This window comes from Cardiocondyla obscurior, linkage group LG08 (assembly GCF_019399895.1).
Source record: "Cardiocondyla obscurior isolate alpha-2009 linkage group LG08, Cobs3.1, whole genome shotgun sequence".
NCBI lineage: Eukaryota > Metazoa > Arthropoda > Insecta > Hymenoptera > Formicidae > Cardiocondyla > Cardiocondyla obscurior.
In genome coordinates, this window is record NC_091871.1 from 5,923,469 (window position 1) to 6,180,510 (window position 257,042).

The window sequence follows — 257,042 nt, forward strand, 5'->3', positions numbered from 1 at the left end:
TAGGGTATTAAAACTTACGCGAAGAGTTTAGCATAACTTTTGAAAACGTGCGATTAATAATAAATAACTATTTGTAAAACCACCTATATGTCTTCTCGAAGATTATGCAAAGTAAAAAGAAATTCTTCATCATACGTGCGCGACGTTAATATCCGATGTGTCGTGGATGTCTCTAACGAATTTTCAACCGTCATTATAACTAGCTTCGAGTCCGCGAACGTGACATAATTCGCGGTTGATTATATGTAACCGTTGGCAAGGATTCTGCGGTTTCGTTACCGAGATCGAGTTTAGTGTCAGCCGTTTTTAATGACCACAATGGCCGCTCGCTAATTTGCCATAAATTAGGAAACCGCAATACATTATTTAATAATCACAGGAATGATCGTACTTATAATTGTTAATTGCATCATCAGGTTACAAAGTTAAAATACTCTTATAAAAAAATTAACAAAAAAGGATTCTATCTGTAAAAAATTAGTATGACGCCTGAATAGCTCGTAATCGATTTTTGTTGCCGTTTATTAAATTATATATATATATTTTTTTTTGTTACAGATCAACGCAGCTGCATTCACCGCCATCATCAAAAGTGCCGTCACCGCCGGTAATAATAATTTTACGAACCGTAGTCAGTTCATCGGTCGTTCCGGAAGTTCGTTAAGTATTCGGGCGGAATTTTTTAATATACGACTTTTTTTCTAAACGCGAGTGCCGAACATAAACCGCGAAAGTGATCGTTGAGTAATTTTCGCGATTATAAAATCACGGTCGGGGTGTTCGCGAGTGACTTGTGCGCGGAAGGATGACTCGACACGTCCCATCTGAGAGGAGGAGCAGGCCCGGGAAGGGCATCATACATCGGCGGAGCAACTTTTAGGTAAATATAAATTTTTTAAATAAAATCTTTAATTAAAAAAAAAATTTACTTTTTTTTATTAACTTTATTAATTGATATACCAGCATCTCTACATTAATATTTTGCATTTTATGTTACAGTCACCGGCCGAACTCTACAACTCCGCTGAAGCTCATGCAGATTGGTGAGTTGCATGATTTTTTTTCTCGTAGTTTGTAATTGGGGGTCTCGTAAAAAATAGAGCGCATGTGGTTTTTTCTAGTATAAATAAAAATTCTACGTATCTACTTTCTTTTCAATTAGAAACACATCGTTCAAATTTGTTTTTAATCAAGAATTAATGACAAAGTATATTATATAATTAAATTATCGTATAACAGTAAAAGCACAAGCTTTCTTTTTAAAATAATTATTAAATAAAAATCTGACGGACAATCAAATTTTTGAAATTTTTAATTACAATATTAGTGCCGCTCGTCGCGTGAAAAAAAATGTTTGGCTACCGAATCGGCGACATTTGCTAGGTGAAATATAAGATGTAGCGTTGTAAGATGATTTGCGTCGCGCACAGTTAATTAAAATACATTACACTTGTCTAAATTGTCAATAATTGATTTATTGAAAAGGCCACATGTCATTACAGTCATCTGGCGAATCTTGATGTCTCATTAAAACAGTCTCTTTAGATCAAAGATCTAATTAATCAATAAACATTAAATGGTGTTGGATAATAACGCGCGTCCGAAATCGCACATTCCATTCTGTCGTAAATCGTTGACATTGATTGACCGTAGAGGTCCGCGCAGCGGTTTAATTAACTTATCGTTCGACAATATTAGTCGCAGGCAACTTTCATCTCTTTCCCGCAGTGTCTATTTATGATTGATCGAGTCACGCGTTGTCTTCATTTCTCGGACGGTGATTCAAAACGATTTCACCGTGCCGAAGTCGGTCATTAAATTATCGCGAGTACACGCGAGTCATTTAGATCGCCAGGTAATGGAGGAAGGCTGCAATTGTAATCGCTCTTGTAATTATGCGAATCACTATTCCGTCATTCTACTGAGCCATGAAAATTTATCTCTCTTTCTCTTTCTCTCGCTCGAGGTTAATTCGCTTAATTCAGAGATACACGTGACAGTCTTGATAGATGGTTATACCTGTTTTTATTAGGCGAGCGTGTAAATCCGTGATTCTTGGGTTATTTTTGCTGGACAGATCCGTCGAAACGCGACCTTTTCTCGTTGAGTTGAGATTTTCTACGAGAATTCCGCGAGGCTGGGAAATCGAGATATACGTGCCGCACTAACGAGATCCGCGCGGAAAACGAGTCGACACACGTGCTCCGCGTTACATTCGCACGCGATCCCGCCTAAGGGCGCATTACCGTACGGAAAAAAAAAGCGACGGAAGAAATCGCCACGATCGCCGACAAGCAGATAAGATCGCGTTGCATAGCGTTGGAAAAAAAATTCACAGGCTCGCCACGTTTACATCGTAATTATTTCATAATTAACGGACAAGTAGAAAATAGTGTGTCGCGTCTTTCCTTTCGCCAGTAAAGTTTTTCAATTAAATTTCGGCGACTCAATACTATAATATACCGCATTAATATTTAAAACGTGGTGATAAAAAACAAAAAAAAAAAGAATCGCATTCGTGGGGCGATTTGCTGTAACAAGCGTAAAAAAATATATGACGGACAAGCATGCCGGAATTACAATCTGAATTCAAGCAAGTGCTCATCAAAGCTTAAATGTACCTTCGTGCTTCCACGAATTTCGCTCGGTCTTGTTTGCAGGTGCACGACAGGCTTGTAATTCGCCCCTAATATTACATACAATAAAATTACACGATTCTGACACAAGAGCGTTCGGAGAGCCCTCATTTCTCCCCACCTGCGTCCGTTTCGTCTCTGTACCTTTATCGTCTCAAATTGCCCAGTTGAAATCACTTATCTCGCGTGGAGTAACCCTTCCCGTGTTTTTATAAGAGGTGTCAAAACTCACGCAAAATCGGGACACGAAGAGGCGGACGGTTGTCGTCCCGGCAGCGCCCACCGTGCGAACGAGGACCGATTCTGATTAAAAAAAAAAAATAATAAAAAAAAAGAGAATGAACGTCAAAGTGTGCAGCCGTGCACATTCAGGTTATTCAGATATATTACGAACGTCGAAGTAATGTCAATGACGATGGGAGAGCATACAGAATCGTCACGATAAGACGCGGAGTAAGGAGAAGAGGCGCGTTCTGACACGCGGGTCCTTTCACGGAGGCGTTATTACGTGTCTCCTGTCATTTGCTAATGGGCCTCGGTACGGAATCCGTACGGTGGCGGATGGTATTTTCGCGACGCGACAACTGGTTTCAATGCCGATCACTGACCGTTATGTCCCGACCGCCAGTGCGAAGGGAAACAGAAATAGAGCCCCGTTTTCGTGTGCAGTTTTAAACATTAACAGATAAAATATCAAGGCGCGATGTTAAAAATGCAAAAACCAAACCCAACTTTCACTGTCGCGATCGATAAATAATTTCTAATCGTCGTTGCACGATAATGCAATAAATATCGAATGACGAACAAGTCTTTGCACTGTTATATTTTATTGCAAGAGGCGAATGTCGAAGATGAATTTTAGAAATTGATTTTTAACAAGCTCGACGTTGATTTTAATTGTAGATATAAATGTAGATATAAAGTAGATTTGTCCCGATTCGTTCAACGGTTATTTCACTTTTCCGTGAAATTGCCTCGCTCGTAATTTGATTCTCTCGGAGAGTTCGATTAAGACATACGTGACCTAGACTTTTACGAGCCAAGAGATTTACGATCAGCCAGAACCTTCAGCATCGCTACGTTCTTCTTCACATGCGACTCGATGCGATAGTCGTGTCTCTCGAATTGAGCCGCTGGTGCGTTAAGATAGGCACAGACATCGAGATTGTCATTAATTTAAATAGAGTTATTCAAATGTACGGTCGATAGAACACCGGTCAATAAATTAACAAATAACTTTTTAACGAAACTATACAAACGACGAACAATTTAATTTTCAAGCTTATATAAGAAACTGTTCTTGGAATAAAAATTTATTAAATTAAAATTACTCGGTGATTCGCGAGTGCTTTTTTCAATGAGTTATTTTAACCCCCATTCCGATTCTCGTTGAGTCACGGTGAACTTAACTTATGTCAGCGCAGGTATTTTAATGAGACAGAGACGAAGATTTCAGGGATGCCTGACCGTTCCGCTGAATTATACAGCGTGTTTCAAGTTGTCCGCCACATTCCGGCTATACATATTGCCGCTCGAGCTAAGACAAACGAGCTTTAATTATTTCGGTAATAAACATATTTAATTCAAATGCGCTCAACTCGGAAAAAGACCACCGGCGAAAATATGGTCGTCGTTGATTTTGACTATCTCGCGTAAAGACCCAGCGCGAATTTAAGCGGGAAATATATCGGTCTCGTGTTACTGCTCTTAAAAAAGGTAAGATAATCGGTATCATCGGACACTTTAAGGAGAAAAGAAACTAAGAAAAAAAGAAATTAAAAAAACCGTTTGGTATGACAAGGTAGAGAAACGGGAGAAACGGACCACCGTACCGTATGTGTGGCACTCGAATGAAAAAATATTTGCACGGCCATTCACGACGCGATGCCGCGGGCGAACGTCCGATTTGCGTTGTGAATTGATCGCGGCACTTACAATCGATGTAGCTGGAGGCGCCGATGAAAGTGAACTAGGCGAATCTCGACCGTCAATTACATACCGTCCAGTTACGTAGAGATAATACGCTAGACAAACGAATCTTCGGGCCGCAGGCTGTATCTAACCGCGCCGACAGGTTTTGTCTTTCACTCGTAATCGTAAAAAAAGGTATGCACGTGAAATCTCGACGAAGGTCAGGGTTTACCGTAGGCACGGTAGCTTTTAGCGTTTATTTAAGCTTCGTGTTGAGTTTTTGAAAGGTGAAGGATCACGGCTTCGTATTCCAATCATGGTAAACATGCTTCGTACAATATCAACGCACCGATTACGGCGTGTTGCGTGTTACCGATCACGCGTCCTCACTTCCGCGCGTATGTTTCTCTCCTCCGAATTACGCGATCCGTTCGAGCAAAACGGGAAAGTCGGTTTTCCGCATCGCTGGCGACCGTTCTCACTCGAGGCCCGTCAAATTAGCGCGGGCCGGCAAAGGGCCGAAGCCGCTTTTAACGGCGGGGAGGACAAGTTGATTATCCGTAATTCGGCCGGCGTAAAAATCACGGGATCACCTTGCCCCTACCCGGGAGAAAGAGACGCGTGGACCGCAACGCCGCCGTTTATTATCCGTAATCCCGCCGTACGCAAAAATCCGCGAGCACCTTACGGAAATACAAAGTCGTAAGGCATCTCCTCTTTCTCTTGGCGTATCCGCGACCAATTATCCGCAATCGAGAACGACGATAGTAACGGGGCGCGTTATGGAAATGCACGTCAACCCCTCGAGGGCGCGCACTCGAGGATTGGACGTATTTTCGATCGATCTCGAAGCTATGTCCTAATTGTGCATGAAAATTATACTAAATTTCATGGTTTCCAGAACGATAAAAGCTTTAAGAACTCAAGCAGTTAAGCTCGTCGATGCGAAATAAATAATTTAAATTACGCAAATTAATGTTTTAAATAAAAAAAAAATATATATTATAAAAAAAAAACTAGTTGCGAAATGGTCCATTCCTCGCCGACGCGCACCTACTCGGGACTTGACAAAATATATACTACCATTAATTGACAGGATTTTAAGTTATATGGTATTTCTCTTGGTATGTGCAAAGTATACCTGTTGTTGCGCCAAGTAGATGTCCGCTCGAATTACCATGCATGCCATGCAAGCATGCGTAACCGGAAAATGACTCGGAATCGTTTGCATAACTCACATGTTTCTCTCTCGTGGAATCGCCCAGAGAAACCCGGTTCTTGTACGCCTAAGATGCGCCGGGGTCGTCGTCGGCGATTTGCATCCACGGCGCGGTCGGGGCGTTTGCTTTTCCTCGCCGTGCAAGCGAGCACGCAGTCTGTCTATTAGCCGTAAATCATAGCTCATGAAAGCGACTCGGGCGAGTAGTACGATGAAAGTAACAGTTTACTTGCACTTACGCGCAAACGTGTAAAGTGGAGCGTGCGAGCAAGAACCGCGGTGGAATCGTCACGTTTAGTCGCGAACGCAAACGTGTCTTTAATCGAGACGTGTCGCTTAGACAAAAAAGTATTTTATTAAGAAGAAGCATTGATAAAAAAAATGGCTCGGGTATCGAAAGTATGTTATATCAGTCTACACGATTGTTTACTTGATTCGCAAGAGTTAAATTCGTCTGGGAGCGAGCTACTTTCGTACATCCACGGAAAAACCGTGGGGATTATTTAAGCGGCGAAATGGCACCCTCGAGAATAATCCGTTAATTAAAAACCTGTTTTCTTAATACCACATTTGTGCGAAAGCGGTCGTTAGATCGTCCCGTGCATCTTCTCTTAATACTCGATCATGCGTCCCGTTTTTTTTAAATCGGAGATTCTTTCGCATCGTCGATCACGAGTACCGTAGCAACTTTCTGATTGGCTTTGGGCCGATGCCGAACCGTTTTCCGATCGGCCAATAGCGGCGCCGTTCTGCTCTTAGGGTTAACGCATTCGCGGTCGTTTGATGTCATTACGCAAGATGCATCCATGATGTACCAGCGCACGCAATGGAAGGGAGAAAGAGGAGAGGCATACGAAGTAAATGCAACGGATGCATGCCGTTCATCGCACGCACGAAGGCCGACGCACACTATGTTATGCGAGTCAAATTTTTATACGCGATCGCGCATCGTACGCGCCCTTCTTTGATTCCATCGAAATAATGCACCAGCCGATTGATTGTTCTCGGTTATACCCGTTCGTGAATTCGCGGAGATGAGTCGTAGATTACTGGGAATTTTTTACACCCGAGGTCTTACAATTAATCCCCCGATAGGGGATGAAGAATATTTTGAGAGCGGTATTTAATATTAAAAATTTAATTTCGTCATAATTATCTCTTATTTTATTTAAAAATATACATAAACCTCGTACAAATAATTTCTTCACAGACGAGTAATTTTATGTTTTAATCGACACTTTTTTAATCTCTTATCGTACGGCCTATGTCGACCGGATCAGGCAATACGGAAACGAACCTCGCGCCCTCCGAATCGAGAGGAGTATAATTTTATCCCGAGACAAAAGAATTAAATTACAGTACGAATAAAATTGTTATTTCTGAATACAATGCGGTCTTACCGAAGTAACGGCAGATTTAACTATCCAATTATATCCGCGGCATCTCGCGAAGCTCCTTATTAACCGTCTCGAAAAAGAAGACCGAGCTTATTTACCATCTGCTACCAGACGAGCGTCGTTAAGTTACACGTATCAAAATTGCGATGTCAGAACGAGAGGGATGAGAGGAGGGGGGGTGGAGGAGCGTGATCTTATCGAACTATTCTGAGAGGCCGTAATTTCGCCAAAGCGCGAGTTGTAATAAGATTGCACGCCCGATACGTATCCGCAACTGATGAGCGCGTAACGAGGCAGCGTCTCTGAGGAATATATTTCTTTACTTAGCAGATAATCCGAGACGCTTAGAGCTTGGCACCCCGGTCGTTCGCCGTCAAGGAACGGCCCGAGGCAGCGATATGACGCGCGCCGCGTCGATACGGTTATAAAGAGCGGCGTAAGGGACCTATAAGTACCCGGAGTATTAAGGCTTCTCAAACGGCGGACGAGCATAAACGACGCCCGGATAAATTTCTGATCGGTAATGAGCCGCCGTTCGCGAACGTGAGGAGTTTATCACAAGGCTAATTGAGTGAGCGATTACCTGCATTCCCCTCTCGCGGCCTTTCGCATCGTCGCGCGACGATCTGCGTAATATAGTCCCGATTCCCTGAATAGCCGATACGCCCTTCGTGCCCTACGAGACGTAATTTCCGGACGGCCGAATTAAGCGATCTCGCCGAAATAAGCGCTTTTTTTATGACGACAGCTTATATCGGGCTAATAAGCGCCAATAAATATCTTAGAAATTATTAGCATATGCATGAGGTACTTAAAAACCTAAAACGTAGTAAAATAAAAAAAAAGCGGAAAGGACCGTTTTCGAGAAATGTTTGTGGGAACACAGACGTTGTTTCCTTTTCTTTTTAATCGTGCATCTTAGAAGATTGAAACACGGGAATTGCTTCTTTATTTTTTTAATTGTATAAAAAATATATTAATAATTTGTATATGTGCAACATTCAATAATGTAAATTTTTTTTTTTATTGTTAATCTATTCCGCTCAGATTAAACTATCTAATTTTACGATTGGAAATTAATGACTCGGATGACGATGCAGAAATCTTGAACCTCAAGCTCGTTGACCACGCGTCGGCACAAAGTCCCAACGAGCACGGTGCACTCGAATGAAAAGGGTCTCTTTATATTACCTGCTATTTCCACGTCCATGTTAATGCATTAATTAAAGTGGCGTTACGCGTCCTGTAATCACGACAACGACACGTCTCGTCGTTGCGTTTCTCGAGCTTACTACCAATATTTCCTTTTTCTACTTTGAGCAGAGCTGATTTTACACTAGGTGGATAGTTAACGTTAATTGATGCGAATTCGGACGCTTCAAGTAGCGAGCCTCTCTTCTTTTCTTATGCTGCTCTGACGCGATCATTATACGCATTATTTCTAGAATATCCGGCAGAGTAATCATTAATACGGTAATTAACGCCGTCCGTGTCAGTGGTTCTTCATGAAACGCGAAGCGTGCTCTTGCGATTGTGAAAAAGAAATCCATTGAAATCCGATAATGATCCACGGAAATAAAATTGCGTTCTGATCAGAGACATAAATCAGGCTCGATCAATGAGATAAGTTAATAATTTTTTTATTTTGGCGATGTTAATCGTTTCGATACTAACAGCCGCTACTAATGGATAAATAAACACGTTCAATCGAGTGTGCTCGCTATCGTATTAGCTGCTGTAATTTCTCTCTTTTTTTTTATTTTTTTAACATTTAATTAGAGCCTCCAAAAAAAAAACGCAATAATTTATATGGAATCGCATATCACCCTAATACCTTTTCTCGTGTTTGCCATATGGTCGTTACGTTGTCGAGTAACTGTTCATTTTTTTAATCGAAATTTATGCAGCTATCAAGAATATTTATGTTCATAGAATCTTCATCTTATTTTATATTAAACACCTATTCTATTTCATAAATTATTTATTACGTTACGTGGATTTGAATTTAAACTATTAGTAGACCCTACATTGTTCGAATACTCGGGTGAAACTTTTTTTACAAATTTATTACAATTCCCCGCAACAAATGTGGGATAAGAGATGGGGAGCTGTGGGCACGATGGTGCATCACAATGTTCCGAATGACCGGCAACATGCGTGACATTCCGCCAAGGCAAGAAATGGTTAAATCTAACTTATGGACGCGGCGGAAGTCTGCACTTTTCAGTCGGATACTACCTACAACGGTACGGAAATTATGCTGGCGGCGCGTTCAGAGGGAGAAGGAATTCGCCGTTTACGCTTCACGAACCGTTTTATTTTCTCCCGCCGCGGTCGCGATTTAACAAAATTCTATTTTGCAGTTAAAGTTGTAAAATCCACGTCGATCGATTCAATTCGATAACATAGCGATATAGTGAGATAAAATAAAACATATTTCTTCATAAAATTCTCCAAGTAAAAGTGCTGGCGACGTTTCATTTATAGTCAAGTACTTCGCTAACGATAAGTATCTCAGAAATAAAACATTCGATCGATACCGTCATTTTTCAAGCTATCTAGAATAACTTTTCACTTATTTCTTCGTGATACATGTATCCACAACGTTGTGTATTCGCGGCAACGGTAAACCGTAAGACCGGATTCATTCGGTTCTTACGCGCGCGTGAAGAGTATGTGCTCCTCTTCAAGCAGTCACCTGTATCTTTTCAGGGCGTTGCGCTTGCAGCACGTTCGTTTCATTGACGTCTCACGCGGAGGACGCGTATTCCGAGAATTCACAAGCGTTTCTGGCACAGTCGTGCACAACTTGCACTCCGACAAAAATTAATCTTCCACCCCCCTTTTTTTTAATTTTTAATAAACGCAAAATATTAACAAACATAAAACAATTCTAATAATTAACGTAATATTTAAGTTTATATTTATATATAAATTGTGATACCGACGATATTTTATTCCCTTTTGAAATTAAACTCCATATTATAATTTTCGAGCAACGACGCCGCTCGGAACGTTTGATAGCGTTGCATATTGCAAATCGATTAGTTCCGTTTGCCGAGGCGATTTAATAAATCACTCTCCGACTCACCGGCCAATAAGGTGCAATTTAAAGGCTGATTGCACGAAGAAAATTGTGCATCGCTGGCGCGGTACGTGACACGTGACAAACTAGTCGGTTCACGAGTATACGATCTTAGGCGTGCACCTCTCAATTACTCTCGGCTACGCACGTTAATTTATTTGACATCGGTAATGGGGCCTCAGAGACGCACGTGAGACGTATTATCAGAACCAATGTCGTAGAGATGTCCGGCATCTTCATTCAATTAAAGAAACAATCGTTGACCGGTGGAGTTGCGTAGCAAAATAAACGTAACGGATACCATCATTGTTTAAAACCTAGCGAGAAATATTGTCTGTTAGTTAAACAATAGAGAGTAAGAAGACGCTCTAGAATACAGCGAGTACGGTTAATATTTTAACTAGTCTTTCTCTACGTAATTTTATAAATTAAAAAAAAAAAAAAAAAAACGTACAATTTAAATAATATTTTTGTTACGCGAAGGATATATTTATATTAAATCATTAATCATTGTAATAAGGGTCTGATGACGACTCAGTCTCCATTTTCACGAATGCTTTTGCCAAAAAGGACTTATCAGAATTGATTACGGTGTAAACGAGGCAATGTCAACGACACGGGTGCAATTAAACTTTTTTGCAGATATTAACGCTTTATTATATCGGCTATCAAAGCCATGCCAAGTGGCAACGGCGGGTATGTACGCTCATCGAACCATAGTGAGACTCACTGTGCCCGTGTAGTAATGATCCATTAATTAATATTTATGCCCTGCCCACATGTCCATGACGCTTCCTTCGCCATATATTAATTCTAACGTGGCCGTATCCGCATTATTCACGCTGTGCGTCTTATTAAAAACGCGATCGCGGCTTCTTTCATTGAGAGGGAGAGAAAAAAAAAAGAAAAAAAAAGGAGATACAATTTCGCAATTTTTTTAATGTAAGCTATAGGTACGTCTCACTGCTTTAAATTTAATTGAATAACCTTCTATACGTATTTCTATTCAAAATAACTCATCTTACTGCTTTCATTCTCGATCATAATTATTCAATTTGACTTGCGAAAGCCTCGAAACTTGAAAAGTTGGATACGCAAGAGCATTGAACCTCTTTGTCGGGGCTAATTACGTAGACTGCTCGCAGCCGCTCGAGATAATAAGGGTGTTCCAAGTATTGCATAATAAACAACAGTGCGAGTACGTTGCCATGTCGCAATTACGCACTTATTGTGTTACGTGTATATGCTATAATATAAAAAAAAAATTAAGCACGTTGGTGTACGCGGTATTGATCATCACGCCGTGACGTTCACATTAATTTGCCCGATTCAACTTTTTGCTCGTACTCTTTCCTGCTTATCGATTCAAGCACGGATTATTCAAAATAAAGTTATGTAAACGTATAAGCGTAATAAGTGACTAAGAATTTAAATAACAGCCGTATTTTTCGTATTATATCTTAAATAAATATTTAATTAAAATGTAGAAAAAAAAAATTTATTTTCGATAAATAATCAAAATAGCGATGAACAAATTTTAAAATTTGAGGCAACTCCCTTTCAAAGCACGTATTATCAAAAGGCATAAAGGATACGCCATCCGATAAATATCTGTGGCAATAAGATTCATTTCCGCTGCCTGTAGCGCGAATCAAGATAACAGGATCATAAAATATCGTTCAGTCTGCGCATCTCCTTCTACACACTGCGAATAAACCTGCTAACAGGCGCGCACTTTCCGTTTCAACTAGTCTAGTCTCGATGTAAATGCATGCTTTATTATATCGCGTCGGATACACGAAGGTGCGGTGCACGCCGACTAGAAAATGAAAGGGATTCCGCTGAGAACGATAGCGAATCAGTCAGGAAAGTACATAACCGCAGAATAAAGGATTCGTACTCAGGCGGAAAAAAATACCAAGGTATTGAAAAACGTGTCAGTGAATCAAACAGGTGTTAATTAATGAATTAGAATAAGCGTACAGCTGGTTGATCTCGTCAATTGACAACTTATTTTTCTCCTCTTTTTTTTTCTTATTGGACTCCGAGCGTTTATGGGTTCCTCTTCGATGTTTATTGGGATATTTCCGACGTATCCCTAACTCCGTGACTTAACACTCCATATGGCGAGCACATTGAGCATGCAAACATGGTACGTTTCACGACCGGCCACGTTTTAACAATCCCGACACGTGAAATCTCGTTGATTTATCAAAGCTCGTCCTCCGCTACCGGCGAGCACACGCGTACACTCAAACGAGCTCGCGCAACAGAACGAAGTCGGCCGGCGTGATTAATTAATCGCCGCCAGTTAATCAATCCACGCCGGCACTCCGGTAGCTAACGACGGTGGCATGAGAAAAAATTCGCGCGAAAGTAGCAGCCGCGCGTAGAATTTATAGAATGCGTAATTTCTCGCATGCGAGTCTTTGTGTAAATTAACCGGTGATAAATGACGTTCTCACACAGTCTTAACATTTTTCGGTTTTAATATTCAATTTCCCAACGTTTGATTTTCTTTGTTAAATTATGTTACTCGCCTTCTTTTCTTGTAAGAAACTCTGTTATAACAGAGTTCTTATAAGTAATAACTTATTGCCGGAGGCTTCCACGGATCCGCGAAGCTCGTTCGAATATTTGTCGACGGGTCCCACACACCTCGGATTAATCGGCACTCGGGTAGTGCATAAACGTATTTTTTCTTTTTGTAAAAAAAAAAAAAAAAAACTATTAAATTCTACCGAATATTCATCAGTTTTATATCAAACGTATCAATATTGGATCAAATTATTTAATTGGCGTAGAATTTTTTTCTCATGTATCATAAAATTTTATCGCCATGCCTTCTTTATGCGAACGAGCCACGTCCTGTAATTAAAGCATCTCGTTAGCCGTTTCACAGGTAAAATAATACTCGCACCGTCAATGAAATTCCGTAGTGCGTATAATAAAAGCAAAATTAAAATTTGCAATGATTCGGGGGGGTTAATAGCATGTCATGACGGCGCGCACTTTCGTTCTCGCGAACAAGTGCGCGCGTGGAGAAATAAGAGTACCCAAGAAAGTAGAAAGAGACGGAGGGAACGTCGCGCGTGTAATGGCCCTCGTAATTAATCCATCACCGTAGTAGCGAACTTTGTAATTACTCACCGTTAATCACAATTTCGTAATTGCCTGGTCGATCGCCGCGGTCAACGCGTACGTGCACATCCGGATCCCGCCGCAAGTAAACGAAATCAATCATCGAGTTTTCGAAAACGCGTGATACGATCTTTAATTCTGAACGGGCAATTTTTCCAATATCGCGCCCGGCTATAACAATCAGCGCGTAATTACACGTAGGCGGAATGATCTTTTTAATTACCGTCATGCGACCATATTTCATACTTAACTGCGTGTATATTAATTGTAACGCACACTGGAATTAAAATAATTTTCAAAAAGAAAAAGATTTGAAAGGTTAACGATATGCTCTCTTCATCCGAGTTTCTCTCAATCAAATCACGGCTGCAAATATGACGTAACGAATATTAAATTGATTTTCAAGGTCCAATTGACAACGGTGTCGCGTCTCAAGATTTCAGTTGAATTTTCTTTTCGCAGAGACGCGAGGGGTAAACGGCGAGCCTGAAGTAGTTGAAAATAATCCGCTCCAGTTAAAATATTAGTTTACGATGTTCGTTTTTCGCAGCGAATGGCGCGAGGAAATCTAGGCGATAACAACGCGGTGATATTGCCGTGAGAGAGCGGCCGAGCGCAAAGTGAGAAGATCGAAAATCGTGGAATGCAAGACGCACTCCATCGCGTCGCCGAAGACGAAAGAGTCCGGAGTGCTCTGCCGTATCGATTCTGACGATTCCCACGAAAGACCGTGAAATCTATTCAAAAATATGTTCCTAGCAAAGTGCGTCCGAATTCGTAAAGCGGAAGTCGGCGTAGATTATTCGCGTAGTAAATATCCCTTGTTGCGTGTTTTAATAGTAAAATGCGTTACGCGATCTTGATTCCGTCCCGTTTTCGGCACGATATAAAAAGAACGTATCCTCGAAAGGAAGCGACGCGAGGAGCGATCGCAAACGCGAAATATCCTGAAAGCAAATCTTGTCGTATCTCGCTGACTACGTGTCTCCCCGATAAATTAGTGCAATTCAAATGCCATAAATTGGATGTCGTCCGATACGTGGAGAGACATGATAATCGTTCGAACGTGATGCGGAGATGCAGCCGCATTAAAATCAAAGAAACACGACAACGCACGCGAAGAGAGACACGCCGCGGTAGAAAGAAATGAAAGAAAGAAAGAAAGTCTCGTGATCAACGGAACCGTGGCAGCTGGCGATTTTAACGAGGTATCTCGCGGCCAAAAATTTGATTTCAAGCCCGTGAAGTCTGCCGCGCGACCAACTTGTATTAACTGTTTTTGGTCACAGTTACTGCCTCCATCCAGGGCAATTAACATTTCTGAGCGTAAATAGCAACCGCTCAAAATGTAAAAGCGTTTACATTGTACTTTATACGATCGCAAATATATATTATCAAGTATACGGGCACGCTCGCGTGTGCACATAAAATTAAACACGTAATTTGCAGAGATTTTGCACATCCAGATAAATATTAAGCACAATTATCGCAAACATATGGAAATAATGATCTTCTTATTAAAAAAAAAAAATTTTTTTTATATCATTAATTAATTAATACCCTAAAAATTCAATAAAATAGATATCGGTCTCGGTAATTATTCTTTTCGCACGCGAGACGGTATTCGAGGTGTATCGGAATTGCTTAAGACTCGTCGTCGGAAGAACAGATTGAAGACGAGCGAGAGGAGGAAAAAGATACGAGGAGCATTAAGTCTAAGATCAAGAGAACTGGATCACTGGGGCGTGGCGCCCAGACGGCAACCTGTTCTATTAGATGATGTAGGAAGCGAACCTGCTTCTCGAGATCACGCCTTCGTCTAGCAATGTATCGGTGTCGCACTCGTCTTATTCTAGAGAGAATAAAACGGGTGTATGGCGAGGCCTTGCAAGGCCGTTTCTATGCACCGCGAGATCAGAGATCACGTATCGGAGATTGGTCTCCCGTCCCCACCGGGTACACGGAAAAAATTTCAACACTCACGAGAAAACCCGTAATCGCCGAGAATCCCTTAGAGATCTCTTCGAGTATTACGATTTTACCTTACGGATTTAAGAAACGTTGAATGTTAATTAGCTTAAGTTTGGACGACACCTGGTGTGCGCGCGTTCGGCATTGATTCTATCATGATTTTAAACGGTTTCAACGTATTCGATGACGATTGAGAAAGTTTCTTTTTTTTTTCATTAAACTTATCATTGTAATAAACGAATAATAGATTTCACGTACGGATGACTAAGTTTGCTTTATAATTGTTGCGAATAATGAAAGTAATACGAAATTGCCAACTGATATGGAATAATGAGTCCGCGGTATTAAAAAATAATTGATAACGGTATCGTAATTGGACGATCAATCCCATGTCAAATGTTGTAAGAGTAGATTGTACGATGGTAAATCTCAATTATCGTTGACAACTTGTCATATTCAGGTGGCTCTTGTAATTTTAATAACAAGGACGTATCCGTGGAGTAGCGATAAATTTAGGCTGAGGCATGCAAGAATTTTGCGATTCATCGTTTTTTAAATTAACAACAATAATTTTAATATGTCGTGTAGATAGTTAGCACAATTTATTTTAATTCCAAGGATAATAATGAATTTTTCTTTTGCAAAAAAGCAGTAATTTTATCACTAAACTTTAATAATTTATTCAATATATTTAATAAAATTTTTTTTTAATAATTATTATAAAAAAAATTAATTTAAAAAAATTATTTTTAAATATATAATTTAAAAAAGTATTAAAAAAAAAAGAGATAATGCATACCTGTTAAATATCAGCTAAATACGATAGCCTATGCAATAAGTTTCATCGATGTATTTCGGAATCTGCGGCTAGATGATCAATGATCCTCGCAGCACGCGACGACTGACGTTTGTCGAAACGAATAATGCGGTTTTCCTCGGGATCAACATCTTAACTGTGCAATTATCAGTTAATTTAATTCACTGTCGCTGGTCGCGGCTAATTATTAAACATCCGATAAATTAATTAACGGTACTTGGACTTTAATGCACGCGTTAACATTGTCGAAAACTATTTTACACTGAAAAGTTTATAAATTTCTTTTCGAATACTCGTCCGAATTCAAGTTATTAAGATTCAAAATAAAGAATCGATCGCACTTTGCACTTTTAAAATATCCAATCACAATAGCAAAACCTGCACATTCTTCATATAAAACGAAGGAGTTCCGCTCGATTGACGTAATCGAAGAATTGACCATGAAATTGTAACTGAATTTTACCTTTGCGAAGGCCAACTGACGTAACGATGTGTAGCAGAAGCACTTGCTTTTAAAGGTCGGCACTACCTCTTCTTTCCTCTAATTTTGTTCTATAAATTTAATGAAATTTAGGACGTACAATTTTAATACGTGAAATCCTAATATTCTTCAAATCGTATCTCGTTCGTGCGAAACAATTAGTTCATTGCTCCTCATATTTCTATATTTAATATGGCGATCGTGTGCAGCCTCTCCTTCGTGCGTTCCCTCTCGCTAGACGGTAATATCGGCGATTAGGCAATAAGACGGCGGTCTTGAATAAAACATCGCTCTGTGCTCGACCTCTTCTATTTGCCGTTTTACCCAATCCGTCATGCGACGGCACGGCGAGCTCAGTGGTCAGTGTCTCCAGACGAACCCTCTTAGAAATTTCCTCTTCGTACTCCAACGGTACATTAGCGGTGGCACGAAAGACCAAGTCTGGAGGATAGTACTCTCGTTGAGATTTTCCGTTCGTCCGGGTCTCGAAGGTTACTTTCTTCAAGCTAGGAGTTTCAGGCGATACGATAAAAGTCCTTCCGCAGGGTTGATCAGGGAAGGGTGAAGGGGCACCGTGTCCCGGAACGACGTCGCGCACCGGGGTGAGCACGAGGAGAGACCACTACGGCAAGGTTTCGTGGTGGATCCGTGCTGCGTGGTGGTCGGGTAGTTTGTGGCTGCGAGCACACAAGTCGAGCCTACGACACGAGCTCGGAGGCGCTCCGTCTTCGTCCTTGCGGCGAGCGCATCTCCGTCGCACCTCCGAAGTCTCTCGCTCGTGCCTTTCCTTCGCTCTTCCCGAACGAGGCAGAAGAGATCTCCCTCGTGGCGACTCTCTTGCGCCGCGAGGCCTTCTAACTGCTATTGCACGCGGTTATCTCTTTCCTTCTTTCTCTCCGCGACTGGCAACGATCGTTCCCCGGCGGCGCTAGCACGAGGTAAAGGAAGCGCTTCCTTATTCCGGTGCGTGTTACGCGCTTCCACTCCCAGTAGAATACGCGCGGACCAAGTAAGGCGTTGAAAATATTCATTTTCTTTATTTCGAACAATTGTTTCTAAGATCCTGTCATTCCCAGAGGAATCGATTAAATAAACTGGAAGCTGAGGTAAAATATGCAAAACTATATTGCTTCGAGGACACTCGAAAGGAGGTCGACTTTCGCACGACTCGCATCACCTTGTTGACCGCACGACTAGCCAAGAAGCAAATACGACTGTCGCATTAACGATTTCCTCGATCGGCGACGTTGTCTTTCGCGATCCAAGTTTCCATCGCGACTCGTTAAAATCGCAATCGAAAAAAACAATATCAGTTTGATTTATAAAAAGAAGAGCGTCGTATTCTTACAAGTTTTAAATCTTTTCTAGATTAATCTAATTTATCGGAATTTATTATTTAATAAAAATATTTCGTTGCAATAACTGTGCTGAGCGAAAATATCTGGATGCTGCTTAAAATGACGAAAAAATCGTTGCTTATAAAAAGTACCTTATGCGAGTCCATCTGAATAATTGACAGCTTTATTGCTTCGTGCGATGCACCGACAAATCTCTCCGAACTGAAAGCGTAAATGTATAACGACGACGTGCTTAAGAGATGAAAAACCTTACCGTGATTTCGCATTAATTAGCCATACATAACAAGCGTAATGTGATGATTCCCAATGCAAAACAAAAAGAAATTAAATTTCGTTATATATCGTACTTCTTTTATTTTCTTTCTTTAAAATCTGAAATTTGTTTAAAAAAAAAAAAAAAAAAAAAAAATCGCTTGGTCCGCCCATATTGGACACTAAGTATATCCCGCAAAAATCTGTCGAGACACTCGCGAGTTCGATCTGCTCGAAGGTGTCATCGCGGCACGTCATTTACAAATTCCTCGACGCTGCGGTAAGATTTTAAAATAATTATAACGCGCCTGATAATTTCATGGGTGTTTTTAACGACGTCTCCCTCTCGGCTGCGCGTTTATGAATACTGACGTAAAATTAAATTTCACCGACAGCGCGATTCATCGACGAGTCGTGAACGAAACAGAAGCGTGCGGATGTTCGACGGGTCATATGACCGGCTGCGCCCACCCGGCGCGCAATTATAAAGGTACAGTCCTCATTCGTTTAACCGGCTATGCAGATGCATGGCCGGTACTTTCGTCGTCGGTAGGGAGACCGAATGCAAGGGCCGCTTTTCGGCCACCCGGAAGATAATTAATGGGTAAATAATATTCTTTCTTTCGCGAATGCACTTCTGATCTGAGGTAAATTCTGATAAACCGCGTCAACGATCACGCCAGCGGTCATATAAAAAAAAAAAATTATTATTACTTTCTTAACGAAAATTCGTTGTTTGCGGCAGGCGAGAGATGCGCGAGAGAGGCGGTTCTTGCGAAATCTCATCGCGCTGATAATACCCGGAACGTCGCGTATTTTTAAAGCTCGGCGAACACGCTCGCTAAAACAGTTCCGCGCGTGGATCGGAGACTGGGGCCGGGGGAAGTGCAAATTGAAAGAAGAGGAAAGAAACGGAGTCCGGCGATATCGGATGCGGTAAAGATTTATGCTCATTGCCGCGGCTGAACGTGTCTTTAGTGGGCGGGCTTTGCGAGAGAGGTATAACGGTGCAGGAAGCCTGTCGAGCGTGCCGCGACGACGCGCGCGGCGTATCTTAATTTGTGGAGTACCACGCGAGAAATATCAGGTACGCGAGTCTCCTAGCGGGGTGATATTTAGTCACGGCCTGCTCCCGATCAATCGATCGGTGGTCCAGTCCGTTCGCGAACCAGGCTACGACTAATCCAAGTTCACGCGTTCGCGAAATTAAGAGGTAAGTGCGACAGAAAAAAAAAGCAATAACGACAATAACTGCAAAAATATTAAAAGCGATTAGTATTCGGAAAAAAAAAATTAAAGTTTTAAAGTGATAGAATTAAAAAAAATTCCTTTTCATCAAGATATTTCCACGCGTAAAGATTAGGGATTAGTCTTTGATCTTGTAACGCGCGACAAACGTGTCGGTATTAATCCTCGGCGCGTGCTTTGTAAATTAATGGACGTTTAACGACGGTTCTGTGATGCGAAGAATTACGCGGACGCGGATGAAAAGCAACGCGGTTCGGAGGTCGAGAGGAACGATGGGGAGTAGTGCGTAATAAGTGGCGGAGATGCGACCGAATACGAAGCGGCCATAAATCCCGAGTAATCTGGAAGATTTATGCGCGATATAACGAATCCACCGGCGCATTTTTATTTCCCTTCCCCGTCGAGAAAGTGCGAATTCGTGTCCTACATCAAAACGCGGCGAGATGTGCTCCCGCTTCTCGTTTTTTTTTTTTTCTTTTTTTTCTCTCCTGGCGGAGCATCTCACGGCGCGAGAACGCAGCTATTTGTCATCGTCGCGGGCAGAAACGCGAGTTACCGCAACACCAATCCGCTTACATCGAAAGCTAACTTTTTCCTACCCCTCCTCAAATTTGATACTTCTTTTTTCTTCTTTATCTTTTCCGCCTTTTGGTTCCACCTTGCGTCGTTAATTTTCTGTAAAAATGAGATTGAAGGGGAGAGACAAAGGGGACGTGAGAACGGAAGGGGGACGCGCGCGTTCACCGTCGCCGAAAATTCATTACGCGTCGCCGGTTAATCTCGTCCGCTTGTCCGCCTACCCTGTTGTATCTTCATTAAATCTCCGTTTTGCATCGCACGATGATGTTATCGCGACCCGTTCGGCTTCGCGCTATATTACGTGCTAACTACCCGTGTTGGCCGCGCCGATAGTCCAATTATCGAACACCTTGCATTCTAAGTGTTTCTTCAGACAAAGCGCCGCTTCGGTGCAACGGTTCACGAAATGTTTTCGGAGATTAACGCGCGCGGGTCGCTTGCAAAAGACGGGACGGAAATGTGTCGGCGTATGAAGAAGGATACGGTCGGCCAGCGGGACACATAAAAAGAGAGTACCAGCCGTATTTCTCGAGTGAACCACTTAAAGGAACGCGGCAGTACGAATATCCGGCGGTTCAGCGTCAGATTTATGTCTCAGTTAGATGAAATGCGCGAGATAAGTGAAAAATTGCCCACCCGTGCGCTCACGCATTGCACGCAAGATTTTAGTTTACGCGCTCATGTTCGGCGGTTGCTAGGTGCGAAAAATCACGACCACGTTATTACATAACTTTCTAATTGATGACGCCACGTCGATGAGTTATGAGTGAGAACTCGTTGCGTTCTTTCCTTGCGTTTGATACGCGCTTCGAAAGTCAATAACTAAAATGCGACTTTCATGGACTTGAGTCCCGGCCTACATGAGCGAGGATGAGATAGATTTATACGTTTAAACTTTCTAAATCGAAATAAATCCTATCGCGTGACATTTTCGCATACCTGTACGCGAAACGTGCCGAATGCCTTCTTACCCGGAAATTTTACATGCCGCGACGCGGGAGGAGATTGCCGATGAAAGTTTGAGCGGAACGATAAATCTCTTTATCGTACTTTTGTTGAAGAAACGCCGGTAATCCATGACCGAGTTAACGTTCGAAGATTTCGGGCGCGCGATACGTGCCACTGGTAATATTGCAAAAAGCGCTTCGCTATCGTGGCGTTATCGGAGCCGACGCGACGTGGCGAGACCGGGAATGCAAATGAACCCCCCGCGTTCTCCAAGGATGACGGAGGCCGCGTTCCGGTGCACGTGTAAATGCGTGTGTCGCATAACGTTATCGGCGACCGAATCACCGTTCCGAATTCTCTCGCCCGTTAAGCTTCGTGAAGCGTTTCACGGTACGATACCCGCGAATTGGTGGCCGCCGTCCCGAAGACGCGCGTAATCTCACGGCGACGCACCGCGTTTGGCGCTCAGCCGATCAGCCGATCCGCGACCAGCCGTGCCCGGCACCGTTACGACTGCAACGAAATGATCCAGATTTCGGGGAGACCAAGGTACGCACGCAGGCTGCAACATCTAGCACCGGCGTTACCCGACCGATTTCTTTCACGAGATAACGGCTTAGGGCGAGCAATTTTCCCTTCCCGCGTCGACTCTTCTCGATCGGCCAGTTCTTTCCTTCGATAAAGAAAATCCTACACCGTAACCTTGATATTTTAATGAGATCAGGTCGATTTTCAGTGGTCATAATTTTTCTTCTTCTTTTTTTCCCACACGTAACCCCGATTCCGCGATAAATTCGTGATTCAACGACTTCGCGATCAGCTACGGTGTTGTAATAATTAAATTATATTATTGAACGCACGGGGAATATAATGTACGATTTTATTTACAATTGGTAATCGCTGGAAATGAGTGCCGTATAATTTTTCGAATGCATCGGATATATTGTTTCAATAATTATTAAAGGCATTGGCGCACTTATTAGCATTTACAATAATTCGGCTCGTTAATTTATCAATTTTCCACTTATTGCGTTAATATCTCTACCGCTCGTTTTCAAAATTGATTTTAAGTATACGGGCAACAAGTCCTCCTTCCCGTTTGACAAAATCGGCCGCGGGGAAGATGCACTTCGTGGAAGAGGCGCGGTAAATGAGTTTCGAGGAAAGTGGCCGAGGGCGATAGGACCAAATATTGTTGGAACCAAAATTAAATTTAAATAAAAATTAACGTTTACGATCTTTACGCGTATAAATCATTCGATCCGCAACAATATCTTCGCGAGATTGTTCATACAGGCTGTGCATTTTATAATTAAATGTAACGTTCAAGCGCTCGTATCACTTGCAAATTTCAACATTATTTTTCTGACGGAATATACATATAAAAATTCACACCTTTTATGAGACATAATGTATGTCAATTATTATTTTTTTCGTATGCAAAAAAAACCCTTTTAATAATTACAATTAAATTGTCTACAGCCAACGGCGTATCGCCGGTTCACTTACATTTATTTTTGGTTAGGTTAGAATAGGTTACTTTTCAAGCTTCCGTCCTTCCTTCCTTCCTTCCTTCCTTCCTTCCGTGATAATATTTTGGATCATCCTGACGAGGTATAGCAATCACTTGACACTATATTACACTGCTTGATAAACGAACGACTAACAGAATTATGATGGATTATCGCGGCGATTTTTTACGCGATCGAAAACACGCATTGTCGTGAAGCGATCAGAAACACGTCCTCGCACTCGAGCCTCCGCAACTAGACTGAAATTTTATCCCTTTGAAAAAACGAGACAACCGCGAAGAAAGTGAGACGGTCGATAGGTTCGATCGTCAATTGTCCGTTCCTTCTCATGCGGAGTTTTCGGGAGCGCCGAGCTCGACGCCGAGTTGATTTGTTTACGTTTTTTTATGCGCTCACCGAGCTCGTGGCGTCTTCCACCGAATGGAACCAAGCGAGCTCGATGCTCGAGCATGTTTTTCTCGCTATTTCAAGCTCCGAAATCGTCGCCGTTAGAAAACTCGTGTCCGGCCAAGTTTCAAAAATAATTTAATAATCGTAAAAATTTATTTCTTAAAAAAATTACACGCACTAACATTGATATCTGACGTTTACTCCCGTTTGGTACGAAGCGCGTTAAGCGAGAGAACTAATTAACGTCGCGGAAAATAGGTAACAGTATTTCGAGATGAGACACAACAATGAAAGCGATTCTAGTCTTAATACCGAATTTTTTAGATAGGATTGGAAAGCTTACACGGATTCTATATATTTGATGTCGGAAGATCCGTCTGTTGTAAGTTTCCGTAGTGTAGTGGTTATCACGTGTGCTTCACACGCACAAGGTCCCCGGTTCGATCCCGGGCGGAAACATTTTTTTTGCCATTACAATATAATTCTTTTAAAGAAAAAAGAAAATTATGTATTTATAAGCACGTTATTAATAATTAAGTAAAATTATACAATTATAATTAATTAGTAAAAAATTATTAATAATAAATTATATTTATTATATATTATAATATTATTAAAAATGTTAAAATAATTATATTGGAGACCACGGGTTGTCAGAATGGCCGAGCGGTCTAAGGCGCCAGACTCAAGGTTCGCACCTTCTCGGTTCAAGACCAAGTTTTTCTGGGATTTCTGGTCCTCTCTGAGGGCGTGGGTTCGAATCCCACTTCTGACAAATTCTTTTGCTTCTAAAAATATTATAAATATACATTAAAAAATAATTAAATAAATTACTTTTTAATTTATTAAAAATTTTATATACGTTTCGATTTTATACGTATTTTATGGAAGAAAAAATTTTTTTATAAAATTTATGACAAGTATTAATTTTCTTTTGTTAATATTTTGTTGAAAATGTTATAAATTATGTTTATATATCATTTAATTTAAATAAATTTAATGTATATATTATAATATATGCACTTTATCTGCATTATTAAGAGATTCGTGGTCAATTGTCAGGATGGCCGAGCGGTCTAAGGCGCCAGACTCAAGGTTCACACCTTCTCGGTTTGACTCCGAGTTGAGGGCATTCTGGTCCTCTCTGAGGGCGTGGGTTCGAATCCCACTTCTGACAAATTCTTTTGCTAATTATAATAAATATTGCCATCTATTAGATTTTTATTTTTTCTTTCGGCAATTAATAAATATGATGCTCGAAATATCAAGTTTGTCGGAAAGTGAGCACCATTCGAGCATTGCCAGTTCAAATCTCGTTGCGGACGATAATTCTTCATTCCTCTAAAAATAATTTTTTTTTAAATTATTAATGCAGCATTATGTGCAGAATTTAATAACTATTATTACTGTCGTTTATATTATTAATATTACTGAATATAAAAAAAATTTATTTAGCTACTAATTATTTTTAAAAGTTCTTTTGTAGAATTTCTAAAATATTATTACAATTAGTTAACGATATGATAAAATATATTTAAAAAATAAAAAAATATTGATAATATATTAATTTTTACCAGTTCATGAACAATAGCCAAAGACACTTCCTCAGCATCTGAAAGAACCCATTCGTAGTCCGGTATGGTCTAGTGGCTAGGATACCTGGCTCTCACCCAGGAGGCTCGGGTTCGATTCCCGGTACCGGAAATTATTTTGCTTTTTGAACATAAATTTTTTAAATTTTAGTTATAAAGCTAATTCATGCGTCACTCACCAATTTTTTAAGATAGGATAAATAATGTAATGTAAATTTTTAATGTGCAATGCAGCAAAAATTTCCCGTCTCACTTAAACAGACTGCGGACTGTCGGTTGTATGTACATACTTTTAATATTTTCTTTAAATACAACCGGTGTGATTAAAAATTTTTTATGCATTCCACATCATTTCCCTGAAAGGTCAGAGATCTAATTAATCAATAAACATTAAATGATGTTGGATAATAACGCGCGTCTGAAATCGCACATTTTATTCTGTCATAAATCATTGACATTGATTGACCGTATTAAATAAAAACGAATATATGTAACTACTTAATTGTTCAGTTAAATGTTTTTTTTTTTACAAATTCTTGTACTTTCGTATTACTAACAAGTCACCGCGATGTCGAGATAGAATCGCGAAATAACCGGCAGTAATACAATCCATCGAATCGTTTCACGGCAAAACATACATTGTTAAATTTGCAGCCGAGTTGGCTATTTTGCTAAGTGGAAAACGACAGGCCATTTTAGACTCTTGTAAACTGTGCGGCTTGATAAATTATTTCTGTATTGGCCTTTTATTTGTAGCGAAGTACAAGTGCCTGGGAACGGTGCAAGTCGCGGGATTGCAGCGGCATTGCAATTACCGCTATTTTCTCAAATTATTGTCGAGGTAGAAGACGTCGCCGCAACGAGCTAGTGTCTATAACTCGAAAAAAAAATCGACGACGGTGCAATCTGCGTCCCGTTTATCATAGGCAATTTTCGTAGCGAAAAGGGAGTGGAGATTCGAACGACTCTCGATAACGAGTACTTTCGTACATATGTCCATACGTCGCTTAAAGATTCGCACCCACGCGACACAGATAACCCCCTTTCCCCTTTTCTTGCCCTCCCGTGCTCTGAGTCCTTCGTCATTGTCATAGTCACGGAAGAAAGCAGTAGGGATGACACGAGGAGCGAACGATAGCCGCTTGGAACAGTTCCGAAAGTTGAGCCTCTTACATCTCACCTATCTAAAGTGAGAAATCGCAAATCTTATCGCGCGTGACTCAATAAATTATCAGAAAATCGTATTCGTCTCGTTTACGTCTTGCAATTGTGTGCTAGCGTGTTTGCACGCCCGTTCACGCGATTCTCTTGAGCCGAGTTTAAATTTCTCCGCTCTTTTTTTTCCGATTCTCTTGCAACAATTTCACGTTTAGGTACGTCGGCTTATGGGCTCTCGACTCGAACTCGTCCGTGTTCTTCAAGTACTCGTATTACGTTTACAACAAATCCATTCTGACGGTTATACTCGTCTTCATGGTGACTCTGTTCGCTGACATTTGCTCGAGCTTCGACGACCTGTCGATCGTCACGGATGACGGATGCATCTTCGCCGGGATCGTTGTCGTGTTTTTCAAGGTGATGATCTTCCAAACTCGCCACGAACAGATCGTACGGTTGCTCCAGAAAACCATCGACGCTTGCGATCGACTTTGCAAGTTTCCTAGTGAGTAATTAAAATTTCATCATTTGTGTTATTTAAACGCGGAACGCGACAAAAAAGCTCGGCAATTGTCGAGTAATTCTAATTACAATATTTTCGCGAAATATCATTGATTTGATTTTCACCCGCAGCTTATCATTTTATCGTTGGAAATATTTCTTTTATTATTTACCTAACCGCATCTCTATGTCGCTATAAAATCTGCAGTCATTTTTAAGCGAATATGAAGTTGTTGCAGCTCGCGGGAGAGTGAAATGTCATGTAAATGGCCTTAGTGCCAGTCACATAAATATACATATCCTCTGCAAACACGACATGACAGGACGGTGCGTAATTTTGCGTTTTAATGAGATCCGCACGTCGAAAGGGAACGCTGCGAAAGGGCCATCGCAACTCGTCGACTTCTCCCCGTTAATTCAGGACCACTCGAGAAAATTTTTTCTCGCAGGACTCCGCCAGTCCTTCTCGCGACGCATCCCTCCTTGACACGCGATTAAGGATCTACGCGACTCATTCACGCAGAATTACTCGGCAGTTTGCATAATCGCACCTGATACACGCATTCGCAACACGTGACGTTTCTTTCAAATCGTATATCAGGTTTCGCTAATTCTAATATCGCGTCGCAAAGCCGTGAGGCGCAATGTACACGCTAATGACATCGACTGTGAAAACGATTGTAATTTCTTCACGATCTCCCGTCTGCTAGTTTAAAGCTTCTCAATTATTATGGCCGATTCTCCGTACTTCAAATTTTAATTATTTATTTGATCAGTTGGCGGTGAGGACGAAATTCTAGACAAGTATCTTCTGATCTGTCGCGTGACCTTCTACGGGTTCAGCACTCTGGGCTTCTTCCTTGTGATCGCCCTGTTGTTTCTGGTGCCCGTGGAGAACGGGGAACTTCCGGTCAGAGCTCGATACCCCTTCGACACGAGCGTGTATCCGTGGCACGGGATCGGCTTTTTCGTCGAGGCCTGCACCGTTTCTATCGGCGTGACAGCCATTATCGGCATAGACAGCTTGATCACCAATCTGTGCAATTTATTTCTCGTGCAATTGGAAATTTTGAACGCTCATTTTAAGAGCTGCGGCGAGAATCGGAGGGCAGACGATAACGATAAGCGAGATGATTCAGGTGCCACTGGTAGAAATGCTTGCCACGGGGTATCTTCTACAGTCGCGGCCTGCTACGGAAAGGATAATTACAATCTGGACGCGATTCGCCGCGGCTTCGCTAAGCGGTTCGGTCTGTCCATCCGCAATCATCAGCGTCTGCTCGCCATAATAGACGACTTCAACAAGATCTTCAGCGCCGGCATGTTCGTTCAGATGCTCTCGAGCACCACGATGATTTGCCTAACCGGCTTCCAAGCTACCTCGGTGAGTCGTGATAAGTCAAAGCGCCAAGCCTCGACCGGATCGTGATCGCAACCTCGCTTTTGTTTCGTGCAGGTCATAGGCCAAAATTCTAATATCTACAAGTTTGCGATATACCTGATGGCGGCTGTTTCACAGCTCTTCTATTTCTGCTGGATAGGGAACGAAGTGATACACCAGGTGCGAATAAACCACGGCAACGCTTGCTCCGATATCGCTTAATAAAGTTACGATTTCTTTGGATTTAAATTACATCCTACAATTAATTTCGATTTGTAAAACGTATATAATTAAGACGTATATAATTAACTTTCACGTCGCGTTGGATATTTTTTTTTCTTTCAGAGCGCGTCGTTGACGCAGAGCCAATGGCTCTCGAAATGGAATGACGTGCTTTCTGTCAAAGAAACCAGCCGTCTGCTCATACTGTCTATAATATTTTCAAGAAAATCGGTAAATTTGAAAGCAGGCGTGTTCTACGTCTTATCTATGGATACGTTCACCTCGGTGAGTACATCTAGAGAAATGCTGTGACCTATCGCGTCTTCAGACCGGTTAAATGTAATATTTCCAGTACGCGGTGCAAAAATACCGAGTGAGATCGTGGCGATTAAACGAAATTAAAGTCAGACGAACTCGTCTCGTGAAAGATTAAATTTATAGACGTCGAAGCGTATTTTCTCGCGCGATTCTGTAAACTTTCCGCGAAAGCCGATGAACTCGGCGAGCACCTCGCAAAAAGTACCGCTCGCACGAGTCGGATAGATTGCACTTAATAATTTTAAATATCGCCTGATTTTTCTTTTTTTTTTTTTCCGCTATTGTTTCGCGCACGTGTCGGCGCCGCTTTTCTTCACCCGCGGCGAATTGTCGATAGTCGCGAGTACATCAGGGCGGAATAATGGAACGCCGGATGCGAATAAGTACTCCACGCACGAGTCCAGAAAGAACGGCGAGCAAAACGCATCTCCAGCACGTGCAGAGAGGCGAATCGTGTTCTCCGCCCATTCTTCGTGAATAGCCGCGTATAAAATCGATGGTCCCGCGATTGTCCGGTGCAACAGAATGCCGAGAAACGCCGTCAAGCCGCACAGTTCTAATGGTCACGCGTTGATCCGTATCCGAACAATTTTTCTCACGTGTATATTTCAAAGTAGCTCGACTTCGATTCGTACGTGAAATAATTGGACATCTAATTTCTGCACTGCACGTTTGATTTAATTTTCACGTTCTTTGATACTTATTAACGAAGATTATCACTCGATTGCGTCGCAATAAATTGATTTGCCGCCTATCGGTTCACCGTGGATTTTTCGTAGATCCTGAAAGGCTCGTACTCCTTCTTCGCTGTGCTGAGCACTATGCACGTGGAAGATCAGTGAATCCAACATCCCTCCGGCTCTTTACCGTAGAACGTCCGCGATCGAATATTTCGTTGCGAAGTAATATTCATGTTGCAACAATACAATTTAAAAACGATTGGTATAAGATTTATTTAAAGTGTATCAAGTATGCTGTTAAACTTTGTGGAATAAAATTATTTAAGGATAGAAAAGAGCGGAGATGTCGATGAAAATGGTAAGTTGTGTTTTTCCTATTTTTTTTTTATTCTTTTTTTTTGGCCACCTCGTAATGATAGATTACGACGCGGTCGAAGTCTTCGAGATCCTCGCAATTCGACACGCGGATTTCGCATAATTTACACACGTGTTTCTCGGCTCGCGAGAAAGGAAAGGGAGCAAAAATCGGAAGTGCAGCTTTCCTATCGCTGTCCCGTTAACCAATTTATCCCGCCGCATTTTCTCAAAGTGAACCTTACATCAATCGTCCATCAATCGAACGCCTTGCGAGCGCGCGTCGTAAAGTATTAATAAGCAGCGATACGATAGTTCGCCGGATTAAAAGATCCCGACGTGATCGCACGTACGAGATCGTTGGACGCTCGCCGCGATATTAAATTCTTAATTAACTTCATTAAACCCACTTGTACTCGACGCGCGCGCCCGTAATTAATCGCCGGTGTCCTTAATTAAGTATTCGTAGTAGCCGATCGTAGCGTCGCGTACCGTCGCGACTTATCGGTGAATACCAGCGTTGATAACTCTAGGAAATCGTGCGGAGATCCTCGGAGATACGGTCTTTACTCTCGGCTTGCAAATGAGGCGCACGCTGACCGTATCGGGCAGATCGGGCATGACGGTCGCGAGGCGAAATCCCGAAAATCCAGTTTCCATCCGTGCAATCGTCACTTACAAGGTTCGAGGCTGTAGCTCAACCTTCCAAAATGCCACACGTTTTACTTAAGAAACGATATCTATCGGCATTGTAGATAAAAATAGCGACGAGCCGCTCCTTATCACGCTCGTCAATATCGCATCTCGGCGGCAAATTAAATTCCAGTAGCCAGCAGCGATTTCGAAGCAGGCAATTAGCGAACTTGATTATCGCGTACTTGCTTGCGATCAGGCGGAAGGTCTCGCGAGACGCGGCGACCCGCGAATGTGCCGACGAATTATTATTAAACGCAACGGAAAGAGAAAGAGACCTGCACGGTATTCCAGAGGAAATCTACAATTTTTCTCTTCGACACGTTCTCGGGATTAGGAATAAGTTTAGCGTGCGAGATTGCTCAAGTCTTCCGTTTCGCGGGCATTTACTTGCGACATTTCTTTCGTACACAGCAAAATCGTACAACGGCCTCTCTTCACGGACAACCGGAGTTCATCGACATTGATCGTCTAGTGTCGCTCGGTGCTCGATTAAAATTTTTTTTTCCGAGTCTTTTTAAATTTCTGAAAACTCCAACGTTAATCTCGGAAATTCATCTACGTCTGAATTTCGTCTTTTTAAACGTTTATACGCGGTGAACGTAACACCGTCGATCGTCACGCGACGTCTTGACATTGCGAGCGTGGCGCGCGTCTTGAACGAAGCTGAGCCAGCCAGCGTTCGTAAATGGCCTATCTCGTTTTGCACAAAGAGGTACGGCAAGGAGAAGAGCGCCGAGTCGAGACGAGATGTGTCGTTGTTCCTCCTCGGCCTTCACAACTCCCGCCGCGTTTGCTTCCTAGACAGATGGTCACTTCGCCACATGTTACCTAACTGTAGCCTGTCTTTAAGCACCATTCCTCCCGGTGATATCGAATACTTCTTGCCGGAGATTATTGTATAGTGTCCTCCGGCTAACGTTGCACGATTTCCGAGCATTACGGTTGCGTCTAGTAACGTTATCGCGATGAAAAACCCGATCGTTTCCGCTGCAGCCTCAGACGCACGAAAAAAAAAAAAAAAAAAATGATAGTAGATAGATAGCCGATGTACTTTGTATTTTTATAAAAATTAATATATTGTTTTACACATTTTAAATACGATATTTATTAATAATGCGAAAGATTCATCAACTGAGTTAATTTTAAGTGAGAATATTTCAGATTTCTTACAGGATTTAAATAAAATTTACATAAATTATTTTCGTAATAAAGTAGGTACGCGTCGCGACTCATTTGCTGCCGTGTGAACTGTTGTACGTTGTTGATTGGCGTACGTCTAATTAGATTGTGATTCAGCTTTTCCTCTTGCGAACGCCTGGTGTCCCGTGGTGGTGACTGATTCGTAAGCCCATGAACCCAAGCTCGTCACAATGTAAACTCATAATCGCCTGCGCATCGTACTTACATAAATATCCATCTACATCAGCGCGAGCAATTCTGTTCTAAATATGCTAAAAGATTGACGTAAGAAATACGCGTAATCGAAATACAAAATACAACGAGATATTATGCGCATTATAAATGTCCAGGAAATACAATGATTGAGTATGCGATTTCGCTATTTGCGGGAATAATCTTAATATATTATAATTAAATTTGCAATTTTCGACATTCTTTAAAGTTTAATTCTAAAAAGAGTGATGTAATTTTCTGATTGCATTCAACATTATTCGAAAGCCGTACTTCATAATGTATTTCCGCAAATATTATATCTAGATATTAAATTATACGAGTTTTGAAACTACTGTAATAAATATAAAACGGACAAAACGCATGCAGTCAAATTGGTATTCAAGAATTCACTCCTCAACGAATACAGTTCTCGTACAACTTGTATATAAGTTATCTTAAACAAATGCGTTGAATGTGTCTTTAAAATGTAACGCTATATGTTCTAAAAAAAAAAAAGTACAGAAGAGGTAATTGTTTTACGCAGAAAAACTATTATCACATTACAACCTATATGCATGACCGAGAAAAAATTTTACTGTTTAAAAAAATAGTGATTACTGATTCAGATTCAGAGAATATAATGAAAGATTTAAATTATCCGTAAAAAATAAGGCTAGTACTCGTTAACTTAATTATTTTTTCTTCTTGTCGCAATCAGTCGTCTTTTGAATAATCAGTTTATTTCGCTGCCTCGTTACTTTGGTCGTTGATCGAGTATTCGGTGTGATTTGTTTCAATCCTTGCTGCAGAATTCTGCACGGACTAGATGCGCGCGGAGGTGTTGTACCTTTGAGAAGAGCTTCGACGTCTGCTAATCGTTTCTTTAATGATCTGTTCTCTCTTTTGATTCTTGCTACCTCGGAATCTTTATCCAATCGTTCATAACCAGAACTGCTTGTCTCCTCTGCAAAATGTCTGAACACGTGATGCAGCTTGTCCTCGTATTGCCGTTGCATCAAGATCATCCGTTTTTCAGCTTCCATCAACCGCCAATCCTGATTCGCAATGTGAGCCTCAAATTCGGTAATCTGAACCTCCAAACTCTTCGAACTTTCCTTCAAATCGATTACTTTACGGAAATATTTCATAAATAACGTTATTATTTCACCATGAGAGAGCTTCTTTAAGCGTTCCGTCAGCATTCTTTCCCCTTTCTCGCGTTGGGATTGATTCTCATCAAAATCCTTTCGTCCACAAATCATCTCGTTCTTGTGCTCGATCATTGCATCAATAGCTTCGATGGTCTCACCGCATTCTAATAATTTACGTTCTTCAACTGTCGTCAAAGTTCTCTCCTTTTGAAACTTTTCATCTAAATCACATTTTTCGTCCACTAAACAGTCTCGAGTGCGTCTCAAATTTCTAATCTCGTGCCGTAATGCCTCCTTTTCATCCATGTCTGCGGTTCTCTCCAGATCCATCGATTTCTCTTTCAAAACGTGATCTAAATGAGATATCCTTGCACTAACTTCCAACAGATTTTTCATCTTATCCGAGCATTCAACTTTCGATTTCACATTGTGTTTCTCATCTTCGCTTTCTGATTGCATTTCTTTCAATTTAGACGCAGTTAAATTATATTTCTCCTCAAGTTCACGAATTTTCTCTTGATCTTTGGCCAACTCATCTTCCAATTGTTTCTTACGTTCCTCTTCTCTCTTTAATTGTCGCTTTAATTTATCCATTTGTTTCTTCGACGTATTTAACGAGGCTTCTAGCTCCAAAACTTTTTTCGCAGAATCACCCGCTATTTGTTTTATCATATCTATATCCATCATTCGTTTCTCATAATGTATCGCTATATTTTTCATTAATTCAATTTCTTTTTTATGCGCCTTTTCATCAGAATCTTTGTACATAGATGCATTTTCTGCTTGTGCCAATTGTGTTTTAGTGTTGTAATACTCCTCTACCAATTTGCTACGTTTACGTTGAAACTTTTGCTTCGCGTTAGTGCGCGTATCAGAATTCTTTATCATGTCGGCTATAAAACGTTGCTTAATCTTAATTGTTGTCTGCAGTTCTTCTATACGTTTATGCGCTCCATCCAAATTTGATTGAATTTTCTTTACCTGCGTTTGTTTTGCCTCATTATTTAACGTTAGAGCTTTCAACTCTTTGATAGGCTCGGATATCTCGGTGTTTTTGAGAGCATCGAGCAATAAATCGGGTGAATTGTCATTTTGTACAGCAATGAAATTATCATTAATATTATCATTAATATTTATTTTTAATTCACGATTATCTAATGCGTACGGATTTATGTATTCTGAGATATGATTTTCAAAAATTTGATTTTGGCAAGGTTTTAGGCTGTCATTAAAAGCTAATACTTCATTGCACATATCAGAGCCTGGTAGCATTGAATTTCTTCTGGAATTTGGATTTCTTGTCGGTGCAGAACGAGGAACCGGCGCATAATTATTATTTACAGATCTCGGCACTGGAGATAAAATTTTAACGCTTGTTTCTCTAAAATCATCCTTTACAGAATCGACAATTCCATCTGTTTCTAGTTTAAACTTATGAATGCATTCGTCCAGTTTTTCCAAAAAATCCGGATTTTCTGAGCTTACATCGCTTTGATCGTCGTCATCTTCTTCGTCCTCTTCATCTTCTTCATCATCATCAACTTCAGATAGTTCGCTCTCTGAACTAGAGGTGCAATTAGAATTAAGCTTCAATTTTGTCTGATTCCCAGATTCGTCTGTTTTCTCATCAGTCTCAGTTACCTCCTCAATGCGCTCCAACGATCTTCTAGTATTTTCTGTGTATCCCTGTAAACTAGTAGTCTCATCACTGGTTATACATTCCTCATACTCTTGCTTCATGCACAACCATTGCTCAATTTGATCCTGATCTGTGTGTGGCAGAATATTACTTGTCATAAGCTTTGTAAATAAACCTTCTGCATTAGAGACCAGTTTAGACCACTGAGATGCTGCAAACTCCAATCTGAACAAATCTGCACTAGAACTACGTTCCCCAGAAGTAGCAGGTGTCATTGTGTCATGTATTTCCTCACCAGTCTGGTCAGTTTCCTCTTCAGTTGGCTGATGCCGTTCGTGATTTTGATCTTGATATGAAGGCATTATGTCATTATATGGTGTACAACATTGATGATTGAGTATTGGTTGATATTGAATCCATGGGCTGTAATGCATCATTTTACTCGCCTCATGTAACTTTATTTAATGAAGCGCTCGTCCGCTTGAACCAATCTGCACCTATAAAATGTCACTCTTATTACGTTATCCTTTCTATGTGGCAAAACCGTTGGAGTGTACTAAAATTGTTAATCTTACACGGAAGTAAAATATTAAATTACATAAAAACCATTTCTCGGGAAAACTGCAGTAAAAATACTTACGAGTAATATTCTTAACCTATCGGGATTTTCTTGTGTCTCAGAACCATGCTTTAGAAATCTTTGTCTCACGGAAGAATCACGATGCATATTACGTTCAGTGCGTTACAATTTTCTAAACGAGACACAATTCAGCAGTAGCAAAGCTTCCTCGTCATGATTCCCACCTTTTCTTCGAATTGCTCGATAGAAACTCGATGTCAGTTAACGTCGAGCAGCGATATCGCATAGGTCTGTCAACGACAGACAAAGTAGGTGAAGCTGTGTGTATACGTTAGATTCGCTCTTCGCAGCTGCATTCTTTCGCAGTTGAACCTTTACTTGAAACGAAACGAGATGAATCCGTTCGCTGGCGCCATCACAGTACGAAACTCGTGAGCTACGTAGCCGTGAGTAAGAATTTTCAAAGGATAATTCGCCAAGTATTGACCGATCAAACTCAAATTTTGAGTCATGCAAAGCCTGTTAGATGGCACGCAGTATCACGTTGCTATGCATGTTATTTTCGTTGCTAAGGTAAACTTGAGGAATGTTTATGTTACGGATGTGACAGTTTTAATAACTTATTTGCACGTTAGTTTCCGCAATAAAAAACAATAATTACCTTCCTGTAATTATATCAGGTGGAGAAATGTGAAATGCTACTTCACAAAAGCGTATCTCTTTTGGTTGCTTATAAATCATTTGTGACATCGATTATGTGATTTGAATCACGTGAGAAATATTTATTTTATCTTGTTCTTTATCTCAAGCTCGCGATTTATTATAATTGAATATTTTTTATTTCAGAGCTTTACACCAGCAATGTTCGTTTATCTGAGCAAGAAGATCTCCATACCGAATAATTTTCGGTTAAACTGCATAGCATGGAATCAGAAGGATGGGTATATTGCAGTGGGAGGAGAAGATGGTCTCTTAAAAGTATTGCGAGTAGAGTCTAGCGTTAATGGGTCACACAGTGGAAAATCTCGTGGCTTGGCTGCAGCAAGCAATTTGAGTATGAATCAGCCTTTGGAAGGTCACAATGGACATGTACAAGTAGTAACATGGAATGAGGACCACCAGAAGCTGACTTCCAGCGATCAAAATGGAGTTATTATTGTGTGGATGCTGTACAAGGGCTCATGGTATGAGGAAATGATAAATAATCGCAACAAATCTGTGGTAAAAGGCATGGCTTGGAGCTGTGATGGTCAGAAGATCTGCATTGTCTATGAAGATGGAGCTGTAATTGTTGGTTCTGTAGATGGCAACAGAATTTGGGGTAAAGAATTAAAAAATGTATCACTTGCTGCTGTACAGTGGTCTCCAGACGGAAAATTACTTTTATTTGGTTTGAAAAATGGAGAGCTTCATTTATATAACAATCAAGGTACATTTTTGTTGAAACTGAACGTTCCTTTGCCGAGTACCTCCCTTTTTCAAACTATAGTAGCTTTACAATGGTATGATGGAAAAAATGGTTACGTCGCTATGGACTGCCCTACTCTAGCTATTTGTTATCGCAATGGTAGGATAATCTTGATGCGGGATACCAGCGACGACAACCCGGTTATGATGGAAACTGGAGTGACTGCCTCGTGGTGCAGCTGGAACAGTTTTGGTTCACTCTTGGCAGTAACGGGCATGATGCCGCTGCTCACGAACGGGGAAACGAAGGATATGAATGTCATACAATTTTACACACCGTTTGGCGAGCACATGAGAACTCTGAAGATACCAGGACGAGAAGTAACGTGTTGCACTTGGGAGAAAGGTTCTCTTCGAGTTGCCTTATCCGTCGATTCTCACATATACTTCGCGAATATTCGTCTGGACTACAAATGGACGTACTTTAGCAACACAGTCGTTTTTACAAACGAGAAAATTGGTAAGGACGGCATCTGCGTTACGTTTTGGAATACAAGTAGCAATACGTGTTGCACTAAATACGTGAGATCTTTGATATCGATAGCTTCGTATGGAGATCATTGCGTGCTCTCTGTAAGGAACGATCCCGCCCAGATTACCGAACAATTTGCCCTGCTCGTCTGCAATACGATTGCAACGCCGATAGACTCCAAATTTTTGGATTTGGAGCCATTGTATCTTACCATGACAACTAACATGGTTGTAGCTGCATCTAAAAATAATTTTTTAGTGTGGAATTTTCGCTCACCTCGTAACTCGACGCTGCATCCGAGCAGAATGCGCAAGTATAAGATATATCATGTGGACGAGACACCGACTGGCGTGACCGAAGTTATTCAGGACTTGGACAAGGACGGTTCGTTCGAGACTCCTCTTAACACAAAGACCACGATGGATCCAATCTGTTGCGTCTACGCTACTGAAAAGGTTCTTTTAGTTGGCCGGGATTCAGGTATGATTCAACGGTATTCTCTACCGCAGATAACGCTTGTCAATCGATATAATACTACGTGCAGATTACATAGAATTGCTATTAATTGCGACTCTACGCGTGTTTCTATTCTTGACACCAACGGCATACTCACTATGCTTGATCTGGAGTCACAAAAAGGGCCCGATTCGCGAGATGGAGATATGAGCGAGGATATATCTAAGTTTGAGAGGAAGGACGTATGGGCCATGTGTTGGGCACGGGATAATCCATCGCTCTTGGCAATTATGGAGAAAACTAGGATGTACGTATTGAGAGGATTAGATCCCGAAGAACCTATTGCTTGCTCCGGATATATTTGTTCGTTCCAAGACCTGGAGATACGCTGCGTTCTACTGGACGATCTCATGCTTACGTCCGATGATATGCAGAAAGATTTGATCGTTGATTTGGAAGTAAAATCTTTGAGAGATACAAGAGAATTGCTGGCCAAAGTCGGTTTAAAAGAAACAAACAATTTCATTCAAGATAATCCACATCCGCGTCTCTGGCGTTTATTGGCTGAGTCAGCGTTGACGAAATTAGATTTAGAAACAGCGGAGAACGCTATGGTGCGTTGCACGGACTATCTGGGTATACAGTTTATCAAGCGTTTGCAGAACGTGCATAACGATCAGTTAAAAAAGGCAGAAGTTGCAGCGTTTCTCGGCAATTACGATGAAGCTGAAAAACTTTATTTAGACATGGACAGAAGAGACTTGGCAGTCGCGTTACGCCAAAAGTTAGGCGATTACTTTCGGGTGGTGCAACTAATGAAAATGGGCATTGGTGGTTCGGACAAACAAATGGAACACGCGTACAACAAGATCGGCGATCATTTCGCTGAGAGACAAAATTGGGAGAGCGCAAAAGAATATTACGAAAAAGGCAGAAACTTAGAAAAGCTTATTCAATGTTATTATAAACTGGAAGATTTCGTTCAACTAGCTGCAACCGTGGATCAACTACCGGATAAGAGTTCTATCTTAAAAACCGTGGCGAGAATGCTGGCTTCGGTGGGAATGTGCTCGCAGGCAGTGGCAGCTTACATTAAATACGGAGACGTAAAGCTAGCTGTGGATACATGTGTGCGTCTGAATCACTGGGACCAGGCCGTCGATTTGGCGAAGACTTATAAGATGGCACAGATCGGCGAGCTGCTGAATAAATACGCAAATCATTTATTGTCAAACGGTAAACGTTTGCAGGCGATCGAGTTATACAAGAAAGCCAACTATAATCTAGAAGCGGCGAAATTATTGCTTCATCTCGCCGAGGAGCAGGCCAAATTCAAATCGCATCCTTTACGCGTGAAAAAGATATATGTTCTTGCAGCTTTGCTAATTGAAGATCACATTAATAGCGTACCGGCGATAAAAGGCGGTCGCAGCAACGTCGTCATGGGTCTTACCGAGAGTAACGAAGACACCAAGATAATAGAAAATGCCTGGCGGGGCGCCGAGGCGTACCACTTCCTTTTACTCGCTCATCGACAGTTATACGACGGCAGTTTCGACGCTGCGATGAAGACTGTCTTGCGACTCAGAGATTACGAAGACATATTGGAAGTAGAAGATATTTATTGTTTGCTGGCATTGACGAGTGCCGTTAACCACGCGTTTGCCACTTGCTCGAAGGCCTTCATAAAACTAGAGGGGCTCGAGACGATCTCGGAGACGAAGAAAGAAGAGTACGAAGAACTAGCGGTGGATATATTCACGAAACATGTCCCAAAAGATTCTCGTAACAACAAGGCGGAATGCGTCAACTGTGAAACTTTGGTTCCCGACTGGTGCATCGTGTGCCCTAACTGCTCAACTAAATTTCCGGCTTGCATCGTCTCGGGCAAGCCATTGACGGATCTCAGCATCGCCTGGATCTGCACCGTTTGCCGCCACCACGTTGCAACAGAGCGTGACGTTGTTAATATAAATGCCTGCCCCTTGTGTCACAGCACTATCACGTATATGTAGGCTGAATCGAATATTTCGGATTTGTTGAATTTTTATTTGCTAAGAATTCGCATTTTAAATAACCGCGATAAGAAGAAAACTTTCAGATATTTTAGTTTTATTTCGTGATCCTCTAAAGACGAAAAGTCAATATTAAATTTTATATTTGCCAATGTCCACATTCAGCATTCGAACCAAGTATTAATTATAATTGACAGAGGGAATTAAATCATTACCAAAGTGCCGTTATTTCCGTGCCTCAAATATCGAACAATTAATCTTGGAACGCCAACGACAATTAGTGAATTTAATTTATACATTTTTAAAACCGCCAGAATTCTTTTTCCTTTTGTGCGCAATGATACATTTTTTATTATTTCGCGTGTAAATAGATTTTTTATCAGTTTTTAATAAAGAGAAAATTATTTTATTTTTTTCTGCATATAGAGAATATCGAACATAATATCATATGTCAGATCGTATCAATCAGCTTTTGTGGAAATAAAATGACGTATAGATCGAGAGAAAATTTAATACACTATTAAAGCGAATATTTTCAATTGTGAATAGCGAAATACAATCTAACGAGAATTTGATTCTAACGATTTGCCATTGTATATCCATTATCGACATTGTTAAGTACGTGCACATCTGGTACTCTATTTAGAATATAATGAGTCTTTGACGAGTAGAATCTCGTGAGTTTTGTCATGCTTTTAGAGTTTAGGCAGGTGCGAATACTATTGTAACGCAGTTTCATCGTAATTACACAGCCAGACTCTCTTAGGTTATAGTTTTTTGTTGGCAATAGCATAATCACTTTTTAATTATAAATTTATATTAACAGAATTATGAATTACAATATTTATATGACGATGTAAAAGTAATGTAATTGTTACAACGCAGACATTGTACATTTAAATGTTTTATGTTTAAGCTAATCCGTCCATTATAAATTAGGTTTAATATTTTATATGGGATATTCTAAAATGGAATTTTTATTTAATATTTTATTAAAATATAAAAGAAATTAAGATCAAAAAGATTCACGCGATAATCCTTTTCTCTTTCATAATTCAATTAATTTTGAATACAATTTATTTCCTTTATTACTAAAAAAAAAAAAAAAGAATAAAAAGCAAGTTGTATCATTTATCGCATTTTGTTCAGCGTTATACATGTAGTTCGATTTTCACCACAGAAGTCGCCACCTACGTGTTTAGTCGTTTAAAACCGTTCTGTGCAAACGGCGCAGACGCGTCAGTACCACTTTCCCACTACTTCGGAACAGCCGGACCACAGCGCTTCACGGTTCACGCCGCAGTCAGTGCGCGCTGCGCCGACAGTGAGGTCGGAAATCGAATCTGGAGTGCATCGCCGAGTAAGCACTCGAGGAATACCTGCCGGTACGCCACGAGTGTTCTCGATCGCGTATACACGAGTGCGGTCGCGTCCGTTTTGCCGCCTGCAACGACAGAACGCGAGTTGGTAGTGCCGAGATCGCTAGCGCGGTGTGCCGAAGCTCGCCTCTCTCTCCGCGTCGCGGGCGCGCGCGTTTGCTTTGCGTTTTCGGTGTTTTACGTATACGCGGTTCGCGCGTAAAAAAGTGCAAAAGAACGAAGCCGCGAGTGTGACAATGACGAACACGATGACTCTGTGGATTGTGGTCGCTGCGACGGCCGTTATGGTGACGACATCGGTGGACGCCGCCGGGCTCAAGTGCGACAGTGTCAGGCCGTTCTTCGAGGCGCAGGGGTTCCCGCTCAGCGACATCCCGAAAGAGGCGATATCATGTAAGTAGCGCTTCCCTTGTTTTCGATATACTGAAAGAGAGAATCGCGTTCTCCGCGCGATCGCATTCGTATCCTGTGCGGCGCGCGAGATGCCGGTGCGTCGCCTCCATGTTGGAATGAAATGAGCATCAAATGAGGAAGCGAGAGAGAACGAACTTCTGGCTAACGGTGCAACTTTCGAAAAAAGACGATCGCTTTCGATTACATTCGTCACATGAATGCTGCACGGGATGCGAATAACAGACGCGTTTGTGTCCATTTCTACAAATACAAATTAATTTGAATTTAATCGAGATCGATCTATAAATATTTTAAATTTCTTTTTTATAATAATTATTAAATAAATATTGTTATTAAATAATATCTTAATTAAGTGTAGAAAATGTTACACACTCAGTGAGGAACAGAAATAAAAATAAAACTGCATGCAACATTAGTTTCTTTTTTTTTTTCTTTATTGTTTTGTTCTTTTCTAATTCAGAAAATTAAGAAATAATCAAGTTAGAGTCATAGAAGATTCGTATTTGTAGAAATGGACGTTACAGGATGTCGGGTGATTAGATTCACCGATGCTTCTTACAATCGAACGAGCTTCTGACATCCGCAGTTAGCTGAGTTCACGTCAATCTTAATTTTCATCCCCAAGGGGGACCCAAGTCCCCGCGCATTTTACGCGTCGAGTGCGCGTAACTTTTCTCGACGGTGTCGCGCTCGGAAATATACCAAGCCCGATTTATCGACTCGGATCTTATCGGTATTAAGTCGCGCTATCTCGGGTATCGGAGACCGTTCCCAATGCAAGGCGATGAAAACGATCGTCTTGGCGAAAGATTTGTCACAGGAAAATCGCATAGGACTCATGTCGCGAAGATCGAGACCCGGTCGTAATATGATACACAACGCGCCCCTGCGATTCGTAATTCCGCAAAAATAACCTCGGTGGTACGCGATGCAGCCCCGCAAGGAGAAAAAAAAAGAGAAAAGAAAAGGGAGCGAGTCGTCGGCGATTACTTTTAAGACTTCCCAGAATTCGGTTCGCGCGAGTGAGGGCTTTCTATCGAAAAGACAGTTTTTGTTGATCAGGGACACGATCGATTTAGTTCTCCTCGATTCGTTACGAAAATTCGATTTTAATTAGGTGGTCGAATTAAAAAAAAAAAAATCATTGTGCAGGTTTCACGGTTAAGCGTTTCGCAAGAAAAACGCACTTTAAATCCTTGTGCGAGTCTCACGATTGCGGTTATGCTTTACGAACGCGATTCGATCGAAATTTACTAGGAACTGCGTATCACGCGTTATCGTGTAGAAAGGACAGACCTCGGATAGATAATGATAGGTTACTATTTGCTCGTCGGTCACTAATTACGGCATACGTAAGCTATTGAATGTTACTTTTGATGCGGCACCCTCGGGGTTTTTTTTTCTTTCTTTCTTTCCTTTTCCCCCCTTTCCTCAAGTCGGCAATTATCGAGCGCCAGCTGTTGAGCTGTTGAAAAAATTTTTTTCAATGGAGGATTTTAAACACGGTCTATAAAAAGGCGATTAGTGCTAGGTGGTTCATACCGGTCGTAATAAAGCGAGCGTGAACACCCGAAATTATATTTTTTCGTAACGAAAAGGATTTTCGTTTCTTCCAAAGTTTCGAGCACAAATTACGGTGAATCTCGACAGGTTACGAAGTGTTACGTAATAAATTGCGAACGGAGGAGGCCTTTTGCAACGTCAAATTACGCGAGATAAAAATCAGATATTTAAATGTTGCAGCAATTGATCAGGAAGTAGTTTATCGAATGGGAAATATTTTCGTTAATGCGCTGTAGGATTATGCGATGTAATTATATGGCTATAATTGCGAGACGCTACTGCGATTTTGTAGCACTGTTCGTTTAAAGTTTTACTCGCGTCTTTTTTTTTTTTTTTCTCACGGCGTTTCTCTACGACGTTTGGAAGTCCTGGGGAACTCCTTGACGCGATTTAAAATGCAGCACTTTTACGGGGAAGAACGAATTACTTTAAAAAGGAGGAAATGTATTGTGTACAGAACGAAGCGTTAGGACATAAAAGCCACGGCAAAATCAAGCGAAACTCCGATGGGAGGCGTGCCATTAGCAAAGCTTTTTCTTTCGCCAACTTTACTTTTCACTCTCGTCCACGTTTTCGGGGTTTCCGCCTCGAAGCTTATGCTTTCAATTTATTTACATCCCGCCACGTAATGATTAAAGTTCTTAGGATCATCCCGCGGGTTTTGCGATCGCGAGTCGCGGACTTTTTACCTCAGTTCGAATTAAATTTTTCGAATACCCTTCGGCATTTTATTTTCCGTACTTTTTTAATAAATCGTGATTTGTAATGCTAATAAATTTTATTTCAATACTTTTGAAAAACAAGTTATCTTAATTACATTATAATATTTTAAAGACGGACAATATTTGCAAAACTTTTTTTTCTTTTATTGAAATGCCGTTTTTTTTTTCTGCGTGCGAATTGAAAAATAAAAATAAAACATTACTCCTGCGTGCATTTTTGTTATGTAAAATAATCGTTGCGGCGAAAAGAAATTGAAGAGGTAAGAGATGCACGGTGCGGCGCGTATAGAGTGTCATAATCATAAATTCCAACAATCCGCGTGGAATCGCAATTTATTTCGCGAACTTCGGCGAGCTGATTTGCGAGGACCGCGACGTGACCGCCGTTGGATTTATGGTCGATGAATTATGCGCTTTGTTCGTTCAGGGGTAGAGGGAACTTCTCCAATAGAGTCCGAGCGTCCGAGAGAGAAATGAATAAAATGCCAAAGGACATTCTTGCGTTAAAAATCAACGACGGCCGCGGTCATGATTACGCTTCCTTGTGCTCCGCTGATGTATGATTTCCTCCCGACGTATCTCAGCCTCTCTCGCGACAATAGCGTGTAATTGCTTATTAGTTACTTGGACGTTCTCGATTATTGTTATTGAATCGCAAATTAAGATTCCGTCGAAGTAGAAGACCTCTTAAAAAAACAGCCTCTTGCCACCAAACACATTTTATTTTGTATTCAATCAAATATTCTTTTATAAAAATTAATAACTAAAATAATAAGTGCGTTGTTAAAATCTCGAGTAAAAAAAAAAAAAATATCGCGTTGAGGAATGTATTTTTTTCGTACGATTTCTGTTGCGCGTGGCGATGTTAAATTTGCCATAATGTTTAATATTGATGCGAATAGCAGGATCATTTTCCGCTGCGTTTAACGCGTTGATTGTTCGCGGAACAACGGTGGAGAAAAAAATTTTAAAAAAATCGAAACAATAGTGTTAACTCCGTACATCCCTCTCACAGCTTCATTAGCACGTTTTGTGTACGGCGAATTCGTTTTAATTTATGGACCTCTGGAACTCGCGGAGAGGTGTTAATGGCGTTCAATGACAAGCCGCCCGGCTTTCACGTGTGTACTCTCTTCGTACACTGGCGGTGTACAGTGGAAAATCTCTATGTTTGCGAAGGCGCGCGTATTCGCGCTGCGCGCTACCCGCGAAATCCGCGCTATCTGCGTCGCAATCAAATACGTTTATCAGCCCCTGAGAGAAAATTCCCGGGGTATCTGCTCGCACACGAGCGTGCTAGATAAGCGACGTTTACGCAGCGTTACTATACACTGCGATATCAGACTCACGAGGCAGGCAGAAATAATTTTTACAGACCGCGAGCGTAGACACATCGTATTTAATTCCGCGCGTTAGCGTCGCGATTATGTAATCGTTATTTAATTTCGTTAAAAGAGATTGAAGTGACACAATTGAAGTAGGTATCAACTTAATATCGCAACGATAACGCGTCGGTATCGAGCACTGATAACCGAATGTTAACGCACTTGCGGCGCCTAATTTGCGTTATAAATACGGCTAATTTGTCGCGCACCTTTTCGGCTTCACCGTCGCGATGCGAGGCACCGTCATTCCGAGTGATTTATCTTTGTTATCATTTCGACTGCGTTACACAGATACGAGCGCGTTTATCGGTGAGATGAAAGCGAAAGAGCAGCGGCGTACGAGTCTCGTCGGATTCGCGAGAGCGAAAAAGCGTCCGTGAGGGCGAGACAATCTGGCAAGGGAGAAAAAAAAAGCGCCGAGGCGTCCGTTTTATGTTTTATCGCAACAACTGCACCACACGTGCGGGTACACGCGTCCTCGTGTTACGCTGATACCTCAGGACCGTAGTCTTATTGCCGGATGAACGATGAAATAAGAGAAAGGTAGGGAGAGAAGACGTGCAATTCGCGTTAAAGCACATTCCACGGGAGATCTTCTGGACTTGGTCGAGATTTGTATAGTCCATGAAAAAACTTTAGCTAATGTAGTTTAATTCAGTGGTTTGATATAGAAAGCGATGGTATACACAGCCATGCGACGCAGGATAATTAATGAACGCGCTGGTTTCTCTTTTCTTTTTCCCCCTTTACTTCTCTTATTAATAATTATTCGCGCACTATCTGCGAGTTGGTAATTAACATCGCGTTTTATCCCTTTTTTATTGACACGCTCGCAGTACGTTGCATTTGAAATAAATTAATTATTGTCAGAAATTTATTTAAAAAAATAATTTACAGTTTTTTTATTTAAAAAAAAAAAAAAAAAAAAAATTATGTCTGATATTAAAATTAATTCGGAACGACCATCACTCTCCGTGTAACCTTGTCTAATCATTGTCGAAGTCCGGTCCAACGATATTCGTATCCCCATGCTAAATGCAAGGCGACGCATTAACGCGATCGTAAAAACCGTGTTTGACATGTAGTTAATACGCCGCGCATCCGATGGTCCACAGAAGCGAGCGAGTGTCGGGAGAGCGAGCGAGCGAGCGAGCTTTTACGGTTCGATAGATTCTTTTCCAAGACCTCGATTCCGGAAGAGATTCATTTTTCGCAAGGGTACAGAATAAAAAGCAAATAATATTTTTTCCGGAGTTGGGTGTACATCGCACAACGGTAATTAAAATCTGTGAGAAAATCGAACGTGGAATACAGCATTGTGAAAGAGAACGAAGGTTTGATTAATTGTATTTCGTAACGCTTTCCTCGTGATTAACATCGGCACGGTAATTAATCTTTCAATGACTGGAATTAAAAAGTCGCGGGGTATATTATTTCGTATTCGTGAATTATTAATCCGACGAAAGTTTATCAATCTGTAAATAAATGAGTTTTTTTTTTTTTTTAATTATTCATACAGCAATGTCGTTACAAGAGCGATAATTAAACGCTTTGCATACAGTTGCATACGCAAACGTAATGAAGCTCCTCTAGCTTTATTTGTTTTCTCCATTCTCTCCCGCATCCGGAATTCTTTTTTTCCGACAAAGGCCGTGCATTCACAGTCGAGTTTTCCAAAAGAAAAGCGCCGTCATTGCTCGATCGTTCCTCTCGCATTCGACACGCCGTTGTCTACGTTGTCTCTTGAAAGAGCCCTCGGAATATTCATCATTCATTCCTTCATTTGCTCGTTCATTTCCGGACATGTTTGAACGTGTAGCCCTTTCCAATTTTTTTTTTCTTCCGTCTCGTCTTTTTCACTTGGTCGTTTGAAAGAAAATTAACCGACTATGGAGCCACTGAACGCGCGAGAACGTGGCAAAGAGAGATGAAGAAAAACGTCGTTTACGTGATATGCAAAACAGACGCGTGAACACGTCGCGCGCTCGCTTTTTTTTATTTTTATTTTTTTTTTTCTCTTGGTATTAAATCGCCAGGTATCGCTTTTCCATTCGAGAAAGATGCGCGCGAGATGACTCGACAAATAATATCATCACCGGCCGGTGCAACCGTTTTCCTTTTTTCCTTTTCCTACGCGCACGTCTCGATCAGGTATATTCTCGATCAAAGGATCGAGCCGCAATATTTTTACCCTCGGCCACCCTTAAATCTACCTGCTTCTTTCCCTTTTGCGAGTCGTTATTTCTGTTACACCGGACGGGGCGGTATAATGAAACGGGCTTACTCGTTATACTTTCCCGCGACGCTTCCCGTCTGTCTCCGGGCGTTAAGGATGCCGCGTCCCGAATCTTTTCTACTTTAATCATCCCTCTCTTCTTTGCGCTTTTTCGAGAGGCTGCCTTTCGAATTAACATATTTATCGATCACCGGAGCTATTGAGTTTCATGAAATCGCGCCGGCGTCAATCCTCGCGTTCGCGAATGCAGTTATAGCTCGTAGATTTGCACTTCCCGATATGCCTTGCTTTTCTTTACTTTTTTTTTTATTATTTCCGCTACCGAGTATTCTTGAGCGTGAATTTATTTTCTTTGATACACAGGATGTGCAAATGAACAATCCTCGCGGTTCTTTTTATAATTCGCAATAGGCGCGTAGGCGACCTACATATCGTTAGAATATTGTTTAGCATATTCCCGTAATTATGGGAATGGCATTGATGAAAGCAATTTGAAATTATACCGTGCACTGTCAATTAATGTCATTAATTAATATTTTTTACCGACGACGAACGCGTATTTATTTTTACAGAGATAAGTCATATCTCTGAACCGCTTGAATTTCTTTCGGATTAACAAATTATTTGTAAAACAGATTGGTTATTAGGTAATTATTACTAGAAAATCAAAATTAGCTCACTAATTGAGATTTTTAATTACTGTAATATATGATAATAGGTAGTTTTGTACATTGAATCATGTTTAACGCACATAAAATCCAGAATAAAAACCGGTTATGTGATTTTGCAAAGAAATACGCATACTTACTTTTGCCTAAAAGAGAAAAAAATAAATTAATACTAATACAGTGAACAAGTCGATATTCTGCGAATTGATTTATGAATAGCGTTATCGATGCCAGAGTAGATAAATATTATACCATGAGATTACAAACTTAGAAAACGGTGTATGTCGATTAATCGCACAAACGTGAATTGATTTTCAACGGCATGCTCTCGTCGAGACCCTAAGCGCGTTTTTATCGCATAATAGTTGATTTACGAAGCCGAGATAACGTCGCGCTAATAATAATTCGTGCTAAAATATAAACACATAAATATTCTTGCACGTATTCTCTCACATTACGCCATGTGCGATATTCTCCGTGGCGTTTTGTAAAGTATAATTTTCTATCAGCGACATAACAGCCATATTGAAAACAAATAAAATTTCGACGAAAGCTTAAAGGCTCTAATGATGCTGTTATACGCCGTGGCGCACGTTTACATGTCGTCGAGTGAAAGAGTAACAAATTGCTGCGGGTGTCGAAAATTTAATGGACGGGCTCGGGCATTTCTAGAGAAGTTTACGGACGCCGCCTGTGTTCATAGATTGCCTGCAATAAAAATTTTTGAAACCTTCGAGAACACAAAGACCGAAAGCTTTGAAACGTGAACTATCTACCTGGTCAATACCCGTACAATATTTTAACGGTCTAAACATTTTTAAGCTAGTCTTTCAGAAAAGTTCTGCTGTTGCGAAATTTATTTGTCTTGTTTCGCGAAATGTTTCAGTAATTCGTTAAGGTCCAAGTATTTTTATTTAATAAATGGCACAAATGGTAACCGTTTCTAAGTAGATACGTAAATTCAGAAGAAGAAAAATCTCTTTTGCGCGAAATTATACTCGTTTGGTGCAGTCGTTTTCTTTTTCTTTTTTTTTTTCTTAAGAGCGTTTTTCCTTGAGCGATTGTGAGACCTAGGGCGAAAGATCGATTCTCGAATGGAAAAGAGATTTAAGCTCGAGCGACTGCTACGGACAGGAAGTTATGGGCAATCGGATACGTTTTCTCGGACAGGCTTTCGATCGTGTCGTTGGGTGCGCGCACGCCGGCAAGGAATGCAGAATGCGGTCTTTTCACGGAGAAGATATCCAGGCCGTGGCAGAACGCTGCTCGGCCTGGGCAGCGGTGGGCTTAATGGTCGCTCTCTGTTATAAGTTATAACTTTTAAATAACCAGCACCGGCGAGCAGAAGGCTTCTCCCCAGCCGGCACTGGAAAACCAGCTCACCTTGCCTCCCCGACGCGATGAGTTTCGCTCCGCGCGGCGGTCCTGTATGACTGTCCGCTTTGTGCGCGTATATACACGCGATACACCCGTGTCTCGAATGCGTAACGACGGTATAACGTTGAGAGATTTCGCGGACGCGACCGTACAACATCGAGGACGCCGCCTGGCACCCGCGTCCGCCAGCCGGTCCCTTTCCGAGCGTGTAATCCCTACCGTTGGATTAATTACCGTAGTCGGTGTACGGAGTTACATTACAGTCGCCATAATGCTCGCGGTGACGTCGCGAATGCAAAGTCAGGATTGTGTCTTTCGAAACACAGATTAATTAAACCGCATTTGTAGCCTCAATTAGCTCATAAATCTGAGAAACTTGAATTGCGAGCTTTTATCGAATTTCGACGATTAATATAATCTCGCATATAAACATATTAATAGATAAAAAAGTGATTTTTTAAATATAATAAATGTAAATCTTGAAAAAACCTTGTACCTGCAAGCTATGTGAAAAAAAATAGATCGGACATTTACTATCGTCATCCATACGTGTAATAGTTATGTTAATATTCGAGAGTCCAGTTACAATATCACTATGTTTATTTTCTGGCATGTGCAATTTGCAAGTACCGATCGATATACGATATTGGTCTCGATAATGAGATGTTTAAGTATAATTTCTATATGAAGTACGTAGATTAGGACGTTTCTTGCATGTCGGTAGAGTATTCCTGCAGGTAGTTATAGTTGTCGATTTATATTCTGCATTTTTTAGAGAAATCCGGCCCGACACATGCATGCAAACCTGATTACAAGGCAAGATAAAAGCGTTTTTTATAAGATTCATCTCTAGGTTGACGACAGTCTGACAAGTTGCACAGAATAATCGCGTCGTGTCGTGAGGCTCGTAATTTTACTCGGTGCTTAGAAAATTCAGGTTTACGACGGCAAATCGGATGTTTATCTCGTGCTCCCAATTATTTCGTTTAAATAAATTAAGTATATTATTCTTTCATAAATTTAAATACCTTAACTGAAAATAATAAATTACAGAACCGTCTTTTTTGCATTCGATTTTACGTACGAGATGACTATATAATTTATACAGGTTCCTTTGAGAATATAGCTTTTACATCGAGAGACAAGTAGCTGACAAATATCGACGTGCTTCAAAATGTTTGACATTTTATTTGCGATATAATTGTCGTACGAGCATTTTTCATCGCGCTCGCGTGGAGGTTTACGAGATATATAAATAAAAATCAGGGAGAATTATACGGGCCTACTCGTCTTTATTTATCTATTTATCCTGGCGTACATAAATATGGTGGATCCGGGTAGGGTTTGTCGACCCTGTGATTGATGGTAAACGCTATTTTTACACACGGTGTGCGCCACGTATCATGAAAAGGAAAGAAGGGAAAAAGCGGGGGTAAGAAACGAGGTGGAGAAGACACGTTCCCGGTCTGGCCGTCCGCGAGGCGCCCTCAGCTTTGGCAACGAGAGAGACAAGGGGTGAAAGGGAGGAGACTCTTCGAAGTGATTTATCTTGATTTTATTTTTATTGTGCCCGGCCACGCGAAGGTGACGATTTATCGATTTTTCTTTGTGGCGCTCCCGCGACGCGGCCCCGATACAACAAACGTTACCGCGCGCGTTTGCTCCAGTTTTTTTGCGCTTCATGGCGCGATGAGAAACGTTTGACGACGACAATGCACGAGAGATATCATCTCGTCGGTGCCGCGACAGAAGTCATTTCGCTCTAAAACTACGCCGAGATCGAATCCATCCGCGCTCTTCCGGGCAAATATGTTCCGAAGGGAGAAAAGAAAAAAAAAAAGAGAAATTTGCGGAATTCGCCAAGTTTAAAACGGATAATGGTAATCTGTAGCGATTGATAAACGTCAATGACTAATTGAATTTTTTCGTCGACAAGTTATCGCTTTGTGAGTTCCGAGCACGTTCCAATTTGAGCGCATTCCAGTTTTTGATCTCTCGCAGCCGGAGGTTTTTTTCCACGCGAGGAATACTGAAACAATTACCTCGCGGTTGCGAATTCAATTTTGTACGGTGATACCTTCTCTATACCGGTAGCATGTAAAATCCACCCGACTAGTCTGTTACGTTTTGAATGTGTAAGTTGTCGGTCGAATGTCGCGAATTATTCAGGTTTCCAACGGCAACGGTCGTATATAATTAGCGGCAAATGGCAGATTTTGTTTTTGGTTTATTGTTTATACAATGTGACGTCGGTCAAGCTTAAAATTACACATATATACCGCGCATAATGTCATAGCTCGCTTATATAAAAATGATGAAAAAATTTTGAAAAGAAAATTATAAATTTATTAAACAATTATACATATAGTATTTAAAAAGAAATGTATATACACATTTATTTATTTTTCTCGGAGTATTAATTGACTGTAAAGCGAAACGATTTTCGCCTGTTATTAAGAGAAAAGGGGCTTTTTAAAATGCTTGGTTAGAATACATAGGTACATGTCTACAGAGAGTAGATATAAATTATAGAAACAGGAAGCTGAAGAAAGCTGCCGGCAAGCTGTTACACTCACAATGTATCCCCTAACACTCTTCCGGTTTTATATTTACCTCAGTATGGCTCTCAGTACTTTTATCTTCTTGTATCTACCCTTTGTGATTAAACATTTAATATTTTATATCTGTTTGTAATTTCGCAACGGCGGAAGGCTGTAAATTTTTACGCGCAGTTTTTACATTTTACGAAACGTATTCTTATTTTATGCTTCACAAGCCGGCGCAGTGTATTTTTCAAAATTATCGCCGTCGTAAAATATTCGTTACATTTATCCGATAGAAAAGTAATGAAACATTTTCTGCTAACAAAAATATATCTTGAGCTTTGCGTAATAGACCGTTAATAAATTCAAGAACTGAGGTGAAAGAACCTCGTACAAGAATATAAACTGGACAGCGAGAAAATCGAGAGATAAATGGATGTCTCGTAGTATTTTAAATCCTTCGAGCTTCTTCACGAGTGAAACAAGCCTTTCTTTCCCCTGTTACTTTCCTATGCGTCGCGATCTCACTTTGTCCATGCGTTGAAGAGCTCTTCAAGTTGTACTGTATCTGCGCCACTTCGCGACGAGGGTTTCGAGACGGCTTGTGCCTCGGAACAGGGGCGCTCGCCTTCCGTTATCTGACACCACCCGTCACCGGAGAGAATTGCCCGGGGTCCAAAAGAACGGAGAGGAAAAGGGGGAAGAAGTCCAGGTCTCTCTCCTCGTTGACGTTAACGTTACGCCGCTATCGCGGTCCTTCTGACAGCGGCATCTGCACCCGCCCGACGACTTCGTCGTCATCCTATCGAGACTTCTTGCCTCTCGTCACAGCGCGTATCATCGCGTGAGTTGCTACGCAAGTTTGCCGTTAATGTGTATAGGGATAACGTCCCCTCGTGTGCGTCGCGTTTCGCCCTGCACTCCACACTCGCTAAAAGCCGACGCGAGATGGGGGCTTATTGTCGCGTCGAGAGCACCCCGGAATGAGATTTCGCCGACTCTGTCGTTACGTACCGAGCTCGCGGGACTTGCGCGTTAATCGTTCGACTGATTGCCGTTCGTTTGCACCAGGGCAAGATAACGGTGTTGAAGACACTCGAGAGATGCGTCTTTTTATTTTTAGAATATTTAATATTTTAGTGCTTTAATTTCTTTTTTTTTTTTTAACACTTTTATAATCGCCGAGAAGATATTTGCAATGATGAAACTTCAATGTACGCTTCACTGTGACAAGATTTTAAAGACGTGATATACATACTATATAGCCCATTCAAAGTAAACAGTTCAATTAGGTCGGGCCAAAGCGAGTTTGCATGCATGATATCGCACGAGTTTCCTCAATAGAGATCGCATGAGTACTTCTAGTGGAAATTGGGCATACTATACGGTTCTAAGCCCCTAAGCCTCCGGTAGAAAGGCAGGCAAAGGATGAATGCCAGGCTCTCTTACACAGAGCAGGTATATTCACATAATACGAAAGCGGTGCCCCGATCCAGGTCGGGGGATTAGCCGGCTCGTCGTGATCCAGCAAATTAGTCTTCTTAGTCTGACGGCCGACTGTCTTATTTAGAGCGGTTTTCGACGCATATTTTAGAACATGATAAAAGAGTATAATGAAAATGCTTAAACTTTTTAACAGGAATAAGTAAAACATTTTTTTTTTTTTTAGATTAAAATTTTTTAATCTACGACTCGCTAATTGTTTGAATAATGTAGCGGATTAATAAATTAAATTTTTGTACTAAATAAGAGATATCGTGATGATATGCTTGGTGATATGCGAATTTCAAAGAAATATTTTTTGCATTATGCACATTCATACGGGGAAAATATAGGGAGAATGTCGTAAAAGTTAAAATTATGCCGGCTGCCGTGCGTGTATAAACAAAGAGAGATGATACCTTAGGCGCGTGTAAATACTCGACGCGATGGGGTCGTCTGTATCCTATATAGTCCACCGAACTCGAAGAATTCGCGAAAGAATGTCGCCGGGGAAGCATAAAATTCGAAGTTAGTGTCGTGTTAATGCCAGGAAAAAAGTGAACGAAGCTAGACACATTTCAAAGTTTCAACATCCAGATTTATATCTCTCAATCGGTTTGGAATTAGCGCACGGGTCGTTGGATTCTAGGCAGAGTAAAAATTGTAAACTGTCCGTGGTCAGAAACTGTACGAAACCAGAAGGCGAATTTGATGCTCGACGATTAATTGATACAGCCGCTTTTATTTCAATCGCCGTACGTTCTCCGGCATTAAATCATGCCTTAGGTCTTTACGACGAGTGCACGGAACACGTATTTTATGATGCGCAAAACGATGCGGGATAGGGCGAGAAAACGTGCTTCAAGTTTATTGACCTTCATCCCTTTCGCACACAGCTTTCCTCTTCCCTTCACCCCGGCTCGGTCCCTTTTGCGCGACTCACCGTCGAATTCACCTTCCCCGCCGTCGAAATGACGCCCGGCGGAACTTGCTTTACACACGATGCACGTATAGACGGTATCGGAAAAAAACGTGCTCGGGATTACACGGGAGGGCTCAAGTCGACGGCGTCGGTAAACAGAGAGTTTTATCACGGCCGGGTACTTTCCCTGGAAAATTGCCCCACCAATTTGATAGCGACCCGAGAGTCTCGTTACTCGCGCGAGCACTCGCAAGCTCGAATACGCGAGCAAACAGAGGAGGAAACGTTCACCCGCGAGACGATCGTTTCCAGACCTATTTCCGTCTTGAATTTTTTCGATCGAGTCGCCCGACCGAACTCGTCGAAGATGGAATGAGAGAATCGTGCAGCCTATTATTTCGCTGAAATATTATTAGGTGTAAGACGGGTATATTTCTATTTCTCGATATTCCTATTTTTTTTTTTTTTTTTTTTATTAAATGTTTTTTTTTTAGTATTACAATTTAATTATCTTCTGCATCGAGCGCTTTTTCGCGCGCAATGACGATTAATTTATACTGTAATTAAATAGAATAAATTCTCTTGTTTTTTTCATTAACATATGAGACGTGGTAAAACGCGTTTTCCTATCTCGAGAAAACCTTCGTTGATAATTCGTACGAGAAATATCCGGTGCAGTCTACGTCGCGATATCAAACGACACATTTCGATAAGAACAAGCGCGAATCGAACGACAGCGATTGACCCGCGGAGAAATATGTGCAAAAATGATTATCTTATATAGTATACATATAATATGTATACGGCAAATAAACATAAATCATATGAGAAACGCAAACGTTGCGAGATATTGGTCGGGGGGTGATAAAATTCGCGTTATTTCTGTCGACGAGTGTGCGAATCTGCGAGAAGCAATTTAATTCTCGAAAATAAGATATCGGTTTTTTTCTTGCCGTGCATTTTTTTTTTAATTTTAAAGATAGAAGAAAATTTGATTGTCGTTTTCTTCAGGCATTTTTTCTGCTCGATTAACGTCTTGTCGCGACAACTACTTACGGCTTTTCCGAACGTCGGAGCGTTTTGCTGTCCAAAATCTTGCAGGAACGAATAAACAAGTCGTTAAATTCGCCGTGCATTTGCTTTTACGAGCAGGAAATAAGGCTGTAAAGCTACGCGACACCCCGGCGGCACCGTATGTATGTACGTACATATAACGCATGTCACATACGCGGTTATGCTCATTGAAAAACTGATCTCGTTCCCTGTCACGTTGCTCGTTGAATAATGAGATTTCGTTAATTAGTCTTCCCCACCGTCGTAAAATAATAACGGACATAAAAACGAAACGTAAAGTTGAACATACAATCGCCCTCGATGGTCAACGATCGTTTATTCTTGCATTTAGCAACGAATGCGCATTCGTTTATCCTTCGGCATCGATTTCGACGTGTCAAGCACGATATATTTTATATCACGCGTGTGAAACTTAGTATTCGATGATTTAATGAGTTTAATATCTTTAATTAATGAAATAGCAATAAAATAGAATCGTTTTCCAAGTTTTATCAATTCGGAAAAGGATTAAATTTTTTTTTCAAATAATCTTTTTCGAATAACTTTTTAAATTACTTTAAATGCCTATTCTGCATCTCTCATCGCCTTTACGGATTTTGCTTTTTTTCCTCCATTTCTCAAAAAGTAGCGCTATAGTGCCTTCAATCGATACTCTCGCTTAGCTGACCTTGATTCAGGTAATCGCGTTAAACCGCACGGATCAATTATCGTTCACAAAAGCGATTCTTCAATCCTCCGGACCAAAGTGCATTAATCGAAAGAGGGAGGAAAAAAAAAAAAATCGAGGGAGAGCGAATGGAATTGCGCCAACATTTCGTTCTCTTGGAGAACGGGAATCGGGCTGACTTCGCACGGCTTCTTTTTTTTTTTTTTCTCTCTCACCTTTCTCTCTTTATTCGCGGTTTTCCGTTCTCTTCACTCCTGACTAGGGTTGTGCGGTCGTTCGCGTCGACAATCGGGCCTGCACGCCGACTTGTGCGCGGGGGAATCGCCAGACTGCAAAGGAAACCGGGTAAATGTCAGTCGCGAAGGGGCACATGCACACGCCTCGCGAAGCTTTTAATCAACGCTCGCGGCGAAACCTTTCTCTTTCTTTCTAACCCTCTTGTCCTCTCGCCATCTTTCTCTCTCTTTCGCCGTCGCCGCCTCGTGCATTTCTCGATTGTATGACCGCGCACGTGAAAGCGAGCTAGGTCGGTTCGTTCGGTCGTCCGCGAGCTGCAATACACGCGACTTTGAATCGTTCAGTCACGACGTCTGCCTTCACAGGTGATTTCTCAGATCCTTTTAATGAAAATTACGCGGCAGAAATCTGTGTTAGATTTTTTTTTTTTTTTACAGGAGACAAAAATTAACGTAGGAGAATCGAGATTATATAAACTTTTCATAAGTTTAACTTTGAGCTTCACGACTTTTGAGATTTATTTTTTTCTATTCAATGAGAAACTGAGCGTGACTCGTTCTCACGTTCGCGTTGACGTATAAATATTCTTCTAGGGTAATTCGCGGTCGCAAATCAACGGGGCACACAAGACGCGTCCGTAGATTTATTCAGCGCGGTGATATATTTGCGTTAGACGTACTCGAGCGCATGCACCGATCGCACATGTGCCATGCGTATAATGTGCATATATCTCGTTTTACATTTCTGCAGTATAACTCGTGGCCTTACGGCGGGCCTTCATATGTAATCAGAATTACGTCTTCACTGAGCGTCAAGTTCACTTTTACGGTACCTCGGTATGTGAGATTCCTTTCGTTTCATTCTCCACGCGTTTGTCCCTGTCGAGGTCGAGAAAACCTTGGGAGGCTCTTACGGTTTTCGCTGTTTGTTTAACTTCAACGAATGCGCGCTACCCCGTCGGAATGCTCTCTATTTGCTTTCATTTACGGGACTGTAGCAATCTCCTAATTAGCTGCTACGTGTCAGTCAATAGAATAGCTGTAACGAGTTATTTTCGGTATCTATTTAGGTATTTATGGCTGAAACGAAACACGACATACATTTTCGCAATTAAAGGAATTTAATTTAAAATCGGGTTTAGGTTATAGTATTTTTATTATCTGATAATATATCCATGAGAAAAAAATATGAACGCGAAAATGGAATTGATTTCCTCATTTGCGTTTTAGATAGCGATTATACGTTTTTTGTAGCGCTTTATGTTCCAAGTAATATATTCATTCTTGAGAAAATGACGTCGCAGGTGTGAGAACAGGCATCTTTAAGCGACAGAATATATTTTTGAATTCCTCGTATGCTAATAACTCTAGAATATTATGAACGGCGATATCAATACCTTCGTCATTCCGCATGAAAAATCTGTCAATGGATTATCCGCGCCTCGTATATATTTTCGCATATATCTTTGTTCGTTCCTTTTTATTTTAATATAATTTTTATACAAGAATTTCGAAAGTAGCATGCGCGCAGGATTTTTGAAGATCGGAAACGCTTTCCATGCTAGCATTCCATGTTCGATGGCTCGTAAGCTATGGCGTACAATTACCGGATTAGTGTCGAAAGAAGCCTCTTAGCTGGAGACATTGGTTCGAAACGTTTCCATAGTTGTTAGAACATCTGCCAGCCAACGCCACTCGCACCCATAACAATGGCCACATAGAAACGTATAGAATTGTTGCCTGCACGCAAGAATGGAAGGAAAAAAAAAAAAAAAAATACCCCGTACGTTCTTTCATTCTTACATTCAGTTACTTCTCTTTGGCGTAAATAATTCACGTCGAGTACCTTGAAAAATGTTTCACATCGCGTTTTAAAATTAAAATTATAAATGTCAGATAGACGTAATTCAATTTCATTAAGCTCAATTAATAAATATATATAATTCATAAATTTCAATTAAAATCAAATTTTAAGTTTTAATGAATTTCGCTCGGTCGTTTAAATAATTAAGTCCAGAAAACAAAGATTAGTACTTTGTTTCGAAATGTGGCGGTGAATGTGGCCGTCGTATTACGAATTTTATTTATCCGATAATAATGGATCGTATTTTGCATGCGCTGGTTAAAGGGAGCGAGATCGGGCAGCTGCGTTCGTCGCTAAATGCACGACGAGAATGCGGACCGGGCGTGTGGCGGTATCATCCCTTCGCCATCGCGCTCATCTTTTTATATCGTGAGATCGCGATCTCTCTTGACCGTGAATAATCGTCGCTCTTGCGCCGTAACCTCAGGCACGCGTGACTCACGCAGCATCCCGGCGCGCTTACGCCCGCGACGAGATTCTACAACGACCTGTAAGGACGCGGCGCGACTCCGTCGTTGATGTCGCGGAGTAGTCCACGTGATAGAGGGAAACTCGAAGGACAATGCGCAAGGAACTGCAGGAATATCCGGTTTCGTACGACACGAAGGGAGCATTCGCAATTGCATGCGTGTCGTGGCTGCGCTGGATGAATCGCGAGGAGCGAATAGGTCCGCGGTGGTATTTTTAGATCTTATCTCGAGCCACGTCCGCAGAATGCGAGTGCGAGGCAATTTGTATTTCATGCTAATTTTAAGTAGGCGCAATTCTTAGTAAAAAATTATACGGCCAGGGTAATGTTTCAAACTAAAGCGACGTTTCTTTCTATCTCTCTTTTTCTCTTGAGCAGAACGCGTGAGAGCCGGGAATAATTACAAAAAAAAAAAAAATATTACGAGACATAATTAAATATTCAGAGTTGACGTAAAGTGAGAGACCATTTAGCGCTCGTTAATCATTCTACGCCCGTTCGATTCGCGATACGTTTCCGAGTATAAACGTGCGTTACGTTTGCGACTCACGCGTGTTGGTAGATCAAAGGGCGATATATATAGTATCGAAATATTCCCTTTCTATCGTGTAACGCTTCGTGCGAACCCATATACGCGTCGGCGTTACAGCCACGAGGAACTTTCATGGTTTCTGTTCCCATGGCCAGTTCACGCCTACTGCGTGCCATTTTCGTTTCGCGATATCGGCCACGTATATAGATGCAGGAAGCAGCACGTGAGGTGCAAGAAGCACACATGGCACGCGAGCATGCCCTTACTCCGACGTTTTCCTTATTTTCGTATTGCCGGACTCATTAAAAAATATCTAGGTTCCGTTGCGAGACGCGAGTTTTCAAAAGAACAATTGGGAAGCAATTGATAAGCAAATTCGCGATTTTATCGCGACTTTGGTAAAGCGTGAATTAATCACAGTCAGTCCAGTGCGGTTAGTTAGCTAATTCTCGTTAAATTCTCGCGGTTAACGTCGCGTCGACGTTGATAACGAGAACCTTTCGACAAGTTTTGTAAGCGCTCGGTTTCTTTTGGCGCAACCGCTTGTTAAATACATAACGCATCGTGTGTTTTTTTAAGGGTTGCTCCCTTATCTCGCAACGCGGGTCTGAAGGACTGAAGTTTTCTTTCTCCGCTCGATGTTTATTTCGATAACGCATAAAGCGTTGCTTCTCGCATTCGGTCTTGTTTTCCCGTGGCATTTGTTCATTTATCTCCTCACGTATATATGTATATTCGTTTATCTCTCGATTCCATTACGAAACAAGCAGATGTTTTATTTTCAAGCTTATTCGAATGATACGGCGGGCTATTTCTGGCAATTGCATTTCCCCCTTTCGCCGGAAGGTCTAAAACTTCTCTCGGCGTTGGAAATAAATTTTCAGGGCGGAATCATAACGCTTTCCCATAGATCATTCGTAATTAGTCATAAATAGTGAAACGCCGAGTTTCGCAGCAGATCGATCATAAGTGTCACGATTTTCCGGAATGTCGAACGTCGTCGCGCCGCGCCGACACGATGGATGGAAAAAAAAATAAATTGCTGGTGAACATGACGAATGTCGTCCCGTTTTGAGACAAAAGCTACAACTCTCGAATCGATTTTGATATTCCGGTGACAGAAAATAAAAAATAGAAAAAAAAAACCGAGAAAGAGGATCGAGTACACTCTATCGGGCTGCACTCATTTTGCTACGAATTCTATTATCGAGTGTAATCGTATCGAACCAAAAGGAAATCGATGACAGAGTGCAACGAACTTGACAGGAAAGCTCGCCGTGAACAGGGGTGCGTGCCTCGCGTTGACAGTTGGAGGAAAGAGATCGTGGATGAATGACGTGCCTCGACCTGGGGTGACGTATGCACATGACGCCCGTCAAACGCAACCCCTTTCTCTCTCTCTCTTATTCTCTCTCTCTCGCTGGGTGGACCCCGTCCTCTTCAGCATTCGACTAATTTGCAAACCAAACAGACGGTCATTACGGCTAAGCTTTGACGCATTTACAAGCGTCTCAAAAACAACATCTGCACGTACGATAACGCTGAAGAGGGATGGGGAAACGCAGCGACGAGTCATTTGAGTAAGAATTTTGAACACGAAGGTATTTAGATATTTTCGTGTTCGACGATATGCACAAAAATGGGTCGAAACGTTCCAAGTTCTAATCGAGCTATATTACGCGCGTTTCAATTGTATTTCGAGAAGTAGAATTGATACAAAATGCATGAATTAAACTAGATTGCGTGTTTCATAATTTATTTAGCTTCCTGTTCTCTTCAAATTTTAACTGGAAAGCTTATTACGTATTTATTTAAAACGCTGATTCTCTTAGATATTCTTGTTCAAATTTCTATCTTTTCTGGGGCAATCGCATTAGTTAAAAGAGACATCTGCTACTAAGAGATCGTAAAAGTATTTAAATTTCGACACGCATGTGCGCATTAATCTTTCTCGTGCGGTTCTGAAAAATGCTCTCTGGCCTGGTTTCCCTCCGTGTGCCTTTTCTGCGACGAGAATGGTCGTCTAAGATGGTTGGCTTTGACAAAGCGACGACATGAATGAAGAAAGCACGTAAATGTCCATGGCGGTTCATTATCTACGGCGGGACCGCGATTTCGTTTGATGTCTGCCTGCGTGAATAAACATTCCGTCGCAAGAAGGGAGGGGAAAGGGGAGGTTTACTTGCGCGGATGCGCTCACCCTTTTCGATTGTGCGGTCCTGGCGTTTTCTCAAACGTGTGCCAACACAGGAAATCGCTGTTATACATACAGGTGTCTGGCGCATCGTGAAAATACCAAAAGCCACTCGTCTCGGCTATTCATAACTAGGACACGTTTGCTTTTTATATTAATGTCGGCTCGCGTCATTTCGCTAGTTTCACACAATCGTCATGAGAGATGAATCAATATTATGCCAGTTGCGTGATAAAGATTTTGTAATCGACGTTTTACCACGCGTTAAAAGGTCCAAAGATTACATTTCACGGACAATCCCCGGCCGATGGGTATCTAGTATGCGTACGCGTAGCCGAGCTTTGTCCTCGCGTTACTTTTATCGTCGACTTTTGCGCCGCACTTGAAACAAACGTCGTTCATCGCGCCCTTCTCTCAGGACATGCATAACTCACGATCGACGTACAACGCCTTCTCCTCCGAGCCGTGCAATTACTTGGATTTCTTCGGAGTGGCGTGCTGCACACTTGTGTGCATGCGTGGCGTGACCGTGGCGATAACCAGCGTGCGCGTTTATGATAATGAAAAACCCGAGTGTCCCTTGGCGCAGCCTCGGCGGGATCGCAAGAGTCAATTTGAACTCACCTCGATTTTAATTACACTAATTTCGCAATAAAACGAAACGCGACTAATTTAATTAAATGACGAATTTGGCCGAAGGCTCCGACGAGAATTAATAGCCGCGAGATCACGACGGCGAAAAGAAAGTAAACCTTTATTCTAATTAACTCGTATATTTCGTGCCTTGTGCGTTACGCTATTATCTCTGCCGCTGCCGTTTCTGTTAACTATATTAGCGCGTGACACTTGTATTCGCCGCGTCGAATAGATTAACGTCACCGTCTTCGCAGGGCGATTTTTTTTTTTACTCGCGCAACGTTTGATCCAAAATTTTAGGCAGTTCATGCGGAGAGTCGTGGGCACCCACGAATCAGCGTGCGTCGGCGACGAGAGAACGGTTCAGAGTGAAAAAGAGAGGTGAAAAAAAGAAAAAAAACAAATAGGTTTTAAAACGCGATTGGGATCCGGTCCCGGCAAGCCCTGCCCCCCGACGGATCTTTTGCTCTCTTTCCACGGCGAAATGAGCGGCGAACGAACGAAATCCCGAGATCGATCATCGACACGGAACTCGGTGTGGGAAACAGGAACGCGCGCGAGAGGGTCCACCGTTTCGCGAACGTGCGAGCGTGAAATCGGCGCGCTCACCTTCGATCTGACTCTCGACGCATATTCCGGACACGTCAGCATGTGGATTAATAAAAAGCCCGGCTCCTTCAATCTCTCCGACGCGACTCTTTTCGCTGGGTATCGACAGCCGCCTATGTGTATACCGTTTCAAAGATTCCGCTCGAATTACTTTCGTTGAATTATACTTATTGTTTTTTCTTTCTTTCGCGTCGAACAATGCAGTTTCCGAGTATATATCTGCAAGAGGGCAAATCTAATGCATTACATTACGCTTTGGTAATCAGTTAGAATAATACGGTATCGTTTGCGTGGCATTGTAATGAATATAGCGTCGTTACTAACGCGAGATGACATAAACGTTGCTCCTCGAAGAAAAATGATGAATGATGTCGGATGATCGATCGCATTTGCCATTATTCTCCCGCGTTTTCGTAATCACAGGGTGAATTTCTCCTCTCTAAGCGCTCATTGGAAGTTGTTTCGCGCCAACAGGTGAGGTATCGGCGATACTTAGCGCGCATAATCCACGACGATAACCAAGTTTAATTGGACTGCGCTTAATATCTGTCTAGGTAGTTGAGTGCTCACTCAGGAGCGTTCGTTTTAAGGGGAACTTCTCTTGCCGGGTAAAGTATATCTCGCATGTGCTCGACGATCAAACTGATGTCTCAAGATCTTGTTACACGTTAGTAACGAACGTTACCGGAGCAGACAAAGTTCTCTCGCAATCTACCGTCAAATTAGGCGACAAAGTTATTAAGCGATCTCGCTCGTACACTCACGGAACGCCGATACTATCACTCACGTATTTCCGAAGCTGTTCACTGCGCCGATAATTAAGAAACGTATCGATTTGTTTGAATAAGAAAGCTGAATTTCATCCCCAGATAGAAAGAGATTTTCGCCGGCTGTTACTTTCGCTGTTTTTTATTATCGCGAGATCTGCAATTAAAGGAAGACACGATTTTTCGTTAACGGTTACGATTTCTCATATGTGGCAAGTCCTGCGAGAAGGAACACTTCTTCGCATACCTGTATGCTGAGTCGTTCGGACGTTCAGGCATTCCTGAAGCCTGGCTTGGTCGATAATTATGAGATATTAGTCAGTAATTTATAGCCGTCTCAGGGACCTTCTCTCGAAGGTACAAGCTCTTCTCCTCTTCGCGATCTTTCTCCTCCCTTTTTAGGCCCCAATTGAAGAATGGCGGCCGTGGCGAATAGCTCTTCGTGGCGATGACGATGGCGATGATGGTGGGCTTTAATTCGAGAACCTTTAGGGTCGAATTCATTCTCTGCTTCGATCCCGTCTCTTTCTTTCCCCGTCACCGATCGTACATTTTTTATCCGGAAATGCTCCGGTCCAGCACGACAGGGATCGTTACTTGTAGGCGTAATAGCTTAAACGACTTAAAATATTGTTCTGAGTTTCTTCTCTGTATAAATATACAATGTATTTATTACTTTTGTAAAACAATTGCAGAAAACCGTTTTAAAAGTAGTAAACTCGACGGTGAATTCTATACTTTTTCATAAAACGGGGCAATTCGAAAGTAACATGAATTTTTTTTTTTTCTTTTTCTTTTACGTAACGGTTGTCACGTCAGCTTATCGTAGAAGATATTCCGCGTTTGTCTCAACAGATTGCATACCGATAAGAATTTCAACGATAACGACAGTCGCAGCTGCACTTCGCGATAAACGTTAGCGCGAATATATTGCGCAAACAGGCGGTCTCCGTTGCTACGTTGGTCTCCTTGACGCACCCTATTTCCTAGATTCACATTTACTTGCTACATTTAACGCTTAATTTTACTCTAAAGAGAGATTTCTAATAATACAAAGCTACTCGAGCCGCATCATGACGCGAAATTATGTTCACACGTATGTCGTCAAACATTTTTGGAAATATAATTAGGAATAAAAGAAACCTGTGTTTTATACGTAAGCAAACTATTCTCACCAATGAAAACAAATTAACAGTAAATTGAACTCGAAAAATAATAGTAATTTAAATGCATTGTATCTGAAAAAACGTTACGTTCCTACTCTCGTGCAATCGCATTAATAAAATACCATTTGGGTGACGTTCATGGCGCGTTTCTGAAACATTAAAAGAGGTATCAAAAGTCCGGCATCGTTTCCTTTGATTTGTTCCCTTTTACATGCGATAAATCTGATAACAGGCACCGTACAAAGATCGTATTCGTCGCCAATGTTTATCGAGACTGGCGGAGAGTTGTTTAAACTACGCGAGCCGATGTCCGATAGCCGAGATGCAGGCAAAGGGGGTTCTTTGCGACGGACACGGGATATCCTCCGAGAAAACACCGGTCGAGATGTTTGCAAGAAACTCGATGCGAGTTTGTCGAGGCGAGCCTTGCATAGGTGTAGCTTTTAGATGACGTTCCGTGCCTTTCTGCAATTTAAACTTACGTAAATAGATACGGGGAGAATCGTTTGGTCCCCCCGGTATGCATGGCATTAATCTTATCGTTATTACTCGTCTAATTTTTTTTTTTTTTTTTTTCCCGAAACACCGTTTGCGATATATGTATAAGGGATTCCATCGGGTTCTTTAAACCTAATGAAAACGAAGTTATTAATACAATTTCTACTTATTGTTAATATTTATTTGCACTTTGATCTCCATATATCTTTAATCTTGAGAAATCGGTTGAGAAATCCCACCGGTGAGAAAGGTACTCGGCTGCTACTGCAACCCGACGCGTTAACGACACATAAATTCTCTTCTAAATCAATTATAATTGCGCAAGTTCATTTTTACACGGCGTATCTAGATACATATCTGCGATCTCGACGCGTTACATGAAACAGTTCGGACTTTTAATAATACGCGCTCTTAAACGAATGGGAATCGAGGAGAAGTGGACGGCAATTTTAATTAGCCGCTTGTTAATTCGAGTACTGTCAAGTGCAGGACCGTTATTCGCGTACCTACGTATCTAACGATCGGAATCGACGATATTTCCAATTGTAATCACCGTTCGGACGCATTTTCACTCCGTCGCACTCATTTTTTTCTCAGCAGTCTCGCAACAGCCTTAATTCTCTACGTATAGTACGCGTATAGAAATTACAATTTTTTTTTTTTTTTTACACCGACATTAACGTCGCCGTATGCTCGTGCAAAGTAAGGAGAGCTCGTGCGCGATAACGAGCCGGTTATAAGTTAGATACCTACCATCACTGGGCATAATCGCGACGTACGCGATCGCCGTAACGCTGCGTAATTCGTTTTGATTAGCCTCGTGGAAGATGGGCCGATACACCCGAGCGATAATTAGACGAAGAAGAGGTGTTTCGCGAGTGACAAAGTGCGTCTCGTTTTGCTACGGTGACGACGTGTCGTATCGTGCGAATTAGCCGGTGCGTGCGACGCGCGTCACAACCTAATTAAAGCGCCTCGAATTCCACGTGTAATTAGGGATTAATCCGATACCGAGCCGGAACAAAGATAGAAGACTGCGACGGTACCCTCCCTTCGCACTGCCGTCGTGAAAACAACAGTAATTAGCAGAATTAGCAGGGGGGAAAGACTTGAAAACGTCTTCGTTTTCATTTTGAAATTGCACACGTATCTTATATGTTTTCTCTTTTACTGGATCTTAACAGCGTTATCTCTTTCTGCATAAATTGTTAACTTTGAATCTCATCCGAAATCGAAATAGCATAAAGCATAAATCGAATATATTGATAGATATTGTTTATTTATTAGAGCTATTTAATCGAATTTGGTTTAATTTTGGCAGCAAAGTTTTGCGAGATTAAATTTAGATCTCTTTGAATAAATGTTGAAAAAGTACACGAAAATATTTCACGAATATATATCTCTTTCTTACTTTAATACCAAAACTTGAATTTGCACGATAAGAAAAAGTAATCCGTAAAGTCGTAAATTACGCCGAAATATGTGACAGGGAGGATTGTGAATTACAGGAAGCCCTCGGAAATGGCGGCGCGTTAAAAGTCCGTATTTTCTTGTAGCCTTGAACATTTCTGTCATTAACTGTCACGGTTGTTTGCTCTTCGTGCGCGTCATTTTTGACCCATTATACGTCGGGTTGCGGCCTTCCCTTCGGAGCGTCACGGCATCTCTGAACGTCGTCCTGCGAGATGGAGGGAACAATGGCCGAGGATACCCTTAAGTCTTATGTAAATCCGCTATCTTAACCCTCCTCTCTCCCCTACGTCCCCGCGTGATTCCCTTTATTCCTGGCTGATTTTACCCAGCAATTTTCGGCCATTGTTCCACCCGCGAGGCTCCTTCGTGCTCTTCCGTTTCTCGTTGGTTTGCTTTCTCTTCGTCTGTCTCACCACATAATTCATCTCATTTCTTTCTTTTTCATCTCCGACTCTTCCTGTCGACAATCTTTCATGTATGTACATATATTTTTTTTTTTTTACAATCTTTATCTATGTAAGAGCGCAGCGTCTTCCGTGTTTCTCTTTCAACGACTTTCGTAATCGATTATTTCCAACGCTGGTGACTCCGACTTTGAAATGTCGCAGCAGGATAAATTGTTGGTGACATTGTATAGGTGCAATTTTAAGCGGTTTAATTAATTCGAAGAAATTTCATGAGAAAATTGTTTGCATTTTATTTAAACTCGAGATAAAGTCTTAATAAAAACAATTATAGATTGTCTACGATCAAAAAGGTTGTAGATGGTCACATTTAGCGCTGAACGTAAGCGAAGAATGCGGGTCTTCTCGGTTTACGAGGCCGCCGCGTGTAATTACATGCAACGTTCGAAGAATGCAACCACATTATCGCGACAAAGGGAAGGCTTTCGTGAAATTTAGAAATGCAGAACTCCCCTGGGCTCATCTATTCCCCTTTCTTTCTGTTCCCTTCTCTTTCTCTCTCGCGAAGGTCCGTAGCGGAAGTGCCGTTGTTTTTCATTGAACGCCCGCGACCTAAAATGACAATGAAACTAATGAATGGACTTCCTCCGACGCCCCGCAATTAATGTAATTCTGCCGCACTGAATAGCTATTTAAATTAACTCGATAGGCGGGCGCGAGCGAGCTTGTGTCGGTAAAATTAATTCGCGCTGCAATATACACGGAAGTGAAGCAGCGGTCGCATCGAATGTGAGCGCTATAATAATCGCGCTAATTAGACCGGTAAGGCGTGACGCCGTATTGTTAAAATTTGCATCGCGTTTGGATATGCGACTCCTTTTTTTCGAGAATTGGCTTATTTTGATATATGAAACATATTTATAATAGAGGTAAATTTTAAAGCGTATTTTGCAATTAAATTGTACCATTTGTATTATATTTAACATATATTATCTTTTTAAATAACGAGAACTCGGAAACCTCATTTTTTTTTAAATAAAAAACGTAACTAGAATTCTGTTAATTACGTTAAAATTATGAAATTTTAATTAGCACCCCGCATTGAAACAATCTGTACCGTTTTACTTGCTAATCGGCTGGAAAAATAATGAATAATCTGGTTTTATCAGCTTTTTCATGCAGAATTCAATTTGTTTCGCGAGATATCCTTTACAAATGTATTACCTCATTTAGTTACCGGCTACATTAAATACAGCGAGTTAAAACTCCCGTTTGTAACTTCCTTTGAGACAGATTTTTTTCCGCTTAATGATTTATTCCGTGCTTTTATTATGATTGAAGTTCATTCACGTCGCGGCAGTGAGCTTATCCGTTTTCATGAGCTCCTTTCTTTCCCCGGTTACTTGTTCCTCTTTGAATTTGCAGACGTCTAGACGACTTGCATAAAATCTTGTTTTGATTTAGCATTACGATCGAAATTATAGTACGGTTTGTAGGAAATGTAAAAAAAAAAATATCACATCTTACAATAGAAATTTGCAAAAAAAATTATATTTATCTATATTATTGTATTGTGCCATTGTTTAATTATAGTTTTAGTCTGTATAATTAAAATATTGTCTCGTCGTAATTGGCTTTAATTACACAATTGCTTGTCGGAAACTCCCTTTGTGCAATCATTTACAATTGGCAATATGACAATCCCGGGTCGAATCTACATACAATTTTGTGGATGGCAAAAGTGACAGAAGATTTCACGTTACGCCAGATCGCTTTATTATTTTCCATGCCGAGAGCCACTGACTGTGTCGACGATAAACGCGAGCGGCGGCGGCGGCCGCATTCGCGTCGCGACGCCGGAAAAAAAGCGAGAACGAGAGAGAGTCGGAAAATCCCAACCGTCTGATCCGATTTGGAATTTCTTCCGGCCGACGCACACGACGCATTTTCCCCGGGCTGCTGAGCGCGCATTCGTTTAGCGCTCGAATCGTTCACAATTAGCTCGCACGCATTCGCGCGCTCACGCGTGCACACACGCACTTCCGCTCGCACCCCCGTGACGCTAGGGTTGTACGACGTACAAAAAAAAAAAAAAAAAAAAAAAAAAGGATTGAAGCATGCGTAAATGTTCGTTAAAAAATGGTCCACCAGCACGTCTACGTTCTCGCCACTCTGATTCATTTATTACTAGAATTGATCTCCCTCCCTCCTTGTCTCGCCCGTCGAATCGCGTAACAAACTCTAGTGTTGTTTGCATTTTATTTAGAGGATATGCGCACACGTTACGGTTTTCGAAAACACGTCTCTCGTCGCACGTTGTGCACCGATAACCGTGGCACATGTCAAATGTCTCTTTTTCATCGTGATTTCATCACATGTTTTACGATAATTTATTATTCGTATTATTAAGCATCTTTTTTCTTTTTATCGACACCAAAATAAACGTCGATTTACGATCCGGAGAAGTCATGATTTTAAGATCGCGATATAAAATTCAGTTTATATAAAAAAATTAAAATGTAACTTTAAATTGAAAGGAGAAAAATTGATGACGTATTATCTTTATTATGTAGTTTAATTGAACGTCGGCGATATTATCAGTTTGATTGCCATAGATTTTCAATTCATTGAATGTTAAAGTGTATTTCGAATTTTAGGTTATCGTGAGTCGTAGATTCGATTTTCTACTTTAGGTGTTTCCTCGAAATGTTGATTTTCCGCGGATTACCCTGCTCATGTCTGCACGTTTACACATAAATCCGTCTTCTGTGGTCTGGTGCATAACGTGGCGGAATAAATGCGCAAGTGAGAACACTGTTTACACGCAGTGTGTGTTGTACGCGAGTATATCGCGCGCGACATCTTAATTAACACGCTTGATGGTTGGTAGTTAATTTTTCACCCATCACAGGCTTGATAGAAGCGTATCCGCTTTTACTTTTATTTTTCTCACATATGAAACTGATGGATTATCGCATGGAAAAAAAAAAGAAAAAGTAGATTTATTTACCAACGTAATTACCTAATCATTTTTTTAAGTTATAAATAAATTAATGGAAAATATTTAGAAATCATTATTCAATAAGTAGATCTAATGAAGCATAATTATATCAATTTTTTTGTACATTTTTATTGTGTTATTTAGCGATGGAAATTTTCTCTGAAATTACACGATGATTATATGTTGCGGTATAAAAATCGACGATCGACACGGAACACTTACACAAGTCTTAGGTGCTTTTGACGCGAGAATCCATCGGTATCGGTGTCAATTTCTATGTTATTAAACGTCGTATGAAAACGTGTATTCGTAAGGTAGCTTTTAATTAAATCTTATTATACGAATCGAAACTTGTTTCGTTACGAGAGCGCAGTCTGCGAAAAAAATAAAACCGCGTACATTTCTAAAGGTGTGTATATCTTTAGCAAAGTAATAACTGCGTTCGTACGGTTACTTATTCGTTCGGTGTTACTTTAACACTTATCTTGTGGAAAATATAGTTATCTAATAAATTCTCATCACTTACCGCTTTTTATGATCGATTAGGTATCGTTTTCATGTTATGATACTTATTACTTCTCGGCAGATAATTCGATTATTGTGTATAGTGCAGAGTAACATTCGCTAACGCGCCGCGTGAAAAAGAAATGATATACGATCACAATTTTTATAAATCGCCAGATTTTTCTCTCTCTTTCTCTCTGCCTCTTTTGTTTCGCTGTCGTGCCTCGACCAACGTACCGCTTTAATCCCGTAATTTATTCGAATACGAGATACAAATCTTGGCGCTAATCTCACCATTGAGTTTAAGTTATAAAAACAATTCATACGGAGCAAAAAGTTTTTGTCGTGCAAAAACGTGATGTAAAATATTGCTGAGCGTTTCAACTTGGTAACAAGATATCGTAAAATTCTCATAGGATACATTTAGCGGATTTTTATCGTCAATGTAAAAACGCGCGTATAAAAAAAGAAACAAATCTCTTGAAGCCTATTAACCTTGATCTTTCGTTTTTAAGATTAAAAAAGTAATATATTGTGCAATAATAATGTATTTTAATAAAATATTCTTCTGCACGACGATAAAAGCTTTTTCTCGTTTGCAATAAGCCACGTAATGATCGACGATGATGATCTTAACACTTTACGACGAGTTTAAGGACGCTTTTCTGCATACTTTATTACAGCCGTCTTTTACCGCCGTAAATCTCGCCGTTTCCACAAATGTCTGGCACTCCGGTCCTCTTTAATCAAACGCGACGGTACCGACAGAAGGTGTTTGTTCTCCGCGTATATATGGCTTAGATATTTTCTTATCGCGAGCATTTTATCTGCCGTAAAAAGTGCACCGTGACCGTTCGTAACCACGGCTTTTATTTAACGCTTTTATGGCAATTCTCCCCCTTATTCTCTAACAGCACCACCGGCTTCTGAGTGAAAATTAGCTTATACGGGATGACAGAAACTACTATCAATCTCTTATTTATCTCCCACGGATCTTCTTCCGTGACAAACGCGCGGCTGCAGCGGCTTAGACCTCCTGAATTGCATCGCGCGAGCGGTATAAACGGCGATCGTTCGAGCACACAAAGAGGTTGATTTTTGAAATGCTATTTCTTCTCACGAATCTCGGAGGCTCAATGATCCCTCTCTTTCCTCCGTCCGTCTAATCGCCCATTATATCGCCGACAAAACGGCTATTAAGATGTTAATCGCAACTTTTACTTGATCATTTTATTACGACGATCTCGCTCGTGCATCTGGAATATTTAACTTGAACAAAATGAGTCAGAAAGAGAGAGAAGAGAGTAGATGAAAAGAGAAAGAGACATCGCGACGCGAGTAGGTGGACGTGCTAGAGATAAGGAGAGACAAGGTGCGAGAGGCGTGGGTGCGTAATTTACGTGCGTTCGTTAACGCCAGGAGCACTTCATTCCGCGGTATGTTTATGGCGGTCGTATCTTGAAGCACTACGGCGAAGAGTGCGGTAAGAAAAAGAGTTAGATAGCTAAGGACGGAGAGAGAAAGTGCCCCGCGGTCTTCCCGCGGACCGGGATCAAATATTTGAGACGAAATGAGAGGACGAATTTACTCGCCGCCGTCGTGCAACGTTAGAAGCTCTAATTACACGCGGACCTACCGAAATTCACCGGTGTTAAAGCACCGCGTTCCACCTGCGCTTGAGAAAGAGAAGGCATTGCCACGTGGCCGGGTAATTAAGGCTACGCCGCATTTATAGCTTAGCCGCGGGGCTTTTTACTTCGCGATAAGGAACCTTAAGTGTTTCGCGCCGCCGCGCCGGTGGTTTCATTGGGTCGAAGTGACTAACGACTTCTGATAATGAGGGGACGTATGACAATTTACAATATACAATGTATATATATATTTCTTTTTTTTTTTTTTTTTAATAAACGAAAGCAGCGCGGGAACAAAAGAAACGTAACGTTCGAATAGTGTTGCGATAATTAGTTTCGTGATAAGGTTTGCGGGAAGTTAATTAGCATCGCCCGCCCGCGCGCAATTTAACGCGACGCTTACGTTCTACGAACGAAACTAATTTCGAGCGCTAATAGAAATTTTCGCGACCGCTACCGTCACCGCCGCCGCCGCGCACTTTCGTGCGAATTAAGCGCCCGATGAATCGCTCTCGCACGACTCGTCCTACTAACGCTAAAGCATTCGTAAACGAGTGAACTTTTGCGCGGTCGTTTCAATAGCCATATGGAGAAAACGGTGTTTGAATAGGGAGTCACATCGAGATTAAACGGCCACGGCGCTATATCCCTCAACGTGCGCATCGACCGTAATGCAGTTTACGGTACAACTTCGTGAATCCGTCAACGTGTTTGGAGGGAACCGCAACGGAAGCGGTGTCGGCGGTATCCCGGGTATACGTCGTCGTTGAATGCGGAGAGACGAGATGAAATCACCCGATACCCACACGCGTCTGTAATTCATGCCGATCGCTCGTGGCGATGCCGAGTGTTTATCGTCCGCTCATCGAAGGCTTTAATTTTATACAAATGCTCACTCAACTGTGACCAGGAAAATCCGCGTGTTTATTACCTTCGATACTTCGCCGCGAGCCGAGTTTAGTTACAGAATGAATTTTAATCGCACAAGCGAATGCCATTTATTCTTTTGCGCGGTTAATTTTTTTTTTTTTTTTAATAAAAGTCTAGAGAATTTTAAATTTGCGCTGCAAACGTTATTCTGTACAATATTTTATGTATTACACAAAAATAAGCTTACAAATTTGTAAATTTGCTTTTTTTAATGTTCTTTACAATATGGATGACACAATGGCGATAATGAGTTAGTCATCGTAGTTCAGGCAACTTGGGCGTTGATGATTTCGCTGAAGGATTTCGTCATACTTGACTTGGTGTCTAAATCTGTCAAAACATTCAAATACTGTATGTTAGGCGACGGAGATTAGCGCCTGAAATCCAAGGGAATTGGGATTTCTCTCTCTCTCTCTCCCTTTCTTTCTCTTTGCCTTAAGTGTAGTATAGGTAGATGCGTCGGCAAAGTTGGAGGCGCCGTTTTGCACGCTTTAACAATCGCGTAACAAGTACCGCGTCCAAGTTCGCGAACTAGTTCGCTCTGGAGGAACCTGCAACCTTCTTGCCTCGCCTCGCGAATCGCGAGATCTATAGCAGGCTCTTTCCACCCGCTTCTCCCCGGCAACAATGTGGTGCACTAAATATGCTCTTTGTACAGGTACCTGCACACTTGTGCACGGTACTATAAATTGTATTCGCATTCAGATCAGCGTTGAAGCTATAATGACTTTTTCCTATGAAAAACACCGCGCTGACGTTGCAAGCCCGCGGCGGTAATTCACATTTCCAGAAACGCGATTAACAGCACGTGCACACGCAGTCGTGATCGAGTTCGTGATTATTTGCAGCAAAATCCAGAAATGTCACCGCGGTGTGAAAATTGGAAAAACAAGATAAACGTGACAAAGAGTCGTATGCTTAACTTTTTATTCCATTATTCACGTATCCACGTCGTTATACGCTTTTTTTTTGTTTAACAGAAAAATACGAATACGGTGCATCGTTATTCAAATGCAACCGATGATTCATCTTAATGCTTTCTAATCATTTGTACGATATCGGACGTGAATGCATCTTGAATCAATTATACAAGCTCAATGGCTCACTGTTCGACGTCATTGATAACGGATCGTATAAGCATATCATGCGGGCGTTGCGACGTATCATCGGGTTATATTGGACATTATCCTCGTAAGGCATATCTCGTCGCCTCATAACGTCGCATTTGACACATCTCTGGAGTTTCGTGCCACTCGAGCATTGCGAATCCGCGACATATCGACGTACGTCTGGAAATGGTCTTTTCTACAAGAAAGCTCATATATGTAAATTACAATCCGAGAAGTGACGATGTCGGCGAGTGTCATAAATAAATTTTCGAAAGATTATAAAGTAAGAAATAAATATTTATCGCTAATTAGTTGCGGAATAAAATGATGAAACTAATATACATAAATTATATATATTTAAAATAAATTAAAATATATTTCTGGTATAATAGCCGTTTAAATATTTAGGGAGATTAACAAACGTTACTTTGGAGGATTTAAATAAGCGTAACTAATTAAAGCGGTAGTGGTCATTTGGAAAATTTGTTAATGACTATCACACGTGTCACGCGTAATATAGGCGCATTTATGTGTATGAATATGTATAGTACAGATCTTCTCGAGTAACATTCTCGCGGGTAACGTAATCGGGAGATTTTGTGTCAGAATCTCAGGATGGAAAAAAAAACCGGGTGATGGCAAGTAAGGGTAGATTTCTGGGAAGGAAACTCGGTGCTTCGTCCCCTGGGAATTAATCAGGATTCCGATGTAAATAATACGGGAAAGAAAGTCGAACGTTTCGTAGACAGGGGGACGGTAACGTATGTGATGTCCCAAATGACTAATACTCCGAAAAATCTTTCGGTCTTCTTGCCACGCGCTCGCTTTGTCTTCCCTTCCTTCGCGGCCACCGGCGTCTTTTCCCCGCGTCCTCACCCGGTAATGCAAGCGGCGGATATCGTTCCACGAAAGATCCTCCAGAGTTTCGTGAACGGCGAAGGGCCGGAAAGGGAAACGCGGGGATGAATGGCGCGTCTTGTCCTTACCTTAAGTTGGTGGCTTCTACTGCGGTTTTCTTTACGGTATTTCTTTGTCGCCCGCCCGGCGTGACGCCGGAAACTCGGCGTATCGCCGAACGACTGAGGTAAAAAGAAAAAAAATGCTCCCTCATGCAAAACTTTCCGACGAAATTCGTTTCGAAAATATGCGAAGTTGCAGAAATGTTTTGAGGTTTTTTTTATTTTTTTTATTTTTTTTTTTAATACATTTGAATTACAATGAAATTCGAAGGCGACGGCTCGGGATGACTAATACCCCGAGAGAAACTTTTCATGCTTCTTCCCTTCGTTCAATCCTGCCTTAACTTCTCAAGCGTGCGTGCGAGTAAGAGTGCAATGGTCGGGGATGCCGAAAGGAGAAAAAATGACGACGCAACATGTGACGAAGCGACCCGCGAGAAAGTCATATAACTATTGAGAGCGCGAAGAATTTTTAGTGGAAAAAAAAGGAAAAAAAACTCGGAGGTTTTTCCCCGCGATTTTCACGCTAGATTCGTTTTAGTTTTACATTAGAACGACGTTAGACGTTGAGGAAATACTTTCAGGATTTGCAATCAGAATTTCAAGATAGAGGTCTTAAAAAACCGGCATTAAACAATCCGCCGTTAACGCGCAAAGTGGGATATCTAGTATACTATCCATCCAAGTCTACGTTTAATTAAAAGTAATAAAACACAAGTAACGAACGATCGAAACGGATTCTTGCAGGCCGCATTCCGAAAATGTTTCCGCCTCTCTTTCTCTCTTCCCTTCGGTCTCGCTATCATCCACGCCGCCATCCTCCGAGCGTGAGAGCGAAAGAGTAGCGGCCGAATGCTCGGTTAAAGGACGAAGAGGATACGCGATGTGTGACGAAAAGTCTCGAGGGCTTTTACCGAGGTGAAAAGAGACGGGAATAGCAAGAGGTGGAGGACAAGGGCGCGCGAGAACAGCTGAGAGAGGATGAGCACGAATATGTCGGTCTCGTGTTCCGCGCGCGTGAGGACGAAGGACGAAGTGAGAGGGATGATCGCGAGAGGAAGCGATGAAAAGAGAAGGAAAGAGAGAGAGAGAGAGACGAGAGGGATCGGCGGCGGTGGCCCTTTTGCTCTCTTTTAATCCCGCGGCATTCCTTTGCTCGTTCCAACCTGCCTGCCCGCCGCCAGTTTAACCTGCAGTCTAACACACTATTATGTCTGACCTAAGGCGCTCCCACATTTAACTATACGCTCGGCATTGACGTTTGCGCATGCAATCGGTATGTGTGCGTGCCCGCGCACGTGTGTTCGTGTGGTCGGTCACCGACAATGACTCCAAGTCAATGGGTCCACCGTCTTCGCAGCGGTAGAGCCTCCGTTCGGATACGTCTTTTCTGGTTTCCCGTCTTTCTTTTCGGCTCCTACGGTTACTCCGTCGTCACCCTTCGGGGGCTTTTCGACACTCTCGCGAGCCGATTCAAGAACGCGTTAATAAATTTTTACATGGCGACGCCTCACATCCGTTTTTTTTTTTTTTTTTTTTTTTTTTTAATATCTGCTCTTCTTATTAAGATGCTAAATGAAATATCCCGACGAAACGAGCGGGCTAATTTTTGGCGCTCCCACCTCTCACTGTTGGACGTTTCTCTTTAATGCGAGACGTGCTGGCAGGTTGCTCGAACGTCCTTACTTTAACAAGTGCAATTGCGGCAACAAACCGGCTGTCGAAGAAACTCGTCGAAGAAGTTTGTGTACGCGCGCAAATAAAAAGCTCGCTCGGACTCGATCCGCCTCGTAACGCGCGGGGTCGAGTTTATTTAAGCCATTCCGATCTGTTAATCTCACCGCTCGTTAGTCCACGGACATTCGTCGTTAGCCTAGATGCTTATCACTTTCCAGTTCGCTGAGTGCTCTTCTTCCGCGCGCGATTCGCCTTCAATTATAGGGATGGAAGCACAGTTAAGTAATTTTAGACTATGATCGCGCGCATGTTTATTTTCGTAAGTGATCTAACCGATCAAAGTTCAGCGAGAGAGCGAAAGGATTAGCTGAACATATCGCGGTGCAGGTCGGCGTTTTGTACCTTGAGCGTGTAACAGACGTCGCTTAGGCGCATTATCGTTATCCTGAATACCTGCTAATTGCATAATCTGCACGCGCGGCGTGACCGCGCGGAACGATTAGCAGCGAACGTAGTTGCTCAGGTTTGTTAGCCACCTCGGGGTCGGGTTCTCGTAGAGAGGAGGAAGGTGCAAAGGAGAGAGAAATGTAGGATAGAGTAAAGGGAGAAGAAAAGAGAGAGAGAGCGATTAAGTCGGACATCGAGGAGACGTATGCGTGCCTTTGTTCGTAATAAAGAAAGAGAGAAGGGAAGAAGGGGCAAGCCGTGCCTAAATCGAAACTATAGGAACAGGCGGGTTCCGCGTGTGTACACGGCCGGCCGACCGGACGTAGGTGTGCGTCAAATGAAAGGGATGAAGGAAGAGGAGAGTTCGAGGCATGGGAGAGGAATGTGGTCAATGCATAAACTATACCACCGGCTGGTTGGGCATTCCTTCGGCCCCAAGAGTGTCTATAGTTTGCGAATCGCCCCGTGTGTGCACTCGTGTAATACGTACGTACGTGCGTGCGTGCGTGCGTGCATGCGTGCGTGCTCGCGGACCTCGAGATACCTGTCTCCGGTCGGCTACGTGAGCGCGGAACTGTGACGCGATTTTTGGCGTCGGTATTATTGAAAGAGAATAAAAACCGGTCGATGCGAGTAATTAGTTCGCGGCGGATATTCGGGAAAGAAAGTCGCAGTCAGAGGGAAAGGAATAAAGGAAGACCAGCGTTAAATCCTGATCGACGTCCTAAACAAAACGGAAAAAAAGACAAAAAAAAAATATATAAAAAAAATAAAATAACACGCGTGAATAAGCGAGATAAAATGTTAACGCAGAAATAAAATTTTATGTAATAGGTAGGTAGGTGTTGCGCCGCAGGTGTTGCACAATACGTGTCGCAGAAGTTTTCGATGTAAAATGCAAAGGCAGCCGTGTCAAATAGTTCTAATTCCGCTGCGTGCGCGAGACACATGTCGCAAATTAGCTATTACGAAGTAAACCGCGATATCAGAAGCAACGAACAATAACCAATACCTGCGGAACATAGTGCGCTCGCCAGTATATTTGTATGCATGCCAATAACGACGACCGCATTCGTCATACACCATTACGTGTTGCACGTGTGTACGTGCGTGCGCATATGCCGCAGCCGCGGTGCAGATGCGTGCGCTCTCACGTGCGTTTCGCCGGCCATTAATGCGAGGAATCAATTAGCTTCGCTTCGCTCTTGCAGCTTCGCTCGCTCCGCTCCGCGCCGCGCCGCGCCGCTCGTCCGCAGAAAAAAAAAAAAAAATCTCTTGCCGGCATCTCGCGAATGGATATCCGCGTACGCCGGCGTACTTAACAGATCTTTGGCGTGATAAACGCGCCCTGAAATTCCGTAAACGGCTTTAATCGAAACGTTTGCGGCGCCGAATTTCGCCGCACGGCTCTCCCGTAAACAACAAGACATTTAATTTTCTTAACTTCGCCAGCGGAGAAGCGCGCGAAACTTGAGACGGTATCATCGTTCTGTTTTTAATTACAGAATCGGAAACGTTTCTCGAAGCAATCTCATTCTGCACTGAGAAATGATTAAATATCTCGCGAGCGATTCTCTAAAGCGCTCGGATCGCGTTAACGGTCGATTAATCAACGTTCTTTTCGCTCGTCGTTAAAGTAATTAACGTCAGTGTCGTCTACGTGCGTCGCTCAAGCGATGCGTTTTGATGACCCACCACGCGGTGATAATGAATTCAAGACGAGAGAGAATGAGGTAGCGAGTAATTGAACGCGGAACATCAACAGTGCCCCGATTTATATCGACGCGACGAAATTGACGAGTGAACGCCTCGAATTACTCGGCAATTTTCTCGCGCTCGCGTACGCCGAGCCGACGTGCATTTTTTAACGACGATCGCCGCCTAGCTTTTGTGACTTTGCGGTTCTCTCTGCGTACACCCAATGTTATTCGCGCCAGCGTTTGAGCAAACACGAGCGACTGACATCGAAACGCGCCGACGTTAATGAGAACGTTTTTCGGACCCCTTCGAAAACTGCAGAACGAGATGAGAAGATAAAACAATTTCACGCATCGATCCCCATCGTGCAAATTACCGGAGTAAAATAATTAGGTATTTCAAGTTTTGTTTTTATCTGGGCGGGGTATAAATTAATGCTGCGTACGTGTATGCGATATTTGATTTACTGCATGCAGCATTAAATATTTATAATGAGAGAGGATCGGGTTACAACAGTCCGCTTGTAAAGACGTCAGTCGGGATTGATATGCACAATTTTGTCACGAACTAAAATTATTTTTATAATTTTGCAGCGCGTTCTTTAAGTTAAATATTTGTGAAATATCTGTATTTAAAACGCAGATTAGTATAATTTAACTTATTTAATTTCGATCTAAAGATTTTAGACACTTTTTTTTAAGACGATTTATTATCAGCTGTTTAAAGACTTGAAAGAAGTTTTATTTTACGCGGAACTTATCCAGGTCGCGATTTAATTAGCGGACGCATTACAGCTGTCTTACTAAGAATCTGTTAAGATTTGATCAGTGCGTCGCGAGATCATAATTAACCGGTATACCGAACGTGAAAAAGTTTTCTAGAGAAGTTTGCCGGTTCGCAAAAGTTGTTCGACAGATAAACTCGCGTTCAACTTTCGAGATGATGGCCGCGTCGCTCTTTTTCGAGCGAGGGACCATGCGATTTCACGATACAATTCGCGCTTGATTCCTTCGAACAATTAACGAATTCGCTCGTCGACGGGAAAGAAAAAAAAATCAGCGACAGGGAGAGAAAGAGAGGAACGAAGAAAAGACGTAGTCAGCCTCCGCGAGACGGGATATCCGCGAAACGTAGGTTTCTCGTGACCCTTCTTCGTTTTCTTCTCGTTCCCACCCGCGTTCCTTTCCCGCCGCCCGCGTCGTCGTCCTTTCGCGCACGAACCCGGTATTAGACTCGTCTGCGCTTTAATTACTCTCCTCGAGCCTGCTTTTCTCTCTCGCGATTCTCGAGATTAACGGCGGCCTTTCCGATTGTAACTGCAAGTTACGCGGGATGGGAAGAGTGCCAAACTATATCTCGTACACGTCGATAACATTCGATTCTTCCTTCCGAACCGGACAGTCATAATCTGCGCGAATGTCGATTCTTCACTCATGCACCCGGTCCAGAAAAAAACGTTAATCATAATTAATTGTATTTATTTATTAATTTTTTAAGAATGTGTTGCGTATTAATAATCATTTTTTTAATTAGATCGAAAGCGGTGGTTTTATTTTTTAAAGCGTTTAAGTAATATTACTTATCGATTTTTTTTTTCCCTTCGGAAAAGATGCGTTATACCTAGTCTTCGAATAGAGTGGCTTTCTTGTCGGATCTCTTGTTCGCGTCGGAGGAATATTCCGGTTTACGATTGTCGTGAAACGAGGAAACGCTGTTCGCGGTAACAGTAAAGCGGCATAGTCACGTCGACTATCTTCATCTTGTCGTCGGGTTGCACGTCGCTTCTTTTTTTTTTTCCTTCTTTTTTTTTTTACAACCCCGACTGTGCGACTTGCATAGCAGAGAATTCTCAGCAGAAATTAGCTCATTCGGGGTTATGTATACTTAGTTCTACGCGACTTCGTAATTTCGCCTCGACATTAATCTTCTCTCGACGAAATTTCCCGTCGATTATGTGCGCAATCTACGTTAAGAATAATAAAAAGAAATAAAAAGTTTACGAGCGTCGCGTTAAGCCGCCCTAGTTAACGCCCGATCGAGATTGGCCTCTCCACGCGACTTTGAAAGAAACTTCTTTTATGTGCCTTTTCGGAGAACGATAATTGAAATAAACGACCGTACTGTCGTTCGTCATTGGGCATGTGTTAGATTTGCGACGATTATCACGCGAGATAAAGATAAAGTTTTCCACGTAAAAAAAAAAAAAAAGGCGTTTGGGAGACTTGTAGTCTAGCTCGATGCCGAACAATTGGAAATATGGAAATATTGACGTGCTCTCGATCCCTGACGCAGCGTAACAAGATTTTAATGACAGCTAATTGCTCAGGGCAAGTACTCGTAATGCATCCGTGCGGCGTGCACGCACACCTCCGATTTGGCGCATATTGATTCGACGTGACGCATACCGAACGGCTATACTAATTAACAGTCCCTAGGGTGCATCATCGAGGGTGACTGTGTATCGATCATTGAAGACTGCGCGTACCGTGCTTCTCCCTTTATTGTGTATATTGATTAATTAAGGTCTCGCGAGGGATTAATTTTCACAAATCCGACATAAATATAGTATATTCCTTAGGAAAATAAGACATCGTACCTTAATCAACCTCTTTCAAAGATTTCTGTGACACGTTGACACTTTTGGACTTTTATCCGCTTCGCAATTTCCGCTCTATAATTGGCCCTTCGCTCGCATTAAACGGCATTAAAAATATTCTCTCTCTTTAATACCTAACTCTCTGTACGGCTTCTTCGCTTGTCGGATTTACTCGAACGTGGCAGCGCTATCAAAGTCCTGTTACGAACGTTATACCGTATATCGAGAGCGCGGTTCCGTGGGTCGCGACGGGATCAACGATGATCGTCGCGGTCGGTTTGCCACGGCGTGCGTAATTAGATCCTCGTATACGCGCCGCGCATACGCGGCCGATCCGCGCCGGTTATGATTACCAAGTCCCGTGCACGGGCGTCGATTTTAACAAACGCTCAAGTGGCGCTTCTTGCGGTAATGTAAACGTGCAGAATAAACACCGATTCAACAAGGTTAAAAGCTTCTGTATGCGCTCACTCCTCGGCTGGCTCTCGCTTGACCATACCAAAACAAAGACGAAGAGATATAGCGTGAACAAAAGGAATTCGGGACAAAGGGGAATTACATTCGCGACTCTAATGCGCCTGGCAAAATTCATGAACCGCCGCCCCCGTTAAGTATGCTAATCTTTTCCCGCGGGCATTTTCAGGTTATTTTAATAACGATAGAATTATCTCTCTCGGCCCCGAGGAGTCTTTACCATTATCAGTTTCATAATTCCTACGACGACGTAACGAATTCTCGATTAACTCCAGTCATTTTTAAAGATAGGCTTAAAGCTAAATTGATGGGAAGCATCACGACGGAACTTTAGATTCGGAGAGCTGAAATTGAGTTATCGCGGATTTACCCGTGCATTCGCGTCGTATTACACTTAGAATTATTGCATGCGAATAGGGCGGCATTGTCAGCCTGCATCAGGCATTCCTGAAGCGTGCACGCGTGTGTACACGCGAATGCACACGGCTTTAGTCACGGGCTGACGGTCGACCGCGCCACCATCTAACCGAGAACCCAATGTGTCCCTTTGTTTTGACTGATGGCCACCAGACCGTGGCTCTCGCTGTCCCTTGGTCAAGCGATTCCCCGTGGTTTTCTGCGTGGTTTCCCCGTCGCGTTCCCCGTCATTTTATTGCCACCTTCAGGAATCCGACGACGACACCCAGACGTCTATTTGTCAAGTGTCAACGCCGATCGATCACGCAAGCGGGGTTGACAGGGAGCAATTTTTCGCGTAACCGTACGGCATTGTGCATATCACGAGCGTGAAATCGTTAAATATTTTATTGTATATATATTAATATTAATTTGGTAACATATACTTTCTCCAGTTATAACACACCAATTTTTAACTTGTTTCTTATTTATCTATATATTTATTTCTAATTCGACACAACTTGACATGGAAAACCAAATGAAATACCATACGAATACGGATCAAAAGAAAATTTTGCAAAGCGAAATATGTATCTCAAAAGTAGCGATATTTATGAAATTGAATTGTAGACGGATAGTCGTTTGTGGATCACAAATTCCAATCTCCCTGGTCGCTTTGTCGTCTCTCGTGCTTTTTTTCAAAGCACATCATAGTTTTATCGTTGAAATAGATGCTTTATTAAACTATCGTATACATTCTTTTCAAGATAATAACAGTTTTAATTTATAAATATTTAATATATTTTAAAGTAATTTTTTTTTTAATACAAATGTTTAAAATAAACATCAATTATTAATTTGCATGTTACGTCGATCTTGCATCGAAAATGACTTAGAATAAAAATAAAATTATTTAATTCTGAAGAAACTCTTTACTTCATTCGCTTTTAATTAAGATCATTTTGGCACGATATTTTTTAAATTTCGGTATTAATTATAAAGTTAATGAGATTAATCACGGGCCGCGGAGAAATGAGAGAAACAAGAGGGAGAAAATGCGACGATGTGAGAGATTGTTAAAGGGTGGACTCCAGGTGACACGAATGGCACATTTTTCTCGCGGCGATGAAAATTAATGGTCGGTACACGCGCAATTGCTGCGTGGCTCGTGCAGCAGCCGAGAGGCCACGCATGCAGGCAGCCCGCCGCTTTATTTCTTAACGTACTTCGCCAGGTCTCGTCCCGAAGTTGCACCGCGCGGTCTCTCGCAAATTGTTAACATTTTACTGCACCCTGGTGCTCTCACGGAGCTTGATTAAGCATTAATCGTCGGAATAGTGTTTGTAGTACGAGTCACGTTCTGAAATACGAAACGTCGGACGGGTCGCGTACTTCCTTGCGAAGATTTGTTTCCACAGGAATATTTTCAATGTTTTTTTTTCTCTCTTTTTCTTACGTGATACACATTCGTTTTTAAAGTGACAATAATTCAAATAGATTTAGATATATGTTATAATTGTCGATGTAAGATAAGTCCGAAAACTCACGCCGGAGCAACGGAGAGAAGCACGTGTACTTTGGCGCTTTCTCATTAAATAAAAGAGAAGAGAAAAGTCTATTTAATCCAATATCTGTTATGTTTGTTGACGGGTGGTCGTAACGTAGCGGGTTCGGGGGTGGTTGCGAAAACGTTGAAGGAACGAAACTCTTGCCGTGCGTTAACGTGGGGCGCGGAGGGAGAGGCAGGGGCAGAGAAACGGCAGCGTGCGGTTTGGAGCAAACTGAAAACCGATAAACCCGCGATGTCTAGACGAGCCACGTTTATTTATGTAACAATGTCGGGTGCCCACCGACGAGCAACCGCGAGCCCGTCTCGTTTGCTCTTATCGGCGAACTTTTCGCGGGGAGTTTTGCGCGTTTCCTCACCGCGCGCCGAGTAGCCTTTTGTGCCGCGGCGAACGTCGCTGGATGCATCCGGGAAAATCTCAAATGCAGAACGCGACATCGTCGTTTCGTCGTTTAACGTCGCCCGTAACGACGAAATTGCATTCGACAGTTAGCTTAGACCGAATCCGACTAATGAAGCGTCGCCAATTTAAAAAGCGTGATTTTTTTTATAAGAGTTCCGCATTCACGCAAAGTTGTTTTTTTATTTTTTTTTATTTTTCTGAATGTTATATCCTGAATTACGTATCGAAATTATATTTCGCGAAGAGTAACATATGTTATTATAAAAGGAGATTGTATTTCCCTCTCCCTCACACTAAATATTATAACCGAACGTTTAATGTAGTTAATGTCGGTTATTGCTACTGCTCATGCTATATATACAATTTAGTAATTGAGTTACTGTGTAAAAGCTGATAATTATACTGATTGTAATTTAACTACGTTCATCGATCCGCCCATTAAATTCTATAAAATGATATTACATTTAATACTCGGCGATACATTTACGTGTGCAGAGGATATTTGAATTGGTTAACGATACAAGTTATTATTGTAACAATCTTAATTTTTTGCTTTTAATTTCTGGGGGGTTTTTTTTTCTCGTTCTCGTATATTTCCGTATGAATATAATTGCATGTGAAAAGAATTTTCATCGATCCATTTTATATAAAATAATTATCTCTCTCTTTCTCTCCTTTGGCGCTCTTTCAGGAAATAATTCCACGGCCGTAATTACATTTTGAAATAACAGTACGACCTGCCGTGCAACCACTGCCGCATTAAGTACGGCCGTTCGCGCGGTGTCGTCGATTCTCCTTTAATTACGCCGATCTCAAAAACCGGACAGTGACACGCGCGGATGTCAAAGGGAGGAATAATTAGAGTGTGTTAATGACTTACACGCGACGCGGTCGCCACCGGTGCGGCGGAGATATTTGTCTCTGTGTCCCGCGTGTATGGGCGCAAATTACGAAATACGACCGAGCGCGAACAACGCGGAACAATCGGCGAGAGAGAATGAGAAAGAGATCTTTATTGAGGCCGTCTGCGGTCTGTCGGCTCTCTTATTTCTCGCGGTTAATGTGAGTCACGGTCGCGGAATACCATCCTCATTGCTGCGCGCGAGGTTCTCTCACCGCTGTGGAGTCGCCGGGGTGCGAATAACGTTCGCCGATGTGAATAAGACCGGAAGAAAAATTCCTGCGCTCGCCGCTTTGAATATTGTCGAACAGTCGACCGCTCGTCGCGATTCCTCCGTCTGCATTTGCCACGTTCCACGCCGCACAGCGCGGTTTACAGCCTCGTTTTTATTTCTCGAAGGAATCTAAAGAGCTAGTCACTTCGTTCGGGCTCTTATTCAATTTAATACCGGATTCGACGTCCGGGGAATTTTTTTTTTTCAATAACCGAGTATCTATTGAAACGACAGTCACGATGAAAAAAGAAATTCTCTCTTCTTTTTCACGCTTTTCACGAGCGCCGAAATTATTTTTGCATTTGGATCGATGACGCGCACACTTCTAATTAAATAAATTCGCACATTGCGTCGCTCTTTTCCTTTCTATCGCAAGTGCAACAAGTTGCGCAGCCGCTCAAAAACGTGATGAGATTCACGATTAGACGGCATTGTTTGTAACATTTCTATCAGTTTGTAGCGGCTTTATTACCGCTCTTTTAATCCTCTGGATCGCGCGTTTGTCCGAACAGGAATGACGCGTTTCGATGAAGTTCGCGAAGGGTCCAGGATCGGTCGAGCGGAGAGAAGCTCGCCATCACCGCCGTTTTGTTCCGCGTACCGTTTTGCGCCTTGCGAATCGCCATTGTTATCGCGGTCGGCAGATCACGGTGAGAGAGGATAACGTCGTTCCGTAACGTTGGACGCGAAATGGATTTCATTACGTTCCGCTCGGTTAAAGCGGTAAAATATGGAAACGGTCCTCGGAGTCTCTCCGCTAAAGGTAAACTGCTGTGAATTTATGAATGAGTCGCCACTCCGCCGCGTCTTGTCGCACCTTTCGTTGCCGTCTGTCCGCTCCCGATGCCTGATTAATTTTTCGTGGCAATGTTGTTTAATTGCCAAGTCTGCGACGGCGGCAATCGGTGAATATTGAAAAGGTATTATTTTACAATTTAAAATTTCATTACTAATATAAACGCGCTGAGTTACCAAATCGCTATGCAGTTTATCGAATACAATTAACAGTTTAATGTATAAATCTCGTTGAGTGATGCGAGAGGGAGATTAATGCAATTTGCTCAACACTATTGCTCGACTAATTAAATATCCTGTAAATATTAAAGCGTTGATATTTTATGGATTGCGCGAGTTATTCGACGGCATAATCAGTTTACATTCGGTCGATTACTCAATCCGTTTAACATTACATTTTCTTCCAAAAATCGATCTCTACCACATAAGAATTTGAAGGGAATGACAGTATATCCTTCTGCAGCTGTAAATACGTTTACTATAATACGTTTAACTGAAAATTTAATTCTCTGAAATTCTCGGAGATTCTCTGAAATCTTTAGGCAATTAACTTTTTTAATTAAGCTCGATTATTCGATTCAACTTCGGGTGAATTTTGCACTCCAACTTAGCGCGGTGCTTCTAACATAAAACTTATCGAGTTAAACTGAAAGATGGTAAAAACAATATTTTATTAAAACCGCTTTGCTCGTTTTTATGCATCTTCGATTTCGATCGCGCTTCTAAATCGAGTGCCATCGGCGGCTTTCAGGACTCGCTGTCGTAGAAGAGAAATCAGCCGAGTCAGAAATTTATGTAGATCTCGAGTGGACTTGAAATTCTTTCTCCGAGAGGAGCCCTTTCGCCTTCTTCCATGTTCACGTTCGTCTTGGAATCAAATGACACGCAGACAACCCCAGAACACTCGTAACGGTGTTCCTCACGAAAAATAAATAAAATAGAGTATGAGTGGCGGCGGGCGTGTATACAGCGATCGCAAATACGGTCCCTTTCGAGGGAGCTCTTTGCCGGGAGCCGTCCCTTGGGCCTGTTCTCGAAGTCGCCTCTGTCGTGCGGGCACAGCGAGAGCATATATTTTTCAGGAGATCGTATTCACGGTACAGGTGGCTCGGGCCTTAAAAATGCAGTAAAGGGAGAGAAGGGAGGGTACGTAAGGTCAAGAGGTGGTTACGAGTGGCGGTGGGTTCCTCGAGTGCCAAACGATTCAATGTAGAGGCTCTCTTTTACGACCTTCCAACTTCCTTCATCTTCAGCTCGCTTTTCTTTCTCGCTCTTTTTTTTCCTTTTTTTTTCTTTTTTTCTTTTTTTAATATCGTTTTCCTTCCTTCGACATCTCACTCCCCTTGTCGTTCCCTCCTTATCTTCAGTCCGTTTGTATTCCCTTTTTACGCGATTCTATCTGCGCCACCCAGCTTTTCTGGGTCAAGTGTGAAGGAAGCGTTCGACCGGAAAGCGATGATGATCGCCACCCGAAGCTTAGTGTTTTAGTTACGACGGGAGCGGCATTCGTCAAAAAAAATTTGCTTTTACGATTTGCGATGAAAAGAAACGCGTATTTTAAGCATCAGCATTATACATCTCGATTATGATACTAAAATAATTTATTTTATAAAATTAAGTTTGCATGATGCGAAGAGCATTTTTACTTTTTTCCTCTTTGAATGATTTACTCGGTTTTACAGACACTTATTTAGCTTCCTTTCGCTTTAATCTATTCGTCTCTTTTAATATCATTCCCAGATTTTTCGTTTTAATCTCTCCCCGACGCGTTTCTTTTTAATCTAATTCCGAGACACTTTTCGGGCAACGTGTCCCGTCCACGGCGGCGGAAGCACGCCTTTTCCGGACGTGAGAGTGCTTACATGCCACGACAAATGATTTCGCGGCCGGAGCACTTATGTTAAAGAGGCGTCTTTAGATATCGCCGCCGGCGAGAGCGGATAGCAAAAAAGACAGATAGAACGAGGGCTGTTCGCGCGCGAGGCGGTTGGCCGACGTGAAAAGAGCACATCGCCGCGAACCCGCACGAAGACGAATTGTTTGCCGCTGCGCCAACATAGTTTTACGGTTTTACCGTTAACCCGCTTTTCCGCCTTATTGACGCGTCGTCCTCCCGAGCACTTCGCTCGGCGCGAGTCATTAGCAGAGGCCATTCTTCGCCGCCTCACTCTCCATTGCTCCCCTGGAGCTGGAAAACTACTTTTCGCAAGTGCATTCTCATTCCCGAATCAATAGGGACGTGCTGACTAATTGCGCGGTTCTGCGGCGTGTCCGACAGCCTGTCTTCACATTTGCACTTGTCAACGTCACTCGCCTTGTTTCCCTAAAATATATTTTACACTTTCTCTCTCTCTCTCTCGTTCTTTTTCTCTCTTTGAGACGTTTTTATATGTGAATTACACAGAAAACATTTCGTACAGATTGCAGCATGCAAATTATTAGCGTCGCGCGATTGACGGGATCGCGAACGAGAAGAAATTCCGCAATCAACGGTTCGTCCAGTTTTTTAAAATCGCTTATCGAAATCTCTCGGCCATTTAGATACAAATTTTTCAGAAGCCAGTCGTGAAGATTGGACCACCGGACGGAGTCGCATGCCGGCCCAAAAGAGGATATCTTAATTCGTTCTGCGCTCCTGTCATTTGCATGCCGATTTTACGACGCACCCTCGACGACTTTTTTTTTCACGGCTCCTGAGCGTGCGTGTATTCGTGTGTCCGTGTAATGGTCTTTCTACCTTCAAATTGAAATAGTCGAGAGCTGCTTTTTCAGAGAATGGATATTTGTTTTAAAGATTGTAATATTTAAATACACGCGCAACATCGTGTTCAAATTTTGTTCAAAATAATCACATTGTTATTTCGTTTAATAAGAGAAAATTTGTTTTCCGAGAATCCCTTTTAAACAATGCAATTTTACCGCGGCGCGCGTTTGCCGTTCGCAAATACTTCCTGATAAAAACGGCAAATTAATGTATCCAGTAACTCCGAACAAGAGAAAATAAAATCTCGATTACAACTCGGCTGCGCTTTAAAATCCAGAAAGATCAGCAGAGAGAAAAAGAGAGTAGTTCGATTTACGAGTGAAAGAAGGAGAAAGAAAGAGAGAGAGAAAGAGCTGGGAGGACCAAAAGGACGTGACGGAGAAAGGACCGCGGTGGGATTACTTAAGTCGTAAACGTCAAATATGCAAACATTGCATTCAGAATTATAATCCGGCCCCTGCCCGCGGCTGCATGCCGTGCCGCCGCGCCGTCGCGTTTAATATTCTCGTTTGCCCCCCCGGCTTTCCCGCAAAGGTTGACTCGGCGACGTAATATGGTCGCTCGGAGAAACACACGCGGATAGACCATCGCCCCTGACTAATGGCGCTCGTATGCGCGAATTTATTCGATAAATTTATTTGTCCGACTGTCACGTTTTCCCGTATTTCGATGAGATTCAGCGTCCGCGACTGCACTTCTCGATCGGCATGCTGATAGCCATCGATGCTGGAATCTTTTGATACTTAGGTTGAGGTTTGTTAGGTTTCGTTAGGGTTTTGTCGAAAAATAAAAAGTAATGATATATGTATAATAATATTAATTAAGATAATAGGAATAAAACGTGTATACGAAATAATCCGAGAAAAAAAAATTTCAATCTTTTGATGAAATTTTTTTTTCGAGAATAAAATACGTTAATGTCATTGCAAAGGGTGAAATTTCTGTACCGATTTAATGATAATAAATTACACGCGCGCATACACGTCTCTAATCTTTTGCTCGAAATTTTCAGTTTTTATTTTAAAATGTTATTTTGTACCTGTAAATGGTTTATTTTCAAAATAACGTGGAATTTTTTTACGAAATAAATTTATTGTTACGTATTTTTAACAATTGCTGTTTTTTTTTTAATAAATATCGTGGAAATATTTAAACGAGATACATTTTATCATTAATTGATATATTGATATTATAATTCTAGATAAGCGTGGGAGATAAAAGTACGGAATGAAATTGAAACTATAAGCAGCCGATTTTATAACGCGGTTTTCTATTCACTCGCGCTTAACGAACGGAGAATAATCTGATCGCGGGCGAGCGCCGTAGATTTTGCATTTCTTCGTTTCGATTTCGTGTCGTCGCCCTGTGAACGTTATGCACATACGGCGCCGAGGAACGCCCGGTTCGATGCGAGCAAAAACGAACAGGATGAGCGAAATGTACGGCGGAATGTCGGACATTCCGGCGCAAAAATGCAAATGAACAGATTGCGCCACGAAATTGGGATGGCTCCCCGATGCCTCGTAACGCACGACGTCAGCGACCCGCGATAACGGCCTTTCTCTTTCGAGCAACCCTCGTCAGATATGTAAAAATAAAGCAGAAGATATGACTTTATCCGGCTTTTAATTGTGACGCCAAACGTTTCGAAAGAACGGTAATTCAGGCATTTTATAAACACGATCGAAATTCTCACCGAATACTCCCTTTCATCGCGACCCGTTGTGAATTTTTTCGATTCAATTGCATACATTTGAAGATCAAGTCCACGAGACGAGCGAAAAGGAAATTTTCAAGAATAAGTGAGCCCCGCTTATTTTACCTTGCCCCGTTTCCCGTCAGAAATTCGATTCTGCGGTCATCTTTTGATTTATCGTGAACACGTGTTCTCCATATCGGAGACAAACGAAGGAAGGGCCAAAGGTCTTTGTCCTTTCGGTGCGATTGAATTTTAACGCCCCGTATAAAATTATCGCGGATTTATCGGCCCCTCGCAGGCGTGTAAGTCAAACCGGAGAACGATCCGCGGACTTTCCTCGAGTCGCAAGTTTCACCGTTTCGATCTCCCGGCCGTCGATCACGCGTGTCTCGGCACGTCAAAACTTCTCGTGCGTTTTACGGGTATCTCTGACCGCGCAAGAAACAGCGTTCGATAGCTGCTCTTTCGCCGCTGACCTTTTCGCGCACCAGGGAACCACGTTGGACCTCGAAAACACGTAAATTCTATTAAAACTTCGCACCGCCTTTTCTTATCCCGTTCGATGTGTGCGTCACCTTATCTCCCCTTTTTGTCTACTCGGGGTTACAATGAAAATTTCTGTTTCTTTTTTTTTTATTTTTTTATTTCCTGATAGAACTGCTGAGCCTATAAATCGCGATTAGTTGTCGCGATAACGTCTGGTATTACCTCGTACCGTGCGCTTATCTGTTATTACATATTGGGAAACAGCGGAGGCGTTAAATGTATGAGAATTCTTTGTTCCCCGTAGGTATATCTTTCACTTGAAAATATTTCAGCACGCGCCGCGCTCCGCTGTGATATAAAATTAGAAACAAAAATTTTTTTGCAATCTCGTCGATACGATTTTTTAAGGACTTACGTTCTCGCAATTTAAAAAATAATCTTTATTTTTAATAAAAATACTGAAGCTCAATTGAATTTTGATGGTATTTCATTATGGTTATTATTATTATTATTACTTTTTAATGAACTTCATTCTGAAAATTAAATATTACATCCAGAAAACGTTATTAAAAGTACAAACGTTTTCTTGAATAATTACATGCACAACGTAATGTACATGAATATTTAAAAGCAAAGCTCTTTTTCGCTTTTAATTGCACATGCAAAACCTTACGGTTTTGTTAACGCACATTTATTCGATGCTGAGTAAGTCCACATATATTTTCCACTTTTTTAGAACTCGTGTGCTATTTTAATTATAAAGATACATTTTTTGTTTTTCTGGTTTCGTATTATATTTCCTCCTTTTGGAGAGATTTAATCAATTAATCAACGCGTGGTCAATAGAGAATATATAAATTCACGCAGCTATATCCATTGCATCGAACTGTGCCGCACGGGCTTTGGTGCACAGATGCCTACCTTTTCGAGGCAGCCCTTCTCCGTCTCTCTCTCTCGTCTCCGCCGTCTTTTTTTCCCTTTGTGGCCCGTTCTTTTTCCGGCCCATGCGTTCGTCCTTCATTGCAGAGGCGGCTGCACTCGCGGCGGTCAGGTATGCCAGGCTTGCAGACGAAAAAAATAAACGGAGAAGAAATGTGGAAAGACAAAAAGAGCTGGCGGACGTCGCGGAGGAGCGAGAGCGAGGAAAGGAAGGGCGGAGAAGAAGAAGAAATTTTGATGGAGAGGAGGGGCGCGGAATGAACGAAGGATGTAGCCGATGTGGCCGAAAAGAGAGATAGAGAGGGAAAGGGAGAAAATGACAGGACAACGGGCGGAATGCCAAGGGAACGGGAGGGAGGAAATCAGGACGAGAGCAGAGCTGACCTGGGCGACCTGGCTCATCTAAACAATCGGAGCAGATCGGCCTTCGAAGTATCGTTAGCACCCGTCAACACGTTCTTGCGTGTCCGTGCACGCGCTCACCGGACCCGTCGTGTGAGAGAAACTCTTTGCAATCCGTATGAATGACCAAAGGCGCGCGATGCGAGATGGTACAGTCGTGCTAAATGAGGCTCTACCGTTAACAAGATTTTAATTCCGCGTCTGGCCGCGGAAAATTAGCGAGAAATTAAGAAATTACATATAAATTACATATGTTAATCGCGATACCTAATTAACTTTTAATCTTAGGTACGCTGGAAGGTAGATATGACATTTGCTGCGCCGACGGCAGCTAGCTAACGTGACTTTAGAGTCGTGTGCGTCGAGTTTTACACGTGCCGCATGTATGTACCGCGCCGGCCGGATTACCGAAGACCGATTTCTTCCCGTTCTCTTATTCTCTGTCTCTGCCGCTTAGGGTTACGTACTTTAGCCGCAATCGCCGCAGAAAACTTCATATCTGCTTTTCGATGTACGGCTTCGTAGCAGATGCGTTATTAAAAAATAAATATTACCGCTATGTTCTAATTAGAATGACATAGCTGCAAGAACAGTGACCGAGGTATCACCGATGTGCACAGAGTGCTCGTGGTTAAGCTTGTCTGGAGTGACACCGAGTCTTGAATTTAATTTGCATTACGCGCTACCCAATTAAAGCCGCGAGGATTATCGAGAAGCTCCCGACGGCGTGTTAGCACACGCGCGAAGGTAAAAACATTGACCGTATGCGAGAGATCTCGTTCCAGGGTAAATAAATCTTGCGTGGTAGCGATGTAATTTATTAACTGATAACCGCGTTTCTTTCCGCGATACGGAAAGACCGAGCGAGGAATTTAATGTGTTATTGAGAACGCACTTAATTGAAGAGTGTCGTCGGAATTATCTAGCGTGTTAATTACGACTTTTGCATTTCGAAAGTGGCAGAAATCTTATTAGTATATCGTGCACATTCGAAATAATAATCTTATTTAATTAATTCGGCAGATGGCAATCGCGTCGGAATAACAAAAGCTCATCGAGTTCGATTTTAAAGCAATGATTATTCAGATAACCCTTTTATGAACGCGTTACGCTTCCCCATTTTTAATCGCGAAATCCTTTTAGCCCCTCCTGTCACGTACATTTTACATTTCGTGGAACGGCTTTATCGCAAGTAAAAATTGAATCTCCTCACGTAATCACGTTACTGCGAGCTCTCTCATGCTTTTATTACGCTGCCGTATATCCAGCGTCATCGCATTTAACGCTGTGATTTTGTCTCGCAGGCGCGAGAACGAAGGAAAACTCGGCTACTTTGAAAGTACATTAAATATCGCGAGAAGATTACAAAAGTACAAGATCGGATAATAAATTGTTATTAAAATACTCTTATTCATCGATTTTCAATTACATTTTAAAAATGTACTCTCGTAATATCACCAGTATATGACACATTAATAATGTGTTACGTTATTAGATTATGTATATTTAAATGATAAAACTGCGGGATATTATCCTACTCGTTTATCATATACTTTTGCTTGCGCGAGAGGTTAATAACGAATTAACTATTAATTTGTACAGTGCGCTATAATCTATTGATCATTCTGTGGGCGCGTATGCTAATCATCCGCGGAAAAGCCGCGGTGCCGCCGCATCGGTTAGAATTTCGTGCGTCCGCGGGACAAAATCTGCGGTTTCCCGCTGAGTTTTGGCATCCCATCGCGCTCAAGCCTCAAATTAAACTTCCGCCCAACCTGACGTTTGCATTTCTGTGCAAATTCGTGTACCGCAGCTGTGATAAAGTAACGTATCGCTAACGAGCTCGCGATTCTCCTTCACGAGAATTACACGCGTGCTGAAAAATCGCGGAGAACGAAAAAATCTACCGTGCTACTTCGTGATCAAACTCCCACGAGTGATTTCGAGAATGGCGATTCGAATCGAAAAAGTTGGATGCGAATGCGAATCCGCGCAGCTTTGCGAAACTCGGCAAAAAGCTCGAAGATTGAATCCCTGTAAGACAAAGAGCCTTATACATATATATCTCTCAATGCCATATTGCCCCGTATTTGCTGACGTGTTACAAGACGCCGCGGATTTTTGCAACTCCGTTGGTGAAAGAGGAGCTCTTTTGACGTCCGAAATATGAATTTTTCATGGTGACTCAAAATTCTGTTTTCTCAGACTTCCGGTCCGGATGAATAATTCGTATCACGGACATTACGAACTGCACACGTTTTCATATGACGCATAAAAATCTTCTCGTACGATGCGGGCGAACATTATCCCTCCAAGTACAACAGCCGCGTGATAATCTAAAGTTTTTAAAGTCGCCGGGACAAATTTGTGTCGTGGATTAAGGCCCATAATTTTTCAACCTATACCGCGTAATTCGTTTTCAAAAAAGTTCAACTTTTATTTTCGAAATGGGCAGTTTTACGGGCTCTCGCGTGAATTCATTGGCTGGTCTATACATTTTTTCCGTCTCGCGCGCAGCGAAATTATTGTTTGTCGAGATTGGGCGACGAGCCGTCGACAAACAAAGCGGGGAGAGAGCACCGTTAAATAAGGCGGGGAAAAACGCTGACGAAGCGACGATTATCGCCAGCTCGACTGCCGCGCTGATAGCTCTGTCGATTCGTGAAATCGTGTCCGGTGCATCGATGCACTCGCGAGGTTGGGTAGTTGGCGAGGGGGTTGAAGCAGACGGATGGGACGGGCTTATGTTCGCGCTGATGGGTCGGCTGGCACGACCACTCGATTGGAAATCGCGGGTCGATCGTACCGGGGGTTTGTTTTGCGTGTCGCTGACACTCTTCGCCGCGTACAAGGATGTTTTATTAAAGCGACGTGAATCACGGCGTAGATTATGATAGACGGCCCGCGACGAGAGCTACAGAAGAGCAGAGTTAAAAAGGAATCGCCTTGACGGCGAAAATTACCATTTGTTCGCCTATGTTACACGGAATAATCCACCGCTAACATCTCGCGGCAAATATCGTTGTAACGCTCGTCGAGATGGACAAAGTGAATTTTAAAGAAACCTCTGTGGCCGCAAATTTTTTATAAGTTACTAAAAAAAATTCTACATGTAGAGAAGATAATTTATGCAATTCCGGCAATGTCGAGCTACACTTTGGCAAGCTAATTTTCTTAATGCACTACCTGGACGCTCAGACAAATGCATCCTCTCGAGCGTCAGAGTTTCAAGCTCACCCGTTGAATTCGTTTTAATTGGAGGCGTACGTGCCGCGATCCGCTCGTCGGGGCACGACACACGGTTCCTTTGTTTCCAGTCTAACGCGCGTGTATAGAGAGCGAGAAATCAGGAAGTCCCGCGTACGCCCTGCACTCCGAGAGAAGATAAGATCGTCGCCGGGCCCCTTTCCCCCCCTCATTTCGTACACACGCGCGTAGGGGTAACCCTCGTCCGTCGTACGCGCGAGGGCGAGAAAGTGAAGTGACTTCGCGCGTATTTAGCATAATGCATCAGATATGCGGTCGGTCCAACGGCGCCGCCAGGAACATTTAGCCCACTGCTGCATTTTATAAACATACGTGACGTGACGTGACGTAATGTAAAAGAAAAAAGATCATTTGATACATTTTTATGCTTATACTTAAAATTTGAAGCGAACCGAGTCTTCTACATTCGTCGGAATTGACTGAAAAATGATATGGGACGCAATACGCTTCGGCGCGTATCGCAGCTGCCAAACCGGCGGGTGCTTATCGCGAAATTCCCTCTTGAGACTTCCCCTCGATCGCTCGCGTTACTCACCTATTCGGATTCGAGATACGCGCGAATTATCCAGACCGCGCTCTTATCGGCGAGTCGCAGCCCGAGATCCCTGAACGCGACCAAGTCGCGCGGGGTGGCTGACCCCCTTCGGCGAATCAGCTGTTCGAGCCGTCGTTACATCGCGACCGGCGGTGCCACGGCGGGGAGCCGGGGAACGGGAACGGGAACGGGGGGCACCACCTCGGGCGGCGAATCTCAAAGCATACCACAGAGAGCGACGAGGGGAGCCGGAGCCGAGAGCAGGGCGGAAAAGAGCGAGGAGGAGATACTCTTGAGAGAAAGGGATGCGTGGTCGGAGGGAACCTGAAGAAGGCCGAGGCGCGAGAGAGGAAAAGAGAGAACCGCGACGGAGGGGGCAAAGCGGACGCGTGGGAGAGTTCGGGTTCGCCAGGGTGGTGCTCAACCTGACACAGGTGAGCGGAAGTCGAGAGCTCCGGGCACAGCTATCTTCGATGCTCCGCGAGCTCCATTAGCTCGTGGGAAATTTGATATTCTTGCGACGCTTTACCTGTCGCTGATGTTGATTTTAGAGCGCGCCGCTTCTCGACGATAGATCCCGTAGATTTCTCTTCTTTTTCAATTTTTTTTCTTTTTTCCTTTTTTCTTTTTTTCCTGCCTCTTAGTTATACGATATGCGCGCTGTCGGAGAGACGAGACGATTTGGAGAGGCTGGCATTTGTACCGACTCGTTTAAGAATCTTTGGATGATCGATGCGCGGGATAAAGTTCGTTCGCCAGAATTTGACAGTCGCGACTCGATAGATCGTAGATTGGTCATGTTGATCTATTAATGCGACGATGATATGATAATTAATGTATAATGTTGCGAAGGGCACGTCGAACGGTGCTGTTGAAAAGAATGCGTTATTCCATTACATTTTCGATCTGTGAATACGGCTGTGGAATATAAATGAATACGCAACGTGGACGCGTAATAGATTATCTGCCGAATTGGTAAATGGAAATTTTGACCAACACTTGGTCACATTCCATCGAATATTCTGTTTCTAAATCATATATGCAAATTTACATTAAACACATCTCAAAGTGAAATATATTCGTGCGAAGGTTTTCACATTCGTCGACGCTTCGTAGATAGCGAGTCACAAAATTATTTAACATAAAATTCATTATATGGAATTGAATAATTCTCATATTATAAAGTCACTGAAGGAAGATTAAAAGAGGAATTAACATTCGAAAATGATTTAAATAAATGATTTATTAACGACGAAAAGAACCAAGAAAATTCATGACAAAACTATCCAGCGTTTGCTTTCGGCAAAAGTTAAAAATTTTAATTGCCTTGTATTGTTTCAAAAATGCGTTCCTTACAAATATCCCCCGCGTTCCTTTCTTTAATTTCCGCTGTAAATTCGGGCAGCGGTGCGTTTCTCGGGCGAGAAGCACGCAGTATCGACGACTTTCGACCTCAGCGAAATTGCTGCGCGAGCTCGTTTCGCGGCAAAGGCCGTCGCACGACAGTCTCCAGACCGATTGCCGCCGAAATTGAATCAATTAGGAAACATGACGTTATATGCATATACATATTTTTTTTTCTCGCTTGATCTACGGCGTCGTCAACGATGATGACACTCGTGAGGTTATCGCGGATGATTGCGCACCGCCATTGTCTGTGATTACGACACCGAACTCGGATGCTTCGTGAACGCGATCCAATTAGAAGACATTCGATTTATTGTATCGATGTAATAACTCCGCGCTTGTGGTACAAAAATACAGGTCAAACCAATGGACAGCTCAGACCGTGATATAAGCGTTCGTTACGTAAATGTTTGGAAAAGCGTTACGTAATTATTTGCGAAGGTGTTAATTAGCGCTGATGAAAAAAATTTTTTATACACGAAACAATTCGTCCCACTTTCCGTATTGATTTCTTTTTAATTCGTGCCGAATGTGCTGTTGAAAAGCAGAATTCAGGCAGAAACGATAAAATTAATAAACGTCCGTAGATAAAAGACACGCGAAATTTTCAAAGAGAAACTTTATCTAAGTATCCCGTGTTCAATTGCTTATCAGGAACGTTAAATGAAACGTGAAATTGCAAGCCTGATGATTTTAGCAGTTAGACATTGCCGCATATCGAAAAGGCATAGCGAATAGATTACTCGGCGACGCTCGTGATTGACGTGTAATTTCTGGTTTTGTTGCGGACATTTGAAGGGTTTGATTTGTACGAACGGGAAATTTCGACCTTGTATCGATTTTTGGTTGAATCGCTCGTTATTGCGGGAGAGCGAGCGCGACGCAAAGTTTAGGAATCGCGGGCATGTGCAAAGAGTCGCATAAATAATCCGGTGCAACCAACGGAGAAATGTTGGGCGTACGTGGCATAGAGGGTTACAGAAGTAGTACGAGTAAGCCCGAGGGGTATTGTACTAACGACAGCTTAATCAATGAGCTGTCGAACGCGGTCGTGCGTTCCGGCGGTTTACGGTCTCGGTCAAGTGGAACGCGCGATTCTTCTCGGAACGTCAAATGAAAACGAACTAGTTCAGTGGCTGCTGATTGAAAATGTAAACGAAATTATACGGATGAAATGTTAATATAGAAAGCCGGTTCTCTCTCATTTTATCCCTTATGTTATTTTTCCCCACATTAAAATCACATTTTAGTTTCTTATTCTATCAGCTGCAGTTCCATCGAATCGAGTTTACTCTAATGAAAGTTTTATTCGAGCAAATTCTATAAGTTATCGTTCTCTCTAATAGAGTTTAATCAAACAGAGCCTCCAATTCAGTTATTGTAATACGCGATGTTTTATGACGTTGATATAAATAATGATGTGTTAAAATTTTTTTTTTTATATTTAGTTGACGTATCGCTTTGTGAATCTCGGATGTTTCTTTTCTTTTTTAAATTACATTCAAGTTATTAGAAATAATGACCCCGGTAGATTTTCAAAGGGGAAAAAAATTGTGGGGAAAACTTGTGTCGGAAAGCGGGAAAAGCGAACTTTAGACGAAATCGTCAACTCAAGCCGCTAACACTCGCTCGAAGGAGACGAAAAAGCAGTGGAAGGAAGTACGAAGGAAATGACGAGGAGGGAGAAGTAAAAAGGAGGATTTGGCGTGAACCGCTGCCCAAACGGCGCCAGTCGACAATTTTTTTTTTTTTTTTCTTTTCACGTTTCGCAGCAACGCTAACTTCCTCTCCTTTTCCTTCTCTCGTTCTCCCCGTCACCTTTTTTCTTTTTTCGATTACGTCCGACTTCTTTACTTGGTTTCGCTCTCGTTGGTTTCGCCGCCTTGTCTCGACCATCGGTTTGAATTTCGTCCATCGAGTATCAGCCTGAGCGGTTTTACAAATTGTGCGATATACGAAAGAAAAAAGAAGAAAAAAGATTTTTTTAATTTTTACATTAAAAAAATATTTTGAAGTATATGTATAATAATTTGTGTAACGCCTTAATCAATATGCATTCTTTTCTCACGGCATTAAGTTTATCTTATTTATCTTATTTAAAAGCAAAAGTGTTGATCTGTAAAGAACCGTGTATATTCCGCGTCTGTCATCAGACTTAATAACGAGACGCGGATAATTATATTCGAGATGCGTGCATACCTCCTTGGCGAAACCTGAAAGTCACCATAATAAAATCGTAACGAAGCCACTTGGTGTATCATTGTCGATAATGCTCGATCGTATGAATATGTTATTTAACATATTTGCTTTGCAAAGTGGCCGACCCCCCGAAGGAAAAAAAAGAAAAAGAAACACAAAAAGAGAGAAAGAGTTGTACCGGAGGAGAGAAACGAGTGTGCGGTTGCAAATCAGGTTTTCCTCGCGAGATTACCGGATGTGGGAACGGTCGTAAAGATGAGGTGCGATAGATTAAGAAAATTCCTCTACATAATCTTGACATATTCGATCGATCTCGATCTTTACCGTCGTATTTTTTTAACGCATTTAATTTCCACAATAAAAGAAGACTTAGGCCGTGCTCTAAAAATACAATGTTTATCGCTTAATTAAAATATAAATGCATTTAGAATGTTTTAATTTGCGTAACACCGGCGGTAAATCATCTTTCACCCTTTCGCTGGTAATCTCTTATGGCCGCTTTCACGTATCCCTGTCGATTAAGTCAGCAGAAAGAAGTCGGGTACATTTGAATTTTTTAATGAGGCGCTATCACGCTATCCGATCAATTAATCGTGATTTACTACGCATCCACCGTCGAAAGTTTATCTCTTCCGTGGTGATCGTTTCAGCTCGCAACGAGATTAACTCAATCCGATCGTGATACAAATTTATGCAAAGCGTCATCGCAAAACTCCGCGTTTCACTCACACCGACGCGAGCGTGCGCGCACACGAGCGAAGGTCCGGTCTCGGGCTCGGGCTCGGGCTCGGGCTCGGGTTTCAATTGCTCATTAGTGAAGACGTTAGAACGAAATACGTAAGACACTATACGGCGGTTTCGTGATCCAGAAGTTGGAACAGGTTTAGCGCCCGTGCACGTCAGGGTTTCTCAACCATCAGCGGATTCGTCGCAACCGCAGCCGTTAATTTCGAAGCCGTCAGCGTACGTTTGAGGAACGATTGGGACGATGTGCAATTTCAAAGCGTTTACCTGACGGCTGCGTGAATAATGGTACGGGGAAAATTTATATATAGCTGTCCTCGCGAAGGACAGCGGCTGACTTCATTGCTGACTAATTGGCCGCAAATTAATTCTATATTAAGGTGCACGGTTATTCATTGGTGAGAGAAAGTGAGAAGGAGAGCAGGGTGCGAAGCCGCGAGAAGCTCCTGCGATCGTAAATCAGTCCGGTCACTTTTCACGATATTTGCATATATATATTTTTAATTCCGCGGGCTGGAATTTTGTTTTCCAAGGTCTGCGATAAAAATCACGCGGAGTCTTCGGGGCAGCGAAATATCTTCCGATTACGAATCAGGACGACGAAGTGTACTTTAATTACGCACGGTGTTTACTTTTGCAAATTACGAAGAGGATTATGAATTAATTGGCAATTACCAATAGCAAACAGCGCGATTACGCCGCGCGCGACGTACGTGTTAATATCTAGATGCAGAAATGAACAGCGTTGCTCGCAATGCGCCGCCGTAATAAACAATTAATTGGGGCAAATTACGTTTGCGTAAATTATATAACTGCCTCCACTATTTGATTAGCACAATGGAATAAAGGAGCGACACATGGTGCTCCGCACGCCTCTGTAACTTTTGTGCCAACAATATTACGGCTGCATAATACATATCGTTGGTTTTTTTTTTTTGTGCGAGAGTTACGGAATAAAACCGCACAGTGAACTGTTCCCCGCCGAAAGTTTAATTCTCTTCTGTACATCTGCTTGATATTTCGTTATTCCTACATTTCTCCTGTCGCTTACAAATGTATTTTACTAATTAAATATCACGCTTTTTTTTTTTTTTTGTATGTAACTTCACGCGCGTTAATTAAGTCGCGACTGTTAATTGAGATCAACCACGATCTCGGATAACTCGCTACGATTGTCGCACGACGCTTGCTCGTTCGGTCGGGAAAATTGTGCGCGCGCGCCCGCAAAGTCGATTAAATCCACCGTGAGTGCAAAATGATACATAATTTATTTCTTTCATTGTTGCAGGTGAGTACCAAGGCGAGATCCAAATCCGAAACCGCCGCCTGCGGCTGACACGCGATTACACCTCCCGTTCCCCACCCCCTTGAAACTCGCAGGGTGAGTACAAAGCTCGACTCCTAGAGTCCAACGCCACGTGCAAATAGCGACATTCTACGTCTACGTCCGTGAGTAATCTGTGCGGGCTATCTCCTTTCGCGTAAGTCACGCTGACAGCGCATAATCTGCGCGGATAACGCTCGCGCGTTTTCCAGCTCTTTTTCGTTTTTTTTCCTCCCGCTTCCGGTCTGAACTTTGTTAGAAAAAAAAAAAAAACATTTTATTATATTTTTTTTTGCTCAATAATTTTAATTTTTATTACAAAATCTTTCATCTATTTATTTAATTACGTCTACAGCTATAACATGAAAGGAGAAAGTATACAGTACAATAATACACATGTCACACGCTTAAACGTCGCGTAAACAATTTATGAGCGAACCGGGTGGGCGGCTGTAATTTTACAGTTTGCGAAGACATAAAACTCTTTTAAAGAGAAACAAAATCGCTGAATCGAAATTCTATAAATCTGTCGGATAAATCACCACGCAGTTATTTCGCGATTCGATATCGAGGGGATGAGGGAGCGTACGTGTAAAACGACGGCGGGGACAACGCAGGACTCACTTAGCTCCTTCGGTTGCGAGAAAGAAAAGATTATAGTCGCTCGATCGTGAAAGCCTTTGATCGCGATGGAGACGTAATGCGACGCGACGCGCCGTACTATTTTCATTTAATTAATATTAATGAATCCGCGTCAATCGGTGAAACGTATGCGCGATCATTATCGCATTCCGGATGGCATTATTTCGCACGACAAAATATCGAGGTAATACATTTTCACGTTTATCAAAATGACGTGCGCGGCGCGCAGTTTCGATGATATAATAATCGCGGAAAAATGTAAATGTTACAATTCGTAGTTTCGCGTTGCGTCAGAATTGAATTGCGTTACTTTTCATCTCGGAAACTTTTGAGCGGCAGTGCTGTTTTTCGAAAACTCGATTGAAAAAATAATGTAAAGTCTCGTTGAAGATTTATGAATCGCTACGTCTGTTTTTCTATCAGATCGCCCCGGGGAAACGTGAAATGTAAATGAAACGGTGGAAGATGTACTTCGCAAGATCGTAAAGCGGTATTTGCATCTCAATAAATAATTAACGCGTCTTTCCAAGACGCAGCAACATGCAAGACTGTGGGTTACGATCTTTTAGCGGCCATATACATAATATATCTCGTTTGGTTCAATAGCTATAAAAATTCTACAGTGTCTTTCGCGTCTTAGATAAACTAATGTGATAAATGTAATGGCATTATCGAGGCTCACTATCTACATTCAAAGTACATTTATAACAAATATGTTAACGATACGAGAGTTGCTCAAAATTAATTTCCATGACCTCTCTTCGCGCAAGAAAAAAAAAAGTGTATTAATGTTTAATATTTTACGAGCAGACTGAATAAGTGAAAAAAATGTTACTTTACGAACGTTTATAAGTTATGTGGAGATGGCCGACACGGATTTTTCGAGTTTCCTCGCGCGGCTCCTTAAATTTAAATTTTCGAGATAATTGTTCCCGGGCAAGACACGAATCACCCCCGTAATTATCAGAACGAACATCCCGCGTGTATGTCCTTCGCGTGTCTTTCGTATTTCCTTTTTTCCGAGGAACTGGAAGGCGGGTGTGTAGCTGTTTATACCGCTCCTCGCTTTGTAATAATCGAGTGGCGCGCGCTATGCCGATATAAGGTAATTTTAACCGTGGCAAGTGCATGCACGCACGTACGTCCGATATTCCGACACGCTAACGACTGGAGCAATTACGACGGGTTAAAAGTTAATTGCATCTCTCGGAGGGAAAAGAAAAAAAATGAGCCGGGAATAGTGAGGGCCACGGAAAACTCTATTGTCCGAAAATCGGTAGATTTCTCCGTTTACCGCGATCAACACGTAAATACATGAATTCCAGTTTTTCCTCGTCTTTTATTGCATTCAACACTGATTTTGTTTCACGTTTTTAAATTAATCATCTTTATTTTTCTTATGTTGGTCAATTTATTGTTATATATTCGTTAATGTTATAAAAAAATTATTAGAGCTTAAATGACGTTATTTAAGGCGATGTGTGACAAAATAATTAACTATATTTTAGCTTGTTTGCGTTCTTTTTTTTTTTTTTTTTTTCTTTTTTTTCCTCATATTTATCGGACATCAACACCGACGTTATTCGCATCTGTGCAAATATGCAATTTAGATCAGCTGCCAACGAATGGCTGCGTGGTAAACATCATGTATATTTAACACGGACGAACGACGAAATGTCTCAGTGTCTGAGAAGATTACACGCCGATTAAGCGATCTGAATCTTAATTCGCGCTGTCGGAATTTTAAGCGGCATCGCGAATTTCGTTTCTTTTGTCGGTTCGCTCGTTTATTCAATTACGACATTGACGTGTCGGCAGTCGACACTTGGACGAGACCACTTTGTGCGCGCAATTTTAATTGAAAATTCGAGTGCGAGCGGTTTAAAAATACGATTACGTCGCGGAATATAGAAAATAATTTTTTGACTGACAACGTTGCTCTAAATAGACGTCAGGCCAACGGTTACACATTGAGTTTCATTAAAGGGCACCGTTAGTGCCAATCGGCTGGCACGAGGGACCCATTGGGATACACTTTGAAAACCTCGAAAGCCACAAAAGACACAGTCCCTTCGGAGCCCGCTTCAAATTGTCGAGCCAGCTGTTACACCGCGCCACATCCTTCGGTACTTCCCTTTGCCTTCTCTTTTCTTCTTCTTCGCCGCGCCGTGAACCTCTGTCCGAACGATCGTCTTTATGCACTTAAAGCTAGGTGCATTCCTGCCACCTGCTGCACCGATATTAAAAAAAAAATTCCATCAGCTGTGTCCGACATCGTTGCTTTAAATCCCCCGCGACTTGCGTATACGGAGGGCGTATCTGGTTAAGCTTTATTAATTGTTAATTATTCTCAGCTTTAAAACTCGTGACTTTTTGAGGTCGAACAACGCCGTGACGCGTTCGCGGTTGCGGCTGCGGTTACGGGACACGCGTAGATGCCACCGGCATGAGATACGTGAGACGGTACACGCGTTCTTGCGTGCCCGTGAATCCGACGGCGGTGTTCTCGATGCGACGCGGAGCGGCGCGTCGCGTCGCGTCTCGCGTGGTCCACGGCAGGAGCACCGTCCATGTGCCGTCGGCGCCTTTGATGCGGCTGCACACGGCGTGCGCGTGTGCGTTGTCCGGCAGCGGATGAAAGTGGCGCTGCCGAAGAATGCACCTTGCGTTCTCCTTCTACTCGAGGAAGGCGGCCCTCTCTTCTCTCTGCGGGCGAGCCCTTTCGAGCGTTCTCCACAGCGTGAAATTTGCCCAATCGGGGACCCCAGGAATGCTCCATCCGCAGACGGATATTCCGCCGAAATTACCTTGCTCGATTAATAACTCGAAACTTAAATATTAAATTCTATGATGAACGTGACGTTCAGCTTTTTATATCGCTTTTGAAAAAAAAAATTAATAAATAAAAAAAGGGACCGTAGGTATATAATGATCGCGAAATCGATAGAGTTATTAAATAACACTTCGTTTCGCTTAGTCCGAGGACTAATTTTACACCGTGCGTCTCTGCCGGATGTGTTCCTTCGCATGGGTGCCTCCTCGTTTTTCTTGAAGCCGGAACTCGCCCTTTACCTTACCATTAAATTTTCATTCGGCACCGCCGACTTCAAACTGCCACACGCGAAGTTGATGCCCCGGTAACGTATTAAAATGTATGAATAACGTTTCAAGGTTCGGCATAACTTGCTGCCTTAAAAGGCACACGTTATCATTAGAACAATCCGATGTCGTGCGACCGTTATTACAATTCTTTTTCTTACGAAAGTGGAAAGAAAATTGTACGGTCGTTTGCTACCATTAATTCTACTTCTGAACCGCCAACATTAAGATTCTCACTAGTTAACTCGCGATAAAATTTCCGTCGCGCGACAGCTTGCAATTTGCATTAAAAAAAAAAAAAAAACGACGTTTAGCAGTTTTATTAGTTTTCTTAATACATTCGAGAGTGCATCTCCGGTAATTCAATTTACGAATGCAGTTCCAAACCGCACTTTTGTAAAAACGCGGCGTATATCGTTCCGACTGCGGACAATGGAAAAAGTGACGTTGACGAAGAATGCACCTCACCGGGAGGTAACCTTCCCGGGGCGGCATTTTTCAAGGCGCCGCGACGGCAGAATCGTCTCTCTTTCTCTCTGAAATTCGAACTTGTGCTCAGTGCTCCAAAAATTTCGCTCCGTCCGTCCTTCGAAGGGATAAAATGCAGACGAAAATTAACTTCCGTTCGTCGTGTTGCTTCCCATTTTTTTTTTCCCTCGGCTCTAACAAAATGCATCGGTAGGAATGCAATTTCATTCGTTGACGGTAAGTTTTGCGTAACTATCGAGAGAAAAAAGGGTGAAAAGTACGGAAACGTAGGAATTTTTATCGTCTGGCCTCTTTCGCGTATTCGCGTTTTTCTCTCCTTGTCTCTCCCATGAATTCCGTCTAAAGTTCATCCTGGATCGCTCTCGCTTCTTTGTACACCGTACATTTGCGCAGCTGCAACGTAGCCGGCAGGTGATAGGAACACATGCTGCATGGACCACGCCGGGCAACGCATTCCTCTTACTTAACGCAGGCAAAACTCGCTCCGCTGAAGACGTTCGCTTGGCCGAACACAAATCTTAAAAAGTTGGACAAGAGCTCGCCGCGCTAAAGCGGTTAACTCTTTCTTTAGGGTTCAGTCTAGAAAAAACTGCATTTTCCAAACTCGCTCATTAAGAAGGAGCGAAATACACGCGTGAAAGCTTTACAAGAATTTTCCGTTTGCGTCGCATTATTCGCGCATCGACATATGCATGTCTAGAGCGTTTCTGTTACGCATGTTTCTTAACAGGGAGATATAATAGCGCTTTATTTCGACGCGGAAACGGGAGATAAACGTACAACTTGCTTTTGATGCGTGCGTTTTCGTAATACTACATAATCTCGCGATAATCTCTCCGATTCGAGGCTATCGCGGAGTACGAAATAGCACGATGAGCAGCATAGGATAAGTAACCGGAACCATCACTCTCGCCATTAATCTCAGCTATCATAGAGCAGTATACATTGCGGCGCTCGGTAAATGCGGGAATCAATCTGGGAGTTCTTACGTTATGGCATATAAGTGCGGTGAAAACCGTGCAAGGAAGCTCAAGACGAAGATACCTGCGCCGCGCGATCAGGTTAACCCTGTATTACCACGCAGAGAGGAAGCTAATAACGTTTTTAAGAGATATTTAATCGACGTTCGTATATGAAATTAATACTACTAAATATCCTCTTTTGATTTCACGTGAAATAACTTGGACTGGTTTGTCATTACAAAAAAAGTCACGTGTAATTTTCTTCTCACGACGTTTTGTCAAATGTCGGCGGGTATCGTTTATCCTCCTCACGTTTATTTCCTCTCTCGAGATCCTAATAAATGTCTATTCTTTTCGCGAGCATCTCTTTACCCGCTACATAGATCGTAACGAGTAACGTCGGCCTCGGAGGTTAATCGTCGCTTCCGGCTCTGAATGCTCGCAACAGGTCTTCCTTTCCTTCCTAGCCTCGATCGGACCTTGATAAGGATACTTATTGGCCACCCTCTCTTTCTCCTCTTCCTTCCTTACGACGCTCGACGCCCGCGCAACTATGGGCCTTATCTCGCCGGTAAAATTCAGATACAGTTATCGCACAGATTCTGCGGATCTTTAAGCTGTTTGATAAACTATTCGATAAAGGTAAGCTTCGCAATTTGACGTATTACTTTTAAAATCGAATTATCAGGTTGCTGATTTTAATAAAGTTTAATTTTAATTTTACAACGAAATAAAAGTTCAGCGGCAACTATCGCGACATAGTTTGAAATGATTTACTGTTTCAAGTAATATTTAAAAGAAAAATGTACGTCCCTTGCCTCGTTTATCTTCAGTGGTTTTATACAAACAAATACTGACACTGATGCATCCCTCGGATTCAACGTTTGTCTCTCCCCGAGTTTAAGAGTTATATCAGTTTATGCAACAAGAGCTCTCGCAAAATGGCCCGGTGCAATTGAATGCATTTGCGCGAGCAATTCAGGGGATAAAAAAAAAAGGATGGAAGAAAAAAAGTCACCCCGGTCAGATGGTCAGGCCTCATTAGCGAGATAAGTTCCACGAAGAAGTTTCGCTAAGTATTCTCTTTTCTCTCTCTCTCTCTTCTTGTACATGTACATACACTCCACCATCTCTCCGTCTACCATCCTCTTTTCTCCTTTCGTCTTCTTTTCCCTCGCTCTATCGGCCACGCGGGAATCTCCAGGCTTTATTAACGTCCGCCATTATCGTTTTAGCCGCGGCGTCGCATTTTTATTTTTATCTTTACCTTCGAGATACCGCTCGCGCGTTCAATAATCGCCGCGAGAAGGTATAATATAGGAGCGCGACGGCGGTGGTTGTTTTCTCTACTTCTGCATCCCACCTCGTGCTTCCTCGTCGCGGTATGCCTTCCTCTCGAGCCCTTCCTCCCTTCTCCCCTTGGATAGTTCCGTCCACGTTTATCCCTTTTCGTTTTCCCCCGTTCGATCTTTTCATTTAACCCTCCGCGCCGACCACGCGGAATTCCGAGAAATTTCGAATAATTCTACTCCCGTTCGCCTTCTTTTTTTTTTGTGCACGCCGTAGGACCGACATTACTTTCCCGTATCGTCCTGTCTCGTAGCGCAGGCATGATAATCGATATAGTCGCATACACGCGTATCCCCGAAGGGCCGTTTCGAAACGGTGAGCCATATCCGGCTCACACCCGAGGCTGGTATGTCCGTACCCGTTACCGTATTGGATTCACGGGATTGCTATCAACTCTCCAGGCTACCGCCGAACTTTTAATATCGTTAAGCAAGAGTCGTCGACGATTCAACGTATAACAACTAAAAGTTACAATTTCGAAGAAAACGACCAGGTCACTCAAGTTTTACACGCACTATATTTCCGCGAGACCAAATCTCGGTAGCCAAACTCGCGTGAAATAAATAAAAAAAATCGACAAGGAGAAATCGAAATGTTGGACGAAGGAACGAATGGATTTTTCTATTTTCGAGTCAATATTTTCTGGCGCATCTCGTCCGCGAGCGTGATTCGCGCTTCTCTCGAAGTACTTCTCCCAGGTTCTTCCCCTTTTTCCTGCAATTGCACCGGGAATGCACCGATCGGCGCGTCTCTCTGACGGCGGTACTCTCTTTCTGCGGGATATAAGGAAGACAATTGTGAAACGCCCGGAATTGCCAGCGGGCACGCGGGATTTGCGCTCGCGGCGTGTAAATGACGTTGCCTCGCCGCGCTTAGCTCCCTTCGGTACCTTCTTTATGGGTGATGATAACGGCGCAACGGGAAACGTAACAATAAATTGTACTCGCATTCCGACCCTTCGCCGCCGGAGCTTCGCGTCAACGATCGCGGTGCTCGTCGTCGATATCTGTAAGTGCGAATTTCAAGAAAGCATCGCGGAAAAAAGCGCTGAACTTGACAAAAGTCATAACCATGAGCTATAATCGCTTCTGATCTTCGGATAGAAGATACATAGGTACATGTTATCGATAGATAACAATTTATCCGATTAAAAGTGGGAAGGCCACATGCTGAAATTGTAATTTACTTGAGTTTATAATCTCGAGGATGCGGGGAATCTACGCACCGCGACGATTCTCGTTGATTGCACGAGATAAGGATCGCGATAACTGCGATATAAGTGCGTTTATGCGTGCCCTCGTTTCGCGTTATTCCCGCTAAGGACGCATAATGATCCGATCGCCTTCGCGCGCCGTAATCGCGCGACATTAGACGGGAACCGCGATACGGGATCTCCGGCTCATTGCCAATTGCGTTTCGGAGCGAAATTGAAAGATTGCCGGGCCGCCCGCCTCGCCGGCTACCTTATTATCCCGGCGTTATTATACTCAATCCACGAAATCGTATATCCGGAATTTCCCAATGCTGCCCAAGTCTGGCGAGAGAGACCGGGCCCAATCATTCGCACGCACTGCGAACGTGCGCGGCGAACGCCCACGGTGCTACATTTAAATTAAACGCGATTCCTGGCCCAAGGCTGCCATTCCCGGAGTGTCGAAATAACATAGAATTACCCGAGACAACGCTACAAAGTATGATAACTATTAATCACGCATATACCGAAGAACCGTGAACGGGGAAGAAGAGAACGGGAGGAAGCAACGTGTCGATTCTACAATTAATGCGAAAATTTGTTTATCTTATCCCGCGTTACGTCGAGCGATCTCGCGAACGTGGTCCAAATATGCGAATTCCATATTTGTAAGAAATTTATGTAAACGTGCGAGTATATGGAGATACACGGCAATGCCGACCGTAGTCGTCTTTCGCGCGGCGCGCAACTCTCGCCGGAAATCGACTCGAGGGCGAGCCGAGTCTAGTTTGTCGGTGGCGTTAGCGACGATGCGCGACTATCGGTACAACGTGCAAAAATAACCGATATCTTGGCGGTACAGTTCGCCCTCGGCGTGGCGAACTTCCTCTCTCTGACGCATATTGCACGAGAATCGCCGCACCGTTGGCGCTCCCGCATTTACATTTACGACCCACTTTCGCATCGAAGATCTTCTTGCTAAGGGCCACTACGGTACTCTCGAGGTATCCCGTGTATTGAGAAAAACCGCCTGGGGCGACGGCAGAATTCTTATCAAAGTGCAGTACTGATAATCGATTATAGTATTATGCCAGACATTTTGCACGGGAATTAGCACGCATTATAATTCCGCGCTTGTATTTACTTTTTAATATAAATTTCACGTACGTTTGCGCGTGAATTAAATCTTTCATGATTTATTGATTATACTTGAATTTTATATTCTCATAGTACGCGTTTCAAAGATTTTTCTTTTTTATTTATCCCTTGGACCCTGGTTTTTTTTTTTTTTTCCCTACGCATGATTACTATGGCGAGCACGCAAACGGGCGGACGCGGCGAAGTAAGGTCACGAGAGGAGGATCCAGGGTGATTCACAAAAGTAAACGCCGGTGATCTCACCGTTTTCGTCATATCGCTCGCGCGAATCGTACAAGTATAAGACGAAGGCGCGACCAACAATGTACGATATGTACGCCGGATGCCAGAGTAAACTCCGGGCTTCCGGGCGAGCGGGCGAGCGTACTCCCGAAAGTATTCATAAATATAAATTGGACTTTGATTCGGCCCCCAGGGTTGCGGGCAAGAGATGCGGATGAGGGGAAGGGGAGTTTCTGCCTGACAGATCAAATTCTTCCGCTCCCCTCGCAAGAAGGGGTGCACGTGAAATATTTGAGCAAATTTCCGGAGTGAGTTTCCTGGCATCGCAATGTAGAAAAAAAAAAAAAAAGAAAAGGAAAAGAAAAAAAAATTTAAACGCGCGTTTGAAAATCATCGCTTTCGAAATTATGATGGAAAATTGAAAGATATCTTTGTTAAGTCTTATTTGCGGTAGCTGGAAATCGAACATAGAGTTTCTTTACTTTAGCGAGTTTACTTCCGACATTTACCCAAGTGTTTCAGAACATCCTGTATATCGCGTTTCCGTTAGCTTGAGGAGAAGCAATCAATTCTCTCAGACGTGTCCTCCCCCTTGCGCAAATAAGCGAACGCAGCACTGTGTGCTTTTTTCTACTTAAGAAACCGAAGTTGATCGACTACCGATCTCGAGATCAATTAATTTGTCTGAGTGCGAGCAGATTTATGCAAATGCGGGCGCTACGTGTTTCTATTTTTAAAGAAGAATCTGTATAAGAAGGAGCTCTAGATTATGGACTAGATAAAGCATCCGACGCTTAATTATCAAGCCTTCGGTCTTAAATTTGTTTTTCAGACCGTTCCATATAACTTGAACTAATTTGCTCGGTAGCGCGATAGTCGGGAGTTGATAAAACATCCTAATGCTGCAGATCATCTACGAGATATGGCTTCAAACTTTAAAGCCCTGACCCGCTGTTCTCGATATATCATCGCGCGCTCCGGTTGCATAAAGAAATTACGCGCAGACGTTCGTTTATCAGATCTTATAACTCGCGTTCATTCATTTCGCTCTCGGGAAACACGACGGGAGTCGAAAACTCGAGATAAGACAAATATTTGTCTCTCGGAGACGACGGTATTAACGCACGGAACGCTGCCCCCGGACGAATTTATCTGCCCGAGGATCTCCGTCGCGGCAGCGTTCTCTCCCGTCGTATACGCGATCGTCCTATTCTATCTCTCCTCCGAACAACGTCGAAAATGCGACGAGAACAGCGGCGACTTGCGGCGCACGGGACGAGCGAAAGAAAGAAACTAAGAACTGGAAGGGAAAACGGTGAGACGTCCGGGGCGATACGAGAAACCGCCGCCCCCGGGAATTGAACTCTGGTTACCCGCACGACCGCGAGGCAAAAGTGACTCGGCCCCTTCTTTGTCCGAATATAACTGTATTTATCTCGATTCGCCCGACTGAATCATCGGTGTGTGAAGAGAGAAACGCTCCTTCGGGTTCTCCACCCCCGATCGAGCGCCAGCTCAAACATTTCGTTTCTCAACGAGAGTTTGTTCAACTTTTCGACGACTCGGCCCGACTTCTCTTCATCCCTCGGTGTCTTTCTGTCTTTCAGGAAACGCGTTTTTCAATCCGACGCATTGTCGCGCGCTTAGATTTCATACAACCGCGTGCACCGGCTCCTTTATAGATAACCTTATTCGCTGTTTAATTGCGCTGTCGGAACGGCAAATCATCAGTAGCTTCGCCGCAACAATTATTGCGTGTGTTGAACGATCATCTGCCATTTCTCACGAGTGACAGAACGAGAAAGAGAAAAAGAGAGAATGAAAAAAGACGATACGACTCAACCAGGGGTCTGCCACAAGTTTATCGTCTGATTAACGACTTTGGAGTTGCCGCGGACTTTAATACGAAAGAGCGAATCTAATCTCATTGCACGCGCCACTCTTCCGCAGTTTATTCTCGTTCCATTTTAATTGATCGGCAGCATTTTGCGAGCTAACAATTCCGACATCTCGCGATGTTCACTTGCACGCGTTCCCAGGGATACACGCGACCTCGTGCTTATCTGAAGTTTGCGCGAGTTGATAATCATCTTGGAGCCGATAAAGCGAAAAACGTCAAACAACGCTTTGTCCCGCTCGCCTGCCAGTTCTTGTTTTATTTTCAAACGTTTCCTATCTACTAGTCCTATCTAAAAAAAAAAAAAAAAAAAAAAAATGGTGTTACCCGTAAATTTAGCTGTTAATTGCTACCGCTTTTCCGCGACGTTGATTGATTTTCTCGCTTGGTTTGCTTCGTGCTAAGCGAGAGTAAACGTCAGCTATCGACGTTACCGTGTATGTGAATTTTTTAAGAAATATAAGATTTTACGAAACAGAAAAATATTCGGATTATTAAATTATTTATGCGGCTGGCTGCAACAGGAGTTTTGTAACGACGACGATCCGGGAGCTTGAAAGTGACGGTAGATCTCGGAGTCGCGAAAAAACGCTTCGTTTTTTTTTCTTTCTGTTTTAAAGGAAGACTCCTCGAGCTTGGCGAGCTCATAAAAAAAAACGTAAACAGAACTCGTCATCGAGCTCGGCGCTTCCGAGAACTCCGCGCGATAAGGACAGCGGCGATCGAACCTATTTCTATCTCACTCTTTTTACGCGGTTCTCTCTTTTCCTCCAAGGGCCGAAATCTTCAACGGTCACTTCAGTCTGGTTGCAGAGACTCGGACGCGCGAGGACGTGTCGTTAATCGCTCTGCGACTACGCGTATTTTCGACCGCGGGTAGGAAGTTTTCGCGTACGAATTAGTGTCGACGTTGTCGAGACGGAAACGGATGATCATTTTCTACACGCCTGAGTTGTCCCACTTGCCGTTTTGAGCTACGTTTCGTGCTTCGAAAGTGCTTCGCAACGACCAGGTTATGTAGCGGGCTGACGACGGAGCGTCCGACGTGAATTCCGCCGCGCGTCCAGCAGTACCAACCCGCTTCACTCGCCATCTTCTTCAGCGACGTTCAGCAGATTTCAGCGACCGCCATTACAAGCGTGAGATCTGCACCTAGCCCGTCTTCTTCGTCGCGGCCGAGATTTTCATCCCATTTCGATTGAGTTATTTTTGAGAAACTTAAGGAGGATAAAGTGTCGTGGCCAGTTCCTTGCGTCGAGATCGAGGACGACCCGATGGAAGTAAGCAACGCCACAAATACCGAGGATGCAAATTTATACAACGAATGATCATCCGTCGAGATTTTTAATTTTAATCGCAAATAATCGCCGCGATAATCCACCGTCGTTCTTTCGGCCGTTCGTCTCTCAAATGATAGTGATTGTGATCGTAATTATAAAAAAAAAAAAAACAGTAGTGTAATATAGGGTCCAGTGATTTAAAGTGCTACAAGACGTCAGGATAATCTAAAATACTACTACAGAAAGAAGGAAGGAAGGAAGGACGGAAGCTTGGAAAATAATCTACTTTAACCTACCCGAAAATAAATGTAAGTGAACCGGTAACATGCCGTAGATCACTCAATTGTAATTATTATAAAGAAATTATAATTAATTAATGTCTTCAAATATAATGACACTTGCGAATTGGGATTGCGCATAATTTCTTTTAGTTATTAATAAAAAAGTACCGATATATCTAATGGAACATTTTCTAGATATACGAAGACATACATAGCGCAATATATTGATATTCTTTTTTAACAATGGAATGGATCCTTGTTAGCGATTCGAGACGAGTATTTCTAGCACTATACCATATTTAGAGACATAAATTATTTTTCACCCAGAATAGCAGCTCTTTTTTTATCATTATTGAAAACAAATATTTTCGCGCGGTGAATTTTTAGGCTACGAAATAAGTTAAACATTTATTGTGTTACGAAAAAAAATGTATAGCGTTTAAAGTCGTGCTCTAAAATATAATCCACGCCACTTAGAGAGTATCACTTTATAGCTGTCGTTTCAAATATCCATGTTTTTCTACAAACTAATCCATAAACGTGCGAGAGACGTTTAATACCGACGGTCGTGCAGTCCGTATCTACGAAACGGTTTTGCATGATACGACACCGAGAGGTGTTAAATGCCTTTCGGAAATTTGTATTCATATAAATCATTGCGTAAATTTTCTCTTCTTTTTTTTTTTAATTTTTTTTTTACGGTCCACACTTGTGGGCTGATGTATGATGGTCGAGTAAAATAAGCACGAAGCTCTTCCGGTCGTGCCATAAGTGTGCGCGTTCGCGTCTCGATACGGTACGAATCCGAGATAGGAGATGAAATATTAACCCTCCGTGCGACCCTATCGGCCTGCCAGGGCTCATTCTCGAACTTGGCGGACCCACGCGTGTTACACGAAGTGACCCTGATTTATGCGCCAAATCCAATATAAATCACAAGCTCCTTGGATGAACAGAAGCACGCGACGACCTTTGAGCGCTGGAAATAGACTCCCGTTTTGATCGACGAAAGCTAATTACGCCAAAGGTCAATTCGGAAATTTATACGAAATGTGTGTATGCAATTAATACAACGCAGCCCCTCCCTTTTTTTTTTTTTTTTTTTTTGCTCGTTACTTTTTTCCCCGCTTCTCCGCCGGCTCTTTCCCTCCCGCGGGAATCCGATACACTTTTATCCGCGATCAGCAAATGACTGGCGTATTGCTTTCCGCTACATTTCCACGGCGTGAACATTTTTACGTAATTAACCCACGTCTTATCTGAGCACAATAATTAGAGTGCCCCGGGCAGGGATATTAACTTTTAATTAAACTCTAAGAGAGCTCTGGAGTAGCAAGAAATTCCTCTTTTACGAGGAGTTGAACGCGGAAGAAAGAAAAACGCGGACAAGACAGGATCCGATACAAAGTGAAAGCTTTCTGTCGCAAATATTTCACGATGTCCATTAATAACACTGCAGACTCCTTTACGGCGAAAATTTTTAACTTTGGCAAAATTTATTTATTATTACATAGTAACATTTCATTACTTCGCTTCGTACAATCAAATATTTTTATAAAAACTCCTCTTTCAGTATTTTAATCATACCACGCTGTTTCACGCAAGCAGTACTTAATTAAAAAAAACTTTTTTTTTTTTTAATTTTAGCAAGCAGTACCTAATATTTAATGCTGTTGAAACATGTACATATCGTTATACTTTGCTGGAAATTATTATCATTAATGCATAAATGTTAAATATTAAACATGCCGTCTACATTGTAATAATTTCCAAGGACTTTACATAAATATCAAGGGCTTGAAATTTGCGGTGAGCAATAACTTCCGGTAGAAAATAGAATGTAAGACACGAATAAATTCAAAAAAAGAAAAAAAAAAAATTACTCGTGGCTGAAAGGGACGTCCGGTCTTTTCGCGGACATCCTGCGCGCCATTATCGGCATGCAAGCGCAAGGAAAGCGTCGCTTCGCCTCTCGATGCACGACAATTCACCGTGCGTTACACCTACGTAAATTTACGGGGGACGAATCTCGCGTGCGTGCGTGCGTTATGATTGGCGTGCGGCCGGAAATAGATACGATCGGTAGGAACTTCATCGTTTCCAGGATCATTTCATGCGCGATTTAACCGCGATTCGTCTACACCTCCGCGCACTTTCGACAGGGGGTTGAAGGGCTCGTCTCCGGGCGCCCTTCGTGGCGCGTCGCTCCGTCGTCCGACCGGAAGTCGTTGTCGCGCTGTCCTGAAACGCGGCGAAACTTGGCCTTACATCGTACCACGACAGATGATTTCGAAGCGAATTACGATATCGCGTCGCCGTAGGGTCTGCTCTGCGGAGCCTGTGGCTTGTTTAAATTCGAGCGTTGAATTCGAGCGACAGCGAGCCGACTCGTTCCGTAATTAGAACGCTATCAATGACAGAGCTCTCCGCGTAAACCAACTGACGGGCCACGTGGCTACGATTTCTAGATTATACGATCGGCTGGATGATTATACCGGGCCGCTTTGACGCCACTTGTCATTAAGCCAGCGTGAAATTGCATGCGAGGTATTCGTATGTTTCAACACCGAAATACATAACGGAAGCGTTCGCACGCATTTGCTTGTTGCGGTTGAACGATAAATTTAATTCGTAAATCGCGGTAAAGTCCACTGTACGCTTGCTTCGCAGCTTTAACGGACAGTTTCAACAGCAGTTTCTGAACGTTTTGATAAGCTTAGCTGCAGTGATTTAATAAAGGTAATTCGTCGGGATCTAATGGAAAAGTAGCAGCACCAGATCTCAAATGTATTCAAGTTTTATTTTCGTTTGAGCATCTCGTGTTGTAAGCTCGCGAGGTAGAGTAAACCCGACGCGCCGTAGTTTTCATCGCGGATCGTCTCGTGCTTTCCGTCGTTGTTGCCTTCTTTCTCCGCGTGCTGAATCGAATCGCTGTGCTTAGCGAGAGAAAGGAAAACACAGAAGCGCCGTCCACGTTTTCGAAATGTATATTTCGCGGTGCGATATACAAAGTTTTCGGTGTATCGCCCTGGTCCGCCGACCACGTGTTTCGCGTTGTGTTTAGAAAACGCGCCGGACGTTGTTGTCCCTTGGCCGGCGATGTGCACCCACGTCGGCCAGGCGCCGATCTAAACTCGGAATGAATAAACAACCAACCGGGAATGCCGTACCTTCTGCTTTGTAAACTCCCCAAAACCTAACCCACAGCCGCCGCCAGAAGGGGCGCCCTTCGTGGGTTTCGCAGCGTGGGCGGCGATCGCGATCTCGCGCTGGGGCATTGTTCCGAGAGAAGCTCCGTCAAGTCACGTCGTCGTGCTAAGCGCCATCCCGACGGCGATGCCCGGATTAGTTCTCTAATTGCTTCCTCGCGAACCGGCGCGACCGAAGACGCGGACTTCAGGCACGCGAATCGAAAAATTCGAAACGCAAACACTTCTATTTCCGTTTCGGCTCGTCCACGTAAATTCTCTATTTTATTGTAAAAAGTACCTCGGTAAATTGGATTTTCACGGATATATTTTAGGTTTCAATTAAACTGCGTATCAAATTAATTCGCGGAAACCAAAAAAAGTCCCTGGACCCCTTTCATTTGCGTTTATCTGAGGTTTGCGTAACAGAAATAATTATTGGCATTAGTCCCGCGAATTTCCCATGTTTGTCACGTTCATCCGTTTACAGCGTCCGTTTAATTTCGCGGTTTCTCATTTTGCCGGCTCTTTTAATTCCAATTCAATTCCGCTCTCTCGCGAGCGCGGGCGGTCACGCAGAGGAAAACTCTTTTATAAAATTCCGCAGCGGGGTGACGCCCCGGCCATGACGATCGAAATCTCGTTTCGCGCGTAATCGCGTCGAGCGATAACAATAATCGCGGCGATAAATAATGAACAAACGTCGGTGGTCGCGCGACTGAAGCCGTCGTCGGACCGCAAATATTCGGCATCGCGATGCGGTTTACACTCCACGTTTCGTTACATCCGCATCCGTGTGCAATCAATTATCCAAAAGAGCGCCGTTTGCCTGCGATAATGAGAGGTAGAGGGAAACAGACGTAGGCCCGATGCGCCGTGCGTGTACGCAATGCAAATGCACGCGCCAGGACATCTCGTGACACGCGGGAAAATTGCTCGTAAAATTCTGGGCTGGGAGACTGCTTTCGCCTCGCATTGGCATTCTGATTTTCCTACGATCGCGAAACAGAGGTGCAGGTAGAGAAAAAAAATAATGGTTGATATCGTTATGCCGGCTCATTATAAATTTCTTTGCATGGAAGAGAATAGAGAAATTTTCTAAGAAGCGTGATCCTCGTTGAGAAACTTTTTTCCCATCGAGTTTCTCAAAGGGCAAAATATGTTCTTGAACGTATTTTTTAAACTTCACATTTGTATATTTGTTTCCTGCGAAAAATTAATTTTTTCTTACGTCACACGTGTCTCTACTTCACGGAGCTTCTTGTTGAATTCTTTTGACGTTCTTTTAAATTTCTTTCCGACGGATCCGGAAGAGCTCTCTCGCTGTTACGTCTTACGGAATAAAGCAGATGCAGCGTGAAAAATTCGACACGGTCGAAAACATTCGAAAAGACATTCCGTAGGCTTTGTCTGAAAACATTTATTTTTCCCTACCGTCGTATTGCCACTGCGAAGGAACCACGAACGTACGCCCGACGACGGGACGGTAATCTGACTCGCTTTTCCTCTTTACTTCCGCTTCCCTTCTTCACTCTTAAGCTATCGTCGGTCTCGCTCGGCGACAGGGCGCATTCGTATGCGACGCGGCAGGTGAAGAGATACAAGGTTCGGTCGTGAGGGAATTAAGGGTGGTAAAGTAGGATTCCCGATAGAACGGCGAGAATGGGGGGGTGGAATTTTTCACTCGATATCAATTGCCGTCATATCCGCCGACGAAGGATAGGGGTGAACTCCGCCTCACGTCACATAAATCATTACCCGAAATGCTCGCTCTTTATCATCAACGTCATTACCTCGTTTCCAAAACCTTTTTCTCTATTAATTGTCATTCCGTCGGCACTATTAAATTTTATATACAAAAATATTTGACTCTATTACGAATTTTTAGAATAATTTATTTGTATAAAAATATTTTCTTTTTAAGAAATAAGAGCTCGCATAAAGAAAACGAGATTTTTATGGAAATCATCGAAAGAACCTTCGCGCTTGCGTAAGAATTAGGAATCTGTGGCATTCGGCGCTTACGATTTAAATTCAACGTTGCTTTTTTTTTGTTCTTTTTTTTATTTGAAACCAGCTGGCCCTTCTTGAGAGAAGTCGAAATATGTGGGCGCAGATTATCATCTTTATATGAAAGTAACGTTGTAGACCTCTCTGGTATTTATTCGTGCGCGAGCTTATGATGAATTCATGAGTAGACTTCCTAACTATCTGTCAAAAAGTACAGTACCAAAGGCGCACACAATCGCGTGTCTAAATTATAATGTTCTCGGTACGCCCTTCAATCAAACCGATTTCAATCTCGACTACGGAGTCTAGAGCTGACAGTTTTTAGTAGATCTACGCGCAACGAATACGAATAAACGCGAGCTAGGAATACCGGCAAACTTGTAGAGCCGCGTTCAACGAGAGGCAACAAGATACTTTAGAAGAGAGAGACAGAGAGAGAAAAGAGAAAGCGAGTTTCCTGAAAAGAAAACCTAAACTCCGACCGTTTAATTAGCACTCTTCAAAAATTTTTCTCAATGCCGCGAATGAGTCGGCTCGTGTGAAAGTTATTCGCTGGTTTGGTTATTTTATGAGCCACCTGTTAGAACGAGCGCTCTTTACTATTTCGCTGTCTCGCCAGCGATCCTCGCTTGAAGGATCATTCGGCCGGTTTGAATAAGCATTTGAATATACGTGTAAATTTAATTTAAAAGGATATCAGATCATGCGCCGCCACCCGATGCAATGTGCTACAAATATTTTTAAGAATCGCTAATCTTCAAGTAGGTCTAAAAAATAAGAAAAGTTGTTTTAAGAGCGCCAGATGTCCCGCTTAATATAATCGTTCATCATTCAATAACCGTATTCTCTTAAAAATAAATCAAATTTAAATTTAATTGTGAGTGATTTTTATCATAATAAAGTTTTTAATCTGGAGCAAAGATAAAGTGCGGTTGACTTTTTTTTTTTACTGAAAGAAAGTCGTCTGAAAGAGTTGCGATTCGTACCGTCGGACTTTTAAGACACCCTCTAGACGAAACGATGATCCTTTAAGATCCTTCTCTCTACTGTCACGAGATCCCGGAGAGGTCGCGCGAATGTCTTCCGGCAGCGAAGATTAATGACGTCTGCAAACGGTGGACATTGGGGCGACACACGCCCTTGGCGAGCTGCCTGGCTTCCAGGTGGAAGAGGTCAGGAAGCTCGCCTGCGTCTTCTTGTACGCGCTTGTCCTGACCGCCGCGCCGCGCCGCGTCATTTTCTTCCGTCTAGACGACAACGACGGAAACCGGCGACGATCCTCTCGTGCAACCAATTCGACGTGTCCCCTACAAGTCGCATAGGGTAATGCAATATAACACGTGGAAGAGGGTGTCTCCTAGCAACCCTGTGTCTTCTCACCCCGTGTTCTCTCTCTCTTTCTCTCTCTCTATCTCTCTTTTTCTGTACCCGAAACCGCCCTGTTGGTTCCCTCGCGTTTCCCCGTCCTCTAAGCTTCGTCCTAAAACACCCTAAATCCTGCACACGCCGCGCCAGGACACACAGGAAAGTTTCGCTCGTCGCGTTGTCGCAGGTGCGTATCTACGTACGCGATCCGATTTCATCAGACTTTCGTAACTTGCACCGGTTGGAGAGCGCGGATCCGCAGATGTGAAGGATGCGAGAGGACGACGGAACCTTCTTGGAAAGATCGCGCGATCTTCCAGGATCTCGCGAGAGTGATATTTATTAAAAAAAAAATTATTGTACTTGATTTAGTTATTGTCGTTAGATTTTAATTTATTCACATATTCCACATCATATTTATTTCCAAAGCCAACGCGAGATAATCGAGAGAGACGATACACGTCGAAAGGTTCAGATGAATAACTTTTATTTTCGAGTAGAGAATTATAGTAATTGATTAATTTCGTTTGTTTATAGCTTTTAACTCGATTATTCGACAAATCTTTCAAGTCTGCATTCCGTATATAAGTTCACACCGACTTTGATTTTTAAATCAATCATGATTTTTAAATATTAAATTAGAAGAAAATATCGCGTCTGCTATTAAAATAAACGAAATCTTACATTTATTGTTTTATCAATTAATTGACGACAATTGTTTATAGTACGCTTCTTTGATTATTTACCGTTCGATAACTGATTCCGAATTAGATTACCGCTGTCAACCGTTGCGGAACGATGAAATCGATCGCTGTCGCGATTTCGAAAGCAGAATATGCAACTTTTATCGCTCGTCGGCGCTATATCCGTTAGTCGTGCGAACTTACATCAGTTTGTATCGACGCCACCCGGTAGCCGCCGGTCGGATACGGGTTGCGGATCGATGGCTATCCTGACGGCTTGAATATTTCAATTCGCGTGCAATTGCGCTTACGAATGCAGTAAGAGCGAAGTTTCCCGGCGTCTGCACGATGGGATTACCGGAGATACTCGGTGAAAGAGATCGTTTTACGTTTAGCTGATGCGATAAGAGGTGTCTAACGTGGAAACCCAAAACCGGACAGGTATAATAGACGAGTGTAAAAAAAAGATGTATATTTACAATTTAAAAAAATAGAACGCATTTTTTGTTTTTTATCTATTTATTGCATTAATACTAAAAAAAATTAACAAATAAATAAATTTGTGATGTCATCGGTCTTACGGTAGAACGATTACAAAGTCGCTCTTCCGGTTGCTTATCGCATTCTGGTGAACGGATGATTGTTCAATTGTGTGCGGAGTCTCGGTTAAATTCTGGTCGAAAATATGCCACGTAGAACGGCAACGTAGTCTACTCTGGGAAACATTTTCCCGTCGACCACGCAATCGAAGTGACCCTCACGCATGAACCATCCCGTTGATAGCATCGATCCTGAAGGGTTCCCGCGCGTGTGTGTCTACGCGGATGCATCGTACGTGTAACATACGTATTCACGCCGACGACGTTCCGTTTGCCTCAGCCCTTCGATTATCGAGCGCAAACGAGTTTCGATTTTTAGCGACCGTGGGGTGCCACATGAAACGGACTCGGCAATTGCGTATTTCTTTCGTCGGGCGTGCCCCCGGCGGTCGGCATCGTAGGCGCGCGTGCCGAGGGGTCAAACAGAAAATCGCGCGTGTCCGGGATGAACGGGGGGACCCCACGTTTACTCACGTGCCCTCGCAATTGTCGCGTACGATCGTTAGTTCGTTCGTCGCGTTTCCCACAGACGCGAAACTGGTCGACCGATCTACAATCATGCGACTTTGGTCGATTCAAGACATCTCACAGGGAGCTTTTTTGGCCCAAAGAAGAAGGATCTCGATATCGTTGGGGTAGATTTTTTTTTATGGCTGCCAGCAAATATTTAACGGCCCCGTCTACCACGGAATGACATAACGGCGAACGCTCAGAGACGTACGCCCTTCCGAGCGCAGTTATGGCCCTTCGTGCCCTCGTAATGGCAAGCGCGAAAGGATTCCCCGGGGATACATTGTTCCGTTTAGTCGGCGGGCGGGTCCGCCAAATGATCCCGCCGCATTTGTCGTTGGCGATCAATCTCGCGAGATACAATGCACGATAAAATTAACGTTACAACTTTTTTTGTTTTTTCTTTGTATTTCTTTTTAATTAATCTGATGCAGGTCAATCGCGATTGAGTAAAAATGAAATAAGAAACGATTGCTCAAAACAAAAATTTCTTTTAATTTAGCAGAATAAACAACGTAAAACGCGGCTTTCGTTTAAACTCTCTTTTTCTCGGTTTTTTGAAGTTACGCATGTATCTGTTACTGCAATTGCGATAGCACTCAACGTCGCCCTTGTCTTTATCGAAGGTAAACATCCAAGCGAGCTCCGGAAAGAGCAAGAGAGACGAGTAAAAAGTTGGAGCGCCAACCGTTTTGGCATCCGCTGCCGCCCATGTCTCGATCGCATCCCCTGGCTTCCTGTCGGAAACTCTAGTTTTCCCGAAGGAAGTGATTTAAAGGCCCGTCAGCCCCCTCACCCTTTCCCTCGAAGACGGGAGGAGTGGAGGAGAGACGTCGGATCCCGGTAGGCCGCGTGGAAATTCCTGTCGTGTCGCTTGCCACGCAAATATTTGGCATTTGCGAGACCGAGCCTTCTCCATTAATTTCCGCCCTATTTTCAATTTCAGCCAAGACGCTTTACTTTGAAGCGCGAAACAGGCCGTCGCCTCCAATCTCGTCGTTCCCGGTGCATCCCGGCCCCTGTTCTCTCTCTCTCTCTCTCTCTTTCTCCTTTCTTTGGGGATCCGCAAACATTTAGGGGTTGTAAACTCCGCGGGGGAGTTCCGCCGTCCGTTCACCGCGGTGAATGCTCGCGACGGTGCTCACTCGATGCTATTGCCATTTGTATTCCGCGACGACAGCCGTGGCACGGGATGTCTTTTCATCCGCGAGCTCTTTGTGCGATCTCGAGTGAACCTCCCACTCGACAAAAATGTCGAGACGTCAATGGTCTTAGAATTATAAGAAGCTTTATAAGAGTCTCGACGAAACGGGCTTAAGGGATGGCGAGAAATAACGAAATCTCGTTCCTCTATTAGTCCCGAAGGAATTTTGCTTTATAGTTTTAATTAAGAAATTGATCAAAATGCAGAATTCGAAAGAAAAAGTCAAAGAAAAGATATAAAAGCTGAATGCAGCTGCGTTTATATTCGACGTTTTCGAGAATATCGCGCGCCGTGCCGTAATTTAATTTTAAAATGCGATCGTCACGAAATACGATGCAAAAAAAAAAAATTCCACGACGATTAATCTTGTTAGCTGTTTTAAACCATCGCGAGAGAATCATAAATGTACATGCAACTGCAACGTGTATGTTGATCCCTGCGGCGCAATTAACGAGAGGAATATTCATGACATTTCGAGTAACACAATGCGCCTTTTCCGTTTATTAATTTATTAATTTTTTTTAATTAATCTCAAAGTATAAATTACGTACAACGACGTACAAGGGGAATAATTTACATCGAAAAAGCATTCGCGATTTATCTTAAGCTCAGGGATACGTACGTTTATCCGAAATAATCCAAGTAATTCTTAAAAAACTTCATACATGAACTTTTCCCATGTTGATATTTCGGTAAGAAAGCCTCGCTACTGCTCTGACGTTTTTTCACTCGTCGCGTTAATTGAATTAATACAGCCTGTTCGCGAGAGAAAAACTCACCGACGTCGTTAGGCGTGCAGGGAACGTCGTGTAAATTCACGACACGCCGCTTCCTCCCGATTCGTCATCCTTATCGCCGCATTTTTAAACTTCGCGAAGTACGTATCGCGCCCTCGTATGTATATACGCGTGCTTTTGTGCGGGGGAGTGCTTTAGCATTAATCCCCGAGCTTCCACACATCCGCCGTGACGTCGCGAAATTAATCTCAGGATACCGCTGTATATTGTTTCGGGCGCCGCGCAATTAATTTGCATTCGCGTGATCCAGCCGCGCGCGGGCATTGTTTTTTTTTTTATTTATTAAAGAGAACGCAATGCGCCGCAGGGACATTAAACACACCTCGGAATACGCGTGCATACGGTATGATTTAGCCACATGCTGTGGAATTTGCTCGCAATTAGTCACTCTTATCGTCAATGCACTTAGCGTCCACATTTTTCCCTCCGTTTCTCTCCTCGCCCGCGGAGAGATACCGAGGATGAATGATACCGTCGCCGCCTGAATTTGCAACTGCGGTTATTATTGAAATTACGACGTTAAGAGACCTCGAAGTTTCGCGTTCCGATTCCATCTCCGCGTGCGAAAACTTTCTGCGTCAAGCAACGCGTTTACTCCTCGCGGTTTCGCGAGGCATGTGTTCCACTTTCGTGAGACGAGAATTTACGAGCAGTCATAAAATTTAATTCGCTTAATGCGACTTGCGAATAGATTTCGGTAAACACGCAGGAAACTGTTTATAGATTCATTCCGTTACTATCAATTTTTTAACGACAAGGAAAACAATAACGGAGCTCGCGCTTCAAGTCCGCGGAAAATAAGAGGCGGCATGAAAAATTCATCTGCGCGAATGCTAACTCTACTTCTTTCGTTTCTCGCCCGCGGAGTCGGGCGGATTATTTTATTGATGCGCTCCTTTTCGGATGCAATACGCTTGTCCTCGAACATCCGCGGCGCGTACCCCGTCACGCTTTTGCGGCGATGTCGCGCGATCGCGAATGATACGCGAGATACATCGGATCGCAGGATCGGATTTCGTGGACGCCATTTGCGGCGGGGATGGCTGGAATCCACTTACAATGGAAATTTCTCCATTTCCCCGGCCGTACCGTTTTGCATGCGCCGCGCGGGGAAAGCTCGCGCGAGTCCCGATACCTCGATATTGACAATTATCGTCTAGCAAACACGTGCGGTCGCTATCTCTCCATGCTTCCTTCTCTCGTCATAAATATTTATTGGCACGTCAATATTTCGATTCCATTAGCAGAGTTACCTCGAGTTAGCGCTGTGTCCTCTCGCCCGATTGCGGAGCAAATACATCTATCGTTACCGCCGTTGATCCGGTGAACTTTACGTGTCTTTTTATGTAAGCCAGCTTTATATTAATTTCAAGTACATATACGAAAATGAAAAAGAATTATTCAAATTGTTTTTTTTTACATAGTAGGATCAGTCGCTCTAAGTATATTCTCATTGATTTTCTTAATTAAACTTTTACATTTTTGTGAATGTATTCGATGCACTTTTTTATCTCTATTCGGATTTAACTCTCCTACGTTTTTATTTCTATCTATTGCGGCAGATAATCCAGACCTTTTTTTTGTTTAAAAGTACTTGAAATGCAATGGTGAGCGATATTAAAAATAACGGCAGCGCGAACAGGTTTTCTGCGAGAGCAATCGGCTTTCCGACACAAAAACTCGAATGAAATATTTAACGAAAACGTTTGATTTATCCCGCCGACCATTGACGCACCCTTCAAATGGGTCGAGTGTAATTGTTCCGAATGCGCGTGCACGCGAATTGATCTCGGCCCCAGAATTTTCGTCGACGATAATTTATTCCGCGTGTACTGTAAAAGTGTAATTAAAAATTATTGAAAGTGCTAATACGCGACTCACGTAAAAAAAAAAAAATTAGAGGACCAGCGCGCCCCGGAAATGCGGCGTGAAGCAAATTATTATCGTTTGAAATTTCGCGATAATGGGCCTTTAACGAAGAGCCTTGAATCAATGCCGCTCATCAAGCGCTCATCGGATATTAATTAAACGAGTTTGAATAGCGAGATTTAACGCAGATGTGGCGGAACCTGTCAAACTGTATCCCGAGCTGTGGACGCAGAAGTGTCGTTTGAATCAGGCGACGGTGTAAAAAGTACGGGGCTTTCTGGAGCGAAAAAAAACTTTATGGCGAACCACCCTTTTCCCTTTTGCCACATACACGATCGTGTAAATTTACAACGCTAATCGATAACGGTGACGTAACGTAGCGAAGACAAACGCGCAAAGATTGACCTTTCGTATGTAAAAAAAGAAAAAAAGTAAATAAAGTAAGAGAGCGAGAAAACGACCATGTGTGTGACGCCTCGCTCGAATTAACCCGGGGTTAATCGGCCGTTAAGCTTGTCCGATGAAACGACGACGGTGCATCGGCACGTATGCAATGTCGCACACGTTCTCTGAAATCGATCCTGGTGAAACTGACCTAAGTTTAGCGACCCTCCCTCTAGCTAGAGGTAAAAGAGGCCAATAGATCAGCCGACCAAATTGCACGCAGCTGTCTAATCCCGTATTAAAATGTAAACGCCGATACATTGGGTCCGCTGCGACTAATCTACTCTCTCGTTTAATCCGTTAAACGCTCTACGATACAATATCTATAAACTTGTAAAAATACTTACCTTTAAACTTTTATATATAAAATGATAACGTCGACAAAAGGATATTCTATCACTTCGTCTCTTTATTTAGAAGTTGTATAATACATATTTATAAATCTTGTGATAAACAGCTTTCGTAACAGAGTATTAATAATCCTTGGCTTCCAAAAGTACCTGACAAAATAAACGACTAAAATAAAATACAAAATCACCGGAAAATAGGTCGCATATCGAAGTCAATTTTTTATTATTTTATTTTGGTGATATCATCTTAAAACTTGACAAGTGACCCGCGCAGAGATCGGTGGAAAGAAAATAAGTTTCTGAATCGATAGAGATCGGTAATTTCTGGGGCTGCGTGCATCCTACTCCGGAAGCGTGACGCGACGGAAAGCCCGGCGCGGCGTCGCGACGCCACTAACGAAGGAAGGACTCGAGCGACGTGTAGAGTCCCGTTACGCCTTGAGCTTTTACCGCGCCCGACCCGCCGAAGCTTTTACCCTTGCCCGCGAGCTTTTAGCAGACGAGTCGACCTCCTCTTCCACCCCTTGTCCTCTAAACCCTTTTAATACCCGACCCGTGCGCACGGACGCGCCAAGAAGAGATTTATCGCACCTGAATATTGCGAGAGGCCTCTCTTAATCGCTCGTGAAAGCCGCGACGTGCGAGCTCTCGCGTGCGGCTTTGTTCGCGCGTACGCCGCGCGTGCTCCTTAAACGGAATATTAAAGATATTAGATTCCCGGAGGTAGCGACGGATTTACAACTGACATGGGGAAAAGGAACGTTCGCGGAGTCTCTTTTGATGCATAATTTTTAATATAGCATAAACGTCTGATGGTCAACTACCCAACCGAAACGAAATAAACTCTCTTTCTACAAGATACAGGCTGGACGATCTTTTTTTAAAGTGAGCAATACGGAAATTTTGCTCGAGTCCTGAACATCACGGTACATAAATAGAAATAAATTAGAAATTTCGAAAATGTAGCACCAGCTTTACAAGGGCGGGGATATCTAACTTCTAGTGATCTTCCGATCATTGAGTTAGGCGAAATTTAGCTGTGCTTTTGGCACAAGGAGGTTTCAACTTCAGACGAGCATCGGAATGCAGCTCCTCGCTGCGACAGATGAAAGATAAAGCGATATAGAATTCGACGTCAAAAATTGCTTCTTCCTAAATGTCGATATTACTCCGAATAAACTCGTCGACTGGTTCCCTCGATCGCCTTTATCAACCTTTACAGTCGCTAGTCGATACCACCGAAGTCTAAGCTAATTTTACCCTCAACCCTTTTCTCCGCGCGGCGCGTTTCCGACAAAAACCTACCTTCCGTTCGCCACCGCGCTCATTGGGAACTTTGAGACACGTCGTAAAAGTAATCCCGATTCATTTCCGCGGGATTGCCCGTGTCGTTCTTTTCTCTATCGCCCTATTCCCTTCCTCTTGCTCTCGTCACTACTATCCGACTATCCGACCGCCAACCCCGCACCGATGCGAAGAGTTAACGAGAAAAGTAATCCAATTTTGGTCCAGCTACGGGGTAACTCGATCGGGGTAACGCGCGGTTACCTGACGTCGTTGCAGTATTTCTGTTGTTCGCGGTAGAAATCTGAGCTCGATAGACGTCACTAACAATTAGGCTTTAATTCGCGTTATTTAGTTATTTATTTGAACCTTCCAAATTGAAAAGCACGACCCGGGAGCGTTATAAAAAATTAATTTGGAGGTAAATATAATTTATTAAACTACATTACAAAGTTCACTTGTCATCAACGTGGATCTTATTACATGCAGAAGCGTTTGCTAAATCATTTCTTATTAATTGATTCAATTATGAGTTATTTATTTTTAAACTTAACGTCGTTATTGTTCAAGTATAAATTATCGCTATTTGAGATTTTAATATTTTAATGAAAATGAAATTTTAATTGAAATTTTTATTGGAAATATCTCGATGTAGCGTATTTAATATTGGATTAGATAAAAAGTTAAGATTATTACCTTTACTGTTTAATTGACAGCAGTCTTGAATACACATTTATCGCGCTCCTCCATAATGGAAGAACTAAGGAAAAGCAATCTCGTGAGAAGAGAGCTTTGGCAAAGTCAGGCCTTGGTTGGCGTCTTACCGGTTTACTTGCAACACCCATGGGAAAATTGTGCATGGCGACGATGTGTGTGCGAACGTCATTCCGCGGCCTCGGTCTCGCCAGGGAGCTTAACTCAATTACGCGCCTCTTGAAACGCGATTCCGGCAATCCGATCAGCTGTGCTCTCGGCGGAACGACGATGCCATGAGACGGCCGATCGTTGTCATTTAGACGACGACTCCGCGATGTTTCACTCGAGTATTCCATAAGACCGGAATCCTGCATACGAGTAAACGAGCACAAACAAATGCAAGCGAAGGGTTTTGTTTTAATGAGAACTGAACGACGTCGGAACGAATCAATTATTTTCAATTAATTATTTGCGCTCGTTTGCTCAAAATACGTGGAAAATTGCATCAATTTTCACCATATAGATCAATGTTGCATTGTTTACCACGTAACGTTATCGATTTGTAATCACATCGAGAAAATTAAGAAAAATTAATTCGAACAGAAATTACTTGCAACAGAATATTTTTAATATTATATTAAATATTTAATTTGTAAAGTAATAAAACTATTTTTACTGTGTAAAATTTTTTTTTTCACCACGAGAAGTAAACCGTCCTACGGCGCGCTAAGAGGATTAAAGCGACGACGCGAATCCGGTAATTACTCCACGAGGCGTTCCAAAGGATTACGAGCTGTAATTTTGCGGCGCGTGCGGAGGTATGAGTGTGTGCGCGCGTACGTCCGGAATGCGCGACACCTCCGAATTTACCCTTCGCGTTTCCGAGTGCCCTCGAAGAAGCAAGGACACCCTTCCTTTTATTAGACGGATCGTTTCATCCCCAAAAATTCGCGGCGACCCTCGTTTAGAAATGCGAGACCCTAGATAAAGCGCGATGAGGAATATTCCACGTTTCCTGTTTTGTGCCTAACAATGGTACTTATTTTTAAACGATTTCTATCACGCTTGCAACAGCGATTTTCGTCCCGTCCACGGAATTTCCGAGCGTTTCGACACGCACGATTAACGTTCTCTTAGTTAGCTCGCTTTGGCGAGATCGATTCGCATCGTTGACGCAGTTGATTGCCCTGCGAGTCGGCTTTGCGAATTTTCGCAACGTCTGTTATAATTGAATTGTATCGTATTATATTGGAACATTGAAATATGTAATTCTACTTTGACTGTCGATCGTCTCCCTGTCTCAAAATGGTCTCCACTAATTGATAAATTTTTTTCTTATACAGCGAAGGAGCTCAAAGTATGCGGCAGCGTGAGGAGCGGCGGCGAAGTGTGCTGTTCGGCCGACATGGAGTTGCGACTACAAGCTCGGGCACGCGACAAGCACGAAAAGGCCACCAGAGAAACTCTCCAGAGAATGCACCAGGTCCTGTCCATGCGGGGAAACAGGTTCCACAGTGAGTAGCACCGTCCTTTTCCGATTTCATCGATAAGGGAAACCCGTGGCGCGTGGCAATGCTCCCGATGGGAATATAACACGGAGTTCTCTTTCTCTTCGATTTTGGGGGAAGTGAATGAACGAACGAGGGGATACCGAGAACACAAAGTTTTCCCTTGTCGTTTACCACTCGTTGGCGTCGAAGAAATTTCGATGGCAAAGCAGTTGGATATTTTACAAAAAAAAAGAAACAATGTCTACTCTCGGAAAACAAGTATTTTAATAAAAAAATATTTTTATCCTGCAACGCGAATCCGTATCTTCGCTGTAACGAACATTGTTTCCGATAGAAGTCTTTCAAGATAAAGTAGGTGGAAATTAAATTTTGTATTCAACGTTCGCGATTAGCAAGTCCCTCGTGTCCCCGATACAAATTTCAGCGTAAACCGTCCCCCTTTCTCCGCTTTTCCACGTTCGTCCAGCATTTTGTACGCTCTACACCGGCGAGAACTTTTTAATCGCCTTATTCAAATCCTTTTAATCCACTTATTCGAAAGTAACGCGCTGTACCCGTCCATTCAGAAACCGGAAGTAAAGCCAATCTTTCGTAGAGCGCGGCGAGCGAAACGGAAGTAACTTTTCCCTTTGGACGTTCGAGTAAGAGTTCTCTCTTGAAAGATTGTCATGTTTCCGTAAGAACGATGTAAGATTGCAGAACAGATTTAAATATGTAGGAAAAGTAACTTTCAGATATCACGCTGAAGAAGCTTTTTGCGAACAAAGAAGCCAGCTTTTTTGTATATGCATTTATATATGCATAATTGTAAACGTAAACTTACGGAAGCGCAAAAATACGGAGAGTAATAACCGAAACAAGTTTCACAGTAGGAAAATCACTCTCTCTCTTTTTTTTTTTTTTTTTTTTTCCTGGCTATCTATTTATCGCCGCTCACCTATCACCCTCGCCGAGCAGTTTAATCGGCCGGACGTCACTCAGAAGATCCCCTCGCGCTGAACATCTAGCCGATCCTCCGGGCAGACTTTTTAACGGATACGCTCGAAATAATGTTCAATCGAATGCGCGATCTCGTTTTACGCGTGGGCTTGCGGAGCGAGCGAGAGGAATCGAGAAGCGGGGGAATGAAAGAAGATTTCAGGGATAACGGCGGCCACGGCTCCGCGCAAAAGTGGATGTTGACGAGCTCTCTCGCGGCGACCGTACTCTGGCTCCTCCGGGCCGAGGGCGAGCTTGGTTCGCGAGGGTTTTTTTTTCTAATTAAAGGAGAACCCGCGGGTTGTGCATCGACGAGGGCTTCACGAGAGTCGTACAAGGGAAGCGCGTGGTTCTTGATGCGGATGCTGGTCTTGTGCGCTGCACTCGAGTCAGCATCTCCATGCGGGCCCATCTTTGAACGTATCGACTCGATTGCGTAAACAACGACGGAAGAAAATAACGGTTCGTGCGAACGCGACTGACGATGCATCACGTGCACCAAGTAAAAACGTTCTTTCCTTTTTTACGTAACAGTGATATTGCTAAATTAATTTTGTTATCAATCACGGACTTTTCTTGATTAAAAATTCTGTTGAAAGCGTTGGAAAAGAGAAAATTTCCGTCTCAAAGGTATCGTGAGTTATAAAAGAAATATTCATCCAGCGGGCAGCAAAATATCTCGTATATTTCACGATACCCGCGTGCGGCAGAAATAGAACCGCGCCACAAATAAAAGCGTCTTTATTGATTTGTTATTTGGCGATTTATAGGAGAGTCTGTCACGCTTTCGTTCACGTAAATTGCACGGGAGAAAGAAGGAGTTATTAGGATATCCTCCGTTTCTTTTTTTCTTGTTTCCTCCGCGCATTCGTACGTTATCCACCCTCCTCCGAACTGTTTCGGCGCATTCGTATTTGCATGCACCTTTTAGATATTCGAGTGCCGGGTCGGCTGCCCCGAAATTCGATTTACCTCAGTTTGCACGACGTTCACGAGCACACGCAACTCAATAACGGGACGAGCGCATGCATATTCACGTCGCGCAATCAAGTCGTCACTTATCCGCGTTTCCTTAATTTCTTCCCTATTTTCTACGTTATTTTTTTATTAACTTCGCTCGGGTGTATTTGTATAAAAGTTATTTGTAAAAAAAAAAAATTATAGCTCCGCACAGCTATTACTTTACTTCCATTCTTATCGGCTGAATTGTAAAACTTGTTAAAGAAGCGGTTGTTTACGTTTAAGTTACATTCCCGACTTTGTTCATTCGTTTGTTTCGCGGCCTCGTTATCTCTCGTCGCGTCGATATCCGTCAGGCGTTTGCAAGTCCCGATAACGATAAAAGCAACATCCGGGACGAGATCCCGTCTATCTTTGTGCGTCGCAAACAGATGCGATCGCATTTAGAATGCCGTCTGCTCCGCTGCAATTAATAGTTAAACGTTGAACGCGGGTGCGCCATCGTAATTAGCGTAGGTAACGTTAACAATTCGCACAATACCCGAAGGCCCTCGGAATGCCTGTGCCGAGAACGATAATTATTCGGGCTCTCTTGAAACCGTTTCGAAACGCTATCCGTTACCGCGAACGCCAGCTGCGTATCCCGAAGAGCACCCACTCCGAGAAGGAACTTCTTCGAGGGCATTACCGCGCATAATGCGCGGTGCTTTATATTTAAATAATTATGCGCAATGCACAGTTCTTTGGAATATCTCTTCGCTTTATTTCATCAAGTAATTTTTTTTTTTTATCGGTGAGCGGTAGCTATACCTCGTTTTACCAGGAAAGAATCAAGAAATAGACAGAATTGAAAATAAAAAGCGTTATAAAGTGCTTGGCCTTACAATCTACCCACGTCGTTCTAACCGATCGATGAAAATCGAGGGAGCGAGCGCTTAGGAGTTCTGGCCTGTAATTATTTCTAAAATTCTGAGTATTTGCTTAAGCTTATACGGTGAAGCGCATATACATGTACACCTACGTGTATCATATACATCTATGTCCCGTCACGGACGTACGTGCTGTGTAAACGACGGAGGACTCGTGCTCCTCGTAAAGGCTGTGCGAACTCCTATCTGGCGGAGTGCCGACTAAAGTGGGTACCAGATGGGTACCAAAGTTGCACGATGGCACCTCAAAAGGGCCACGGCAGTAAAAGCCGACGTGCAACGGAAAAGATGAAAGACCGGCAAGAAGGTGCGGCCTTGGAATAATTTCGTTAACCGGGATCGTCGGACACCCAAGGAGACGCCTCCTGAGCTCGGAAGTTTCACGATAATTACCGACACTCGCGAGCAAGATCAAAGATATCGACCTAACCGTGATCATTGATTCTGAAAAGACTAATCAGGAATTATAAAGATTTCAAAACTCAAATGAATATTCGAATGGAACGACGTTTCGCCGGAGAACAGCAATTTATAATATTAAATTAACTTCGTCAAGTACAAAATTCACTCCCTCCACTCTCGAATTTCATTTATGGATCAGGTCAATATTCCAATTTTAAATTCTAATTCTGAAATGAGATTTGATTTTAGTAGACGTTAATTATGAAACATACATAGCTGTTATATTTCAGCTTGAAAGATGTAACGTAACGTTTCATGTCCGATTTTACTTCTCTTATCTGCATTTATTAATGCGTGACCTCTCGATTTGAAAATGTATTTCCGATAACGAAATTCAAAAACTGTTAAATAATCGAATATCGAATAAATAAAAGTACCATTGATATTATAAACGTCACGTCAACGAAGAAACTGTTGTCGACTTAATGTGGTGACTGAAGCAGGCTCTCGATGAATAAAGCGTAGGGACGCGTTGCGGTCGTAATGCAACGAGGAGCAGCGTTTTTCCGCCCTCGAACCGCCACCACCCCCGTTCCTCGCCTCCGTTCACCAGCGAGTTAACCTCCTTATCGTCACTTCCGCCGAGGGGAATGTGATTAAAATTCCTTTTAGCGACGAATTCGGGCTCCCTTTTCCGTCGCAAGTCCACCGAAGGTGCAAAAAGCTCAGAGAAGAGATGCCGGGGAGAGGGTGAGAGGAACGGAAAGGCGGCGAGGAGACTGTTGGGTAGTTGCCGCAAGTTCGTGAGGCTTTTAATTCGCAATACGAACCGCTCTCCGTTGTCGGGTGGCGATGACTCGCGCCCTGAAATCTCGACTAATTTCCCGTTTCGCGCTCGACCGCGATTTTCCGCCGGCAAAGACGTCAAAGCACCGAAGAACTCGTCGCGACAAATTATTTCGGGAGTTTTTTTCTTAGACTTTCCTTTTTTACATCATGTTAATTTATTTATCCTATCTTTTATAAAACTATGCTAGAATCAAATCGAATTTATTCGTTGCAGTTTTTTTTTCTTTTTTTGCAATAAAGTTTGATTGTTTTTTCGTTCAGCACCCTTCGTGTCACGAGAGTAGATATCAGGTTAAGTTTTATCATTTTTATTATTTTTATTAGAACAAATCAATTGCTAACTACAAAAAAAAAAAAAAACCATACGACTTATCAGTCTGCATGAACTTCAGTGGAATTATTGAGTTCTACCGGTGACTGTAACATAAAATTAAAAAATATTAATTGTAGAAATAATATTATCTAAGCAGACCTGTCGTTGACTCATGTGTTTTATCCCCCGCAGGTTTTTTCAAGGATCTCCTGGCGGCTAGCAAACGAGGTTTTCACGAGATGTTCAAGAAGACCTACGGTATCCTTTACGAGCAGAACGCATATGTCTTCACGGACTTTTTCAAGGAGCTGGAAAATTATTACGCCAAAGGAACGGTGAGTGCCTCCTTTCTCTTTCTTTTTGCTCTCCTGGAATTTGATTATCTCGACGTTAAAATGGCGCAACTGCGATTTATTTCGTTCTTTGCCAAGAATTCCATCTAAAAGATAGGATCCCTATCAATTCATGTCGAACAGCACCCGCGTTGTTTCAGTCCCTCTTGATTAAAGAGAACTCTCGAATGGAACGGAACGGAACGATTCTTCCCACATTAGCGGAAAATTCAAAATTATGGTGCTCGTAACACCGAGCTCTTTTTGCGTCTCGTTTGATGTCGCACGCGGCGGGGTGAAAATTGCAATCGCGCGTTAATTTCCCCATCTTTTCCCCGACTCCCCCTCAGCCGTCCCGTTGCGTTAAGCGCGAATAAATAAGACGACGAGCTGTGGAAGAAACTTTCTGGAGGTGCCGCGTCTCCGGGATCTAAGGTTTATTACAAGCCGTTTTCCGCGCAATTACGTTCGACGACACCCTTACCTCGCGAAGTATCACCGCGCGAGAAATGTGTAAAGGACCAGGAAATACAGTGAGAGATGTAAATGAGCTATAGACCTTTCGCAAAGTATCTCAGACGCGTATAGTAACGTGAAAACCTCTCTTTCCTTTTTTTTTTTTTTTTTCTCTTCGTATCGAGAAGCGTCGTTTCGAGCGATCGAAGGATAATCGCGTGAGTTGACTTTCAGCTCCGCCCTTTAGCGCTTTTAAACTTCTATTGGGGTCGCGGCGAGAACGACCCCTTGTCCACGATGTCCGGCTCGCGCTGTCGAGGCTCGAAAGTCGACGGAGGGTTGAGGATCACGTGCGAAGGCGGATTTAATCAATGTGCTTTTGACATCGCCGGCGTTGTCGCGCGATAAAGGGACTCTCCGGCAAAGAGAAAATATCCCTGCTGCCGAAAGGGTCCCGTGCGTGTTTCTCTCCGTTCACCTATCCCTATACCTATCGGTAGGGCTTCCGCAATTACACCGCGATCTATTGAATTTATCCGAGCCCTGCCGGCTCTCCTCTTCCTCCCTCTCTCAATCGCCCGCGTGGTTGCTTCGAACCGGGATGGAATTTAATTTTACTTGGAAAGACGATCGCCCGCGATTGTATATTGTTTCGCGTCAGGAAGCGCGTTATTAAGCGAACGGACGAGAGAAGAATCTAAAGCGAAGCGCGAGATGTAATAAAGTCCCCGACTTACCCTCCCGCGGGGTGAAACGCAACGCCGAGCACTTGTAACGCAGTAACTGATAAAGGTTAAGGAAAATGCAGAAATGCGAGGAAGCTAAGATCGAGTTTGCCGATGAACGATCGACGTTGCACTTTTCGAACTCCGGATGAATCGTCGGGTAAACGCCAAACGGAAGGACTATCCGATTACAATTCCGCGTGCGTGGTGAAAGAGGAAACGAGGTGGACTTCTCGAGATTCCGCGCGTTCAAAACGCTTGCGTTGCGGAATCGAGAACGGCTTCTGGCTGCGAGAGGCGTAGGTGGCAGGTACACACAGTCGTACAATTCGTCACGCGGTGTCAAAAGGCAGAACGGCGGGAAGTAGGCGAGGAAGATGACGATCGAGGCGAGACGCTCTGTCGATTGTCATTCAAATCGCTTCTCGAATTATTCACCGGCGCCGCCACGAAACCTGTTCCGCATGCACATGACGAAAGACGAGGTACCCGGTCGCGCTAGTACATTATCGTTGTAATGCTCCTGTCACTGATAAATTTATCGTGAATATTAATCTGCGACCACAAATCGCGACCTTTTCAACATCTTCCGAAAATAGAATCTCGAAAGACAGACGCCGTTTATTTTTGTTAATTTATTTTCCGTAATAAAGAACTATCGTATAATTAATAATTTAATTATTTCAGGTGGATCTCAGTGAATCCTTGGACAGTTTCTTCAATACTCTTTACCAGAAGATGTTCACCGTGCTCAACAGCCAGTATACCTTTGATAATAAATATTTGGAGTGTGTGGGTGAGCACATGAAGGAGATGCGACCGTTCGGAGATGTGCCGCAAAAATTAAGCGTGCAAATTAAACGGTCATTCGTGGCCACGAGAGCGTTCAGCCAAGCCTTGACTGTCGCTGCAAATGTGCTGAAAAATATGCAATCGGTACGAGTATTGTACATACATAATATATGCCAGCATGATATAACATTAAAACAGTTCAAATTAATATAGTAAATATATGAAAAATCTTAGCTACTTAATTATTTAATAAATTTTAAGGACAAATACGATTAGTCTTCTTTAAATTTCTGTGCACGTTTATGGCTTTCCCGTCGTTATTCTGCAACCGCAACCGCGTGCAAATTCTAAATTGAACTCTTTGTTGGCCATAGCTGAAGCCATCGCCGGATTGCGCAGCTGCTTTGACCAGGATGACAGCCTGTCCGGCCTGCAGTGGTATATCGGACAATGTGCTGGCGTGTGGCGATATGTGTGCCAATGTAATGAAGGGTTGTTTAGCGCAACACGCGGCACTCGACACCGACTGGAATCAGTTTGTCGGTGAGCAATTTCTCCTCCATCTCTCGTTCTCTCTAACTCCCTTTTCTTCATACTCCGGGGCATCGGCTGTTATATCTCGAGAGAACACGGATTATCGACGAACGTAGTCTGTTCCACTTGTCAAAAGTCTTTCGAAAGAGCGAACTTTTTGTGAAAATAATTACATTTTGCTCACGCTACTATAGATCCAGCCTTTTTATAAAAAAAAATTTTTAACTGAGTTGATAACAATATTGACGTCAGTATTTTATATTTTTCTGATTAACAATTTTATACAAAATTTAAAAAGACCAAAAAATACTCTTCACGAACAAGACATTTTTAAAAGTTTTAACTGATCCGCTTTTCTATTTTTAATGCAGAGGCTGTGGACAAAATCGCCGATCGACTACTAGGACCGTTTAACATCGAAGTGTTGGTGCGCCCAATCAATTTGAAGATTTCCGAAGCGATCATGAACTTCCAAGAGAGTAGTCAGGACGTGTCGCAGCGCGTATTCACCGGATGCGGCCGGCCTATGCTCGGTAGACGTAGACGTAGAGACAATCGCGAGCTCGAGCTGGAGTCCCTGAACTTCGATCAAGATTCGGAGTTGACGGAGGATCGTTCCTCGGGTGGCGTAAATCTAGACAAGCTAGTGAAGGAAATACGCCAGCGAGTACGCGATCTACGACAGTTTTGGGTGTATTTACCGTATCGATTGTGCAACGAGGGTCTAGTTGTGCCACCGAGCAACACGAAGGAATGCTGGAACGGCACGCACGTGGACAAGTAAAAAAAAACTAAAATTCTGTTTATAATTATTGCATAATATATAAAAAAATATAAATATATAATAGTCAACTTATTGTTCTAGCAAGTCAGTATAACTTGTTACTTTTTCAGGTACATATATCCAGTGTCATCTGATGGTGAGTCTCAATCAATGAATCCAGAAGTACGCAGTATGGGACCAAGGCCAACCATCGTGAGGGACCAAGTCTTCGCATTGACCACCATCACGAACAGATTAAAATCGGCATTCAACGGGCAGGACGTTGATTGGATCGACACCGGTAATTATCCTGCAATTATTAATAATTCTATAATAATTCTCTTTATTCACTTTCTTTATTATCGATAATAATCATTTTAGATGAAACGTGGGACGGTTCTGGCAGTGGTTCGGGCGACGGTACGTTTACCGATGATGAGGATGGCTTCAAAGAGGGGTCCGGCTACGAAGGTCCACGTACGGAATCAGAGCCGGAACCGCCGAAACAGCCGTCGCCGCCGGTTGTCCACGAAGTTGAGACACCACCGCGGGTGGACATTGAACCACACAAAGGCACAGGAACGAGCAGCTCAGGCACAAGCAACAACCAAACCATTTCCGTGAGCAGCGGAGACGACAATAGGCCGAAAATGTCGTTGTTCAGGGCGCTGACGACGTACCTGATGCCAATAGTAGTGATGTGGTTCGGCGGTTGCTTGACCGAGTTACTGTGATTGTGTGGACCTTGCGAATGAACATAGTGCTATGTAAATATTGCCCGATTGCGTACCGTGATCTCGGTACCGAACAAAAGATGAAGAAAAATTATAGACTCGCGTTGCGTGAATCGTGCATCAGATTGTCCCGCGAATCTCGCGGATATCCGCAAAGACGCTTTGAAAAGGAGGTTTTTGTCTCCGGTCCATTTCTTGGACCTCTCCTCCGTTTCGGCACTCGCATAGTCGATTACGTGCCTGAAATCGATTTGGTGAGTACTGAAGTCGCGTTAGTTGATCGACTTAGGAAATACATGATTATTCGTGGCCATAGCTACTCGTTCTTGCTATGAATCGGCAAGAAATTGTACGAGAGATTTGTTATTCATTTCTGCTATTTGAATGAGAGACTATAGCTATTCAGTGAAATCTACTTCACTGTACTTTTACAACACTAGCTTGCGTCTTATTAGAGATGCACAGAAAATGCACTTGAACTTGGACGTTTCGAATGTTATATAGAATCAAGAAAGTAGTTCCATCGAGGAGATAGATCGCCGAGCTGAACTTTAATGAACGTTTGAAAACGATTTCACTTACCTTCTTCCACCTCGCTCTCTCGAGACGAATCACGCAGATGCATTCTTTTATTGCTCGTAACATGTGATCATCTCGCAAGAGAATTTTCTCTTGAAGTACGTAAACGTATTTCGTAAATTTCTGTAAACAAGTACGAACACGAATTGCTTTCGATATTTCCATGATCAAGACACTTCTCAGGAAGAAATTTTCACGCAAACGTTGGATAGATATTACAAGTGTAGTACTATTGTATAAAACACTTACAGATCATTGCGCCATTTAAGGACTTTCCGAATTTTAGATATACTGTTAACGTTATATCATATTCTTACTGCCAACTGTCGAGATTCGAATTTCTGCGTAAATAGATTATTGCCAGTAGGATAACGACAGTCGTTTCTAATCTGAGCCAAGTCTTTCCGATATTTAGATACGCAAGTTTATTCTACTGCCGACTTGAAATACAAATTTAAATGAACAAATTGTTGCGGGGAAATATACTATCGCGACGAAAAAACGGCTCGTTTTAATCGAGTGAAAGTATTACAAACGTTAAATTCGATATCTCGTGTAAGAATTACTGCCAGTTTTCAGAATATCTATCGGGATATTTAATACGGTACTGCAAAATTATTTTAACTTGTCTCCTTTTTTTTGGCATCGTTTGATGAGCAGCCAAAGATAAAATTATTAATTGAACGACGCGATCGCTCGGCGATTGAAATTGCGAAGTAATGCATTTCATACTATGGTGCATTATAACGATCATGTGTAAAAATTCAAAATAAAATCGTGCGAAGGGAAATAGAGAAAAAGAGAGACATGTAATTGATACATATACCCAAAATACGTAAGATGAACCGAACGGAGTATACGAGCGAAAGCGGGACTGAATATTTATTAAGTGTTCATCATAAATGTCTTGGGTTCTCGAATGCGTGAGCTCCGGAGACGCGACGGGAGGCACGAACAATCAGGATCCTTGTCCTCGTTCTGACGTTTTACTACCGCCGATGGATTTACAGATAAGTCGCAACCCCATATGTAGCATTGAAGCATAGATATAAGAGAAGCGGCATTCAGATCGATAACTGCAATATCTATCAATATATCGCAATGCCGTCATATTGTTTGCTCCATATACGAAGTAAAATGGTTTGTTCTCAGTAGTTGCACTGTTGAACTGGTGCGGTATTAGATTTTAACACTGCATTACATTAGAAAACAAAACTAGCCACTCAGACGATATTCCCTTAATATCGCTTCTCTTATTTCTAAGTTTCTAATGTAGCACCCACAGCTTCAATTAAAAATCGAAGATGTGTTGTAATAGCACGTCTGAATAAAGATTCAACTTCTAACTTGTATACAAAGTTAATTAACAAAGGAATTAGCGTACTCACTACTCAGTTTCACGAATATGATCTCCTTTTAGTGCAACATGTAACGCGATACAATCAAATGGAAATAGCAATTAATGGATAATAATGGCCTGAACGAGTACCGAAGGGAGTTATGTTATCGTGAAACTGAGCTGTAGCACTGTAACATTAATCTGCGGTAGAGAGTTAATTACATGAAAGACGCGAGGAATGTTTACAATGGTGTAAATAAAAGTTAGCGGCGATAAAGATAAGAGTGTGATAAGAATACGACGCTTACGTTTTCGGCGTTTAAAATGAAGCATGTGTGTGTGTGTCAAACTTTATACGATGAAAGAAAAAAAAACCCACGGAAAGACTACAGAAAGTACAGTTACGAAAACAGGAACAGAATCAGTTAGTTCTTCGATTATGTGAATTCCACGTTCGTCAAGTGTTACGGGCCGTCAAACGAAATAATGGCATAAGGCTTTAGTCAACGGAATCATATTATTTCTTTTCCAACTTCCATTCACAATAATCCAACTTCAAAATTTTTTCTTTGATTTTCAATTAATTAGTTTTATTTTATGAGATATAAAATCGGCTTTTACGTAAAAAGAAATTCTGTAATAATACAAATCCGTTTCGTATCGTATTTGGTATTCAATATTTTAATTTGTAAAAATATGACTTATACCATTGTATTTAAATGGCTCGTCTTATCCGCCACTTTGTCGTATTGTTCATGTAGAAGTTATTAATTCGGAGGCAATAGTGTCGAAGTGATGCGAGAGAACGGCGGTCAAAGGCGGACTTCTGTGATAAAATCAAATAGATCGAGCATTATAGATGACCGCCCTCCGCATATCCGCGTTTTCTTTTATGGTTCGCTGCCGAGAAGCATGCGAGACCGTGAGGGACATTAATAAGAAAAAAAAAAAAATCTAGTGAAATATTATAATAGTATATGACGGATAAAATTAATTATTTGTAATTATATTATTGTAATATTATTTTTATTATTATTATATATTATATATATGAAATGAAATTAATATAAAAGAAATTGTAACGCTCCGCGATTCGAGTGTTTTGTGCGTGCGTATGTTTTAAGAGACATCGCACGAGACACGAATTTCGCGATTCGTTGTTCCCCAGCGACATACGAAAAGAAAAACACACACTTCACACTTGCACACGTACACAGATACACATACATAGGACAGTTGTATGCAGACATAATTAATGATATTTTTAATCCTTGCCAAATTATCTCGCGAAAAATGTTACGCACACTTTTTATACATATATATATATTGTATATGTATGTATGTATGTACGTACCGTATACATATAGCGTATTATTCTTTTTCCCCAATTTTTTTTTCATTCCCATCCCTTTTACTTTTTAAAAGACGGCGCATTGTACAGTAGCGATGCAAAGGGTATTGAGAAACAGAAAACAGGGTGTTATCCGCGAAAGCTTTATTAACAGTTGATGGGTTTGTAAAAAAAAAAATAAAAATAATAAAAAGAGCAAGTTCTATCTGAAGATCCGGTTTAGACAAATATAAATTTGCAATAAATCACGCCATTAAAATGTGTATCGCAGTACGTCTCGACAGTTTCTTGCATTCCTTCGATGGTAATCACAGTTCAACATATGTATATATAAATTATAATAATAATCGTGATTATTTTCTACAGTAATCATGATTGCTGGTTTTCATTTTATTCTATCATTTAGATTTAATTACAAAAATAATTGCTCTCTTTTGTTTTTTAAAGACACGTTCCACGACCTCTTTTTGAGAAAGCAGACGAAGGAGGCGAGAGAGTATCGCGAGAACAAAACTGCATTTTACAGAAATCATCGTATATTTGTTTTCGACAATGACAAGTCTCAATAATATCGTGCATCTTGTGCACAATTTTTTTTTTAATACTAGCACTAGATAAAATAATGCAGAACCATTTTCTCTATTTCTAGATTCTATACAATTCGTCTTAAATTATATAAATGGTGGTCGAGCAACGAATACCTAACATTTACGATGCTTTTCTTCGACCGCAAAGACGATGCCAAATGCACAACACACGATAAAATAACCGCATTTACTTGCACTTGAAATTAAGTAGCTCAAGGATGTTGAATTTGCACTTATAAGATTAATCTCGGTAAAGAGATCTCGCCAGTAATTCTAAAACGAGCATAGAATTAATCGCAGTAACTCCAAAACGAGTATCCTCGTTTGAAGTCGTTACATTACTCTCGTAAAGCAATAGATCTGCTCCTCCTAACTATACTCTCTTGCATTTTTTTTTTCTGAAGTTTATTTGAAGCAAAGTAATGCACTTCGGTGGATTTTACTGGAAGCGAACAGGAAAGACGATTTAAAGATAAAGAGGGAAGATTTACAAAAGATGTGGCTAAAAAGAGCAGATCTAATTCCTCTGCCTCTTTATTACACATAAGTAATGTGTATATATATATAGATGTATTTATGATACTAGAGCCGCATAATTGGCAATATATGTTTTTAAATATATTCATATACATAAATCGAAATGAGATTAGCTCAGGGTGGTTGATTTTAATGAATAAATTTTACAATTATCCCAAGGCTAATTCCACCGGTTAGCTCTACGTAACTAAACTAAAATCTTTCTCTTTATATAAGTAAAATGTATAATCTAAGAATGGCAGCAAATCCATCAGTTCGGACTGACGTCTTAATATCTAAGGCAATAATCAACAGAGAAGTATGTATATTATACATGAATCGGTGATATTACACATCCTAAATTAAAGCTTTAATAATTATTTTAAATCTGGAAATTAAATTATTTTCATTGATTAAAGTTTTTGAAAAGTTTCTATTTTGCAGGGAATTACGATTTAAAAAAGTAAATTATAATTAAATAATAAATCATGACTGTACTGACGAAGCTTTTTTTTCCCTGCGGTAACTTTATGTTAACTTATACTACTTAAACTTACTTCCATCGTTGATCTGTACAAAGTAGTCAGATTGTGGTAGTTTCATGGATCAGAACCTCTCGACTCAATCGGAGTATTCAGAATTATACATTTATAGAAATATATTCAGTCTCGTCGCCGCCAAGTGAACTTCGCTCGCTGGCTATTCGCTTCCACTGGCGGAACGGAACTTGCTGGATGAGAATACGGGCACGCTGGTTTCGTGCAAAACGGATGGTACTTGCACTGCTGAGTGGGATGCGAAAAAACGCAGCCCAACTTCGTGCAAGACAAACCGAACTTGCACTTGGGATGCTTATAAGCGCACTTATCACCAAACTTGCATGCCGGAAAAGCACTGTGGAAAAAAGAGATTTAAAAAATTTAATACTTTTTGACATCATATACTTAAAAAAAAATTCTTTTCTCTAAAAAAAATACATTACCTGCACATGACAGGAGGATGAAGGTAAGCGCATTTATTTCCTAACGTACAATTTGGCCAATATCTACAGTTCTCCCTGGATTTATCTAAACCAGTAGGGACCGTGTTCTCTACTAAAGGTTTTTTCTCTGGAGCTGAAAAGAATAGACAGCATATTATAACAATATTCATTAATATTATATATTTATTTATTAATATTTTTTACGCATACGTTTTACGGGCGACGTCGGAATTACCGACGCGTTAGATTTCAGCCGTGTGGGACTCGGAGAGTCAGATCTATTATATATTATAGGACTCAATTTTCTTCGTTTACGCGGCACCTCGTCAGTCTTATCCACGTTCTCTGTGTTGCAGTTCTCGTTGTTCTCCTCTCCACTTGTCTCCTTCGGACTAACATCCGCATTATTTTCCGGCTCGTCTGTAATTCTAAATGTATCTCTCTCCTCGTTCTGCGCTATTGACGTCGTCACCGCTGTTGTCTCTTCGTTGTGCGTCGTCAACAGTGCAAGCTCGTCGTCCTCGTTCACCTACGAGCATGAGGAGGAACATCGCGCGTCTAGAATTCGGGCGAGGATTAAAATTCAGAGGGGGAGGAAAGGAAGGGCCTACTTTATAGTCGGAAAAAATTACCTCCATCTCCAGTTGCTCCTCATCATCCTCGGAACTCATCTTTTCTTTGAGATTGTTGTTGTATCCATTTAGAGTGACTAAGAATTTCTGATTATCATTGCTCCTTTGAAACAACGACATCACGACTCCCATATGCTCGTCCGTTACTGGCTGAGGTACATCTACAAATTAGGTGATAATAAGTAAGAAGTTGAAATCCCGAAAGCAGAGTTTGTATATCGCAAACTCGTATTGGAATCTTTATTTATCTTAAATATACTTTTAATTTCTCTGAAATATCTAAAAATTAAGTAATCACTTAAAATATAAAATTTATAAGTATTTGTATGCTATCTGTGTGTTAGTATTATTATTAGCTGATTATTAAAATATTGATACGTAGTTCTGTGTAAGAAGGCTCGATTTATAATTGATATATTCTAAATAAATTCAACCGTTATCTTACATATAACTTTTGTAAAAGATTATTTAATGACAAATTACTAATAACGAATATTATGAAACAAATAATGCTCATGTATTAAAATGATAGTGGAAGCTCAATAAATAAAGGTTCCAACAAAAATGTTCAAACTGTGATGCAAGAACACGTCTCCATAGAGACGGGACTTACAAGGTTCGTGCTCGACGTCTTCCACATCCAGATGATCTATCGTATTTAATTCGACTTGAATCTTTTCCATGACCAGTCTCTTACTAGAATTAAAATGTACCGACAAGTTTTGACTTACATCACGAGCCGGGGCAGGCTTAAGACGCTTTAAGACCGGCTTCTTGTCCTAACAAAATTGAGCCTTCAATGAAAAAAATGTTTTTTCTTCTCCGACGATTTTTAATTTTTTTTTTTTTTTAGACATAAATCACAAATATTATCGACATATTTAACTATTCTTAGTTACAATGAGGCGTTGTTTGATTTAGAGGATTATTCGTTATGTAAAACCTACGAATTAGTATTAATGAAACTCACGAATAGAGATGGTTCCGGATTCTTCTGCGTGACGACCGACTGATTCGCCTCCGCGACCGCGCGCAATAAAAGCGACTGCGTGGCACGTTTTTGTGTCGGCTGTAGTGGTTTCAAAGGCCTGGGTGTAACAATTACTTTACTTGGCAATCTCATGTCGTCGGTTTCGTCCTCGTCCACGTCGCTGGATGTCTTTTTGTCCGTCTTATCCAGCTGCGACTTTGCAGCACCTCCGTGTCCCGAAACTTTGCCAACGCTTTGAGTCGCATTGAATGGAACTTTGTTCGGCATTTTGAGGCGCTTCTTATTGGTCCTGGCGACGGCAAAAGATGTGGATCTATTCACGGCAACTATGTGCGATTTGACGGGTCCGGTCAACGACTGCTCATCATTATCTGCTTCGTCCTCTTCCTCTTTTTCCTCTCTTTCTTCCTTTTCTTCGTCTACTTCAAGAGAGAGTAAAGATTCATCGTCCTCGCTGTTACGAGGCTGCCTCTGTTTAGGTGCCACCCTGAAATTATTTTTTAATGGTCCAAGTCTGTCTTTAATATTCTTATTGTTTCCCGTTTGCTCCAAGCTTTTCGAGTTGTTTCTATAATCTGTTATTTCTTGCGGCTTAGGGGGCTGTCTCTGGACCTTAGTATTGATACCCGCGATACCCAGACGAGCTTTAATAGTACTCGCAGATTTTTTAACTGAGACGTCCGGTTTAGCGTTTGAAATTAAATTCCTCTCTCTAGATTCCACGTTTTTACTCAGTCTCTCATTCTTGTTACTCTCAATTCGACTTCTCACATCGTTGACTTTATTCGTGGACTCGTAATGTCGCGATGAGTCGCCGTCACGGTTCCGCTTGGAGCTTCGATCATCTATCTCAAAGCTTCTGCCTTTCCCACTACGGCCATTGTCGTAGCGATGCGGCTTCTCGAATCGTTTCTCTGACGGGCGGTAGCGATCGTTGCTCTCCTTTTCTCTGTAGGTTTCAAACTTTTTTCGCGGAGAAGGTATGCCAAGCCGATTCTTCACCGACACAACCGACGTGATCTTTGGTTTATTCACGCAAGACTTGAGCTTCTTCGAAGCCGTGTCCGGGGAGGACGACGACGCATTAGCGTCTTCTTTCTCCCTTTCTGACGATCTTGGCCGCTTCGCTTCGTTGCTCTTTTTTTCCGCGTTTTCTTGACGATTACTCGACACTTCCAACGATCTCTTCAAACTTTTATCCGGCGCCTCGCTCACTTTCAAATCGCGATATGCGTCTGTGATCTTCGTGGGATTCTCCGGCGGGGCGATCTCTTTCGTGCCTTCGTCACGCTCGAAACTCTGCTGCGATCTTCTCGAGGAGTCTTGATGCGATCCACCACTATGCGTCGACGCTGCGTCATCCGTTTTACTTTTGCTGGACACACTCTTGATGCTTCTCTCCTCACTTTTGCTATGACTTCGTCCCTTTCGGGCTTCCCTTTCTGAATTTTGATTAGGTGCGGAAGATTTAATCGGTTGTTGCTTATCGCCCTTTGTACTTTTATCCACGGTCGAAGGCTCTGTTACCTGGTCTTCCAGAAACGAAGTCGCGATTATTTTTTTCTTCTTTCTCTCCTCTTCCTGTTTCACGACGACAGTAGGCACAAACTCGCGGGACGATTTCTTCTTGGCCACGGTGACTTTCTGCAATTTCTTTAACACTTGATCGTGCAGCCAATCCACGAATACAGTCGTACAATCCTCCAGGAAAAGATTTAGGTCGTCGTGCATCTGCTGGCGGGATTTCTTGTTGACTACCATAACCAATATGTAGTCGGGCAATTCCTCGTCATAACGAACTCCCAACTCCATCAGTTTGGCGCGAATAGCGCTCTGCAAAATCGAAACAAAATTCATTTTAAAATATATTTAACTTTCACAAACTCGAAGTAAAAAAATCAAGTCCTATAAACAGTTTAAAATATAAATATCACGATCAATTTCTGAAACACTAGCTTATGCATTTGCTGCATCATGATTCTTGAATATTCTTAATTGTAATAACATTTGGTTTCATAATTGCAAATTTTAATTAACATTGCTAAGTACGATGACACTGTCCCTGACATTTGTCCCATATATATTAAAGATTTTTAAAAACTATTATTTCAAGTCAATAAGCCACTGACTTGAGATTGCCGTAAAAATTAATTAAAAAGTCTAAACATTTTAGTGACTAAGCAGAATCTTATTTATTTCTTCAAAAATATCCTGCGCAATCGATTAAATTGTAATTTAAGGTCTGAATTTCTGAATAAAGTGTTCAAACATCTTTCATTAAATGCTTCCCAAAGCGGTCTTCTATTTTACGAAAAATTAACAGAAGTGACTTCCAATCTAAATTCTAGACTTCTGTAAGCATAGAGGAATGGCGATCTACAGCCATATAAGTATTGTAAGTAAACGAGCAATTTCGTAGCCGAGGTACACGCGAATTTCTAAACAGCGGCACCAATGACACTCGCCGCTACGAAATTCTTGCGCACCTCCGAGTTCGACGATTACGTAATAAACCGGGAATATTGGCGTAACGTGAAACGTCGTGGTCCGGACTTTCGTTTAGCCGAACAGGCGGACGAATATCGCACCGTTCCACGGTGCTCGCGCCAGAATGCTTGCATTCCAGAGTACTCACCCGGAGCTGATTCGTGACCTCGATACCGCGCGTGTCCATGTTCGCCAAATGATCACCGGGTGGTTGCCGGCAAGGCAAGCGTGAACCAACGTTCCGTCGTCGTCGTGCCTACGGCAAGTACCAGCCGCGTCGGTGAGTCGATGTAATCGCAAGTCGGTGATTTACGGAACGAAAACATCTTCCACCACGACCGCCATGTCGAACGGAACGTCTCGAATATCACAGAGCAAGACGAGATTAGACGCGCAAACGACAATCACGCCGGGTTCCCTGTCTGTGAGTATAGCATGGACAGACCGATAGATTGCGCGTTGAATCAAATCAAGTTGATGGCGGCTCGTAGCGAAATTTGTTGGAACTCGTACCGAAATCGGTGCGAGTCAATCGATGAGTTAGACATCTCCGTTTTCATAAAATTTGAGGAAAAAGTTTTATTGAAATATCACAATGCCTGGCCACAAATCAGAACTGGATAAATTCTCATCAATTATAATTAATTAAATTATATCGTTGATGATATTATATTATAAGTATATCCATGTCTTCAACTGGACTCTCGACTTCTTACTCATTTCAACGCTTTCTGTTTTAAAAGCTGAAAAAAAAAAAATAAAAATTTATTCTGTTAATTTATCCATTAATTATTAATTTGTTACATTATTATATCCATGCTATTATATACATCATTTAATGTGATCAGTCCGCTATCGACGCGTCGTCGAATCTCCTCGAAGTGTGAAGAAAACAAATAGAGGGAAAAATGATTCGTCATCAGGCTCGTGAGACAGATATAATCACTTCCACCCGATAACGTGCGTCACAATCTAGTTGAGTGCAAGATGAAGCGAGTCGTGATATTTGGCTGCACCGGGAACACCGGGCTCTGCTGTTTACGAATTGCCGTAGAAAAAGGTAATTTTGTCCCACGATCGCGCGTTTTTTCATTTTTTTTTCTCGTTTAAATTCAACACTGACAACTCGTTATCTGATTCTTTACACTCACAATTCTCGACTAATAAATATTATTTGTCACTTAGGCTTAGAAGTGAGAGCTTTCGTAAGAGATGTGGCCAAGATTCCCAGCGATCTTACGGATAAAGTCGAACCATTTGTCGGAGATGTTACTAATGCAGAGCAGGTTGCAAATGCTGTAGCTGGTAGAGACTCTGTTGTGGTAGTTCTTGGCACTGGGGTTAATTTAAGTAAGTCATTTGTATATTTTTTAATACATATATTTTATTTTTTATTGTATAATGATATCTTCTACTTACTGGTTTTGTAATACTTTAAGGCCCTACTACTGTGCTATCTCAAGGCATGAAAAATATAATAGATGCCATGAAAGCACATAATGTTGAACTGGTCTCTGTATGCTTATCAGGTATGTTTTAAAAAAAAAACTGATAATTATTTTTTTCTACTAATGTCTATTATTATTTAAATTTTCAGCGTTTTTATTTCTCAAAGTTGAAGGAGTACCTCCTATATTTAAAGATTTAAATGCAGATCATCAACGTATGTTTGATTTAACAAAATCAAGTGGCTTAAAGTGGGTGGCTGTATTACCACCACATATCGCCGGTAAGTTTAAATGCTAAAAGATAAAACGCAATATACTTCAAAAGAATATTTCATAAATATATTTTTTCCCTCTCCAGATGTACCAAAGTCCAAGTACACTGTCACATTTGATTCTTCACCTGGACGAGCAATTTCTAAATATAGCCTGGCTGAATTTCTCGTAGAGTGTCTCGAGAATCCCGATTATTATCAAAAGATTTGCGGTATCGCAAACGCGTGATAATGACCGCAAAAAACAAAAAAAAATATATAAGGATGTATAAATAATAAAATGCATATATTTTTTAATGAAAAAATAAATATATGTATTTGTATAAACTGTTATCACGTTTGATGAATTTAGCATTTTTGCAATTGACTTGAATTGCAAGATTAGATAAGATAGCAAGCGTAATATAAGCGTGCTGTGTCCTGTTGGAATATAATATTCAAAATAAATAGATGAATAAAATATATATATATATATATCTAAGAAGTTGCACTAGAAAGCGGATCTTGTTAATCCATATCATCTATAAATTAAAATGATAAAAATAGCTATAAATTATAAAATTTGAAAAATATAATCTGCATTCTATTTTGTAACTTATAATACGACAAAATTTAAAGTCTTCAGAGCTTAGTTTGCTCTGTTCGGCTGAACTGGAAAATCAAATGCATATCCATTTGAAAATAATTTTACGTTCTAAATATTATTGATATGTATTAATAACTATTATTTTTTTTAATGAAGAAGCTCAAATTTTTCGTTAAATTGCAATGTGCTAATTTATCAAATTTTGCTTCTGATTTGTTTTATTCAAATCGTAAACATCTTTAAGTATCTAATTTCTTTGATCATTATGGAAGGCGTCTTATTGATTTTGGTGTAAGCGAAAAAAGCGCGAATCACGCTTTAAAATTTTGATATAACTCTAGTATCACAATTTCTTTACCATATGCGTCTTAGGAGACTGCATACGCATATCGAAAAACTTGGACAGTTGAAACGCCGGCATTGGCGGTGGTGGCGGTGGCGGTTGTCCAGCAGGCTGCTCGCCATTAATTCGTTCTTTAAATCTCGTCCTGAGAGGTGGACTGGCCGTTATGATATCATTAATGCCATACGCTTTAAACGGATCGCACACTTTATATCCATTCTTATAGTAAAACACTTCTTGGCCATCTGTCTTCAGATATATATTTTTCAGGCCTCGTTTTGAAACGTATTCTTCCATGCCACGTAGCAATCTAGATCCTAATCCTTGAGATCTACATCGATAGTCGATTACAACTAAAATATCGCAGATATGTAATTTTTTTCATTACGTTTTACTGAAGTTTAATTTTCATGAGCTTTAAATCATTCTATATGTGCACGAAAGTTATCATTTCTTTCTATTTTTCTTACCAGACTCTATGAAGCAGCTAATTTTTGATTTGGCCACCAAAGATATTTTACAATGCCCGAGAACCTTATTTTCCTTGTTAATTAAAATCAGACACGTGGGGAAATCGTCGCAAGATAAAATTAGAGATTTCATTCTGCAATTAAATAATATAAAAACTGTTAGGATGGTGATGTATTCTTGTCGTTTGGCTATTAAAATTAAAGAAAAAAATAACATACCGTGCAGTCTCGCTTCGAGGCCATTCAGAATTAAGCAACTTACAACAGTCTTTCATCAAATCAGGCCTATGATGAAGGGGTATCACTATATACTTTCCATTACTTTCCATCATCCTTTTCCTGCAATCAAAAGTTCTTAAGCTGTTATTTAATTTTTATATTTTTTTATTCAAGAACATATAAAATTCGCTTTTATTTATATATTTTTAAATGTATTTTTTATTATTTTATTAGCTTTAAAAATAAAATACACCTAATTGTTATATCTAAAAATATATCCTATATATGAAAAGAGCTGTATGAGCTTGTAGTATCATAAAGCACTGTAAATTCTTATGAATTTAATTACAAATATTTTATTTCCTTTAACAAAGTAACTAAACCTGCCATAAATACATTTTTCTGTCTCACATATCTATAAATATATATTGGATACAGTTGCAACTTGTAAGTATACATGTGTATATGATCACAGAAAGATGTGTCCGTTATAGTAGGTCTATCAAATTACTGCGTTACATTTTATCACTTACAAGTGACATTAAATTATACCAAAAGAATAAAAGCAGGGAGGCGACAAAAAATTCTTTACCGTGTGTTTATCGGTGATGGTAGAGGCTGAGAATTCATTCCCGCGTACTCGAACGTAGTGCTCACCGGTGATAATGATCGCCCAACGTCCCATCTTAAGTTTTCCGGAATGCGATATTTCGGGGCTTTATCCCCACCGCGTTATATTGCATTATAACGTAACAGTGTCCATAACAAAACGCGCAGTCACGCCTCTTCGATTCCCTTATGTGTTTTTAGCTGTACTATTTTGCATCGTATTTTCTAAAATAGACGTGATTATTAGTTTTTCATATGACACGAAAAAAAAAACAAATGTTAACTGCTGCTCCGATATAATACCTGTAATTATCTCTAAATCAGAAAGACTATTATGACAAAATAAGATAACTTCGAGATCAATATTTCGCAACATCAGCTGTCGGACATGAATTCGTTTGTTAATGCTAGGTATAAATATGAATTTTATTGCGTTCGAGATTAATCAATGACCAATATGTCAAATACTGGAGCCCTCGATACAGATGTTCCGCTCACGTGCCAGTTTACGAGTCTCGCCCGTGACCGAGTCTATTAACGTTTGCTGTTGCTGCGACAGAAGAGGAAAAAAAGGGAGACGACCTTTTTCTTTGGCGTCGCGTGTGTCCTACTTCCTCTTTAACCTCCATTCTAATTGTGGATCCCGTGCCTGTGTCTGCATTTTTCGCGCACGTGAAGCGCCTATATGACAGTCGATGTATGTTTATTCTGTTTGATTGAAAATTGCATTTTATCGACAATTGAGTCTAACAGTGGACAGAAATCGTTGTGCCCCGCTAAAAAATATATTAATCGTTGAACAATCGTAATTTGGAACTTGTTAGGGTTAGAAAATTTGTCGACACATCACCATAACTAATATGGCAATTTTTTTATTATATATAATTTCTATAAAATAAAAAAATGGTTTAGGAATAAAAGTAGATATCTGAATATGAAGCAGGTATTTCAAAATGGAAAATAACGAAAACCATGAACGAAAATACTGGCCGTAAGTTGTGTAGACAATTACAGCTGATTGAAAATTGTTCGTTTAACATTGTAAATATTTCAAAAGACGACTACAATAATGAAAGATAACGATTAAATAAAAAATATTCAAGTATTAAATAAAATTATTATTTCTAAAGTAGAATTTTCTTATTATGTTAGTTCAGAATATAAAAGTTTCGTTAGAACTAGAATTAGAAGTGTAGGTAAATTACAAACTAATGAAGCAGATACATATATTATTTGAAATTAATAGATCAATAATTAAGAAAAGGTAATAAATTTTTTTATTACATTATAAGTACTTAATATTTTATATAAAATATTTTAAAATATGTATATATATATATATATATATATATATATATATATATATATATTAATTATATATAAATCATATCATTTATAATATATCTAACCCACTAAAATAATATTTTTGTACATACGTGTTTTTTTGTCTTGCATCTGATTGAAGTTTTCTTTAACGTCTGAAAATATATACGAATCAGATGCAAGATCTCATTAAGGCTGCCGTTACATGGAACCGCAGGCCTGAACGGTTGTGTTCGCTGAACGCACCATTGTAAATGCATAGATGTCGCCTAACGAGTTGAGCTCTGCATCAACGTTTTCCCAACGGTAGAATCGGTTCAACTCAGTCACACAGTGGTCACACAGTGAGAAGTTGTGACGCATAAGGCGTTGGGAATGATCGGACGATATTTCACGGAGCTTCAGTAAATCGAGGCAAAATGACGATGTCCGACTCTAAGGCGCCTTTGAGGACGGTGAAACGCGTTCAATTTGGTATTCTCTCGCCAGACGAGATTGTAAGTACACGGCAATTTGTGCGGCAATAATTCTGGCAAGAAGCACTGTTAACAAACATGGCGCAATTTTGTGCAGCTTGAGCTCACTATATCTTTCTCGCGATTGAATGTGTCTATATAACTTTTTTGTGAATTTCCCTACCGAAACGCTTGTAAATATTCGCGACATGCACTTTTACTCTATCCATAATGTTTCTTGTCCGGATATCGAGAGTAAACGTGTGTGTAAAATATCTAATATCTGTAATCAGTGTGTTAGTAATATGTTAACCTTAATATTTTCGTAAACATAGAAAAAAGAGGATTTTGACCCGTAAATCACATATAAATTAGATGCACATTAAAAGAGAAAAAAATGAACTTTTAGATATTTGTAATGCATATACGTAAAAGAAATAATAAAAATAATAAAACAATTTAAATTCTATTAAAATGTTATTTTTTTTTACAGCGTCGTATGTCTGTCACTGATGGCGGCATACGATTTCCCGAAACTATGGAAGGTGGCCGTCCTAAATTGGGCGGCCTCATGGATCCAAGGCAAGGTGTTATTGATAGGAATTCCAGATGTCAAACTTGTGCTGGAAATATGACAGAATGCCCTGGTCATTTCGGTCATATAGATCTAGCAAAACCAGTATTTCACGTAGGATTTATTACAAAAACTATAAAAATATTGAGATGTGTCTGCTTTTATTGTTCAAAATTACTTGTCAATCCTGTAAGTAATAATTATTTAAAATATATTAAACAAATTGCTTTTTTTTATAATTTTTTAAGATTAATCTTATTAAATTAATTTATTTATGTTTTATTATTTTTTATAATTACATTTATTACAATAATAATTACAAATTTAATAATTACATAATTAAATTTGTTTAAATACTAATGTTTTTTCTTTTTTTTTTCATTTTTAGCATAATCCAAAGATTAAAGAAATTGTCGTAAAAACAAAGGGACAACCACGAAAGCGACTTGCATTCGTTTATGATCTTTGTAAAAGCAAAAACATTTGCGAAGGTGGAGATGAAATGGATATTAATAAAGAAAATATAGAGAGTCAACCACAAATGGATAGAAAACCTGGTCATGGTGGTTGTGGTAGATATCAACCTAATCTTAGACGATCAGGCTTGGATGTCACAGCTGAGTGGAAGCATGTGAACGAAGACTCGCAAGAGAAGAAAATAATTCTTTCGGCCGAGAGAGCTTGGGAAATTTTAAAGCATATTAAGGACGAGGAATCTTTCATTTTGGGTATGGACCCAAAATTTGCTCGGCCAGATTGGATGATAGTTACCGTGCTGCCAGTGCCACCACTGTCAGTCAGACCTGCGGTTATTATGTATGGTTCTGCCAAGAATCAAGATGATTTGACGCACAAATTGGCGGACATTATTAAATCTAACAACGAGTTACTACGAAACGAACAGTCTGGCGCAGCGGCACATGTAATCTCAGAAAATATAAAGATGTTACAATTTCACGTGGCAACACTCGTCGATAACGATATGCCCGGTATGCCTAGAGCGATGCAAAAGTCAGGTAAACCGCTCAAAGCGATCAAGGCCCGATTGAAGGGAAAGGAAGGCAGAATTCGCGGAAACTTGATGGGAAAGCGCGTGGATTTTTCTGCCCGTACTGTTATTACTCCGGATCCTAATCTACGTATTGATCAAGTAGGCGTGCCGCGTAGTATAGCTCAAAATTTGACATTTCCTGAAATTGTAACCCCCTTTAATATTGACAAAATGCAAGTGCTAGTCAGGCGTGGTAATTCACAATATCCTGGCGCAAAATACATAGTTCGTGATAATGGCGAAAGAATTGATTTACGCTTCCATCCCAAGTCTTCAGATCTGCATTTGCAGTGCGGCTACCGTGTAGAAAGGCATATCCGCGACGGCGATCTTGTGATCTTTAATCGCCAACCCACTCTTCATAAAATGAGTATGATGGGTCATCGCGTTAAAGTACTTCCATGGAGCACATTTCGTATGAATTTAAGCTGCACATCGCCTTACAATGCTGATTTTGACGGCGATGAAATGAATTTGCACGTGCCGCAATCGATGGAAACTCGCGCAGAGGTCGAAAATATTCATGTGACTCCACGACAAATTATTACTCCACAGGCGAACAAGCCAGTTATGGGTATTGTACAGGACACTCTGACTGCTGTGAGAAAAATGACTAAGCGCGACGTATTTATCGAGAAGGAACAAATGATGAATCTATTAATGTTTCTACCCAGCTGGGACGGCAAAATGCCACAACCATGTATTCTGAAACCGAAACCGTTGTGGACCGGCAAACAGTTATTTTCTCTTATCATACCGGGCAACGTAAATATGATACGGACACATAGCACGCATCCTGACGAGGAAGACGACGGTCCATATAAGTGGATTTCACCGGGTGACACTAAAGTCATGGTAGAACATGGAGAACTCGTAATGGGTATTCTCTGCAAGAAAACCTTAGGTACTTCAGCTGGTTCTTTGCTTCACATCTGTATGCTTGAACTGGGCCACGAAGTATGTGGACGTTTTTACGGCAATATTCAAACTGTCATTAATAATTGGCTACTACTGGAAGGCCATTCGATCGGTATTGGTGACACTATTGCCGATCCACAGACATATTTGGAAATCCAGAAGGCGATTAAAAAGGCTAAAGAGGACGTGATAGAGGTAATTCAAAAGGCTCACAATATGGAACTCGAACCTACGCCTGGCAACACGCTTCGTCAAACTTTCGAGAATCAAGTGAACAGAATATTGAACGATGCCAGAGATAAAACCGGAGGCTCCGCCAAAAAGTCATTGACAGAATATAATAATTTGAAAGCTATGGTAGTATCGGGCTCAAAAGGCTCCAACATTAACATTTCTCAGGTCATTGCTTGCGTAGGGCAACAAAACGTAGAAGGTAAACGAATACCCTTCGGTTTCCGTAAGAGAACGCTACCGCATTTCATCAAAGACGACTATGGACCGGAGTCCCGTGGATTTGTTGAAAATTCATATTTAGCTGGTCTTACGCCGTCAGAATTCTATTTCCACGCAATGGGTGGTCGTGAAGGTCTCATCGATACTGCTGTAAAGACGGCCGAAACCGGGTATATTCAGCGTCGTTTGATAAAGGCTATGGAATCAGTCATGGTGCATTATGATGGCACCGTACGTAATTCCGTCGGTCAATTAATTCAGTTGCGTTACGGAGAAGACGGTCTTTGCGGAGAGACTGTCGAGTTTCAGAATTTACCAACGATTAAAGTGAGTAACAAGGCCTTTGAGAAGAAATTCAAATTTGATCCGACTAATGAGCGATACTTGCGACGTATATTTAATGAAGACATTGTGCGAGAGATGATGGGATCTGGAGAAGTAATATCCGAACTGGAAAGAGAGTGGGAACAATTAAATAGAGATCGCACTGTACTCCGAACAATTTTCCCGAGTGGTGAATCTAAGGTCGTGCTACCCTGTAATCTACAAAGAATGATTTGGAATGTGCAAAAAATATTCCACATTAATAAGCGAGCGCCAACTGATCTCAGTCCTATGAGGGTAATTCAAGGCGTGAAAAATCTTTTGGAAAAATGCATTATCGTCGCTGGAGACGATAGATTGAGCAAACAGGCGAACGAAAATGCGACATTATTATTTCAATGTTTAGTAAGATCGACTTTATGTACCAAATGCGTCTCTGAGGAATTTAGATTATCAAGTGAAGCTTTTGAATGGTTGATTGGAGAAATCGAGACGAGATTTCAGCAGGCTCAAGTATCACCTGGCGAGATGGTCGGCGCATTGGCGGCACAATCTCTTGGCGAACCTGCCACTCAGATGACCCTGAACACATTCCATTTCGCTGGTGTATCGTCGAAGAATGTAACCCTTGGTGTACCCAGATTGAAGGAAATTATTAATATCAGTAAAAAACCAAAGGCGCCGTCGCTCACGGTGTTCTTAACAGGCGCCGCTGCGCGTGACGCTGAAAAAGCGAAGAATGTGCTCTGTCGACTGGAGCACACAACGTTGAAAAAAGTAACAGCAAACACGGCTATATACTACGATCCAGATCCACAGAATACCGTAATCTCGGAAGATCAAGAATTCGTTAATGTTTATTACGAGATGCCTGACTTTGATCCTACGAAAATATCGCCGTGGCTTTTGCGAATTGAGCTGGACAGAAAACGAATGACTGACAAAAAGCTGACGATGGAACAGATTGCTGAAAAAATCAACGCCGGCTTTGGTGACGATCTAAACTGTATATTCAATGACGATAATGCCGAGAAATTAGTCCTACGTATTAGAATAATGAATAGTGATGATAACAAGTTTCAAGACACGGATGAAGATTCTGTAGATAAGATGGAAGACGATATGTTCCTTCGATGTATCGAAGCCAACATGCTTAGCGATATGACTTTACAGGTATTTCGAAATAAATATGCTAATTTAATCTTTCGTATTTTCATTCAATTACTAGTATTACTTAATTTATTATGTAGGTATGTAATTATAAAACAAAGTTTTTATGTTTTTTATTAAATATTTTAGGGTATTGAAGCTATCGGCAAAGTTTATATGCATTTACCGCAAACAGATTCTAAAAAACGTATTATTATCACGGAAACCGGTGAATTTAAGGCCATCGCAGAATGGCTTTTGGAAACTGACGGGACGAGCTTGATGAAGGTGTTGAGCGAAAGAGACGTGGATCCCATACGCACATTTAGCAATGATATTTGTGAGATATTCCAAGTGCTCGGCATCGAAGCCGTGCGAAAATCCGTAGAGAAGGAGATGAACGCAGTATTGCAGTTCTATGGCCTTTACGTAAATTATCGACATCTCGCTTTACTTTGTGATGTCATGACAGCGAAAGGCCATCTTATGGCAATAACACGGCACGGAATTAATAGGCAAGATACTGGCGCTTTGATGAGGTGAGCAAATTAGTTTCACTATTTATCAGGATCTTTGAAAGATATACATATGTTCCGTAATGATTAAAAAAAAAATCGGTATAAAAGTAATATAATAAAAATAAATGTAATTAATATTATATTTATTTAAAATATATATTAAAATATATATAATTAATATTATATTTATTTTTAATATTTTTTTATTTATATAGTAATAAATAAAAATTAATATAATTAATAAATGTCTTATTATTTAAGGTGTTCTTTCGAAGAAACGGTTGATGTATTACTGGATGCTGCATCTCACGCAGAGGTAGATCCAATGAGAGGAGTATCTGAGAATATTATAATGGGACAACTTCCTCGAATTGGAACAGGTAATGTGCGAGGTGTATGATTTTTTTTTTTTTTACATATGAAATAATTTTATATAAATAAATATTTTACACATTTTTATTCCAATATAACTTGAATCCTAATTTTTTTCGCAATTTTTGTACTGCCAAAAATGTAAAAAAAATTATTGAGATTTATTGTTAATCATAAATTTTAAATAAATTTAAGGTGATTGCTATATATATATATATAATATTAAATTTTATTTACTCGTATTTAGGATGTTTTGATTTGTTACTGGATTCTGAGAAATCTAAATCTGGAATCGAGATTCCTATGGCGGTTGGCGCAGGTATGATGGGAACGGCAGGAATGTTCTTCGGCAGCGTAACTGGCATATCTAGCATGAGTCCTCAAATGACTCCTTGGATGGGAGCTACTCCTGGTTACGGCGCATCGAGTATGTCGCCAGGTAAATTTTATATAATTTTATTTAATTTAATATAATTTGAATTTAATATAATTAAATTAATTTTATTTATTTTAATTAAATTTTTTTAATTTTACGTGCTTTGAATAGTATTAACTTTTTTTGTTTTATTATATTATACATTTTTGCATTTTATATATTATTTTTTTGCATATTATATATTTTATGCAATATATTATATATATATATTTGTTTTATTATATTATAGCATTGAGTAGTGGTATGACGCCGGGTGGCGCATGCTTTTCACCGTCAGGAGCATCAGATGCGTCAGGTTTATCACCAGCATATTCGGCTTATTCGCCGCAACCGGGAAGTCCTGGCAGCCCAGGTCCAAGTATGAGTCCGTTTCCTATGTCACCAGCTGGTGCAGCATCACCTAGTTACTCTCCAACATCTCCGGCGTATTTACCTACGTCGCCCAGCATGACACCTTCAAGTCCAAATTATTCGCCTACAAGTCCGACATATTCTCCAACTAGTCCGAATTATTCGCCAACATCACCAAGTTATTCACCGACGAGTCCAAGCTATTCACCTACTTCGCCGAGTTATTCGCCGACGAGTCCGAGTTATTCGCCTACTTCGCCGAGTTATTCGCCGACGAGTCCGAGTTATTCGCCTACTTCACCGAGTTATTCACCAACTAGCCCAAGTTATTCGCCTACATCGCCAAGTTACTCGCCAACTTCACCGAGTTATTCACCAACGAGTCCAAGCTATTCGCCTACTTCGCCGAGTTATTCGCCGACGAGTCCGAGTTATTCGCCTACTTCGCCGAGTTATTCGCCGACGAGTCCGAGTTATTCGCCTACTTCACCTAGTTATTCACCGAGCTCGCCTAATTATACACCTGCTTCACCTTCATATTCACCAACTTCGCCCAGTTATTCGCCAAGCTCGCCGCAGTACTCGCCCGCGAGTCCAAGTTATTCCCCCAGCAGTCCTAAATATTCACCGACAAGTCCGAGCTACTCTCCTACCTCGCCATCATTTGCTGGTACATCGCCGCAATACACGCCTGCGAGTCCCACATACTCTCCGACGAGTCCAACATATTCGCCTACAAGTCCATCGTACTCACCGAGTTCGCCACAGCATACTGCTTCTGGCAGCACTCGATATTCACCTAGCAGCCCGAATTATTCGCCTACCAGTCCAACATACTCTCCTACAAGTCCACAGTACTCGCCGTCGAGCACTAAATATTCACCAACGAGTCCTACGTACACGCCTACAAGTCCAAATTATTCTCCGACAAGTCCGACATATTCGCCACCTGTACCGGGATATTCACCCACAAGCCCCACGTATTCGCCAGCATCACCCGCTTATGAGACAGATGATTAATTTCGTCTTAAATTTTCTTTATAATTACGTTACATTTAAGTACTTATATATTAATTTTAGATTAATTACAAGTTTAATTGTTATTATCGTGATTGCATAGTTTCAAATAAACATAATGTATATATTTGTTAAAACATTTCTTATTCAATCTTTTTGATATTTAATAAGTTGGGTAAAATACTATTAAATATATTACTTTTGATTATTTAAACAAAAATTTTTAATTAAAAAAAATTATTTATTAAAAATGTATATAATTTTTTGACAGTTAAGTACACTGAGCAGCAGAGATATGACGTTTGCTGCGGCGACAGCGGCTAGCGTACATGATACTAGTGTGGTGTGCGTCGAGGTTTCACATGAATATACTATATACACTTATACATATATTCAACATTAGAGTGCATATTATGCTTTTTCGTTGTTCATATTAGAAAGATTGTGACAAATTTAATGACAAGAGTGAAGCACGTGTCTGAAAAATCTGAATGTGGTGTAAACAAGTGTGCATTATAAGCGAATTGTATTTGAGAGTAACTTAGGGACCAGAGAATTTTGTAAGCTAACAATGAGTAAAATCAATGAGCCACTATAAGACTACAAGAAATACATAAAATTTAAGGAGAACTATATGCAAAAAATGTCTGAAAACTCAAGGAGCATAGATATTTAATAGTTTTTACAACTATATTACTACATAACTACTACGCTTACACAGAATTTACCTTATACATCGAGCAAGTTGCGTGACGTACGTTCAAAACTCTATACTTTATTGTTATTTAATCTTTTGAATTGATACCAAGATATACGATTTTATTAGAAAAATGCGGAAACAAATATGTGTTTTAAAATAAAATTATGTTGTTATATTCTTTTAATTACTGCATTGCACCGACAATATTAATATTTTTGTTTCTTTCGTACGACAATCATTTTAATTATCTAATTTAGAGTATACCAATGCAGATTTAATATTCCTCATTAATAACATTTTGAAGTCTTTTATGTACAAATATATAATACGATCTACTTAAAAGTAATTCTGATTAAATCGAATAAATGTGCAGAAAGAAACTCGTGAACAATAAAAATAAAACATAAGCATTTAAAATACTACTACTACCGTATACGACAGTTTGTCAATTATGAAAGTCACATGCATTGTAAGTCTTCCTCTCATGGCTCTCGCGTCCAAGCTAAGTCACTCGTATTCGATACAGTATCGAGTTACTCTGGTGCTACGGCGCAGTGCACACCGTGGTAAAAACCGGTCCAGATTCTTACCACTTGGTGAACATTGCTTGTTTCAGTATTGCCACGTCGTATTAAGCAACATGAATTTCGAAAGTGTAATGTGGAAGAATGGAAATTCGAAGCTGTCATTATTTTTCGCCACTCTGTGCATCATTGACATTTTTGGCGTATTTCCGATAATTACACTACCGCAATCGATCGTTCAGTGCGGTGAGCTCTCGCTGCAATTTTTACCGGGATAAAAGAAGTGTTTGATAGATGGTTACGAGGGAGAATATTTTGTATGAGATAATATCTAACATACCGAGAAATCTCTGTGATTTTTTCCAATTAGATAAAATAGCGATAAAAATGGATTAGTATGAAAAATTTCATATAACAAGAGGCTTGGTTGATCGCGATAAGAGCTTGTAACGAATGTATATTTGTAATCACTTTATGTATAGCAGTAAACTTAATTTAAGTAATGTTATTAATAAAGTATATATCGTAATCATTATTAATTCTAGTGTTAATATGTCAATAAAAGCACCAGCATAAATTGTTTGTTAATGTTCTTTTATAATCCATTGCATACATACTGTGTAATTTTTTGTATTAGGATTATACGGAATTCCTTTGGTGCTTATCGTTATTGGTTTGCAAATTTATACGGCTATTCTGCTGGGAAAATCATGGACCATCGCGACTGTTTTGGATCCACAGATTTCACGAAAAAATCGGTACTCTTCACTATTAAATTAGAATTAAAATATTTAAAAAATACAAATGTCTGTATGAATTTCTTCCGAATAAGTCTCTATTAAATTCTTTAATATTTTTCAATAAGAACATTAAAAAATGTAGACATTAATCAAAATTGCAGATATCCTCTCGCCGCTGTGACGGAATTATTGTTAGGACAGCGAGCACGATTTATCGTTACTATTCTTTTGGATTTAACTGTTTTTGGATGTGGCATCCCGAATTTGTTAGTAGGTAAGTAAAATTTTAAAAGTATTATAATTATGCATTTAACTATGTCTCTTCTTTATATTTATTTTTAATAAAACTTTCTATCAAAAATAATTTTTTAGCTTCGCAAAATCTGCATCTGTTTGGGGTGAAAGTATTGGGACAGAGTTTTGACCTTTCTTTCTGTTACTGGCTGCTAATAATCGGTCTTTTACTTTGCCCGTTAATGTGGTTGGGTAGTCCGAGAGATATGAAGTAAGATTAACGTTTTCATTACTTTAACTCATACCTCGGAGATGAATACTATTTACGAAACTGTTACAGATGGATTGTAACGTGCTCCAGCGTAATAGTTACTTTAACAGCGATATTAACATGGTGGAGTATTACAATTGATGATCGAACATTTAATGTAGGGCCAATTGCTAGTTCCCCGACGTGGGATAAATTTATTTCCGGGTACGTGCATCGCATAAATTTACTGTATTACTATCGATCGTACTAATAATTATTTGAACAAATTTTTTCAGGTATGGTATGATGGCTTTTCAGTTCGACGTGCATCCTACTTTAATGACAATACAAGTTGATATGCGCCATCCTCAAGATATCGACAAAGCCATTTTTTTTTCTTTTTTAGGTAAGAAATAGTGAAGAACAATTATTTTTCAAATTTTGCTTTTATCTGCTTTTCAGTATACTATTTATAAATTTTACCTTATCTTGTATTACTCTTTTTTTTACAACAGCAAGTGGATCGTTATTTATCATTACTACTTGCCTAGCTGTTTGGAAGTACGGTGGTAATACACCTGCTAATATCCTCGAGATTGTACCATCGGGATCAGTTGCCAATACTGCCGTTTTATTAGCCGCTCTTCAATTATGTTTTTCTAGCGTAATCGGTTATTCGGTTCTTTTTCAACATCTAGAAGATCAATGGAATGTGCAAAGAAGTAATTAAGAGATTATTTATTATTTATAATTAACTAATTTAATTAAAGATATAATTAATGTATTGTACCGTTATGTTAAATTAGCTTTCGGATGGAGACGATGTGCTATGAGATCGGCAGTGGTTTTTCTCAGCGTGGTCGTAGGCGAATCAGTATCACGATTTGATATCGTCATGGCTCTAATCGGTGGTTCGTTGACTGGAACCTTGGTCTTCGTTCTACCACCTATAATATATATTCGAGCATTAGCTTTAAAGAGAAGCTCGAGTTATGTAACAACTGTTAAAGAACGAAATCGTTCAGGTTCTCGTACGAGACTTAATGATGAAGAGCAATATCTGATGGATTCAGTTCATTCTCGCTCAATTTACTATGGATTACCAAGTGCCACAAATAATTTTCGCAGGTGTCAAATATTTAAATACATATCTAAATTTTTTTTTTTATTGAGTTTATATATTGTACATATTTTTTTTTCTTTAAATATCTTAGATTGATTGCTTTTATCTCGCTCTAATAATAAACGTTTACTAGCTATACCTATCTGTATTTCGACGATTTGGACGACGAGGTAAGTTCACACTCAGAAGAGTTTGCTGCTACGAACTGTTACGAAGCCAAGCACGCGAAGAATGCGGTTAAAAATCCAATAATTAAAACTCTTCGAGAAGAGCAGCCGCTTCTCATTGATGCTGCAGAACAAATGGAAACTCGAGTCAGAAGATCTTCGAGCTACGCGCAAGAGACAACCGCGAGAATAACTGCGAAGGAAAATAAATGGAATATCGAACGCGCGATTAATTACCTCGGTTACTTCATAGTAACAATTGGTATAGCGATCACCCTGTCTTCGACATACGTCAACATCATTAATACTGTACGGTACGTACGTTTCACGCCGCCGTGCATCATCAATAGTACGACAGGCTAAATTTTGGCACAATGCTATCAATTTTTGTATTATCCTAGCAGTTAAAATATGATATGTATCTTTTGCGTAATTTACGTCAAATATAACAAATAATGTCCATTTTTTATTACATTCCGTATTTAATTTAGAAAATGACAGAAACAGAAGTCGTATGAGAACGCGTTCTAAATCCTGATACATAACCTTACGCGGCGGAGGCAGGAAATGATAAAACTGGGAAATCGGTCATCGGCAATCCGGCCGGCGCGATACATAAATGCGGCACGTGTAAAACTCGACGTACACGACTCTATAATCTCGTTCGCTAGCTGTCGTCGGCGCAGCAAAAGCCATATCTGTATTCCAGCGTACACTGCCTAGAAAGAGTATATAAATGAGTCGTTACTTTTTTTTAACAGAAACTCCTCTATATTAATCAAATCGTAAGCACTGTCATACTACGCGGTTCGGAGTTTCTTCCGTATCACAGAGCGGGCAGTTAGGAGAATCCACTGTATTAAATCTCAAAAGACTTTGTCTTAAAGAAGTGTGGCCAGATCCAAGCCAACACATCTCTCTCGATGTATTGCAGAGCTGAAAGCGATGGGGTTTTGGTAAGCGGATTATCTTGGAACTAACAAAATCGATGTAATACAATGTAATATTTTAAAATATTAATAATGTAATATAATTTTAAACAAAGTTAATAATGTGAAATGCAACAAAAATTTTCCGTCCCACTTAAACAGACTGCGGACTGTCGGTTGTACATACTTTTAATATTTTCTGTAAGTACGACCGGTGTGGTTAAAAATTTTTGATGCATTCTACACATCATTTCTCTGAAAGCAATTTAATATTAGTACAAGTAAATATATGTAATATATGTGTACAGGCGCGCGCCTGTATTTTAATTCAAAGTAATAAGACAATTGTCTTATTTAATTCATTAAATAAGAAATTTGTAAAAAAAAAAAGTATTACTTCTCTGAAAGTAAAATATATATTAAAGTATATGTGTATAAAAATATATAAGTATACATAAAACATATATAATATAACAATTAAAATAAAGACATTTAAATAAGAAATTTGTAAAAAAAAAAGTATTATTTCTCTGAAAGTAAAATATATATTAAAGCGTATGTATATAAAAATATTTAAGTATACGTAAAACATATATAACATTTAAAATAAAGACATTTAAATAAGAAATTTGTAAAAAAAAAAAGTATTATTTCTCTGAAAGTAAAATATATATTAAAGCGTATGTATATAAAAATATTTAAGTATACGTAAAACATATATAACATTTAAAATAAAGACATTTAAATAAGAAATTTGTAAAAAAAAAAGTATTATTTCTCTGAAAGTAAAATATATATTAAAGCGTATGTATATAAAAATATTTAAGTATACGTAAAACATATATAACATTTAAAATAAAGACATTTAAATAAGAAATTTGTAAAAAAAAAAGTATTATTTCTCTGAAAGTAAAATATATATTAAAGCATATGTATATAAAAATATATAAGTATACATAAAACATATATAATATAACAATTAAAATAAAGACAGTTAAAGGAATTTGTAAAAAAAAAAAAAAAAGCATGCAACTTATCAATCTGCATTTCAGCGGAGTTGTTGTCGGTGACTGTAACATAAAAAATAAAATATTAATGTAGACATGTTAGTTAATAAGATTCATATAAAAAAAGTAAAGGTTTCTTTTTAATAAAGATTTTAATTAAAAAATTAATGCTTACCTTAAAGTTGCTCCGCCGATGTAGGATGCCCCCCGGGCCTGCTCCTCCTCTCAGAAATTCACATGAAATCCTCGATCACGACACAAGAAACTAGTCACGATGTCAAGTCACGATGTCACGTTACGATGTCACGTTACGATGTCAAGTCCAGCGAAGTTGAGTCACCTTTCGATTCTTCGGTTAATTCCCGTCGGTGTAACGAACGATGTCCAGAGCTTGTACCAAACAGCAAATGAGACGGGCCGCGATGAAATGTTCTCCGCGCAGTTTATCTTCCTCAATTTATTAAAAGAATTGCTTGAATATGATGTATCTTGATGTATCTTGATGTATCTTGATGTATCTTGATGTATCTTGATGTATCTTGATGTATCTTGATGTATCGTCGATGAAATGTTCTCCGCGTACAAGTTCATTCGCGGGATATTCACGACACTTCGGTTAAGTGTTCGATCTTTACACAGGAAACTGTCTATGACGCACAGCAGTCTGTCATTTTATAATTGTCCGGTCGATTTCCATCGGTGTAACGAACGATGTCCAGAGCTTGTTCCAAGCGGCAAATAAGACGGGCTGCGATGAAATGTTCTCCGCGCATAAGTTCATTCGCGAGATATTCACGACACTTCGGTTAAGTGTTCGATCTTTACACAGGAAACTGTCTATGACGCACAGCAGTCTGTCATTTTATAATTGTTCGGTCGATTTCCATCGGTGTAACGAACGATGTCCAGAGCTTGTTCCAAGCGGAAAATGAGACGGGCCGCGATGAAATGTTCTCCGCGCAGTTTATCTTCCTAAATTTATTAAAAGAATTGCTTGAATATGATGTATCTTGATGTATCTTGATGTATCTTGATGTATCTTGATGTATCTTGATGTATCTTGATGTATCTTGATGTATCGTCGATGAAATGCTCTCCGCGCATTAGATCACTCGCAGGATAGTCCACGACGCTTCCGTTAAATCCTCGATCTTGACAAAAGAAATTGTCTGTGACGCACAGCGAAATCCAGCTGTCACTTCTTGATCCTTCGGTCGATTTCCATCGGTGTAACGAACGATGTCCAGAGCTTGTTCCAAGCGGAAAATGAGACGGGCCGCGATGAAATGTTCTCCGCGCAGTTTATCTTCCTCAATTTATTAAAAGAATTGCTTGAATATGATGTATCTTGATGTATCTTGATGTATCGTCGATGAAATGCTCTCCGCGCATTAGATCACTCGCAGGATAGTCCACGACGCTTCCGTTAAATCCTCGATCTTGACAAAAGAAATTGTCTGTGACGCACAGCGAGATCCAGCTGTCACTTCTTGATCCTTCGGTCGATTTCCATCGGTGTAACGAACGATGTCCAGAGCTTGTTCCAAGCGGAAAATGAGACGGGCCGCGATGAAATGTTCTCCGCGCAATTTATCTTCCTCAATTTATTAAAAGAATTGCTTGAATATGATGTATCTTGATGTATCTTGATGTATCTTGATGTATCGTCGATGAAATGCTCTCCGCGCATTAGATCACTCGCAGGATAGTCCACGACGCTTCCGTTAAATCCTCGATCTTGACAAAAGAAATTGTCTGTGACGCACAGCGAGATCCAGCTGTCACTTCTTGATCCTTCGGTCGATTTCCATCGGTGTAACGAACGATGTCCAGAGCTTGTTCCAAGCGGAAAATGAGACGGGCCGCGATGAAATGTTCTCCGCGCAATTTATCTTCCTCAATTTATTAAAAGAATTGCTTGAATATGATGTATCTTGATGTATCTTGATGTATCTTGATGTATCGTCGATGAAATGCTCTCCGCGCATTAGATCACTCGCAGGATAGTCCACGACGCTTCCGTTAAATCCTCGATCTTGACAAAAGAAATTGTCTGTGACGCACAGCGAGATCCAGCTGTCACTTCTTGATCCTTCGGTCGATTTCCATCGGTGTAACGAACGATGTCCAGAGCTTGTTCCAAGCGGAAAATGAGACGGGCCGCGATGAAATGTTCTCCGCGCAATTTATCTTCCTCAATTTATTAAAAGAATTGCTTGAATATGATGTATCTTGATGTATCTTGATGTATCTTGATGTATCGTCGATGAAATGCTCTCCGCGCATTAGATCACTCGCAGGATAGTCCACGACGCTTCCGTTAAATCCTCGATCTTGACAAAAGAAATTGTCTGTGACGCACAGCGAGATCCAGCTGTCACTTCTTGATCCTTCGGTCGATTTCCATCGGTGTAACGAACGATGTCCAGAGCTTGTTCCAAGCGGAAAATGAGACGGGCCGCGATGAAATGTTCTCCGCGCAATTTATCTTCCTCAATTTATTAAAAGAATTGCTTGAATATGATGTATCTTGATGTATCTTGATGTATCTTGATGTATCGTCGATGAAATGCTCTCCGCGCATTAGATCACTCGCAGGATAGTCCACGACGCTTCCGTTAAATCCTCGATCTTGACAAAAGAAACTGTCTGTGACGCACAGCGAGATCCAGCTGTCACTTCTTGATCCTTCGGTCGATTTCCATCGGTGTAACGAACGATGTCCAGGGCTTGCACCAAGCATCATATGAGACGGGCCACGATGAAATGTTCTCAGCGCATTTTATTTTACTGTTCTGCTTCAGTCTCTTTTATAGTCATTGTCTTTAGTCAATATCATCTTACTGGTACTGTCTCTTAGATTTTAAATTATCATAAAACAAAGATTAATTGTTATATTAGAATTTATGAAATACTAAAAAATGCACCGCACCTCCGTCATAACGCGAATCTCTTCAGTAGAAAATGAAGTTCCCCGACTGGCATGTACAGTGACCGGCAATAGTGACCTGACTTACTACGGCGACGGCGGCTAACGCGCGTGAGCTAGGATGCTGTGCGTCAGACCTTACCGCGGATCGCGTACGTGAGCCCTGGAGTACCGAAAGAAGCGAGAGAACGAGGGAAAGTTGGAGGAAGGCATCTTCATGCTCTGTTCTGTTCGCGACCGTGCATGTGAGAGAGAACACATAAGTGTCGCTAAGAAATCATTAGAGGCGCCTATAATGATTTCTTAGCGATCACTCATGCGTTCTCTCTCACACGCACGGTCGCGAACAGAACAGAACATGAAGATGCCTTCCTCCAACTTTTCCCTCGTTCTCTCGCTTCTCTCGGTGCTCCAGGGCTCACGTACGTGATCCGCGGTAAGATCTGACGCACAGCACCCTAGCTCACACGCGTTAGCCGTCGTCGCCGCAGTAAGTCAGGCCATTACTGTCGATCACTGTCACACCAGCACGAAAAATCGACACCACCACTAAAGATCAACGCGTACAACGGCTGTGCGATAATCAATTTAAAAAAAAAAAAAAAATTAAAAACGCGAAAATTCTATTCCGAAAACACGAAACAATATTTCGATCACAAAAAACGACCTTGTTTTATGATAAAATAATGTTCTCCGCGCAAAAGTTTATTCGCGGGATATTCACGACACTTCGGTTAAGTGTTCGTTAAATGTTCGATCTTGTCCCAAAAAACTGTCTATGACGTGCAGCAAAGTCCAACTGTCACTTTTTGATTCTTCGATCGATTCCCGTCGGTGTAACGAACGATGTCCAGAGCTTGTACCAAGCGGAAAATGAGACGGGCCGCGATGAAATGCTCTCCGCGCATTAGATCACTCGCAGGATAGTCCACGACGCTTCCGTTAAATCTTCGATCTTGACAAAAGAAACTGTCTGTGACGCACAGCGAGATCCAGCTGTCACTTCTTGATCCTTCGAACGATTCCCGTCGGTGTAACGAACGATATCCAGAGCTTGGATCAAGCGGAAAATGAGACGGGCCGCGATGAAATGTTCTCCGCGCAGTTTATCTTCCTCAATTTATTAAAAGAATTGCTTGAATATGATGTATCTTGATGTATCTTGATGTGTCTTGATGTATCTTGATGTGTCTTGATGTGTCTTGATGTACTGACTCATCGAAGTGACCGTGAACTTGAACTTGAACTCCGGTAGGAAACAGTCATCCCCTCCTTACACATCCGTTCCCGACTACGTTTAGGCGCGGACTGAGGGTAGCGCGGTCGTGATAACGGTACTTATGTTGGGGGGGTAATTAATTGGCGCACTAGGGAAAAAACGTTCCCACCTATCAGGTGATAAGAGAAGGGTTGTAATTGGTCGGCATGGGGATGATACCGCGAGTGTCCAATGCGTGTGAAAAATTTTGTATTGCGACCCGTTTATTTTTACCGTTATGTGCACCTTTTTGGCGCCGTTTATTCCGCTGACAACAAACTTTTTGAAAAATAACGGATGCAAAGCGTGCGCATGGTTCGTTTTAATATTAAAAAAAGAAAATAATTTAACCGGCTATGGACAATTTTTTTCCCGCGAAGCATACTCGTAAAGGCAATTATTTAGACATTTGTCGGTATAAGAAAAAGAGAGTTCGCAGTTTTACAATAAGTTAATCCGTAGAAAGCGAGAGTGATAACGTGCAAAAAAGCCACTCAATTATTTCGACGATTATTGTGAATAAAAATTAGACATGCCGCTTCTCATCCGCGATATCGTAAAGTCAAATAGAGCTTTAGTGACCAGCACGCGCGAGTGATTTTCAGATACGCGATGTAAAACGAACCCCGCCAATTAAATTATATGTAGAAATTTAATCCGCTCATTAACAATAAACGATCCGATCGATAGCGTTCGTTTTAATCTAGAAACGTGAGATTGAGTTATCGCATAATAGCTACGCGCATTAAAGCGCATTTCACCGATGCACATATCGGCAAAAATCATAAATAAATTAATACTCGTTCGCGTTCGAAATCTTTCTCTCTAAGCGCCAAAATCTCTAATGGTCAGTTTAGCCGCGGAGCCTCAGCGTGCGGACGTGTTGTTAATCGCTCCGCAATTACGCGTATTATCGACCACAAATAGGACGTTTTCGCAGACTAATTAGTGCCGACGTCGTTAACTCGCGAACGAAGGATCATTTTTGTACTTCTGTGTTATTTCATTCATCGTTCTGTGCTTCGTTTCGTGCCTCGAAAAAGTGCATCGGAACGATTAGGTTACTTGGCGAGCGCAACGCAGGAGGCGTCCGACCTGATATTAACCGCGTACGTACGTCCGCGACCAGCATTACCGACCCGCTTCACTCGCCATCAGAAATCTGATTATAAAAGATAAAAGAAGTGACGATAAAAGAAAAGCAGAGCGGTGTAATACAGTGCCAAGTGACGTGAAATGTTACAACACGTCGGGTGCATTCGTTTACGCAGTAGTCAGCGCAGTTACTCGTAGGAGTCCTAATCCCTTTTCGTCCACCGACATAGAGATTCGGCTTTAATCGTGGTCAAGGGACCTCTTCGAAAAAAATCACGGTCGAAGAAGGAGGAAAAAAAATAACATACATGGCACGATAGGTGCTCGTGGAGCTGGAGAATATTTTCTGCAACGATCTCGCAGACTTGTGGCTGTCAAACGCGACTTTGTGGATCGCATTCGTCACCGGCGACACGCCCGAGGTTACATATCGTCACGACGTTCGGGATTATGAGCTGCGGCGATCTTAACCTTTAATGACACAGCTCGGCATATCCAGGTAATGTGCTCCGGGGTATCTAAGAATCCGCTCCAGACTCTTTAATTCGAGACTAAAGTTCGTATTGCGAGAGTCTCTTCGCGTCTGTATGTCGAGAAACTCTCGACCTACATGTGGTTGCCCTACATGGAACATCTATGCTTCTTTAGTTCGGTTAGGTTATAGGCGGAATACGTCGGTTACAAAGAACTCCTCTGCTGGGAAAATTATTCGACAATTTATCACTGTATAATAATTTTCTTTGATAAAACTGTTTTATCGAATTTTTCTTACGTTTATTACGCTTGTGTTTATTACTACATAGAGCTTACAAATGCACATCATTGATAAGAAAATCATGCAATATGTTTATTAATATATCTAAATTATGGACGTATATTCGTGTTATAAAAATTATTGCGCAATTATATGAAGTAAATGAAGGCTGCCCAGTTGTATGGTATAGCTTTAATGCTTGATATAAATTTAATTTAATTTTAACAGATTAGGATATTTTCTTTTCTTTTATATATAAAAATTATTATGCAATTATATGAAGTAAATGGAGACAGCCCAGTTGTATGGTATATAGCCTTAATGCTTGATATAAATTTAATTTAATTTTAACAGATTAGGATATTTTCTTTCCTTTTATATTAACATATTTTATATAAATGTGGTTTATATAAATAAGTAGAATGCATTGTGGATATTATGTTTTAGATTGCATTAAAATCATATTAACATGCAGACGATAAAGTGTGTTGTGGTGGGTGATGGAGCAGTTGGTAAAACTTGTCTCTTAATTTCATATACCACAAATAAGTTTCCTTCTGAATATGTGCCTACTGTTTTTGACAACTATGCAGTAACTGTGATGATAGGAGGTGATCCATATACATTAGGATTGTTTGATACAGCAGGTAAAATTTTTTACTTTTTGCTAAAAACAGCTTATTCTATATAATATTTTAAAACTAATTTTTACCTTTTTTTTCTTAGGTCAAGAAGATTACGATAGATTGCGTCCTTTAAGTTATCCTCAGACTGATGTGTTTTTGGTATGTTTTTCTGTTGTGTCACCATCGTCGTTTGAAAATGTAAAAGAAAAGGTATTTGTGTTTCTGTTTTATATATTCTGCATCAAGTATTATAAAAACCTGTTTTAATAATATATTGTTTTGCAGTGGGTACCAGAAATAACGCATCATTGTCAGAGAACTCCATTCTTACTTGTTGGAACACAAATCGATTTGAGAGATGATGTTGCAACAATAGAGAAACTTGCAAAAAATAAGCAAAAGCCGATATCTGGAGAGCAAGGAGAGAAACTTGCTAAGGAACTTAAGGCTGTAAAATATGTAGAGTGTAGTGCTCTTACACAGGTAAATAACAAATAAGGATATTTGTAATTAAATCTTATTATAATATTTATAATCGTTAATAAAGTTATAAAATAATAATTGTCCTTTTTTAAAATATATTAGAAAGGCTTGAAGAACGTATTCGACGAAGCTATTTTAGCTGCATTGGAACCGCCTGAACCAGTGAAAAAGAGGAAGTGTACACTTTTGTAAGGTAAAAAAATATGGAGCCTCTGATTTCCAAACGTCCAAACGACGATCCCCTATTTCCAGGCAACAATCTTGTGTGTAGTATACTCTATTAAATACAATATTACATTTGCCTCTACACGAATTTGTAATCGTATTCGAAAAGTATAAAAAATCGTGCGCATGTTGGGCGAAAAAAAACATTCCACGAGATACATTGAGACGTACGATAATTTGAGTTTGTAAAGGTGGATAAAACTTTTGTAATAAATAATAACGATTATGTATGTTTTTGAAGAAAGTTATTGCACAAAGTTTTATTATTCTAATACGATTTTCGAGAGAGTAGCTTCAAATAAGCATTTTTAGATAAATTTCGAAATCTATTTTAAATTTATTAATGTTTACACTTAATAGGAACAGAGATGGGGAAAGAAATAAAGATTGGTGCTATTGTTCAACAATATTTTTTAAGTAAAAAAATCGTTTATCGAGATACACGTTAGTATCTAAGAGTTTATTTGAGTAATAAAATATTGGAGCATTTTTCACTAAAACATTGTTTTTTTTTTTTAAATATACTAAAATAAAATTTTTATTCTTGGCAATGTTAGCATCAGAAACTTTATGGTGAATGTATAAATGAATAAGTACCATATCAATATGACTTAGAAATAATGTCGGCTGCATGTGACACAAAAAGACTACTACTAATTCTAATTATCTACATATAAAGTATCATTATTGATATTTGAGAGCTTGCATTATTACAAAAGCTCTTTAATATCGATAATTATTCTTCGAAATAATGTTTTTTGAAATATACATGGCAGCTAACAAAGAAAAGCTTTTAAGAAAATCGACCAATTGTTTTATATGCCGTTTTTCTAGATAGCAAAATATTTTTCAGTAACTAAATAAAAGAGCTTGTAAATGTACGTTAGCCTCCCTTCCATTTTGTGATGGCACTGAGAGCGTGTAATTCGTAGGTGGAAACTTTAAAGGCCAGAGCACACACTTTTGCGTAACGCATAACGCGTGTGCATAAGGAATACGATTGGTTCAATTTCTTATGTATTTACTGCATAACAAAATTGAATCAATTGTATTCCTTACGCACACGCGTTATGCGTTATGCAAAAGTGTGTGCTCTGTGTGCTCTGGCCTTAAGACTGTTTTAAAAGTCATAAAAAGAAGAAAAAGAGCCATTACTTCAAAAAAATTATAATTAGAAGAAGGGAGGTAAAATAATGACACATTATATTAATTTTGGACGATACTGTAAATGGTATTTACGATTTCCATTCAAGATTGTAATATTTGAATCTTTTAATTATGACCGTGCCGTATGAATAAATTTATAAATAATTTATTTGCAGCATTATATGACGGGCTGATTTTTTATAATCGTCTGAAATGTTACATATCGTTAGTATTGTTAACATATTTAAATGCATTCAATATGTGAACGCATAGAGAAATGTTGCCAGAGAAAGCATTTTATCAAAAGAATTTAATCAACTTTTACATTAAAAATCCAGTTAAAATTAACAGCATTTAGCATCATAATGTGTCGTAATATGTAGACACATTACATCACGTAATGAAATATTTACATAAATATATTTATACCATGTATGGAGCGCTTATTTTATTTTATTATTCACATTGATTTCTTCACTTCATTGGTGTGTTCCATATCTTCCTTATCCTAATGAATAAAAATACTGAATAAATTTTATTTTTGGAGATAATAATTTTTTTTTTTTAACCAAATGTTTAAAAATATAATTTATATTTTCTTAATTTTGTTCAACTATGCTTTATTTAATTTTTATTTTATTTAAGTTTATTTTATTTTATTTTAGAATGTTTGATTTCGAGGAGATTGAGAACATGAGAGAAAAGAGTTAATTGCTTCAGAAGAATTTTAACTAAAATAAGCAAGAAAGACAATGTTAGTAAAGAAGAGAAAGTTAGAATTGATAACTCGTACAAAGAAAGTAGAAGAGAATTAAGGAAACTAATTAAAAAAGCTAAGAGAGATTCGTGGAAGAATTATTAACAATCACGCCGCTGTCTGCCGCCACCACTCGAGACTCGCTCGACGGGTTTTGTTACGCGACGGTCCACACCCGTGCGTGTCCTGCACCGCGATCGACTGATAGCGATGAGACGAAGACATCCCGCGCGATATTTTCTTGCCGAGCGCGAGCGAGTGAACGGACACGCGCGCTCACTTGCGCCGCGATCCGCGCGATAGCGATAAGCGGTGACTGTTTCGCGGCGCGGACTGCACCTACCACGAATTACATCGCTTCTGCGCGAAACCGACGAACGAGTGGGCGTCTATAAATTGCATACGAACTTACAAAGTTGACGTTATTCGAGTTAGTTTTCGTTGCGCTTCAAGACTCAACGGTGACAATCGAAGTCGTCCGACGACGCTTATGTAAAGAATTAATTACATAATTATTAAATACCAATCTCGCTCACATAATACAGATTTAATTACACCCGCCCGTTCCACTTTCACTTTTTGTATTTCCGCCCTTCGTCCCGCGTGGCCTTCCTCCCTCCCCCCCACCCCCGCAGACTCCAGGACCTGAGAAGTGCTAAGAAGCGGTGCAATCGGCGTTGTCTTTCTCGAGGTCTACCGTGAACACCACAGGTAAACCCTCGTAAAGATTGTGCTCTTCGACCCAAAGCTCGACATGCGACGTCTCGCGTCGTATTTCTACCGCGCGCAGTGCCGCGCGACGCGACGCGACGCCTGTGAAATGTGAATGTAAAACAGCCCTCGCTGTATCACAACCTAACCACATTCGAGCGCGCGTAGCCTTGGCGCGACGGCGACGCGGCGGGCTGACAGGTAATCAGCTGTTCCAGTAAATAGACCGCCACGCACCACCGACCGAGATGGACGACGTCGAGGAGGCGGCGCGGACGCCAGCGTCGTCCGACGAGGAAGACGCCAGCGGTTCGGATGGCGGCAGCGAGTGTTCGTCGCGCAGCGACGGCGACCTCAACTGGTACGTGATGTCGGATTCGGTCCTTCTGATCATCTTCCAGTATCTGTCGCCGCGGGAGCTAATCACCGCGGGCGAAGTCTGCCGTTCGTGGTACAGGGTATCGCGCGACGAATTCCTGTGGAAATATCTGTTCTACCGGACGTACAAGGTGGACCCAGACGTCGGTATCGTGCCAGGTAATTTCGCGAGCGTATTTGCGTCGAAAGATAACACCTTCCACTGGACGTTGCATGCGGGAATGTAAATTTGAAAATTAATTGAATAGTATTCAAAGTGAAAGATATGTGTAGAACATTGAATACATTTAAATTTATTTTAAATAAAACTTATTGTAAATTTTTAATTACCGAAATCAGTAAAAATTTATCTTTAAAACGTCATTTCCCTTTTTTTTTCTCGTAATTAAATAAGATATAAATAAAAATGTTTTATATTAATCTTGTTTTAGGAAAAACCTCTTGGCTGGGAGAGTTCAAACGTTTGGCATATCACACTCCGTTAATAGAAACAGAAATTCTTAAAGAGCATTCACATCAGGTCTTACATGTGAGCTTTTCTCACAATGGCAAAATGTTTGCAACTTGTTCGAAAGACGGACATATTCTTGTAAGCCCTTTTCTTATTTTGTAATTAGTAATTTATTTTTACTTGCTACTTATATTCATTACACACATACTTTTGTTTCAGGTGTGGCAAAGTCAGTATCCTGTTACCATAAAATACTTACACGACATGAGAACATTTAGTTGGAAGTACACACAATTTTCCCAGTTTAATTGTACAGATACATTACTTCTCGTATCTGGTGTTCATTTCGGCACGCCGCATAGTACTTCGGGAGAAATAGCAGTGTTCAGAGTAGCGCGTGAGTATGAATAGTATACAAATCTACTGTGCTTCATTAAAAATTATATGATGCAAATAAATTAATTTTTTTAAATTAACAAGATTATTTAATGATACCGATTTTAATTGAAAAAAAAATCGAATATCTTGTTTAAACAAATACTCATATATGTTTTTTTTTGTCTTTTTTCAGCTGGCTTTGATCTTCAATGTAGGGTAGTGAATAAGCCGTACGACATATTTGGTACGTGGTACAGTGAACGTTACCTTTTGAGTGGAAATTTGCATTGGTTGGCGCATTTGGTCAGTACTAGTGTAGTCTGGCTTAACAAAGCAAACCAGGAATCAGCTAGTGAACACGTACCCATTATGACGCAGCTTTTTAGGTAAAGACAGTACGACGTTCGGTATATCTTTTTAATTAATCTTGTTAAAAACGTAAGCAAATTTTTTCAAATAATTAATTTTTTATGATAATTTTCAGATTTTATAATGGAAATGCTTCCTCAATTAGAGCAATTATGGTCGCAAATTGTCTAGCACCTGCTCCAGCTGAGTCCACTGAACAACAGAGCCAACCGTCTTCCTCGAATACTAAAGAAGAAAAAGGAAACCCACCGAGTCACAAGGATTTACTGTCGCCTTCAGGCGAGAGTAATAGCTCGCAAAGTCAGGAGGAGCCAGTATATATCACGTCGTCAAGAATACAGTAAAAATTTCTTTTTTAAATATATATAACTCGTAGTATATTAATATTAATTAATATTACATATATTACGATAGGTATAGTAAATTGGAAGGTGCATTTTCAAATTGGAGAAAACTTGGCGATGGTTTTGAATATGCCAATCCAATACAGTACAATCAAGAATATAGGCAGGTTGAAATGCAAAAAAAAGCATATGAAAGCGATAGCGAAAGTGAAAATCCACAGTGGGAGGAAGAGAGCGAGTCTGGAGGTAAGAAAATCATGTGCGTTACGCACAGACGATAAGAAATTATAATCGTCCATTCTAATCATTGTGTAGGACTTGATGACAAAAAATGAGTTTACAGAATCTTCAATAACGGAAGAATATGATACAGACGAGTTAGCCAATAATCCCGAGAAACTTCTCATTTTCACAACCGGCTCGAAGACTTATACTCCGCATAAAGTTGGCTTTAAAAGGATCAAATTAGTTACTTTTCCACGAAGATTAGATCCCGGACCGTCGTTACGTGAGAGAATAGCGCAACAAAAGAGGGAACGAGAAAGACAGAATACTCCATCAGTGGAAGATTGGCTAAATTATGAATCTGTAGCAGATAAATTTGATAAGATAGATCACTTAATTGATCTCCACGGTCATATTATTGGGATGGGGCTTTCTCCCGACCATAGGTTGGTTATCGATGTTGTTAAAGTAACTAATACTTGAGATAAATAATTTATTACGGATATGTTTTCAGATATCTTTATGTAAATACGAGGCCGTGGCCAAAAGGCTACGTTATTACCAATCCTTTACAGCCTCCACCGATAGCTCAAGAAATCGATATTCATGTAATCGATTTGGTAACGTTAAAACAAGTTGGCACGATGTTAAGAGCACATAAAGCATATACGCCTAACAATGAATGTTTCTTTATATTTCTGGATGTGTGTAACGAATACGTAGCAAGGTAATTAATACGCCTGCATTTAATTTGCTAATTACAATTATACATAAGTATAAATTGCATTTTCAAAGTAAAATAATTTATTAAAAAATATTGTTATTTGCAGTGGTGCAGAAGATAAGCATGGTTATTTATGGGATAGACATTATGGAATTTGTTTAGCCAAATTTCCCCATAGTGACGTAGTCAATTCGGTAGCTTTTAATCCACGCGATCCTGAAATGTTAGTTACAACCAGTGACGATTATACAGTTAAAATATGGCGAAGCCGGGCTATGGTGAAGGCTTTAGGTTTAGATGAAAAATCCTACCGCAGAGGAATGGAAGTACGAAAAAGACACAAATTTCAAAAAAGTGGTACTAATATCGACTGACTAAAAACTATTAAATTTCCGATTTAAACATTTATTTTTACAAGATCTTAGAGATCCATATATTTTGCACTTAAGTTATACTATACAAAATCGTCCAGAATTATTAATACTATTATTGCATAAAAGCACAAATATATAGTGAGAATATATTTTTTGATTATCATGACATTTTGAAAATGCATATGCAGATTTTCATTTCTTGGTAATACAGAGTCTCATTAAATAAGTGGTTCTATTTTAAAAAAAAAGAAAAGAAAAAAAAGAAAAAAAAGTAAAAACTACTAAAATTGTTGATAAAAATGAATCTCATACGAATATATTGTTAATGTCTGTTAAGATGCAAAATTAAAAAATATCTAACAAATTGTAAAATTACATTATTCACTCATAAATTCATAGTAAACTATTTTTAAATTTTCAAAACTTACAAATTAATATTAAATCAGAAATTTGCTTAATGACTAAAAATTGTTCTGTATATTATTAAAATTTGTACATTGATCATTTTTCAAGATATTGTTAAATATTTCAAATATTAACTTAAAATTTATTTTTCGACAAAATTAAAAATTAAAAATTTCAATGAAAGTATGTGCAATGTATTTAATTAATATTTTGTTTTCGTGAATGAGTTATAATTGATTCTTTATTTATTTTATTTCGTTTATATTTGAAATATTTACAAATTTCATCTACTTACGCTTACATTAGATAGAAGAAATAAGTAATGAATGTGCAGTATTTTGTATCTTTTTTTTTTGTCTTTGGCATAAGTAATGCAATATAATTAAATACAATTATAATTGTGTGACAATACATACCGTAATTTGTAATACATTATTTCATTTTTTTGAGCTTGTATTATAGAACAATTGCATTATAAGATTCTAAATATAATAAATTTAAAAAAAAATAAAGTTTTGATATATTCCTAATTTTCCTGCATATCAAAGTAATTTTAAACATTATTTAATGATAAACATATAAATTGATAAAATCATAATTAAATTTTTAACGTAAGTCACAAAATAACTACACATACTTATATTTTAAGGCATAAAATGTAGATTTTATCTTTATATTAGATACTAAATAATAAATAACAAGTATTTCTACTTATAAAGTAAATAACACTGAATCAGAGGCAAACGTATAAGGAATGATAAAGGTATTTTCTAAAGAATGTAATGATAATTTACTGTAAGATATAAATTTGAATTCGTAAGACATCACGATCTGTTTAACAACAATTTAAACATTTTACAATTTTCCGTGCGACACTGCTAAAGCACTGTAATATAAATATATGTACACTGAAAGACAGATATGGCATTTTTTGCGGCGATAGCGACTAGCGTACGTAACTCTAGCACGGGTGTCGTCGAGAGAGGGAAGGAGTTACGTACGCTAATCGCCGTCGCCGCAGCAAACGCCAGATTTGCTTTTCAATATCCTAGTGCAAAATCATATTTAAAATTTGTGTACCTAGAACAACAACGCAAGTTGACATTTACATTTTAATATATTCTCTCTCGATAATTATGCGTTTTAAATGTATATGTATTTGTAATTGCTTACCTACAGTTCACCATCTTTATCCGCATGACACCGACTCGAAAAATAGGATAAAGGAATTAATTTTCCATTTAGGGAAACGTTGTCAATAAGCACAAAGACATTTATGTTGAACCTGTTGCAATCGGTTCTGTAAGAAGAGAACATGGCATGATTAATATATTGACAGATATAGATGAATATATACATATTTAGCTTACTGTAAAAAGTTTACCGGGATGTGATGACATTCCTTCTCGCGCAGGATCGCCAGGATTAGGTAAGATTTTTTTATGAGCATCCTTATGTCCATGGCAATGTTCACATTCGTCATCACTATCTTCGGAACTACTTTCGCCAAAAGTTTTTGGTTTTTCATAAATACAACAACCTATAAATAAAACAGTATTTAATTACTTTTTTTTGTCAATTAAATTTAAAAAAGTATATGGAAATATAATATACTTACATTTTGATTTCTTTTTATTTAAATTTTCATTGTCTACAGTTCCTTGAGTCCATTGAACCTTTTTATTTGATTTCGGTTTTCGAAGACGTAATCGTACAGTAGGTACATCCTGTATTAAAAAAATTCAATATATTAGTAATGCAAAAAAATTGATCATAATCATATTTTTAACTGCATACATAAGTGATTATAGAAAAAATTTATTACAATGACAAAAAAAATGTCGATGTACACATTAAAAGATACGCATGAATAAATGGTTTTTATTCAATTTAATACAATATTATATATAAAATTTGCTTAACACTAAATATTAAAAATATATTAATTAAATTGTCCTAAAATATATAAAAATAAACTACTTTTTAAACTATTTAAAAAATATTAATATTTTAATAAAGCAGTTTTTATTAAATAAAGTTGATATTTTTTATTGATCTGTATCTATTTAAATGCTGAAAAAAATTAGATGTTCAATTATCGCACAATTTTTTGTGCCATTAAATTTTTTATTTTATCGTCAGAATAATTTAATATATTTTTTAAAACTTCTGATGTATGTTGTCCTAACATCGGTGGCGGTGATCGTATTGCATTAACAGCGTAGCTATATATCACAGGTGGCTTGACAAGTTTTACTTTGCCTGTAACAGGATGATCTACTTCTTGAACCAATTTTATGTGCTTTACATGGGGATCGTTAAACACCTGAAAATTTACACGTTAACTCAAAAGATTAAATAATACATTTTTCGTTATTAAGAAGGGATCGATATAAATCAAAACGGAATAATTCACCTCTCGTATAGTATTTACTGCCCCGCATGGAAACGAAGCCCCTTCAAATATTGTAGACCATTCCTGATTTGTCTTGCTTTCAAGTATACGTCTGAGTAATTGAAGCAATTCTTTTCTGTTTTTAACTCTGGCGGTATTATTCTTAAATTTATCATTAGTCGCGAGTTCAGGTACTTGTAATCTCTTGACTAACTCCAGAAATTGCGCGTCGCTTCCCGTTCCGATCGTCATGTAGCCGTCCTTCGTAGGAAAGGCTTCATAGGGAACTATACTCTCGTGTTCGGATCCCCATCTTGTCGCCTCTTTATTTCCATTGAGATAATTAGAGGCAATGTTTATCAGACTCGCAATTTGAGTTGATAAAAGACTGCACTGTATCCACTGGCCTTTATCGGTCTTGGATCTTTGCAGTAAAGCAGCCATGATCGCTCCATGAGCATACAAACCCGTTGCTAGATCAGTCATCGCCACGCCGACCTTGCACGGTGGACCATCTTTGGGTCCAGTAATGTGTAGCAGGCCACCCAAAGAAGCGGCGATGACGTCGTAACCAGGTTTACTCGCGTAGGGCCCTTGGAAACCGTAACCGGTCAACGAGCAGTATATGAGACGTGGCGCAATCTTGGCCAGATCTTCGTACCCCAGGCCCATTCCCTCCAGCTTTCCCGGCACGTAGTTTTCGACCAAAACATCGCTTGCTTGCGCCAGCTCATAAACGACGTCTCTGCCCTTCTTCAAGTCGACACAGACACTTTTCTTGTTTCTGTTGACGCTCATGAAATAAGTCGACTCCTGTGTTCCCTGGAAGAACGGCGGGCCCCACTTGCGCGACTCGTCGCCGCCATCCGGTCGCTCGATCTTTAGAATCTCCGCGCCAAGATCACCCAGGATCATCGTGCAGTAGGGTCCGGCGACGATCCGGGTCAAGTCCAGAACTCGTATCCCGCTCAGCGGCGAGCGGACGTCCTCGGCAGCCGTGCAGAATTCACGTACGCGACTTTTCGATCCGTGTATACCCGAGAAAAATCTCTCCACACTGCAACTACGTCCGCAAGTCGCGAGAACTCGCGTCATGTTAAAACCTTGAGAAACAAGAAAAAGGTTCCGTGCCCAAGCTGCACCTGCAGGCGGTGACATTCAGATTTCACGAGAAATAAATCTGCTCGAGAGAATAAAAACGGATTCTCAAGCAGCTTCCGTAAAAGAGTACTTAAAACCCTGCAACAATAAGCGTAGCGCGCGACGAAGGGCAGCCCAACCTCTTCGTGGCAGCCGATATCACGCGACGATTTTCGCGAGCGCGTAAAAAAAATCCTCGACGATGCAAATCGTATGTCGCGCCTGTCAAACAGATTATATGCATGATAAAAATTGTGTACGCAGTTAGGAGGAGACAGGTAGATGCAGCTTCCACCTCCCTGCCTCCCTGAAACTTGACGAGGTCCAAAAATCCGCCTCGTGACGTTTCGGGTCGTACCTGGGATCCGGAATCGGTGGCAACCGTTTCGGAGATGGTTTCTGTTTGCGTCTGCGAAGCCGTCTGCTCCGACATCGTTCTCTCCATGTGTCGCGATCCTCGGGCGCAAGGGACACGCACGAGATCGCTTCTTCTTCTTCTTCTTCTTTTGTTAGATGGCACTCGCTTCCAACATGGATACGATCCGGCCATTTGCGGAATCTTGATTTAGTAGCTCGTATTGGTTGGCGGCTCATCCGCCATGTCTTGTGTCGAATAACGTAGAGCGGAATGTTTGAAATAGATCAATCAGACATTTAAGTCCAGGGATTTAAGAAAGGAGGAAAGGAGTCTAACGAGTTTAGGAATAGGTTTAATAAGTAAAGGAAAAATATCATGAGGGTTTTGAGGAAATTTTCCTGAAATAAATTCAATCAAATTAGAAGATTTCTCAGCAGTAAGAGGACAGTGGAATACAATATGATTAATATCTTGTTTCGAAAAACCACAAGAACAAGAGCCTGAGTTAATAATGTTTTTACTCGCTAGACTGTAATTGAGATTATAATGATTACTACGTATCCTATTAACAAGAGTTATTTGATCTCTAGGTAAATTGTATTTATAAAACCAAGGTTTAGAATGCGAGTTAAAGAAAGTTGAAAAGTATTGACAACCTTTAGTAAGGGCTGCTCGTGTCGACGGTGGCGGTTTGTAGCAGATTTTCTAGAAGCCAAAAGAAAATTCTATAATGGCTCCTTGACGGACCAATCAAATACTAGATTTATCTCCAGTTCCGAGGAAGTTTGCTACGAACCGCCACCAGTCGGCACAGATCGAGCAAGTAGTATGAGTCAATTGGCGATAAGTCGGACGTCTCCTCTCATCCTTCGCGGGCCGCGTTCCGCGACAGTCGGAGCGTACCCGAGACAGAGAGGCGCGCGGGGACCAGACCGGAGCGAAATCGAGAACGGAATTGGAGAATTGCGCGGAATAGTTCGCGAGCTCGCGAGTCGCCGGATCGATCATGGAGCAGGGCGCATTGCGCCTCCGTGCGACGCGAGGCCGTCGCGAGTGCTCGGCGCTCTGAAACGAACAAGAGACGTGAGGAGCGCCGTCTTCGGCCAGCGAGGACCTCGCACGGGACGCGCGGTCGCAAGTGTCCGCATCTGGTTTTCTATCAGCTGTCACCGTTGGGCGCCCGGCACGGTGCACAAGCACGTCCAAGGCGGAGAATCGTTTCGGTATTTGTATTAGTTTGTTCCTCATCTATCTCTCTCTTTCTCGCGAAAGACTCGCGCGACGCGGAGTAACGTCTCGCGCTCGGCGTCACGTCGCCTCGCCGCGGCTGCACCCGACGTTATGAATCCGATCCGGTCTTGGGCTTGATCACGCCGTCGGGTATGTCGAATCACCTTCGCCGACGTTTTGCGGAAGCGCTCGCTCGGCGCATCTCGCGACGTTGGTGCAAACATATTGCGACAACGCCATCCGTACTTTGTTCGCGTCGCGAAGACGTGCGGGCTCGTTTCGCACATATTAACACGCGTACGAAATTATTAAACCGTAATATTAATTTTAACAATTGCGACTGGACTCGCAAATTCCATGATATATAATGAAAAGCTCTTTTTATTATTTTTTATTTATTTATTTTTTTGTTTTTTTTTACGGGAAAGAACAAATCTCTTTAATGCTTTCGTTGTTCTCCGTCTTACATACATATAACTTTTTGCAGATGAATATTCTGTACTTCATGGAACAATGACGTCAAGTTACTTCACTTTGCCAATTAACATGGACAGAGTCTGCAGGATTTGCCTTACTGAGGCTACTACATTGTCCTCGATTTTCTCTTCTACTCCAGAAGTGAACGAGCTGGCTGATCTCTCTCAAAAGATACAAATTTGTGGTTCTATCGAAATACACGAGCAGGACGGATTACCTTCCTTGATATGCGACGTCTGCATTTACAAAGCTAGCGTCGCTCACGAGTTTAGGCAACAGTGTCAACATTCAGACGCGAAATTGCGCATGTACTACAATAAACCTGCTAAATATATTAAATCTGCTATGGTAGGATTATTATCGAATTTTATCGAATTTTAATTTTATTTACATATATTAAAACGTGCAATACAATATACATACGTAATGTAATATTTCAGGACGTTCGGGATTCTTGTACACAGACGGATTTGCAAAGATTCATGCCGTCGAAAAAGTCAAACCAATTTCAAGATTATTTTGTAAAGGAAGACGACGTGCAGGTGGTCGCGAGTGCTCAAGATTACATTCAAACCGGCGATTCATTTCCTACGAGTGAAGTCAGCTTGAATGCCAATCAAATTCAAATTTCAGATGACAAGCTATTTATCTGCTCTATTGGATTTGAAGGTAGTAAGGAGGAAGAGAAGGATGCCTGTGTATCGGAAAACGAAGTCCACCAAATAACGATAACGCAAGAAGATCAGACGCAAGATACGACTAATATAGTTAATTTACAAGGCAAGGCTGATGACATGAAGGAGGCTAATCAGTATTCTGAGAAGAGCAGCATAGATCAAGAAGAGCAATTCGTCAATGAAAGTTTATCGAATGATAATGTGGAAGAAGAGGAAGAAGAAGAAGAAGAAAGTATCCCTCAGAAACGTACGTCCGCGAGAAAGACGAAGTCGGCGGCCGTCAAAACGTACAGTGACGAAGAGATCGCCGATAATTATTACGAACCGAGCAGCGACAGTCAAGATTCGATGGAGTCAAAATTCAAGTGTAAAGTTTGCTCGAAGCAGTACGCTACGCAGAAGGGTCTGAAAAAGCACTCGTTAGTCCATGAAAAGAAGTACAAATGTGATATTTGCTTAAAAATGTTTTACAAGCAGGAAAACATGGAGAACCATCGAAAGATTCATACGTCAAAGCCGCACGCGTGCCAGCTTTGCCACGCGTCCTTCTCCAAATCTCAGAGTCTCGTGAGACATTTGAAGTCGCACACGGAAAAAGTGAACGATATGATCAAGCGGATTAACACGAGCGAACGTAAGGATAATAAGGAACCGAAGAAAGAGCTCAAGAGCGAAGACGACACGGACGACGAGACCGGGCCTGCGAATGAAGCAGACGAATTCGAGAACGCGCCTGAGTTGTACAAATGCGAGATTTGCGATCAATATTGTTCATCCTTGAAGAATTTAAGGAGACACGCTCTCGTACACGGCGATAAAAAGTACTCTTGCACCGTATGCAAGAAATGGTTTTTCAGGCCGGACACGTTGAAAAAACACGCGGAGAAGCATGGGCACGGGCTGTTGGATAATTTAGTGGACGACAACAAGCTATACGATTCGGACGATGACGATATGCCAAGCAACACGATGGATCCTCCACCGGAAAACGAAAGCGTTAAGAAGGAGGAAAGCGACGAGGAAGGATCCGGAGAGTACAAGTGTCAGCACTGCGATAAAGTCATGGCAACTAAAAAAGGTTTACGACGGCACGTGTCGATGCACAAGCCAAAAGCCGAACCAGTTACTTGCGAGATCTGCAGGAAAGTCTGCGCTAGTCAGGCTCGTCTCGTTCTTCACCAGAGAACACATAAGCCGAAAGAGAAGGTACCGCGGGAGTATCTATGCCACATTTGCAGTAAAGTCTATCCGAGCAACTCGTCTCTCACTTATCACATGCGAACTCACACTGGCATCAAGCCCCACGTATGCAAAACGTGTAACAGCGGCTTCACTACTACAACAAGTTTAGCGAACCACATTCGGATTCACACGGGTGACAAGCCGTTCGTTTGTCACGTGTGTAGCGCCGCGTTTGCGGTGAGCTCAGCTTTTCGTAGACATTTGACTCGACATACCGGTGAAGCGAACTATCTGTGCAAGACTTGCGGTAAGGCTTTCAAGAGGCTCAGCACGTTAAAAGAGCACACGTATACTCATTCTGGCGAAAAGCCGTATGTGTGCAAGACGTGCGGCGCCGCATACAGTCACAGTGGCAGCCTCTTCGCACACCAGAAGCGTTGTCGCGCTCAATACGGCGAGATGATTGTCGATGATCACAATCATCATCATATACCGCACACAGTAACTCACATCCACGTGAATATGAATAATGTGAATAACGGGACGGCAGTGCGACCAGTTGCTGTGATAGGTCAAATGTTTTAGAAACGACCAAGCGCTGTCAATGATTACAGACGTTGTCCACGAATTCCTCTGTCAAGTCGTCTTTAGAAGCTGTTAACAGCTAAGCAACTGTAAATCTTACGCACGAACTGCATGCACCATACGCGTGTCATCTGTATATACCCAGCTTTTTTTTTCATAATGGAAAACGTTCCTTGACGACGACGATAAGCTGCGCTCGAAAGACCCTGCTTTTAAAGGTATGCAGCAAATATAAGTATGGGAGGTATAATGAAATTAACTTTTTAGTAAGCGCGTGGAGTATATTTTACACACCCCAGACTTTGTTCTTAATTTTTACATAGAAATACATTTTTTTTTAATTATTTGTTACACAAGATAACGTTAAAATTAAAGGCCACTTTGTGTATTTTAAAGTATGTTTAATATAATTAAACAAAACAACAATAATTAAATAAAATTAAAAATAATGTTTTATTAGTAGTGGTATAAATAATTTGGAGTGTAATTTACATTCCACGCGCCTTTTACGTTGTAAATTTTGGCGCGTCATTGGGGGGAGTTGAATGTATTCGTGTTTATACAAAGACATACGAAGAGTTTTTAAAACGAGATAATTATTATTATTGAAAATGCAAACTATTTTTTTATTTGATATCGTAAGTATAAATATAAGTATTTGTGAACACTACATAATTTAATATGTATGTACATATATATATTTTTGTATGTATTCGTATAAGCCAGATCTTGTTGTACCACATATTACATGATAGTGAGTTACGTTGCTGCGTTATTTTAGGACTTTATAATTTTAATTTTTCTCGCTCATAACTATAGAACTACAGAATCATTAATTTAATTTATTTAACGAAGTGGATTTGGGAAATAAATCAGTGAATAAAGATAACAGAATTAAGACAATTTGCGATGGTAATTAAAAAAAAAAAAAATATATATATATATAATTACGACTATTAAAAAATTCAACAGAAATGCATATCTCCTCATTCTTAGGTTTAAAAATTTTATGGATATTAATAAATTTATAAATAAATGAAAATGTCGGCATAAAGCGTAAAGGATTAATTAGTTATTTAATTTTTGGAATATATCTAAAAAATCGTAATAGCTGCAGTGCGGGAATGGTAGGGCTAGAAGTGTAATATCAGGTATACAATTTCTGGGCTGTGACTTGTGTAGGTATTACAAGATAATAACCGAGTGAAAATAGTCGATCTACTCATTTAATAAATTTAATCGACATATATTCCAACACCAAAATACATCTCGATTACCTAAATGAATGATAATCATATTCATATTACACACTTACAAGAATCGCTTAGAATGACTTAGATTATATAAAATTATTATCGTGATAAATAAACGTAATACAAAGAATTATGTCATACTTTCGAACTTCGTTAAAAATAAAAATCTTAATATTATATCTTAGGTATAATATTAAGATATAATATTCTTTTAACCAAAAACACCTTGTATTTGAAAGTAATAATCGGAATATATTATGATTATTTAATATTAGATATGTATATAATCATAACATATTTCTTGGTAAATAATATTGAAAGTGTTAGAAATTATGTTAATTTTTTAGTACACAATGAAAATCACGATTTTGTTCACTGAGTGAAAAAATAAATACATAATACATATAAATAATGTTAGTTCATATTATACAAATATGTATAAAACGCAGGTTATATAAATGAGATTGATCATCATTCATTAAAAAAATTATATATATAAAAATTTGTAAATTTTATTCTCTTAAATACACTAAACGAAGTAAAATTTGTACAAAAAGAAATCTTAGTTATTATTATTTTATTATGTCTTTTATACTGTTGCTGAAAAGCTAAAAAGAGTATTAGCTTTTCAGTCGTAATTCTTGTTACGATATAGATCTTTCCGACTTATCAATAAATAATTAAATAGGTTTTTTTTTTAACAGACAAAATATATGCATTTATTGAGTTCTTTATTTCCTATAACGTGTATTTTGTTAATTCAAAATACATATCAGAAACATTAATTTTTATTTACTACTTTGTAGTATCTAATACTATAAAAACTTATAATAAAAAAATTATATGTATTCTTAACTATAAAGAAAATAATGTTTAGAAAAAAAATGAATACATAGATGAATATATATTTAATAACGAATGTATTATTATTAACTACATGGTAAGTATATATTTTAAACTTGACTTGACATAAAATTACATTTAAAATGTATGTATGTACATTAAATTTGAAAATAGTTTTATCTCTATTTTATTATTAATATAATAAAACTTTACATATTTAAATATAAGAAAATATTATACTGCTTACATAAAAATATAACTTTTATGAAAAATAAATATATGAATTATTCTTACATTAATTTTCTTTTTTCTTTAATAGTCGATAACGTCGCCAAATAGAGTGTCTTGTTCTCCGAAGAACTTTAGCCAAATCAACATATTTACGGGTTTCATCAAGACATGGATTATGTTCTAAGTGATCTATTATCATTTGGTCTTCTTCAGGTTTATATCTAGTCATTTTAATTCAAGTATTAGTATTTTATTATTATTGTTATAAATTAATTCAACTAATATTAATTAATTTTCAGGTGTTTAAAAATAAAAATATATAAGTTAATAATGAAGTTTTACATATATAAATACATTTCGTTATACTTTACCTTCGGTTCAGATTATTTTCGTATAAATTTCTATATCTGTGGTAAACACTGTACAAAGTTCTATTTGGTAAACCATTAGCTAAAAATTGTGCAAATTTCCGTCTTTCTGCTTTACGCATGTACGTTGTAGAATGGTCAATTCTCATTTGTAAAAACGGGTGAACTTTTTTTACGTTCCAATTATGTAGCTATTTAAAAATTAACATTGTATATAATTTGTGCGTTTGTGTATATATATATATGTATAAAAAAATGTTCTAATTTTATTTCTTAAATATTTCTATAAATTAAAAAATAAGAAACGAGTAGGATTGCGTCTTGTATACTAACCTTACAAAAATTTTTCCAATTTGTAGCGATAATTTTATCCTCCTCCAAAGAAAACAAGCCCCTCTTAATTGGTGCTATCTCTCTGAATTCTTCTAATTCGTGGCGTGTTGGAATGGTACTTCCAGCCCTTGTTTCAATCATATGCTGTGGTAGCACATCATTTTCCAGTTGTATACGCATATTATATAAATGCTGTAATAAAAAGAGGCTCAACTTTACAGGTAAAATAAATTTATTAAATTAAATTTATCCCAAAATATTACCGCTAATTCTTGCTGGCTTAATTTTTGTGACGATGTAATTTTCCGTGCTAAATATGTTGCATCACTATAATATTCCTCTTCAACGCCAGAGCTATCACTACTTTCATCTTTCCACAGAATGTTTTCATCATTTTCATTTTGTGACTTCAGTTTTTTAATTTTACGGTTGTCAATTAATTGTTTCCTTATATCTTCGTCCTCACTTTTAATTTCACAAATCTCGATATCTTTCGATTCTTGTGATGAATTGCTATCTTTTTCCTGTGATGATTCTGCCTTATTTATATAATCTTCGTCTGTATACTTAGTTTTACGAGTGTTTTCATCTTCTAATTCCGTTGACGAATCGTTACCCATATTCATGTATTCTGACACAACTTGGTCATTATCATTATTTGAATCATTATCATTATCTTGCAATTTTTTTCTTTTATTTCCAACTTTTTTATCGTTTTCCTCTTCTGTGACCAAATTGTTATCTGTATCCGAATATTCCGATACAATACGATTAGTATCGCTATTTGGCGGTTCTTCTTCTGAATCATTATATTTATCTTTTGATTTTTTTGTTTTTTCTATGACTAAATCATTATTCTCGGATATTTTTATTTTATTTTTAATTTTTTTTCTTTTAACTTTAGAATTATCTTTAATCTTTGATTCTTCTTCTGTTAAATTTTCATCATATTCTATTATATTAATTTTAATTCTTTTTTTTTTACATTTAATTGTTTTAGATGTTATATCTTTATCTTGTAATCCTTCTGTTAATTCATTATCTTTATCCTGTGATGTCTTTTCTCTATTTTTAATATTTTTGCTCTTACATTTAATATAACAGGTATCTTTATCATCTGACTCTATCAAATTGTCCTCATTTTGTTGTATTTTCGTCTGATTCTCATCGTCATCTTTATATTTATGTTTACTTTTTTTTCTTTTTCTCTTTAAGCCACTACTTTGAACCTGTGACATATTCACCTCACTTTGAACGTTTTCATCAGAATGTTTTATTGACTTGTATGCATAATTATTTTCACATTCCATATTACTGCTGCAAAATTCAATTTAATTAAAATCTAATTTTGATGTTTAAAATTATATTATTAAAAAAAAAAAATTTGTCTATCTCTAGAAAGAACTAAACTATACCTATTTTTATTATCAATTTTAATTACATAGATATGTAATAATAAAATAATTATGTGCTTATGCGTAAAATAATATATTATACGTACGTTAGATCACCAATCTTGTGTATTTTATAAACAGTAAATATATCCTCTGCGTACGAACGTAATCTTCAAATATAAAACGAATACTGTCCAGAATGTTTTTCAGTGTCCAGGATAGTTTCTTCGATTTATTTCTTGAGGCACAAGTATCTCTCATTAAAAACTTATATTAAAAAATAGTTCTTTAAAGTTAAACGTTACCTTTGTTTGAGACGTATAAGGCGGGTTAAATTCGAGGTTAAGATCAGTTAAGATTCATGAAGAGAACACATAATATCCAACCAGCGACACTAATCGACACGATGTAATACGAGCAATAGAGAATAATAATGAGAATATAATAATAAAATTATTAAAAGTTATACAGAATATTAATAATTCAAAGATACGAAATTTTATCCGTGGAATATTATTGTTTTTAATAGGAGACATTCGAGCACACGTCCACCGTTACCTCCATTTTTCGTTGGCGACTCGTAGCGCATTATTTCGGAACTAAAAAACTTGATTTGACTTCCAGTTGAGCGCCACCGCGAAAATTAAAGTAGCGATAAAAATCAACCAACGCAAAGTCAAACGTCTTATTCTTCATTAGTATCTCAATAGTAATTCAGCTCAAGTTTAATTGGGCAAACTATAATAATTATTGCAAGGAAATTAATTAAGTAAGCGAACGTTTGAATTAACGCTACGGTGGAATCTTTAATAATTATTACTGTTCGATTTAAAATAACAACGACGTAATATCGTGTGCGATTACAATTTGTTTATACAAGAAATACTAGAAATACGACGTATCTGAAAAAGTTAATTGATGCGGATAATTGCACGAGTAAATTGATTATTATTATTTTCTTCGCCGCGCGATAAATATCACATTACCTACGTGTCTTCCTCCGCGATCGAAGCGCAGAACGATGTACGTACACTGAAAAGCAGATATGGAATTTGCTGAGGCGACGGCAGCTAGCAAACGCGACTTTAGCGTAATGTTTGTCGAGTTTCACATGCGACGCATGTATTATATACCGCGCCGGCCGGTTGCCGATGACTGATTTTTCCCCTTCGTTCTCTCATCCCTTGTTTCTGCCGCTTAGAGTTACGTACGCTAGCCGCTGTCGCCGCAGAAAATGCCATAAATGCTCTTCGGTGTACGTGAACTTCCTCGCCTATCTAATTAGCATAGCAAATTTTCTTTTTCAACGTGAAACCGTTTACTGACAATTTTTATCAAATATTTCGTTGCGCATCAACGCCATTTCTGGAAATATTTAGCTAGATTCTATCTAAGAGAATTTTCTTTTATTTTAATATTTCCTTCTTCGTGGCGATTCTTTTTCCAACGCGACGTTCACTTCAATCTCTCAGCTCCTTGTCGTAAATGTAGACACCGAGGCCTTCCCCGACTCTTTCCAAATTTGTTACGTGATCGGCGATTTCCTTTATCGCGTCCACCTGCTCCTGCAGGAACTCGGTTTCCAGAAAATCCATAAAATTCGCGTCATTGTGCGTTGAGGCGATTCCGTGTAGCTCGAGCAATTGCTGCAAAAATATGAGAAGAAAATTATTAAAAAAAAAGTTAACAAATTTCACGATTTAAATCGAATTAACGCGAAACCAAGCACGTGCGTGTCGTAGATCGCGCGGCGAAGAAAAAAAAAAAAAAAAAAATTAGCTGGAGGAGCTGGGATTTGAACCCAGGACTTTCCGCATGCGAAGCGGACACTCTACCACTGAGTTACACCCCCAATCGTTGTTCTGTAACGTTAAATCGTGCTACTTCTAATAACATGCGCGTTTAGCGAACGAGTTATACCACCTATAATAATGAAATTAACAGGCGGCGCAAAGGCCCTGAGACTTAATTAGCGGAATGCAGCGAGATAAACTATTAATACGATTCCGTTACCTGTCCGACGTTCAAAATATTTCAACTTTAATACTAAAATTCATGAGATATTATCTGCGATTAATTTATCATACTTGTCAACATTTGTATTATCTATTTCTGTTCAGATCAGATTTTTTTTACTTCGTCAGGCCGTTTTTCGAGTTGAGGAATCGATTGCGCGGACGTGCGCTTGCGTCCGTACGCGCAACAACAATGCACACCTGATTCACCGTCTTCTCCAGCTGTAGGGCCTCGGTCATCGCGTCTTTCGCGCTGTTCCAGTTCCTTCTAGACGGGGCCTGGATGTCCGTTAGCACGACGTCCCCGCCACGCTTGTTCTGATAAGACAGGAACTTCGTGGCGTGCTCGCGTTCCTCGTCCGATGCCTTCTTGAAGTACTTATACAGCCCCGGTAGCGCGACGTCGCTTCTGTCGAAGTAATACGCCTGCAACGTAACGCATCAATTGTAAGATGTGCATCAGGACGATTTAATTACAACGGAGGCGTTCGCGGGAGCCTACGATCGGGCCGTACAACGCGTACGATTCATCTCTTTCGGAAGGGTCGTCTCCGCGAATCGCGGGGAGAACCGAACGATTTCCTCGAACGGTGGAAGAGCTACCTTGCAGCGAAAAGCATCGACGTATCGTATAGTGAGTATCGGATTAGAAAAAGTAACGAAGCTAAAGAGAGAGAAAGGGAAGGGACGCAATAAAAACTTTAACGCGGCGCAATAGACGAGTGCATTCGAGCGGAAATAACGGGTTGACCCCCCCCCGGCAGCGTCTCCGACGGCAACGTTTACGTAATCGAGATCGGCATGAAAGATTCAAACGGCGCAGAGACGCGCGCGTGCATATGACATGTAGGAAAAGACGGGCTGCATCTGGTTACGAGGGTGGGCGCCCAGGTGCACGTAACCGCGCGCGGGGTGCTTCGATCGGCCGCGAACGACGGGGGGAAAGGGAGGATGACCGGGGGAGCTGTCCGATCGATTCACCGACTGACCATGGACAGATAGACATAGCTGGCGTATAGCTCCAGATTGATTTGTTTGTTAAGCGCGTCCTCGCACTCCTCGTGGAAGTTCTGCCGCACCAGGCTCATGGTTGCGAGGCGGAAAGGGGGGGGAGGGGAAGCTGATCGTCGGATAGTCCTCACAAAAGCAGCGGGAGGCGACGGACTGGCACTGCTCGATCCCGGGTGGTGACTGCCGTCGGCCCTTCCTGGGATCCCGATCCGCGTTTCGTTAGCTACGACGGGCGACCGTGACAGCCGCGAAGACTTTCATAACATACCGCAACTGGCGGAACCGTCGGCGCCGCGAGTGCGCGCACGCGCGAGACCGACTAGCGGAGGAAAAAAGAGACTCCTCCAGCACCTGACGGTTGTCGCGGCTGAGAAACGGCGGAGTTAAAGTTCGCGGGAAGTTCGCAATCACGCACGCGAAACGTCTTGCGCGACAAGAAGGGGAGGAATAAAATAACAAAGGCGCGCTGGACTTTTGGGAAGCGGGATCGTCCGCGGCGATGCGCTGCGCGATTGTTCATATCGCTCGAAAAGCATATACGAGATAAGAAAATATAAGACTGAAATTATCATACTTTGCGACGCAGGTACGCTCACGAGTTTCGTAACAGATAAGGAGTTTCAGCGATCGTTAAAATAGCATCGTGAATAAGCGGCGAAATAGCGCCGTTAAATAGAATTATAAATTGTTAATAATACAATTTTAAGTTATCTGAAAGATAACCTTAAATTATCTACAAGTGAAGAGACCGGCCCTTAATTTTAACCTCCTTCTGCCCTCTTCGCACCAGTTCTTACATTTCTTGCCCTTTCTGCACTTCTCGCGATATTGACAAGGTTGACAAGTATTGAATTAATAAAGAGATTACTTTTATTTCCTCAGATTTTTAATAACGGTGCCTCGCTGACGTTTCAGAATTTTTTTTTAAGCCGCCCAGAAGCTGTAAAAAAAGTTTAATAGCGGCGCTTACCGTTCACGACGTTTGTATCAATAGCTGGCAGCTCGGTATTGACGGCTGCTATCGTGATATGTCACTGACGCATCGCGTTGCAGTCGCGTGCGTTTCGAATCGTCCTGACTCATCCCGCGGAGGCAACACACCGAGCACGCGACGCAATAAAAGTTCTCGCTCCAAGCCCAAGCGTCGACTTCCCGCGGAAACACCCGGCGTCTCTTGCCAGCCATGATTTACACCGTCGAATTTCTTTCGCAGGATCAATGAGGCCCGCGGCGCATCGCATGGGGTTATATTGCGGAAAATGACCCGGCGCAACGTGTCCTGTAAGATTGCCACGGTGCTCGCGGTGATCCTCGAAATCTCGGCCGTCAAACACTGGCACGTCACGGAAAATGGGAAAATTCAGCCACAGGTGAGCGCCGTTTTCTTTCCCGTACGATCTAACGAAGACCCTTGGCTCCGCTTCTGCCGTGAGGGCCTATACAGAAATGTAAAACAGTTGCCTCTCAACGATCTGAAAATTTAACTAAGAAATGCTTGATTACAAACTGTACTTTCTCGTTTTCAGCACGATACCGTCTTTGATATGCGACGGTCATACGACCTTCTGGGATTTTTGGAGCAGGAAAAGCGTAAGGAAACAGCTGATGCGATTTATAAAAAAATTTCGAGGAAAGAAGTGTCCATTGACAACGAGTTTGTTGGCCTCAGCATGGCTGATATGGAGAGTTCAAACTCAGATTGTTATTCATGGGACAAGTCATTGGCCGATATTGATGTACATGCTAGTATAGTTGTTGATCATAGACTTAGAGATGGAATAGAGTAAGTGCTTATGAGAAGTATCTCAATAAATTTAAAGCAATGCTTGTGCCTAAGATTTAAATAATCCTTCTGTTATAAATTTCCTCTGCAGTCAAACTGATTACATGCTGTTTAATGTAGTGGCTAATAGTAATCAAGCAGCCCCAGATTGTCAGAAGACATTTCCATTAGATTTCAGTATATACACGTTTGAACATCTTAAAGTAAGTAACACTCATTGTGTCAAAGCCACGAGATGTCTGTAATGCTGTTTTTTTGTTTTATCAGGCAATGCAGAATCGAAAAAACCTGACACAGCGTGAAGAACTGGGTTTAATGAGGTTCCTGTCACTGAATACTGATCTCAATCACTTTGGTCACCAGCTGGCCTACAGTTTGTCTCGCAATAGTACCTCCTGGATATACTTGAATCTAGCATCAATTTATTGGCGGATTAAGGGAAATGCTTATAATGCTTTAGAGTGCAGTCGTAGAGCAATTGTATCCGCTCCAAGGTAATATAATCAGAAACTTAAAAGGTACTAAAGAAAAATCACTGGAAGAACATCACCATATAATTTTACTGATCTCGTAACGAAAGCATTGTACGTGATTAAGGCAATATCGCGATATTCCTCTTCTGACCACTGCCGGCATTTTACACGCTGCGAAATACTCTGGCGAGGCCGCAATTGTTTTACACACGGCGATAGATCATAATCCAACAGAGAGCTATCACCATTTGGCGCTGGGCCACGTGTACACATCTCTCGGCGACTTTGATCGTTCCGCAGCGTGCTATGATAATTGCTTGAGATTGGCGCCTGACACGATAGAGGCCAAACAGATGAAGTACGCCATATTATGTCATCGTTTTCTGGAAACGTCTCTGTTATTATTCGATCAGTAAGTTTACATTAAATAAAAAAATTATTCCGTGCTAGAACGTTTATGATTATAGATATTTTTTGTTACAGACGTTTGAGAAATGTATTGTCAGAAATACATGTGTATCACGACTGGAAAGAAGAGTGGTTGAAACTCTACGAGCATATGCTCTGGGAACAAAATATTAAATCTGCTACTAGAGAAATTAAGCTCGCTTTTGCGCGAGAACAGGATTTGCATTTACTTGCGATAAATCCGGTTGAAAGATCAATTCATCATATTGATAATAATATTGTATTATCTTACATGGATTTAGGAGATAGAAAGAAAATAGCTGAGAATATGCTACAGAATGTTCATGTTAGTCTACATCTGTTGAAAAATTTGCAAAAGCAAGTAAAGGAGCGCAGTAATCGTATCACAAGAGGTATTTCCACATTTCTACAACAGATATATTTTTTTATGAACTTTACATTTTATTTTGGAAATAGTAAAATGTTTTTTAATATCATTATAGATATGACGGAATTAAATATAGAATATAATGATTTGTTTGCGTCTCCAACAAAGAGTCCAAAATATCGCAATGTGGAAATTAAAAAGGGAAACGAAGATTTTGAAGCTGATCACTGGCCAAAGATATCTGACTGTGATAGTTCTATGCTAATGTTCGGAGATGGAAAGCAATACTTACCTATTTATTTATCACCTGAGAATAAAGGTTACGCGTAAGTTACTCTAATTTTATTTTATATATAATTTTATTTCGTGTATTATAACATTAATTTTATATTTTTGTATGTTAATAGAACGCATTTATTCGTGAATGAATTAATTGATATAGAGCCATGGAAAAAGCATCCATTACCATGGCATCCTCCAATATGCCAAACGCCTAAATCATTTAATGAGAGATACATTACGCGTTCGTTACTAGATGCGACTATGCAGCAGCATTCACCGGATGTTTCTCTGAAACCATTTCTACATAATTTAGTACAAACTGCAGACTTGGCAGAAATTGGCCAGAGAATTTTAACGGCAACTGAAGCGGTATAATTTATTATTATCTTATTACGTATTATAATAATTACATTTTGATAAAAAACACTTGATAATATGAATGCAGAAAGTAGCTGCTCCGTGGGTATTGTCCATGCTTGCATCTTTACATTGGAGAATCGTAGGAAAACCTCGTTTAGCCTTGGATTGTCTTCAATTAGCATTGGAAAAAGTTCCTAAAGAATTTGAGGATGTACCTTTAGTTAGTATAGCTTCAATATATCATAAAATAGGTTCAATAGACGATGCTTTAAGAGTTACGGATAAAGCTTTACAAATTAATGCTGTGGAGGTATGTATAAAAATATTATATTTTTTAATATATTATATATACGTATATATTTTTAATTTGCAATAATTTATATTTCAGCCAATGACAAATTTTTTGTTTGGTATACTATTAAATATAAAAGGAAATTACACAGGGGCTATACATTACTTAAAGCAAGCATTAAGGATGGATTCACATTTGTATGACGGTAGGGCATTAATGTTATTGAAGACATTAGCCTGTCGCGAAAAATTTAATGTTATCACGGGTAATTATCCAGGTATGCTAGATGTTCACACTTTCTTTTCTTATTTCTCTCATTTAATTTTCTTTTCATTTTTTAATAATTTTTTCTTTTACAATTATTACTTTTGTAATAGAATTTGCACAGAATTTTTTTTTTCAGTTGATTAATTTTATTCACTGTTGATGGTACTGTGTTCTAACAAACGCAGATTATTGTGATGAATAATGACATATATCGTCATAATCACAGGCTGTGAAGAACAAAGAATTAATTTACACAAACATTCTATGAACCTGCCTTCTGTATTACTTACTAAATATAATTTGCAACCAAGTAGTACGTTTTTACGTAAGCGACAAGTCAAGAATTGTAAGCATATTAACTATGTTTCAACAACGGAAGAAAGAGCAGGTGCGTATTCTCGCACATACACGTTAAAAATGGATTTGATTTTTAGACTGTGTTATGTACTTTTTATTTGATATATTGAATTTACGTTTATTTTATTTTCGCTTGCAGTAAAAGAATAAATTGGCTTATAATTATGTATTTTATGTTATCATAATTTTGTCTTGTTACTTGGTGTTTTTTTTCCTTGTGTAACAGCACATAATAAAGATTATTGTTACTTACTTACTTACTCCTCCTTTATTATTTTTCCTGCTTTTATATGTCACGCACATTTATAATTTATATATGCCACTTTATTGTTTTAAAATTAAAATATAACTTTTGAAAAATATGTTATATCCAAGTTGATAGTAGAAAACTCTTATTATAGGGGTGGACTGTCGGAATAATCACAAAATTGGATTATTGGACGTATCATACTACAGTAAGAAAGAACATATGCGCCAAGGTCTCATACATTCATTATTACTTCCTAATAGCGCAACGAAACTGCATGAACCACATGTGCATATGACCAGAATTTCAGATAATGTAAGCAAGTAATCTATGATATAATCATGTATCGTAAAAATAAGATAACTATTTAATACTTCGTATTATTTTATATACTTTCTTTTTTATTATTAAAGGATATGCTATACACATATACTTCATCGTTTAATAAGATGTCTGACAATCAAAAAGAATCATATTACCCAAATAAAGACGAATGTGACGAGCTTAAGTACGAAGACTGGGCCGCTTCTTTATTCGTATTTCATAAATTTATACGACGCAATGTAACGTACGTAATCAATAAATTAAAAAAAAAAAAACTGTATTACATATGTGATGCAAGCAAACTGTACATTAATTCTTTGATTTCAGCATTGAAGATGAGATCGAATCGCTGGGTAACGATATTCCAAACTTACAACCAATATGTAATAAAAGTAATTCGGAAATGAATCGTGTGACCGAAGTGGTACAATTCTCGCAGTTATTGCAGTACAAACCTGAATTGGACATGGCCGAATGGCTGATTATGATAACCGGAACGCAAAACGAAACTTTGCAAGGGCTCGGAACTAAAATCGCGTTTGCTTTACAAAAGGTGATTAAACAGACCTTGAAGTTACACTGGGAACATATAAAATATCTTAAATGTATTCGTAACATTATAATTAACTTATATTGTTTTAAATTAGCATTACGCTTCTTGGACCTTAGCGATAGCTGCATCATTTTATTGGCGCGTGGCAGGCGACAGTCGCAAAGCGTTGGATTGTATGTGGCAAAGTCTAGAGAACACTCCGAAAGACATGCAGGACATACTTCTCGTAAATCTAGCGTCTTTACTTAGTTCGCAGAATTATTTCCACGAGGCCCTCGAAATCGCTCAGATAGCACTTTCGATCGGCCCAGATTTCATAATCAATCATTACGTCGTCGCCAATCTCCACGCTGCTTTGGTAAATTAAACATTATTTTATTTTAATGTAAAGTATACAATGAAATAAAGGTTTAACCAAATTTTTTTCCACAGGGCGATTTCGAGACGGCCGCAAGCTTCTATAGATCTTCACTTGAACTTGATCCGAATTTTGAACCGGCTATTACAAGGCTACGAATAATATTATGTTTCTTGTTGTTTGACGATAAAAAATTTGCCATGAGCGAGATATTACGAAACATTATGTGAAAGTACCTTTTTAAAAATTGTTAGTATAAAGTAATTTGACGAAAGTGCCTTTTTACATTGTTAATGTGAAGCATGAAGAAGAAAAAAAAAATGTTTGTTGAATTATTACGAAATTTTACAATTGGATATATTTTTACATCGAATTTCTAAATCGCTGTTTTATCCGTGTAACATTGGTGTTTCAAATAGAACACATAAAAAATAACGAGCACATTTTTATATATTTAATTATTTGTTATTAATATTGTTTCCACAAATGTGATAATTCTTGTTGTGTCAGTGATCATGAACACATTATTGAGATGTAAAAAGCATCGAATAATAAATTTAAATTTTGCAATGATTCTGACGCTTGTGTTCACATTTTTCTAAGTGATTTCAAGTGATATTTAGGCGCAGCTTAACCAATCAGCGTTGTAGCCCAACTAAACTGGATATTGATTTTCGTTTTCCTACTTGTATTGTGCTAGCTGTCGTTGAAAACGTGAGAAGTGCAAATAGGAGCAACAGGTACGTACAGCATCCTTGCGATTGTATAGTCGATCTTGCTACTTGAAATTGACCTATTTACTCATTTCTCTGCAATAAAAAGCGGATTTTCCGTCTTTGCTTTGAGACTCAGTCAAAAGAATCTTCAGCTTTTTGTACTACACGTTTCTCGTTTTTTTCCATTGATAAAATAAGATAAAGCTACATTAAAACAGCCCCATACAAAACGATATGAAATTGCGACTGTGTTTTTACGATTAACAAAATTAATACGTTTGCGAACGTTAATTATAAATTATGTCGAACGTTAAAAAAAGCGAGAAAGACAATGAAGGAGAAACTCTGGGATGTATCGGATATCAACGGAGTTACAAATGGGTAGATTTATTATTTATTCGTTTACGCTGCAGCCGTTTTTGCTACTTGAAAAATTTTTCCAGGCGCAATTTAATTTATTCACCGTAAACAGAATTTATATCATTATAACTAATGGAAAATCCGTCGCTTTAAACGTACAATAAACAACCATGTTTAATTCGTGTATTTAATAAACTATGAGCGTGTAATATTTTTAATTTTATTGAATACAATATCGGTACCACGCTGACAACGGGACAGTTCATCGATTGAACTCCGTGCGATCGTAGTATTTGCCAGGCACGGTACTTCGCGTCGGTAATGCGAACGCGCAAGAGTTCGATTAACTTAACTTCGTGAAATCGTAGCACTGCTTGCACGACAGATACCATGCCGATTAATTAAAAAAGTGAAAATTAAATAAAACATACGTATAACAGCACTGTCGAATTAAAAAAAAAATCTTGATAAAACACACAGATCGCTTCAGCATACCTGAAAAATACACTAAAAAATCAGGATTGTCAAGGAAGACACTGCATTCCGTTTGCTTCTTTCCACAATTATCAAATCGCACGTTTGCCTGTTTATACATGTACATGGATATAGATTTTTATCATGCTTATTTTACGAATTATTAATTGTTAAAACGAAAGAATAGTTTTGGATGTATTTTACAACAAGCGCACTTTAATATATCTTCAACAATAAGTAATTTTAATATCTATCACAATAATTAAGTCGTAACAATGTAATAATTAAATATTATTAGTTATTATAACGCGTAAATTTTACGTATGGTTTCTTTTTTATTTTTATTCTTTTTTTTTTCTTTTTTATTAATTCGGGGCTTCCACTTCTCGTGATGGTTCCCAGCGTCGAAGTGTGATGTATCATGGAAGCCCCATGATAGTCGCTGTCACACGCACAAGAGTGTTATCTCTAATCTTGTGCAGTGGCCAGCAGCTGCATTGGGGTCCAATTACTGCCCCATATTGCATCTTACGGTATTCTAGTCAGTTCTGCTCAATTGGATCAAATTCGATCCATGTGCTTAAACGCACACGATGGTTCTCGCAAATTCCGTATTATTTTTAAAATTCTTCGTAACGAGAAAAAAAAGAAAAAAAAAACAGTACAGATGATTAATTTTAATTATTATTAATTATTATAATTTAAAATTTAATAGTTCTGCACATGCCTTTTATGCAAACTCTAAGAAATAATGAAAATACGTACCGCGTTCTTTTTCTTTCGCAAATTAAACAATTTAAATAGTTTAAAATACTTATTTCCGATTTGGCGTTTAACACATTCAGGATCTTTTGGTCTTATTCAATACTGTATAGCTTAATACATCTTTGTCGTCGTTTGTCATCATGTGTGATCGTCAGAAAGATTGAGTAGTAGTAGTCAAGGATGTATAAGCGTTACGCATGAATAAATGAAATATATGAAAGTGCAACTACTTTTATGCGGTATTCGCCAGAATAATTTTCTTTTTCTTCACGTGTACTTATAATTCCGATACTAACAAACCAGTGTTCTTAAAAGCTTTTTCTTTTTTTTTTTTCGTTACTCACGTCATTGAACAAAGTTTTAAATATAAATCTATTATATAACAATTAGCATAAATTAAAAAATAAATGTTACAGAACAAATTTATTAATTAATTAATTAATTAATAAAAAAAATTTGTCTTCTATGTTAACATGCTTTCGAATTTTAAGAATAAAAATAAAGGAAAGTGCCGTCGGTCAGATTTAAAAGCAAGTAACGGGCCACGGAGAATATCAATGAAAAACGCGTTTCCGCGGTAAAGTAAGCTGTGGGGACTGGACATCTGGCGGTTCTATAGGCCGATAGGACAATTCAGCTCGAATATAAAATTCATCATATTCGATCTTCTTAACCGTGCACGATTGTACGACAGACCTACTGCCGTTCGCGTAAGCGTTATGCTAAAAATTGTGCTGCTGTACCGCTTAATGCCACCCCGTCGGGAAAATCAATCTATTCACAATTCGGTGATGTCGGTGAAAATTATCGACATTACGGTGCTAAAAATAATATCTGGCCGTTAATATCGCGAGGTCGGCCTCGGTGAGCGAAGAGGAGGCTCGGCAAGTGAGTTGGGCCGCGTAGGCCAATTTTTACGAAACCGCGAAGCGTTCGCACTTAAATAAATATTATTCACATACCCTAGAGACTTCATACATCGTCTTTTACTTAAACCGACATAATTTCGAACATGTTTGAGCGTCCCAAGTGCTCCTCGCTGGGAATTCGAATCTTTACAGAATCTAAAATAGATTGTTGAATCGATGAGAGTTCGTAGAATCGCGAAGTAGACCTATGACACCAGCCGATGTATAACGATGTAACATCGCTTATCTGCTCTTCGTCGTTATTTTATTCACTTTGTTATATCCACCTCGTCGAAAAGTGTCGTAGATAATATTTTCTAGAACAGTTTGTGGTAGGACGACGTGTTGCGGTTAAGAAAAAAAAAAAAAAAAAGAAAAAGAAAAAAAAAAAATAATTCTTCAGGTTCGTCGAGACAAACGGAGAACTTTGCGAGTTGCACTGCCGAAGAATTCTCTTTAGGAGAGTCGTTGTGATACTATTTTACAATAGAGAAGTTCGCGTTAAAGTCGATCGGAAACGCTTACATTTCTTCCGCCATCGGTCGAGCACAACTGCCGATACCTTCTTAGTTCACCCTTGGTTATATAGTACAACCCCACGTGGTCATTTAATCCATCGGCCAATGGTAGGGTGGCTTTAGATACGAGGGGCCAATAGACGTTCCGCTTTAAAGCTGCAAGACACGTGTTTCTTCGGAAATAAGGGCACAGGAATTACGGATAAAATCGTATTTGCCTCGCTGAAGTTGGCCGATCGAATGGCAGCGGCTTGTCCGCACGTCCGATCACCGTCTCCGCACCTCGGTCTTGACAAATCTGTCACGTTCCCTCGAGGAATTTAAAGCGAAAAATTGTCCACCACTGATCCATATCGTCGCAATAAAGTGTCGTTTTTTTTCGGAAAAAGAAAAAGGAAAAAAAAAAACTGAATACATTCGCGAGTCGCACTCTCATGCATACATATTATAAACGCAGTTTTGTTTTCGCAAATTTTATATACTTATAATATACGCGTTTAAAAATTATTTTGATAGTTTTGCTACTTAATAAACGTGGACGTGTACGAGTTCTGAATTTAGCCTCGTCTTTGGACCGGAATATTCTTTGTTGCAAAGGCGACGATGGCGACTTCTTTATTCCGTAGGCAATTTACGACGCATGTGTTTTTTGCCGATTGCGTAAAGCTTTTCTGCGAGCTTATATAAGAGTTTAGACTCTGACCTGGCCACGTTGCTGTTTGCCACAACCGACGGTGGCCGGCGGTGGTGGTGTTTAATGATATTGTGAAGAGGTGAATCCCTAAAACGTACCCCACATACATACCGACGTGAAGCAAGTACTCCGTTCGGTAAATAGTGGGATCCGGCATTAGGTCGACCTAATTTGTACATTTTTTTTAAATACATTTTCGCGATCGTGGTGATCGCCACGACGGGTATTTTCGCAGATAACACCGATGACTTCGCGCATAAATGTTCCTTTATTATCGAGGCTTATCTTTAACATTTGTATCGCAGTTTTGCCGTACATTTTCATTGCATAAGCATTTAAAAAAATAGTACAACGTAGTCGTGTTACGTGCGTAATACAAATAGCGCGCCAATGATTAATTATTTAATTATTGTGGATTATAAATTTTTCCTGTCAGTGACTTAATATTTATATGTACACATAATAGCTTTAATAAATGCAGAAATTATATGCAGACGTTTTTTCTATATTTTTTGGATATATAGCAATATTTTGTTCGTGCATTTTTGTTAGCTGTATTGTTAGTTACGTTGCCGCGCAGTTAAAATTACACATTATCGTTTGCATTGCATTTTATAATTAATACAAATCAGAAAAAATTAGGAACACATTTTTGTGAATCTACCTGAAAACGTAAAATTTTTTTGGCCAGAAATATACGCAAGGAACGTCGATGCAAGGCAAGAGGTAGCAAGAGAGTTTGGGCACGTTGGCTATATTCATTGTACAATATTGCGCAGTTCTCTTACAAAACTGGTAAACCGATAAAAATCTTGACATTTCTCGTAATAAAATAAACCGAAAAAAAGATACAAACTAAAAATACCCTTTATCCTTTAACTTAATCATTATTTTCAATTACCATAAAAACGAATTTTGGTAAAAATCTCTGAGCGTCAAATACTTCATCCCATCTAATTCAATTCACTTCACTTTACGCGGAGTTAATTTATTCCGAGCAATACGAGAATTGTCTCGATAACAGAATCGTACGCTGCAATTATAACTTTCACGCGTTATAAGATTATAATTGGTCATAATTCGCGATACAAGTCTCGAATCTTTACTTTATTATTTCGACGGAATCATTACATTTGCAAAGTCTGAACTCAATCCCGTAGAAACAAACAAAAAGCGCGTTTAATCGAGAAAAATTTTGCTAGAACGAACGGACAGAATAGGACTAAAATGTGGGCGTAAAAAAAACTAAAGGCCACTGACTTTACGCCCTTGTGAATGTGAAGGGGAACGCGTGCATCCTCCGCATAAAGAGGGTACAACGTTGAGAGGTGAGAAGAGAGCGTAGCGCGGGCAGGTAACAGTAGCCGAGTAAGCTCCGGACACTTTTTAGGATTCACGGCTTAGCACCCCCGGCTCCTTAGGCTTCACGTCCGTTTGGCCCTAGCTCCTCGGCACGAACGGCTCGTTCTATTACTCTTACGCCAGAAATTTCTTCGTTCACGTCTTACTAGCCGCTCGCGTTACCTTGGAGTGATTTTCCTATGCGCTCTAACTACCGTCGCTTCGTGACGGCGCTAATCCGATGAACCGACGGATAAGTGCTTAAAGCGATACACTTATCTCAAGTTAAATTTTAAAACCTTGTATATGCAACTGAGTAATTAACAGTATAATTGAACGAGAATTTATCCAAGGCACACGCTCCGTCGGAAATTCGCGAGCGAGTTGTACAATAATTTAAAGGGAGGTCTTGTAAATAGCGTCGAAGAATGGCTTGTTCGCGATAATTGTCATTGATAACTAAATATGCGCTCGGTACTTGTTTAAATTTATTTTAATTTCTTTTCTTTTTTTTTCATGAGAAAATTAAATTGCATCGTGATATCTTGAATGTTGCGCTCGATGTCGTAACTTATAGTGATACAGGTTTTTTCATGAAAACTTGTTACCAATTATGCATAAATTTATACAGTACCGATGATAAATAGCGCGTCTTATTCATCATTTTAAAGATTCTTAATGCTTTTGACGTTTTCGGAGTTCTTCCTCACCGTGATTAATTATGGCATTTATAAATATCCATCGCAGTTGAATTCGTCGATTATATAAGCACCCACCTTAAGTTTATGTCATATTTCATCTTGCAAATTTACAATGAAATAAGACAGAAACATAAGACGGTTTGCTTATGATATATTTTCCTTTTAGTTTCATCGGCCTCGTCGTCGGTCGGTTCTTCTTTGAGTCTTTATGTAATTTTTTTTTTTAGATTAATATAACATTAAATAGTCCTATTTGCAACAGAAATACGTTAATCCTTTAGCCACAAGCGTTAAATATATCGTTTACAGAAATTAAAAACATTTACAATAGAATTAAGTAAAATTTTAGGTAAATAATTGAATTGTTTTATTAATATTTTATTAATCTTCAACGCAATTATTTATCTTCACAATTTAATGTAAAAATAATTAATCGATGTGTCGCAAGTGTAAATTAATTTTTGCTTTTCTTTTTTGATAGTATTTTTTAAATTTTCTGCACGCTGAAGCTAAACGGTTAACATTAACAAACTAGGTAGCTTATTTATTTCTTAATTACATATGTTTCAAGCTCAATATATTACTTTATGAAACCGTTTTTATTAAAAAATATTATCAAGTATATACCATTTTTCCAACTGTATCATGACGTTTATATTAAAATTATTCGATCTCATATCTTTTACATACTTGGAAAAATTTTTTGGTATTTTACTCCCGTGTCAACAAACTTATTAATAGAATCACTTTGTCGAAGGCGAAACATATGATATTGAAAAAAATTACATAAAAACTTGGAAGCGCACGTTATATACGGCCTGAAAATATGTTATAAGTTCATCGACTATAAAAATCATCAGTTACATAGCGTTATATGACCTATTATAAATTATCGCAAAAAAAAAAGTTAACAATATCGGACTGGAGACATTTACATTATCTATGTACAGTGTGTTATCTAATATAGTATATTGAAGACGTAGGATATAAGTAAAGTTCTTGTGTTCTTCACACATGAAGTCTGCGTAACAAATTTATGACATTTCGCGTATAGTCAGTAATAAACTTGATTTTATCACGCTCAATATAATTAATTCGTAGCAGCATTAAACTTCTGGGAATCTATTCCTAAAATAAGGACTTTACGTGTCGTAGGCGAAAAGCTATTCGTATATAATTCGTATAACGCATTAATTAGCTTTTATTAGCATTGCTTTTAGTTTGTACGTCTCGAGATTTTCAATAAATGATGCAACAAATAAATTCACCAAGAAACGAACGAATTCTGTAATATATAACTTTATACGAATTGTATATTTTTTAGAGTAAAGCCGACATCTATTATAAATTTTTTTCTTTTCAATTAAGTTACTTTAAATAGTTATTTTAAACATGATCACAAACAAAGTTCGTCTAAATTATAAATAAATTAAAGGTACTTGTAGTAGATTGCTGTAACTGTTGCGCAATTATAATATGCTAAATTATTATTCGGCAAGCTGAATAAAGTCGAATGAGTGAAAAAGAAAACTGTTATGAAATACGGTTTAAAAGAAACGTACTCATTTCGGTATGTGAATACGTGTATGGACAGTCATGTACATGCGTAGATACGAAGAGTTGCATAAGAAACCTTAAATCTGCACGAGTAAACGGGATTAATCCCGTCTTCCCCATGTGAGAAGCCTTGCCAATATCATTGGCGTAGAAATCGTCTTTCATTAGAAAAAGTAATGTATTTTTTACGCTAACAATGTTAGGCTTTCGTGTGCAACTCTAATATTAAACGTGCCGTCGTCGAGAGTTGCGACGCATCTTAAGATATTGATGATTTAATCATACAAACATATTTTTTTCAAAGGTATTCATAAATTTTAAGTTAAAATAACGATAAAAGAGTCTTTTCATCGATAATGCATTTGAGGCCTATTGTTAAATAACTTTTTATTTAAACAATTATCTATTACTTGGTATTCAAAAAGTAATCAGTGAAAAATAATAAAGTTTTGGCCAAAACTTACACATGAAACAACCGCGGAATATATTTTTGACAAAAATTGTATAGTTAATTCAAAATCAATTTTATTAATTTAATTGTGAAAGGACAAAAATTTTTCAAGACACAAGTAATTGGAAAAAATAAGAGTTAAAAAGAAATAAATTTGTGTTCCATATTATTGGCATAATAAATAACAATATTATAATTTTTTCAAGTTTGTGTTACAAACTACTTTGCAAATTTTAAACCTACGTGCGTGAAATGAGTTTAATCGAAACAACAATGTGCAAACGCAGACATCTTTAACACTAAATTCTTTTTACATTAGTCACGACTTAATGTAAATATAATTTTTACAACAAATATAAAAATATCCGACGATCGCACATAATTAAACGAATCTTACAAGGTATCAATATAAACGTCGATACGTTTCTTATTCACACAAGATTATTTCATTCTTTCAAATTCCGTTTCAGTGGCACCGCGAAAAGAAAATAAATTTCATCTAGTAGAAAGATCGACGAAAAGTCAGACGCCGCCGGACCGAAGGTACCGAGATCCAACGCGATCTGCTGTTCGCCGATCGCTACGGAACGATCGGAACAATCGAAAAGACGTGCGAGGGTTAAATCGCATGCTGAAGGAAAATTTCGATACATACCTAAACGGCAAAGGAACCGCCGGTTTTGTTTGCGAGACACGAGACAACTAAAGCCGCGTTCGAAGTCGATCACGAGCGACGGCGGACGACGTTGAATGACGCAACGATGATTTTCGGCATAATCAGGCGAGGGTTGAATGTTCCGATTGCAACGGTAATCGGGCGAAAGAAAGGAGAAGCGATCTGACGGTATCCGCGCTTTTTCCAGAATAATTGACATAGCGGGATGCTCGCGAAGCGACTGCCTGTATAGGAGCTCGTGGCAGATCAATTTGCCAGTTTCTCGGAGTTTGCCCTGCCATCTGGGATGCGGATGGTAACACTAGCGGCTTTTACATTGTTGTTTGAAATATAAAATATTCGTAATCTCCGAGATCACTTCCGGATTCCCTCCCGACACCCCGCGGGCCGTTGCGATTGCTCGCATAAATTTGGCCTCCGTCAGAGACCGAACTGCTAATGTCTGTTCAAAAGCGACTTCTACTTGCTATAACGTGTAACTTATAGAGCTTCCCGCAGTCTTTTCTTTGAGTTTTTAGAAATACGACAAAGAAGTAGGATAATTTGCTTTTCAATTTTCAACGAGCCTCTCGAGCCGATGGTTTTCCGTTGGAAAACACGATTACTTGTCGGAGATAGTACGCAAAAAGAACTTTGGAGCGTAAGCTGAGCTTCTTAAGCACAGATCGCTCCATTGTGGTTTAACGTCATGTCACGTTGATCTCAATATCACGAGCTTTTATCTCAACGAAATAAACTTTACAACGAACTACGAGCTTGCGAAATTATACTTGTAATTTATTGTTCGCCTGATGCGTGGTGTCAAATTTACAATTAATCGACAATTAATAAAAATGTGTCACCAGCGTGAAATCATTTCCTAAGATACGTCCTTACAGAAGGCGCACAGCTCAACTAGGTCGATTAATATTCGTGCTGGCAGACGGTAGAAAAATATCGATCTCTTATGTTAATATTTTATCTCAATTCTTTCGTGGAAAAATGTATGTCGATACGGAAAATTGATGCTTTTGGATTATCAACCTCAGTCTACAAATTTTGCAGATTTTTCTGACACACAACACAGTTCCATTGTTTAAATCAGATAAAAAAAAAAAGAAAAAACATTTTAACGACAACTCTTACGAAAACGCTCTAAGACAATCAGTAGTGGGATTCTATTATTTGTTATAATTTTAACGATACCTCACCGACATTTATCGTTTCATTATTTTTTTTTTTTTTAATTTTAATTAATAACGACTAATCGTCTCTACTCGTTTACAGATCGCAATTGTTAAAATGGCATTTTATTATACAACGAACCGAAAACTATCGTTACACAACGACGGAATAACAAATTATAAAAAGGTAAAGAGTTTTTACTGTCAAAGGTGATAAATGTGCAGCCCTCCCTGCACTCGACACCTTGCCTGTGTGGCGGAACGTCTCAAAAGAAACAGAAACCCCGCAATCAGCAAAAGCCCAGAAGTACCTAGACCCGATCAGTAATACTATATCGAGTAACTTTTGGTCCAAGCTTAGTCGTATGATTGTTCAATCATCACTATTGAGTAACTCACCGTTATCTAGAACAGCTCAACGCTGAAAGTGACTCCGGCTAAGGAATATTAGGAGCTGGCGAAAGTAATAAATATGCCATTTAAAAGAAACAGCGGTCCGATAAGTACGGTCCTAACTATAAATTAAAATGCTACGAGACATCGTAAAGAGAAAAATATCTGAAGAGGATGCACGCGCCGAGTCTATGATTTTACGATGCCTTTTTCTCCTTTAAATCAGAGTATATAAATCCCGATTTCTCCGATGCAGCGCGAATTCTTGGTTGAAACTTTATTCGTCACGCTGCTCTGTGTCCGTTCAATTTACGTCAAAGATTTATTAATTTCACCATCGATTCTACCGCGAGAGTCCTCAGCTTTCAGTAGAATAATCGCATATTCGATCAGACGGCTGTCGCTGCGGTCGCTCTTAAAACTCGTCGAATAACGCAGCGTTTTACCGCAAAAGGAAACGCGATAAAGCTTCTGCCGGCACTTCGCACGGTAAGGGAATGAGGTTTACCACCCCTGCGTCTAGATTATCAATGCACAGTATCCTATCGGCCATATATCGGTACTGCAGTCTCGTCCGCGCTTTATTTCACCGGTCGTGCCGTTTCTCGCGGAAAACGGTGACGTTAACGTCGACAGCGTTATCCCCCGCCAACGATAAGAAAACGCCCTTCCTCCCTCGATATTTATAACGGCTAAAAACGTGTTAATAGGTTTCCCCGAGCACGTCAGCGACGGTCACTTCTTTGAAGTGGCGCACCGGGGTGTGACATTTGACGTCATTATTTAAAGAATATTTTTTTCTTTTTTTTTTTTTTTTCCTCCGCATCGATATTCATACGAGCACCGACAATGTCAGGCGGCGGCGTTCGATGACGCGCGGGTAGTCGATGACATCAGAGGGAAATACCGCCCGCGGCCGGGGGCAACGAACCCGCCGCGCTAAGAGGGGCGGCGAGGTCATCGTCGACTGAAAGAGACGCGAGGTGCGAAACCAGGCCAAAAGGGGGGTGGAAGATAGCGTAAGAATAACCAGCAGGGACGAGTGTGTCGTTAGCGCGTGTTAAAAAGTATAATTTTAACGATCGGAAAAGTGTCCCGGGGCTCAGGTGTTCCCGAAGGGTTCCGAGTTCTATTTGGTGAGCCCGTGAAACTTGGAGAACGCTCGTGGACCGTTGCCGTAATTCGACACAAAGGCAGACTCCGGTCTCTCTCCGGATTAAGAAGAACGCACACATTATTCTCGACGGCGATACCAAATTACTAGCCTTATACATTAATAGAAAATCCGTAAATATTCTGCACAAAGGTCAATGCCGATCGTTTCTAGCTTTTCAACATAAAAGATCGCGTGATTTATGAAAGGAAATAAAATGCATAAATGCAAATAAAAAAAAGAAACAAAAGAAATATAATCTATATCGTAAAAATTTGCTTGCATTTTGCTTCTTAGAAATTTGCGTCTCGTCTTTTATTTTTGATTAGTCTGTTATTTGTATCGTTGAGATGTTACAGAGGCACCTGCGCGCACTCGCACTCGCTGCAGTCTTTTTGCCCATATTTGATACAGACCTTCGTTACGTTGCGTTCGTTGGGGTCGTTCATCGGGGGTGGTTCTATAAATAGCGCGTCACCTTGTACATAGGTATTCAGGTCAGTAAGAAAGACTATGAAGATGATCCAAGGGCGAGCTTAAGATTCTCTACAGATTCTCGCCCAAAACAAGCCTCTTTTATTATACATATCAACCATTTTTTTTTATACAAAAAAAAGTGTCCTTTAATACAAAATTTTAATGCAACAAAATTGAGCAAATAAATTAATTATTTCACCTTATAAAAAAATAAGCACCGAGTTTCGAAGAATGACAAAGACTTACTGTTTAAAATTTTGCCAAAAATAATTTTTAAATCAAATCATTTGTATTTAATTAAAGATGGAGATATATATAATCGTAAATATTTTTTAAATATTTCTCGTCTCGCCTGAGAAGATCGCCTTTTTTACAATTTAATAAACACAACTCGTTATAGTCACATAGATTTATGTCGCGCGAGCTTTACGACGATAAAGCACGGACATTTTTATAGCACTCCCGAACACCGCGAATGCACGAAAACTGACGGAAGAAATCGCACGCGTCTACGGAGAGATTTAAGGAACCATCCTTTTCAGAGATCTTGCAGGTTGCCCTAGATCTCTCCTGCGTATCCCATTGACCCAGGGTGGATAGTTGCCAAGCAACAGCCGCACCATGAGCCACGGATACCTCGCCTTTATCCGGATTATTTTTGACTTACCTCGTTGACACGACGGCGAATCGCGTGACACGGCCACTTCGATATCCAGCACGTGCCGACTCTCGCAAGCTACCGTTCCAACTACTTGAGATCCTTACCGCGCCGCATACCGACAAAAAAAAATCACCCTTCCGATTTCGTAGCGAATTACCTTCGAGTTAAAACTATATCGACACTGTTCTGAGACTGCCGGGTAATTTCTTATGCAAAAGAAAAATTAAACTGTACGATACCGATGCTCGCGATCGCGTTCGATACCGCAGCGCGTCCTTGAAAGAAGACCGAAAGTTGCAGCCGCTGATCGGGGCGCCGTTCGGTACGCGATTGTCTGTCCTGCAGCCTCGCGAGCCGCCGTCCCGTTCATCCACTTGCCATTTCCCTTTGTATCCTTCACTATTTTAGATGCGTGTAGTCACCAAGGCTCCGTTGGTGGGGAGAGATTGTGAATGACGCAAGTCATGGGAAATCTAGGTCAGCGGGTCATGCTACCTCATCCCCCGATAAACTTCTCTTCAATGGGGCTTTATTTATGAAACTCGATGTTGCTCGGCCAAGGATCTACCTACTGATGTGCAAATAAAATTGCGGTACGCGATTAACGCGCCGATCATGAATGATGTCGCCCGGATATTGTTCTAAGAAACGCGGCTTCAATGAGATTTCAGCTCAATATCGCACGGCCAAAAATGTATTTCTTTTTTTTTTCTTTTGCAGTCCGTGATATAATATTTGTTTTATTTTTTTTAATAATAAGTTTGTAATAAATGAATATGTAAATTGACTATACGCAGTCGAGAACTTCTTGCGGATTTTGTCCCGAACGAAAGTGTGATAGATTCCCAAAAATAATCAATTTATTTCAGAACGTATTTGTTAAACTGAGAACGATATAAAAAATTTTGTGTACTAAGAGATTATTAATACACAGAATTTTTAGCGTTGCGATTAATTTTAAACCAGCAAAACCGAAATATTCGTTGATCAATAATGGCCAGGGTGCAAATATATCGTACAGAAGAAATTACCGCATTTGACAATGTCAACAATTTATCGATCCGCTCGTTTCTACACGAAGGTCACGGAAACTCGGTCAGGCTAAAGTAACTTAGATGTATCAAAGTATACGCGGAGCTTTTAGAAAATCGAACTTTGCCTTTATTCATTAATTAAATTATCGGACGTAAGCCAAACGTAGAGTTAAATTAGATAAATAATAATGAAATAATATATTTAATTTAGTAAACGAGATAGTCAAGCTTAAATTAAAATTAAAAAAAAAAAGAAAAAAAAACAGAAATAGCATAATAAAGATTAATTTAAACAATTAAATTTTCTAGAAATTCAAAAATAAATTCCTATGCCGTAGCAACCATTCCCGTACAGTTATCGAGGGACGAAAAATAATTGATATCACTTCGGCGAACTGCGGGTACCGAGACGGACATGAAGAACAAAGGAGATGACCTACCCCCATGAATACGGTATCCCATAAAATGAGATGAAACGAGCTACCAGATGTGTACGATCAACGCGAACGGGAAGAAAGTACGGTGAATGAGTCTTTGTCACGAGAGGAGGGTGTCTCGGAGGCTCTGAAGAATTGGTGAACGGCGAAGGTGGTTAGAGAGGCGCACGGCAACCACTCGTGTCGGACAGCCTTGGAAAACTGTGGCTTTGAACTGGCGTGCACCATTTCTCGATGCCTATTGCGCCCCTCCGCGCCCCGCGGATGGAGGGCGGGTGGAAGGATTCGCGATCGAGATAGCAGGGGGGTTCAAGGGGCGGGGGAGGGGGGGGGTTGCATGCAGGCGCATATAGCGAGACTAACCCCCGTGACGTCAGCGGACTTTCGACCAATCGCACGTCTGCATTCCACCGACGTCATCACCTCCCCCGTTGTGACGTGCATTCCAAGAAGAAGGGGCGGGGGAGGTGCAAGGGTTCGGAACAGGGTTGTCGTGGTGCAAGAGAGAAGGGGGGCGAGAGGGTGAGACGGCGACGGCGGCAACGGAAGGTGCAGGATGACAAGGATGAGAGGTACACTATATTTTGACCCAATTAACTGGACTAAACGACCGCTGTGAAAATTTGCCCGTTCCTTCGGACACCCCGCGATAATATATTTTTAGCGCGCCACCGAATTACATTTCGAATACGGAAGATTGGGCGCGTAGCACGCACATGTATCGCGACGTCGTCGAAGTGTGTTCCTCTAAAATTTTAATTAATAACATTTTTCTTATCTTTATTAAATTGTTAATAATTACTTGAAGCTAACGGAGCATTTCAAATTGGCAGAAAGTAAATATATCAGCGTCGATTAATTTACGTAAAGTCAACATCTAAAATATTTTTTAAATCTTACGGTAACTTATCAATTTTTTTTTATATAAACTAAGCGATAAAAAATGATCTAATTATAAACGTTGCTATTGTTACGTTTCGCGATTTAAGAGAAATTCACCGAATCTACGCTATGCGACATGAAAGTGTCTAGACCTAACTCGCTCGATCGCGTACGCCGAGTGAAAAGTAGGGCAATGACGGTGACGACTAGAGATGCGTCATATCGTAATGAAATTTTCGTCTAAACTAACGAAATGCCAGCTGTAAAAATATGACCGATGTGTATTTATAATTCTTTGTTTGCCGCTATAAATGGAAAAGCTCATCTGTCGAAATACACGGACTTCTAAAGAGTGCAGGAGGGAATTTGCTTTAAAATAAAAATACATAAAATTTAACAAACCTGCCAATCAATTGCGTTTTCAACAATTATTTTATATGCCAATATACGTAACATAAAATGCTGAGAATACCGTCGCCTCTTCGAAATAATTTTAAATTTAACATTTGCCGTTTGTCGTCCACGCAGAATATTACAAAATTGTTCTGTGTAACGGTATAATTTTTTCTTTCTTTTTTTTTTTAGGCTTTTTAACCTTTTAGATAAACGAGAACGTGTGGGAAGGTCGCTGCACTCTCGCTCTCGCAAGGAAGCAGCGGCTACAGAGTGGATTTCCGAAACGTGGGCGTCTCGTCTGTTGAGAATTCCGCGTAGGCGTTTGTTTGGGTCTATCTCGAACCACGTGCTGCTTTCGCGTAATGATATCAATTTTTTTTTATCTCTCAAATAACCGTATAACTATTTTAATTTCAAATTAACTCTCGGTCTTTAAATTAAAAAAATTTCTATACGTTTAAATTTAATCTATATTAAATGTAATTTAAAATCCTTTGTGCTTATATTTTTTAACAGCGAGCTAAATTTATATCTTTCAGGTGGAATATTTGAAAACATGTTATTTCACGATTATCAATTAAAGTTCTTTTTTTTTTTAGATGGAAGTTAATAAAACCTGAAGTTATACACCACTTACCCCTCTGCGGCTCACCGTGGTTCACCATAAATTAAATTTCTTGCCTCTCACTGCTTTTTTTCGAGGAACGTCCCTTTTTTTTTTTACTTGATCAAAATCTCGTGCACAGGATACTTCGCGTTTCCCGAAGTCGGAGTTTTCTTCCGACAGTCTGAAGTTGTGGCTCGGATCGTGCTACCCCAGGGGTTGCTCGCGCGGATTGTGTCGTCGCAGAGGCACTGGCGGACCCAGAGAAATCGTTATGACCGAACTCGATGATTCTTTGTAAAGAATCGGCCGTCGAGAGCTACGCGAACGGGATGGCGAGCGGAGCACGTCTAGCCGCTCGAATTCACGCCTCTCAGTGATCGAGGCCGGACTGCAGTCAGGCCAAAGTCCGATGGAACTCGTCGAGTTTCCACTTGGACCCCGAGGCTGGCAAGTTTGAATGGAGCAGATCCGCGATTGGTCGGGATTGCCTGACGGTGACGGTGACGTCATTACATTGATTGTCCCGCGCATGCCACACCACGTGGCCCCCCCCGAAGAGAGAGCCTCTCTCCCTGTCCCCCCTGGCACCCTCTTGCCCGTTGTTCCACTGCCCTGGGTAAAAGCTACTTGCAGGATATGCAAGGGAAGAGAAGAATTTTTCTCCCAAATCGTCACTCTCCGTTACTTCACCGACGCACAAAAATGCGTGAAAATCTATCGACTTAAAAAAAATCATCTTCTATAAATCTCACCCGCGACATATGTGCCACAAAAATGCGTGCGTATCTAAATGTAATTAAATACAAGCGAAAAGAGAATTGATGCAAACCACAGCAAGAATATTTCTCCTTCCTCCCTTTCGCTCAGCACCCTTGCTTTCGGGTGCTCCTCGGAAGCTGCACACGCCCGGAGTCACTTTCAGGCGTCCTCGGAGAGATACGTCTGCCCCGGATGCCTAATTCAACGATTCCAAAAATACTCAGTTGGAGAAGCAGCAACAACGCAACCGTCGCTAGTCACCACAGCTGGCTGCTCTTCTCCAGCAGCCTCATTCACCCAGTTTCCGACGTCGACCTCGCCTCCCTCCCACCCGCGCTACTTCGCTGAAGGTGCTCCACACTCCCGTGTACGGCGGGCTCTAACGCATCGCGGTCGTCATATCGCGATCCGAGAAAGAAAACCCGATGTATCTTCATACGTCGCTGATTATTCGCGAGAGCGAACGGAAAAAGGATCGATGACAAGTTTACCCCTAAGAAAACCAACTCAATCGTTGCACCAGAAACCATCCCTATCGATTTCGCATCGCGGCACGTGGCTTTATTCGACCTTGCCTAAGAAAATAAGGGCCTAATAAATTCATTTCTCGTTTTATCATCACTTTGGACTGCGCTACTTTCACGTAACTATCCGATAAATCAAACACATCCAACAAATCTACGAGGTCTTGTCTATAAAATGTATACTACGACGGATATATTTATAAAACGTGAAAAGAATTGTAATTGTATCCCATTGTCTTTTTACTTTCTTCAACAAACTGTTGTCGAAGAAACGGCAGCAATTACTCGATTTCTTAAGTTCTCGGTGAGTGTAAAGACATTTTTTTGTCGCTACATTTTACAATACTTTTTATTATCTTTTCCTTGTCAGGTGTACAAAAATTCGTCAGGATGTGGCAAGTTGATGCTCGCACAGGCGAGAAGAGGAAAAAGAGAGAGACAGAGCAAGAAAAAGAGAGAGAGAGAGAGAGTGTGTCCTAGCCAGGCAACCGGGGGTTTTAGGTCGATGCACCCCTATGCTCGCTTTCCAGCGAGAGTTCGACGCCCCGCGTCATCCCCTGACGTCATTCCACCCTACCTCGCAATCCCGGGTTATCTCCTCCCGCACGCCGCCGACACCGATGCAACAACGAGAGAGAGACGGCCAGATCAAATTTTCGTACTTCGAAAACTGGATCGGCACCCCTTCTCGCTCTCGACGACTGAATTGTTTCTTACGTGAGTCATACATTTATTTGAAATTCAAAAAGACGATATGTTTCTACACGTAACTTCTTTAAATTAAATTGCATTTTTTATTAAGAAATAAAAAATGTATTGAAATGTCTTAAGATTAATAAATATAAAATCATTGAATATAATATTATTAATCACAATTAAAAAAAAATTGTATTTTATTTAATAATAATAATTTAACAAATTAAAAATAATAACTATGACTGTGAATTGATAAAGTTTAAAATCTAAACATATGATGTATCGCGCCAGCCTTTAAAATATGCGTGACAAGTACGTGTAGAAATATATTTTTCATAGTAGATATACCTCCATACGCATGTTAATTAAAATTTAATTAATATGCAACTGCATATTAATGCACTAACCCTTCTTAAAAAAAAAAAAAGAAAAAAACCGCGATTGCAACGAATCTTAAACGTTTTATCCAGCACGCGTTCGGCGCAATCGGTTGCCGAAAGGGACGAGGCTTTCGGCGGAGAAAATAGTTGTAATCTCGTCAGAGGATCTCGGCTCGTTCGTTACATGCGGCATGGCGATTGGCGTGTTATCGCGCGAATTTCCAATCGATACCGCGAATTAATATTCTCAGTGCGGCCGTTGGTGCAGTCGATAACCTGTCCCTGACGTAACACCCACGCGATGCAGTTGGCGGGGAACGCTTGTCTCTTTCTCTCCCCGGTCGGCCAAGAGCGAGGAACGGAAAGGCCGGGGGGATGCAGGGGCGCTACGCAAAACTGGGTCACTGAAGCTTCATTCACATTACGCGGCCATTCATGAGATTTGCCAACCGTTCGGTTTTCGAGCTTTCGGCGTGTCTCATGATTTTTTTGCAAAATCTTCCCCTGTCGATCCGCCGGTGACCGCCAGCTGCCTTCGCGGCCTCCCGACTTACAGACGAGCCCCTCCACCCTTTTTCTTCCGACTGAGAAAATACACCCAGCTGAATACGACCTCAAGATTGAATAAGTTTCCCTGTCATTTATCTCCTCTTTTCCGCCTGCTGCGTGCAAATAACAGCGAATCACTCTCTGAGCTATTTCAATACGCTCTTGATAACGATCCACGCTGGAAATCGAAGAATTAAATATCGATCTCATGTCGCCTCGGGAGATATTACATATAAAGATAATTGCATTATTAAAATTTTTGTTTCATACGTGAGATCATAAATAAATTATTTTCAAATAATAACGTAACGAGTTCGATCTAAAGCTTTTCCGAATTTCACGAGCTCTAACGCTTCTCTTAAACTTCCAATCATAAATCAAAGACTAAAAGTCGTCAAATCACGAAGACTCTCCTAAACGCGTTATTAAATTGTTGTTCCATATTTCGCATCGCTGATTAATTAAACGGTCGCAATGTTCGGGCGTGTTAATATCAATTAATACCTCGATAATAATCCTCCTTTTGTGCCCTCCTTTTTCCCACTCTTATTAATTATGAAAAGCACCAAGCGAGATGAGAGAGCGTTTTCGATTCCGTAGACATCTCCGGGCACGCAATTAGTTATTAATATTGAATGCGATATATAAAAGAAAGCAAAGTTCCTCCCGAATTTAAAATTTGTTCCCAATAGGGCCGAATCCAGTCGAGGGAATTTCTCAATAAACCCTCCGACCTCTCTTCCGGTGGTCCGCCTGGGTCTGCTCGACCTAGTTTTCCCCGGGCAATGACGTCGGTATGACGTCACCGGGGGGTACAAAACTGGGTCGCGGGGTCGAAGTACCCCATCGACTTCCCGTGGATACTTGCCCGCCTGCTTGGTCGCCCGATTCATTGAAAAAAAGAAGCGAGATTAAAATGGCTACTATCATCGAAGTCGAACGTTCCCGCGCGCCTGTTCGTTCGTCATCTAATTTAAATTCGGTCTCTTTAAACGGAGAAATAAAAAGATAAATGGAAGTGCTCGGCACACGTTTTTTTGGGCTCAACGATCTAGGCCTCGAGATCGATACTTTGTTGAATTAAAAAATTAACTTTTACGCGCTTCGCTCGCGAGAGAAGTAAAGGCGTTGCGTTACGCACTTGAGTAATTTTATAGAGCAAGAAATTTGATGGATTTAAATTTTTACAGCATTAATACTATGTCCAGAAAGTAATCTTGTTTTAAAAACGTTAGTAATAAGCTTCGATTCGATCTATAATTTTACGTGTCACATTATTGTTCTTCGCTTTCCGCCGAGCTCATTTCATTCTAACGAATCTACGTCACAATCCTGCCGCGGTATAGTTCGCAGGACTGCGTACAATTAACTTGGTGCATTTATACGTGCATTTCTCGTCATTTGTCAATCGATAGCAGCGGTATTCGAGTGCCATTACGTGCACCTCGGCCTTTCTTCTTCGCGGATTGCGGTCTGGCATCGAGCACGATTCGACACGCGACGGACGATTGCCTGCTAGCTTTAGCCCGCGGGGACGATCGCGGGGGAAAATAGTATAATAAGAAAAGAGAGAAAGCCTGAGATGTGCGAAGAGAACGCGTCAATGATTCGGTCGACGAATATACGCGGGTGTGCGCGCGTGTGTGTGCAATGCGTATGTGCGTTTGTAGCGCCAAAGAAGGCGAAGGGTGAAATCGGACGATGAGACGGGAGGGCAGGTCGGTGACGGTTATTTTTGGAATGTGGGTCACCCATAAACCCCGGCTTGTCCCGTGACGTCACGGGATCGTCGTCGTGGCAACAGGGACGCCGGGTCAATCACCTCCGGCTCGGAGGCAATTCTCCCCGTCTCCCTTTTACCTTCGCGATTCGTTCGAGCGCACTACATTCAACCTCGCCGTCCCCATCTCCCCCCTCGCACCCCCCCCAGGGGCTACACCTGTGACCCTCTCCGACAGGAAGGAATAGGTTAAAGGTTACGACACCGGTGGTGCACGCATCAGAAGAGCCCGTCTTTTACCCTCCAGCTCGTGCCCTTCTCTTACTCCCCGTCGTCTTCTGCATACGTGTGAGTCTGTCCCTTTCGCTCGCGTGCGGGATTTAGGCTCTAATATCAGAGGTGAACATCAAGGGGGGGTTGATCGTACAGCTGATTAAGCAATCCACGGCCAGAGTCAGTCGGGTATATGATTATGTTCTTGATATTAAGCGGTTGGATTAAACGGTCAATGGGAATATCGTAAACTTCGATAAGGTTACGAAATGCCGAGTGACGCGAAAGGCCGATTCACACCTGATTGCGTATTTATTATATCCTAAAACGTCGAATTTCGTGCGATCAAGAAAAGCATTTCCTATTCCTAAAATTAACGCGGGCGTTGTAAAAAGTTAAGGCTTATTTGAATTGACACGAAAAATTTTTGCAGCAGCAAAAACATTTGCGTGTATGCCGATGAATTTACAGTATGCAATTTTGCAACGCGCAGTTTTTATCAAACGGTGTCGCTTTCCTGCGATCCGGTATACTTATACAAATGTAACGAGAATTTTACAGCGACGAAAGGATTTCGAATTCCGCCGCAGGTTCTCGCCATCTTCTTTGTTACGAGAAATCTACATCGCAAGCTCCAGGCAGAGCTTTGCAGAAACCTATATTATCCATCTCTAACAAACTGTCCGACAAATCTCGACGTGTACCACTCGCGTAAATTCCTTCCACTTGGCAAATTAATTAATTTTCGGAAAATTCATTAAAAATAGCGCGATAAACGAAATATAATTAAAAAAAGTTTTATCAAATAAAAAATGACAATAAGAAAGATATACGCTACGAAGAACGTTATCGATAATAAAGTTTACCGTAGATACGTTACCCATGCTAAACGAGCCACGTAACGTCGACACGTTCCACGCAGCTGACTTGGCGGGTTTGTTCTATTTAACTTTCCACACTTTACCTTTCAAAATGATACAATAAACGTTATTTGAAATTTATTTTTTTTTCATAAAGCCCCTCTAATTTATAGGCATCATTCTCTTATTTTAAATCAGAACTAAAAATAAAATTCTTGTTTCCCTCAACTCTTTCACGTTCATTGGGCTATTGAGTGTATTAAAAATTTTGAAGGCAGTAAATTTTCTTGTTTCGTACAAATTAATTATTAACACAATAATTTATAATTGATTAAAATATTTTTCTTCTTTGTTTTAATATAGATATAATTTTAACACTGAATAGGATTTTGCAAATAATATGATACGGCGTTGTTTGCGATATTGTAATAATATTCTACGGTGTAACTCATAGGTAACGTAATATTAATCTAATCGTGTGAATAATGATAATTGTTTATCATTAAAATATCAAAGTGGATTACACGGATATTTATAAATGTAATATCATTAACGCTAATATTTATATATATTTATTAATGCGAAGCATGCCCGATAATTTCTAGACTTAAATAGCAGATAAGAGATGCTACACGGATCTTTTACAGCACCCGCAGTTTCTACTTTTATGCTAAGAGTTTCATCGAAATTCGACGATGACATTACGTCGATACGATTGTGTTACGTTCAGGCGCGTTGACATTTCCGTCATCGTTACCGCGTTTAGTGCCAAATAACAGCTGCAAACGCGAGAAAGGAGCCGATAATATCTCACTTTGCTACTCAACGAGCCGCGGAGGAGCTTCATAATTTTTACAAGATCTGAAATGTAACCCTTTTACATGTATCTAAATTTCTCTCTCATATTATCTTTAAGAGTAATACTTGAACTATATAATTAATTCTGTATTAATAGAAATAAATTCTTGCTTAAAATTATTATTATTTATTAATAATAATAAAATTATATATATCTATGGATATAATATTCATCATGTGCGTATTAAAATTAATCTTAAAAAAAATCTGAATTTTAGAAATTCATCTGCAACGTGTTTCTGAATACAGTGAATAAATTATTATTTACCAAGTATTACTCTTTTTATGGAAAATTCTACCAGCGTAAGTAAGCTTCTACATCGATCCTTAATTACCGCGTCTTAATTAGCGGCGTTCGAGGGCAAACGAGTTCAAGACCGCACCGTTCTTGTCTCATAACAATCGCGCTAATACGCCGAGCGAGATATGAAAGCCGAACGGGCAAACGAACGAGTGAGCCCTAGCGAGATATGCCAAGGCGGGCTCGGCTCCGTTTTCAGTTTCCGATTATTTTTGGCAGCAGGCACGGCGAGCCGAGCTCTCGTCTAAAAATGCTTACGACCAGCGTGCCGCTATTGGTCATACTCGCACCACGTGAAGACCTACGGTGGAGGTTCACCAAGCCCACTAGGTGTGCACGATGGCACAGTCAGCTGCCTAAGGTCCGGTTGGCCAGTCGCAGCCAGCAAACTTTTCTCCACAAGGTAAGCCTACTTCCCGTAGATCTCGCGATTATCCCGTTACCGCGACAGAAATGTGTTCCCGAGGACATCGACTACCCCGTGTTCTTTGGAAAGTAGCCTGGAGAATCTTGGGATAAATAAAAAAGAAAAAGAAAAAAAAAAATGGCACGTTCGTAACTTTTTTCAGCAATGAGTTCTCGCTCTTAAATCGCCGTTCACGACGGAAATTGTTGAGAAGTTCCTCGGGTTCTAGTGTCAGTGAAACGAGTGGCTGCACGAAAAATACTTTTCAAGGTTGTGACGATTCACCCAAGATTCCCAAGACAGTGACTGATCGGCGATCATCGACGAGCGATCGCTCGTCTTAAAAGTGACGCGCAGTTGAAAGTGATGAACGAGAAATTCTTTCATTTAAGGGCTCCGCTGATCGGTTACTTCGGAAAAATACTTCAGTGCACGCTAGTTACGTTATCTCCCTCGGACTTTCTTATTTCGTAGTTTAATTTTAATCAAGAGGAGGTTGTAAAATTTTGTTCCCGTTAATCGAACGGTGTCGAATCGTCATCGTTCTTTTAATTATATTAATACTTCGCTGTATTAATTACACGTAGAAATTAATTCTCTCGCGATTTGCACATTTTAAATTAAGAGAAATAAAATATTTGGACCCTTTATCTTTAGCTTAACGCGATTTAACAACGTAGAATATAATTCCTTCTAGTCGGGCTTTCTTTTTGCTTTTCTCGTATAATTTAATGAAGGTTATTTTTACGGTGCTTCGCTTCTTTGATATCGGAGATGGTACGTGCGTCTCGATAGGATGGGACGTGTCTCGGAATGGTCCGAGCGCGAGGAAATCTATACTTAGCAAAGGCGATCGTCCATTGCAAACATGAAAGAAGGCAGCGAGCGCGAGCAGTTGATGAATGAAAAGAACTTGATCGTCGCAATTTTTATAAAACTACCCTCCGCCGTAACATTTTCCGCGGCAACAAATTCGCGCGGCAACGTCATCAGTGACGTAAGGCAACGAAATTACATCCCCCGATTATGCAACGCTCGCTCGGATTCCACGTCGGTCGTGAAACGCCTCGAGCAGAGATCAAAGACGGAATATATATGTAGAACTAAGCGTTACGACATCCCGAGAGAATTTTTAATACGCCTTTTTTTTTCTTTTTTTTGCAAGTGAAGACTCCGCTCTTTGAAGAATGTTTTTTTCCGCTCGATTTTTATTAATGTAATATATATTAGGATAATTATTGTACTCTGGTTTCTTAATTCTCTTAATCAAACAAATACGGAGTAATTATTAAACGTAACGACCGCAAGCGGGGGAAAATTTTCAAGGCACTCGCAAAGAGCGCGCGATTCATTTAACGACAAGTGTCATTCGGCGTATTACTAACGACGTCTCGTTTCGCCGTCGTCGAGTGTTCGTTACGACGTTTTCGCTCGTGTAACCGTGATGCTCGGGAATATTTTCGGTACGCGATGCGCTCGCTGCGAACGAGGCACAATTCATCTTCTAGAGCCATCTTCGGTGCAGGCGCGCCGCTAAATGCGCAATTGTTATCTTCCTAACCGAATTCGCGCAATTTCAGACGTGCACGCGTAGAAGTTTGCCTATATAAGTTATCTGTTTTGGAACTTTGTCGGGCCCGGTGGGACGCCGCGGCAAGTCGATACCCCGCGATTCCGCGACGAGTCTCTCGGGCTAATAAGAGCGATATTTTCCTCTTCGCCGTTCTCCCCTTTCGAACGGGAACGTCGTTCGCGAATAGGACGACGTGCTGACGTGCATATTCCGCCTCCTTCTCGCTCGCTCTCCCGCGAAAAACGCGGGCGACTTTGTTTATCCGTCCGCCTCGCCGTTTCGACATCGAATCCAGTCGAAGCCACCGACGGAATATCCACCGCGGTCGTTGCATCCAAATTTGGATCGCCGACGTTCCTCGACATCCCAACGACGGCACGTCGTGAAAGGTGGGGACGGCCGGCGTCTATTTTCGCGCGCCGGATATTCTATACCGCCTGCCGAGAGAGATCCCGGCCTCTTTGAAGACGCGAAACCCGCGAGCCGCATGATTTATCGGCGTGCCGACCGAATCGATCGTGTCCCGTCAAGCCCGAGAGGGACACGCCGATGATCAATTTCTCCTGGTTATCCGCCATTATTTCCGCCGCGCGGCGTACGCGAAACAATGGACTCCATTTACCGCCGTTATTATTTTCACTCGCTCCGTTTACACGTCCGCGACGTTACGCGTTAAAAAAAAAAAACGCGGAAGCGGTCTAGAGCTGGATGTAAATTTGCGGACCTGCCGTTCAGATGAGGTCCTATTTATTTATACAGATAGAGAACTCGATGGTATCGTTAATAGCCGCGGAGATTTTTATCCGCGATGCATAGGTGCACCCTAATAACGTTCGTACTGTTTTATTAATTTTTTTAGGTAGACGCGCGTAACAACAAGACATCATCATGGCAGACGACGAGGTGAGGTGTGTATTCGAATTTGAGATCTTCGCGCTTTATCGCGCCTGTACGCATTTGTTTAAAAGCCTGAGGGACAATTAAAGAGGGATCGTGGAATTTTAGAAAAAACTTTCGGATGTATCTTAATGTTACGTTCTCTTTTTCATGTTTGTCTCCGGTGGATTCGCGCTGCTGCTGCTGATCTTCGTTTTTGAACAACGCTGAAATACCACGCGCATTCTTTGCGTTAAAATCGTGCAGTAAAATCGGCATTGCTCTCGAAAGGTATGCATTGTTTGCGCTTTCTGTGGTTCTGTGAAAGACTAATATAAAGAGTAGTTTTAGAAAAAAAAAAAAGAAAAAGAAAAAAAAATTGACGTAGACCTTGTCAATAAAAATAGAATACAGCAGTTTTACTGAATGTTTGTTCAACGAATTTTCTTAATTCGTACCATCAGAAAATGCATTTGACGAATTTTAATACTAATACTTTCAAGACATTAAAAAACTAAACGTTATTTTTTAATAATAATTATCACCGAGCGGGTTAATTTTGAAAAAAAATTATTTCTAAAGACTAAAGCCAGCTTTGTGCTACATATATTTATCGTAATAAAAAAACATGAATTATTTTAAAGAAATATAGAAATTTAGTGTCAAATGCACGTTTCTGAGTGAATAAAACATGTTCCTTTAATATAATATACTTCTACGACGTCAAGCTTTTCTGTGTAAAGCTCCGAGGACTTCGAGCAGACCGAGCCTCGTTTTTTTTTTTTTTTTTATTCCCTTCTACGGTGGCATTTTGAAGCAGCTTAGTAGAAGATATAGATGGTGGTCAAGGATAAACCACAATAGTTTGCGCGCCCTAAAAAAGATTTATATGCCACGTAGTATGACGAGGCGATCATGGAAACTCGCTTCTCGTCGTGATTATCTTACTCTCCTCTCTTTTCTTTTCCGCGATCTCCCAATATCTCCCGGTCGTTTCGCCCGCATTTGAATTAATAATACGATATTCCTTTCGTTTTCAACATTTAATTTTTGCATCTCGCGAGACGTGATTTCTCGCCGAACTCTCAAACGGAAATTTTCCTTTTTTTTTTTTTTTTTTTTTTTTTTTTTATTAGTTTGACGACTCATACTTCTGCGTTTTTAAATAAGTAATTTATTCATTCTCCGTACTTTTTACTTCGGATGACTACTCCCGGCATTCCTACGTAATGTCCATGCCGCGAACGACAATTCTTCGTTTGTGCGATGGGATGGAGTTTTCTTTCGTTATAATGAAGCCAATTTGCACGGCGCAAACCGCAAATGTAAAAGTTAATGAAGGTTTTTGGACCCGGCGTTGAGGGGAACATATATTCCGCAAATTTCACCGTAAAATTTCCGCTCTGTAGGAAACGGGAAATGGGACTGGTCGTATTACGACCGACATGTCCGTTGTCTCCGTTATATGCTCCGCGGCCCAGACTTTTTTGCCTGATTTATCGTCACACTCTCGCCCTTATTTCGACATTATTTAACGCGAATCCCTCCACTCGTACCGAATCTCACGGTCTTACTTTATACCCTTTCTTTTCCGCTGTTTGAGCGGGCTATTTCTCACTCGCGTTATCCTTAACGGGAAGAACACAGTATTTCCCAGATTTTCAATTGCAGATTCAAGATGTAAGAAAACCCGCGAGCTTCTCAATTTGTTGACCTCGACGTATCAATTTCAATATAATAATGTATATTTCGCCCTTTTATCGTCCACCCTTTTCCCGGCCTTTTCTTATTTTATTTATCGTATCTCTCTCGTACTTATAAAACGGTCCGGTCACCTGTCACGGTTTAGCTCTATTCGCTCGCGAAGCTCCGGCACGAAGAAAAAGTATTTTCGTCCTCGGTGCGGGAGAAAATGTTTGATATTTGTCAGTATATATCGCGGGGCAAAACTCAGCGCAGCGGCGCTCAATGGAGACAGCGTCTACCGAAGATCGGTAGAACTTCCATTTACTGATTAAAACCGTTACGCGAACATAGTTTTGCAGCCGGTTCGTTTATTCCGAAGTCGCGAGCGATAACTTAGCAATCCCGACGCGAGGAACGTCTCTCTTAAACAAACTTTCTATTGATAATTACGAAGCCTGCTTTGTATACCGTGTCAACTGCACAATTGAAATTATTCCTGTTTCATTTATTTAAACTGCGCGCACGAATGTCGCGAACTCGTGACGTTCAAACCGTCCGCGGGAGGTTCATTATGGCTAATTAAATGAAAAATAACTTTGTTACCTCGTAACTTCGCAGAAAGTCGTCGTAATATATTATATATTATTCGTCAAAGTAATTATTAATGTGTCAAACGATTTTTATTCTTTATCGCGTTACTGCCGGCGGACTATTCGACATTCCTCGTAAATCTCACCCTCGCCTTCCCTTCAACTGTTCGAAAAACTATTACAGCACAGTATGAAACTCTCAAGAATTATACGCGCATTACAGACAATCATAAAACAATCACACAGATCTGGGGTAAAGTAAACAGCGAACTCTCGCATGGTGTGGCGTGATTTTTGTCTCTTATCTGCAACGCTATATGTCTCTAACGCTTCATTTTTCTCTCGTTATAAACGTACACATGGGCGTGAAATACATTTAATATCACCGTGCAGTATTCGCAGCACAGCACAGCACAGCAACGTATGCAAATCGGCACTTTGTATTAAAAAAAGAAAAAAAAAATTATAAGCGCGTAAAAAGAAAGAAAAGTCGTCGCATTTCTGCTCGCATCTTGCAAACAAGTCGCAGTCAATTATCAACCGCGTCGGCAAAATTTTTTTAAGCGTGCGACGCGCCTGTAGCAATGTCATTACAACGTCGGCGTTAACGTTCATCCGGAAAGTGCAAAGTTGCGCCATAAAAAAAAATTCGCTTGTTACCGCTTCTGTATCGTATGCGACTGCGACTCATTTCTGATCCGCACGCCGGTCGCTGGAATCTGCATCGCTTGTAGACGGCGGAGCTAATGGTCGGCACGCGTAATGCCATAAGCAGAGACGTAGCCGTTTGCGCGAAACGATATTACAAGATGCTCGCCGGATTCTGCCGCTTAACGGCGACAAAGTTGTATCACTTAAGACAGACTCCATTAGCTCGGCATCGTCGCGAAACACGCGGAAACACGGTCGCCACACTAATGCTTCGCCAGGTATTCCCGCGTCGGCAAAATCTGGAGCACCGAACGCGTGATCTTTCTTCTTTTCTTTTTTCAACTACCCTCGCCCACTTTTTTTTCATCGAAAAATATCCCTTTTTTTTTTACAGTCAAAAGAATCTTCGTTGCAAAAAGTGCTCCAGATATCGCCGCCCGCGCGACCTGCGACACAGAGAATATACTAACGGGAAATATTCTCTCTTTTTTTTTTGCAGAGAAAGCGCATCGAGGATGTACGTAAGAGAGGAAACTAGCTATGAAGCGTAGAGTCGCCTCTTACAGGACGACCACTTACCGGACGGATGAAAGGAATTCTTTCGTCGGAAATACGGCTTAAGCTCGTTTTATTGCGAAATAAAATCTATCGCAAATATTCAAAATTAATAGCATTATATTTGAATTTATAATCAAAAACTGTGGTATCGTTCGTTGAAGTAGAAGATTCTAATATATATAAATTTCTTCGTTTAAGCTTTTATATTATAAAACAAAAAATTTTAATATCGGTAAAAAGACGTAATTATTACTTATATGTAATGGAATTAATATTCTAGTATTCAAAGAAATATTGATTTTTTTTTTCCAACGCTTAATTGCATTTATTTGTAAGTTAAAGTTCCGCGGAAGTTTAGCTAAAAGCAGAGGAAGTGCGAAAAATGTTAGATAAAGCTGAATTGCGTAATACTTTCCGAATTCGCGTTTCGCGAGGCGCTTCAAGGCTTTCTCAGATGTTTTAAGGGAATTTTGCACGAAAAATGCAGGAAAAGAAGAGGAAACAGGCGGAGACCGAGAGGAAGAGGGCGGAGGTCCGCGCCCGCCTCGAAGAGGCTTCCAAAGCCAAGAAGGCGAAGAAGGGTTTCATGACCCCTGACAGGAAGAAGAAGCTTAGGGTAAGTCCGTTTGTTGTTTCTTCCCTTTTGAAATTTCGGTCCCGTTACCGGAGTTTCTCGCGGAGTATCCTCTTTAAAAACCGAATCGCGACAAGTCGCCGAAAAATTCCGAGCCCATATTTCTTTCTTCACGTTAATGGAAGCGGCGTTAATGCCGCGCCAGATTTTCAAAAGTGTTTTATATTACGTCGATACCGTTGCCGCCGCGCATTATCGACAACCAAAGTCGATCGAATCTCTCAGCCCCGATTTATCTTATTGCCTCATCGCACGCCATAATCTTTCTCCGGCGTTGTTCAAACCGTCCGGCAATATCGCGATAATCCTCTTTGCGCCCTTTGTGCGCCGATTTTCGCGCGAAATATTTCTCGTAACGGCCAACATCCATTTCTCTATTACTTTCTCCGAACCCAACCCCTCGCCTTTTTCCCTCCCCGCGTTGTTCTGTTTCCCAGCCGCCGGGCGCGTCCGAAACTTTTCTCAAGTTTATCTCGCCTTTTTACCTCTACTTTATGGTCCCGCCTTACGTTCGCCATTCTGTTTCCATCGTCGCGCAACATCCTGTGGAACATCCATGCGCCCCTTCGATCCACATTTCCCTCTTCATGCACCGTCGCGAACATTCGCAGTCGCAGTACGTAAAGTTTCCCGTGTGTATGCAGATTACCTCTCCGAGAATCTTTTTGCGCTCGCCGGCCCCGCCGGCATGTTATTTCCCCATAAATCCACCTTCCTTCCCTTCGCTGCGTCAATATTTGCCGCCCGCCGAATTCCGGCCGGCGTTATCTTCCCCGCTGGCCGAAAGAGAAAGGCGTCAGCCGCGAGTTGAAATTATTTCGCGAATAAACCGCGGATGGAAACCGTCCACGAGCATTGTAAGCTTAACACGGGTCATAGTCCGGATTAATTCATTTCCATTTCGCCTTCCTATTATTGCGCGATGCATATTTATATAAGTACAAAGATTAATTGCTCAGCTACCTTCAACTATATTTATTTTAACGCGCGATTAATAAGCAATCGCGTAAACGAGTAACTTTATATTTATTAAATAGGTACAATAATAATCCGGTTCATTGCATACGATTTAAATTGTTTATCCGGTTTACGGCGGAATAAATAAAAGTTGGCATTTCCATTTAAATTATGTCAATTTCACGCTATTGGATATCGATTCGTTGGTAAAATGCGTAAATATTTCAGGGTAAATATTCCCGACAAAATGTCTCTCTTATCTGGTTACGACACATTATTTTTTTTTTTTTTTTTTTTTTTTTTCTTTTCCCGTTGAACCAAGCCTCACGAATTTTTCATGCACTTGTAGTTGCTGTTGCGCAAGAAAGCTGCCGAAGAATTGAAAAAGGAGCAGGAAAGAAAAGCGGCCGAAAGGAGGCGCATAATCGAGGAGCGTTGCGGAAAGCCGAAGATCGTCGACGACGCCAACGAAGGTACTTTTGCTTCATTTATGCACAATGCCACGAAAAATTGCGCTCAGGATATTCCTCAGTAGTTCTCTCGATATGATATCGTCTATATTCGAATTAAACTCACGTTGCCCTGTGTATACAAAACGTTTGCCGCTACTCGAACGATTATTTCTAATTAAGAACGAGAATCGGCGCCAGAAGCCACGAATTCAAAAAGCTGGTCTCAGTATTAATTTACGTGAATCGCACCAGTGATTTTTAAGAATTTAAGAAATTTATTACATTTATGCAACGATCTTCGAGTGAGCGAGGTTGCATTTATGTAGAAAGAATTGTTTTTTTCTTTTTATTAATTAATAATATGCAGTGTTTGTCTTCAGTTTCACAGGTCGAAACTTTGAGTTCTTTTTATAAAGGCCACGGTAATTGGCGTATGATTTTCAAGATCGCATTATTGTATCAATGAGAATCTTTTCTTTTTAGTTAAAATTATTTTCTCATCCCAGTAGAAAAAAAAAAAAAAAAAGGCACAATAACCGAGATACGTTTTGAGCAATTTGAGAAAGCAAAAATTGCGCGACGTTTCTCGCGCGCGTCTTTATTTCGTTTTACATTATCTTTTTTCTGATGAACCACACAGAGACCATAAAGCGCGTGCTGCGCGAGTACCACAATAGGATCGCAGCATTGGAGGATAAAAAATTTGACATCGAATATGTTGTTAAGAAGAAGGACTTCGAGGTACTTTTGAGAGAGCAACAGTTGCGAGAACGTTTACGCGACGTGCAGTATGATATAATGCGGCATTCACGATACAGTAACAACGACGTTCAATGTTGTTGCACTTGTGTAACGCACCAATCTCCGTCCGGCTGCACGTTCGCGTAGGGCGACGACGAACGCAATTAGAGTTTTGGCAAAGTGGCCAGCGTCGCAAAATTGTCGGTTGCGCCATTTTACAATGTCTCAGTTATATTTAGCTGTAACATCATTGACACACTAAAATAGATTCGAGTAATACACAAATATTAAAAAATAGATCAGTTAAATTAATAGAGTCGTTAAATATAAAAAGGAAAAAAAAAGAGAAAGAAGAAGATAAAATTGTCGCGATTATTTGCAATAATTACTGTTTAATATTGTAACATTAAATAATTTTATTTAAAAGATTCGCGCTCTCAATTAATTGTATCTTTTATCAATCACCAAACAAATGTAATCGTTATCGGAGCAACTTGACGAATGAACGCCTCTTTGCCGAAACTCTAATTATTCGTCGCAGCTTCCGCTCTGCGGCCGGGCGAGAGACACGAGCTTCGCATTCTTCCGTCGCACCGTTTTCTATTCGCATTTTTCTTTTTCTTTTTGTTTTATCTCTACGTAACACACAACTGCCGTCGATTTTCACGACTCTGTCCGCATTCTTGTCTTTCTTCGCATTAATGTGCGCGCGATTTCTCTGTCTTCTGTCTATCTGCTCTCTCCGTTTAATCCTCTGTCTATGAATATCCGGCAAATTTAATGGTCATTTTAAGAACACCACGAACTATTCGCATCTTGATTATTGTGTTAATGCAGCTTATAACTACTCGCTCTATCTCCGTGAAAATATGAGTAAAGTCAGAATAACCGAATAACATCAACTTTGGAATCACGCATTCAGGTACATCTTTAAATACGTCGAATTATCCGCGTACACGGCACGCTTCACAACCACACGCATAATATTTTCCACTGATTTTTATCATTTATAAAAATTCTTTTACGCTTACCCGTTATTCCGCGATGATCACACGCATAATACAATATTTTCCACTGATTTTTATCATTCACGAAAATTCTTTTACGCTTACCCGTTATTCCGCGATGAACTACATACCCGTTTCCCAGTTAATTTCACGCGAATCTACCGATGCGAGTCCGCATCTTCGCTCCCGTACGTAAGATTGTTTCAAATTTCACGGCAACGTCTAATTGCAGGTCGCTCTCTCGGGCGACGGTTTGAGAACTCGCGGTTTCGCACGCTGGAAACTTGAGACAGTCTTCGCACCGCCATAAAACAACGACAGTTTATAACACCGTGACTTAGCTTCCACACGCCAGTCTCGCCAAGGCTCACACTTCCTTATACCTCACCCCCGAGCGTCCGTTCAAGTCATACGCGCGAAAGGAATTCCAATATAGATCGCAAAAAGTTACAAATTATCCGTTACGACATTTATCCATTATAGTAACGACATTACGGCAACCCGCGACGTAAATGTTGTTAAGCCGCGGGCATTTTTCAAGGAGTGACTTGAATTTCAACAGCTAGCGTGAAGTCCATTCTGACCCAGTATCATAAGAGGATCAACGTTCTCGAGGGGGAGAAGTACGACCTTGAATACGAAGTCGCCAAGAAGGATTTGGAGGTCGAGAAAGTTTTTTTTCCCGTGGCAAACGAGCGATGAGCTGCGATTAACGCCAATACTCTTTCCTCAACGTCTATCTTTTTTTTTCTTTCTTTTTTTTTTCTATCTTTCTTCTTTGTACGCGCGAAGCGCCTATCTATCTAGCGATATGTTCCTCACAAGCTGAGTCCGTAGTAATATTAGACATAGACGTCTAAGTATTTTCTAGCAGCTCTAACGTAGCACTCCTTCCTCTTCACGATTCGTAGATTCGCTCAACGTAGATCAGTCTCAGCGATGTTAATTTCTCGCAGACGCCATGAGTAGAAAGAATGTTCAATTTACACTTGCGAGTACGCGCTGGCAAACTCCACGCCACCCCCCTTTTTTTTTTTTTTTTTTTTCCGCAGCCCCGTAATTTTCAGTCCCGCTGATTTCCTCTCGTCGAATCTCTCCTATCTCTCACTTGCCTCCCGTGGTAGGTTAACGATCACGCAATTGTCAGCTTCGTGCTTCTCGCTTCCAGCGCGAAAGACTCATTTCTTTTCTGTATCTTCCCGTAATTTCATTTCCTCACGAATATTCTTCCTCCGGAACGAGCCATCACGAAAGATCGCAGGTCGTCACATTATTATATTTTTATCACATTTTTAAACATCACAAAGTTTTTTTTTTTTATTTTTTTTATTTTTTTTTTTAATAAAGTGATACCACGAAACAATTCATTAATATTGGTACGTTAAGAGTAATAGCGAATGGATTTAAATTAAATAATTGTTATCGCTCTTATCCTATCGAATAATGGATTGAATAACAGTCGTCGCAATTTTGTGTCTACACGTCGCTTAACATAATTCATACTTTATTAATTTTAATTTCCTGTTTCCGATTTTTGAAGGTACAATTTTTAAATAGTTCGAACAGATACGATAACAGATTAAGTTTTAAGACAGCCGGCGACGAGGAATAACGAAATTTTTCAGCGGACTTTACTCTGTCCCTTTTTTTTTTTTCCAATAACTTTTTGTTCTTTTAGCCGAGTTGCAGACGATCTGTTCGGCATATTGGAACAGAATGTACTTACTCGAGGGCGATAAGTATGACCTCGAGAGGCAAATTAGGTTGAAAGAGATGGAGGTAATTACGATCGGCTTGCCTTAAGAAGAGAGAGCCTGTCGAGTCACCTGCATAGATAATTTCTTTTTATTCCAACTTTCACCTTTTATCTCCCACTTTTATTTACGTGGTTTTTTTTTAACTTTGCCACGTGCTTGACCGAGCGACATTCTTGGTCGAACGGTTCTCGAAGGCGTTTCTGGCTGACGGGTCTTTGAACCTTCGGTTCGAGCACGTTTGCACGTCTCTTAGATAGGGAAATGTCGCGAGGCACTAATGTTCCAAACTCTCGATGAGACTTTGAGGACAGTTTGAAGGAACGTAACCAGCATTAACTTCTTTTTTTTCTCTGCATTTTTTATCGCGCGAGCTTTAACGTTAACGTCCACCCGTCTCTATTCTTGTTTGCGCCACCGGCCGTTCGCAACTGCGGCGTGTTACTTCAGCGAGCCCAGATTGCGTCGCGCGATCGTAAAAAGACCGGGGGTTTATTTCACGCGCCGTTTTATTTCAATTCCCTCGATTATTTTAATCAGCCGCAATTTGTTTGAGCTTGAGCGCGTAAAGGGGCGGCGGCAAGATGCTTTTTTCGCCGAGAAACCGTCGACGTTACGCGGCAATTTACTTTTTCGTTCGCGTCGCTCGCAGTTACGCTGAGACTAGTCCGGGACGTGCGAATGGTCGAAGATCGAAGTTTCGAAGGTGGTTCAGCCGAGGCAGCGGCAGCGTACACATCCCCCTATGGTACATCCGACAGGGCAGCGACAGGGTGATCTCCATTTTCGCGGCAAAGAGACTCTAGGGCGGAATTACGTCCGCTCGACCGCGCTGAGGAAAACACCGCCCGGGAATTTCCTCCCGCGCGATTAAGCATTCGAGTACCGCGCAACTTTTATTACCGCACACGTGGAGCGAAAGAGCGAGATCTCGCCAATTTACCCGAATCGGAGATTTTGGAAGTTTTGCTTGTTGCGAGATCAAGGGCCCCCTCTCATCGAGATTCCGACGCCGTTCGCGGCGTGCCATTAGTATTCGAACAACGCGGTTTATATTCTACGCTAAAATATGTAAAGTTCGACTTACAGTTTATACCTCGCTAAAATATGTAAAGCTGGACTTAATTTGAAGCACGAAAAATTATCTGCCGATATCGCTAGCGTAACGCTCATTTATTTTGCAAGCCGGAAGATAAATTTATTTTTATTAAATTTTCTAATTTAATTTTTTACATTTATTAAATTTTCTAATTTAATTTTTTTTTACATTTTATGAGTCAATTAATTCGGCAGAACTGCAAAATTCTGGCCAGAGGTATTTGCAATATTACAAATGATTTCGTGACTCGAGAAAGACCCTAAACTCTCGCGTCAAACGTCGCGCGGGACCGATCAATCGAGTTGTCTATCTCTCGTTCCACCCGTGCCCCTTCGCTGCCTACGCTTGTCAGAAAAGCAAACATATCGAGGAACCAAAGATTTCTGAGAGACTCTCCGTATTCTTTGTAGTGGAGTTGAAGAAGATTTGCCAAATGTATTACGACCGCGTCTACCTTTGTGAGGGTCAGAAGTGGGATTTGGAGCGTGAAGTTCGGAAAAGGGACTACGAGGTACAGGAAAAGTGAAAAGCAGCGACAACGGCGAACAATGCGAGGAGAAAGAGAGCAACCGCTAGATCGCACGTCTCTTTTGATCATTTCTTCCCACGTTGCCCCCCCCCCTCTCCGCCTGGCCCTTCTCCCTTAACGCCCTCCACCCCCTCGTGTATATCAAACGATAAGGGTGCCCTCCACCCACGGTCTCTCTCTTCGCGTTGTCTCTCGTTCTTCGCCCATCCCCCTTTCTGTACATACGTTTCTCTTTCGATTGTTGTTCTCTCTTTCACGATGTTTTTCTTGGCAGAAAATACACTTGCGGCGCGAACGCAAGTCCGCTCCGGGGCGCGAACCAACGGGGAAAGTTCCCACGGTGGATACGCGTGAAGGAACCCTTTGACAACGACGTTTTGCCACCCTATGAATCTTTGTAATCTTGATCAGTCCTGTCTCGATAACCCTCAACTGATAGTCTACAACGATCTATCTCTCTATCTCTATCTCTGTCTGTCTTTTTTTTTTATTTTTTATTATTATTGTTATTTATGAACGCGATCTTTTTGCAAAGTGTGACGAAACGAACGAACGAACGTCGCGAACGATTGGGAAAGAAACCTTTTTTCCTTTTCACGTGGATATGAAGTGCCGTTAATTGAGAAATATTTTTGCCGGTCATACATTTTTGTGCTCTACTCCAAATTTTTTTTTCTCTCTCTCTCTCTTTCTTTCTTCATCTTTTTTTTTTATCGTGCAACGTGCCGTTCTCAACCCGCAATTTCTCTACGTCTATTTTTTACGCTGTTTGCCTAAACGCATACTGTATCCACTTGTTCTTTTATAACGTGTCTATTTGTCACAAATCTATACTGTCTTTCTTTCTCTCTATCAATTAACTTTCTATTATCATAACGCAAGTATATATCTCTGAGCTTCATACTAACTCGCCAATGAAAATAAAATATAAAAAATAAATAAAAAAAGCTTTACTCTCGCGAGTCAGGGCTGGGCAAGCTTATAGAGAAGACGCCACTGTTGTTTTACTATACATTCGTAACTGTGTATCTCTTTCGCACACCTTTTTTTTTTTTCAAGTTTGCAAGTATCGATTCGCGCGCGAATTTGCCGTCTGATTGTGATAATTAAAGCTGGCATCTCGCGCGCCGAGAGAAATGATCGTGAAACGAGACGGGCGCACGATTTCGCAGTGATAGAAGCAATTGCCCTAGATTTGTTGCCAAAAAAAAAAATAAAAAATAATTAAAAAAAAAAATTAAAAAAAGAGTACGCAATCGAAGAAATATCATCCACAAAAATCACCAAAAGGGATTACTTCTCCCTTGGTCTCACGCGAGAACTGAGCTGACACTGTATGCCTGAGACCACGTGCACGCGTCAATGTGCGTGCGTGCGTGCGTGCGTGTGCGGTGCAAAATCAGGAATGGATATAAAAGATTTAAAAAAAAATTATAAAAAAAGAAAAGAAACTAGTACACATTTAAGGAAAGCAGTGATGGTTACGACTTTCTACGGTGTCTTCCTTTTATCATTTATTTTCACATCTTTTACGCTTTACTCGATCTTTTTCACGCGTGCATTTTTCTCTTCGTGTCTCTCTCTCTCTTTCTCTCTTTCTTTTCCTTCTCCCTTTTTCTTTACGCTTACTCTGCCACTGGTTCTTGATACCGCAATAAGTACTTTCTTATGTGAAGCACAAACAAGTTCGCTTTACTGCGCGTGCATGGCTTTTCTTACTAATAACCTATTTAGAAAATACATGTATAAATTATGAATGCGGGTTAATTAAAGTTGCCGCGTAATAACAAGATCCACGAGGAAACCCGCGAACCGCTCTATTACAACGATGCTAATTAATTTGACGATATTAAAAGACTAGACCGATCTGATTTAATTTGCGTCACGTGGCAAGGACTGGATTTAATTCTGTCGAATCGATTCGCCGCAAAGTTATGTATCTCGTTATGCAAATTAATATTTATAATTGCCAAATAAATAATTGTCAAATTCAAAGTTGAATCGGTGTAAATATGTATTTACTTTAAAATAATTATTTAAAATTATTATACATTGCACAGGCTTTCGGAAAGTAAAATTTATTTGCAATGTCAATCGCATCGGTTATCAAATCGCGGAGTAACTTGAAATTAGCGACCGAATTAACAGTATGAGCTAACCCAACGCTAATTTTTCTATTAATTTCCACAACGATACAATTGTGATTGCGAGTAGACCGAGTTAATGGAGCTTAATTCGCGTGAACTTTAATGCAGCCGCGGCAAGAAGTATGGCACTTCATATTCATCGCGAAGGAAGAAAACCGAGTGGCTTTTTGCAAATCGCCTCGACAATTCTTATTTCACTACCAACGTAACGCGCGAACAGTCATAAGAATCTTCACGATTGCGATAAGAAGCCGGTTTTCACTGTTAATGCCTTTAAAAAACATATCTCACCTACGTTATGGTCTACCCAGACTTATTATTTGCAAAAGAGAAAAAAGAAAAAAAAAGGAAAAAAAAAAAAAGAAAAGAAAGGAAGAACTTAATGGTTTTACGATATTTGCGAGCATCGAGGAAGGCATTAGAGACGTTGAAAAAGCTCGATGATGGGGATACGTGTAGATATTCGGTCGGCAGTGGGTCAAATCCGTTTTGTACTACTTCGGAAAACGATTACCGCGCAACCTTCCCACGAATACTTTGTAAGTTACAGAGTCTGCTGCCACACGCTTTTCCATTTTTAATTCTCACAAAGGTGGACTGGCTCGAGAACGGATTGAAAGATCACGAAGTGCCATGCTGCGATAAATCTACGGGCCACCCCTACGCGTTCCTCCGTCTTCTTTTTTATTTCGCCGATCGAGCCTAGCCCTCGTTCGCTGACCTCCATTAACTTTTGCGAGACAGATAATATAGATGTGTACATGAACTACCCCGGCTCACGAGAGAGACATCGAAGCAAACACGTACAGGCGTCTACGATGTTTTTTTTTTTTTTAAGTATAGCGACAGTGATTTTGCACCGACTCGCACGCACCACACCGACTGTCAGTGTCCTCTTGTCATGGTGTTCAATTAGGCTGTAAATAGCGGACACTTCTCGCCAGAACTCTGTTCTCTTCTTCTCTTTTATTTTTTCAGCAAAAAAATTTGATTAAAAAAAAAAGAGGAAAATAAAAGAAAATAGTTTCTTTCTTTTATCATTTTTAAATAGAATTTTGTTACCAGTTTTTGATTGATTTTATTATAAATTTAAATTGTGGTACGGATACGTTCACATGAGTTGTACGTTATTAACAACGATTATCTTGCAGCATTCAAAACAGTTTCTACGTGTTCACGCCTTGCTGCTTTGAGAGCAAATATTATTCCGAGATAATTAGAGCGCGCATTACGTCCGACGTAACGTTAAACGTTCAAGTGCAAAATGAGAAATTAAATCAATCGGGCTATCGATCTCAGGGATTCGTTTCACGGTTCGAATGAGGCGAACAGAGCTCTGGCAGTCTAGAAAACGGATTGTAGTGGATTTTGTAATTTTTTTCTCATCACACACGGACGGCGGACGAAAGAGCTGATCGCGACCAGCCGGTCCCTTGATTGGCCAAAATGAAATTCACACCCCCCCCCCTTTCCCTCCTTTTATCCAATTCCTCTATTCTTTCTCGTTCTTTCTGTTTTGTCGACTCCACTCTCTCCCTTTCTCGCGACTCGCGCGAGGACGAGAATAAAAGGAAAAGAGTATAACGGTTGAATAATCTCGAAAGAGAAAGGGAGAGAATCCGACAAGTGGCTTTAGAACAAAAGCCTCACTTCTGAAGAAACTGTTTCAGTAAAGTAGAATAATCAGTGTCAACCGTGGGAGCAATAAAAAAAAAATGTTTTCCAGAAACAGAGGCGCATTCGCGCAACGAGAATTGCGACGATAGGAACGAGTTGCATTTGGATTTAATCTGTTTCAAGTTTCTTGCATATGTAGCGCAACGAATTCCGTAACTTCTCCACTCTTCGCATTAATTTTGCTGCGAACCAATTATACGGACGTTCAATTTGCACAAATTTTTAGTCGACTTTATCTACCGAGATATAAAAATTGCACGAATCATAAAACCTCTATTACAATTATTAGCCTACAAAACTTCCTGCGCTGCAAAATTGCAGTTATCGATTTTCATGCGCTGTATGTTTGTTTTTTTATTTTTTTATATTTTTTCCTTTGATGTAAAGCCGAATGAAATAACTTCCGCGATGTTTCAATTGTGATATTTCTATTCGAAAAACACGGTAAAATGTTATTTCACCGCGTAATTATCGTATTTCGAGGTAATACAAAACTTTTTGATCGACAACTTCTTTTTCTTTTTTTTTCTCCCTTATAATTTTTACGTTTTATTAAATGTGTTTTTTTTTTCTTTCTCGTACATGCCGTTGATTTTAAATAGCCTTCCAAATTTTGGTTATTGTTTATTCCACGAGTTCCCCTTTTTCTTCTCCCTCTGTTTTCCCGTTATCATTCGCTCGTCGCGAGACCACTCCTCTATTCCGGGCCCATCGCCGTCATCCGCTATTGCAGTTAATCCGCAAGCCAATTTACTGTCAATCTCGATCCGTCGAGTGGCTCGCCAGCTGAATATCCGCGCGTTTGCTCAACACTGTGTAACTCCCTTTTTCTCTTTCTCCCCTGCCTGTGCTTTTACAACGCAGAACGCACGCCGATACGATTTGATCCACCTGCCTATCTCTTTTCTTTTTTTTTTTTCTTGATTAACCGTTTGCGGCCGGATTGTCATGCCGTTTACGTGAGTCCACTAACCCGCGTTTAATCCTAACACTCGATATTTCTTTACTGTATACAAGAACCATCAATGTACAAATTTTTTCTCCCGCGAAAAGACTTGCCTTTGTGATATCTCAAAGTTTGAATAATTTGTCGTACAAAGTACGCTCGTCCGAGTCATCGCGTCGCATTGCGAATGAATACTTCATTGCGCAATGGGCGCGTTTGAAATATCTATGCCTTGTATATAAAAAGAAAATTATAAATGCGCATGAATAAACTATATCCGCGATATCAAACGCAATAAATGTTAATAGAAATATTCAATACGTACAGATCGCGGACTTGAACAGCCAGGTCAACGACCTCCGAGGTAAATTGTAAGTATCATTTTTTTCTACGTAATATTACGCGATACGATTTCGAAAACGGGAATATAGATACGTATAAAATTGATTTATCGTACGTTTTTTTTTCGTTTTCTCTATCAGCATGAAACCAACCCTGAAGAAGGTGTCTAAATACGAGAACAAGTTCGCCAAGCTCCAAAAGAAAGCCGCGGAGTTTAATTTCCGCAATCAGTTGAAACAAGTCAAGAAGAAGGAATTCACCTTGGAGGAGGAGGACAAGGAGGTAAGGATGATCGTTTTCGATAAAATCTTCGCATTCAAGCGACGTAATTTTTTTTCTTTTTTTTTTTTTTTGTAAAAACGATTCTTTTTCCTACCCGTCAAAGGTCAATTCAAACGTACCTTCATTAAATCGAAAAGAATCTCGGAGTAAACGTAACTTTGCAAATTTTACTTTCACGTCATTCTATTATTTACATTAATTTTACTATTTTATAGACCGGAATTTATCCGGTTATTTGATATATGTATATTTGTACGTCATTTAATATTTGATATTTCTGCCTGTTTAATTTCCACCGATACTCATCGATAGTTATTGAATTTTGCAAGAAACGCTTACTTTTTATGACCGATCGACGGGTAGACCGTGCAGTAGTGTAGTCAATGTTTTGTGAATTCGAAAAAAAAAAAAAAAACAGTTTTTGTAACCCTGGTTTTCTTTTTGTGTACAAAACCCAATTGGCAGGTTCTTCGTTTAAACAGTTTTTTAATAAGTTTTTTTTTTTCACGTTCAGTGTACCGCGTCCAATTCAGGAGATCCGCATTACACGGCCCGTCGTTTGCATTTCAATATTGTTGCTATTAAAATATTTATAACACAATTCCCCGGAGAAATGTTATTTTATCAGCTAATTTGAAGGCAAAAACCCTCTCGAAAATCTCGAACAATAGATAATCGCGCAGTATAATTAATCATCGATTTACCGGACCGTGGTACTTTCAATTAAATGTATGAAGCTATTGTCATTTCGAGGATGTTGAATTTATGCAGATTGATTAGCCGCAAAATGTATCATTGCAGTAATCAATGATTGTAATAGTTTGAATAATGTTATTACGCCGGGGCATGTTTCCATAACTTGAATATCCCGGAGATCAATTACATTCGCAATTTTTTTTATAATAGGTGTCGAGATTATTAATTTCCGCGCTATGGGCAATCAATTGTTTAATTAATAGTGTAAAGTTCACGCTCGTAATTACACATTAGCGCGTATTACTTTCTTTGTTGATATCGTAACAGTGCATCAAACGAGCTTCACCCGATCTTGGATTTAAATTTCCTACGAACAAGTACTAATTATAAATGCATTATAATTAGCTGATATTGAGATAAAATGAAATTTTATCGCAGTTACGAAGAAATATTTTTAATATTATTTCCGGCGCTATGTACGCGGGATCTCCTAAAGAGGACCACCTACAGACTAGACATGTATATATGAACCTATCCGTATTGAAAGTAGTGGTAGTGGTAGTTTGATTAGGCAATTTGTGTTCTCCACAGCCGAAGAAATCCGAGAAGGCAGAGTGGCAGACCAAGAAATAGATTTAACATAAGAACAATAAAAACAGTTTGAGTGCGAAACCTCAATAAAATACAGGCAGCATTATTACAAACCAAAAACAAATCGAGAACAAGTATAAAAGCAACCATATACTCGTGCACACACATAAGAAGAAACACTAACATAATCACGTTTGTACAAATGATAACAGGCGCGCGCGAAGCGCGTGAAAATAAGCCGTGGGGGAAAAAAAGCGCGCAGAGAGGACGTACGAACGAAAAAAATAAATGTGTAAAAATACGAATTTTAAAAAACGTTTTTGATACCGGTTTTCTCCGTTGAAAGTGTCGCGCTTGGCCGACGCGTTCTCGCCGTCACGTTCGCTTCGAATTGTTTTCAAACTAGTTCGTTAGCGCCACGAAACGAATTAGAGAATTGATAATTGCACGAACAATTCGAGGAGTCGGTCGGTATTCGATTATATCCCTCTTCGGGTGCGAAACGGTCAAAACGAGCGGTACCTGGGGAAAGCTGGCTCCGCGTAAATATTCAACTTGTTACGTAGAACGGCGATAAGTTGTGACAATAAACGATCGAAGAAAGCGCACGTAGATAAGTCGGGTGTGTTTCTTCCTCCCCCTCGGTGTCTCCGACGCTCTTTATATTCTCCATCGACAGATTTTTCCTAAGCTTTCTTTTTTTTTTTATTATTTTTACGATTTATTTCCCTCTCATCTCTCAAGCTTCTTTTCGCTGCAACGCGTCGCTCCTGACTCTTATTTTCTCCTCTCGCCACCTCATCGTCCATCGTACACGCGAAACTCCGTAACTCAAATTGATCGCGATCCCCGATTGAAGATTGTTTCCGATTTGCGTAACGGAAACGTGACGCTGTGTACGTTGAATGTTAATGCGATCATAGCACCTTGTATTTTATGCAAAATCAGATACGACTCTCGCCCCGGTGTGCTCGTATTTTCTTGTCGCGTGATAAGAGAAATTCTTCCAGACGATGTTACGCGAGCGCGTATTTCAAATATTCGATAAGGAGAAAGGTCAGCTGTTATCGAGAATCGCGCCGTTTTTCTCCGTTTCTCTTTTTCTCTCTTTTTTTTTTCTCTCTCTCTTTCTCCTTCTCGTGAAAACTTCACTAATTCGCTTTTCTCCGAGGCATCGTTTAATTTCCTTTATCTTCTACTTTTTCTCTCCGACACATCACGGCGATTCCAGTACCGTCCAATTTGTATCCATATCTGTTTCTATTTTACTTTTTTGTTTTTTTTTTTTTTATTCTGCGTTTTTTCCCGTTTCCAACCATGTAATTTCGCAAAAATCGCGATAGCGTAATCCAACGCGAAGTAAATAAAGTATAAGATAAAGAGGGACACAAAAAGGTGAGATTGGCTTGCGAAGTATATTTGAAGCTGACAGTTTCACTTTTATTTCGTACATAATAGCAGAAACGCTTTACTCACACATGCCTGCCGATTCGCGTTTTTCTACTCTTCTCTGTTTAATTATATCGTTGCCTTCTGTTTCCTTTTTTTTTTTTTCGCACATTCGCCTCGTTTATCTTATTTTTACACGTGTTAATTGCCGCACACTTTCTCACGCAACATCGTTCGTTCCGACGAATCGCTACCGAATGCAAAGTATTAAAAAAAAAATAATAATAAAGAGATCGATAGAAAGAGGAATACAACTCGCCTGAGAAAAAAAAATAAAAAACTAAAAACTGAAACACGCACTCTGAAACTAAAGTCGTATGATCACGCAATTGGAGTCTTTTTGCAGCTTGCCTTATCGCCATCACTCGGCCGCTACGCTTTCAGATTATAGAATTTGTTGCCCTGTCTTTGTCTTTATTGTGCACAGGCGAGCACGCATTTTGACGTACAAGTCTCTGTTTTATTTTCTAATTTATAAATATTTATTAAAATTTGTAGAAAAAAAATTTGTCAAAATAATAATTAGAAAGAGAGTATCGTCGACGATCAATATGCGTGTTAATCACGGCATCGATCGCGGCTCACGTCGTGAGCCGCGATCGACGCCTTATTCGTTAAGTGATAATTGTACGCTTAATCAGTGTCCGTGTCTTATCTGTTGACTAATAATGTTGCTCTTGCATTATGTTCGCAGAGTGCGTCAAAAGATAAGGTAAAACTTTAACCACCAACTTGTAGCTCGGCATGCTCGCTAGGAGAAGAATGACTCGTGTGATAGATGAGAATAGATAGAGCGAATAGATTGTACACGTGGGTGTGCACGCGAAAGCGAGAAAAGTCTTGGGTAGAAAAAGACGCTTTTTTTTTTTTCTTCCGTTTTTAACGTTCGCGGTAAATCAGTCTTCAACGCAACCTTTTCTTCACTATTATATTCCGTTTGCTCATGATTCCCTCACGACGTTTCAGATGCGTCGCTTCCAGCGTTTTCGACGACGCTAGACGCTCCTCCATTTCAATATCTTTTTGTTTACGTATACGTTCCCTTTTGTTGAAGACTCGCGATTCTCTTCGAAATTTCTTTTTTCTCTTTTTTCCTTCGCTAACAGTCTGCACGGCTTTGTATTAGATAACCCGGCGCGCCAGGCGACGTCAGGAGAATTTTTTGGTAGCGCGGAAACTGGCAATTCGGAAAAATTGGCGCAAAAAATTCGCGATCGAACGGTATACGGTATCCACGGACGACTACAAAGCAATTTTTGTCTAGATCTCGTTCTCCTAGATTTTTGGCATACGATCTTCCCCGACTGAATGCCCCCCGTTCAGAAGTTTTTAACTAGGACTTTATCCCTATTCCCCCCAAGCTTTGCAAGAGTTCCGCCCGACACTGCTAACCAGTGTGCAGTCTAATTTCGAACGTGTGATGGAACTTTGACAAATTTGACGCGTTGCTTTCTCAATTTTGCAGAAGAAACCGGACTGGTCGAAGAAGGGCGACGAAAAGAAGGTAAAGGAGGAGGACGCGGCGCCACCGACCCCGGTCGAGGCATGAAAAAAAACACTGACGATATCAGTCTTGCCGTTCCCGAGAGAAACGCAAGATCGTCTTGTCCGTCGTCGTTAATAACCGCTCGATGCAGGAACTACCAAAGAGCCTCCTCTATATTTTTTAACGATCGAATCATTAATTTAATATGTCCCGTTGTCGTGAGTTGCACGCACAAATTTTTGCCCGCCCGTCTGCCCGTTGTGATTGCTCGTACGTCCCAGATTATATCGACATTTTTTGACATCCAATATCCAATCTGTAGCTCTACATTCTACACTCCGCTCGTGCCCTATCTCATCTTTTTTATGGGCGTATTTTTTTAAATGGACCTTGTAAATCACGGTAGAACACTATAGTTGCGTGCAGAATTCACAAAAAAAGGAAAAAAAAAATGTAAAATAAAGTTTCTATCTGTCTACTAATGCAAGGGGAGAAACATTGTAAAAAAGATAACGGGGGGAAAATGTTACTTAAGATTTATTGTAAAGCAAAATATTTAACGGTACTCAAAACCTCTATGTGTGATCATTTTCCTGAATTTTTTTTTTACATATTCCTTTCCGTCCGTAAGAATTTTGTTTTAACGTTTGATATGTGTATTAAAATAAGACATTGTTTCAACATTTCACATACATTTCATGTTTCGTGTACGTTCAATAATTATTTTTGTTATCTTGTCTAATAGAGAATGTAGATAGATACCACTTAACTATTAATTCTTAAGTAATGAAATGCACAACAGCATTTTCAACGAATCAATTTAATTATTTAGAAAAGAAAATATTTTATTAATATTTCTATTAAATATTTTTATTTGTTACGATGTAAAATTAAATACTCTCAATTCAAATTAAATAGAATTGAATAAAAAATATAAAGCTTTCGGCATTCTTCTTACTTCAACTTTTATCACTTTTATTCGCAAAGTTATATTATTATGGTGTATAATAGAAAATTTTTTTATCTATTGTATCTATCGCAGTATTAATTAATAAGAACAATGCCGAAAGCTTTTTAATTTGCAGATAAGCCAATATTCAGAGATACGGTAGGTATGCCACTAACTGGATTTCGCTTCATAACTATTCGCTATTGAGTGACGCTTTTGACACCGCTTCATCACGTTCGCTATGACACACATGCTCTTATATGCTTTGACAATTTCGATCTGCTTTATTGATTTATGGATCTGTTCATTTCCCTTCATTTACGAGAAATATTTCGCCGATCAGAATTTTCAAAAATAAAACAAGCAATGCACGACGATGTTATTCCGATCAAAAATTTATTCTCCATAATTAATATTCTCGTAATAACGGTATATGATTTACTTAATTTGTAGATATTTTATAATTCGAAACTTTTACCTCGACTCTCGTTTATAGTTTTTTTTTTTTTTGGAAAATCACGTATTAATTCCGTGTATGATTTTCGCCATTGTGTTGCAGTTTCTTTCATTTGTGTTTATAATTAATTATCGCGCTAATTTGTGTCCTGATAATGGATGTTGATCTATCTAATTAAATAGCACTTTCAATAAAGCCCCATTATATCAATTCCGGCCAAACATCGAGCGTCCTTTTTCGATCGACGGCCGCGCGCGTCGATTTTCGCAATTTCGCAATTTATTTACGGGATTTATCGATCGCGTGCATTGCACGTAGCTTCCTCCGCCGCCACTTCGACACGGATTTCATGCATTGGACTGTATTTATAATCATATCGGGTGTCGTGCACATTGTTTAATTATCTTGACAATATTCCCCTATCACAATGGTCGCGATGATTTATGGTGCGAAACGCCGTCAACGAAACCACGGGAAGCGCGCAGCATGTCGTAAGCTCGCAGCCAAACGTTACATAAAGCATTATTATCGAGAGCGAGACAAATGACGTATCTATAAACGGTGGTTTAATACAGAGAGTACATTTGCGAAACGTGCTCGCTGACCGTTAATCACACAATTTAATACGCGTGTCGTTGACGGCTCACGCAGTTGCACGCGCAATTCCGGTTTTTGTTCGCGAAAGCGCCCGTCGTGACAGCCTCTGCGGCGAGGATGGACCAGTTTTAGTTGCCAATCGCGCGTTTAATCGTCCTAAAATATTTTGCTTTCCTTTCATTTTCGCGGGATAATTTTTAATTTAGAAAAAAAAAAAAAAAGAAATCGCACAACGACAAAAATGCCATCGTACGCAAACTAATTTTTTTTTCTTTTAACTTTAAGTGACTTTAACTAACTCGGTGAACGTGCGACTAGATATTTCATTTTGACAAAGTGCTCGAATTGCATGTAGGAAGGCGAACAAGCTGAGCCACTTGCAGCGGAACCACCACCGCCGGAACCAACACCGACCCCAGAACCGGCGCCAGCCCCAACTCCAGCTCCCGCGCCTCCGCCAACGGAACCCGCGCCAGTTCCTACGCCGACACCGGTTGTTTCGGCACCTCCAGCAGAAGGTGCCGCAACGACCCCTGCCCCGGCACCCGAGGGTGCACCGCCGCCGGACGGAACGGCGCCAGCACCCGCTGGTAAATGTCTAAACCTCACGTATTTCTAATATGCACGATACTCTTCAAGCTACTTAGATTTCCACGACAAATCCTATCTATTTTATCTATCAGTCGACTCTCAGAAAATTCTTTTGTTCCGATTTTTACCTGCAGCAATTTTTTTCTTTTTTTTTTGCGTTATTTTAATACTTTTAATTTGCACAGAAGGCGCACCTGCAGCACCTCCTGCGGAAGGCACAGCACCTCCTGCGGAAGGCACAGCACCACCAACGGAAGGAGCTGCGCCTCCAACGGAAGGGGCCGCGCCTTCAACAGAAGGAGTTGTGCCACCCGCAGAAGGGACAGCACCACCGGCAGAAGGGACTGTACCACCAGCAGAAGGAGTCGCAACTACAGAAGGAACAGCCCCGCCTGCGGAAGGTGTACCTTCGGCCGAAGGTTCTTCCGCTGCTCCCGCAGAAGGTGCACCGACAGAAAGTGCACCCACAGAAGGAGCACCCGCTGGCCCTCCAGCTCAAGGTTAATTTTATTCGATATCTAATTTGTTTTCTTCATTTATAAAATATTCAATATTATGCACGAATTACGCGAGTTCTTTTACATTTATATTATTTTATATTTTTATAGATTAAATTATTTTAGCGTTTAGTTCTATCTTAGAAAAGCCGAGTTAATTTGATTTACGCGAATCCTCTTTTTTTTAATTAATAATAAGAAAGTTTTTGACTCACCGGTCGGTGCGCAGCAGCGGAGTTATCAGCAATTCTGTAACAAAAAAATAGATACAATTTTTAGAGATGTTGAAAATTATTTTCATAATGTAAAAAAAATTTATATTGAAAGAACAAAGCTGTTAATTTTGTGTGAAGAAGTAATACTCACTTTAGAGTTGCTCCGCCGAGGCAGGATACCTCTCCTGTGTCCTCCTAGGTCTTCTGTTTGTCTCAGAATGTCCGGGACGTCAGGCCAAGTCCTTTTTCCGTGTACGGGGCACTCGCGAAAACTGTAGTTAATAATTTACAATCACGTGTGAGCTGATTAGTTATTAAAATAATTCGCGCGAAATTTTACGGCACTAGCGTTAAAAAAATTATTCACCTATCGTGCTTATTTACTTATTTGTGAATCTTGAAGCAAACGCAACGAACAGGCGCACGGTTCGTTCTTTCATTAATATCGACGACGAGATTTCGTTGCCTCTTCTCTGGATTCTCAATCTGAAAAGAAAAAAAATTCCGATTTAACAATGTCTTCAATTTTAATTATTACATTTAGATCAATATAAATTACATACATGTCAAATACCGGTCGATCGCTCAATCACAGTCATTTACGAAACGAAGTCTCTTGACTGCGTGTTGCACGCGCTCGGTCGTTGGAAGAAACATGAGAATGGTAGAGACAACGCGGAAAGTAAGAGGATCAGCTGACGCGCTTCGCTGGTGATCTATTTTTGGACTATCACTTTCCCTTGCCCCGCCTCTGCGTTACAGGTCGTCCATCTTGGTGTCGGTCTCATGCACGTACCCGTGACGTCACCCTGTGCGCACGCAAATCTCATAAGTCACTCGCGACACCGTTTTTTGCTCGCCCACTACGCGAACTAACCCGAATATATCGCGATTATATTTCTCCACTAAATGAGAATATCACTTACTTTCGAAGAAGAATATGGTGCTTCCACATATAAGGCGCGGGTAGAAGCAGGTCATTTGCGTCAAAGTTCCATCGTCGTTCGCGAAATATACGTAGAACTTCCGAATTTTAGGAGCGCGACTTGCGAACGTCCATTCGTCATTGGAGTGGAAATGGGACTGATGCAACGAAGGTACGTGCAGGCACAGCGCACCGCCGCTTGCGCCACCGCTCCTTGCTCGTCCGCTACGAGAACTAACCCGAATATGCCGTGATTATATTTCTCCGCTAAATGAGAATACGACTTACTTTCGAAGAAGAATTTAATGCTTTCCACATACAGGGTGCGGGTAGAAGCAGGTTATTTGCGTCAAAGTTCCATCGTCATTCGTGAAATACGCGTAGAACTTCCGAATATCCCGGAGCGCGTCTTGCGTACATCCATTCGTCATTGGAGTGGAAATGAGACTGATGGAAGGAAGGAAAGTGCAGGCACAGCGCACCACCGCTCGAGTCTGCAAGCATTCGTATACACAACTGTAAAGAAATTTAACGGATTATCAAAAAAATTATATACCGAATATTATATTAAATATTAATTAAATATTAAAATCAATGTGTCGCGGATGGATATGTCGCGGTATTCAATCGATTGAATCACTTATTTGAGTCACCGGTGGTCTAAAATGAATCCTGAGCAATCATTGGTCGCCAGTTGCTTCGCCGGATCTGTATATAAGTCGCATTTCGCAGTTTTCGACACTACGAAGCCAGCTTGCTCAGAGACAACATATCTGACTGTAAAAGCAGTCCTTATAAAGATAGCTGCTAACTTTATAAAAATATAATAACTTGATATAGAGAAAGAGAGAGAGAATAAAATAATTTTTTAATGTTGGATATGCTGCAATACTTGTCGATTACATTAATTTCATTTTATGTAATCGATGTAAGGATGTTAGGTTAGGTTAACATAATTAATATTTTTATTAATATATTTATTAGAATGGAAGGCGTTTAAAAGAATACAAAGTATTTAGAATGCCACGTAAAGTAAATGCATTGTTTTTTGCTAAAAATGATTATAGTTAGTTCTTTTCTTTTTTCAACGTCAAGATTTAATTATTTTTTTACGATACTGATTGATTTTCTCGCTTGGTTCTCGTAGAAGGTGCGGTTCCGCCAGCGGAAGGGACTCCTGCAGCCGAAGGAGCTGCTCCTCCTGTCGTTCCTCCGGAAGGTGCATCAGTCGTACCTGCAGAAGCTGCATCCGTACCCGCCGACGCGACACCCGCTGCTCCAGCGGAAGCTGCACCGGCTGAAAGTACGTAAAAAGAATTCACGATTCAACGATTTACATTACTTTCCAGGCTACGAATCGAAGTTTATTTTTTTTTTCTCCACAAGTCTAACGCTTTCAGCGTTCCGTAATATTTTTTTTCTTTTTTATTTGTACATTTTTGCTTCTCGAAACCGAATCACGGTTTCATATTTTGCAAGAAAAAAGCAACAAGAACACAGCGAGAACAGAAGTTTCCGATCGCCAGTTTCGACTTTGTCTGACAAAGCCTGGCGTCGTATTAATTTTTGATTTTCAACTTAATTTTTTAGCTAATCTAGTTATGATATTGCGAGTTACAATCCGCATCAGAGGAAGTCCCGTGCTAAAGAGCGCGAAATACATCATAAATGGTATGTCAAAGTCATCAAGCATACAAAAACGCAACGGACTAAAAAAGTCATCGCATTCGACGGACTAAAAAAAAATTAAAAAAAAAAAAAAACAAAAGTCCAGCGTCACTGACATGTCACGGACTAATTATCGCGGACTAATTGCGCACCGATCAGTCATCATTAGTGCCCATACAATTTCAGAGGAAAATCGACGAGAGCTACTCTCCTCGGCTTTATCATCGGCTTATCACCTTAGCTTTAGTTAATAATTCTGCACTCGTTACTTTGCGCTTCCCGCGTTAATACTTTCTTTTTTCTTTCTTTCCATGCTCATGTAGCACCCGCATCGTAACTGAAAGAGGGGTCATCTTGCCACAATTCTCCTCTCGTTGACGTCAAACTTTGCGGAACATCTACACGACCAGCGGTAAAGATCCGGATACACATGGAAGCAGCGCCGTAACCCAACGACGTCGCGCGGTCCCGCGCTTTTCTTGTCGTCATCATCATTATCATTACCATTATCGCCAGCATCGTTATCGTCATCTCCATTGCCGTCGCCGTCGCCGTCGCCGTCGCCGCCGCCTCCATCGCTCACGTCTATGCATATTCATCACTCATGCATCACGAAAACTCGCACGTGCCGCACGAGGTTCAAAGGGAAAAAGGAACAAAAAAAACAGGGAAAAAAGAAAACGAGGAATGTATGCACGAGAAAGGGTCGCGTGTCACGGACGCGATACGTCTTGCGGTCGAGAAATACCGGCTTGATGCGGAGTGCCCACATTTCGGCCTCGTTCTCTTTGCGAGGAACACAAATCCTCGCGTTATTAAAATGCGGAGCGGAGGGAGAAGGAGGAGGATGCTGTTCTTATTCGACGACGCTGCGATCGCTAATCAAGATTACGTCGGGCCCGTACATTTGCACACATCTCGTCACGTTCGCCGGCGCATCCGACAACTTTTCCACCGTGCGCAATCAAACGATCTGCTTCGCGACGGACTTTCGCTTGGCGACGCGAATAACTAACTCCGCGCGTCGGAATTCTGTAAATAATCCATGGCACGTCCTCGCATCGCAACTCTCTTTACGCGTGCATCAATACCGAAAACAGCTTCTGTACTCGAGAAATTGGATTTCGTAATAAAAACTTTTCTTTCGACCGTTGTTGCTTTTCCTCGTCCAACAGGCACGTTCGCTGTCCCTTTACTGCACCATGAAAAGTTCCCCTGATGTTTTATTCGTTATTAGATTGAGTAATCAGACTCGCTCGAAGCGCGACATTAATTTAGCATTTTTTTTCGTTTTTTTTTCTTTTTTTTTTTTAATTTAATAACGTTTTTTGATATCGACGTTAAATGTTATTGAAGTTTCGACGTTGTATCACGGCTGACAGTGGCATCGTCTTTAAACGACCCATTTATATGGTGTGCAGTCGTTATTACTTCTTGAGCCATAATTCAATGCTTATTGCCGGTAGCAGTGAGGTCTTTTGGGCGCTTGACAACCATTTGTTTATCGCCCGATTATATGTTTTACGCTTTGTCGTGCTTTGTTTCGCGACACGTGCATACAACGGAAAGGCACAATAGATGCCCCTTGATAATAGAGTCTGCATAACGCTGTCTTATTGTACGTTCCATCATCGCGGAATCTCTTTGCTGTTCGTGCGATATTCCCGTACGCGTGCATACATACATACGTCAATACATGCATACATATATACATACATACATACATACTTGCATACATATGTAAGATATAAACATTAGATAGAACACAGATAGAAACATAGTACGCGATGTACGAACCTTAACATGTAACACACCTACATGTATGAGAAAGAAAAAGAATCAATATGTTAATGTTAGGTTATGTTGTGCCGAGATGGATGTGCAAAATCAATTTGCGTATCGCCGTTTCGAAGTCTCGCAGGAACGAGCGACGGTAGACGAAATAAATTACGCGCGAATATGCGTTAAAGCCGAAACCTCACTTAATAAAATTACCCCGAAAATGCCGTGATTATAAATATACATCGCTCGTCGTTGATTATTTGATCTCGATTCTAAATGATAATTCACGATTACGGCCGGCACTCCAGTTAATTTCACGATCATACATCGATAATTGGCGTAAATGATTTCCATAATAATCGTCGCATAAAACGTTAGTTTTGCATAAATCAAAATTGGTAATGTAACAA

The 257,042-nt window shown here is 40.7% G+C and overlaps 18 protein-coding genes, 2 long non-coding RNA genes and 5 other non-coding genes across 48 annotated transcripts; 15 read left to right on the plus strand and 10 right to left on the minus strand.

Moving 5' to 3' along the window:
• The first annotated feature begins 23,351 nt into the window (after positions 1-23,351).
• Positions 23,352-23,424, plus strand: Trnav-cac (transfer RNA valine (anticodon CAC)). The gene has a single exon. It is a non-coding gene; the product is annotated as a tRNA-Val (tRNA).
• Positions 23,425-23,617: 193 nt separating this feature from the next.
• Positions 23,618-23,740, plus strand: Trnal-caa (transfer RNA leucine (anticodon CAA)). Its single transcript has 2 exons — positions 23,618-23,655; positions 23,696-23,740. It is a non-coding gene; the product is annotated as a tRNA-Leu (tRNA).
• A 282-nt stretch (positions 23,741-24,022) lies between these two features.
• On the plus strand, positions 24,023-24,142 carry Trnal-caa (transfer RNA leucine (anticodon CAA)). The gene is made up of 2 exons: positions 24,023-24,060; positions 24,098-24,142. It is a non-coding gene; the product is annotated as a tRNA-Leu (tRNA).
• Positions 24,143-24,597: 455 nt separating this feature from the next.
• Trnae-cuc (transfer RNA glutamic acid (anticodon CUC)) lies at positions 24,598-24,669 on the plus strand. The gene has a single exon. It is a non-coding gene; the product is annotated as a tRNA-Glu (tRNA).
• A 92-nt stretch (positions 24,670-24,761) lies between these two features.
• LOC139104547 (odorant receptor Or1-like) lies at positions 24,762-29,464 on the plus strand. The gene is made up of 6 exons (XM_070660073.1): positions 24,762-25,746; positions 25,931-26,220; positions 26,993-27,600; positions 27,673-27,777; positions 27,943-28,104; positions 28,917-29,464. The coding sequence occupies exons 1-6, from the start codon at positions 25,673-25,675 to the stop codon at positions 28,977-28,979; spliced, it is 1,302 nt and encodes a 433-aa protein (XP_070516174.1). The 5' UTR covers positions 24,762-25,672; the 3' UTR covers positions 28,980-29,464.
• A 2,177-nt stretch (positions 29,465-31,641) lies between these two features.
• On the minus strand, positions 31,642-35,065 carry Cos (kinesin-like protein costa). Its single transcript, XM_070660072.1, has 2 exons — positions 34,690-35,065; positions 31,642-34,546 (listed from the first exon to the last, which is right to left on the minus strand). The coding sequence occupies exon 2, from the start codon at positions 34,484-34,486 to the stop codon at positions 31,952-31,954; it is 2,535 nt and encodes an 844-aa protein (XP_070516173.1). The 5' UTR covers positions 34,487-34,546; positions 34,690-35,065; the 3' UTR covers positions 31,642-31,951.
• Positions 35,066-35,191: 126 nt separating this feature from the next.
• On the plus strand, positions 35,192-40,114 carry Oseg4 (intraflagellar transport protein Oseg4). 2 transcript variants are annotated; one of them, XM_070660815.1, is made up of 3 exons: positions 35,192-35,400; positions 35,476-36,556; positions 36,827-40,114. In XM_070660815.1, exons 2-3 carry the CDS (start codon positions 35,491-35,493, stop codon positions 39,037-39,039), a joined length of 3,279 nt encoding a protein of 1,092 aa, XP_070516916.1. In that variant the 5' UTR covers positions 35,192-35,400; positions 35,476-35,490; the 3' UTR covers positions 39,040-40,114. The 2 variants fall into 2 exon arrangements, with proteins under 2 accessions (XP_070516916.1, XP_070516915.1); XM_070660814.1 differs by having other exon boundaries at positions 35,476-40,112.
• Positions 40,115-40,342: 228 nt separating this feature from the next.
• Dlp (glypican dally-like) lies at positions 40,343-142,602 on the plus strand. 2 transcript variants are annotated; one of them, XM_070660817.1, is made up of 8 exons: positions 40,343-40,811; positions 130,362-130,532; positions 135,153-135,295; positions 137,161-137,409; positions 137,640-137,808; positions 138,171-138,579; positions 138,694-138,863; positions 138,944-142,602. In XM_070660817.1, the coding sequence occupies exons 1-8, from the start codon at positions 40,655-40,657 to the stop codon at positions 139,294-139,296; spliced, it is 1,821 nt and encodes a 606-aa protein (XP_070516918.1). In that variant the 5' UTR covers positions 40,343-40,654; the 3' UTR covers positions 139,297-142,602. The 2 variants fall into 2 exon arrangements, with proteins under 2 accessions (XP_070516918.1, XP_070516919.1); XM_070660818.1 differs by lacking the exon at positions 40,343-40,811 and adding an exon at positions 110,465-114,046.
• A 929-nt stretch (positions 142,603-143,531) lies between these two features.
• Positions 143,532-149,197, minus strand: Nab2 (Nuclear polyadenosine RNA-binding 2). Its single transcript, XM_070660816.1, has 7 exons — positions 148,909-149,197; positions 146,253-148,106; positions 145,896-146,061; positions 145,283-145,443; positions 144,861-145,179; positions 144,651-144,783; positions 143,532-144,562 (listed from the first exon to the last, which is right to left on the minus strand). Exons 1-7 carry the CDS (start codon positions 148,945-148,947, stop codon positions 144,331-144,333), a joined length of 2,904 nt encoding a protein of 967 aa, XP_070516917.1. The 5' UTR covers positions 148,948-149,197; the 3' UTR covers positions 143,532-144,330.
• Positions 149,198-149,619: 422 nt separating this feature from the next.
• Positions 149,620-150,813, plus strand: LOC139105001 (flavin reductase (NADPH)). Its single transcript, XM_070660822.1, has 5 exons — positions 149,620-149,820; positions 149,946-150,110; positions 150,200-150,289; positions 150,358-150,489; positions 150,567-150,813. The coding sequence occupies exons 1-5, from the start codon at positions 149,748-149,750 to the stop codon at positions 150,707-150,709; spliced, it is 603 nt and encodes a 200-aa protein (XP_070516923.1). The 5' UTR covers positions 149,620-149,747; the 3' UTR covers positions 150,710-150,813.
• On the minus strand, positions 150,410-154,235 carry Naa80 (N-alpha-acetyltransferase 80). Of its 3 annotated transcripts, none has more exons than XM_070660821.1 (5): positions 154,144-154,235; positions 152,691-152,932; positions 152,099-152,218; positions 151,880-152,013; positions 150,410-151,762 (listed from the first exon to the last, which is right to left on the minus strand). In XM_070660821.1, the coding sequence occupies exons 2-5, from the start codon at positions 152,726-152,728 to the stop codon at positions 151,410-151,412; spliced, it is 645 nt and encodes a 214-aa protein (XP_070516922.1). In that variant the 5' UTR covers positions 152,729-152,932; positions 154,144-154,235; the 3' UTR covers positions 150,410-151,409. The 3 variants fall into 3 exon arrangements, with proteins under 3 accessions (XP_070516922.1, XP_070516921.1, XP_070516920.1); XM_070660820.1 differs by lacking the exon at positions 154,144-154,235 and adding an exon at positions 153,011-154,025; XM_070660819.1 differs by lacking the exon at positions 154,144-154,235 and having other exon boundaries at positions 152,691-154,025.
• A 72-nt stretch (positions 154,236-154,307) lies between these two features.
• On the plus strand, positions 154,308-161,785 carry LOC139104995 (DNA-directed RNA polymerase II subunit RPB1-like). Its single transcript, XM_070660813.1, has 7 exons — positions 154,308-154,527; positions 154,979-155,248; positions 155,448-158,978; positions 159,105-159,493; positions 159,734-159,852; positions 160,092-160,283; positions 160,510-161,785. Exons 1-7 carry the CDS (start codon positions 154,450-154,452, stop codon positions 161,649-161,651), a joined length of 5,721 nt encoding a protein of 1,906 aa, XP_070516914.1. The 5' UTR covers positions 154,308-154,449; the 3' UTR covers positions 161,652-161,785.
• A 1,014-nt stretch (positions 161,786-162,799) lies between these two features.
• Mah (mahogany) lies at positions 162,800-165,749 on the plus strand. The gene is made up of 9 exons (XM_070660823.1): positions 162,800-163,118; positions 163,510-163,630; positions 163,774-163,886; positions 163,985-164,117; positions 164,187-164,321; positions 164,393-164,502; positions 164,612-164,818; positions 164,903-165,224; positions 165,353-165,749. The coding sequence occupies exons 1-9, from the start codon at positions 162,800-162,802 to the stop codon at positions 165,747-165,749; spliced, it is 1,857 nt and encodes a 618-aa protein (XP_070516924.1).
• On the minus strand, positions 164,610-166,331 carry LOC139105003 (uncharacterized). 2 transcript variants are annotated; one of them, XR_011546112.1, is made up of 5 exons: positions 166,188-166,331; positions 165,624-166,105; positions 165,359-165,510; positions 164,887-165,043; positions 164,610-164,790 (listed from the first exon to the last, which is right to left on the minus strand). It is a non-coding gene; the product is annotated as an uncharacterized lncRNA (long non-coding RNA). The 2 variants fall into 2 exon arrangements; XR_011546113.1 differs by having other exon boundaries at positions 166,180-166,328.
• A 6,020-nt stretch (positions 166,332-172,351) lies between these two features.
• LOC139105123 (cdc42 homolog) lies at positions 172,352-176,273 on the plus strand. Its single transcript, XM_070661039.1, has 5 exons — positions 172,352-173,103; positions 173,806-174,005; positions 174,085-174,194; positions 174,270-174,467; positions 174,570-176,273. The coding sequence occupies exons 2-5, from the start codon at positions 173,828-173,830 to the stop codon at positions 174,657-174,659; spliced, it is 576 nt and encodes a 191-aa protein (XP_070517140.1). The 5' UTR covers positions 172,352-173,103; positions 173,806-173,827; the 3' UTR covers positions 174,660-176,273.
• Positions 176,274-177,248: 975 nt separating this feature from the next.
• On the plus strand, positions 177,249-181,466 carry Fbw5 (F-box and WD repeat domain containing 5). The gene is made up of 9 exons (XM_070661035.1): positions 177,249-177,843; positions 178,116-178,273; positions 178,355-178,532; positions 178,707-178,899; positions 178,998-179,222; positions 179,297-179,472; positions 179,570-179,897; positions 179,966-180,178; positions 180,282-181,466. Exons 1-9 carry the CDS (start codon positions 177,555-177,557, stop codon positions 180,547-180,549), a joined length of 2,028 nt encoding a protein of 675 aa, XP_070517136.1. The 5' UTR covers positions 177,249-177,554; the 3' UTR covers positions 180,550-181,466.
• Positions 181,467-181,743: 277 nt separating this feature from the next.
• Positions 181,744-184,934, minus strand: LOC139105125 (E3 ubiquitin-protein ligase PPP1R11-like). Of its 2 annotated transcripts, XR_011546132.1 has the most exons (5): positions 184,848-184,934; positions 182,573-182,681; positions 182,339-182,494; positions 182,128-182,254; positions 181,744-182,034 (listed from the first exon to the last, which is right to left on the minus strand). XR_011546132.1 is itself a non-coding variant. In XM_070661042.1 (4 exons), the coding sequence occupies exons 1-4, from the start codon at positions 184,932-184,934 to the stop codon at positions 182,229-182,231; spliced, it is 378 nt and encodes a 125-aa protein (XP_070517143.1). In that variant the 3' UTR covers positions 181,744-182,228. The 2 variants fall into 2 exon arrangements, 1 of the variants encoding a protein (XP_070517143.1); XM_070661042.1 differs by having other exon boundaries at positions 181,744-182,254.
• On the minus strand, positions 182,690-184,812 carry LOC139105122 (succinate--hydroxymethylglutarate CoA-transferase). The gene is made up of 2 exons (XM_070661038.1): positions 183,371-184,812; positions 182,690-183,280 (listed from the first exon to the last, which is right to left on the minus strand). The coding sequence occupies exons 1-2, from the start codon at positions 184,505-184,507 to the stop codon at positions 183,050-183,052; spliced, it is 1,368 nt and encodes a 455-aa protein (XP_070517139.1). The 5' UTR covers positions 184,508-184,812; the 3' UTR covers positions 182,690-183,049.
• Positions 184,935-185,716: 782 nt separating the features above from the next.
• Positions 185,717-190,949, plus strand: LOC139105118 (zinc finger protein 726). The gene is made up of 3 exons (XM_070661034.1): positions 185,717-186,070; positions 186,565-186,902; positions 186,995-190,949. The coding sequence occupies exons 2-3, from the start codon at positions 186,591-186,593 to the stop codon at positions 188,996-188,998; spliced, it is 2,316 nt and encodes a 771-aa protein (XP_070517135.1). The 5' UTR covers positions 185,717-186,070; positions 186,565-186,590; the 3' UTR covers positions 188,999-190,949.
• Positions 190,950-190,965: 16 nt separating this feature from the next.
• LOC139105120 (protein starmaker) lies at positions 190,966-193,969 on the minus strand. 2 transcript variants are annotated; one of them, XM_070661036.1, is made up of 6 exons: positions 193,726-193,969; positions 193,528-193,658; positions 192,290-193,343; positions 192,027-192,218; positions 191,697-191,884; positions 190,966-191,546 (listed from the first exon to the last, which is right to left on the minus strand). In XM_070661036.1, exons 3-6 carry the CDS (start codon positions 193,334-193,336, stop codon positions 191,390-191,392), a joined length of 1,584 nt encoding a protein of 527 aa, XP_070517137.1. In that variant the 5' UTR covers positions 193,337-193,343; positions 193,528-193,658; positions 193,726-193,969; the 3' UTR covers positions 190,966-191,389. The 2 variants fall into 2 exon arrangements, with proteins under 2 accessions (XP_070517137.1, XP_070517138.1); XM_070661037.1 differs by lacking the exon at positions 193,726-193,969 and having other exon boundaries at positions 192,290-193,340; positions 193,528-193,656.
• Positions 193,726-196,681, minus strand: Fer3hch (Ferritin 3 heavy chain homologue). Its single transcript, XM_070661040.1, has 3 exons — positions 196,425-196,681; positions 195,637-195,861; positions 193,726-195,066 (listed from the first exon to the last, which is right to left on the minus strand). The coding sequence occupies exons 1-3, from the start codon at positions 196,521-196,523 to the stop codon at positions 194,881-194,883; spliced, it is 510 nt and encodes a 169-aa protein (XP_070517141.1). The 5' UTR covers positions 196,524-196,681; the 3' UTR covers positions 193,726-194,880.
• On the minus strand, positions 195,201-195,272 carry Trnaa-cgc (transfer RNA alanine (anticodon CGC)). The gene has a single exon. It is a non-coding gene; the product is annotated as a tRNA-Ala (tRNA).
• LOC139105117 (tetratricopeptide repeat protein 17-like) lies at positions 195,861-203,111 on the plus strand. 5 transcript variants are annotated; one of them, XM_070661030.1, is made up of 17 exons: positions 195,861-196,069; positions 197,660-197,816; positions 197,973-198,229; positions 198,321-198,432; positions 198,497-198,723; positions 198,827-199,114; positions 199,186-199,523; positions 199,614-199,824; positions 199,906-200,149; positions 200,226-200,450; positions 200,529-200,709; positions 200,926-201,087; positions 201,458-201,618; positions 201,717-201,871; positions 201,955-202,180; positions 202,275-202,538; positions 202,613-203,111. In XM_070661030.1, the coding sequence occupies exons 2-17, from the start codon at positions 197,706-197,708 to the stop codon at positions 202,766-202,768; spliced, it is 3,318 nt and encodes a 1,105-aa protein (XP_070517131.1). In that variant the 5' UTR covers positions 195,861-196,069; positions 197,660-197,705; the 3' UTR covers positions 202,769-203,111. The 5 variants fall into 5 exon arrangements, with proteins under 5 accessions (XP_070517131.1, XP_070517130.1, XP_070517132.1 ...); XM_070661029.1 differs by lacking the exon at positions 195,861-196,069 and adding an exon at positions 196,881-197,032; XM_070661031.1 differs by lacking the exon at positions 195,861-196,069 and adding an exon at positions 196,881-197,032 and having other exon boundaries at positions 200,529-200,697.
• A 22,967-nt stretch (positions 203,112-226,078) lies between these two features.
• Wupa (wings up A) lies at positions 226,079-249,523 on the plus strand. 13 transcript variants are annotated; one of them, XM_070661160.1, is made up of 10 exons: positions 226,079-226,225; positions 228,661-228,704; positions 232,104-232,121; positions 232,650-232,778; positions 234,103-234,226; positions 236,516-236,616; positions 244,433-244,476; positions 244,588-244,729; positions 248,160-248,177; positions 248,931-249,523. In XM_070661160.1, the coding sequence occupies exons 2-10, from the start codon at positions 228,690-228,692 to the stop codon at positions 249,012-249,014; spliced, it is 675 nt and encodes a 224-aa protein (XP_070517261.1). In that variant the 5' UTR covers positions 226,079-226,225; positions 228,661-228,689; the 3' UTR covers positions 249,015-249,523. The 13 variants fall into 13 exon arrangements, with proteins under 13 accessions (XP_070517261.1, XP_070517260.1, XP_070517266.1 ...); XM_070661159.1 differs by lacking the exon at positions 236,516-236,616 and adding an exon at positions 237,632-237,732; XM_070661158.1 differs by lacking the exon at positions 236,516-236,616 and adding an exon at positions 239,217-239,317 and having other exon boundaries at positions 226,080-226,225.
• A 2,331-nt stretch (positions 249,524-251,854) lies between these two features.
• On the minus strand, positions 251,855-253,538 carry LOC139105193 (uncharacterized). The gene is made up of 5 exons (XR_011546140.1): positions 253,184-253,538; positions 252,821-253,066; positions 252,625-252,743; positions 252,409-252,529; positions 251,855-252,291 (listed from the first exon to the last, which is right to left on the minus strand). It is a non-coding gene; the product is annotated as an uncharacterized lncRNA (long non-coding RNA).
• Between the last annotated feature and the right edge of the window lie 3,504 nt (positions 253,539-257,042).

Excerpts from the sequence above, each read along its gene's own strand:
- LOC139104547 (XM_070660073.1), top strand. The coding sequence starts at position 25,673 with ATGACACGAGGAGCGAACGATAGCCGCTTGGAACAGTTCCGAAAGTTG. Across the intron at positions 26,221-26,992 it reads TCGACTTTGCAAGTTTCCTA|TTGGCGGTGAGGACGAAATT; the intron begins GTGAGTAATTAA and ends TTATTTGATCAG. Across the intron at positions 27,601-27,672 it reads CCGGCTTCCAAGCTACCTCG|GTCATAGGCCAAAATTCTAA; the intron begins GTGAGTCGTGAT and ends TGTTTCGTGCAG.
- Cos (XM_070660072.1), bottom strand. The coding sequence starts at position 34,486 with ATGATGCATTACAGCCCATGGATTCAATATCAACCAATACTCAATCAT.
- Oseg4 (XM_070660814.1), top strand. The coding sequence starts at position 35,491 with ATGTTCGTTTATCTGAGCAAGAAGATCTCCATACCGAATAATTTTCGG.
- Dlp (XM_070660817.1), top strand. The coding sequence starts at position 40,655 with ATGACGAACACGATGACTCTGTGGATTGTGGTCGCTGCGACGGCCGTT. Across the intron at positions 40,812-130,361 it reads CCCGAAAGAGGCGATATCAT|CGAAGGAGCTCAAAGTATGC; the intron begins GTAAGTAGCGCT and ends TTTCTTATACAG. Across the intron at positions 138,580-138,693 it reads AACGGCACGCACGTGGACAA|GTACATATATCCAGTGTCAT; the intron begins GTAAAAAAAAAC and ends TTACTTTTTCAG.
- Nab2 (XM_070660816.1), bottom strand. The coding sequence starts at position 148,947 with ATGGACACGCGCGGTATCGAGGTCACGAATCAGCTCCGG. Across the intron at positions 145,444-145,895 it reads AGACGTCGAGCACGAACCTT|ATGTACCTCAGCCAGTAACG; the intron begins GTAAGTCCCGTC and ends CCTAATTTGTAG. Across the intron at positions 145,180-145,282 it reads AGGAGCAACTGGAGATGGAG|GTGAACGAGGACGACGAGCT; the intron begins GTAATTTTTTCC and ends TCATGCTCGTAG.
- LOC139105001 (XM_070660822.1), top strand. The coding sequence starts at position 149,748 with ATGAAGCGAGTCGTGATATTTGGCTGCACCGGGAACACCGGGCTCTGC. Across the intron at positions 150,290-150,357 it reads GGTCTCTGTATGCTTATCAG|CGTTTTTATTTCTCAAAGTT; the intron begins GTATGTTTTAAA and ends TTAAATTTTCAG. Across the intron at positions 150,490-150,566 it reads ATTACCACCACATATCGCCG|ATGTACCAAAGTCCAAGTAC; the intron begins GTAAGTTTAAAT and ends TTCCCTCTCCAG.
- Naa80 (XM_070660821.1), bottom strand. The coding sequence starts at position 152,728 with ATGAATTCTCAGCCTCTACCATCACCGATAAACACACG. Across the intron at positions 152,014-152,098 it reads CCTCGAAGCGAGACTGCACG|AATGAAATCTCTAATTTTAT; the intron begins GTATGTTATTTT and ends ATTTAATTGCAG. Across the intron at positions 151,763-151,879 it reads TAGCTGCTTCATAGAGTCTG|TTGTAATCGACTATCGATGT; the intron begins GTAAGAAAAATA and ends GCGATATTTTAG.
- LOC139104995 (XM_070660813.1), top strand. The coding sequence starts at position 154,450 with ATGACGATGTCCGACTCTAAGGCGCCTTTGAGGACGGTGAAACGCGTT. Across the intron at positions 155,249-155,447 it reads CAAAATTACTTGTCAATCCT|CATAATCCAAAGATTAAAGA; the intron begins GTAAGTAATAAT and ends TTTCATTTTTAG. Across the intron at positions 158,979-159,104 it reads TTAGCGATATGACTTTACAG|GGTATTGAAGCTATCGGCAA; the intron begins GTATTTCGAAAT and ends TAAATATTTTAG.
- Mah (XM_070660823.1), top strand. The coding sequence starts at position 162,800 with ATGAAAGTCACATGCATTGTAAGTCTTCCTCTCATGGCTCTCGCGTCC. Across the intron at positions 164,118-164,186 it reads GGTAGTCCGAGAGATATGAA|ATGGATTGTAACGTGCTCCA; the intron begins GTAAGATTAACG and ends AAACTGTTACAG. Across the intron at positions 164,819-164,902 it reads TCAATGGAATGTGCAAAGAA|CTTTCGGATGGAGACGATGT; the intron begins GTAATTAAGAGA and ends ATGTTAAATTAG.
- LOC139105123 (XM_070661039.1), top strand. The coding sequence starts at position 173,828 with ATGCAGACGATAAAGTGTGTTGTGGTGGGTGATGGAGCAGTTGGTAAA. Across the intron at positions 174,006-174,084 it reads AGGATTGTTTGATACAGCAG|GTCAAGAAGATTACGATAGA; the intron begins GTAAAATTTTTT and ends TTTTTTTCTTAG. Across the intron at positions 174,468-174,569 it reads AGTGTAGTGCTCTTACACAG|AAAGGCTTGAAGAACGTATT; the intron begins GTAAATAACAAA and ends AAAATATATTAG.
- Fbw5 (XM_070661035.1), top strand. The coding sequence starts at position 177,555 with ATGGACGACGTCGAGGAGGCGGCGCGGACGCCAGCGTCGTCCGACGAG. Across the intron at positions 177,844-178,115 it reads AGACGTCGGTATCGTGCCAG|GAAAAACCTCTTGGCTGGGA; the intron begins GTAATTTCGCGA and ends ATCTTGTTTTAG. Across the intron at positions 179,898-179,965 it reads GGGCTTTCTCCCGACCATAG|ATATCTTTATGTAAATACGA; the intron begins GTTGGTTATCGA and ends ATATGTTTTCAG.
- LOC139105122 (XM_070661038.1), bottom strand. The coding sequence starts at position 184,507 with ATGTCACCGCCTGCAGGTGCAGCTTGGGCACGGAACCTTTTTCTTGTT. Across the intron at positions 183,281-183,370 it reads CAGTAAATACTATACGAGAG|GTGTTTAACGATCCCCATGT; the intron begins GTGAATTATTCC and ends GTAAATTTTCAG.
- LOC139105125 (XM_070661042.1), bottom strand. The coding sequence starts at position 184,934 with ATGGAGAGAACGATGTCGGAGCAGACGGCTTCGCAGACGCAAACAGAA. Across the intron at positions 182,495-182,572 it reads AAATAAAAAGAAATCAAAAT|GTTGTTGTATTTATGAAAAA; the intron begins GTAAGTATATTA and ends TTTTATTTATAG. Across the intron at positions 182,255-182,338 it reads AGGAATGTCATCACATCCCG|AACCGATTGCAACAGGTTCA; the intron begins GTAAACTTTTTA and ends CTCTTCTTACAG.
- LOC139105118 (XM_070661034.1), top strand. The coding sequence starts at position 186,591 with ATGACGTCAAGTTACTTCACTTTGCCAATTAACATGGACAGAGTCTGC. Across the intron at positions 186,903-186,994 it reads AATATATTAAATCTGCTATG|GACGTTCGGGATTCTTGTAC; the intron begins GTAGGATTATTA and ends GTAATATTTCAG.
- LOC139105120 (XM_070661036.1), bottom strand. The coding sequence starts at position 193,336 with ATGGAATGTGAAAATAATTATGCATACAAGTCAATAAAACATTCTGAT. Across the intron at positions 192,219-192,289 it reads TAAGCCAGCAAGAATTAGCG|CATTTATATAATATGCGTAT; the intron begins GTAATATTTTGG and ends TTTTTATTACAG. Across the intron at positions 191,885-192,026 it reads ATTGGAAAAATTTTTGTAAG|CTACATAATTGGAACGTAAA; the intron begins GTTAGTATACAA and ends ATTTTTAAATAG.
- Fer3hch (XM_070661040.1), bottom strand. The coding sequence starts at position 196,523 with ATGAGCCTGGTGCGGCAGAACTTCCACGAGGAGTGCGAGGACGCGCTT. Across the intron at positions 195,862-196,424 it reads GCTATGTCTATCTGTCCATG|GCGTATTACTTCGACAGAAG; the intron begins GTCAGTCGGTGA and ends GTTACGTTGCAG. Across the intron at positions 195,067-195,636 it reads TGGAGAAGACGGTGAATCAG|CAATTGCTCGAGCTACACGG; the intron begins GTGTGCATTGTT and ends ATATTTTTGCAG.
- LOC139105117 (XM_070661030.1), top strand. The coding sequence starts at position 197,706 with ATGACCCGGCGCAACGTGTCCTGTAAGATTGCCACGGTGCTCGCGGTG. Across the intron at positions 201,619-201,716 it reads TGACCAGAATTTCAGATAAT|GATATGCTATACACATATAC; the intron begins GTAAGCAAGTAA and ends TTATTATTAAAG. Across the intron at positions 201,872-201,954 it reads TTTATACGACGCAATGTAAC|CATTGAAGATGAGATCGAAT; the intron begins GTACGTAATCAA and ends CTTTGATTTCAG.
- Wupa (XM_070661160.1), top strand. Across the intron at positions 234,227-236,515 it reads CGTCGACGACGCCAACGAAG|CTAGCGTGAAGTCCATTCTG; the intron begins GTACTTTTGCTT and ends GAATTTCAACAG. Across the intron at positions 244,477-244,587 it reads AACGACCTCCGAGGTAAATT|CATGAAACCAACCCTGAAGA; the intron begins GTAAGTATCATT and ends TTTCTCTATCAG.